Genomic DNA, 288,358 nt, shown 5'->3' with positions numbered 1-288,358 from the left:
CTACCAGACCCCAGGCAACTGCCTAGGTTGCCTTGTGGATGATCCTGCTCTGCTAAGTACCAAGTGTTAAAGGATATCCGAATTGACGTATAACACGATGAGATAGACATGTGTATGTACAGTGCCTAGCACACAAAGAACTATGCTGTGTTCCTTTTTTTCTTTCTCTGCCTGAAAGAGTTAAATATCGGGTATGCAAGTGGCTGACTCAGTCCTGACTCAGACAGGAAGTGACTACAGTGAGACCCTCACTGATAATAAATTCCAACTATAAAACACTTTCCTAGCAGAAAATGGCTTCTGAGAGCAGGGAAGAGATAAAAGGTCAATCGTTCATAGATTTTAGCTCTGGGATACTTCAATGAATGTGTCATTGAGAAAAAACAATAAAACAGTTAAAACTTAAAAAGTAGATTTAAACATAAAATAAAACTGTGGGATATCTTAAAACGTCATTTTTAGGAGAAGGAAGATAAATACAATTGTTTATTTCATTAGTTTATTTTCGCTTCGGGTGTCCTTTAACAATACTAGTTGCATAATACACACTAGTGATGGAGGTGGCCCGTAACCAGATGATGATCAAAGAATCTTTAGAACAGGCACTCACTGGCCTCAATTCACTAAGCTTTATCAAACACTTTACCGAACATTTGACACTGTTCCATGTTTACATTTTTTAGGAATTCTGGGTAGATTCTAACTAGAGTTGTACACAAGACGGAATCTCCACCAATCCCCACCTGTCGTCTTTACACTTTTGGATTCATCCTCGTCCGCCAAGGATGAGAAGAGATGATGCAAAATGAGGACAGGAAGGGATGGGTGAAGATTTTGTCCTCTTGTAAACATCTAGCCCTAACCAGCAGGTGCTGTATAGAGGTGCTTAGCAAGATGTAGATGGCTTTATCTAGTCTCTGCTTCTTTATAGCTTTACAGTAAAGAAATTGGCTTTTGTTTTCTATACTTGTATACTGAATAAAATAAACACTACAGAACGAGGATATTCGTGACATCCCTAAAAATGTCCATCTGCTGTTCATTTATGTGTTTATACTGCACTAGCTGTGCTGTTCTTGCTCTGTCTTATGGCTTACAGCTTACAAATGGACTGCAAAGATCCCGACCGGTTTGGACATTGCACTGAAATAATGTGTGTTTAAAGAGACACTGAAGCGACAAAAAAAATGATGATATTATGATTTGTATGTGTAGTACAGCTAAGAAATAAAACATTAAGATCAGATACATCAGTGTAATTGTTTCCAGTACAGGAAGAGTTAAGCAGTCCATACACTGGCTCGATTCCCGGCCGTTTCGACAGCAGATTCGATCCTGGGATCAAATCTGCTGCCAATCGTTCGCGGTAAACGCAGCCGCCGATCCGATTTCCTCCCGAAATCGGATCGGTCCGTCGATCGCGCCGTGCGGGAAATTACCCTCGATCGCCCGCGGGTAAAGTGCGCGTCGCTAGCGGCGGCCGATCCGATCAAGTATACATTACCTGAGGCTGGCTCCCGGGCGTCTTCTCCACGCTGCACGGCTCTGTTCCGGCTCCATCCATCCCGGCGCTTCCTGTGTCACTGCAGTGACCAGGAAGTTCAAATAGAGGGCACTCTATTTGAACTTCCTGGTCACGGAGTAACACAGGAAGCGCCGTAATGGAGCCGGAACAGAGCCGTGCAATGCGGAGAAGATGCCCGGGGGCCAGCATCAGGTAATGTATACGGGGGGGACAGGCGGCAGGAGCAGCTCAGCAGATGGTGAATCGGTTTCAGGCTGAAATCGATTCACAATCTGTTTGCAGTAAAGGCAGCCATACGATCCCTCTCTGATCAGATTCGATCAGATAGGGATCTGTCAGCTGGTCGATCTAATGGCACATCGACCAGTGTATGGCCACCTTTAAGAAACTCCAGTTGTTATCTCTATGCAAACAAGCCATTAAGCTCTACGACTTTCAAAGTCGTGGAGAGGGCTGTGATCTGACTTTTATTATCTCAACTGTTATTGAACTATTTACTTTTCCTCTGCCAGAGGAGAGGTCATTAGTTCACAGACTGCTCTGAAAGAATCATTTTGAATGCAGAGTGTTGTGTAATGTGCACATATTATAGAATGATGCAATGTTAGAAAAAACACTATATACCTGAAAATAAAAATATGAGAATATTTTCTTTGCTGCTAATCTTCTAGTAATTATTCATAGTACACAACCAATTCACTATATCATATATTTTTTTCGCTTTAGTGTCTCTTTAAAGATGATTTAAAGTGGTATAAAACCCTGACATAATATTCAATAAAAACATGTTTTCCTACTTTTTATATGCCATACGGTCATCATATTTGCTTTTGTGCGCAAGTATTATTATTCATTTAGAAATTTCAAGTTCCCAAAGTACAGCTTTTTTTGCTCTGAGAGCTGCCTTTGCATTTTATTCATAACTGATTTAAATTTTTAGCAGAAATGCTTTCTGATTGTCTGTGTTCAGGAGAGTCTGCACAGTCAGAGAATGTGTCACATTCCTCACTTGATACAATTAAGTAAACACAAGATAACATTCTTTCCAGTTTGGATGGGTCCAGATTTCTCTGCAGGGAACTTGTAAGTCCTGTGTTTAACTAATTGAATGCTATTCTCGTAAAAAAAATGGAGGTAGTATATAATATGCTGTAAATAATCTTTTAGAGCAAAGAAGAAATGCTGGGTTTCATTCCGCTTTAACAAAATGTTTCCCGCCTTTTGTTTGTGATCTTGTAGATCCATGGAGGACTGCAGCTGAGCATCAGTAACCTGGAAGACAGTGATGGTAATCTCTCTTTCCCAATGGAAATCAAAAGGTGAGATCTCCAATGTGATTGTGTCTAGACTATCTGGGGATTGCTTACAATGTTCTACTCCAGTCTGCATGGTGATGTAATAAGCAACAGGGAAAATAGATAGCACTTTCACCTTGCAGTACTAGATGTGGGTGGTGAAGTGGGTAGCATGCTTGCCATGCGGTGCTAGATGTAGTGGATGGCACAGTAGTGTAGTGGACAGCATGCTTATTATGCAGCAGTAGATGTAGTGGGTGGTGTAGTGGTGTACTGGGTAGCATGCTGCTTGCTATCCAGCGGTAGATGTAGTGGGTGGTGTAGTGGGTAGCATGCTTGCCATGCGGTGCAAGATGTAGTGGATGGCACAGTAGTGTAGTGGACAGCATGCTTATTATGCAGCATTAGATGTAGTGGGTGGTGTAGTGGTGTAGTGGGTAGCATGCTGCTTGCTATCCAGCGGTAGATGTAGTGGGTGGTGTAGTGGGTAGCATGCTTGCCATGCGGTGCAAGATGTAGTGGATGGCACAGTAGTGTAGTGGACAGCATGCTTATTATGCAGCATTAGATGTAGTGGGTGGTGTAGTGGTGTAGTGGGTAGCATGCTGCTTGCTATTCAGCGGTAGATGTAGTGGGTGGTGTAGTGGGTAGCATGCTTGCCATGCGGTGCTAGATGTAGTGGATGGCACAGTGGTGTAGTGGATAGCATGCTTACTATGCAGCAGTAGATGTAGTGGGTGGCACAGTGGTGTAGTGGATAGCATGCTGCTTACTATCCAGTAGGGATGCTCATTCGGATTCCGCGGAAATGCAATTTCCGAAAATGCGGAAATCGGTAATGCAAGTGCGTTAGGCGGATTTCCGCCCGAAATCGCGGAAATTTCCGCTGGAAATCGCGGAAATTCCACCCGACTTTAACATTGATTTTCTCAAAAACTATAAGGCGATTTCCGGCGGAAATTCCGCATTGGAATGCGGAAATTGGTAGTGGAAAGTGGAATCGGTATTTGGCAATGGCGGAATGTGGAATTACTGCGGAATCAGAAATTGGCATTTCCGACCATCCCTACTATCCAGCGGTAAATGTAGTGGACAGCCTTCTCACCAGGGATGCTCATCCGGATTCCTTTTTTACGCTATCCGATTTGGATTCGGATTCCGGATTTTTTAAAAATCCGGATAGCTATCTGTGGATATTTGGCCGCAATACTGTAACTAAGGAGATGACGTCCTGGAGCCAATCAGAGGGCTCCCAGCAGAAGCCCTAGCAACCAATCACAGAGGGGAACCCTGGCCAGCCCCACCTGACCTCATTGAGCCAATCAGAGGGCTCCTAGCCTAAACCCTGGCACCCAATCACAGAAAGGAACCATGGCCATCCCCCCTGTATAATAAGGAGGGCTACCATGATGAGATATATCGTCTTAGCTTGCTGAATGCTCACTGAGAGACATGCTCCAGTGCTGGGGGCCTAGCAAGGGCTGTACACAGTGATAAACCTAAAGCTATTCAGTGAATAACCCCTTCACTATCACTACACTATTGTTAAATCGTTAATTAGCTTGATTGATGTCATTGTATGACAGTCAGAGTGTGTGCTCCAGTGCTGGTGGCCTAGCAGTGATAAAGCTGTTAAGTGATTAACCCCTTCACTATCACTACAATATTGTTAAAGGGAACCTAAACTGAGAAGGATATGGATTTTTCCTTTTAAAATAATACCAGTTGCCTGACTCTCCTGCTGATCCTGTGTCTCTAATACTTTTAGCCACAGCCCCTCAACAAGCATGCAGATCAGGTGCTCTAAATTAAGTCAGACTGGATTAGCTGCATGCTTGTTTCAGGTCTGTGATTCAGCAACTACTACAGGCAAGAGATCAGCAGGACTGTCAGGCAACTGGTATTTTTTTAAAAGGAAACATCCATATACCTCTCAGTTTAGGTTTCCTTTAAATCATTAATTAGCTTGATGTCATTTGTGTGACAACCAGAGTGTGTGCTGCAGGCAGCTGCTATCTGTCTGTGTGTGTGCTGTGCACAGACCTGGCCAGCTATTAGCCTTAGGTATAGGTTAGGTTAGGGATTAGGGGATAGTATTACTGTGTTATTGTGTAGTTAGTACTGTAGTACTGCAGTCAGTGCTAGTAGTTGTTAGAGTAGTAGTACTACTGTGTTAGCTTTCTACAGAACTGCTGTGCTGTGAGCAGTGCCAGCGTGACAGTTAGTGTGCACTAGTGTCTTCTCCTCTGCTGTCTGACTGTCACTCGGCTGAACACGGATATCTGAACGATCGGATTCGGATATCTGATCCGGATATCTGGGTATCCGGATCAATTCGGATTTTGAAAAGGGGTACCCGAGCACCCCTGCTTATCACCATTCCAGAGTGTAACCGGTTTGTAAGTAAGGGACCGCCTGAAAATCTTTACCTTCTACTAAATGCATGACTTTCTGGGTAAACAAATTACTAAGCCTGAAGAAATAATTCTTTGCATTGGATTATTCAGATCTAATAATGATTAACTTTAATATATTGAAACATTGTGATAAAATTGTCTTTAGGATTTTTTTTTCTAAACTAAATTAGTTGATGACTTTGTGTTCAATTTTTTTCTTTAGTCGAAACAGCCTCAACGGAAGTAGTCCTGCATTGCAGGTGCATTTCAGAGTAACTGCTAAAGTGTTAGTAGTCCTCCTGGGGTAAGTGTAGTAAAACTATACATTTTCTTACTGTGTCTTTCCAGAGCTAGCAATGTTTACAGATTTTAACTAACAGCATCTCCCATGGCAACTAGAAAAAAGTTTTCACAAGCCAGTTAAGTTACTAACAAGGGAATTCTGATTTTGCCTTAAAGGGCCAAAATGTAAAATACGTACCGCTACATATAATATGTATGTTTTTCCCCAGAGTAAAATGCACTGCAAATGAAGTTTTTCCTATGTTGCTGTCGCTTACAGTAAGTATTAGTCTAACTGCTTTGACAGGTTTTGGACTAGCCCATCTCCTTATCCGGGATTCTCAGGAATTCCTTTCTTTTCAATCATTCTCCCTAGACAAAAGTGTCACAATCCACCTGCCAATAGATTGTGCATGCGAATAGGTAGGCTGGATGGTATCATTGAGCAGGCCCTGCCCAGGCAGTGCTTTTGAAAAGAACAAAGTTAACTTTGAGAATTTCCCATGAGGAGTTTGACTAGTCCAAAACCTACCAGAGCTGTCAGATTTAATAATGCATACTGTGACAAAGACATGGAAAGCAAAACTCAGAAGCTCTCTTAAAGTGGTAAAAAAACCCTGACATAATATTCAATAAAAACATATTTTCCTACTTTTTATATGCCATATGGCTATCATATTTGCATTTGTGCATAAGTATTCTTATTCATTTAGAAATTACAAGTTCCCAAAAGTACAGTTTTTTGCTTTAAGACTTTGCATTTTATCCATAACTGGTTTTATTCATTATGTATTGAAGGCAGAAATGCTTTCAGTGTCTGTCTGTGTCCAGCAGCTTCTGCACAGTCAGAGAATGTGTCACATTCCTCACTTGATACAATTAAGTAAACACAAGATAACATTATCTGAAGTTCGGATGCGTCCAGATTTCTCTGCACTGAACATTAAAGTCCTGTGTGTAACCCTTTGAAAGCTGTTCTAGTAAAAAAAAAAGTTGGTGGTATATAATATGCTGTAAATAATTCTTTAGAGCAAATACAAAATGCTGGGTTTCATTCCGATTTGAGGTTTATCATTCGCATTTGATAATGCGATCCAACTTGACATAATGTAATTATTATTATTATTATGATGTAGTGACTGGATGTAGTGACTGATAAGCCTTCAGGAAAAAAAATAGTTTGTTCTTAGGACAGTATGGAGGATCTAGTAAAGCAGGACATTTTGACTACAGTTCCGTTTTATTCCAGGACTCAGTAGTTACAGTTTTTTCACCTCCCCCAGGAACTCTCACCCTTCTGAAGTGGTACTTCCCTTACCAAACTGGAACCCGAATGAAGAATCCAATAAGCCTCTGGACAGAGGGGAGAAAGTGACACATGTTTATGAGGTAAATGACGGGTTTTCTATGTTTTACCAGCAAAACCAGGCTGAAACAATCTTCTACGGTTCTTCTCATAGTACAGCTGACCAATCATATAGCCCCATTTCCCTAATGTCAACTTGAGACTCTACAGTGGCAAAAACAATATGTTACTGGGCTAAACTGAGTTTGAAAATGCTAGAGTACTTAAAGCGGATCCAAGATGAAAAACTAACTATAACAAATAACTTGTCTATATATCTTATCTAAAGTTTAGATAGTTTGCACAGCATATCTAGCTGCAAACAGCTTTAAAAGTTTATGATTATTTATTCCTGTGATACAATGAGGGCAGCCATGTTCTGTTTGTCACATTGTCACAGGCTGAGGGCTGGAGATGCTATCAGCTTGCCTGTGTGTACATTCAGTCCCATCTCCTCCTCCCCTCTGCCTCTGAAATCTCTGGCTAGTAACCCCCTCCTCCTTCTGCCCAGATTGAGCTCCCATAAGCCCTTGCTACAGTGCCAAGGCACAAAAGGAGCTGTGGGCGAGGCTTGTTTAGTTTATAGGGAATTAGAGTATTAAAACAAAACAAAAAAGTATTTGGCTTGAGGAATTCCCTATAAACTATATGAAAGGAACATAACTATGCAATGAGTAAAAGTTTATCTCGGATCCACTTTAAAGAAGAATTACCGTAAAGAACGTCAATTTCCATGGTTGACATTGTCCTATGACTAGGCCTACCTGTATGCTGATTGCATCTTTCTATTTCAGAGACAGTAAAACAATAAGCTTTTTCAAAGCAGATAGCGACTCAGACTATACTGAACAGTAATACGTGAAAAAAATCTTCTAACCTGCTAATTAGCTTAATTACAGAGGGAGAACTTGGCAGATTTGTTAAATTGGGTGCATATCTATCAGTTACTGTGGGCTCGACCATAGAGACCACAATGAATACTTGTGGCTATGGAGCACCGATAGCATCATTTGGGCACCATTGACTGACTATTCTTTAGCCAACGTTCTGTTATGCAATAGGTAGTGCTCATCTACAGTGTAGCCAAGTGTCGACTAATCAGCTACGTGGCACTAGGTCTTTTATATAGCCCAGCTCTGTGGCTTATGTGACTAAAGTAGTGGCTTATGTGGCTAATATTACGGAAAGTAGTGCGCAAAATCGCCATCGATTTTCGCATGGTCGCGCACAGTTACTGTCAGCCCTGGGTAGAATAACAAATACCTTTCTTTTGCTCTTCTTCTGAGAGCATTGCAGAGAGTACAGTGACCTTCCCCCACATCCTGTTCAGGTCAGGAAGGAATTTAACAAGTGGCTAGACCCCCTGGGGAGCAGCCATTTGGTCCCTCAGCTCATCTCCACCAAACCAGCTCAAACTGGTTGAGATTCAAATTTCCCTCCAAGCTCATAGCTTCACACAATGGGAACATTTACTTTATTAATAATTCAAAATAGGTTTGGCACAGCAAGACCAAAATTACATTTTCTGATATCTAGGAAACAGTTCTATCGTTCACCTAAAGTGCACGTTTCTAGCTATCAGGAATCCATAGAGAAACCACTTTATCCGGCCTGCGTAGAGCGAATGCGACAGACTAGGCATGTATAGCCTTGTTTAATAGAGGGTCGCGAGCCGTTTACGAATATAGTCTCGGATTTGCGATACGCTAATCTGGGGTGGAATTACACAAATTATTAATAATCGGTACATTCCTTGCTCTGAGTCTGTGGGTGGCAACCTGCCTGCCAGGAGGTAACCCTGCCTTAAACACACCTACTTTCCAGGTAGTGACCGCCCCAAAACTGAGGTCAGTAAAAAGTGTTTGCGAGGAACTCCGCCTGAGTTCTTCAATTTCCATCGACCAGGGAGGTCCAGACATGTGCTCAAGGAGAACCGGGCGCATGTTGTGTACAAAGGACTTTTAACCTGAATGCCTACCTTTAAACTGGACTATTTTTCTTCATGCTTCAAATGGACTGCTCAGCTAACTAAGTAAGAACTTTCTGATTTTATTCCTTTTATTTTTACGCTCTGTGTTTATGTGTTAATAGGTGTATATAACTGTATGTAATGCATTTTTGTTATTAAACGTTTTAAAAATCGTTTAGCGGTTATGACCTGTTGCTGAACATACACAATTGTACCTATTCTCCTGAAATCGCTACCCTGTGTTTAATAGAAGTATACCTTTATAACCCGTATGCGAGAACCCGGCCCAGACATAACGATCTGACCCAGATTCTTGCATACTGCTAAGGGTTAATAGAGCGTTCTCTAAGTCCTAGTATAAGTACAGTAGCGGGCTGTGTAACTCGCTTGGTGGCAGATCTTTGAATTGTATGTGTGGGGTGAATCGGTTGGTATCAGAACGCTCCCTTCGCGAGTCAGTTCATCAAACTGCGAACGCGGGTTACCCTTCGTGATGAACAAATGACCGTGTGAGAGGATTTCTGACGCTGATCGATTTACCTCATCCGCAGACCGGCCTAGCGGTCTGTGACAGCTTAGTGTTGGGGGGATAGGACCAGAGGTCAGCTATAATATAGCGAACCTTCATGCGATAGTGTTGGGCAGGGCCAGGGTGAGGCGAGAGAGGCTCCAGTCTCAGGGCGCAGTGTAGGAGGGGGCACAGGGCGGGTCAGAGGTGAGAAAGGCTCCAGCCTCAGGGCGCAGTGTAGGAGGGGGCACAGGGCGGGTCAGAGGTGAGAAAGGCTCCAGCCTCAGGGCGCAGTGTAGGAGGGGGCGCAGGGCGGGGCAGAGGTGAGAGAGGCTCCAGCCTTAGGGCGCAGTGTAGGAGGGGGCGCAGGGCAGGTCAGAGGTGAGAAAGGCTCCAGCCTCAGGGCGCAGTGTAGAAGGGGGCGCAGGGCGGGGCAGAGGTGAGAGAGGCTCCAGCCTTAGGGCGCAGTGTAGGAGGGGGCGCAGGGCGGGTCAGAGGTGAGAAAGGCTCCAGCCTCAGGGCGCAGTGTAGGAGGGGGCGCAGGGCGGGGCAGAGGTGAGAGAGGCTCCAGCCTTAGGGCGCAGTGTAGGAGGGGGCATACAACTCAGCTATCATTCTCCTATTGTGTTTGAAGCAGAGAGAAATTATTAAAGGGGGTACATGGCAGTGACTGCAAGCCAGATAACTAGAGATTAAGGTGTTTAGGCCCTGGGGTGCCTCTTAGTCTAATAGCAATGAGTGTGTGACGGCTGGGGTGGGAGGGATGGAGGGGCGCACTTTGGTGTCTCAGCCTTTGGTGCTGGAGGACCTTGTCCCAGCTCTGGTGTTGGGGATAGGGCAGGGGGATGATAAAAGCAACAGTTTAAGGAGGACTTTGCTTTGGGAGGGAGGTTAGTGTTCGCTATATGGATAGGGGTAATGATGGGGAAGGAGGCTAGTGTCAAGCATTCAGATATGGATTTGCTTTGGGAGGGAGTTATTGTTAGGCAAGCAGATAGTATAAAATCTGTAATAAAACATTACCAATATTCTAATAATCAGCAACATCTGACCTTTAAGTCAACAACCACCTTTACTGTACGTCCTTAAACTTGGGGCTTCCAATCACTGACCGATTAACACTGCTGCTATTGCACTGAATCTGCTTTTGGAAGCTATGATTTGTGAGTCCCGACTTCTGCCTCCTGGGATGGGCAATTTCATCAAAACCACTGAAGTCAAAAGGTCAGACTGCTGCTGTTTTTTTTTTTTAGAATAACGTCAACCATGACAGTTGAGGTATTCTACAAAAAGCAAAAAAAAAATAAAAACGGTATATTTTTTTAACTTTATATCTCTTTTCCACTTTGGACTCCTAGCTGCACAATGCTGGGCCAGGCACTGTAGACCTCAAGCTGGTGGTTCAGAGTCCTGATAGCTACGAGGGTGAATTCTTCCTGTATCCGCTACAGCTGAGAACAGATGAGGACCTGCTGTGCAGCAACAACTCCATCCTCAATGTTCTGCAGGTGAGGAGGACAACTTCCATAACATGAATAGCAGGTTGCACCATTGTAGCTTGATTCTGTTGTAAGCAGGAGGACCTGTTGTAATGTACCAAACAATTTATGCTTCTGTATAATTAAAGAAATTGAATGGCTGGTTGCTTTTTTTTTCCAATGCAAATGTCCAAGCCAGAGTTGCTCTAAACTTTTTTTGGGAAAACTGAAAATGCGTGGGCTTTGCACTAATCCATCCTTTGCATACCAAAGGCTCGTATGAAGGGACTGTAGCAGTCTTTCACTGTTTTTTTGTTATCTAAAGTTGGACATAGACTATACATCTGTGTGATCAGCACCACGATCAACAACAACCATTATTGCCAGGGGCGTAACAATAGACCTTGAAAGGGATGCCTCCGCAGGGGGGCCCAGAAGCCACAGGGGGCCCATGGGGGAAAAAGTTTGAGAGACTGACAGCTAAGGGCATGGAGCGAAAAAAACGTATTCTGCTCTCGCACCATTGTTATATTAAATGCATGTGTCCACAACACAGATAAGGAATCATACACACTCTGGAATTTGTACACTGTCCCTGCTCCCTAGGGTTCGTAAAATACATCTGTCTCTCACTGTTGCAAAGTTCTGATGACTGCATGTACAACCTAACAATCAAAGGAGTCACATTTTGAAAAAAGTTGTAGACTTTCCCTGTTCAGCAATCACTCTGAAAGGATTCCTAGATTCTTATCACACAGGCTAAGGACCTTATGGCTCTGATTACTTTTACAACACAGTGGAGAGGAGATTGATGTCTGACTGTTGCTGCTTCATTGAGAGCTTGTTGTGTCACATGAAGTCCAAGATCCTGTAATAAGAGTATCAATCAGTGACATTCTGAATGTTTTGCCAAAGTTACAGTGAATACTATATGTTATGTTCAGCATGTCATTGTTGTTCCTCCATATAGCATGTGCTCTCATGTAGTAAATAATAAGTCTGTGTGTGTATGAATGTACTGGGAGCAGAGCTGCAACCAGGGACTTGTCGGCTGCAAGGGGCTGAAGGAAGTCCCGGGTATGTAGATCTGGAGGGAAGGATCTAGGTGTTTTTATCTGCAAACACATTGGTCCTCAGTTTTCCTGTGCAGAAAGGGAGGGGGGTGGGGGCCCAGTGATATCTAGTTATGCCCCTGATTATTGCTGTTCTGTATTTTGATCGTAATGTTGAAACACAAAAAAGCCTTACAGTTTCTGCCAAAATAGATGTTCTCGTCTAATCGAATCTCTAACTGGGCAAAAAATTGTATAGTTTATCACTTGCTTAAAGCGGTATAAAACCCTAACCTAATATTCAATAAAAACATGTTTTCCTACTTTTTATAGGCCATACGGTTATCATATTTGCATTTGTGCATAAGTATTATTATTCATTTAGAAATAATACGTTCCCAAAGTACACTTTTTTTTTCTCTGAGAGCTGACTTTGCATTTTATTTATAACTGCTTTATTCATCTTCTAATGCAAGCAGAAATGCTTTCTGATTGTCTGACTGTGTTCAGGAGACCCGGCAGTGTCAGAGAAGTGTTTGTTTACATTTCTTACTTGATACAATTAAACACAAGATAACATTATCTACAACTTCAGATGCGTCCAGCTTTGCTGGCAGGGAAGCTTCTAAGTCTTGTGTGTAACCCTTTGAATGCTGTTCTAGTAAAAAAAAAATAATTGCTGGTTGTATATAATATGCTGTAAATAATCTATTACAGCAAAGAAGAAATGCTGGGTTTCATTCCGCTTCAAGACTGCATAAAAATATAAGAAATCTTTTTTGTGTTTTTTGTGTGAAATAAATTTAATTTGAGAATGTAAGCTTAGACTTCCTCCTTAGGTAAGCCATTACTTACCTTCATGCCCTTTAATTGATTAAGTTGAATACACTTTACATTGGGCGCCTCCTACCCAATTGTCTACAGTTGTGTTTCCCTCTTTGATGGGATGAGACATCTGTGTCAGTTATTTTAGAGAGTAATCAGCCCCTCCCCCCCAAGAGTCCATTCAGCTACCCAAGTGTGAGGCGGGCGGTCCACACACGCGCTGAAGGTGGTTGCCACTGGCAACCATGGTTTTGTGAGCACCTCTTTATTGTATATTACTTCTCTTACACAGTTTCAAGAACTACTACACTATATTATTATTATTATTATGTATTTATATAGCACCGACATCTTCCGCAGCGCTGTACATAGTATATAGTCTAGTCACTAACTGTCCCTCAAAGGAACTCACAATCTAATCCCTACCAGAGTCCTATCTATATGTATGTATCATGTAGTGTATGTATTGTAGTCTAGGGTTAATTTTAGGGGGAGGGGGCAATTAACATATCTGTATGTTTTTGTGATGTGGGAGGAAACCAGAGTGCCCGGAGGAAACCCACACGGACACGGAGAACATACCAACTCCTTGCAGATGTTGACCTGGCTGGGATTTGAACCAGGGACCCTGTAAGGCAAGAGCGCCAACCACTACACCACTGCGCTGCTCTATATTGGACTCCTGTCCTCCTCCTCCTATGTCTTTTTTTTGCATTACGGTCACTTGATCCATACTCTATATTGGACAACAAGTTTTGCCTTCTGAGCAACAGCAGTGAACACTGTATTTTTATCTTTGAAAAGTCCATGAACAGTAAGATTCGTAAAGCCCAGAGAAGTGGAGTGCATTCAAGCTTTGGAGGAACTTGCCTCCTCCTGGCAGTAGCTAATACAGAAGCCAGTCCACACAATCCTTAATGACCAATGTTGTTTTTTGTAAGTGTTGTAAAGGACACACACAGGTCCTCTTCATCAGTGTTACAACATAAGTTTTTTTTATCTTTGAACGCAGGCGATAAATCTTGTGAGGGCTTTTGTGCGCAAATTAAAGTGTTGTGCTTGGACTTTACATTGTTAAGCAGGATGGCAGTCTCCAGTGTGCTGACCGAGACTGGGGTGGATTGAAGGGGGAGAATTAATTTTGTTAAATAGATGACATTACTTTGAGGCAAAAGCAAGTTGGATAATTATATTCATAATGAGTTGGGATTGTAGGTTATTGAAGTTCAATGATGGTAGCTGTATAGGTGCCCTTGTAGCATCCACTATATATGTGGTTCTCCATTTACTCGACGAATCAGTGGTTTCTTTTTAAAGAGAAACTTCAGCCTAAACAAACATACTGTCATTAAGTTACATTAGTTATGTTAATTAAAATTGATAGGTAATATAATCTCTTACCCACCCTATTTTAAAAGAACAGGCAAAGGTTTGTGATTTCATGAGGGCAGCCATCTTTTTGGTTGAAAGGAGGTGACAGGGAGCATGAGACACAGTTCCAACTGTCCTGTATCCTGATCACCCCTCCCAGTTGCTAGGCAACATGAAAAACAACATAAGGAATCCAGTTATGCTTTGCACAGCATCAGGGAAAAAAAAGCCCGAGCAGTTTTCTTTGATGGGTGGAGCTTAGCTAAAAATGCAGCTAAAAATGATGCTTTGGTAAGAAAAACAAAGTTCTGATTCAGTTGATTATACTGTAATCTCAGTTCTGATTTCAGTGCTGCTGAGTAGATTTTTAGTCCGGAGGTTCACTTTAAGGTTCACTGTCAGGAGTAATCTCCTTCTTGAGATCTTCAGGGCCCTTTGACACTGTTGCGGTGCGTCACGGCAATTTACCCCACTGGTACCACAGGGCAATGAAAGTCTATGGGTGCTTTCATATTACCTGCGGTGCAGTGCTCCGGGAGTGCTAAATCTGATGTGCATCCAAAACTATGTTACCGCGCATATCTGCATCAAAGTGCGGCGGACTGGAATTTATGTAAGTCTTTGGCGATGCAGGGATTTTAAAAATGTTGGCGGCAGCGGTGCGGCAATGTTCCAACGCGCATGCGCGGAAGCATATTTTTACACTACGCTTCCATGCACTTCCGTATACCTGAAACAGGAAGTGACTGCAAGCACGTGTCACTTCCTGTTCGGTTGGATGCCAGGCCGCATAGTAACGTGGTATTCCTCAAAGGCCTGTTTTTGGTGGTGTGGCTGACGCCGATATGTAGTGTGAAGCCACCTCAGCCTATGCACTTTAATTCTAAGGTTTTACATAATGTCATAGTGTTAAGAAAACAATTGGAAGTTGAGACTGTAATCTCAGGAGTTTGTGAAGGGAATCTGTCTCTTAAAATGAACCGAGCACCTTTTTTAGCACTCAGGACATTTCTATGAGTCTAGAGAAAAGACGCCTTAGAGGGGATCTAATTAACATGTATAAATACATCAGAGGGCAATATAATAGCTTGGCGGATGAGCTTTTTGTCCCTAGGCCTCTAAGGACTAGAGGACATGATCTGCGCATGGAAGAAAAACGTTTTAGCCATTTATTTAGGAAAGGGTTCTTTACGGTAAGAGTGATTAAGATGTGGAATGCATTGCCACAGGAAGTCGTTATGGCAAACTCTATACCTGCATTTAAAGGGGGCTTAGATGCTTTCCTTGCGTTGAAAGACATCCATGGCTACAATTACTAGGTAATGCCTAATGATGTTGATCCAGGGATTTTATCTGATTGCCATCTGGAGTCGGGAAGGAATTTTTCCCTTTAGGGGCTGATTGGACCATGCCTTGTAAGAGTTTTTTCGCCTTCCTCTGGATCAACAGGGATATGTGAGGGAACAGGCTGGTGTTGTACTTTATACTGGTTGAACTCGATGGACGTATGTCTTTTTTCAACCAAAATAACTATGTAACTATGTAATAACTATGTAACTATGTAACTATGTAACTATAGCACATGAAAAATGCATGCCAACAATCTGTTTCATTATTAAAATAAACTTTCATTTTACCTTGTATTTTACAATCAAAGTAGTTTTATTAGCCTGTTTCAGCAGGCTGACTGTCCACAGAAATCTCAGGAAGCTAATTGTTTTATTGAGCTAATTACCCAGAAGTAAACAATACCTTTTCATCAACAAAAGGGGGTGGGTAATTAGGACTGTTTGACACACACAATGTCTTTGAAGAAACAGTCCTAATTACCCACCCCCTTTGTTGATGAAAAGGTATTGTTTTGTTCTGGGTAATTAGCTCAATAAAACAATTAGCTTCCTGAGATCTCTGCTGACAGTCAGGCTGCTGAAACAGGCTAATTAAACTACTTTGATTGTAAAATACAAGGTAAAATGAAAGTTTATTTTAATAATGAAACAGATTGTTGGCATGCATTTTTCATGTGCTATAGAAATGTCCTGAGTGCTAAAAAGGTGCTCGGTTCACTTTAAGCTATTCTTACGGTTTGTGCAAATAAACAGAGTATCACATACAGTCCACAGCTTTGGTTTTGAGGGTATGTTATGCTGGGCACACACCATAAGTTTTTCCTCTCGATAGATAGATTCAATAGATAATTTCCGACAGGTCCGATATTCCTTCTGCGCTCGATTTCTCATAGTAGTGAATGTAAAAAGATAAGAAAAACGAGCGGAAGATAAAAGAATCGAGCGCAGAATGAAGCGGAAAAATCGATCGGGTGGAAAATCGAGCGGCAAACCATATCGTGTGTACCTAGCATTGGAAATACTAGGCTCATGTTGGAGAACTTGCATGTGAATGCAAAATACTCCGGTAGAGGCCTAAAACCCCACCTACTAGATACGATTCTTTGTGCGATTCGATTACGATTCTATTTATGATCCGATTAAATCCGACATGTCCAATCGAGATTCGATTCAATTCGATTTGCCATTGTTTTGCAACGGCAAATCGAATCAAATCCAGATTGCACATGTCGGATTTAATCGGATTGTAAATAGAATGGTAATCGAATCGCACAAAGAATCATATCTAGTAGATGGGGCTTGATAATGACTTAGTTGAGCAGTTCCATTAATCTATGTATATCTATGTTTATGATTTACAGCTAGATACTGCAGAACCAGCAGAACAACCTGCAAACATCAGTAAAGGAGGAGATGTCCACAGAATGCATAAGAGAGAGGTGGGAAGAGAAGAGGCGGAGGATGGGAATTCTGAAACGGACAACAGTACAACTGCCCGAGACGGTCCTCCCCGCAAGCAGCTTATTACTTTGGTGATAATGCTAACCTACCTGTCAATTATTGCACATTACTTATCTTACTGGCCACCTCCTCGTGTATATCCTCCTTTGTTCCCTGTCATCTCCCAGCTTTTCCCTTTGTTTCTGCTTGGCGTTTTGTTCCTCCTTCACACACATACTTACATTTTGCACACACAGGCAGCTTTTTTTTGTAAATATCGCATACTCAAATGTCCTTTCTTTTAGTTTTTCAAAATAAAACAGCACAGTCAGAGGCGTAAGTACAAATAGTTAGAGTCTCATGTAATGGGATCATCTTACCTCTCCTCACCAACGTAAGGAACAGTGGAACCTCTCCTGTGTTGTCTTGCGATTAAGGGCATAGCAATAGGCAATGCAGTTTGCAACCATACTGGGCCCACATGGGACCCTCATCAAATCGTAGCACTTGCTTTTTATTGCTTCTGTAGTGGTTCTATATCATCTCTATATATATGCTTTGAGTAATGGCAATCATTGGTAGGGATCAGGTCCGAAGCAGAAGCGAGAGAGGCTCCGGCCTCAGGGCGCAGTGTAGGAGGGGGCGCAGGGCCGGGCTGAGGCAGAGGTGAGAGAGGCTTCAGCCTAAGGGAGCATTGTAGGAGGGGCCCCAGGGGCAGAGGTGAGAGAGGCTCCGGCCTCAGGGCGCTGTGTAGGAGGGGGCACAGGGCTGAGGCAGACTCTAGGGAGGCTCCAGCCTCAGGGCGCAGTGTAGGAGGGGGCGCAGGGCAGAGGCAGAGAGGCTCCAGCCTCAGGGCGCAGTGTAGGAGGGGGCACAGGGCTGAGGCAGACTCTAGGGAGGCTCCAGCCTCAGGGCGCAGTGTAGGAGGGGGCGCAGGGCAGAGGCAGAGAGGCTCCAGCCTCAGGGCGCAGTGTAGGAGGGGGCGCAGGGCAGAGGCAGAGAGGCTCCAGCCTCAGGGCGCAGTGTAGGAGGGGGCCCGGTCAGTGTGATGCAAGATTATGCAGTTGGTGAAAATGGCCTTCTCATTACACTATTGCATTTCCTAACATGATACAGTAATAACTCACAATATTGTGCAGTAAAAATGTTTCAATACGTTACTGTGGAAAGATGACTTGGTGCTACCAAGTGCTGCCCACATTGCTGTTTGCTGCTTATTCTGTAATAAAGTCCTTTATACCAGATCTATAGAATGTCAGTTTAGTTGGCTGAACGTAGCTGAAATCCAGCTTTGTGGACATGACTACTTTTGCCAAGACTGCAAATCCAGAAGCAGGCAGGCATTGCATTGGGCTGCACATTTGGAAGAACGCACAGCTGGCTGTATAATGAATATCATTTTTATTTCAGAGCTGCAATAAATCACCCTGTTGGGAGATCGAGTGTTTTATAAAGAATCTGGAGAAGGGAGAAAGAGTGAAGCTGACGCTAGACTCCATACTTTGGATTTCCAGTTTCATGAAGGTAAGAGTGAACATCTGTGATTTGATTGTTTATGGTTAGAAAATTGGCAACATGAAGACCACAAGCAAAAAAAGAACAAAAATCTTACTTATTTAAGTATAGGGGGGAGAACAGGGATGGTTACATAGTTACATAGTTATTTTGGTTGAAAAAAGACATACGTCCATCGAGTTCAACCAGTACAAAGTACAACACCAGCCTGCTCCCTCACATATCCCTGTTGATCCAGAGGAAGGCGAAAAAACCCTTACAAGGCATGGTCCAATTAGCCCCTAAAGGGAAAAATTCCTTCCCGACTCCAGATGGCATTCAGATAAAATCCCTGGATCAACATCATTAGGCGTTACCTAGTAATTGTAGCCATGGATGTCTTTCAACGCAAGGAAAGCATCTAAGCCCCCTTTAAATGCAGGTATAGAGTTTGCCATAACGACTTCCTGTGGCAATGCATTCCACATCTTAATCACTCTTACTGTAAAGAACCCTTTCCTAAATAAATGGCTAAAACGTTTTTCCTCCATGCGCAGATCATGTCCTCTAGTCCTTAGAGAAGGCCTAGGGACAAAAAGCTCATCCGCCAAGCTATTATATTTCCCTCTGATGTATTTATACATGTTAATTAGATCCCCTCTAAGGCGTCTTTTCTCTAGACTAAATAAACCCAGTTTATCTAACTTTTCTTGGTAAGTGAGACCTTCCATCCCACGTATCAATTTTGTTGCTCGTCTCTGCACCTGCTCTAAAACTGCAATATCTTTTTTCCATTAACCTCCAGGACAGGTCCACCACGAGAACGACAGGCTCCTCCCAGGAACAGGAAACGTCCAGATAGAGTACTCTATAAATCTTTGTCCAACCCCTTGATCCTCAGTTGACGTTTCCTGTTCCAGGGAACAAGGAGTGCTCTTGTCGCTCGCCGGTCCTTCAGACCAGGTGTGTTTGGGACCCGGTTGGCGGCGGATGGTGGACCTGCCTAGAGAGGTATTGGGGTCTGGTGGGGAGAAAGCGATGGTTACCTTCTCCCATGGCTGTCCTGGCTGCCCGAGTTGCGGTGGATCCGGAGGACACGCGTGGCGTCCATGATTCCCCTGGAGCGGAGGCTAATGGCGCGCAGGAAGTGACGTGGATAGTCATGCGGGCCTCCAGAGGGTAGGCAGCTGATTGCCCTCAATGGCGGCGTACGCGTGACGTACTTCCGCCCTTACGCAGCGTCACTTCCGGGCGCGTGGGGAAGAGACGCCGGAAGCCTGCATGGTTCGGCAGTTCGTGTGCTGAACGGAGCGGGATGGACGCTAAGCAGGAGCCAGGAAAGGTAAGCGTGGCGGAGGCTTGGTGACCTATATGGTATGAGCTGTACGCCCTATGCCGCGTCTGTACTGAGGTCTGTTATTAATTTTGAGACTATGCAGTATAACATAACAGCCTGCTTAGCGTCTGATCTGAGGTCTGTATAACTATGCATAGAATAGAATGCTGGTGCAGATTATTCAGGGAGATATAAGGAGATGTGTATATATATGGTTGGATATTAATGCCTCATAGATATATATGGGTATATATGTGTAAATCATTAGTGTATGGGCAGCATAACAGTTATATGATTGGCCTTTATGATATACTCCCTGGACGACTATATGCAAAGAAAATATATATTATAGATATCAGATGGATTATATGTATATGATATGTCTATACATGTTCCTTCCTTCCTGGTCTCAGGGTTGCTATCACTCTTGATATTTGTGCACCAGGGTGTTTTCCCTTTTGTTTGAGAAAGAGGGATGACATTAATTTTGTTGTTTGATTATGTTATAGGGCCCGGAGTCTACTAAGCCGACAAAGCCAAGAAGGCGGTGCCCGTTTTGTGGTGCAAAGATGGCCCATAATTATAATGTGCAGTTTTTCCAACCTTGTTTAGTAAAGCTAATACAGGGACAATCAGGGGGTTTAAAGGAAGAATTAATGTCAGCTATTAAAAGGGAAATGGCTGACACAATTAAATCATTAAAGAAAGTATTTGCCTCTGCTATCCCCCCAGCAGCAAAGGCAGTAATTCCAGGTACGAGTACGACCATGCCGGCCGTGGAGATACCAAATGCTGAGTCTCAGCCTATTAAACATAAAAGTGAAAAGAGAAATATTGTATCTTCCTCTGAGGAAGAAGATATGGAGGGTGAAGAGGAAGATAATGATGAATCAGACTCTTCTGCTAAAAATATGGACAGCCAGACTAAGATTAAGAAGATATCCAGGTTTAGATTCCGGCTGATGAGACTTAGCAGCTTATCTTGGCTATTAATAAAACTTTAGATACTGAATCCAAGAAGTCAGAAGAGGTATCTATGCATGATAGGTTATATCAGGGAAGGAAGCCAAAAGAATCTTTGACTTTCCCTATACACAGATCTACAAAGAATACCATATTAAGTCAGTGGAAATACCCGGACAGAAAGTTGTTTATGTCAAAGGGATTTATGAAAGGGTTTCAGTTTACAGAGGAAGATGTTAAGACTTGGGATTGATGTCCTAAACTTGATACAGCATTCTCACAGGTTAATAAAGACAACGAATTAGCTTTTGAGGATCTGTGGTATGTGAAAGATCCACAAGATAAGAAAGTAGAATCTGCCCTTAGAGGCCTGAACAGCAGCAGGTGCAAATTTTAGACCAGCAGCAGCTACAACATGTGTAGCAAGAGTTCTATCCCTATAGGTTAAAAAAGTAGAAGAAAAAGTGGATAAGGGAGCTTCTAAGGAAAAAGATTCTAGAATCATTAGAAGTAGTTTCCAAAGCCACAGACTATATAACTGACGCAGCAGCCGAGAACATCAGAGTAAACGCAAATTGGCAAGGGGGTACAAGGTCAAGGAAGCTGATGGACCTGGCCATGGACATATTAACAATAGCAGAGAAAAACTTCCTTTCATTGTCAGCAATACATCTGAAGAGGTCATTGAACACGATGGCAGACTTTCTGAGCAGACACAGAATGTCAAAAACACAAATGGAGATATCAAAGAGGATGTTCAGAAAATTTACCAAGCAGTGGGGTCGGCCGCGTTTAGACATGTTTGCAAACAAGGAAGACACAGAGTGCAGGAGGTTTTACTCCTTGAATCCAAACGAGGTATGGTAAATAGGAAAGTTCCTAGTTGGGATTTATCCTTAGTTTTGAAGGTATTGAAAAGAGAGCCCTTTGAACGCGTACATGTGAATTTGGCGCTGGTAGACTTGGGCGCAGGATCCAGCTGTTATATGGCTGGTCCTGCTTCTGCACAAGTCCGGGGCGTTTTAATTACTATTCCCCCTCCAGGCCGCCATGGATAGTGGGGGAATGAAATAATTCGGCTTCCAGCGATTGCTGGAGGCCGAGTTATTGTGTTTTTTAAGCAACTTCGGCTCCGTCTTCTGACGGAGCCGACCTTCCTCACTGAGCGCCGCTATAGACTGATTCCCATTACAGTCTATGGCGGCGCTGACTGCGCCCAAAGTTAGCAGCGCTGAAAAGCACTGCTCCGCTTTGAACCCATATCAGAAATTCCCTTCAGACTCCTAACAAGGAAGATTGTATTTCTCATAACTATTACCTCGGCTAGACGGGTGAGTGAGTTAGAGGCCCTATGTTGCGACGAACCTTTTTGTATAAAGGATGAAGTAATACTGAAGACCTGTGATGATTTTCTGCCTAAAGTAGCTACAAATTTTCATAGATCTCAAGACATTGTATTACCGTCATTTGAAGAAGAGCCGGGGTTAGATGTCAGAAGAGGTCTTATATGCTATTTAGAGAGGGGTAGCGGAGTTTAGGAGTTCTAGAGCCTTGCTAGTCAACACTTCAGGTGCTACAAGATGCGGAAAGATGTCAAAAATATCTATAGCTAAATGGGTAAAACTATGCATAGAGGAAGCCTATAGGATTACAGGAAATACTGTGTTAGATACAGTTAGAGCCCATTCAGCCAGAGCAGCAGCCACTTCATGGGCTTACAGAGCGGGTGCTACGCCAGAAGAAATCTGCAGAGCGGCTACATGTTTAAGTCTAAGCACCTTCTCTAGACACTACAGAATCAACCTGATGTCTGCAAGGCAGCAATCATTTAGAAGGAAAATCCTGCAGGCAGTCAGCCCACCCAAAATTGGTAAGATTCTTGCTCATCTTCTCGTGGTGGACCTGTCCTGGAGGTTAATGGAAAAACCAATGTTAGTTACCTGGTAACATCCTTTTTAGTAACCTCCAGGACAGGTCCGTAACCCACCCAAGTAAAGGATTTATATGTGTATATAAGTACAGGAAAAGTATATGTATATGCAGTATGAATATTAAAACCCCTTTGTTTTTAGGAACAGTACTTGGAATTGACTGAGGATCAAGGGGTTGGACAAAGATTTATAGAGTACTCTATCTGGACGTTTCCTGTTCCTGGGAGGAGCCTGTCGTTCTCGTGGTGGACCTGTCCTGGAGGTTACTAAAAAGGATGTTACCAGGTAACTAACATTGGTTTTTGTAATGTGGTGCCCAGAACTGAATTCCATATTCCAGATGTGGCCTTACTAGAGAGTTAAACAGGGGCAATATTATGCTAGCATCTCGAGTTTTTATTTCCCTTTTAATGCATCCCAAAATTTTGTTAGCTTTAGCTACAGCGGCTTGGCATTGAGTACGATTATTTAACTTGTTGTCAATGAGTACTCCTAAGTCCTGGTGCAAGTTATCTTTGGATGGAGCCAGCTTATGTCCTCTTATCACTGGGCATTACTGAACCAATGTCACCTGGACCCACGTTCTTGCAGTTTGTTTTTAGAATACGTCAACATCTAGTCTACAAATTCCCAAACCTTCCCTTGCTCCACCAACAATGTTGTAGGATTGTCCATGCCCTGGAAGAAGCCATTGCAGACTCTTCTGAAATTGCTAATCGAGTTGTTCGTAACTAGAAATTTACCTCAAGGCCCATACCCACCTCGTGATTTTTCCAATGATTTTCCCAATGACTGGGGATTTTTTGAGCGACGGGTGGTCAATTCTGCGATCTTGCAACGTGAGTACAGGTGCGCGATCACGCGAACGTAGTTTGATGTTGCACGACCTTTACGGCAGATCTTTAACATCCCCAATGGCTATGAGCAAAGTATGGCGATCACTTGAAGGCTTGTTCGCGCACGTCGTTTGCCGTTGAGTGACATGCGTAACCGCTGTCAGGAAAATGTCGTCATGGGACATCGCTGTGACCCCTCTTCCTTCGTGGCTAGGTGAGTATTCATCTTTAAACTTCCTAATGGTAAGAGAGCTGCTTCTGTCAAAAATGTTACATTTCATAGACGGCCTCTAAATTTGACCAAAAAAGACAAATTCTGAAAAAGTATTTGGTCAGAAAAGAATGAGCTGAGTTGAAGTTAAAGGAAACCAGAGCTGACAAATAATAAAAGTTTTATACATACCTGGGGCTTCCTCCAGCCCCATCCGCCTGGATCGCTCCCACACTGCCGTCCTCAGCCTTCTCCAGCGCTGATACCGGGTCCCGTAACTTCAGCCTGTCTGCGCAAGAGAAATGCTCCCTAGTCTGCGTATCTCTCTGGCAGCTGCTGGAGAGATACGGAAAGAGCTCACTTCCCTTGCGTCAGACTGTCCACGACTGGCTGGAGTTGCGGGACCCAGTACCAGAGCAGGAGAAGGCTGAGGACGGCGGCGTGAGAGCGATCCGTGCGGATGGGGATGGAGGAAGCCCCAGGTATGTAGTAAACGTTTATTATTCGTCAGCTCTGGTACATTTTAACCACTTTACCCCCCCCCCCCGGTACGGATATCTCCGTCCCTTTTTCCATCCTTATAAAACCAAGGGACGGAGAAATCCGTACCTCCCGCGCTACCGCCGCTGTCCGCGCTCCCGCCGCTCGTGCATGCCGCCGCCCGCTCGCCCGGAGATCAATGAATGGGAAAATCCATTCCCGCTCGTTGATCCAAGCCCCCACAATGATCTGCTGCTTCTATGAGAAACAGCGCAATCATTGTGATTTTTCCAGCCTCATAGTGCTTCCTGTAAGCGTCCTTCTGGACGCTTACAGGTCGCAAGAACAATACATCACTGTGGCCATCTTGTGGCCAAGTAGTAAAACTACACCCTAAAGCATTTTACATATACAAATACATTAGTTTTACACAATAAATTAACTCGTTACCTCCCACACTCCCCATTTTTTTGTTTTTTGTAATAAAAAAAAAAATACAATAAAAAAAAAACATAAATAGTTACCTTAGAGACTGAACTTTTTAAATATTTATGTCAGGAGGGTACAACACTGTTACTTTATAAACTATGGGCTTGTAATTAGGGATGGACGCAAAACTGAAAAAAATGCACCTTTATTTCCAAATAAATATTGTCGCCAAACATTGTGATAGGGACATAATTTAAACGGTTTTATAACCGGGATAAATGGGCAAATAAATTTCATGGGTTTTAATTACAGTAGCATGCATTATTTAAAAACTATAATGGCCGAAAACTAAAAAATAATGGTTTTCCCACATTTTTTCCTATTTTCCCACTAAAACACATTTAGAATAAAATAATTCTTGGCATAATGTCCCACCTAAAGAAAGCCTAATTGGTGGCGAAAAAAACAAGATATAGTTCATTTCATTGCGATAAGTAATAATAAAGTTATAGACGAATGAATGGAAGGAGCGCTGAAAGGTGAAAATTGCTCTGGTGTTTCAGGGGTAAAACCGCTCAGTGGTGAAGTGGTTAAGGAATAAGACTGAATCAACGTTAATCACACAGGCACTCACCTGAATCCTGTGTTCTTCCAACAGAGACCTCTGCAGCCATTTACTCTGCAATCCCGGGGCTACTATGAAATGACCGGAGTCCCCTACAAAGTTCAGCCTCCTGCATTACTCTCTGCACAAGCCTATGTAAGTCTTCTAGGATTTGTATTCTGAGCACTTGAGTCTGTGTAGAGGTACCACCTCAAATGAAAAAGACATCAATACTTTGCTCACTGATAGACAAGAGATGGTAAATGCAATGCAAATTTTTTTCTGGATTGCATGAAGATTAATTGAAATCTTTTTTTTTTGTTTTCAAACAAGAAAAAGCATTGAGTTATAACAGCAGCCCAAGAGACAGTTTTTAGCCTATAGAAAGAACTGCTCACCAACACAATATAGTATTTAATTCAATAAGGTATGAATGAGGTGCATATCTATTTACAGGGGACGTAAAGTGTAGTAATAAAAAGAGGCAGTTTTACTTACCTGGGACTTCTACCGCCCCCTTGCAGTCGCCATAGACTGGCCAGTTGGAGGAAATTGAAACTTAGCCGCGGTGGGACACCGGAGGATCGTGAGTACCGGCGCAGGCACAGGCCGACTGCAGGGGGCCGGTAGAAGCCCCCAGGTAAGTAAAACGGCTTTTTTTCCCCCTACACTTTAGCTGCCCCCCCCCCCCGTATAGGTAGCTAGTATAATCCCCCCCCCCCTCCCCGTATAGGTAGCTAGTATAGTTGCCCCAGTATAGGCAAGTATAGTTGTCCCCAGTATAGGTAGCTAGTATAGTTGCCCCAGTTTAGATAGTATAGTACCCCCAGTATAGGTAGCTATGGGGGGGGGGGGGGGCAGGAGGAATGCCGTTCCTCTCCCTGTTCAGTGTCAGCAACAAAAAACAGGTTGAGGTAAACTCTCTCCGCTCCTTTCCCCTTCCTCTCCCCGCTCAAAGTCAAGTCTGCGGCAGCCCCCCCCCCCTTTTCCCTAACAAGGTGAATGAAATTACCCCTCCCGCTAAGGCTCCAGTGTCCCCTGGGGAAAGGGCACAGTAGTGCGAACAGCCTCACCTGATCATGCTGCCGCTATTTACTTTGATCCTGCGTGTTCTGTCTTCTGATTGCATCCTCGCTGGCCACTCACTGCGTCACCCCGGCACACATGCGGGGAGAGCAGTGGAGGGGGTTTACTCCAGGGCCCATGCTGCTTAAGGAAGCTGCCTAACCTGGCGTCGTAGCCCACTAGTGTTGGGCGAACAGTGTTCGCCACTGTTCGGGTTCTGCAGAACATCACCCTGTTCGGGTGATGTTCGAGTTCGGCCGAACACCTGACGGTGCTCGGCCAAACCGTTCGGCCACATGGCCGAACTAAGAGCGCATGGCCGAACGTTCCCTGAACGTTCGGCTAGCGCTGTGATTGGCCGAACGGGTCACGTGGTTCGGGCCCGAACGCGCTCTGATTGGCCGAACAGTCACGTGGTTCGGGTAAATAAATACCCGAACCACGTCATATCTCCGCCATTTCTCTGTGGGTTTAGCTTTGGGTAGGCAGGCAGGGTAGTTCGCTCTCCAGCCACGCTAGCCAGGGTCCCCCCCAGTCATTGTGTGTCGCTGCTGGGAACAGTAGTACACCGCTCGCTCAGCCACACTATATATATAGCATTGTTTACTGCCACTGTGTACCTCGCTCAGCCACGCTATATATAGCATTGTGTTTTCTGACACTCTGTGTACACGGCTTAGCCTGGCTATATAGCATTGTGTGTACTGCCACTGTGCACCTCGCTCAGCCACGCTATATATAGCATTGTGTTTTCTGACACTCTGTGTACACGGCTTAGCCTGACTATATAGCATTGTGTGTACTGCCACTGTGCACCTCGCTCAGCCACGCTATATATAGCATTGTGTTTTCTGACACTCTGTGTACACGGCTTAGCCTGACTATATAGCATTGTGTGTACTGCCACTGTGCACCTCGCTCAGCCACGCTATATATAGCATTGTGTTTTCTGACACTCTGTGTACACGGCTTAGCCTGACTATATAGCATTGTGTTTACTGCCACTCTGTGTACACCGCTCAGCCAGACTATATACCATTGATTACTGACACTCTGTGTACACCGCTCAGCCAGACTATATACCATTGTTTACTGACACTCTGTGTACACCGCTCAGCCAGACTATATACCATTGTTTACTGACACTCTGTGTACACCGCTCAGCCAGACTATATACCATTGTTTACGGACACTCTGTGTACACCGCTCAGCCAGACTATATACCATTGTTTACTGACACTCTGTGTACACCGCTCAGCCAGACTATATACCATTGTTTACGGACACTCTGTGTACACCGCTCAGCCAGACTATATACCATTGTTTACGGACACTCTGTGTACACCGCTCAGCCAGACTATATACCATTGTTTACTGACACTCTGTGTACACCGCTCAGCCAGACTATATACCATTGTTTACTGACACTCTGTGTACACCGCTCAGCCAGACTATATACCATTGTTTACTGACACTCTGTGTACACCGCTCAGCCAGACTATATACCATTGTTTAATGACACTCTGTGTACACTGCTCAGCCAGACTATATACCATTGTTTACTGCCACTCTGATTCTGCTGGGAACAGTAGTACACCGCTCGCTCAGCCAGACTATATAGCATTGTGTTTACTGCCACTCTGTGTACACCGCTCAGCCACACTATATAGCATTGCGTACTCTGCCAGTCAGTGTGTATATTGCTGGGATCAGTAATACTCCACTCACCGTCAACCACTATATGAGCTCAACATGAGTTCCCCAGAGACCTCCGCTGTGAGCAGCACTCCCAACAACAGCAACAGCCAACGCCCCACGCAAGCTATAACATCCACCCCAGCAGCCAGTGGTCAGCAGCAGCCCTCCCCGGAGGAGAACGTTGTGTCCATCGGTCCGTCACCAGAGCGATTAATGAGGGCTGCCATTGAGGAGATGATGGGGCCTGATGTGGAGGAGGAGGTCTGGCTCAGGCCAGCATCCCAAGTTAATGTTGAGGACGATGAGGGGTCTGTGTCTGGGGATGTTGGGGTGGCAGAGGTGGTGGGTGGGTCAGACTCAGGAGAAGAGTTGTATGATGAGGATGATGATCGGGACCATCTGTATGTGCCTCAGAGTCTGACCCCGGAAAACATGTTGTATCGTGTGTTTAGGTACTAAAATCTGCGTTCCCTCCCAGTAGTGTTGGGCGAACAGTGTTTGCCACTGTTCGGGTTCTGCAGAACATCACCCTGTTCGGGGTGACTATATAGCAGACTATATAGCATTGTGTTTAATGCCACTCTGTGTACACGGCTCAGCCACACTATATAGCATTGTGTTTACTTCCACTCTGTGTCTGCTGGGAACAGTAGTACACCGCTCACCCGCCACTGTATAGCATTGTGCTCTGTGTCGCTGCTGACAATAGTGGTACACCGCTCACCCACCACTTTATAGCATTTCTGTACTGCCACTGTACTGCTGCCAGTCAGCGTGTACTTTAAGGATAAGTGAAATGAGGAAGAAATCCGGTGAAAGAGGGAGGGGCAAGGGAAGAGGTGTTTCCCCTGACGGTTCACGTACAGGCCACAGGGGAGCACCCAAGAAAACCCACTCAATACTGCCCATGTTGTCCAGGACAACAACCCTCACAGATCCAAAAGAACAGGACCAGATAATTACTTGGATGACCTCTCAAGCGTCCAGCAGTGGGTTAAGCAGCACCAGCACATCACGCACGAGGTCCGAGTCCTCAGCCAGTTACAAGGAGCCAGTGGGCACAAAGCTGACACAACCGGCAGCGACACCACGCACACAACTGCCAGATAACCAGACGACGTTGGAGTGAGCTGCGCAGAGGTTGTTCTGGGGAGCTCTACTCCACGGCGGTGGCCCCCCACAATGACATATGACGAGTTTGAGGAGATGGAAGAGGAGGGTATGGACAATGTGGACATAGACCCAGATTTTGTTTGTGAATGAGAACATCGCCGTCGTAGCAGCAGCACAGACGAGTCTGTTGAGGAACCCACTGCTGCATGAGTTCGCCTTGTGCCACAAGGTAGGCGGCGCGCAATTTCAGGCACCGCAAGCATGGAAGTTCAAGTGAGAGGCAAAAAAGGCGCAAACAGAAATCGCCAGCAAGGCAGGTGCTCCAAAGTCTGGGCTTTCTTTGAAGACTGCACTGAGGATGTTACCATGGCGATTTGCAAGGTGTGCAAGACCCGCCTGAGCAGGGGGAAAAGTATTAACAACCTCTCCACCACCAGCATGAGCCGCCACATTCTATCCAAACATCCCACTCTGTGGGCAAACGCGGCAGGACAGGGTACCACCAGCAACACTGCCTCCCTTGGGTTCACCAGACTCACCACCAGACCCGCCTCAGCAGCAGCAAGTAGCCCAGCCATTGCGTGGTTCACAACATTCACAAACATCAGACGATGCTGACACTGTCACTTTCCGGACTAGTGCTCTTGAGGTCTCCCAGTGTTCATCAAACACAACAACCAACAGCCCTTCGGTGTGCAGCCCTACGGTTGAGTTGTCTGTCTCTGAGATGTTTGAGCGCAAGAGGAAATTGCCAGCAAATGACCTCCGGGCCGTGGCAGTAACAGCCAGCCAGCATAGCCAAGGTTCTGGCCTGCGAAATGCTGCCATATCGAGTGGTGGAGACAAACAGCTTCAAGGGCATGATGTCAGTGGCCATCCCACGTTACGTGGTTCCCAGCCGCTACCACTTTGCGCGCTCTGCAGTGCCTGAGTTGCATGAGCACGTGGTCAGCTAAATAACCCGAAGCTTGAAGAATGCCGTTGCCTGCAAGGTTCACCTCACCACTGACACCTGGACGAGTGCGTTCGGCCAGGGTCGATACATCTCCCTTACCGCGCACTGGGTGAACCTTGTGGAGCCTGGCAGCAATTCCTCACCTGCTACGGCGCGGGTGTTGCCCACGCCGCAAACAGCTGCACCGCCGTCCCTCCCACTGGATAACAACAGCAGCACCTACCTCTCTGACTCCTTCTCCTCCAACGCATCTCAAAGCTGTACCTCATCCGGAAACGCTAACCCAGCACCAGCAGCAGTAGGATCGTGGAAGCAGTGCAGCACAGCTGTTGGCATGCGTCAGCAAGCGTTGCTGAAGCTGATCTGCCTTGGGGATAAGCAGCACACAGGGGAGGAAATTTGGAGGGGAATAAAGGAACAGACGGATTTGTGGCTGGCACCGCTGGACCTGAAACCGGGCATGAAGCTAGACACCTGGCACGAACTGGCAATGTACGCAATAGAGGTGCTGGCTTGCCCGGCAGCCAGCGTTATGTCGGAACGCTGTTTCAGTGCTGCCGGAGGCATCGTCACAGATCGGCGTATCTGCCTCTCCACAGAAAATGCAGACCGTCTGACTCAAATTAAAATGAATCAATCCTGGATTGGAAACGACTACGCAACACTCCAGGACCCCAACCAAGTAACATGACCAATGAACATCTGGGATGGTTTAGCGTTTCCGGTCCCTGTTTATTGAACCTCTCATCTGTATTACATTTATGACGGCATGGCGGCAAAAAGCATTGCTGCTATATCCGCACGCTTTTTGTCCTCATGCAAGGCCTGGGTTGTTGTGTCTCAAAAAGCATGGCCTTCTTCTCCTCCTGCGCCTGCTCCTGTTCCATCACGTGTGCTGCTGCTGCTGGGTTAGCGTTGCCGCCCGGTCCCTGTTTATTGAACCTCTTATCTTTATTACATTTATGACTGCATGCATGGCGGTAAAAAGCATGCTATCCGCACGCTTTTTGTCCTCATGCAAGGCCTGGGTTGTTGTGTCTCACAAAGCGTGGCCTTCTCCTCCTGCGCCTCCTCCTGTTCCATCACGTGTGCTGCTGCTGCTGCTGCTGGGTTAGCGTTGCCGGTCCCTGTTTATGGAACCTCTTATCTTTATTACATTTATGACTGCATGGCGGTACAAAGCATGCTATCCGCACGCTTTTTGTCCTCATGCAAGGCCTGGGTTGTTGTGTCTCACAAAGCGTGGCCTTCTCCTCCTGCGCCTCCTCCTGTTCCATCACGTGTGCTGCTGCTGCTGCTGCTGCTGGGTTAGCGTTGCCGGTCCCTGTTTATGGAACCTCTTATCTTTATTACATTTATGACTGCATGGCGGTACAAAGCATGCTATCTGCACGCTTTTTGTCCTCATGCAAGGCCTGGGTTGTTGTGTCTCACGAAGCGTGGCCTTCTCCTCCTGCGCCTCCTCCTGTTCCATCACGTGTGCTGCTGCTGCTGCTGGGTTAGCGTTGCCGGTCCCTGTTTATGGAACCTCTTATCTTTATTACATTTATGACTGCATGGCGGTACAAAGCATGCTATCCGCACGCTTCTTGTCCTCATGCAAGGCCTGGGTTGTTGTGTCTCAAAGCGTGGCCTTCTCCTCCTGCGCCACCCTCCTCCTGTTCCATCACGTGTGCTGCTGCTGGGTTAGCGTTACTGGTCCCTTTTCCTGGAACCTCTTATATGTATTACATTTATGACTGCATGCCGACAAAAAGCATGTTACCTGTGCAAAGAAAACAGACATTTCCCGCATTTAAAAGACAGTTTTCCCTTTGAAACTTTAAAATCGATTTTCTCAAAAACTATAAGCTCTTTTTGCTAATTTTTTTTCCCTCTTGTACCCACTCCCAAGGTGCACATACCCTGTAAATGTGGGGTATGTAGCATGTAAGGAGGCTTTACAAAGCACAAAAGTTCGGGTCCCCATTGACTTCCATTATGTTCGGAGTTCGGGTCGAACACCCGAACATCGCGGCCATGTTCGGCCTGTTCGGCCCGAACCCGAACATCTAGATGTTCGCCCAACACTATAGCCCACCAGTCCCTGGCTCTGGGTGCTATAGAGCCTTCTTGTTCCTCTCCTGGTCCTCTTGTTCTTGTTCTGTCTAGAGTTGAGCCGAAATTTTCGTAATTTCGCATTACTATAATTACGCATGCGAAATTTGTGATTACGATGCGAAATTAGCGTAGCGAAATTGCCATTAAAATCGTAATTGAAAATACCGTAAGCGTAATTTTCAACGCGTTTTTTCAACGCGTTTCGTTCATGCCGTAATTTCGCATTAAACGCTACCGTAATTTCGCGTTAAACCGTAACGCTCCGTATAATATAAAAAAGCCGCAGACTTTAAGGGTTAATAGCAAAGCCCCCTTAAATGCTAAGAGCCTCAAATTTGGAGAATATATTAAGGAGATCAGGAGGAATAAGAGGAAACTTTTTTTTTCAAAAAGACCTTATAGTTTTTGAGAAAATCGATGTTAAAGTTTCAAAGTAAAAATGTATACATTTAAAAACCCGCCGACTTTAACGGTTAATAGCAAAGCCTGCTTAAAGTTTAGGAACACCAAATTCCTAGGGTATATTAAGGGGATCAGTGGGAATAAGAGGAATTTTTTTTTTTTCAAAAAGACCTTATAGTTTTTGAGAAAATCGATTTTTAAGTTTCAAGGGCAAAAATGTCTTTTAAATGCGGAAAATGTCAGGTTTTTTTTGCACAGGTAACAATAGTGTATTATTTTCATAGATTCCCCCAAGTGGGAAGAGTTTTACTTACTTCGTTCTGAGTGTGGGAAATATAAAAAAAAAACGACGTGGGGTCCCCCCTCCCAGACCTCTTTAACCCCTTGTCCCCCATGCAGGCTGGGATAGCCAGAATGCGGAGCACCGGCCGCGTGGGGCTCCGCACCCTGACTATACCAGCCCGCATGGTCCATGGATTGGGGGGTCTCGGAAGGGGAGGGGCAGCCAAGCTTTCCCCTCCCCCTCCGAGCCCTTGTCCAATCCAAGGACAAGGGGCTCTTCTCCACCTCCGATGGGCGGTGGAGGTGGAGGCCGCGATTTCCTGGGTGGGGGGTTCATGGTGGAATCTGGGAGTCCCCTTTAAAAAGGGGTCCCCCAGATGCCCACCCCCCCTCCCAGGAGAAATGAGTATAGAGGTACTTGTACCCCTTACCCATTTCCTTTAAGAGTTAAAAGTAAATAAACACACAAACACATAGAAAAAGTATTTTAATTGAACAAAAAACATAACCACGAAAAAAGTCCTTTAATATACTTAATTAACCATTAATACTTACCTGTCACTTTAAATAAATGATCCCACGCAATATCCTCGGAAATGTTCTATCAGTTACAATGTAACAAAGTTATTACAATGTAACAACTTTGTTACATTGTAACTACGCCGCACCCGACGTCACTCGCCGCTCACCCGCCGCACGGACCCGACAGAGCTCTGAGCTATATAGCTCAGAGCTCTCTAAGCATCTTTGTATTTGGGCTCCAAGGAGCCCCATTGGTCCTTAGCAGACCAATGGGGTTCCTTCTGATTTGAAGGAACCCCATTGGTCTGCTAAGGACCAATGGGGCTCCTTGGAGCCCAAATACAAAGATGCTTAGAGAGCTCTGAGCTATATAGCTCAGAGCTCTGTCGGGTCCGTGCAGGACGCTAAGTCCCCGCCGGCTCCGCTGCCCTCCCCGCCTCTCCCACATGTCACCCACATGTCACCCACATGTGGGTGACATGTGGGTGACAGATGTGGGCGGGGTGGACAGCGGGAGCCAGCGGGGACTTAGCGTCCTGCAAGGACGCGTAAGTGTATGCGGCGGCTGAGCGGCGAGTGACGTCGGGTGCGGCGTAGTTACAATGTAACAAAGTTGTTACATTGTAATAACTTTGTTACATTGTAACTGATAGAACATTTCCGAGGATATTGCATGGGATCATTTATTTAAAGGGACAGGTAAGTATTAATGGTTAATTAAGAATATTAAAGGACTTTTTTCGTGGTTATGTTTTTTGTTCAATTAAAATACTTTTTCTATGTGTTTGTGTGTTTATTTACTTTTAACTCTTAAAGGAAATGGGTAAGGGGTACAAGTACCTCTATACTCATTTCTCCTGGGAGGGGGGGTGGGCATCTGGGGGACCCCTTTTTAAAGGGGACTCCCAGATTCCACCATGAACTCCCCACCCAGGAAATCGCGGCCTCCACCTCCACCGCCCATCGGAGGTGGAGAAGAGCCCCTTGTCCTTGGATTGGACAAGGGCTCGGAGGGGGAGGGGAAAGCTTGGCTGCCCCTCCCCTTCCGAGACCCCCCAATCCATGGACCATGCGGGCTGGTATAGTCAGGGTGCGGAGCCCCACGCGGCCGGAGCTCCGCATTCTGGCTATCCCAGCCTGCATGGGGGACAAGGGGTTAAAGAGGTCTGGGAGGGGGGACCCCACGTCGTTTTTTTTTTATATTTCCCACACTCAGAACGAAGTAAGTAAAAATCTTCCCACTTGGGGGAATCTATGAAAATAATACACTATTGTTACCTGTGCAAAAAAAACTGACATTTTCCGCATTTAAAAGACATTTTTGCCCTTGAAACTTAAAAATCGATTTTCTTAAAAACTATAAGGTCTTTTTGAAAAAAAAAATTTCCTCTTATTCCCACTGATCCCCTTAATATACCCTAGGAATTTGGTGTTCCTAAACCTTAAGCAGGCTTTGCTATTAACCGTTAAAGTCGGCGGGTTTTTAAATGTATACATTTTTACTTTGAAACTTTAACATTGATTTTCTCAAAAACTATAAGGTCTTTTTGAAAAAAAAAAATTTCCTCTTATTCCTCCTGATCTCCTTAATATATTCTCCAAATTTGAGGCTCTTAGCATTTAAGGGGGCTTTGCTATTAACCCTTAAAGTCGGCGGCTTTTTTATATTATACGGAGCGTTACGGTTTAACGCGAAATTACGGTAGCGTTTAATGCGAAATTACGGCACGAACAAATATCCATTGTAATGCGAAAATTATGCGAAAATTACGTTTACGCGAAATTTCGCGAAATCCTTCCTCATTACGATTATGTACTTACGGCCATAATCGTAATTACACTAATTACGCGAAATTTCGCGAAATTGTAATTAGGTCATTACGCTCATCTCTAGTTCTGTCATCCCGTTTGCAGTCTCCGACCAATGAGCCTCATATTTGCTAAACTTCTTGACAACTTGACAGTATATTCATCAAAACTAGAGATGGGACGACGAATCCGGCGAATCCACGAATCCCTCGAATATTGGGAAATATTCGAGATTCGTGGATTCGAATCCCGACGCCATTTTCCACTTTACGAATCCGCCGAATCCCGACGCTGCATCGCCGCGCATCCGCCGCTCGCACTCGTCCTCCTCCGACCCGCGCCTCCTCCGCCCGGCCGCCCGCATACTTTGTATCAACTCACCCGTCCAGTGGAGCGCAGACAGAGCGGCAGACCTCTCGCTGACTTCCTGGTTCCCTCTAGTGACGGCTTTTACAATGACGTCATCAGTAAAAGCCGGTCCGGCCACTAGAGGGAACCGAGAAGTAAGGACGAGCTCTGCCGCTCTGTCTGCGCTCCACTGGACGGGTGAGTTGATACTTATGCAGGGGTGAGCGAGGAGGCACGGGGGACGGAGGAGGCCATGGGGGTGAGCGGAGGAGGCACGGGGGGAGCGACACCTACCTACCTACCACTTTACCTACCTACCTGCCACTATACCTACCTAAAGGCCCCCTATACGTACCTACCTACCTACCGGGCACTATACCTACCTACAGGCCCCTATACCTACCTAAAGGCCCCCTATACTACCTACCTACCTACCTACCGGCCACTATACCTACCTACCTACAGGCCCCTATACCTACCTAAAGGCCCCCTATATGTACCTACCTACCTAAAGGCCCCTATACCTACCTACAGGCCTCTATACCTACCTACCTAAAGGCCCCCTATACATGCCTACCTACCTAAAGGCCCCTATACCTACCTACCTACATACCTACCTATACTTAAGACCTTATACCCTGCTACCTATACGGAAGGTCCCTTTAACTACCTACCTACCTACAGGACACTATACCTACCTACCTACCGGCCACTATGCCTACCTACCTACCTACAGGCCACTATACCTACCTAAAGGCCCCCTATACGTACCTACCTACCTACCTACCTAAAGGCCCCTATACCTACCTACCTACATACCTACCTATACTTAAGGCCTTATACCCTGCTACCTATACTGAAGGTCCCTTTAACTACCTACCTACCTACAGGACACTATACCTACCTACCTACCGGCCACTATGCCTACCTACCTACCTACAGGCCACTATACCTACCTAAAGGCCCCCTATACGTACCTACCTACCTACCTAAAGGCCCCTATACCTACCTACAGGCCTCTATACCTACCTACCTACTTAAAGGCCCCCTATACGTGCCTACCTACCTAAAGGCCCCTATACCTACCTACCTAAAGGCCCCTATACCTACCTACCTACATACCTACCTATACTTAAGGCCCTATACCCTGCTACATATACTGAAGGTCCCTTTAACTACCTACCTACCTACAGGACACTATACCTACCTACCTACCGGCCACTATACTTACCTACCTACCTACAGGCCACTATACCTACCTAAAGGCCCCCTATACGTACCTACCTACCTACCTACCTAAAGGCCCCTATACCTACCTACATACCTACCTATACTTAAGGCCCTATACCCTGCTACCTATACTGAAGGTCCCTTTACCTACCTAAAGGCCCCTATACCTACCTACATACCTACCTATACTTAAGGCCTCTATATACCCTGTTACCTATACTGCAGGCCCCTATACCTTGCTACCTATACTGAAAGCTACCAATATTGAAGGCACCCATACCTAGCTAGCTATACTGAAGGCACCTTTACCTCGCTACCTATACTGCGGGCAACTATACCACGGATCGCACAATTCGTATGTGCAGGATTCGTTAGATTCGGGATTCGAAAGGTTCGAGATATTCGAGAACCTTTTTAGATTCGGATCCGGATTCGGATTCGAAGAAATTGTGGATTCGTCCCATCCCTAATCAAAACGGTGGTCAGGCAGGGTGGTAATTTCAAAAAGACTGAGTGGGGAGAAGAGGCAGCAGAGGATTGACAACTGCATTGTTGATTGGTACTAAGCTAGGAGATGCACAAGCTCCATTCATTTGTTTTTGTTTTTTAAGAGATTTCTGAAATTTGATCAGGTGGTGTAAAATTTAAGTACCTACTTTTAGATGCATAAAAACATTTGAAAGCACTCAGCGTTTCAAACATTTTTCTTTCAATGCTTGGCTATTTGGCATATTGAGTCCCAAAGCAATACAGATATCTCAACGCTGCAACCCAATCTTTAACAGCACCAGGGAGTCAACCAGCAAAGCCCCTCATCCACTATAGGGTTCCTTCCACACATAGAACAAAGATGCTGGGTCTTTACCTGGATTTAAGGCCGGCTGGCCAATTTTATTGCAAGTGCCACAGTGCAGAGCACAACGTTTCGACTGCAGAGGTCTTTCTCAAGTGCTTACAGAACAAAAGTGCCACACCCTATTTAAAGGACATACAAAAATGCAAATTGTATGTCCTTTAAATAGGGTGTGGCACTTTTGTTTCCGGTAGAGACCCAGCATCTTTGTTCTATAATTGGCATATTGACTCATTGCTGGCCAAAAGCTTTCCGCCTGGTCTCTCTGCTCCCCCTTCTCCTCTGCTGAAGTGACCCGTCAGCTGCCATGGTATATTTAGGAAAGGAGAGAGGGGATGCAGAGTGAAGATATCAGGCAGAGAGCTTCTCCTGGCCAGCAATGATTAGGAGAGAGCAGTGCAAATTTATACTGCTCTCTGCATTGAAGGAGAACATTATTTTATAAAAGGTGCATAGGAAAAAGCATTGGCACTACAGTGTGGAAGGAGGGTGGTGACTGCACCTGAGGACCAGTAGACTCAAAACTCGAAGCGTGCTCTGACCATAGTAGAAATAAGAGGAGAGTGAAGAGGAAGGGCGGCACTGCAGAAAATGGTGTTTATTCAAGAGAAGTATAATACAACAGCATAAATATCAGACCACGTGAGTCATAGTAGCAAACAAAGCCAGGGTGTACATACCGGTCCTGGTGGGCAGTCAGTGGGGTGGTGGATGCAGGGCAAAAGTAGCCCGAGACAACTGAAGAGAAAATGGAGCGCGCCATAGTGCATTAAACGTATGAGGGGTATTTTATTGACACATAAAAATTATACTCACAAACATCTGACGAAGCGCCGTGCGCCGAAACGAGTCATGACGTCACACGCTTACTGAATTCAGCCACGCCCACTCCTCAGCGTACCGGAGTCCAGGACATCGGAAGCCGCGCTGCTGGCCACAGCGCGTCATTCTCCACCACTGAGGAAAGCGGCAGGCTGCCCGCTGATATGCGATTTTAACTCCATTTGTTTGTGAGTATAATTTTTATGTGTCAATAAAATACCCCTCATACGTTTAATGCACTATGGCGCGCTCCATTTTCTCTTCAGTTGTCTTGTGAACCACCCTACCCGGAGCGCTGCAGTGTTGTAACCAAGGGGGAACCACCTTTGATCGTGCGATCCTCTGAATGGAGCGCAGAATACTTTTTGTGTGTTTGCAAAAGTAGCCCGAGTCCGTTTTGCACAGATAGGGCTTCTATGAAGCCTCCGTAGAAGCGCTATCCACACGAAACGGCCATCAGGCTACTGCCCATCACCCCACTGACTGCCCACCAGGACCGGTATGTACATCCACGCTTTATTTGCTACTATGACTCACGTGGTCTGCTATTTATGCTGTTGCATTATACTTATCTTGTATAAACACCGATGACTGCAGCACCGGCCTTCATCTTCACTCTCTTATTGCACATTCTTTTATAATCCATGATTATTGAAGTTTCAGAAAAGAGAGCCAAAAATGGCAATTGTAAAATGCCCATGTAAGTGAAAGTGATAAGAGCAATAAATATCCGTACTTTAAATGATTGCTGCTCCCCACTCTCTCTCTGTTCAGAGAGTAACCAATCGGTGTTAGTATCAGATCATGCCAACAATTTCACCATGTCCCCCTCCACTAACTCCTCTTTTCCCCTCAGGCTGACACAGTGGTCCAGTGGGTGACCCCCGATGGTCAGAAGGAGATTCCTTTGTGGTGGATAATCCTGGGAGTTATTGGTGGCCTGCTAATCTTGTCATTGTTAGTTTTTATCATGTGGAAGGTAAGCTGCAAAGTACTTGCAATAATGTCAGTTGGGCATGACAACCAAAAAAATTATAATTTAACCATTATCGCTAATTATCACAATGAATTGATCTATATCGTGTTTTTTCCGCCACCAATTAGGCTTTCTTTGGGTGGTACATTTTGCTAAGAATTATTTTTTTCTAAATGCATTTTCACAGGAATATTAAGGAAAAATTGGAAAAAATTCATTATTTCTCAGTTTTCGGCCATTATAGTTTTAAAATAATACATGCTACCATAATTTAAACCTATGTATTTTATTTGCCCATTTGTCTCGGTTATTACACCATTTAAATGTTGTCCCTATCACAATATATGGCACCAATATTTTATTTGGAAATAAAGATGCATTTTTTTAGTTTTGCGTCCCATCACTATTTACAAGCTTATAATTTTAAAAAAATCATAATATACCTTCTTCACATGCATATTTAAAAAGTTCAGACCCTTAGTTAACTATTTTGGTTTTTATTTTTTATTTGTAATTTTATTTTTCCATAAAAAAATTTATTTGGGTAATTTTTGGTGTTGGAAATAAACAGTTAATTTTAAATGTAATAATGTTTGTGTAAGGCCCCGTTCACACTTGCGTTTTGGCATGCAAACAGACCGGATCTGGATCGGATCCGGTCCGTTTGCATCAGGAATGTATCAGGCTGCCATCCGGGTCCGTGTGGTAAAAACAGCGAAATGACTAATAAAATTGTTGGGGTCAGAAGAAGGTGCACCTGGTGCATGTGTAGAATCAGGTCCTCTGCTGTTTAGGCCTCACCTCCACCTCCGACATACTGCCAAACAGTTCCAGCACGTTAGTCACTGCTGCTCCACTGCTGCCCATGTGTCCCCATCCGAAATGGCCGCTATGATACGCATAGGAAGTGGGGTAGAACGTCAGGTGTTTGTATCCTGTGGTTTCTATGCTTTCCGTTCCCCATAGGTTTCTATTTCCGGATGGTGCAGTCAGGTTCCGGTCCGGGTGCGTGGGCCGGATGATCCGGAACCGAAAAATAGCGCATGTTGGAAAAGTGTCCGGAGTCCGGATCCGATCCGGCTCCGTACTGTACGGAACGTCCGCATAGACTTTGCATTGCTATGCGGAACGTACGTTCTGTTTGTACAGTATACGGTCCGGATCCGATCAGGCGGATCCGGACAGGGAATGCTAATGTGAACCAGGCCTTATGTATTGAAAAATGTACCGTATGTAGATGTAGTTTTACTATTTGGCCACAGGATGGCCACATTGAGATTTTTTTTTTTTGGGTCCTTCTTGCTTCCAGGAAGCGAGAAGAGGACGGGAAACTTTTTTTTTTCAGAAAGACCGCGGCCTGATAAGAGGCCATCGTTTTTTCTCCAGATGGCATAAATGGTTAATTTAACATGAGCCTTCATCCTATTTTTCTTTCTTTTGACAGCTTGGATTCTTCCAAAGAACACGACCCCCATCAGATGATCAGGATTCAGGATGAATTAACTGAAGGCAAATAAAGGGCTGTTTCCTATTAGTACATGTGCTACTTCATTATAAATACACAATTCCATAATGTGCATCATTGTTACCTTTCCCTTATTATTTAATGACTTGGCTGTAAAGTAATGCTCAGTTAACCTCTTCCGAATTTTAGGGTTAAAAAAACGGTGCCATTTTTTCACAAGCTTTTACACCCTAAAAGCAAGAAAAATCCTACCACTTGATAGATCTGCAGCAGCCCTGCTTATAACTCACCTCCCCTAGATCCAGCTCTGCAATTCTTCCTTTATACACCGGGTGGCGCTCTACCCCTGTAGTGAGATGGCGTCTGTCATCATGACCACAGACGGCGATCTCACCTGAGGGATTGAGAGCCTCAGAGGACCTGAAGAAGAATGGCTGCCTGCAACTGGATCCCGGAGGAGGTGAGTTACAAACACCTGCTGCCTGCTATGCTCTCCATATACCTCCCTGTGGCTTCTCCGAGGCAGGCTTGGGGTTACTGCTCTGAGCTGTGGATCTCCAGCCCGAACCTGACTTATTCTTGGATATTATACTTTCTTCCTTCTTTTGACATTGTATTTGCATCTTTCTTTGGATATTGTACTTACATCTTTCTTTCTATTGATTGAGGCTTCTGCTGTGTGAAATTCTCTTTGCCATTCCTATTTAGCAGATGTATGAGCAATAAAGAGAGAGTTTTCTATATCCTTCTAGTCCGGGACCTGACACTTTCCATACTCTACTTTTCCGGGACTTGACACTTTCCATACTCTACTGTTCCAGGACTTGACACTTTGATTACCGGTGTCCTTTAGGAAACACCTGACCTTGCTGACCTTACCACTGTCACGAGGGGCAGAGAAAGCCCGGTCATGGAATGCAGAGACGGAGCTTCATGCTTTGCCTTGTCTCTGAGGTCTGAATGGTCCCATCTTATTCTCTCCGCCCATATTTTTCTGATCGGGCCCTTGTCCTCACCCACCTGTTCGGCCTCTCCTTCTCCGCCGGCATCTTCCCCTCCATATTCAAACAGTCCACTGTGCTTCTCCTGCTGAAGAAACCTTCACTTGACCCTGCACTGCCATCCAACTACCACCCAATCTCCCTCCTCCCTTTTGCCTCGAAAATTCTGGAATGCCTGGCCCACCAACGCCTGGTCAACTTCTTCAATTCCAACTCCCTTCTCGATCCCCTGCAATCTGGTTTTCGTACAGCCCATTCTACAGAAACAGCCCTCACCAAAGTGGTCAATGACCTTGCCTTTGCCAAAGCCGAAGGTAAATACTCCATCCTGCTCCTCCTGGACCTCTCCTAGGCATTTGACACTGTAGACCACTCCCTCCTCCTCCACTCCCTGCAGTCAATGGGCATTCAGGACCTAGCCTTAGCCTGGATCTCCTCCTACCTTTACAACGGCTCCTTCACAACATTCTTCAATGGCTTCTCATGCACTCCTACACCCCTCTCAGTTGGTGTTCCTCAAGGTTCTGTCCTAGGACCACTTCTGTTCTCACTCTATACTGCCTCAATTGGCAAAATAATCTCCTCCATAGGTTTCAATTACCACCTGTATGCTGATGACACCCAGATATACCTCCACTCCTCAGATCTCTCCTCCTATACCAAGGACAAAGTCTCTGCCTGCCTCACATCCATTTTCTCCTGGATGGCCGCCAGGTTGCTGAAGCTGAGACTAAGCTTCTGTTATTCCCACCCCAAACAGCTGCACCGCTCCCAGATCTACACATCACTATCAAAAATACTACCATCCGACCTATCTCCCAAGCCCGCTGTCTAGGTGTTACCCTGGATTCTGCACTTTCCTTTGCACCCCACATCCAAAGTATTACCCGATCCTGCACCAGTGGTCCACTGACACCACTAAACTCCTCATCCACGCCCTTGTCATTTCCCGCCTAGACTACTGCAATTCTCTTTTATCTGGCCTCCCCTCTAACCGTACTGCACCACTTCAATCGGTAATGAATGCGGCAGCCAGACTTATACATTCTTCTCATCACAGCGTCTCTATGACTCCGCTCTGTAAGGCCTTCCACTGGCTCCGCATCAGCGTTAGGATCAATTTCAAAACCGTGTGCTTGGCCTACAAATCTGTGCACAAGACCTGCCCAACCTACATCTCTGATCTGGTCCACAGGCACATACCAGCCCGCCCCCTCCGATCCTCCATCAACCTGCGCCTGTTCGCACCAAGCATACCTCACTCACATGTACGATTGCAGGACTTCACTAGGGCTGCCCCCACTCTCTGGAACTCGCTCTCACTAGCCATCAGACTCGCCCCCACCTTTAATACCTTCAAACCAGCTCTCAAGACTCATCTTTTCATACTTGCATACCCCCCTACACCAGCACCATAATACGTTCTGTTAGACACTCTCTAAACAGATGCACCTATTGTCTCCACCTCCACCCTTTATGCTGGTGGGTACACACCATGTGTTTTACTGCTGGATCCGCGGGTTGATCGGGATCGATTCAACTATTTCCGACATGCTCGATTCGGGCTTCGATCGTTCCTGCCATCGATTTGCATGTTAAGTATGCAAAATCGACGGCAGGAACGATCGAAGCCCGAATCTTCTTTCCCGCGGATCGAGCGGGAAAACGCATGGTGTGTACCCAGCATTAGATTGTAAGCCTCTGGCAGGGCCCTCCTCCCGAGTGTTTCCAACTTGATTATGCAATCTTACTGTCAATCACCCCTCTTGTGGACTAGAACAGTCTCTATTTTGAACTGTGACACTGTATTGTTATCAAATCATTTGCTCCTTGTATGTCCTACCTTGTATGTTAACCCATTTATCTATTGGGCAGCGCTGCGTAATATGTTGACGCTTTATAAATACAATAAATAATAATAATACATGCGTCCGGGACTGCCCAATTTTGCTGGAGAGTCTGGGATATTTAAAGAGAGCCCGAGGTGCGCTCATAAAATAAAAAAAAGTAGGCTACTTTATTCTGGGGGCTGAGCGGATCAAGTAGCCTAATAAAAAATGCTGCTCCTGTGGGCCGCAATGGCCCACTTTCACTTTCGTGACCTCTGGGTCACGAGTCGACGCTGGAAAGAGAGATTTATTCTCTCACCAGCGCACAGAGAGGCGGGGGAGGGGCAGGAGGCGTGGCCAGGGAGAGAGAGCTGCCCAATGGCAGCTCTGGAGACCCCGTAGGAACAACCCTGGCGGGCATTTTAAACTGGTAATCACTCTCCCCTATTTTTACCTTAGGGGGCTATAGTGCAGTGGTGGTGGGGGGGGAGGGGGCTATAGCGCGGCAGTTGGGGGACACAGAGCCATGTCATTAGGCAGAGAACGTGCCTCTGTGTCCCATCTGCCCCCAAAGAACCACCTCGGGTTCTCTTTAACCCCCTTGGCGGTGTGATTCTTTCCGGATTTTAGGGTTTACAATTTTTTCCCTTTCAGACCCTAAAACCTGGAAAAATCATGCTGCCAGGGAGACCTGCAGAGCCCCAGCAATCACTTACCTCCCTGGGCTCCAGCGCTGCAGTTAGACCTCCATCCTCCAGGTGGCACTGCAACTCTAAAGTGAGATTATCATGACGACAGCCGGCGATCTCACCAGCAGGAAGCAGAGCCTCGGAGGAGAGGAAGAAGAATGGCGGCCGACGTCAGGATCTCCCGGGAGGTATGTAGAAACGCTCCCGCTGCGCGCATTGCTCTGCCTACAGCCTCTGGCGGCTACCCCAAGCAGAGGTCGGGATTACCGCTCTGAGCTGCGGTTTTCCACCCTGACCCTATCTTGGGATAACCGCCAACGTGGTTATATTATGCCCCTGCAGAGCCAGGGCAAGGACCTCCAGCACCCAAGGCTGAGACACCAAAGTGTGCCCCTCCATCTCCCCCCACCCCAGCCGTCACACACTGATTGCTATTACACTAAGAGGCCCCTTCATCCCTCCCACCCCAGCCGTCACACACTGATTGCTATTACACTAAGAGGCCCCTCCCCATCCCTCCCACCCCAGCCATCACACACTGATTGCTATTACACTAAGAAGCCCCTCCCATCCCTCCCGCCCCAGCCGTCACACACTGATTGCTATTACCCTAAGAGGCCCCTCCATCCCTCCCACCCCAGCCATCACACACTGATTGCTATTAGACTAAGAGGCCCCTCCATCCCTCCCACCCCAGCCATCACACACTGATTGCTATTACACTAAGAGGCCCCTCCATCCCTCCCACCCCAGCCATCACACACTGATTGCTATTAGACTAAGAGGCCCCTCCCCATCCCTCCCACCCCAGCCGTCACACACTGATTGCTATTACACTAAGAGGCCCCTCCATCCCTCCCACCCCAGCCATCACACACTGATTGCTATTAGACTAAGAGGCCCCTCCCCATCCCTCCCACCCCAGCCGTCACACACTGATTGCTATTACACTAAGAGGCCCCTCCATCCCTCCCACCCCAGCCATCACACACTGATTGCTATTAGACTAAGAGGCCCCTCCCCATCCCTCCCACCCCAGCCGTCACACACTGATTGCTATTACACTAAGAGGCCCCTCCCCATCCCTCCCACCCGTCACACACTGATTGCTATTACACTAAGAGGCCCCTCCCCATCCCTCCCACCCCAGCCGTCACACACTGATCGCTATTACACTAAGAGGCCCCTCCATCCCTCCCACCCCAGCCGTCACACACTGATTGCTATTACACTAAGAGGCCCCTCCATCCCTCCCACCCCAGCCATCACACACTGATTGCTATTACACTAAAAGGCTCCTCCTCCATCTCCCCCCACCCCAGCCGTCACACACTGATTGCTATTACACTAAGAGGCCCCTCCATCCCTCCCACCCCAGCCGTCACACACTGATTGCTATTACACTAAAAGGCTCCTCCTCCATCTCCCCCCACCCCAGCCGTCACACACTGATTGCTATTACACTAAGAGGCCCCTCCATCCCTCCCACCCCAGCCATCACACACTGATTGCTATTAGACTAAGAGGCCCCTCCCCATCCCTCCCACCCCAGCCGTCACACACTGATTGCTATTACACTAAGAGGCCCCTCCCCATCCCTCCCACCCGTCACACACTGATTGCTATTACACTAAGAGGCCCCTCCCCATCCCTCCCACCCCAGCCGTCACACACTGATCGCTATTACACTAAGAGGCCCCTCCATCCCTCCCACCCCAGCCGTCACACACTGATTGCTATTACACTAAGAGGCCCCTCCATCCCTCCCACCCCAGCCATCACACACTGATTGCTATTACACTAAAAGGCTCCTCCTCCATCTCCCCCCACCCCAGCCGTCACACACTGATTGCTATTACACTAAGAGGCCCCTCCATCCCTCCCACCCCAGCCGTCACACACTGATTGCTATTACACTAAAAGGCTCCTCCTCCATCTCCCCCCACCCCAGCCGTCACATACTGATTTCTATTACACTAAGAGGCCCCTCCATCCCTCCCACCCCAGCCGTCACACACTGATTGCTATTACACTAAGAGGCCCCTCCATCCCTCCACCCCAGCCGCCACACACTGATTGCTATTACACTAAGAGGTCCCTCCATCCCTCCCACCCCAGCCGTCACACACTGATTGCTATTACATTAAGAGGCCCCTCCATCCCTCCCACCCCAGCCATCACACACTGATTGCTATTACACTAAGAGGCCCCTCCTCCATCCCTCCCACCCCAGCCATCACACACTGATTGCTATTAGACAAGAGGCGCCCCAGGGCCCCCAACACCTTAATCTCTAGTTATCTGGCTTGTAGTCACTTCCATGTATCTCCTTTTCTTATTTCTTTCTGCTTCAAACACAATTAGGAATGACAGCTGAATGAATTGTGCGCCCCCTCCTACACAGCGCCCTGAGGCTGGAGCCTCTCCAGCCTATGCCTCGGCCCGGCCCTGTGCCCCTGGATGGACACACTTATGCGCTGTACAGCAGTGCATTCTTACAGTGAAACCCCCTGCATGCATTTCTCTTATTTTCTTGTCTCACCCATTAAGCATGTGCATCAATTATTCGTGTAATTACCATGTGGATGTTTAGTGGAACATGAAAATAAGACAACAGCAATTCAGAAACTCAGAGCTTTTGTACAGAAATCTCCATTATTTGGTTGTGAATCCACTTGACCTGGAACACCAATGCTACTGAAAAGTCCCAGTGGTTGAATAATCTCAGGAAGTGGATAACAGAAGGCAGATGGCAGTGCCAGTTAGAAAAAAGGGGGAAGACTTAAAAGTTTTGGAGTTTAACATTTTTACAAGAATAAATCCACCGGCATTAGAAGTTAATCGATTACCTAAACAAAAGAGTCTTCTAGAAAGTAAGTTTTAAAGAGAATCTGTACTCTAAAATTCTTACAATAAAAAGCAAACCATTCTATTCATTATGTTCTCCTGGGCCCCTCTGTGCTGTTTCTGCCACTCCCTGCTGTGATCCTGGCTTGTAATTGCCAGTTTTAGGCAGTGTTTACAAACAAAAAACATGGCTGCTAACCAGCATGTGATAGGCTGAGAGAAGCTCAGTCTGTGACTCATACAGAGCCTGCAGGGGGCGTGGAGAGGGTGTGTTTAGCTTCTATCCTATCACAGCAGAGTAGCACATTCCTGCCTGAGTGTCTGAGTCTGACAAAGCTGACAAAGGAAATATTACATTATATAACAGAGATAATACAGCCACTGTGCAACTAGGAAAGGCTGTAGTAAGACAGACCACATTAGGACAGGTATAGAAACTTATAGGATAGAAGAAATAAGGCTGAAAATGTTGTTACAAAGTCTCTTTAAAAAAATGCACTCTCTCTGCACTCCAGTATATTTAGCAATCTGTTGCCTCTGCATAAAAGCAATGGCTAATAGTAGCTATGGATTGTTCTACTCAAGTCTTTCACAACTTTTTTTGTGCCTTGAAGAACCCTTCAGAAAATTCTAAATTTTAGATCCAGGGGAACTCCTGCATGAAAATTATATTTAACATTTATGACACACATACTTTTATTCTCATTATGCTCATTTTGGTGCATGTATAAACCAGGGACAGTTTTTGCCACAGTTATTTCAGGCAAAGACTTGGAGCGCCACTCACCACCCAGGGTGCAAACCTGTTCACCTCTCCAACACCACCATGGAGAAGGTATCCTCCTGTCTCTCGACCATCTCATCCTGGATGTTAGCCAGGTTCCTAAAGTTAAACCTGGATAAAACAGAAGTCCTAATTTCCAGCCCTGTGCAATCTCACCCAATGGGGACATCTATGTCACTTTCAACGGTACAATGAATTGCCCAACTGCACAGGCCTGTTGCCTGGCTGTCAACCTGGACTTGGCCCTCTGCTTCACCCTCCCCACATCCAAACCATTGCTGCAATTTCCATTTATGCAGCATCTCCAGGATCCGCCCCTTCCTGATCCTGGACACTGCTAAACTCCTCGTCCATGCCCTCATCATCTCCCACTTGTACTACTGCAACACCCTCCTGTCCGGCCTCCCTCTGAACTGCATCACCACCCTACAATCCTTCAAGAATGCAGCAGCCAGACTAATCGTAACTCCCACTGTTCTGTCTCTACAACTCCCCTATGCAAATCCCTTCACTGGCTCCTGATCCGCTTCAGAATCAGCTTCAAGAACCTATGTCTGGCCTACAAATCTATACAAGAGCCCTGCCCACCTACATCTCTGACCTGGTCAAAAGATACACAACTCGCCGTTTACTTCACTCCTCCAACAACCTCCTCCTAACCACCCCAAGCATCTCACAATCCTGTGCGTGACTACAGGACTTCACTAGAGCTGGCCTAATCCTGTGGAACTCTCTCCCACTGTCCATCAGGCTTGCTCCCTCCTTTAACACTTTTGAACAAGCCCTCAACACTTACCTCTTCAAGAAGGCCTACCCCATGCCCCCGAAGTCTTCACTCTTCCACAAACCTCTCAATGCACCCCCCTCTTACCGTGTCACCACCTCCTCCCTTTAGATTGTAAGCCTTTGGCAGGGCTCTCCCTCCTTGTATCATAGTTTACAGTGGCTTTCAAAAGTATTCGGCCCCCTTGAAGCTTTCTACATTTTGTCACATTACTGCCACAAACATGAATCAATTTTATTGGAATTCCACATGAAAGACCAACACAAAGTGGTGTACATATGAGAAGTGGAACGAAAATCATACATGATTCCAAACGTTTTTTACAAATCAATAACTGCAAAGTGGGGTGTGCGTAATTATTCAGCCCCCTTTGGTCTGAGTGCAGTCAGTTGCCCATAGACATTGCCTGATGAGTGCTAATGACTAAATAGAGTGCACCTGTGTGTAATCTAATGTCAGTACAAATACAGCTGCTCTGTGACGGCCTCAGAGGTTGTCTAAGAGAATCTTGGGAGCAACAACACCATGAAGTTCAAAGAACACACCAGACAGGTCAGGGATAAAGTTATTAAGAAATGTAAAGCAGGCTTAGGCTACAAAAAGATTTCCAAAGCCTTGAACATCCCACGGAGCACTGTTCAAGCGATCATTCAGAAACGGAAGGAGTATGGCACAACTGTACACCTACCAAGACAAGGCCGTCCACCTAAACTCACAGGCCAAACAAGGAGAGCGCTGATCAGAAATGCAGTCAAGAGGCCCATGGTGACTCTGGACGAGCTGCAGAGATCTACAGCTCAGGTGGGGGAATCTGTCCATAGGACAACTATTAGTCATGCACTGTACAAAGATGGCCTTTATGGAAGAGTGGCAAGAAGAAAGCCATTGTTAACAGAAAAGCATAAGAAGTCCCGTTTGCAGTTTGCCACAAGCCATGTGGGGGACACAGCAAACGTGGAAGAAGGTACTCCGGTCGGATGAGACCAAAATGGAACTTTTGGCCAAAATGCAAAACGCTATGGCCTCGATTCATAAACAGCAGTGCGATAAAAAAATCTTGTCGGGAAAATACCGCACTCGGTATTTTCCCGGTCTGTGTGCTAATTCATAAAGATTTCCCCAGCTGCCCTTGGAGGTCGGTAAATTACCGCAGCCTATTGAGCGGTAGAGTAGAGCAGTGTCTCGATTCCCTCTTTGCCCTGCAGAAATGAATCACACAGACGGCTCTCTCTGGCTCTCTCCACTGATGACTTAGACAGATGAGTCACACAGTCTTTCCCTGCCTGCAGAAATGACTCACACAGATGGCTCTCTGGCTCTCTCCACTGATGACTCAGACAGATGAGTCACACAGTCTTTCCCGGAGCCGGGAAAAAAGGGCGCAGGCCGCTAGTGGACAAAAAGGGCGCCGCTATTCACTCTCATAATAAATAACGTTTGATGGGCGCCGAGCAGGAAAAAAGGGCGCAGGACATAAATAACGTTTACAAACGGCGCCAGGAGATTTTTAATGATTTATAAGTGTGCTTGTGGTGATTTACATTTATAAAATGCACCCATGCAGAATAACATTTATAAAAATACTAAACATATTTATCTTATTTAACTAATTAAAACATTGTTTAAAGTTTTATCCCTTACTGTTTGTAAAACATTATTATTTACAAAATAAAGCGATCAGTACGTAACGTAAATTGCAAAATATTTTTTGCATCCACAATTAGTAAAACATTATTATCCACATAATAAAGGGGGGTCTTAGGGTTAGGCACCAACAGGGGGGTCTTAGGTTTAGGCACCAACAGGGGGGTCTTAGGTTTAGGCACCAACAGGGGGGTCTTAGGTTTAAGCACCAACAGGGGGGTCTTAGGTTTAGGCACCAACAGGGGGGTCTTAGGTTTAGGCACCAACTGGGGGGTCTTAGGTTTAGGCACCAACAGGGGGGTCTTAGGTTTAGGCACCAACAGGGGGGTCTAGGGGTTAGGGGTAGGTACAGGGAGGGTTACTTAGGCACCAACAGGGGGGGTTTCAGGTTTGGGCACCAACAGGGGGGGTCTTAGGTTTAGGCACCAACAGGGGGGTCTTAGGTTTAGGCACCAACAGGGGGGTCTTAGGTTTAGGCACCAACAGGGGGGTCTTAGGTTTAGGCACCAACAGGGGGGTCTTAGGTTTAGGCACCAACAGGGGGGTCTAGGGGTTAGGGATAGGTACAGGAAGGGTTCTTTGTAAGAGTAGGCTTAGGTATAGTTTTTGTAAATTTTTAGTAATAATTAATGTTTTACAACACTTATTACAAATGTAGTTATATAGATATCATCGTTATAAATAATATTTTCAGATTTTATTATAAGAACAAACCATAAATGAAGGTTATTCACAATAATATACAATTATAACAATTAAACATATATTATTGTTTTTTTAATAAACGTAATTATAAGTTTAACTTTTGAAACCGGGAAGATTAACGTTTTCACAATTTCCGATTTCATAAACATTATTTAATGATTTATAATTTTGTTAAACTTTATTTGTAAACGAAATATAGCACACTATTTTTATAAACCCTATTAATGATTAATTATTATTTAGAGTTTACACCCCGCGCCCTTTTTGTCCGGGCGCCCTTTTTGTACGTACGCGTCTTTCCCTGCCTGCACAAAAGACTTAAACAGACGGCTCTCTGGCTCTCTCCACAGATGAATCAAACAGACTTCGGCTCTCTGCACTTTGCATTCATCAGAGCTGTCAGAGCTGTCGGTAACTTATCGCCTCACCAGAGGTGTCGGTAACTATCGCCAGGCTTACTGCTTGTTGCAGGCTTTATGAATTGACATTTGCTGACAATTTACTGACATGTGTTGTCGGTAACTGCAGCCAAGTCGGTAATTTATCTCCCTGGTCGGTAATGTCAGCTTTTCATGCGGTAACAGCCTTTATGAATTGACATTTTGCTAAGTGGTCGGTAAAGTCTGCTGTTTTCAGCATTACCGCATGAGGTAATGCTTTATGAATCGAGGCCTATGTGTGGCAGAAAACTAACACTGCACATCACTCTGAACACACCAACCCCACTGTCAAATATGGTGGTGGCAGCATCCTGCTCTGGGGGTGCTTCTCTTCAGCAGGGACAGGGAAGCTGGTCAGAGTTGATGGGAAGATGGATGGAGCCAAATACAGGGCAAACTTGGAAGAAAACCTCTTGGAGACTGCAAAAGACTTGAGACTGGGGCGGAGGTTCACCTTCCAGCAGGACAATGACCCTAAACATAAAGCCAGGGCAACAATGGAATGGTTTAAAATAAAACATATCCATGTGTTAGAATGGCCCAGTCAAAGTCCAGATCTAAATCCAATCGAGACTCTGTGGCAAGATCTGAAAACTGCTTTTCACAAACGCTGTCCATCTAATCTGACTGAGCTGGACCTGTTTTGCAAAGAACAATGGGAAAGGTTTTCAGTCTCTAGATGTGAAAAGCTGTTAGAGACATACCCTAAAAGACTGGCAGCTGTAATTGCAGCAAAAGTTGGTTCTACAAAGTATTGACTCAGGGGGCCGAATAGTTACGCACACCCCACTTTGCAGTTATTTATTTGTAAAAAAAAATGTTTGGAATCATGTATGATTTTCGTTCCACTTCTCATGTGTACACCACTTTGTATTGGTCTTTCATGTGGAATTCCAATAAAATTGATTCATGTTTGTGGCAGTAATGTGACAAAATGTGGAAAACTTCAAGGGGGTTGAATACTTTTGCAAGCCACTGTATTGTGCACTTTACCCACAGAGTAACATGAACTTGTATTACTGGGACTACCACTCCAGTGTATGATCTGGCATTGTGTATCTTACTGCCTAAAACCTGTATTGCGTTGTGTGTCACCCCTATGATCATCATCTGTAACCGTATTTATTGTACAGCACTGCGTAATATGTTGGCACTATATAAATCCAATAAACAATAATAATACACCCTCTTCATGTTTTCAAAATATGACAGTTATATTTGTGACCTATATATTCGTTTTACAGCAGTGTGTGTGTGTGTGTGTGTGTGTGTGTGTGTGTGTGTGTGTGTGTGTGTGTGTGTGTGTGTGTGTGTATGCATGATAGTTACCAGGGCAGTTTCTAGGCTAAATTGCAGCCAGGGCGAGGGTGTAAAAATCCCCCCCCTCCCATGGAGCCAGGCATGGGTGCCCCCAGTATAGGTTGGCCAGGTACAGTTGCCCCCCAGTATAGGTTATCCAGGTCTAGTTGCTCCCAGTATAGGTTAGATAGGTACGTGCCTGCAGTATAGGTTAGATAGGTAGGTGCCTGCAGTATAGGTTAGATAGGTAGGTGCCCCCCCAGTATAGGTTAGATAGGTAGGTGCCTCCAGTATAGGTTAGATAGGTAGGTGCCCCCAGTATAGGTTAGATAGGTAGATGCCCCAAGTATAGGTTAGATAGATAGGTGCCTCCAGTATAGGTTAAATAGGTAGGTTCCCCCAGTATAGGTTAGATAGGTATGTTCCCGCAGTATAGGTTAGCTATGTAAGTGCCCCTAGTATAAGTTAGATAGGTTGGTGCCTCCAATTCTAGGTAGTCAGTATAGTTGCCCCCAGTATAGGTTAGATAGGTAGGGTCCTCCTGTATAGGTTAGATAGGTACCCCCAGTATAGTTTAGATAGGTATGTGCCCAGAGTATAGGTTAGATAGGTATGTGCCCCAAGTACAGATTAGATAGGTAGGTGCCCCGAGTATAGGTTAGATAGGTGGGTCCCCCCAGTATAGATTAGATAGGTACGCGGAGGTGTACAGAGGCGCCGGTAGGATAAAAGTAAAAAACAATGTCATTAGGAGTAAACGAATAAATTGTATAATAATTGGATTATTACAAATACATGTGTCTGTCTTTGGTTGGCTGGTCCACCACCACAACCGAAACAATTTTAAACCTTTTATCGACTTTTATCCTACCGGCGCCTCTGTACACCTCCGCGCATCTAGAAGTCCACCCTTGGTGGAAGGGTGACATACCCTACTATTTCCTCCTATCCACAGAGAGCGACGTCTTAATCCTGAGTGGGGACAGGCTTATTCTCCCCACCTGCCTTTACAGTGGTTGCCTTGGAGGTAACCCTGGTTTGTGAGTATATTACTTACTTCTCATAATACTTTCCCTCCCTTCTTATACATACTACACTATATTGGGCTCTCGGTCTTCTACCCTTAGATTAGATAGGTAGGTGCCCCGAGTATAGGTTGGATAGGTAGGTCCCCCCAGTATAGATTAGATAGGTAGGTGCTCACTGTATAGGTTAGATAGGTAGGTGCCCCCAGTATAGGTTAGATTGGTAGGTGCCCCGAGTATAGGTTAGATAGGTAGGTGTCCCCAGTATAGGTTAGATAGGTGGGGGCCCCGAGTATAGGTTAGATAGGTAGGTGCCTCCAGTATAGATTAGATAGGTAGGTTCCCCAGTATAGGTTAGATAGGTAGGTGCCTCCAGTAAAGATTAGATAGGTAGGTTCCCCAGTATAGGTAAGATAGGTAGGTGCCTCCAGTATAGGTTAGATAGGTAGGTGCCCCCAGTATAGGTTAGATAGGTAGATGCCCCAAGTATAGGTTAGATAGATAGGTGCCTCCAGTATAGATTAGATAGGTAGGTTCCCCAGTATAGGTTAGATAGGTAGGTGCCCCCATTATAGGTTAGATAGGTAGATGCCCCAAGTATAGGTTAGATAGATAGGTGCCTCCAGTATAGGTTAGATAGGTAGGTGCCTCCAGTTTAGGTTAGATAGGTAGGTGCCTCCAGTATAGGTTAAGGTAGGTTCCCCCAGTATAGGTTAGATAGGTATGTTCCCGCAGTATAGGTTAGCTATGTAAGTGCATCTAGTATAGGTTAGATAGCTTGGTGCCTCCAATTCTAGGTAGTCAGTATAGTTGCCCCCAGTATAGGTTAAATAGGTAGGTGCCTCCTGTATAGGTTAGATAGGTACCCCCAGTATAGTTTAGATAGGTATGTGCCCAGACTATAGGTTAGATAGGTATGTGCCCCAAGTACAGATTAGATAGGTAGGTGCCCCGAGTATAGGTTAGATAGGTAGGTCCCCCCAGTATAGATTAGATAGGTAGGTGCTCACTGTATAGGTTAGATAGGTAGGTGCCTGCAGTATAGGTTAGATTGGTATGTGCCCCCAGTATAGGTTAGATAGGTAGGTGCCCTCAGTATAGGTTAGATAGGTGGGGGCCCCGAGTATAGGTTAGATAGGTAGGTGCCTCCAGTATAGATTAGATAGGTAGGTTCCCCAGTATAGGTTAGATAGGTAGGTTCCCCAGTATAGGTTAGATAGGTAGGTGCCTCCAGTATAGATTAGATAGGTAGATGCCTGCAGTATAGGTTAGATAGGTATGTGCCCCCAGTATAGGTTAGATAGGTAGGTGCCTCCAGTATAGGTTAGATAGGTAGGTGCCCCCAGTATAGGTTAGATAGGTAGGTGCCTGCAGTATAGATTAGATAGGTAGGTTCCCCAGTATAGGTTAGATAGGTAGGTGCCTCCAGTATAGATTAGATAGGTAGGTTCCCCAGTATACGTTAGGTAGGTGCCCCGAGTATAGGTTTGTTCCCCGAGTATAGGTTAGATAGGTAGGTGCCCCGAGTATAGATTAGATAGGTATGTGCTCCAAGTATTGGTTAGATAGGTAAGTGCCCCAGTATAGGTTAGATAGGTAGGTGCCTCCCTGTATAGGTTAGATAGGTAGGTGCCCCCAGTATAGGTTAGATAGGTAGGTGCCCCTTGTATAGGTTAGATAGGTAGGTGCCCCTTGTATAGGTTAGATAGGTAGGTGCCTCCAGTATAGGTTAAGGTAGGTTCCCCCTGTATAGGTTAGATAGGTATGTTCCTGCAGTATAGGTTAGCTATGTAAATGCCCCTAGTATAGGTTAGATAGGTTGGTGCCTCCAATTCTAGGTAGTCAGTATAGTTGCCCCCAGTATAGGTTAGATAGGTAGGTTCCCACAGTATAGGTTAGATAGGTATGTGCCCAGAGTATAGGTTAGATAGGTATGTGTCCCAAGTACAGATTAGATAGGTAGGTGCCCCGAGTATCAGTTAGATAGGTAGGTGCCCACTGTATAGGTTAGATAGGTAGGTGCCTGCAGTATAAGTTAGATAGGTAGGTGCCCCCAGTATAGATTAGATAGGTAGGTGCCCCCAGTATAGATTAGATAGGTAGGTGCCCACTTTATAGGTTAGATAGGTAGATGCCCTGAGTATAGGTTAGATAGGTAGGTGCCCCGAGTATAGGTTAGATAGGTAGGTGCTCCGAGTATAGGTTAGATAGGTAGGTGCCCCGAGTATAGGTTAGATAGGTAGGTGCCCCGAGTATAGGTTAGATAGGTAGGTGCTCCGAGTATAGGTTAGATAGGTAGGTGCCCCGAGTATAGGTTAGATAGGTAGGTGCCCCGAGTATAGGTTAGATAGGTAGGTGCTCCGAGTATAGGTTAGATAGGTAGGTGCCCCGAGTATAGGTTAGATAGGTAGGTGCCCCGAGTATAGGTTAGATAGGTAGGTGCCCCGAGTATAGGTTAGATAGGTAGGTGCCCCGAGTATAGGTTAGATAGGTAGGTGCTCCGAGTATAGGTTAGATAGGTAGGTGCCCCGAGTATAGGTTAGATAGGTAGGTGCCCCGAGTATAGGTTAGATAGGTAGGTGCCCCGAGTATAGGTTAGATAGGTAGGTGCCCCGAGTATAGGTTAGATAGGTAGGTGCCCCGAGTATAGGTTAGATAGGTAGGTGCCCCGAGTATAGGTTAGATAGGTAGGTGCCCCGAGTATAGGTTAGATAGGTAGGTGCTCCGAGTATAGGTTAGATAGGTAGGTGCCCCGAGTATAGGTTAGATAGGTAGGTGCCCCGAGTATAGGTTAGATAGGTAGGTGCCCCGAGTATAGGTTAGATAGGTAGGTGCCCCGAGTATAGGTTAGATAGGTAGGTGCCTCCAGTATATGTTAGATAGGTAGGTGCCTCCAGTATAGGTTAGATAGGTAGGTGCTCCGAGTATAGGTTAGATAGGTAGGTGCTCCGAGTATAGGTTAGATAGGTAGGTGCCCCGAGTATAGGTTAGATAGGTAGGTGCTCCGAGTATAGGTTAGATAGGTAGGTGCCCCGAGTATAGGTTAGATAGGTAGGTGCCCCGAGTATAGGTTAGATAGGTAGGTGCCCCGAGTATAGGTTAGATAGGTAGGTGCCCCGAGTATAGGTTAGATAGGTAGGTGCCCCGAGTATAGGTTAGATAGGTAGGTGCCCCGAGTATAGGTTAGATAGGTAGGTGCTCCGAGTATAGGTTAGATAGGTAGGTGCCCCGAGTATAGGTTAGATAGGTAGGTGCCCCGAGTATAGGTTAGATAGGTAGGTGCCCCGAGTATAGGTTAGATAGGTAGGTGCTCCGAGTATAGGTTAGATAGGTAGGTGCCCCGAGTATAGGTTAGATAGGTAGGTGCCCCGAGTATAGGTTAGATAGGTAGGTGCCCCGAGTATAGGTTAGATAGGTAGGTGCCCCGAGTATAGGTTAGATAGGTAGGTGCTCCGAGTATAGGTTAGATAGGTAGGTGCCCCGAGTATAGGTTAGATAGGTAGGTGCCCCGAGTATAGGTTAGATAGGTAGGTGCCCCGAGTATAGGTTAGATAGGTAGGTGCCCCGAGTATAGGTTAGATAGGTAGGTGCCCCGAGTATAGGTTAGATAGGTAGGTGCCCCGAGTATAGGTTAGATAGGTAGGTGCCCCGAGTATAGGTTAGATAGGTAGGTGCTCCGAGTATAGGTTAGATAGGTAGGTGCCCCGAGTATAGGTTAGATAGGTAGGTGCCCCGAGTATAGGTTAGATAGGTAGGTGCCCCGAGTATAGGTTAGATAGGTAGGTGCCCCGAGTATAGGTTAGATAGGTAGGTGCCTCCAGTATATGTTAGATAGGTAGGTGCCTCCAGTATAGGTTAGATAGGTAGGTGCTCCGAGTATAGGTTAGATAGGTAGGTGCTCCGAGTATAGGTTAGATAGGTAGGTGCCCCGAGTATAGGTTAGATAGGTAGGTGCTCCGAGTATAGGTTAGATAGGTAGGTGCCCCGAGTATAGGTTAGATAGGTAGGTGCCCCGAGTATAGGTTAGATAGGTAGGTGCCCCGAGTATAGGTTAGATAGGTAGGTGCCCCGAGTATAGGTTAGATAGGTAGGTGCCCCGAGTATAGGTTAGATAGGTAGGTGCCCCGAGTATAGGTTAGATAGGTAGGTGCTCCGAGTATAGGTTAGATAGGTAGGTGCCCCGAGTATAGGTTAGATAGGTAGGTGCCCCGAGTATAGGTTAGATAGGTAGGTGCCCCGAGTATAGGTTAGATAGGTAGGTGCCCCCAGTATAGGTTAGATAGGTAGGTGCCCCCAGTATAGGTTAGATAGGTAGGTGCCCCCAGTATAGGTTAGATAGGTATGTGCCCAGAGTATAGGTTAGATAGGTATGTGTCCCAAGTACAGATTAGATAGGTAGGTGCCCCGAGTATCAGTTAGATAGGTAGGTGCCCACTGTATAGGTTAGATAGGTAGGTGCCTGCAGTATAAGTTAGATAGGTAGGTGCCCCCAGTATAGATTAGATAGGTAGGTGCCCCCAGTATAGATTAGATAGGTAGGTGCCCCCAGTATAGATTAGATAGGTAGGTGCCCACTTTATAGGTTAGATAGGTAGATGCCCTGAGTATAGGTTAGATAGGTAGGTGCCCCATGTATAGGTAGATAGGTAGGTGCCCCCAGTATAGGTTAGATAGGTAGGTGCCCCGAGTATAGGTTAGATAGGTAGGTGCCTCCAGTATAGGCATAGGGGGGAGCGGGATTAGCATAGTTAACTCGCCTTCCTTCCGCGATCCCCCACAGACTCTATCTCCCTCCTGTCCCTGGCATCTGTCGCATTGGTAACAGCGCCCCCTGTGATGACATGCGGTCATGTCATCACAGAGAGGTGCTGTTCCTGATACCTGGCCTGGGAGAGGAAGGAGATAGAGGCTGCGTGGATCGTGGCAGGTGAGTTGTAACTTGCTATGCCCGCTTCCCCTGCCGCTGCGCCCCCTCCCCCCGCTCAATCTGACGCCCTGGGCGATTGCACTATTTGCACGGCCATAGATATGGGGCTGATAGTTACAGTCTCTTGTAAAGAGTGCTACTGGCACAGCAGACGTACAGAACAGAAAGTCACTATAAGAAAATCTTGCAGTGCGTGAAGATGAGCAGGATGCAGTGCTTGCATCAGGATGTTACTGAGGAGTGCAGATAGAGGTGGGAGTTCTAGGGAAGGTATGTGATGAAATATATACACAGGATGAGCTCCTCTCTGTGTACATTTCTCAGTGCTGCAGCCAGACTGATAGCACCATGCTGCTGTGTCTGCTGACTCTACTGGTCTCCTCTGCTCACACCCTGAACCTGGATAATCAGAACCCCCAGATCTTTTCTGGACCTGAAGGCAGCTACTTTGGGTTCTCCCTTGACTTCTACCAGCCAGAAGACAAAAGGTAAGTGGTCAGATTTATATACTGTACAGTGGAGAGGAATTTCTTTCAAATAAACCTGCCAGAAAATAAGTGTGCACATCATACTGTATATATGTGCTATAGATACACTTCTTATTGTGTTATTGTGTTATCAATAACCAGTACCAGATATGGTTGTGAGTTATCAATCATAGGGCTTGATTCACTAAAGGGTGCTAAGTGTTAGCACGCCAGTGAAAAGCCACTTTGCATGTGCTAACTAGGGTGCTAAGTAGTTAGCACATGCAAACTACTTAGCACCGTAGTTAGCACATACAAACTACTTAGCACATGCAAACTACTTAGCACCCTAGTTAGCACTGTGCTAAGTAGTAGTTTGCATGTGCTAACTACGGTGCTAAGTAGTTTGCATGTGCTAACTCTGGTGCTAAGTAGTTTGCATGTGCTAACTACTTAGCACCCTAGTTAGCACGCCCAAAGCTTTTAGGCATGTTAACTATGTTAGCACCCTTTTGTTTTGTTTTCAGATGTAAAAGTCTGACTGTCTGTAGCACCTTCCCCAGAATGTTACCAGTGGTTGCTCAGCTGATCATGATATTCTGTTTGGCAGAACTGCAGCAGCCAGTAGTGTAGCCTAGGAGCGAGTTTTACATAGGGCCCCGTCCTAGGCTGTATGCATAACAAGTGATACGGAGCATTAAAACTTGTCAATAGAGGTGTAGGCTGGGGAGGAGAACAGTCTATTAACCATTTCAGCCCGCGGGGAGTTTTCACCTTATGCATCCAAGCAACTTTCACCTCCCTTTCATTCGCCAATAACTTTATCACTAATTATAACAATTAATTGATTTATATCTTGTTTTTTCCGCCACCAATTAGGCTTTCTTTGGGTGGTATGTTTTGCTAAGAATTATTTTTTTCTAAATGCATTTTCACAGGAATATGAAGAAAAAAATTGAAAAAAAATCATTATTCCTAGGTTTTCGGCCATTATAGCTTTAAAATAATACATGCTACCATAATTAAAACCTATGTATTTTATTTGCCCATTTGTCCCGGTTATTTAAATTATGTCCCTATCACAATGTACGGCGCCAATATTGTATTTGGAAATAAAGGTGCATTTTTTTCAGTTTTGTGTCCATCACTATTTACAAGCTTATAGTTTTAAAAAGATGTTCATATTATAGCCTCTTCACATGCATATTAAAAAAGTTCAGACCCTTAGGTAACTATTTATGTTTGTTTGTTTTTAATTGTAATTTTTTTTTCCATTAAAAATTTGATTTGGGTAATTTTTTGGTGAGGGATATAAACAGTTAATTTTAAATGTAATAATGTCTGTTTATTTCACTGAAAAAAGTATGTAGATGTAGTTTTACTATTTGGCCACAAGATGGCCACAGTCTAAAAAATGTTTTTTAGTCCTGGAAGGGAACGCTCTCGCTACAGGAAGGGTATATAGAGGACGGGAAACTTTTTTTTCATTAAAAATACGGCGGTTTCTGAAAAGCGGGTACATCGATCTAAGCGGGTACTTAGATCGATAAATGGGAACCATGTTCCCATTCATTGATCTCTGGGCTAACGGGGGGCAACATGTGCGGGCTCGGGAGCGTGCAGCAGCGCTATAGCAGCCGCCTGGCCGTGACAATCGCTTCCAGGTGGCATAAATGGTTAATGATTAGAACTATTCAAAGCGCATATAGAGGTGATAAGTACAAGCTTAGCAAACAAGAGCTCATGAAGGGGTTGAAGGAGTACTCCTCTGGTCCAGGGGTCCTGCTGCGGTCGCTACCTCGGGATCCCCTATTGCTACTCCACTGCCAGTAGCATTTTCTTCTCAACAGTGTTGCTGCCAAGTTTGTTTTAAAGCAGCTGCGTCATTAGGTTTAAAGTGAGCCCGACGTGAGAGTGATATGGAGGCTGCCATATTTATTTCCTTTTAAGCAATACCAGTTGCCTGGCTAGCCTGCTGATCCTCTGCCTCTAATACGTTCCGCCAGAGACCCTGAACAAGCATGCAGCAGTTCAGATGGTTTCTGACATTATAGTCAGATCTGATGAGATTAACTGCATTGTTGTTTGTGGTGTGATTCAAACTCTACTGCAGCCAAACAGATAAGCAGGGCTGCCAGGCAACTAGTATTGTTTAAAAGGAAATAAATATGGCAGCCTCCATATCACGCTCACCTCGGGCGCAAAACAAATACAGGCATGCTCTGTTGACTTCAAAGGGGAGGCCGTGCTGAGTCAGCAGATGTGCATGCAAGCCACCTTACTGCATGATTCGATAGTGACAATGGAGTGGTGGCTGATGTCACCCTCACAGAAGCTAATCCAGGACCATTCCTGGCCACTCTGGTACCCTGAGTAAGGCGCAACCCACCACACCCACATGTAATCCTCATCGTAGTTGTGCTCCCCCCACCCCTTAATCTCTCCTGACTCTGTCCTTCTGTAGTCTGACCTGCCCCTTAAGCCTAGTACACACCAAAGTACAGTTCCACTTTACCATTGCAGACTATAGTACTGCCCAGGCACAACGCGAACTACAGCGTCAAAAGTAAGTGCTTCATGCAGTTGAAAATTTCTTAAGACAAACTTTAAGTGAAAAATAACATTGGCCAGTTACTTACCTGGGGCTTCTTCTTGCCCTCTTAAAGAGAGTCTGAAGCGAGAATAGATCTTGCTTCAGACCTCATAGATAGCAGGGGCATGCGTGCCCCTGCTAAACCGCCGCTATCCCGCGGCTTAACGGGGGTTCCTTCACCCCCAAATCCCCCTCCGTGCAGCGGGGGAGCGCTTCCTGGTTGGGGCAGGGCTAACCGCCGCAGCCCTGCCCCATGCGCCCCTCTCAGTCTTCCTTCACTGAGAGGGGCGGGGGAGAGGCGGCGATGCGCGTCTGATAGACGTGCTGGGAGGCAGGGCTGCAGCCGTTAGCCCTGCCTCCAGGAAGAGTTTTCCCTACGACCATTTTACGACCAACTTTTGCGGGGGGTGGGTTGGGGGTGAAGGGACCCCCGTTAAGCCGCGGGATAGTGGCCCTGCTATATATAAGACCTGAAGCGAGATTTAGTCTCGCTTCAGTGTCTCTTTAAGTCCTCCTGGTCCCTCACCGTCATGACATGCTGCTCTGTTCCTTTTTTGCCCCCCTCCAAACGCTCCTAGCTACTTTTGCTACAGCGCATGCGCAGAATGCTCGGACAAGTCGCCCAGCTCACGGAGGGGGACACTGGGGTACAGAGCAGCGTGTATCTTAAAGTGGATCCGAGATAAACTTTTGCATAATTGTGTTCCTTTCATATAGTCTATATATAGTCTATAGGGCATTCCTCAAGCCAAATACTTTTTTGTTTTTGTTTTAGTACACTAATTCCCTATAAAATAAACAAGCCCCGCCCACAGCTTTTCACAGTGCCTTGCCATTTTCAAACAGTAGCAAGGGCTTATGGGAGCTCAGTCTGGGCAGGAGGAGGGGGAGGTGTTACTAGCCAGAGATTTCAGAGGCAGAGGGGAGGAGGAGGGGGGATTAGGTTTTCACAGGCTGAGGGCTGGAGATGCAGATCAGCTTGTCTGTGTATAATGTGACAAACAGAACATGGCTGCTCTCATTGTATCACAGGAATAAATAATCATATACTGTTGAAGCTGTTTGCAGCTAGATTTTCTGTGTAAACTATCTAAACTTTCGATAAGATATATAGGCAGGTCGCTTGTTATAGGTAGTTTTTCATCTCTGATCCACTTTAAGAGACTGGAGGACCTCAGGGGGCTCATAGAAACCACAGGTAAGTAGCTGGCCACGTTACATTTCACTTAAAGGTGTTCTTTCACAAATGAGGAAAACAATAAAAAGTGGTTTATGCATAAACTATTAAACATCCTTGTAAGATAGTGTAAAAAGTTTTTTTTTTTTTTTTTAAATGAATGGTTTCATCAATATAACATGTAATGTAAATAGTGAGGGATGAGGACTGGGAGGCTAATCCATTTGTTAGGGGTGTTTTTTTTTTTTACTTTCTTTTACAACCATAACTGCTGCCTACATAGTTTTCAGTGGTATAACCCACTTCTAGCAGGAATCACAATTATAGCCCTAACAGCTGAGCTCCGCTGAGCTGCTGAATATGTTTTTACATTGTTGCTAGGCAACAAGACCCCGGGTGCAGAGACTCGTTTGTGAAGAGTCATAAGCTGCAGGGAGAAACAGTCCCATCTACACCATATGATTCTTTGTCAGATTCGATTCATTGATATGATTTGATTCAATCTGACATGTCTGATTCATGATTCGATTCTATTTATTGAATCGAATCATGAATCGGACATGTCAGATTGAATCAAATGAAGTCAATGAATCGAATCAAATCGAATCTGACAAAGAATCATATGGTGTAGATGGGACTGATTCTCCCTGCAGCTTATGACTCTTCACAAACGAGTCTCCGGGGTCTGGTTGCCTAGCAACAATGTAAACACATATTCAGCAGCTCAGCGGTTATAACGGAGATTTCTGCTAGAAGTGGGTTATACCACTGAAAACTATGTAGGCAGCAGTTATGGTTGTAAAAGAAAGTAAAAAAAAAAAAACACCCCTAACAAATGGATTAGCCTCCCAGTCCTTCATAAGTCACTATTTACAATACATGTTATATTGGTGAAACCATTCATTTTTTAAAAAAAAGTTTTACACTATTTTAGAAGGATGTTTAATAGTTTATGCATAAACCACTTTTTATTTTTTTTCCTCATTCGCGGAAGAAGCCCTTTAACAGGAAGCAGCAGATTTGGGCGCATGAGACAAGTGGACAAAAAGGTCGCCCCATTCACTCCCATTATAAATATCGTTTAATGGGCGCCGAACAGGGAAAAAAGGGCGCCGGTGATTATTAACTTTTTACAAACGGCGCCCGGAGATTTTTAATGTTTTATAACTGTGCTTGTGGTGATTTACGTTTAGAAAATGAGCCTGTGACGAATAACGTTTATAAAAATACTAAACATATTTATCCTATTTAATTAAAACATTCTTTAACATTTTAACCCTTACTGTTTGTAAAACATTATTATTCACAAAATAAAGCGATCAGTATGTAATGTAAATTGCAATATATTTTTTACAATCACTATTTGTAAAACATTTCGAAAACATTATCCACCCAAAAAAATTATTTACATTTTTTTGATTTAAATTTTTCATTTATTAATGTTTGTAAAACATTATTATCCATAGGGGGGTCTTAGGTTTAGGCACCACTAGGGGGGTCTTAGGTTTAGGCACCACCAGGGGGGTCTTAGGTTTAGGCACCACCAGGGGGGTCTTAGGTTTAGGCACCACCAGGGGGTCTAGGGGTTAGGGATAGGTACAGGGAGGGCTTTGGGGTGGTTAGTTTTAGGCACCACCAGGGGGGTCTTAGGTTTAGGCACCACCAGGGGGTTCTTAGGTTTAGGCACCCCCAGGGGGGTCTTAGGTTTAGGCACCACCAGGGGGGTCTTAGGTTTAGGCACCACCAGGGGAGTCTTAGGTTTAGGCACCACCAGGGGGGTCTTAGGTTTAGGCACCACCAGGGGGGTCTTAGGTTTAGGCACCACCAGGGGGCATCTTAGGTTTAGGCACCACCAGGGGGGTCTTAGGTTTAGGCACCCCCAGGGGAGTCTTAGGTTTAGGCACCACCAGGGGGGTCTTATGTTTAGGCACCACCAGGGGGGTCTTAGGTTTAGGCACCACCAGGGGGGGTTAGGGATAGGTACAGGGAGGGTTCTGTGTGAGAGTAGGGCTAGGTATAGTTTTAGTACAATTTTAATTATACTAATCAACAGTTATTATGAATGTACTTATATTAATATTATTGTTATAAACAATATTTTCACATTTTATTATAATAATAAACGATAAATCAAGATTATCCATAACAATATATAATCATAATGTTTAAACAAATACTGTTTTTTTAACAAATGTAATTATAAGTTTCAGTTTAGAAACAGGGAAGATTAACGTTTTAAGAATTGCCGATTTCATACACATTATTTAACCTTCCTGGCGGTAAGCCCGAGCTGAGCTCGGGGTAAGCCGCTGGAAGGCACCGCTCAGGCCCCGCTGGGCCGATTTGCATAATTTTTTTTTGCTGCACGCAGCTAGCACTTTGCTAGCTGCGTGCAGTGCCCGATCGCCGCCGCTACCCGCCGATCCGCCGCTATCCGTCGCGCCGCAGCCGCCCCCCCCCCCCCAGACCCCGTGCGCTGCCTGGCCAATCAGTGCCAGGCAGCTCTATGGGGTGGATCGGAATCCCCTTTGACGTCACGACGTCGATGACGTCGGTGACGTCATCCTGCCCCGTCGCCATGGCGACGGGGGAAGCCCTCCGGGAGATCCCGTTCTTTGAACGGGATCTCCGGATCTCCGATCGCCGGCGGCGATCGGAGGGGCTGGGGGGATGCCGCTGAGCAGCGGCTATCATGTAGCGAGACTTTGTCTCGCTACATGAAAAAAAAAATAAAAAATAAAAAAAAAAAAGATTTGCTGCCCCCTGGCGATTTTTTTGCAAACCGCCAGGAGGGTTAATGATATATAAATTCTTAAAACACTATTTGTAAACGAAATTCTACACAATATTTTTATAAACGATAATACTGCTTATCGTTTACACCACGCGCCCTTTTTTCCCGACGCCCTTTTTTGATGTACGCCTTTAACAGTCCTTTTAAGAATTGTAAAGAATAAAACTGGAGATTCCTCTTAAAGGGAACCTGAAGTGAAGAGGGATAAGGAGGTTGCAATATTTATTTCCGTTTAAAGAGAACCCGAGGTGGGCATCTTAGAACGACATCTATACACAGAGGCTGGGTCTGGCTATAGTGCCCAGCCTCTGTTGCTAGGTGAATCCCCCCTAAGTCCCCCCTGCGCTCCGCTCTCCCCCATTACAGCCGCAATGGTGACACGCAGCATGGGCTGTGTTTACCTCCCTAGTGTCACTCACGGCGCTCCCCCGCCTCCTGCATAGCTCCGGTCCCCGCCCACGTCCCTTCCCTCGCCACTGATTGGAGGGAAGGGACGCGGAGGGGGACCGGCGCTCTGCAGGAGGCGGGGGGAGCGGCGTGAGTGACATTAGTAAGGTAAATAATGCCCGACAGCGCGGCTGTAATTTATGGGGGAGAGCGGAGCGCAGGGGGGACTTAGGGGGGATTCAACTAGCAACAGAGGCTGGGCACTATAGCCAGACCCAGCCTCTGTGTATTGATTTTATTCTAAGATCCCCACCTCGGGTTCTCTTTAAACAATACCAGTTGCCCGGCTATCCTGCTGATCTATTTGGCTGCAGTAGTGTCCAAAGACAAGCATTGGGCTAATCTTTTCAGATCTGACAAAAATGTTAAAACACCTGACACTGCATGCTTGTTCAGGGTCTATGGCTAAAACTATTAGGCCCCATTCACACTTGCGTTTTGGCAAGTAAACGGACCAGATCCTGATCGGATCCTGACCTGATCCTGATCAGAACCGTACGATTCCGATCCGGATCCGGTCCGTTTGCATCAGGCATGCATCAGGCTGCCATCCGAATCCGTGGGCAAAAAATAGCGAAATTTAAGAAAAATTGTTGGGGTCAGCAGAAGGTGCACCTGTAGAATCAGGTTCCTCCGCTGTTTAGGCCTCACCTCCACCTCCGACATTCTGCCAAACAGCTCCAGCACGTCAGTCACTGCTGCTCCACTCCAGACATGCTTGGCCCATGTGTCCCCATCCGAAATGGCCGCTTGGATACGCATAGGAAGTAGGTAGTGTGTTCTGTGCCTTCCGTTTCCCATTGGTTTCTGTGTTCCGGATGGTGCTGTCAGGCTCAGGTCCGGCTCCGGTCCGGGTGCGTGGGCCGGAGATCCGGACCCAAAAAATAGCGCATGTTGGAAAAGAGTCCGGAGTCCGGATCTGATCCGGCTCCGGTACGTACGGAACGGAACGGAAGCGTGTGAATGTCCGCATAGACTTTACATTGCTATGCGGAACGTACGTTCCGTTTGTACAGTATGCGGTCCAGATCAGATCCGGAAAATCCGGATAGCGAACGCTAACGTGAACCAGGCCAGAGGTTTAGCAGGATAGCCAGGCAACTGGTATTGCTTAAAGGATATAAATATGGCAGCCTCCATTTACAGTACCTCTTGCTTCAGGTTCCCTTTAAGATGCATGTTTTTCTTCCCTCAGGTGGTAGCCATGCTTAAATGAATCATCAGGCATTTAAAAAAAAGCTTTACTCACCTGGGGCTTTCTCCAGCCCCTTACAGCCAACTGTCCTACGTTGACTGCTCCGATCTCCACCGATGTCTCGGTCTCCGCACACGGTGCAGAGGCTGACCTCGAGGTCGTCCTTACTGCGCCCGCGCGAACTGCCACTGTCAATAAAACGCATGTTGTACGCGGTGCAGTACTACTGCACCTGCCCAGTACGCTGAACTACTACCACCAGCGCAGTGCGCCGCGTACAACGTGGGCTTGATTGACAGCAGCGGTTCGCGCAGGCGTAGTAAGGACGACCTCGGGGTCGGCCTTTGCACCGTGCACGAAGACCGGGACGACGGCGGAGAGCGGAGCTGTCAGCACGGGACAGTCGGCTGTAAGGGGCTGGAGAAAGCCCCAGGTGAGTAAAGCTTTTTTTTTTTTTTTTTTTTTTTAAATGCCTGATTACTCCTTTAAGGCAGAACTATGGTTGAGCTGCTAGGACTGGAAAACATTACAGAATAGAACTGAAAATAAACACTTCTCACCCTGTTTGCTACCACTTTAAGGGCTGGTGCACACCAGAGCGGTTCGTGAGCGATTTTAAAAACTGCTTGGATAATGTATTTCAATGGGCTGGTGCACACCAGAGCGGTTCGTTTTTTCCCCAAACGCAAACTCGGGGGCTGCAGCATTTTTTAGATTTCTGAGGCGTTTCTGCCTCAATGTAAAGTACAGGAAAGTGGAAAACTGCTCTGAAAAACGCCAGATCACAGCGTTTTTCCAGGCATTTTTGTTACAGAAGCTGCTCAGCAACAGCTTTACTGTAACAATATATGAAATCTGCTGCACAAAAACACTTCAAAAACGCTAGGCATGTTTATAAAACATCTCTCGAAACATGCCTAGAATCGCTATGAAATCTGCTTCAAAAACCTCTAGCATTTTGCGGATCTGCTGGAGGTTTTTGAGGTGCACTGGGCCTAACTTATATACTATCCTTGACTTGCCATTACCTACACTGTGTCCTTGTATTGTTTTTTGCCTGTGTCTGTTAAGCAACTGCCAAGTCAAATTCCTTGTAAGTGCAAACTTATCTGGCCAAATAAAATGGATTCTGATTCTAGATAGGAATTTTCTGCGCTTGTTTAGCTTAGCTGAATGGGGTAAAGAACAAAACTGTTTGCTATGGGACAATAGGCATGGTCCCTCCCCAAACATTGCAAAACCACAGTCTGTGTGTGGAGTGTTATAGTAAAGCAATGCAAACTTTTTAGAATATTCTTTTCAGCATCTGGATAAAGCTGGAAACATTGCTCTGCCAGCTGAAGGGTTTAATCCTCAGGAATGTCAGTGCAATAGACAGAGGTCATCTTTTATAATGTAATGTACACTATTCCAGGCCTGGCTAACCTGATTACTGGATTCCTTATCCCGATAACAGCAAATCCTCAACATTCCACATGAACAAGCTACACTGAACTCACACTGCAGGTTTTACACATACTTTGATATACTGCCCCTGAATTGCCAACACCACAGCAGTACCTATCACTTTCCTGCGGCTTATTCAGCCAAGGGGAACCCATACACTGCTGCTGAGCCTAACAAGGGAAGAAGTGTACAAAAAAACCCCAAGGTGCATGAGAATGCATATTAAAGAGAACCTTAAAGGGACTCCGAGCACCTCTCATGGGCATGCCTTTAAGACTATACTGTACCAGTACTGCAAAGTAATTAACCACTTCTTGCTACAGGGTTGAGATTTTTTTTACATCTGAGCAACTTTCACCTCCCATTCATTTGCCAATAACTTTAGCACTACTCATCACAATGAATTGATCTTTATCTTGTTTTTTCCGCCACCAATTAGGCTTTCTGTGGGTGGTACATTTTGCTGAGAATGAATTTATTCTAAATCCATTTTAACAGGAAAATTAAGAAAGAAATGGAAAAAAATCATTATTGCTCAGCTTTTGGCCATTATAGTTTGAAATTAAAACATGCTACAGTAATTAAAACCCATGTATTTTATTTTCCAATTTGTCCCGCTTATTACACCATTTAAATTATGTCCCTATCACAATGTATGGCGCCGATATTTAATTTGGAAATAAAGGTGCATTTTTTCAATTTACGTCCATCACTATTTAGAAGCCCATAATTTAATAAATTATATTGATATACTCCTTTGACATGAATATTTAAAAAGTTCAGACCCTTAGGTAACTATTTGTTTTTTTTTTATTGTAATTTTTTCTTTTATTTTTTATTAAAACTTGTATGTGGGTATTTTTTGGTGTGGGAGGTGAACAGGGCATTTTAAATGTTTAAAAATGTATTTATTCAATACAAAGTGTTTTTGGTGTAGTTTGCTATTTGGCCACAAGATGGCCACAGTCAATAAGTCCTGGGAGCGATCGATCTCGCTCCCAGGAAGAAGTATGAAGACGGGGAACTTTTTGATCTCAGAAAAGCTGCAGCGTCTGAAGAGACACTGTTGGCTTTTCTCCGGGGGGGGGGGGGGGGGGGGGGGTTCTGATCAGTTAAAATCCCTTTAATTGATCGCTGTACTAACGGCCGGCAGCGGGAGCACGCACGGGGGGGGGGGGGGGGGATGTACCGCGGGAGTGCGCGCAGCCTAACTGGACGAAAATTTTCGTCCAGTTAGGCTCAAGTGGTTAATGCATACCTTTAGGTAGCTTGTGCTCTCCTCTTTCATTTGATGCCTGAATCGCCGTTCTACACCAAATAGTTTTTGTTCGATTTAAATTTTACAATCATGGCTGCCATCTTGGCTGTTGTAACTTCCGAGTCACCCCTGTCTTCTCTGTTAGAGAAGTGCATCACTGAATGAAGCAGGAAGAGGAAGTGACACGCATGGCCATTGCAAGCGGCTCCTCCAGAGGGGTCATAGCAGGACTTTGTTGGAAGTCGTCTGGCTTAAAGGCATGCCCATGAGAGGTGCTTAGAGTCCCTTTAATTAAGAGGGATATGGATGATTTCTATTAAACAATACCAGTTGCCTGGCAGTCTTGCTGATCTCTTTGGCTGCAGTAGTGGCTGACTCACACACCTGAAACAAGCATGCAGCTAATCCAGTCTGACTTCAGTCAGAGCGCCTGATCTGCATGCTTGTTCAGGGGCTGTGGCTACAAGTATTAGAGACACGGGATCAGCAGGAGAGTCAGGCAACTGGTATTCTTTTATAAGAAAAAATCCATCTTCTTCTCAGCTTAGGTTAAGATGTCCATTAAAAACACAATCCCAAAGATGATCGATCTTCCGATTCGCTTCATCATGATCATCTGGAAACGATTGGTAGTGCCCACTATTGTAAGGAAAACTGCTAACCAATTAAATCAGACTACTGGAATCGATACATTTCTCAGATGGATCCCATCAACTTGATCGATTGGTTAGGAATCTGTTAGTGGGCACGATCGATCATTCGTGGGATTGTTAACCAACTCTCCTCTAAGGGTTAACTTTCCTCCATTAAAAACCAGAGCAATTTTCACATATCAGCGCTGCTTCCATTTATTCAACACTAACTTTCTCACTACTTATCACGCCTAAATGATACATTGGGATTTCTCACCACAAATTAGGCTTTCTTTGGGTGGTACTTTTTGCTAAGAACTATTTTAATTTATATGCATTTTAAATGGTTTAAAGAGAATCTGAAGTGAAAGTAAACGTATGATATAATGACTTGTATGTGTAGTACAGCTAAGAGATATAACATTAGCAGCACACATATGAGTCTCATATTGTTTCCAGCACAGGAAGAGTTAAGAAACTTCAATTGTTATCTATGCAAAGGAGCTTCTCTGAGCTCTCAGACTAATTTTGTCCAAGAGCAATGCTATTTTCTGAAGCACTTATCTCAAACTGTCTCTCACTGTCTTGTTTGTTTAAGGTTTTTCTGCCCGGAAGTTCAAACGGTCATTAGCTCTGCTTAGTTTCATAATTTAAATTACAGAGTGTAGTTTGTAAACTGCAAATATTATAGAAAAACATCTATATAACTGAAAATAAAAATATGAGAGTCTTCTCTTTGCTACTAATGTTCAATGAATTATCCTTACTACACATACAATTCATTATATCATAAGGAAAGGTGGGGGGGGGGGGGGGAAGGCTGCGCATCCCTAAACACGTGTTGCAATTGAATGGTTAATCGCACAGGCATACACCGCCTCTGCCAGACTGAAAAATGCATGCTCTGCATCCAAGACAAGTGCTAACATTTATTAAACTAGGAGGTACTTTAGCTTCCAATATGGTTTGCATGCAAAGTATATTATACTAGACACTTGCGCCACGGTGAGGCAGACCTCTGGGCAAGTGACCTAACCTAAATTTAAAACCTCGGGAGCAGCTAAGCAAAAAAAAATGTGTAACTTACATTTGGTAGAACAGCAAGGAGAACGCCAGCGCATACCACTAAGGCTGCATCTGAAATGACCACCAGCTCAGTGTGTAGCACCTATATAGACTTTCTACACACTTCGCATTCAATTCAGATGCAAATCATATGCAAATCTGCTACTACTTATAATGCAAACAGGAAACTCAGGAGGAGGGGCTGGGAGCAGCTAACCTGACAGTTACATAGTTACAAAGTTAAGGAAAGGGGGGGGGGGCTGCGCATCCCTAAACACATGTTGCAATTGAATGGTTAATCGCACAGACATACACCGCCTCTGCCAGACTGAAAAATGCATGCCCTGCATCCAAGACAAGTGCTAAAATTTATTAAACTAGGAGGTACTTTAGCTTCCAATATGGTTTGCATGCTAAGTATATTATACTAGACACTTGCGCCACGGTGAAGCAGACCTCCGGGCAAGTGACCTAACCTAAATTTAAAACCTCGGGAGCAGCTATGCAAAAAAAAATGTGTAACTTACATTTGGTAGAACAGCAAGGAGAACGCCAGCGCATACCACTAAGGCTGCATCTAATGTTGCAATTGAATGGTTAATCGCACAGGCATACACAGGCACAGGCATACACCGCCTCTGCCAGACTGAAAAATGCATGCCCTGCATCCAAGACAAGTGCTAACATTTATTAAACTAGGAGGTACTTTAGCTTCCATTGGAAGCTAAAGTACCTCCTAGTTTAATAAATGTTAGCACTTGTCTTGGATGCAGGGCATGCATTTTTCAGTCTGGCAGAGGCGGTGTATGCCTGTGCGATTAACCATTCAATTGCAACATGTGTTTAGGGATGCGCAGCCTTCACCCCCCCCCCCACCCCCACCTTTCCTTAACTTTGTAACTTTGGGCTCTATTCATAAAACTTCTGAGTCGAAAAAAATCCTGGAGGTAAAATACCGCAGCGGTATTTTACACTTTTGGGTGGTCATTCAAAGAAATCTTGAAAGCTGCGATGCAAGAGCGGAGATCTCCCGCTGAAAGCTGGCGGTAAGCTGTCGGAAGGCATGCGGAAACACTTCAGCCGGCAGAGTCCCTCCGTGCACTGCTCTCTCTGGGAGGTCTGTCCCATTCACTTGTATGTAATCCGCAAAATCAGAGGAAGCGGTATTTCCCGTCCACATACCGCTTCCTCTAATCTTTATGAATGGCCATTTTGTTACTTTTTTCTAGATAAATCTAGAAAAACACTGGAGAAGGCGGAAATTTCTCGCTCTGCTGGGGGATTGTAGATTTTCATGCGGGAACAGCTTTTATGAATGCCCACTTTGCTAAATGGACGGGAAAATCCGCTGTTTTGAGCGGAAAACTTGTGGTAAGGTTTTATGAATAGAGCCCTTTGTAACTTTGTAACTTTGTAACTATGTGACTGTCAGGTTAGCTGCTCCCAGCCCCTCCTCTTGAGTTTCCTGTTTGCATGATAAGTAGTAGCAGATCTGCATATGATTTGCATCTGAATTGAATGCGAAGTGTGCAGAAAGTCTCTATATAGGTGCTACACACTGAGCTGGTGGTCATTTCGGATGCAGCCTTAGTGGTATGCGCTGGCGTTCTCCTCGCTGTTCTACCAAATGTAAGTTACACATTTTTTTTGCATAGCTGCTCCCGAGGTTTTAAATTTAGGTTAGGTCACTTGCCCGGAGGTCTGCCTCACCGTGGCGCAAGTGTCTAGTATAATATACTTTGCATGCAAACCATATTGGAAGCTAAAGTACCTCCTAGTTTAATAAATGTTAGCACTTGTCTTGGATGCAGGGCATGCATTTTTCAGTCTGGCAGAGGCGGTGTATGCCTGTGCGATTAACCATTCAATTGCAACATGTGTTTAGGGATGCGCAGCCTTTCCCCCCACCTTTCCTTAACTTGCTAACTATGTAACTGTCAGGGTGGCTGCTCCCAGCCCCTCCTCCTGAGTTTCCTGTTTGCATGATAAGTAGTAGCAGATTTGCATATGATTTGCATCTGAATTGAATGCGAAGTGTGCAGAAAGTCTCTATATAGGTGCTACACATTGAGCTGGTGGTCATTTCAGATGCAGCCTTAGTGGTATGCGCTGGCGTTCTCCTCATTATATCATACGTTTTTTTTCTGCTTCAGTGTCACTTTAAGAAAAAATTAATTAAAAAAATTAATTATTTTCAGGGGCGTAGGAATAGGCCCTGCAGCCCCTGCGCCCGCGGGGGGGCCCGGCCCCCCCCCTGAGGCCCGCTTGGGGCCGTTTTGTGGGTGCTGGAGGGGTGGCAGCATGAGGGGAAAGCCTTGCCCACAGTCGGCGGGGAGAGGGGTAGTTCCCCCCTCTCCCTCACCTCGGGGCTCTCCCCTCTGCGCTCCCCTCCAGCTCGTAAGTGTGTGGGGCTGTGGTGGGCAGCGGGCAGCGGCGGGCAGATACATACCTGCTTCCGTGCGTTCCATCGGAGACTTCTCCCTCTAGCGGCTGACGTCACTTCCGGAAGTGACGTCAGCCGCTAGAGGGAGAAGTCTCCGATGGAACGCACGGAAGCAGGTATGTATCTGCCCGCCGCTGCCCGCTGCCCACCACAGCCCCACACACTTACGAGCTGGAGGGGAGCGCAGAGGGGAGAGCCCCGAGGTGAGGGAGAGGGGGGAACTACCCCTCTCCCCGCCGACTGTGGGCAAGGCTTTCCCCTCATGCTGCCACCCCTCCAGCACCCACAAAACTCCGAGCGGGCCCCAGGGGGGGGGGGCCCGCTCTGAAAATCTGCAGGGGGGGCTCGGTGGGGCCTAGTTACGCCCCTGATTATTTTAATTGTTCTCAGCTTTCAGCCATTGTATTTTAAAATAAAACATGCTACTGTGGACAAAACACATACATTTTATTTGTCCTGGTTATTACAACTTTTATGTCTCTAGTAAAATGTATGATGACAGTATTTTATTTAAACATATTTATAAATATTTATTTAAAAAGCTTAGTCTTTAAGGTAACAATTTATGTATTCTCTTTTCAATTCTGTCACTTTTTTTTCCTTTTACGAGAATTTTATTTCTTTTGATTCCTTTTACCATAAAAAAACTATTAAAATGACATAGGCCTCAACCCTATAACAACCCAAATTCTGTTGTCTTACTTGTCATGGCTGAAATAGTACCCAATATACATACGGTAATCAGATAGCTTTTTGGGCACACAGCAGACTGCTACTATGAGTAGCACCAATGGCCATTTTTTTCACCAAATGTAATAGTGTCATTAGGGATTCTCGCCATGAGTAATTCACGAGTAACCACGGTGGTTACTCGTGATTCAAATTAGCTTTAATTGCCGCAAATGAGCGGCTAGATGCGGCGGGGTTAATTATTCCTAGTGCCGCTCGCGGCTCGCCCTGCGTTTCAAAGGGTTTGCAAGCGAAGCATCCTATTGGTCACGTTGCAAGCCTCGCTATGGAGCACTTCCTCCTTCCAGCTTCAAGGAGGAAGTGCACCATAACGAGACTTGCAATGCAATCAATCGCTCGCTTTGCTTGCAAGCCTTTTGAAACGCGGGACGGGCAAGCGGCATTAGGGGTAATTAAAGGAAACATCCAAGGTAATAATAAAAAAAAGATCCACTTACCTGGGGCTTCCTCCAGCCCATGGCAGCCATCCTGTGCCCTCGCCGCATCTCCAGAGGGCTCCTCGTCTTCTCCGCTGCAGAACGTCGGGTTCCGGTTCAACCTTTTCTGTGCTCCACGGCGCAGGTCACGTGGTCCGGCTGACGTCATCAGGACGCCTTTGCAGTAGTAGTAGTTCTGCGCCTGCACAGTACAGTCCTGATGACGTCGGCTGGACCACGTGACCCGGGCCGTGGAGCGCACAAGAGGCCGACCTGGCGAGGTCGGGTCCTGAAGTGGAGAAGACCAGGAGCCTCCGGAGCTTCGGCAGGGGCACAGGACGGCTGCCACGTGCTCGAGGAAGTCCCAGATAAGTGGATTTTTTTTTTATTACCTTGGACACTCACTTTAACCCCGCCGCATCTAGCCACTCAGCTGTGGCAATTAAAGCTAGTTTAAATCTGATTAATCAGTGATGAGCATCCCTAAGTGTCATTCATGCTTAGCAAAGCCCCTGGATTATCAGAACATTTGAAGTCATAAATGTCACCATTCTGAAAACTGGAGACCAGGTCTACACAGATATTGGTATTTTGTAACATGACATAGGCCTCAACCCTAAAATAATCCAAATTCTGTTGTCTTGCTTGGTTAAAATGATATCCCATATACATGATCAGACAACTATCTGGGCACACAGCAGACTGTTATAGATGAGTGGCACCAATCGCTTTTTCAAGGCCTATACTATTTTTATTTAGTAGACAGTTGTGAGAATAAAGCCTAGTACCGGTGGCATAGTTATAGAGGTGCAGGCATGGCTCGTGCCACAGCACCAGGGGCGCCATGCTTGTAACCTTCCTTTTCCCCTGTGCTGTGCCACCCGCCTTTTTTAAGACACTTGCAGACCTCGTATCAACGGCGACCAGAGGACAGGAGAGCAGTGCATAGTTGCCGCACCATTCGCTTCAGATGCAGGGTCATCATCAGCCATGCCAGAGGTCAGAAGCTGGAAAGTGGTCGACAGCCATGCCAAAGGTCAAAAGTCAAAGGGTGGTCTTCATCCATGCCAAAGGTCAGAAGTCAAAGGGGGGTCTTCATCCATGCCAAAGGTCAGAAGTCAGAGGGTGGTCTTCATCCATGCCAAAGGTCAGAAGTCAGAGGGTCATCCATGCCAAAGGTCAGAAGTCAGAGAGTGGTCTTCATCCATGCCAAAGGTCAGAAGTCAGAGGGTCATCCATGCCAAAGGTCTGCAGTCAGAGGGTGGTCTTCATCCATGTCAAAGGTCAGAAGTCAGAGGGTGGTCTTCATCCATGCCAAAGGTCTGAAGTGAGAGGGTGGTCTTCACCCATGCCAAAGGTCAGAAGTCAGAGGGTGGTCTTCATCCATGCCAAAGGTCTGAAGTCAGAGGGTGGTCTTCATCCATGTCAAAGGTCAGAAGTCAGAGGGTGGTCTTCATCCATGCCAAAGGTCTGAAGTGAGAGGGTGGTCTTCACCCATGCCACAGGTCAGAAGTCAGAGGGTGGTCTTCATCCATGCCAAAGGTCAGAAGTCAAAGGGTGGTCTTCATCCATGCCAAAGGTCAGAAGTCAGAGGGGGTTCTTCATCCATGCCAGAGGTCGGAAATCAGAGGGTGGTCCTTATCCATGCCAAAGGTCAGAAGTCAGAGGGTGGTCTTCATCCATGCAAGAGGTCGGAAATCAGAGGGTGGTTGAAATCCATGCCAGAGGTCAGAAGCCAGAGAATGTTCATAATCCATGCCAGAGGTCAGAAGCTGGTAAGTCAACATAGCAAAGTAAAAAAGCAATAATGTGTACAGCAAAAGAGTGAAGTATAGTAGATCTCAAAGCAGGCATTAAGGCACATTCCTAGTTTACAGATTTTGGACAGTGGCATTGGGAGTCCTTTTCTAATTCCATGTTCACCACACACCTTGAATTTTTTTGTATTTTGCTGAAATAGGGGAGAGGGGGGAAGGAAAATGCCTACCCTGGTCTGATGATATCTTCTGTAACAGGATGATCTGTGGCAAGTTGTCTAGATTCGCAAACAAGTGATGTAATCACCTGCTCTTGAAATGTCATAAATATGGCCCTGTTGTCTGCTTCCTTGTACATAACAAATGCATTGTGTAGGGACACCTACATGGATTAAAACAAATAACAAATCATACATACCTCCCGCGTACTCAACTTCTCAATCTTTCTCCTCTTCTGCGTCCTGTTCGTCCACTGTGATCAATTAAATTCTCTGTCCTCCAATTTGAAAATGGCCATAACCCCATAGCAGCTTTCTGGTCAGGACACAGTTAAACTGTAATATCGCCCACTGGAGCCATAGACACATCAGTTCTCCTCTCAGCTGTAACTGACAGCAACTGATGTATTTCAGTTCTGACAAAATCTTGTCAGAACTGGAAGGGATCACTGTAAGAAGAAAATGGTGAGCTTCTGAGAGGAACTGACGGTGAGGTATGTATGTAATATTCATTTGAAGTTACCTCATGTGTTTATTTTAAATAATTTTACTCAGTACAGGTCCCCTTTAAATTGCCAGTTTCTTGAACCAGGCCTTTCTTTTGCGATCTATCAGGTAAGGAGCCAGCATTTGACTAGCCAAGTCTACAGCCCCATGTAGTCTGCAATGGCCACTGGTTTCATCATCACCTCTCTTCCAGACCTCATGGTTGTTGTTACTTCTGAATGGATGGTACTCAAAATCAGTACATCCCTTTTGTCCTTGTACTTAATGGCTCAGCACTCATGGTTACTATAGGACTCCAGCCTATTTAGTCTTTTGTTCAGGACCTGCGGTGGTAGGCCCTTTCTGCTTGCGGTAACATTATCTCAATTGTCCAATTGCAAGTGGTACCATTGGTTGAGTAAAGGATTGATCAAGTCCACCACTATTTTGTCACTTGCACCGATGTAGGGATAGCATCCAGCAGCAAAATGTGCTTCCTGTCAATTTCGATTGGGCAGTTCAAAGCTGCATAAGATGTACATACAGTTTGCATGCAACCCAGAATGATAAGCATCTTATCGACCATCCCTACTAGACAAGACTGCAAAGTCCACATAAAAAGGAGGTATTACCATATTAGGCAGGCTGCACCCCTATGTTCTGGCTGAGCAGCAGGTACATGTTTGTTGTTTATCCCACATCTGTAATAATGTACATTGTTATGATTTGACCTGTGTGTTTACAGTTTGTAGAGAAAGGCAAGGAGCATGCCGGTGAAATAAACCTTTCCCGATGTTTGCTTTAGAATGAGCATTGTTGTCGGGGCTCCTAGGCTGAAGCCGTTTTCAGTGGATGTCGGCAGCAGAGGAGGTGTATTCCTGTGTCCTTGGGGGTCTCTGGTTAACAACTGCACCATTATTCCATTTGAACAAACAGGTTTGTGCATAGGAAGTAAAAGAATAGCCTTATCTAAAGTGATAATTCAGTTTCAAGGGGCACTATGGCGAAAAATTGGAAAATTTAAAACATGTGCAAACCTAAACAAATAAGAAGTACATCTCTTCCAGAGTAAAATAAGCCATAAATTACTTTTCTCCTGTGTTGCTGTCACTTACAGTAGGTAGTAGAAATCTGACATTACTGACAGCTTTTGGACTAGTCCATCTTCTCATAGGGGGTCCTCAAGGTTTTCTTTATTTTTAAAAGCACTTAGTGAATGGCAGTTGCTCTGTCCAACTGCCAAAAAACTATGTAGCGAGCAGGGAAGCTGGCTAGCATCATTGTTTAAATCATTTTTTAGGGAATATATAAAGAATAAAAGCCTTGCTGAGAATCCCCTATGAAGAGATGGACTAGTCCAAAACCTGTTTCTTCGGTCAGATTTCTACTACCTACTGTGAGTGACAGCAACATAGGAGAAAAGTAATTTATGCAAAACTGTACTAATTTAATTAATTTTTGGTCAGCTGCTCCCACTTAGCAGCCTTGCTTTTGGTGTATATGCAGAGCTTCTGTTTGGGTTCAAGGTGCGTTTGCAGTTTCTGGGGGGGCTCAGCGCACCTCTGATTGGAGGCCATGCGGAGGCGGCCTGGTGATGCGCTGATCCACCTTTTGCGCAATTTTCAATTTTATTTGGTAGCGCACCCAGGCTATGCATATGCATAGGTTAGGATTTAGTTAGTGTTAGGTCCCTCCCATGGAGGATTGACTTCTCCGCAGTGGGAGGGACGAGTACTTAACAAGTTGCATGCAAGCTGTTACAGGAAACCAACATCCTTTAGTGGTAGACAGGTCATGTGTATGCTGGGTGTGTATTTTATCCCACAAGTGGGGCTTGCACTCTCTTGCAGGTAGGCACTTATCTGTTTTTAAGTAGCGCTGTTCATTTCCTTGAAAAGTAATTTATGGCTCATTTTACTCTAGAAAAAACGTACTTCTTATTTGTCTGTGTTTGCACATATTGTAAATTTAATTTTTTTTCGCCATATTGCCCCTTTAACTTGGCTGCTAGCAAGCTGAAAGCCCGAGACTTTGGGTGTCGGGTAATGTGGATTGTAGAATTTTGGTAACATTACTGATATTATACTATCGCCTTCCCTAACCTACCTCTCTCCCTAACCCTTCGCTACTTATGCCTGCCTAACACAAATCCCTCCCCCACCAAAGGTCCCACCACCACCTACACTAACACTAGCTAGTAAACCCCACCCCAGCGCTGGGCTATTCTATAGCCAAGTGCCCACTGCTAACTATGAGCACTCAGTAGCTGAATCCCAGCCTCCAAACAAAGCCCTGGTGCTTTGCTATAGTATAGCCCATTCCCCTTTACAGAATCGTTGCAGCTGAACGGCACTCGGTTATGTTATCAGAAAGCATCCATTATGGGCAAAATTGCCACTCCAGACTCCACGCGACACTAGCCAAAGTCCAAATTACATACTAGGCGCCATTGCCTCAAATTGCACTGCGGCCTATGGTGACACCCAAATGACTCAGCTCACCAAGTGCCAATTTTACCTATTTCGAGCTAAACCACCGGTTGGCTGCTCCGAGCTCTTGTTCAAAATAGAAACATAATTGATATTAACCTATTATTATTATTATTATTATTATTATTATTATTATTATTATTATTATTATCAGAGAAACAAGCAGTACATAAAGGACTCAGAGCTCCACAACCAATACCATAACAGCTGTTTTGTTGCTACTAGACGTTGGCATATTACTATGAGTATCTAAACTCTGTAGTAACCACTCTTTTTCTTTTGTTCATCATTTATTTTGAATTTCCTAACTACAGTGTGTTATGTTTATAGATAACCTGACAGAAGCTGGAAATGGAATCATGAACATTTTTAAGTCCGATCAGTGGCTTGGAGCAACTGTTAGAACCTGGAAAACCAGCATTGTGGTAGGCACAATTTACAACCTGCGGAAACTAGTGAAATATACATTGCAGACTTTCTAAAAACTTGTTTGCCAGGCTTTTGTGTTGGTTACTTATCTGTCTTTTAATTCCTCCTGAATTCCTGAGCCAGAATGAGGACGCAGGTCAAGTATTCTGGTTCCATACTCGTTGCGTATGTGCAAATGCAATTAAAACCCCTGTGAAGTCAAAAGATCAACTGGATGCCCAGGAAATAGCTATTCAGTCTTATGAGCAGGGGCGTAGCAATAGGGGGTGCAGAGGTTGCGACCGCATCAGGGCCCTTGGGCCGGAGGGCCCCAAAGGGCCCTCCCTCAACTTTGAATAGTGGAAATCATTAATAAACCGTTCCCCATCCCCGTCTTGCACCTCTGACACTGTAGTTGCCATTGGCAGGATTTGGTGCGCTGTATCAATTGTTGTGTATAGAGTGCTTGGGGGGCCCAATTGTAAAACATGCATTGGGGCCCACAGCTCCTTAGCTACGCCACTGCTTACGAGTGCATAAAGATGGCAGCCTCCATATTCCTTACTTAAGATTTCCATGATATACTGTATGTTGAAACTACTATACTACAGACATACACTTGTGTAAAAGAGGGAAGAAGGTGGGCAGCCAGACACTACATCGTATTTGTAATGCACATGTATCTCCAGTCTTCCTTGCTGGGGTCCTTAGGGTGGCCACACACCATACAATTTTTAAATATGTGTTCAATTTAATAATTGGAATCAATTTTTCTGGCTGATTGTAACATATCAAAATATCACCAATGTACCACACACATATGTTTTTCACAATTATGATAAAAATGATTGGAAACACTGAGAAAATTGCTAGGGTGTGTATATTAATAAACTGTCAATCTAACACACACCATACAATTTTTAGAAAATTTTCCAGCATTCTGGATCGATAAAAATCGAAAAACAAAACAGGAAATACGATCAGATTTTTCATTAAAATGAAAAAAAAGCTGTTGATTTTTTTGGGAGATCAGTTCATATTTATCGAATTGTTGTAAAATCAGATCATTTTATTGTATCGTGTGTGGCCACCTTTAGAGCCCTGAAAGCTGGTCGTGGAGTTGTGAAATTCTAGACTTTCCATCAGTCAGATGGTAGCCTGCCTCCTTATCTACCAAAAGGATCTGAGTGTCTGGGAGGTAGACAGGAGACCACATCATCCTGACAACAGGGGATGCACCAAACCACAGAGGCCTATAAAAACTACTTAAGGTCCGAGCTAATTGAAATCTACGCCCTGTTTTGGTGGTCACCTGGCTGGCAGGGCGTAGATTTTCAATTAGCCACCGCAGCGTGCATCCGCCGTTTCCGTGGCTCCACTCACTGGCTCTGTCTGTCTCTGTGACGGCTTACATTGAAAGACAGGGTCAGGAACCAGTGAAAGCGGCTCTTGATCGGCTCACTGGAAGTCTGCCGTCATAGAGATGGCAGAGTGGGTGGCCCAGGATCCCGACGTACGGTGGATGCGACGGGTATGTGCGGTGATTAATCAGGATTCTGCAGTGATTGCGCCATTTCTGTACCATCGGTCTCTGGTCCTTAAGGGGGCAGAGACCGCTGGTGCTTTAGTGGTTAACCTACTCTGTTTGACAACAGGTCCATGATGTTGATGGATAGAGGCTACTGTTTCTGAAATTCAGCTCCTTGGACCTATTCATTCTTCTCTGCCATCAAATTGACTTCCTGACCACTTTTACTTTCCCCAGGCCTGTGCTCCCTTCCAGCATTATAACTATGTACGCCAAGGTAAATTCAGTGGTGAATCAGGGAAGACGCCCACAGGGACCTGTTACTTCACGGATGACCTGAAGAGCTTCTATGAATTCGCTCCATGTAGGGATGCCAGGACAGAGGAGCAGCACGTCGCTCAACGCAACGGTCTGTACAGTACATAGCATGGCATGCGAAAGTCACACACACATCCCTGTGGTGAATTTGGTCATGGTCACAGATGTCTTATTATTGTGTTGTACTTTAGTTGTTTTGAGAGGTGGGACTGGCGGTAGCCGCGGACATCAATGGTACCTATATTTACACAGAAAGAAAAAATACTTATAATAATAATAATATTATAATCATACAGAAGTTTGTTTTACAGTTGAGAATTTTACTTCTGTATTTTTATACGGTTACATTTTTAACGAATTAAACATACTGTAATAGTCTATGGTACAGGTAGTCCCCTGTTAACGAACGTGTTTGGGACTGTAGGCTCGTTCTTAAAGGAGAACTTCAGCCTAAACAAACATACTGTCATTAAGTTACATTAGTTATGTTAACTAGAATAGATAGGTAATATAATCTCTTACCCACCCTGTTTTAAAAGAACAGGCAAATGTTTCTAATTCATGGGGGCAGCCATCTTTTTGGTTGAAAGGAGGTGACAGGGAGCAGGATACACAGTTCCAACTGTCCTGAGTCCTGATAACCCCTCCCAGATGCATGCGCTAGGCTTCAAATGTCAAATTCAAAATGTAAGAAAAATGTTTTGCACCAAAACAGCAGAACGAGAGCAACATCAGAAATCCCATCATGCTTTGCACAGCATCAGGGGAAAACTGCCCGGGCATTTTTCTTCTGTGCAGCTAAAAATGAGTCTTGTATAAGAGAAACAAAGTTCTGATGCTGTGAAACTGTTAAAGAAACACCAGACCTTTTCAGTGCTGCTGAGTTGATTTTTAGTCTGGAGGTTCACTTTAACCTGAATCCGTCCTTAAGTCAGGACGCTGTGCCTTCTCTGTCCCCTGTACTTCCAATGTCCCCCTCTGTGTCATCTCTGCCCCCCTCTGTGTGTTTATTCTGCCTCTTGTGCCCCCAAAGCAGAGTATGCGCAGCAGAAGCGACTCTCACCTCATCCATGGCGGCTCCGGGCCAATCAGCGCCGTCCTCTCTCCCTTCGTCATTCCTCCCAGCGGCTTCACTAGTAGCATCACGTAATGACGCAATCAGAAGGAGCCGCGGGGTCTCCTTTTGATTGCGTCATTATGCGACGCTAGGGAAGCCGCTGGGAGGAACATTGAGGGGAGAGAGGACGTCGCTGATTGGCCTGGAACCGCCATGGATGAGGTGAGACTTGTTTCTGCGCATACGCTGCTTTAGAAAAGGGGGCACAAGAGGTAGTCCCCGGGCTGCGTGACGTCATCGTTCTACACGTTCTGAGCAGTATCATTGGAGTCCATTTTTAATTACTGTGTTTTGATACAAAACTTGAATCACTCATGATTAAAGGGGCACTATGGCGAACATTTTTTTAAATTTAAAATATGTGCAAACATACAAATAAGAAATATGTTCTTTTCCAGAAAATGAACCATAGATTACTTTTCTCCTATGTTGATGTCACTTACAGTAGGTAGTAGAAATCTGACAGAAGCAACAGGTTTTGGACTAGTCCATCTCTTCATGGGGGGATTCTCGGGGATTTATTTATTTTCAAAAGCACTCAGTGAATGGCAGTTGCTCTGTCCAACTTCCCAAAAACTGTGTAGCGAGCAGGGAGGCTGGCCAGCATCATTGTTTAAATCCTTTTTAGGTAATATCTTTATAAAGAATAAAAGCCTTGCTGAGAATCCCCTATGAAGAGATGGACTAGTCCAAAACCTGTCGGCAATATCAGATTTCTACTACCTACTGTAAGTGACAGCAACATAGGAGAAAAGTAATTTATGGCTCATTTTACTCTGGGAAAAACGCACTTCTTATTTGTATGTGTTTGCACATATTTTAAATTTTACAATTTTGCCCCTTTAAAGGACTTCCGAGGCCAAATGTTCCCCCAAAAAATAAAAAAGTTAGATACCTGTATAACTTTGGTGGACACGGAGGATGCCGTCCGCACCCTCCGTGCCGTTCCGCCGGGTCCCCGCCTCTCAATACCCCCCGAATGGCTCCCGATCCCACGGCCAGGGTCGGGCTCTGCTGCCTGTATAAAGATGGCCGCCAGTGCTGGCCACGGCTGCGCACTCCGCATGGCCGATACTGCGGCTGCGCAGCTCTAGGGCCAACCCCCCGATCCACGCAACAGGCTGTTTACTGTAGCGTGGATCGGGGAGGGTTGGCCCTAGAGCTGCGCAGCCGCAATATCGACCATGCAGAGTGCGCAGCCGCGGCCAGTGCCGGCGGCCATCTTTATACAGGCAGCAGAGCCCGACTCTGGCCGTGGGATCGGGAGCCATTCGGGGGGAAATTGAGAGGCGGGGACCCGGCGGAACGGCACGGAGGGCGTCCTCCGTGTCCACCAAGCTTATACAGGTATCTAACTTTTTTTCTTTTTTGGGGGAACATTTGGCCTCAGAAGTCCTTTAGCCTGCACTTCCCCAATCGCAAGGCACTGTGGAAGTCATTGTTATCACGATGCCCCGTTCCCAACAATGCGATTAGATGTTTACCTGAATGCAAGCTTAGTGCATGCTACATCTTTCATGTGTTTGCTTTTGGATTAAGAGCAATGGGAGCTAGACAATCACATGCCAAATCCAGTGCCATGCAATCTTCTTGTGATTTTTCTGTTTAATTCATGCAGGAAATCCTATATCCGTCCAGATAGCCTGCCCTGCTGCCATTGTGCCGGGCGTGTGCTCCAGGCGCCATCCATTAGCCCCGAGATCAGTGAATGAGAGTATAGTTCCCATTCATTGATCTAAGTCCCAGACAGAAAAACAGACGGCCTCTTATCAGAGGCCGTGGTGTTTCTGCACAAAGACAAGTTTCCCGTCCTCTTTATGGTTCCTAAAAACAAGGAACACCAAGAGCCCCAATAGTGTAATATGTACTGGTAAATGGTTACTAGATAGAGTAAATATTAATACTCACAAACCAGGGTTACCATTAGGCAACCACTGTAAAGGCAGGTGGGGAGATTTTCCTGACCCCACTCAGGAATAAGAAGTCACTCTCTGTGGATGAGAAAAAGGGGGTTCAACCCTCCACCCAGGGTGGACTCAATATTATGCAGGAGAATAGAGGCGCCAAAAGGATAAAAGGACGTGAAATGAGCTTAAAAACCAAATTCTTGGTAAATAGAGGAGGTAGAGGTGGACTTCCCTCCTCCAAGTAGACACACAACGACTGTAGTAAACACAGTCAATATATTTTATTTATGAACTCCAAATATGCAACGCGTTTCGCAGGTTTGATCCTGCTTCATCAGGCAAGAACAACGGAGCAATAGCATATGTGGTCAGTAGAAGAGCCAGGCACCTCTGTCACAGAGGTGCCTGGCTCTTCTACTGACAACATATGCTATTGCTCCGTAGTTATTGCCTGATGAAGCGGGATCTTTATGGTTCCTGGAAGCTTCCAGGACAAAAAAAATGTTTTTCACTGTGGACATCTTGTGGCCAAATAGTAAAACTACATCCACATAATTTTTTTTAGTAAATAAACACATATTGTTACATTTAAAATTAACTGTTTACCTCCCACACCAAAAATTACCCCAAAAAAATTTGTATTTAAAAAAAAAATTACAATTAAAAAAAACAAAAAACAACATAAATTAAGACCTAAGGGTCTGAACTTTTTTTTTTTTTTTTTTTTTTATGTACATGTCAAGGGAGTATATTACTATATTTTTTTAAATTATAAGCTTGTAAATAGTGATGGACGCAAATTGAAAAAAATGTACCTTTATTTCCAAATAAAATATTGGTGCCATACATTGTGATAGGGACATAATTTAAATGGTGTAATAACCGGGACAAATGGGCAAATAAAATACATGGGTTTTAATTACGGTACCATGTATTAATTTCAAACGATAATGGCCAAAAACTGAGAAATAATGATTTTTTTCCATTTCTTTCTTAATCTTCCTGTTAAAATGGATTTAGAATAAAATCATTCTTAGCAAAATGTACCACCCAAAGAAAGCCTAAATGGTGGTGGAAAAAACAAGATATAGATCATTTCAGTGTGATAAGTAGTGATAAAGTTATAGGCGAATGAATGGGAGGTGAAAGTTGCTCAGATGCATAAGGTGAAACAACACTGTAGGCTGAAGTGGTTAATGCTATTTAAAACTATTCTTATTAGGCAGAATCAATATGAGTGCACAGTAATGTAAGGAAGTAATTGAAGCCATTGCATTAACTAGACAAAAGTTAAAGATTCTCTTTACCTAAATTTGGATTTTTAGAAATAGGGTCAACTGACACAAAGGAACCTTTCTTTTCCCAAAGAGTCAGTGCATGGTACTGTATAAAAGCCTAAGGGCCTTTTTCCACTGCACAGCTGAATCGCAAAATCGCAAATCGCTAGGTTTGCTACTTTATCATAGAAATCATGAGTAGTATTTTCCACTATAGTGATTCGATTTGTAAATTGCAAATTGCAATCGATTTCTGGTCTGGAGCGATTTTAAGAGGGATAATGCAATGCAAATGAAAAATTGCAATTGCATAACAAAATTAATGAAAAATCGCAATCGCTGGCGTTTGTGATTGCTGGTGGAAAAGGGCCCTCAAGAATACATCTAGAAGAATTTCAAAAGCTGACATGTTCAATCTGTTGAGTTCGCCAATGATAGCATAGTTCATACTCCAAGATTCTGTTACAAATAAGTGTTTTGCTTTTTGCTGTTTTCAGTGCATGATAACCGCTTCTGTGAGATTGGATTTAGCACAGATATAAGTAAGGTGAGTTGAAAAGAATATAAATTAAACCACCTCTTTTTTTCAAACTAAAAACTGAAGAATTGTGTTTTAAGTGAAAATTTGCCCAATGTACTCCTCATCACAACACTGGGGCAAGTTTAGAGAAGCCAGTGCAAAGAGATTTGCTGCAAATCTGGTGCTAAATAGGTGCAGAAATACATACATGAAGAGTTACCAATCAGAACATCTGCTCCATTTTTGCACCGTTTGATTTTGTCAGATCTGCTCCAATATGTCAAACAAGACAACCCAGAGCATAAATGTCAAACTTTGTCCTACAGTGCCATCAAACTTTGCCCACAAGTGCTTTTACCCTCTTGCATTATACTTGGCCTGCAAGCACCTGCCTATAGGAATCCCGATTGTGCCACCAGCCTCCTACTTTGTATGCATGTGCGACCCCATCACTGAACATTAGTGCACACTTTGGTGGTTGGGAACATATGTTCAATGAGCCAATCAATGTGCCTGATTAAGGAATGATCTCTGCTGTTAAAAACAGCTGAAATAATTTGTTGAAAGTGTAAAATAAAATAGCTTTCACTTTCTTTTTGTATAGAAAGCTGTCATTCAGCTTTCTATACAGTATATGCAGAGCCGGGACAAGGTCCTCCAGCACCGAAGGCTGAGACACCAAAGTGCGCCCCTCCATCCCTCCCTCCCACCCCAGCTGTCAAACACTGATTGCTATTAGACTAAGAGGCGCCACAGGGCCCACAACCTCCCCAACACCTTAAAGGGAAGGTTCAAGCAAAATAAAAAAATGAGTTTCACTTACCTGGGGCTTCTACCAGCCCCATGCAGCCATCCTGTGCCCTCGTAGTCACTCACTGCTGCTCCAGTCCCCCGCTGGCAGCTTGCCGACCTCGGAGGTCGGGGGCCGCATTGCGTACGTTTTTACGCATTCCCGCTAGTGCAGGAACATTAACACATACATTTTTACACGTTGCTGGTTCAATGCGTACATTTTTACGCATTGAACCAGTAATGCGTAAAAATGTATGTGTTAATGTTCCTGCACTAGCGGGAATGCGTAAAAACGTATGCAATGCGTCCCGCCGACCTCCGAGGGCGGCAAGCTGCCAGCGGGGGACTGGAGCAGCAGTGAGTGACTACGAGGGCACAGGATGGCTGCATGGGGCTGGTAGAAGCAGAACTAGCTGGTGGCGGGGGACTGGAGCAGCAGTGAGTGACTACGAGGGCACAGGATGGCTGCATGGGGCTGGTAGATGCAGAACTAGCTGGCGGCCGGGGACTGGAGCAGCAGTGAGTGACTACGAGGGCACAGGATGGCTGCATGGGGCTGGGAGAAGCCCCAGGTAAGTGAAACTCATTTTTTTATTTTGCTTGGACATTCCCTTTAATATCTAGTTATCTGGCTTGCAGTCACTGCCATGTATCCCCTTTTCTTATTTCTTTCTGCTTCAAACACAATTAGGAATGACAGCTGAATGAATTTTGCGCCCCCTCCACCACTGCGCCCTGAGGCTGGAGCCTCTCCAGCCTATGCCTCGGCCCGGCCCTGAGTATATGCCATCTAGTGGAAAAATTTTAAAGTACGGTTAACTCCTTTTATCTCTTCCCTAACCCCATAGTTACCAAAATAATAATAATAATGAAAAAAATTGAAAATAAAAAAGCCAAAGTGATACAATTTAACCACTTGAGGACCACAGTGGTAAACCCCCCTAAAGACCAGCCACATTTTAACTAAAATGGCCACTGCAGCTTTAAGGCCAAGCTGCAGGGCCGCACAACACAACACACGAGTGATCCCCCCTCCCTTTTCCCCCCACCAACAGAGCTCTCTGTTGGTGGGGTCTGATCGCCCCCAAGTTTTTTTTTTTTTAATAAATATTTATCTGTGCGTTTTTTTAAACAAATATGCTTTTTTTTTTTGCTTTATTCCCCTCCCTCCCTGCAATCCAGCCAATCATGCGATCGGCTGTCATAGGCTTCTGCCTATGAGAGCCGATCGATCTCGTCCCCCAGGGGGACAGCCGTGTCACACGGCTGTCCCCAGTACAGCGCTGCTGCTGATCGCAATCGCCGCTCAGAGACTGCGCACGATCTCCTGCAAATCAGAGCCCCAGGACTTGACGCCAATTGGCGTTAGGCGATCCTGGGGCTGCTGCCGTGGCCACGCCCATTGGCCTTAGCCGGTCGGCAAGTAGTTAAGAAAAAAATACACAAATACGTTAGGGACTTAGCTTTTTATATATGTACTACTGACCTTTGGTCTGTCACATGCACGTCGTGCACGCGCACACACACCCGCCCCTTCTGGCCCCGTCCTCCTTTGGCTCTCGGCAGTGTCTCTGCATCTGTCCCTGCACATTCGCAGTGCAAAAAAGCACTGACACAGGGACGGAACGCAGGGACACTTGGAAATCATATGTAGAGATGCCATAAGGGAATATTATTGTTATTTTGCAAATTAGGAATTCTATTTATAGTACAATGAGAACACCAAAAACAGTTATTTCTCCCATTCATCAGCTGGTACACCCTCTGGAGGAATGGCTCCGCCCAGTCCTGGGGAAACACAGAAGTAAAGTATAAAAAGCTCCCACCCCCCCTAATCCCCAGTTCATTTGTGTTTCCGCCCGGGAACACAGGAGATTTTTTCTGCTCCCAATTTCTTATTTTTCTTACGCTCACCAGAGGGTGAGTTTCCTCTTTATCTGGCGGTGGTACCTGGCAATGGTGCATGAGGCTCCGAAGGAATCCCTACTCCAGGGCTAGCGTGGTCGCCGGAGGTGCTGCCGCCATTGACTCTGAACGCCCACGGGTGGAATTGGGCGTCAGAGTTTGCTTCCGCCTTCCTCGCGCGTAAGTGCCGCTCTGAACTTATGCCAGGCAGTGAGGTCACTTCCGCCGACGTCAGAGGAGGCGGACCGGAAATTACGAGCGGGATCTAGCGTGGACGCACTATTTAGGCTCCGGCTGGGCGTGCGGGCGGCGGCAACATGGAGGAACAAGGAGCTAGCGTGGTCGCCGCCGCTGCCGCTCCTGCAGATCCCGCTGCTGGTACAGCCGCCGGTTCTAATGCGGCCTCAGCTGTTCCTGCCGCCTCATCAGCAGTGCCCGCCCGTTCTCAGGCTGATGGTGTGGTGAGTGGGGAGACTTCCCCTCCCTTAAAGAAAGATGCTTTCAATTAATGTTACAGAGTTTAATTCTTTAATGGGCAATGTATGTTTTTTCTCCTGTCTTCTGTTTTCCCTTTTCTGTAGACAAGAGTGGAGTCTGGGTCTTCTTCTAGCAGTAGGCCCAGATCTAAAAGATGCTGTCAGTGTCTGACAAAACTATCTTCTAGCTATGCCAAAGCTTTGTGTCAATCATGTATAGATGCAGTCATAGCAGCAGAAACTTCCTCAATTTTTAAAAATATAATGAAGTCAGTTAAAAAAGATATGGACGAGACTTTAGGAAAATTTAAGGAATCCTTATTATCCAATCCTGATTTAGTGGTTGCAGGTCCCTCAGTACCACCTGTACTTAATCCGACTGAGCCTTCTCCAGTGCCGGCATCAGATTCGGTACAGGCTGAGTTGCCCCAAATCCCGGCTAACATTGATTTTTTTGGGGAGGAGGGGGAAGAAGAGGAGAGAGAAGGCAGGGAGGAAGTTTCGGATCTAGAGGAAGGGGAAAATGCCTTTTCAGGGGAAGAATCTGATAGCGATGCAAGGGCAGCTAGATTCCTCTTTAGCACTGAAGAAACAAATGAATTACTTAAAGCTGTTTATGCCACAGAGCAAATCCCTGAAATTCAGAGGGAAGTCTCGGCACAGGATCAAGTATACTCAGGTTTGGCGCAGCAGTCGGGTAGAGTTTTTCCTTTTCATAATTCTCTTAAAAATATTATTGTATCTCAGTGGCAGGATCCTGAACGTAAATTATTCATCCCTAAATCGGCAAAGAGGAAGTTCCCCTTTTCCCCGGTACATATGGATCAGTTTACTAAATGCCCCAAGTTGGATGCAGCCTTATCCAAGCATTCTAAAAAAGCTGACCTATCTTTTGAAGATACGGGGGTGTTAAGGGATGTTATGGATAAAAAAATTGACTTACTGTTAAAGAAGGCCTGGGAATCGGCCTCATTTGCCTTTATTCCCAGTGTCGCGTCGACTTGCATTTCGCGTAATTTACGTGTTTGGATGGATAATTTACTTTCCCATGTCAAAACCGGTTCGGACCTTAACACTTATGTTAAATCTCTTCCAGTGGTGTTAAAAGCCGTGGCTTTTTTGGCCGATGCAGCGGTAGAAATTGTGCGCATCTCCGCACGTACAACTGCATTGGTTAATTCAGCCCGGAGGGCCCTCTGGCTCAAAACTTGGGAGGGAGATTTAACATCTAAAAATAAACTTTGTGCAGTTCCCTTTGAGGGTAACCTTTTATTTGGTAAAGAGTTAGATAATATACTCTCAAGATCGGCGGAGAAAGGAAAACAATTCCCTACTAAACATAAAATTTTTCGTTCTACCAAACCGAACTTATTCAAAAAACCATCTCAGGAACAGAACAAACAGCCCTTTCAACAAAGGAAGTGGTCTTCTCCGGCCGGTAGGGGGCGAGGAGGTTTTGCTCTCGCCAAGCCAGGCGAACCCAAGAATAAATGACGATTTGCCGGTGGGGGGGAGACTTCGTTATTTTTTGTTCCATTGGGAAAAGATCAAACCAGATCCCTTTATTTTAAGAATTATAAAAGACGGTTACCGTCCACAGTTTTCGGTGACCCCTCCCCCCAGAATTTTTGTAAACAAGTTTCCGAAAGACCCAGACAAGGCACTTGGTCTGCAGACAGAGATACAAAAATTGATTTCAAAGGAAGTAATAGTACCAGTTCCGCAAATGCAGGAGTTCAAAGGGTATTACTCCCATATCTTTTTGGTGACCAAAACCAGCGGGGAATTCAGGTTCATACTGAACCTGAAGTCATTAAACCCCTATTTAGTTTACAAAAAGTTCAAAATGGAGAACATTTTTTCGGTCAGAGCAGCCTTACAGGGTCAAGAATTTTTTGCGTCAATAGACTTACAAGACGCGTACCTCCACATCCCAATCGCCAAGCCTTATCAAAAATTTCTGAGGTTTGCGATTCGAATAAGGGGGCAAACTTGTCACTACCAATTTCAAGCTCTCCCCTTTGGGATAGCGTCAGCACCACGCATATTCACAAAGGTTCTGGCGGAGGTAATGAAAGTAATAAGGGAACAAGGAGTAAATATCATCCCCTACTTGGACGACCTACTCATTTTTGCCAAGACAGAACACGACCTGAAGTTGCACACAAATTTAGTCATTCAGATTCTGTCCCAATTAGGATGGAGGATAAATTACCCCAAATCGAATCTGGTGCCTTCCCAGTCCATTGTATTTCTGGGCTATACGATCAATTCTATACACGAAAGGATTTTTCTAACCACAGGGAAGGTGGAGAAACTACAGAATGGGATCAGGCAGCTGCTCTTACTCCACGAGATTTCAATAAGAGAAGGGATGAGAATTTTGGGTCTCATGACAGCCTCCATTCCGGCGGTAACTTGGGCACATTTTTACTACAGGGTTCTTCAAGCTTGGGTATTGGAGGTATGGGACAAGAATCAGGAGTCTTTGGACTCTCAGGTTTACATACCAGCACAGGTGAAAGGAAGTGTTCACTGGTGGCTGCAATCGAGCAACCTAACTCAGGGCAGAGTCTGGAGGCAGAAATTCCCTATAAAGGTGTTCACGGATGCCAGCGCCTGGGGTTGGGGGGCCACGTCCATGGGTCAGCATGGCCAGGGGAGGTGGCCCAAGATGGTAGCCAGGAGATCTTCCAACTTCAGGGAACTCGCAGCAGTGAGAGAATCTCTGATAAGGTTTCGGGACATGTTCCGTTTCAAGCATGTCCGAGTCTTTTCAGACAACATTTCCACGGTAGCTTACCTCAACAAACAGGGAGGGACCAGGTCTCAGAGTCTTGCCCTGTTGGCGACGGAGATTTTTGTCTGGTCAGAGGCCAACCTTCTGTCTCTAGAGGCGGTTCACGTAAAAGGGTCGCTCAATCTCGAAGCGGACTTTCTGAGCCGCCACGAGATCGATCATGCCGAGTGGGAATTGAATCAGGAGACATTTCTGGAGATCACGGAACATCTGGGACGTCCAGAAATCGACCTCTTCGCATCTCCAACGAATGCCAAGGTTCCTCGATTTTATTCTCTCCACAGAAATGCGAGTTCTCTGGGGTTGGATGCTCTTTCAATCCCTTGGAGTTTCCAGCTGGGTTACGCTTATCCACCTCTAAAGTTGATTCCACATGTACTGGAAAAAATTCAGAGAGAAAAAGTGGAGCTAATACTCATAGCTCCTATGTGGCCCAAGAGAATTTGGTTTTCCACTCTGCTTCGATTGTCTGTCCGACCTCCTCTGAATCTCCCAATCAGGCCAGACCTTCTTCGTCAGGGGCCGTTGTTCCACCCCAAGCCAGAATTATTCTGTCTGGCAGCCTGGACCCTGAAAGGGTGATTTTGAGGAATAAGGGAGTTTCTGAAAAGACTATAGACACACTATTAAAATGTAGGAAGCCAGTCACTCAAAAGATTTATAGAAAAGTTTGGAAGATATACACGTCGTGGTGTACAACACGTAATCGAGTTCAGACGAATAGTGCAGCTGTTCTTGATTTTTTACAGGAAGGTCTAGAGATGAATCTAGCCTTAAGTACTTTAAAAGTTCAGTGCTCGGCCTTGTCAATTTTATTGGACAGGCCGTTAGCACAGGAAAAGTTGTTTAAAGATTTCTTTCGGGCAGTTCAGAAATCCACTCCGGTTAGACAAAAGGTTATCCCTCAATGGGATTTATCCCTAGTTCTGAATGTTTTAGCTAGAGCCCCATTTGAACCGCTAGAGGATATAGAGCTAAAATTATTGACGCTGAAGGTAGCGTTTTTGGTCGCCATTACTTCAGCTAGAAGATTGGGTGACTTACAGGCCCTTTCAATTAAGGATCCTTTTTGACTATTTTTCCAGACAAAATTGTTTTACGTCTGGACCCAAATTATTTGCCCAAGGTCTCTTCAGATTTTCACAGATCCCAGGATATAGTTCTTCCCTCTTTCTGTGATAAACCCTCCTGCCCAAAGGAACAAGAATTTCATTGTTTAGACGTCAGGAGGGCCCTGCTATCATACCTAGCCAGGACTAGAGAGTTTAGGAAATCATCACATTTGTTTGTATTATATATGGGTAACAACAAGGGTCAGCAAGCTTCAAAACAAACCATTGCTAGGTGGATATGTGAGGCTATCTCTTTGGCTTATAAGACTTCAGACTCCACTCCACCATCCAACATAAAGGCACACTCCACCCGATCGATGTCTACGTCTTGGGCAGAGAGAGCAGGCGCTACAGTCCAGCAGATATGTCAGGCGGCAACTTGGGCGAGTTCTTCCACTTTCGTCAAGCATTATAGAGTGGACGTTCTTTCTCAGCAGGATTTGTCGTTTGGCAGGAAAGTGCTCCAGGCTGTAGTCCCTCCCTAGGTGGGTATTTACTTTGGTATCCCTCCAGAGGGTGTACCAGCTGATGAATGGGAGAAAGCACCAGTTAGTCTTACCGGTAACGGTGTTTCTATTCAGCAGCTGGTACACCGTCTACTGCCCAACCCTACTCTGTCGCACTTCCTTATACCTAGATCTATGATTAGTGGTCACTTGGAGGTGCTTCGCTCCTCCCTTTTTTCCTGGTGTTCGGGCGTTTTACTTTATATACACTGGGGATTAGGGGGGGTGGGAGCTTTTTATACTTTACTTCTGTGTTTCCCCAGGACTGGGCGGAGCCATTCCTCCAGAGGGTGTACCAGCTGCTGAATAGAAACACCGTTACCGGTAAGACTAACTGGTGCTTTCCAAATCAAATATTGTCACCATACATTGTACTAGAAACATTTTAATGTTGTGATAACCAGGACAAATGTGCATATAAAATGTGTGGGTTTTATTTACAGTAGCATTGTTAATTTAAAAAATATAGGGGTTGAAAATGGAGAAATAGTGGGGTTATTTTTTAAATTATTTTTATTTTTTTCCCTTTGAACTGTATAGAAAATTAAGTACTGTAAATACTAAAAAAATTCTATAAAAACCTAATTGGTGGCAAAAAAACAAGATATAGATCATTTCAGTGTAATAAGTAGTGATAAAGTTATTGGCAAATGAATACGCTGAAATGTAAAAATTGCTCTAGTCCATAAGTGGAAAGCCCCTTAGTGGTGAAGTTGTTAATTTACTTTGCACACAGCACTTTATTTGACAACCTATCACTTTTGCACCTTTTCTTACTGACCTGTCCTGCAATTGTACTTTATTTCCACCTCATTGCACTTGCACCTTATTGTAAATTTACCTTCCTTACTTTCATATTGTCTTACTGTCAATATTTGCATATTAACTATTTGCCAGGGATTTCATATTTTATATTTTATACATATTTTTGAGCATAATGTTTAGATGGCATTCACCCCACAACATTTGCACTGTTGAGGTAGATCTACAGATCAACAGCAATCAGACATTGCCTCTGCCAGTACCCGCTTTGCAGGAACAAAGGCACGAGTCCCTGCTTCCCTGCAGTGACAAACGACTCGGTGATCATGTGTGTGTCCCCGCCTGCCAGAGCGGGGCAGGGGGAGGAGCCAGAGGAGAGGAGCATGGAGCCGCCAGGATTCAGTTTATTCCTCACATTGGCCGCAGTAAGACGGCCACTTTTAGTTTTGACGGGCCAGAACCCGAAGTTGCCAGACTTCGGGTTTTGGCCGAGTCGGCAAGTGTTTGCAGATACTGTAGTTTGACTCTGCAAGCCCAGTTAATATGTCATTACAACTTATACCAGATTGATTATGGATCATTGAGCCTGTGAAACAAAAGGTTTTCACTGCAATGTAACTGAAGGTTATAAACTTTGTTTGTTTTGGATTCATTGCCCCACAACCTAAAGTAAAAAACAATCTGAAATTTGAACCATTTTTTCAATAAATATGTTGGACCTCGACTTGGTCTAAGTGTTTTCTTTTGGCCCACCATATATTTGAGTTTGGCACCCCTTCCTGAGAGTTAACAGAGGTATCTTAAAAACATAGCTGTAACAACCCCTTTGCATTTAACTTTGAGACTCCTAGTGCTGGTCTAACTTTTACCGTACACTCGAAAACAGGAAAATTAGAGGAAATCTTCCCTAATGGGCTAAGTGTCAATAAATCAATAAAAAATGACTACTATAAGTATTGCTTTCTCTTTGTAGGATGGAGTACTACTAGCCGGTGCACCTGGTGGCTATTACTTTGAAGGTAAGTGTTCTAAACTGGCTAATGTTTTTAGCTAAAGCCAACCAGCACAGTGAAGTGAAGTGCTGCTAACCTCAAGCTAAAAGCGTAGTAGGAACTCTACTGCCGGCCTTTGAATTCTGATCTCAGTTCCAAGAGCTGTATCTGATGGACTCTCATCCAAAAAGGTTCCTCTGGACCCCTGAAGTCTTCTGCACTACGGTTAGGGTCACCTCTCGCTACTTGAGCTGGGGTAGGATGACACAAGGACTCAAGGCACTGATTGAGCTCTTAGGGACCTCATCACATAAGCACAAAACATGGTTAGAGTATTTGTCTGCTGGCATGGTGTAGTGTGGCAGAAGGCGGGTTGGCATTTAAATCTATAAACATAAGACCATTTGTGATGACCTGGAGTTTTGGAATGTCCTACTTATAAAATTGTTTAGGTAAGTTAATGGCTGGCTTCTTAGAATTCATTTTAGGATGAGGTTGTCTATTTTTAAAGGACACATGGAGTGAGAGACGTATGGATGCTGCCATACGGTATTTCTTTACATTTGAACAATGCAAACTGCCTGGCTTTCTTACTGATCTGATGAAAGTGATCAGCAGGATGCCAGTCAAATGGTATTGGTTTAAAGGAAATACATATGGCAGCATCTATATTACTCTCGCTTTAGGTGTAATTTAACCATGCTCTACTTGAGTCCAAAAGTAGAGACTCTGACTGGTTCTTGGCTTCTGACTTGTAACAACCCACGAAATGCAAGAGTCCGGAGACTAACTAAAAACATTTCTGACAAATGGTTTCCCCCTTACCTTCTACACTCTGTCTTACCAAACTATATCAGTTCTTTGGTGTAAGATTGTTGTTTTCATAAAACAGGTGTAATTAGTTGTCTTGATGAAGGTGCCTGTTGTCATCTACAGACAAAAGTATCAAGTCACTCCATTATTTGGATAGACCTTATTACACACCTATCCTACCTGTCGCCTGAAACCATTGTTCATACAGACATGCTGCTTTTATATCTGCTGAATGGCCCCTTTCATTCTTAGGAGAGGGGAAAGGGGAGGGCAAGCAAGAAGTGCCGCACTTTGGGGACAACAAAAGCTTCAACTGAGAATTTACCGTCTTGACCAGTCGCTAAAGGGAAAGCAGTCAGTGTCAGATGCCACTTGTTCACTGCGAGTTTTCTTCCTATATTATCTCAAATGGTGGCTTAGGGCAGAGGAAATCTGAGGTATGTACATAGCTTTAGCCATCCGAACTATGAAGATCTACACTAAATCCTTCTGGGAGGTCTGGTAGATTACTTTCGGTTTTGGAAACCCAGGTACCGGTGAGAAAAGGAGACAAAGAGAGAACCAGGAGCACTAATAGTTTAGTATTTATTGGAAATGTAACTTAAAAAATACTCACAAACATGAGTCGCTATAGGCACCCACGCTTTAAGGCATGTGGAGAAAGATGGTCTCCATGTGGTGATGATGTCTCTGTTGGGTCAACGCGGGTCGCACTCCAGAAAAAAACAAGGACCACTGAATATTGTCGCAGAGATAACCCCTGGGACGGGGAGGAGACGATGCAAGATGGGAGGAGGCACCCCGTGAAATGCCTGAATGCCTTGTCTTTTTATTGGTGTGTAACTATAAAAATCTTAACCTCTTATCATGAGGTAAGACTGTTCCCATTACTTACCTCCACTTATTACATATTGTATCACATTTGGGGCACCTCCTCCCATCCTACATTAAATCCTGGTAATACATAAAAAGAAAGGGTTTTGTTTTTTGTTTTTAAGGTTTTTTTTATTTTTATAAATTTGTAAAAGTTCACCTAGAAATGTTAATTTTCTTTTACTGTCAACTGTTGTTATTATGGTGTTTTGCCTCACGGGAAGGGTTTTTATTAAACCCTCTAACTTCGCTCACCACTGTAGTGGGTAAAATGAATTGCAGAAAAACATGAGGAAAGGTTCAATAATAATATTTATTGGGCCACAATCCTGTTATAATATTCATCTAGGCTTGCAGAATCATAGTTACATTGTATCTGAGTAATTAGTGAGCATCAATATTATTTCTTACCAAGTATTGTAGCATCATCCAGATAAGATCAGGGGACCTCAGCGACCTCAGAGGGGAAATACCTGGTGACTCAAACGGACGGCATGTCTGCTTGTCCTTCGAAAGTCCCAACTCAAAAGTATTTTCCCTCCTCTATATAGACAGAGTTCAATAACTGCGCAGGCGTAGAACATGTTTCATCCATGCGTCTGTGCAGATAAGGGTGCGTGATCACCATGTGCTTGTATCAGTGCGCCCGTGCAGATAAGGGTGCGTGATCACCATGTGCTTGTATCAGTGCGTCTGTGCAGATAAGGGTGCGTGATCACCATGTGCTTGTATCAGTGCGCCTGTGCAGATAAGGGTGCGTGATCACCATGTGCTGGTATCAGTGCGCCTGTGCAGATAAGGGTGCGTGAGCACCATGTGCTTGTATCAGTGCGCCTGTGCAGATAAGGGTGCGTGATCACCATGTGCTTGTATCAGTGCGCCTGTGCAGATAAGGGTGCGTGATCACCATGTGCTGGTATCAGTGCGCCTGTGCAGATAAGGGTGCGTGAGCACCATGTGCTTGTATCAGTGCGCCTGTGCAGATAAGGGTGCGTGATCACCATGTGCTTATATCAGTGCGCCTGTGCAGATAAGGGTGCGTGATCACCATGTGCCTATATCAGTGCGCCTGTGCAGATAAGGGTGCGTGATCACCATGTGCCTATATCAGTGCGCCAGTGCAGATAAGGGTGCATGATCACCATGTGCTTGTATCAGTGCGCCTGTGCAGATAAAGGTGCGTGATCACCATGTGCCTATATCAGTGCGCCTGTGCAGATAAAGGTGCGTGATCACCATGTGCTTGTATCAGTGTGCCTGTGCAGATAAGGGTGCGTGATCACCATGTGCTTGTATCAGTGCGCCTGTGCAGATAAGGGTGCGTGATCACCATGTGCCTATATCAGTGCGCCTGTGCAGATAAGGGTGCGTGATCACCATGTGCTTGTATCAGTGCGCCTGTGCAGATAAGGGTGCGTGAGCACCATGTGCTTGTATCAGTGCGCCTGTGCAGATAAGGGTGCGTGATCACCATGTGCCTATATCAGTGCGCCTGTGCAGATAAGGGTGCGTGATCACCATGTGCCTATATCAGTGCGCCTGTGCAGATAAGGGTGCGTGATCACCATGTGCCTATATCAGTGCGCCTGTGCAGATAAGGGTGCATGATCACCATGTGCTTGTATCAGTGCGCCTGTGCACACAAGACACATGACTGCGTGATCACAATGTGCTTTAGAAGCGTCACAGAACATGTCCAACTATTGTTGCTTTTGTGAGAACTTTGCACAACATCTCATATTTTGACTAGTGTTGTAGATAGCAACATTCTCATAGTCAGTTGGCCATGAGAATGAAAAAACATGTTATTTGGAACTAAAATAACCGCCAGTGTTGTAATGAACTATCATAGCACATCCAGTACTTATAAAAGAAGGTAACATATATACCGTGAACAGTAATCTATTAAAATAATCTATTCAAGAAAATCCGGTACATTCAGAACATTCATGTCACTTTTGTGTCTCATATGACTCCATTTGTTTCATCCCTGCTTATAGGACTGCATACCACAGTCCCGCTCTCTGACATCCCCGGAGCAGCTGATTCCATCATACAGACATTCTCTGAAATGCAGATGTCTGAAGAAAAATTTGTGAATGACGCTTATAAAGGTAAACTTGGCTAATATCTCTCATTGTAAATAATTATCCGATATCTCGAAATCTCATATCTGTCTTCTTTTCAGGGTTTGCAGTGGCTTATGGTGAATTTACAGAAGACAATGATCCAGGTATATTATAGAAACTGGCGTGATGGTGATAATGCGTGACAGTAAGCCATTATAAGCCTGCTGATCGAGTAGAGGTTTTGGTCTATTGGCTGCTTCACCTTGTCGTTATACTAGAGACAGTTTAGGCTAAAGTGGGGCTCTTGGCATAATGAATGGTGAGCTCCTTTTGTGCCCTTGGCGAAGTATGTTGTGGCTCCCTCATGTACAGCAGTACCCATTCCATGTGCAGCCCCCTCTTCCATGCCTTTCATTCATGTACCAAAGCCCGTCTCTTGCATGAACATCTCTCTTAGGGATCACTTTCCCCTTTTTTTTTATGTGTTGCTCCCGAATTTTCAGCTCTCTCTTTCATATGTAGAAACCCCTTTTCATGTTCAATTTCCCCTTGGGCTGCAGCTGCCCAAGGCCTGGGCCTTTGTGAGCTTTCTCGAAATCCAGCCCTGCCCCTTACATTTTGGTACTGTACTGACCATACATTTGTTGTGACCTCTACAACCTCTGGCTTCGGAGCCCCGTAAAGAGCTCATGGCCCCCTTTAGTGCTTTGGAAGTTTCAGCCATGTTTTTTTTTTATATAAAGAAGGGCCACTGAGCTATCCAGGACACAGAAACACAGTTTATGTACAGTACAGACCAAAAGTTTGGACACACCTTCTCATTCAAAGAGTTTTCTTTATTTCCATGACTATGAACATTGTAGATTCACACTGAAGGCATCAAAACTATGAATTAGCACATGTGGAAGTATAGTACATAACCAAACAGTGTGAAACAACTGAAAATATGTCATATTCTAGGTTCTTCAAAGTAGCCACCTTTTGCTTTGATTACTGCTTTGCACACTCTTGGCATTCTCTTGATGAGCTTCAAGAGGTAGTCACCAGAAATGGTCTTCCAACAGTCTTGAAGAAGTTCCCAGAGATGCTTAGCACTTGTTGGCCCTTTTGCCTTCACTCTGCAGTCCAGCTCACCCAAAACCATCTCGATTGGGTTCAGGTCTGGTGACTGTGGAGTCCAGGTCATCTGGCGCAGCACCCCATCACTCTCCTTCCTGGTCAAATAGCCCTTACACAGCCTGGAGGTGTGTTTGGGGTCATTGTCCTGTTAAAAAATAAATGATGGTCCAACTAAACGCAAACCGAATGGAATAGCATGCCGCTGCAAGATGCTGTGATAGCCATGCTGGTTCAGTATGCCTTCAATTTTGAATAAATCCCCAACAGTGTCACCAGCAAAGCACCCCCACACCATCACACCTCCTCCTGTAAAATAAAAGTAAAATGTGTGTAAAATACCCATCCCCACTTGTGTAGGTGTTGTGAAAACTCTTCACTAATGGTTGCTCTGCAGAGAAAATGTATATATTTAGGTGAGGCAGCAGATTTGTATTTAACTACTTTATCTTATTTGGACAACTATATTCATCCAGATAGGAGCCGCACTAGTCTATCTGGACTTGTATACGCATCCATTGTTGCTGCTGTGCGTTCTTCCGTCACCCGTGCAGGCTGAAATTTACACAGCGGCAATTAGTAAAAGGGAACATGTGTTCCCCGAGCTAAACACACTGCCTATGAATGAATAACCATGCCTTGAATCATAAGGCATGTTGATTCATAAAAGTGAAACTATAAAGTGTAGTGAAAAAAAAGATTGAACACTTCCTGGTAACTTCCAGGATCGTGTATAGCACCATCTAGCGGGAAAAAAGTAAAATAAAAGTTTAAAAAAAAACTGTAAATGTAATATTTAGCAAAGCCGTATTTAACCCATTAACCGCTTATTTGTTGTTTTAAAGAAATCATTGTTGGTGCGCCAAACTTTGAAAGCATGGGATTGGTAAGTACTGATGCCATTCTATTATACTTAGAGCACTGAGACTAAGTTGTGGGCCAAACTCAATGTCTAGTGGCCAACTGCCTCCCCTATACAGTTCCCTGGTGTGTAGTGGTCCTCCCTCCCCTAGATAATTCCCTGGTGTCTAGTTGCCCTCTCCCATCCCTATACAGTTTCCTTGTGTCTAGTAGCCCCATCCCATCCCTATACAGTTTCCTGGCGTCTAGTAGCCCCATCCCATCCCTATACAGTTTCCTGGTGTCTAGTGGTCCTCCCTCCCCTAGATAATTCCCTGGTGTCTAGTTGCCCTCACCCACCCCTATACAGTTTCCTGGTGGTCTAGTGGTTTCCCTCTCCTTCCCTGATGATCTAGGGCTTCACCTCCGATATAGCTTCCCTGGTGGTCTAGAGTAGGCCAAACCTAGTGTGCAGTGGCGAAACCACTTTGTGGGCCAGATTTGGCCAGCGGGCCAGAATTTGACATGTGTGGCATAGAAAACTATGCCCAGAAACCATGTGAGGAGGGTTGGCTGTTATTTCCAGGGAAGTGGTGTTAAAGAATAAGTGAACTTCTAACTATATTTATTCACCCAATACTTCCTTCTGATCAATCTTGTACTTTTAATGATTTGCCAGTACTGATTTTGCCCTCTGGAAGAGAACCTCCTGACTGCCTGCTGTATTCATGTATCTCTCCTTCATAAGCAGTCAGCCCTTTTGAGGACTGATGCATTGTTTCCATATTTTCTCTAAAACCAACTCCTATATTCTTCTGGCCTGTTATTCATTAAAGCAGGGCCAGGACGAGGCAGAGGCGAGAGAGGCTCCAGCCTCAGGGCGCAGTGTAGGAAGGGGCACAGGGCCGGGCTGAGGCAGAGGCGAGAGAGGCTCCAGCCTCAGGGCGCAGCGTTGGAAGGGGCACAGGGCAGGGCCGGGGCAGAGGCGAGAGAGGCTCCAGCCTCAGGGTGCAGTGTCGGAGGGGGTGCACAACTCGCTCAGCTATCATTTCCCTATTGTGTTTGAAGCAGAGAGAATTAAGAAAAGGGGATACATGGCAGTGACTGCGAGCCAGATAACTAGAGATTAAGGTGTTGGGGGCCCTGGGGTGCCTCGTAGTCTAATAGCAATCGGTGTGTGACGACTGGGGGTGGGAGGGATGGAGGGGCGCACTTTGGTGTCTCAGCCAGGGATGCTCAAATCCGAATCTGGGAGAAACCCGGATAGTTGCCATCCGGATTTCTCCCAGTAAACCTGTGCGGGGTGGGCGGTGTCAAGCTTACCTGTCTGACGTCTTCTTCGTCCGTTCATGGCGCCTCCCACGATGCGTTTATTTACATTTTAGCAAAAAGTATCCAGTCCAAAATTATTCATACCCTTCTCAATAATCAATAGAAAAGCCTTTATTGGCTACTACAGCAGTCAGGACTCTGGCTGGGCCACTCCAAAACTTTAATGTTGTTGTCTGCTAACTGTAATGAAACGCGGAAAAGCCGCGGCCTCTCAAGGTGAGGCGGCTGTTTCCGCGTCCAGCAGGACGCCACAACGCGGAAAAAACAATGCATGCCGCTCAGGCAGAGCGGCGGAATCCGCACTGGAAACGGCGGAATCCGCATTGGGAACGGCGGAATCCGCATTGGAGGCGGCTCCCGCACTTGGTTCACTAGATACATTGCAAGACAGTACTGGTGTGACTGGGACTGATAGTCCACCAAGATTCAGACTTACACGCGCGCGAGCACAGAGGCAGAGTTTAAATAGCAGTTAGAAGGGAGTCGGCTGATCAGCTGGGTCAGCTGACAAATTCCACTGCTCCCATTGGACCAGCAATTAGGGAGGTCCTGGAAAGGTCCTAGAGTATATATACTGCTGGTTGTTCACTTGCTCTTGGTCTGGCGTGCGATCACATATGTGGGAGCACCCAGATCCGTAGTCAGATCCGCAAGTGTGCCGGGACCAGCTGGAGCTGTAATCCTACACTTAGCTAGATTCTGTTGATAGCTAAAGTACTAGTTTGATTGTGATTATCTGTTATGACTTTTGCCTGCCTTGACTATCCTCCTGAACTCTGATCTTGTACCTCGATATTTCTGATACTCTGTTGCCGAACCCCGGCTCGTTCCTTGACTCTGCCTCCTGATTTTGTACCCCGATATATCTGATACCCCGTTGCTGAACCTTGCCTGTACTTTGACTCCGCCTTTGCCTCCTGATCTTGTACTTTATCTGTCCGTGTGTGTACGACCTGGCTTGTCCGACCTCGAGAACCGACCTTACTGTTAGAGGCGGTTCCTCGCTCTGTTAGTGATCCTTCCTCCTGAAGGTTACTTCCAGTCTGTCCTTCCTACTGTCAGTCTGACTCCTCCCGTCTTGGAGAGCTCAGGTCTGCGGAAGGAATCTGTGCAGTACTCCTTGCTGCACTGAGGCCTAGTCCTCTAAGTGTTATTGTTGCACCTAACACTACACTCTACTCAGGTGAACAGAGGTTAGCTAGTATATCGGATTATCAGTGATACTGCAGATCACGTATAATCTGGTATACATCTGTATTCCCAGTGATTCTGCAGATCACTGGTAATCAGATCCTCTCTGTGCTTCACCGATCGTTACACTAACCATTTCTTTTCACTTTTGCTGTGTGTTTTGGGTCGTTGTGATGCTGAAATGTCCACTGGTGGCCAAGGCCAAGTTTCTCTGCAGACTGCCTGGTGTTGTCATTGAGAATCCTCATGTATCTCTCTTTTTTCTTGGTGCCGGTTACTGTGATTAGGTTCCGTGGTTCATTGGCTGAAAAACACCCCTAAAGCATTAGGTTCCCACCACCATGTTTGACAGCGGGGATGGTGTTCTTTGGGTTGAAGGCTTCTCCTTTTTATGCCAAATGAAGGAAACACCATTGAACAAAACAAATTGTACAATTCATTTTTTGTTTCGTCTGACCATAACACAGAAGACCAGAAGTCTTCTTCTTTGTCCAGATGAGCATTTGTAAAGGCTAAGCGAGTGTTTGTGTGCCTTATCTGCAGAAGTGGCGTCCTCCTTAGTCTGCATCCGTGGAACCCAGCAGTGCAGTGTCCGTTGGATTGTCTGCCTTGAGACATTGCCACCAGCAGAGCTCACATTCACCAGGATGGCTTTGGTGGTGATCCTTGGATTCTTTTTCACCTCTCTCACTATCCTCTTGGCCAGCACAGGTGTAACTTTTGGCTTCCGACCACGTCCTCTGAGATTTTCCAAAGTGCGGAACATCTTTTATTTTTTAATAATACTTTGCACTGTAGCCACTGGAACTTGAAAACATTTAGACATGGCCTTGTAGCCCTTTCCTGACTTGTGAGCAGCCACAATGCACAGCCGCAGGTCCTCACTGAGCTCCTTTGTGTTAGCCATGACTGTCCACAAACCAACTGCAGAGAGCTACTGTTTTTCACCTGTTAAGTTGAGTAAAACAGCTGTTCCCAATAAATCAGGGTAATTGGGATGCTTTAGAACAGCTTGGACTATTTGGAATGGTATAAAACTTTGGATTTTCCCACAGCTTATTTCCCTTTAAAGAATGCACATTGCCTGACTGTCCAGCTGATCCTCTGCCTCTAATACTTGTAGCCATAGCCCCTGAACAAGCATGCAGATCAGATGTTTCTGACTGAAGTCTGACTGGATTAGCAACATGCTTGTTTTAGGTGTGTGATTTAGACACTTCTGCAAAGAGATTAGCAGGACAGCCAGGCAACTGGTTTTGTTTAAAAGGGAATAAGTATGGCAGCCTCCATATGCCTCTTAGTTTAGGTTTCTGTTAAGTCAAACATCTGATCTGCATCTGCAAAAGGAGGCTTTGTCACTCAAGCGGGATGCGTGCGTGATCCCCCCTAATCTCCACCCCCAGGACTTGAGGCCAATCAGTATTTCATAGATTTTAGCTCTGGCATACTTCAATGAATGTGTCATTGAGCAAAAACAATAAAGCAGTTAAAACTTAAAACTTTAAATTATGGCCGATCAATGTATGTTTGCCTGATCTTGTTAGAAAATACGCGTAAAAAAGGGGGTTCATTCACACTAGTAGGTGCTTTGAAATGAATCAAAATGCATGAATAAAAACTAATGAATGGGTCAGTGAGTTGTGCATTTCCATGAGTTTTACTGCATTGTTAAACCACTGAGAAGTGATGTAGAGGGAAAGGAAACCATCTGATTCAACTGGGCTCATCTGCATAATCCATCCGCTGAAACTCACATAGCATGCATTTCTATGCATTTCCATGTGTTTTAATCACTCCTGATGAGTTGAAATGCGCTGCACAGCAACTCACTGTTGTAGTGTAAATGTTAAAATGAAAGTCTATGGACTATCATGTTACCATGTAAAATGCACACTACAGGGTTGATTCAATAAGATAAATAGCATGCCATATCAGACTAGCTCCACTCGTCCTGCCCTGAGCCCCTACAGGTCCAATCACTTTAAAGGACATTATCCCCGCACTCTGATTGGCCCAATAGGCTGCCTGTCACTTGACAGGAAACTTGACAGGCAGCCTATTGGGCCAATCAAAGTGCAGGGATAATGTCCTTTATAGTGATTGGACCAGCAGGGGCTCAGGGCAGGAAGAGTGAAGCTCTTGTCATTGCCAATTAGCAGCATAAGTTCCTAGCGCTCGCTAAGCTACTCTGATAAGGTGTGTTAACTCTGATAAGGCATGCTATTTGTCTTAGTGAATCAAGCCCTATGTGCAGTGCATCAAAACTCACTGCAACTCAGTCAGTGTGAATCATTCCTAAGTACATCTTTGTGCTAAGCCTCCTTCATTACTCTCATTCATATCTGGTATTATACTGATAACCACCGGCAGATACAATTATAAGCTACATGCTGCCTGTGCACAACACCTTCCAGTGCATCTGCTATTCATTGTGTTCAGTTCCATAGTCACAAGAGTTTCATTTCTTTTGTAGGTTGAAATATACAGCAGTGCAGAAGAACAAATAATCAGTATCACAGGGGATCAGGTAAATATGTGATCAGGTGCAGCAATGAATCAGTATCACAGGGGATCAGGTAAATATGTGATCACGCAGCAATAAATGTCACCGATGCATCATGTTCGGTATCTGACATCTGAAGTGAACTGGTAAAACACTGGGCTGCCTAGGGGATACATGCAGGGGCATAACTAGAAGTCCCCGGGCCCCCCTGCAAGAATTTGAGCGGGAAGCCCCCCCCCCTCCCTGGGGCCCGCTCATGGCCATTTTGGGGGGGGGGGGGGGCAGGAGGGGTCGCAGCATGAGGGGGAGAGCTTTGCACATCAGCGGGGAGGGGGGACAGTCCCCCCCCTCCCTCACCTTGGGCTCTCCCCTCTGCGCTCCACTCCTGCATCTATCTAAGAGCCAGCAGCGGCGGCGGCAGCTATAAATACCTCCATTCACCACCAGAGGTCTCCGATCTGCAAGGGCTTCACATAATGTGTCTCCCCCTCCCTGCTGATGTGCAAAGCTCTCCCCCTCATGCTGCGACCCCTCCTGCCCACCCAAAACGGCCGTGAGCGGGTCCCCCCACGGGAGCTGCTTCCCCTATTGTTACGCCAGTGGATACATGAGAACATATAAACACAATGGCCTCAATTCACTAAGCTTTATCGAACACTTTATCAAACGTTTGATAATTTACCTCATGAGTAAAACCTAATTTTGAATTCACTAAGGTGTTCTAGATTTATTGAACATTTTATCAATAAAACATTCGATAAATCTATAACACCTCAGTGAATTCAAAATTAGCTTTTACCCATGAGGTAAATTTTCAAACGTTTGATAAGGTGTTCGATAAAGCTTAGTGAATTGAGGCCATTTAATGTTGTTATTACTGAGTTACAGTATATTGGGCCATCATCTTCCATGGAACTGTACAAATTAAGAAACAAACATGGGTTTACAAGACAGAATAGTGGTTTAATAGTGTGATGTGTAGACTATAATAAGAATTTCTATCTTGATGGCTCCTGAGTATAGAAGTTCATGTAGTTGTGTTATACAGTTACTGTTTGTTTCTTAAAGGGAATCTGAAGTGAAAATAAAAACAAAAAATAAAAACAAAAAACAGATACTCACCTTAGGAGTGGGAAGAAAAACAAAAACAAAAATTTGCTTTCCTAAAACAGAAAGAATTTGCGATAATTCAGGTTGGAGTGAGCTCGAGATGTCTCCCAGAGCACCACTGCTGAATATATGCAAATTAACCATTGTACCCTTAGAAGCTAAACACACCTCCAGAACCGCTGGAATGCAATGATGTGTCTTGCTGGTTAGTCTGTACCTCTCGGTTTACAAGCCCTACTCCATAGAGCCAAATTAATCCATGCCATGCACTGATGAGGATCAAACAATCCGAAACAGTCTGTATGCATGTTGGATTATTATGGCTCTGTACAATTTAACAAACTGACACATCATTGCATTCCAGCGGTTCTGGAGGTGTGTTTAGCTTCTAAGGGTACAATGGTTAATTTGCATATGTTCAGCAGTGGTGCCTGGGAGACATCTCGAGCTCACTCCAACCTGAATTATCGCAAATTCTTTCTGTTTTAGGAAAGCAAATTTTTGTTTTTCTTAACATCTTAGTAAGGGGGCTTTTAGGACCATTGTAGTCCCTTACACACTCCAATGAGTTCTGGGTCACCATGAGCTTGCTGGTTAGTCTGTACCTCTAGGAGTGGGAAGGCTCTTGTTCCTATAGAACTTTCCTGGTCTCCTCACGGTCCCCAAGTTCCTCTGCAGGGTCCCCAGTTACCAGTCTACTATGACCCATGGGTCGCAGACTGCTCTCCTCTGCATTGGGCTGGCTTCGGAAGCACTCGACTTTCTGAAGACGTGCCACTCCCTACTGCACAAGTGTGAGAACTCTCTCTCATGCCTGCGCAGTACAGAGCTGCTATTCTTCCAAAGCACGAGTGCTTCCGAAGACTGCTGAAGTCTCCTGCTGCGGGAGATTCAAATGAAGGAGCCTGCGGGGGAACAAGGGCCCCAGGGAGGAGAATGGGAAGGCTCTATAGCAGGGGTCAGGAACCTTTTCTGGCTGAGAGAGCCATAAACACCACATATGTTAAAATGTAATTCCATGAGAGCCATACTATATGTTTCAAACTGGGACAGTAGGGCTTGCGTCCCTGTTGCCATGGTGATGTGTATACAATTGATCCGCTGGGCAGCAGAAGTGTCAGACACGTCTTCAGCTTCTCTTGGGTTTCAGCAACATCAGCAATTTCTCAGAGAGCCAGACAGGAGAAATACAGACTAACAGCTTGTACAATTAGCTAGCTGACTTGGGGGTTGATTCACTTAGTAGGACGAGATCCCCGCACTTTGGCCCAATAGGCTGCCTGTCAAGTGACTGGCAGCTTATTGGGCCAATCAAAGTGCGTGGATCTCGTCCTACAAAGTCACTGGACCTGACAGGGCCCAGAGTGGGACAGTTGGAGCAGCCGTTAGTTTTGGGGTAGCACGAGTAAGTTAGTAGTGCATGCTACAGCAGTAGTGTGCCTACTTTGAAAATGTTACTTGCGCTGCCACACTGAGCTGCGCTGCTTGAGCAGTGTAGCTCAGTGAATCAACCCCTACTGATTTGTATGTGAGCCAATGTAGCCATCAAAAGAGCCACATCTGCCTCCCGAGCCATAGCTTCCCTACCCCTGCTTTATAGGACACAGAGCCTTCCCTCTCCTTAGGTGAGTATCTGTTTGTTTTTTTTATTTTAACTTTCTTTAATGTTGTTTTTTAATATGAACTCATTATAGGCCCCTGCGTGCGTTATTGTGGCGGCTTGGTCAATTTTTCTATACAGAATTCAATAAAGGTTTTTTTGAAACTAAATTACCGTATTTTTCGGACTATAAGAAAGACACTCCTGACCATAAGACGCACCTAGGTTTAGAGGACAAAACCAGGGGAAAAATATATACTAAACCTGGTGCATCCATGGTGAAGGGGCATCTTGTGGATTATGGCCCCTTTGTACCTCTTGTGTACCCCTCTGTCCTCCTTGTGTCCTCCTCTGTGCCCCTTTGTGTCACTCTGTGTCCTCCATTTGTCCCCCTGTATGCTTCTCTGCATGGGCACAGTACAGGAAGTCCCTGACATTGTTGAAGGTTCGTATTGGCAGGCATTCACAAGTCAGGAACTCCCGGCATTTGGACCATAAGACGCAGTGACTTTTTCCCCCACTTTTGGGAGAGAAAAAGTGAGTCTTATAATCCAAAAAATACAGTATATTTAATATGGTTTAATATTAACTACACAAGTTGTAGCCTAGATTACCCCAACATTGCTCAGTCATTGTGATCAGCAGGTACTTGGATGAAATAAACTCTCACCTTCTGCTGGTAACCATATTTAGAGGCACTTGGGAAAAGTGATAAGAAGGCTAGAGATATATTTCATCAAAAATGGTTTTCCTACATTGAATGATGTTTTTTTTTGCTTTCAGATAGCTGCTTATTTTGGTCACTCAGTGGCCGTCTCTGATATTAATGGCGATGCGTGAGTATTTTACACAAGAATGATCATAGCAGGAGATTGTTTTGCTTGACTTTAGCAGCCTCTGGTGGCATTTTATGGATATTGCAGCTTTACAATACAGATACTGGGCATAGATTATTCAGGTAGATCACATGTTCTCTCTGAATCCGTTTATGGTGGTTATTTCTCACTTAGCTTATAGTTATTAGCAAGACGTTTTTAATCAGGATGATGCCATTTATTGGCTAACTTAAAGTGTACCGGTAGTGAGAAAAAGGGCCCCAGGAGGGGAAGCCTCTGAATCCTAAAGAGGCTACTCCATTAAAGGGAACTGAGAGCGATATGGAATTTTACCTTTTAAACAATACCAGTTGCCTGGCAGTCCTGCTGATGTCTTTGGCTGCAGTAGTGATTGAATCACACGCCTGAAACAAGCATGTAGCTAATCCAGTCTGACATCAATCAGGGCACCTGATCTCCATGCTTGTTCAGGGGCTGTGGCTGAAAGTATTAGAGGCACAGAATCAGCAGGAGAGTCAGGCAACTGGCATTATTTTAAAAGGAAAAATCCATATCCTTCTCAGTTTAGGTTCCCTTTAACCTCAGCAGAGAGGATCCAGTGCTGACCTCCCACAAAATCTCCTTGTCAGGGCTTGTCGGTGGGGCGTGCATGCAGGGCAGTTTCTAGGCTATAAAGCTCCCAGAGTGAAGGTCAATAAATTGTACCCCCCCTGTAGGAAGACAGTGAGACCCCCTTAGGTAACCAGAGAGCCATGCCCCCCCCCCTCCATAGGGAGCCAGTAAGATCCCCCCTTTTGGTAGCCAGAGAGACCTCCCCCCCCCCCCCAACCTTTAGATAGCCAGAGAGCTGCCTCCCCCCACATACTGAGCCAGAAAGATCCCCTGTTGGTAGTCAGAGAGACCTCCTCCTTGGTGGCCAGAGAGTACCCCCCCCCCCCATTGGTGGCTATAGAGTTGCCTCCTCCCTTATTTCGGTAGCTGCCCCTGCAGGGGCGCCTCTAGCCTTCTTGTCACTCCAGGCAAGAAATCCTGTGGCGCCCCCCCCCCCATAAAAAATAAAACAAAAATCATATACATTATAGAACACTTCACACATGATATAAGCCATCAGAGAAGGATAACTATGAAATGGGGCCCTGCACTGATGGTCACCTGGCTCATTAAGTTAGATTTGGTGGGGGCTAGCAACCACCAGGCCCCTAAACTATCTCTAGACCCTAGGCAGCTGCCTAAGTTTGCCTTGTGGATGATCAGCATTGTATGTCATGCAGCACATGCTGCCAGTATGCACCTTAAATAAATACAACACCCACACTACTAGTTTCAATGTCAGTCACATTGCAAGATTGGATTATCAAGCAAGACATTCTTCCTTTCAGAATAATTTTTCACAAACATTATGAGATTTGCAAATATGTTACCACCTGTTAGGGTAGGACTAGAGTGGATATATCATGACATTGAAGGGCTGATATGGTAAGGTGGTTTAAGGCCCAGTGCACACCGAGCGGTTTTAGCAGCGATCCGCCAACCACATCTGTCTGTGAAAATGCTTGGCTAATGTATTTCAATGGGATGGTGCACACCAGCGGTTTGAGGTTTTTAGCAAACCGCAAACGTGCCTCCTGCTGCACATTTGCGGTTTGCAGAAGTGATACTGCCTCAATGTAAAGTATAGGAAAAATACTAACCGCTCTGAAAAAATGCTAGATCAGAGCAGTTTTCCAGGCGTTTTTGCTACAGAAGCTGTTCAGTAACAGCTTTTACTGTCACAAGATTTGTAATCTGCTTCACAAAAACGCTCGGCATGTTTAGAAAATGTCTCTAAACATGCCTAGAATCGCTCTGAAATCTGCTCCAAAAACCGCTAGCGGTTTGAGGATCTGCTAGCGGTTTTGGTGTGCACTGGGCCTAGTGGTTTCATTCATAATCCATTCTGGAAATAAGCACAGTGTGTTTGTAGTGTAAGTAATACAAGAGAAGAGAAGTAGAATGGAGGGAGGAAGGGTAGTAGAGGGTCAGAATTGATGACATGGATGAGCAGATATCTATGAGTAGAATAGAGGCTCAGTGGGTAGCACTACTGCATTTTAGTGCTGAGTCCTAGGCTTGAACATTGGCCAGGGCAAAATCTGCATGGAGTTTCTGTCTTCAGACACTTCAGACATTTCCTGCATCCTAAAAAACATACTAATAAGTCAACTGGTTTACCCCAAAACAATCCTATATTGAAAATATTAGACTATAACTGTGGTAGGGATTAGATTGTGAGCTCCTCTGAGGACAGTCAGTGACATGACTCTGTAAAGTGCTGCAAGAGATGTCAGTGCTATATAAATACATAATAATAATATGGTAGGACATTATTCTATAACTATGGTAGGATTAGAGTGTGAGCTCCCCTGAGGACAGTCAGTGACATGACTATGTACTCTGTAATGTGCTGCAGGAGATGTCAGTGCTATATAAATACATAATAATAATATGGTAGGACATTAGACTATGACTATGGTAGGATTAGAGTGTGAGCTCCTCTGAGGACAGTCAGTGACATGACTATGTACTCTGTAATGTGCTGCAGAAGATGGCAATGCTATATAAATACATAATAATAATATGGTAGGACATTAGACTATGACTATGGTTGGATTAGATTGTGAGCTACTCTGAGGACAGTCAGTGACATGACTATGTACTCTGTAATGTGCTGCAGAATATGTCAGTGCTATATGAATACATAATAATGATATGGTAGGACATTACAGTTTGACTATGGTAGGGATTAAATTGTAAGCTCCAGTGAGCAGTCAGTGACATGACTATGTACTCTGTAAAGTGCTGAAGATGTCAGTGCTATATAAATACACAATAATAGTTCCAAATGCTACTGGCTCCCCTGAAGAGTGCTCAGACTAGTGTACATAGTTGTGCACATTGTTCCCCAAGTAGCAGTTGTTTGGTCAGAGAGACAGTGGGAGAGGGAGCATGAGCAGAGGGTGAGGGCGAGCAAAGTTAAGCTCCACACTCACCACAGTGACTGCAACAACACAGGAAGATGGATCCAGCGAGGTGTCCCCTCATGACAAGCGCCCAGCGATTAATCTTCTTGCCAGCGGGTATGCAAGATGTCACGTGACATTACAGGACGGGCGCCACTGAGAAGTCAAGCGACCGCAGTAATTTACGGGGTGTCGTCAAGGATCTTAAAGATCCGATCCTCAGTGACGGTCACTTTTCACCACACAACGCTAAGCGATGTCACGACATCGTGTAAATGACTACTTGTCGCTCAAAAAAAAAAATTTGATGGACATCGGGAAAATCGTTGGAAAAATCGTGAGGTGGCACATAGCATTAGAGAGAGGGCAAACAGACAGCATTAATGGAAATACATTATTATGCCAGCTTCAATTATAAGTAGTGATGGATGTAATTACACACATTGCTTACATGTCCATTATCATTGTTTGAGCTTTAGATGCTGCCCTCCTATTCACTCTCTCACAATGAAAGACAAAACCTGCAACCCCCACTGTGTCCATTACACACTTCAAACACTGTCCTGGTGAATTCAGGGAGAAGTTCAGGCTGTGTGCAGTGTTCCCAGAGGGGTGAGAGGATCAGATGATATCTCCATACATAGCTAGTCATGGCAAGCCTCCTGACATTTAGACATGCCAGACATTCTAGCAGCAGAGCACAGGGCTGTCTGCAGAGTTTACTGTTTGTTTGTTTGTCTTTCTCGCCCTGCAGACTCAGTAACATTTGGGGGTAGGGTGCTGTCACCTCTGTACACTGAATAGTGAGGGACTGTCTCCAATCTTTCTATGAATCCTTATTAGATGCATTCCTAAAAACACTTGTGAGAGTAGAACAGAGTAACCAAGCAGCTCAGGGTGACCCAAACTACTAGGAATGTATAGGGGGATAAAAGGAACCAAAAAGCCCTCCTACTAAAAAAGCAAAGCTTGGTGTAATTGCCTTCTTAAAACAGAGAGTAGAAAACTTTCTCTACATACCCTTAAACGGCAGTCAGTCACTCAGGCTCAGAAAGGTGGGGGCAGAGAACAGTTATAAACCAGACACCTTCTTCTTAGGGAGTATCTATAAATCTGAACTCTGAATGATTCTTTATCCCTGACTTAGCAGAATGCTATTTGTGAAAAGAGCAGAGTATCCAAGCAGCTCAGGGTGACCCAAGCTACTAGGAATGTATAGAGGGATAAAAGTTACCAAAATGCCCTCCTACTAAGAAAGCAAAGCTTGGTGTAATTTGCCTTCTTAAAACAGAAGGAAATCTATTTCTCTCCAGTCCCTTACAACAGTCTTTCAGGACCGGAATTTTTATTTCCCCTTGGACTGACAGTAATTTATTGCGCCTTACCCCATCAAAGCCGCTTTAAGCCGCTGCCTGGGTGGTCAGTAGGTTAAGGCGCCCCTGTGCCCCTGCACCCCGGGCAGTGCCCTGCCTCGCGATCGAGCGAGTGATTGTGTTTTAGATAAAGCCATGCTGCCTGTTGGCTCTTCAGGGTTGTTAGGCTCTTATAAAGAGGCGTTGCTTCAGCCTGACTTGGAAGGCAGGAAGTGAGGAGCTGCTGGAGGTTGCTAAGGAAAAAAATAGAAACTTTGAACATGCGCAGCAACAGTTTTTCTTTTAGTTTGCAAAAATGGCATTTAAAGAAAAAAAAAAAAAAACTTTAAGCATAATTACATTAAAATGTTAATGTGCTTGACGCGTGCATGAAAAAAGGGCCTGAGTTGACAACGAAATGGCACCGTTTATTAATGAAATCTGATAATGATATACATTGTTGTCGAGCTTTAACAATAAATACCGTTTTAAAACAGACAAGAAATAGTAACGAAAAGATATTAACGTTAAATATCGTTATGTAATTCAACAATACAGCTTAACCCAATCCTACCCTCACACAGAACCCTCCCCTGGTGGTGCCTAAAACTAACCCCCCCCCGGGTAGTGCCTAACCCTAACCCCCTCCCTGGTGGTGCCTAACCTAACCACTCCCCCTGGTGGTGCCTAACTCTAACCACTCCCTCTGCAGAAACACCCTTTTACACGTAGAAACAATAATATCTTTGATAACGTAAAATATTGTAAATATAAACAAAAATAATGTGGCAAAAACTATAACGCTGCAAGCGTCTAAAACGATAACATTCTAAAAAAAAAATAATGTTCTAATGCTGCTAACGATATTTATCGCGGCGCCCTTTTTTCTGCTTTATTCGCTGTATTGACGATAATTGTATTAAAGAGACCTCGTAACAAAAATGTTAGCAGTATTTCTCCTATCCTACAAGTTCCTAAGGCTGTTCCATTGTGCTCTGGCTTACTGCAGCACTTTCTACTTGCACGGTCTTTGTAATAAATCAACTTATCTTTCCCCTGTCAGACTTGTCTTTGTCGGCTGTGTCTAGAAGGCTGCCAACTCTTCAGTACTGTGAACAAGTTAACTCCTTCCAAGCCCCTCCAGTGCTCCTGTCATGTGATGATTATTCCTCACAGACAATTTCCTTGCTCTCACTCTCATCTTGTCTGCTATCTGTGAGGCTGATAAACACAGACTGATAAACTGAACAAAGAATAGCTGGCTGATGAGGAAGCTGCCTGTCAGGCTGACAGGAGTTTAGACCTGAGACTACAGGCTCTAAAGACACAGCTTGTCATGCTTCATTGACACAGAGCTCTTTCAAAACTTGCACATAACCTCTGGAGACTGAATTCAATGTGTAACTCACTGAATTCTCTGTGTACTTACTGTGTATAAACTGAGTTCACTGCTCTGCTGATTTACTTCCTGTTTTGGTGGCCATCCTTTCTGTTTACAAAACAGTTTATAAAACGTTTTTTTTACCCTCTTTATTGCAGCGGAAATATTACAGAGGGGGCTAAGAGATGACCCCAAAAAGGCAGGGATGTTTGTTCATACTTCATTTTGTGAATACAGATTCTCTTTAAAGTCAATGGCGACGCCCTTTTTGACCACCCGCAGCCGGCGCCCTTTTTTTCCTGCTACCTACTTGACAAACTGTGACTGATATTGATCCTTAAAATGTATTTAGTCATTTTTCATTGAACGCATAACTGGATTGCATTGAGGCTGTTCTCTATTTGCTGGGAGTGTAGCTTCATGTATGTACTACAGAGCTGCTGTACGTATGTTTGGTTGCAGCCTGGATGACCTGCTGGTGGGAGCCCCTCTCTTCATGGAGCGCAGGACAGGAGGACAACTCCAGGAAGTTGGGCGTGTCTATGTCTATATGCAGAAAGGTCCTAAGCTTCTGGACACCACTCCTCAGATCCTCAGCGGGACTCGTGTCTATGGGCAGTTTGGAGCATCTCTTGCTTCTTTGGGAGATCTGGATCAGGATGGATACAACGGTAGGTGAGCTGTCTAATTGAGGCATAACCATAATTAATTTGGTGGAGTCATCCCTCCTTAAATTCCATCCCACCATCTTTGGTGATTCCACTTTCATATACAGGTAGTCCCCGACTTACGAACGACCCGGCGATACGAACGGCATGGATTCTGTGTTTTTTTCCATGGGAACAAGTCAAATTTTTTTTTTTTTCAAACTGTCCGTTTTCTAATACACCTCTGTTTATTTGTGTAGATGTGGTGGTAGGTTCTCCATTTGGTGGACAGTCTGGAGCAGGCTGTGTGTACATATACAGGGGTGAGAGGACTGGGTTATCTACGGAACCATCACAGATCCTGGACAGCCCCCTGAAGCCCCCCTCCAGGTTTGGCTTTGCTCTGAGAGGAGGAGTAGACCTCGATCAGAATGGATATCCAGGTAACGAGCCTTAAAGAGGAACTCCAGTGAAAATAATGTAATAAAAAAAGTTCTTCATTTTTACAGTAATTATGTATAAATGATTTAGTCAGAGTTTGCTCATTGTAAAATATTTCCTCTCCCCGATTTACATTCTGACATTTATTACATGGTGACATTTTTACTGCTGGCAGGTGATGTAGCTGCTGCTAGCTGTTTTGGCTGTTAGAGACAGCTGTAAACAGCTATTTCCTGTCTGTGAACCTTGTTACATTGTGGGAAATTGCCAAAAGTACCGCGGTCCTCAGAGCTTCTTGTGGGAGGGGTTTCACCACAATATCAGTCATACAGCGCCCCCTGATGATCTGTTTGTGAAAAGCAATAGATTTCTCATGTAAAAGGGGGTATCAGCTACTGATTGGGATAAAGTTCAACTCTTGGTTGGAGTTTCTCTTTAACTGTAAGCATTACAACATTTTCAGCAGTTTTGTTAAATATTTCAGGAGTACCGTATTTTTCGGACCATAAGACGCACCTACGTTTAGAGGCCAAAAACCAGGGGAAAAATATATACTAAACCTGGTGCATCCATGGTGAAGGGGCGTCTTGTGGGTTATGCCCCCTTTGTACCTCATGCCTCCTTGTACCTCTTGTTTCTCCCTGTGTCCCCCATGTTTTCGCTTGTTTCCTTCTCTATTACCCCTTTGTGTCTCCCTTGTGTCCTCCTCAATGCCCCTTTGTGTCCCTGTGTCCTCCTCTGCATGGGCACAGTACAGGAAGTCCCCGACATTGCAGCAGGTCGGAGGTTGGTATTGGCAGGCATTCACAAGTCAGGAACTCCCTGCATTTGGACTATAAGATGCAGTGACTTTTTTCCCCCACTTTTGGGGAAGACAATGGTTAATTTGCATATATTCAGCAGTGGTGCCTGGGAGACATCTCAAGCTCACTCCAACCTGAATTATTGCAAATTCCTTCTGTTTTAAGAAAGCAAACTTTTGTTTTTGGGGAAGAAAAAGTGAGTCTTATAGTCCAAAAAATACAGTACTTAGTACAGCATTGTGCAGTGCTGATCAAGGCCCTAGGCCAAGTATATTATGGCTCATCTTTCTTGTGGAGCAGTGCCCATCCCATTCCATGTGCAGCCCTCTCTTTCATGAGTAACAACCATGTACAGCAGCCCCTCCCATTCCATGTGCAGCCCCCTCTTCCATGTGTAACATCCATGTACAGCAGCCCCTGCCATTCCATGTGCAGCCCCCTCTTCCATGTGTAACATCCATGTACTGCAGCCCCTCCCATTTCATGTGCAACCCCTCTTCCATGTGTAACATCCGTGTACAGCAGTGCCCCTCCCATTCCATGTGCAGCCCCCTCTTCCAGCCCCTTTGTTTCATGACGTTCCGTTGAGCATCAGTTTCCGCTTTTTATGTATTGCGTCCCAATTTCCCAGGACGTCTATCAGGACAACACCCCTCCTTGAGTTTTGTCTCCCCTCCCACTGTGGACAGGAAGCTAAAAGAGATACAGATTTGCCTAACGAGCAGGCAGCCAGTATAAGTAGATAATATCCACAGAAGTACCTCAGTTTATTTTCCTGTCCCGGATGGGACACTTCAGGAGAGTCTCCATATGCCATCGATGTCAGGTGACAGGGGCAGCGCTTGCAGGTACTCCATTGTGGGCTTGCCAGGCAGTTTGTGTGGAGTCCCGCATATAGGGGAGGCTGCTCCATTCATGGCAGCTGTTTAATGAGCGCAGGCACGCACGGGAAGTTCTGGATCCTAATCCGAAAGTGGTCATAGGCTGGCGTCCCATGTGACCTGGAAATGGGACTGGAGGTGGATGGAGGAACGCATTGGCGTCCCATGCGACCAGGAAGGCAGCTGAAGGCGGACGATTGGACGCATTGACATCCTATGCATACTGGAGTATAAGCGTGCCAGAGTATGTAGAGCCAGTATGCATGGAGCGCTTCATGCCAGAGTATGTAGAGCCAGTATGCATGGAGCGCTTCATGCCAGAGTATGTAGAGCCAGTATGCATGGAGCGCTTCATGCCAGACTATGTAGAGCCAGTATGCATGGAGCGCTTCATGCCAGAGTATGTAGAGCCAGTATGCATGGAGCGCTTCATGCCAGAGTATGTAGAGCCAGTATGCATGGAGCGCTTCATGCCAGAGTATGTAGAGCCAGTAGGCATGGAGCGCTTCATGCCAGAGTATGTAGAGCCAGTATGCATGGAGCGCTTCATGCCAGAGTATGTAGAGCCAGTATGCATGGAGCGCTTCATGCCAGAGTATGTAGAGCCAGTATGCATGGAGCGCTTCATGCCAGAGTATGTAGAGCCAGTATGCATGGAGCGCTTCATGCCAGAGTATGTAGAGCCAGTAGGCATGGAGCGCTTCATGCCAGAGTATGTAGAGCCAGTATGCATGGAGCGCTTCATGCCAGAGTATGTAGAGCCAGTATGCATGGAGCGCTTCATGCCAGAGTACGTAGAGCCAGTATGCATGGAGCGCTTCATGCCAGAGTATGTAGAGCCAGTATGCATGGAGCGCTTCATGCCAGAGTATGTAGAGCCAGTAGGCATGGAGCGCTTCATGCCAGAGTATGTAGAGCCAGTATGCATGGAGCGCTTCATGCCAGAGTATGTAGAGCCAGTATGCATGGAGCGCTTCATGCCAGAGTATGTAGAGCCAGTATGCATGGAGCGCTTCATGCCAGAGTATGTAGAGCCAGTATGCATGGAGCGCTTCATGCCAGAGTATGTAGAGCCAGTATGCATGGAGCGCTTCATGCCAGAGTATGTAGAGCCAGTATGCATGGAGCGCTTCATGCCAGAGTATGTAGAGCCAGTATGCATGGAGCGCTTCATGCCAGAGTATGTAGAGCCAGTAGGCATGGAGCGCTTCATGCCAGAGTACGTAGAGCCAGTAGGCATGGAGCGCTTCATGCATATTGGCTATACATACTCTGGCACTCCTATTGGCCTGAGGAAGCGGGCTTAGACCCGTGAAACGTGTTGTTTGTGCAAAAATAAAATTCTCTTTTCTCCTATGAGAATGTCCTTATTGAGGTACGCCACCTCATCTATCATATTTACTGTTGTTTTTAACTCAGTTTTATAAACCCCTGGGCTCTTCTTTACCTTCATTGTGCTTAGTCACGCCTCCATACTTGTTGTGGGTGGGGTTCAAAAACAGACCATGTTTGAAGCCGTCTTTTAACCATTTCAGCCCGCGAGTATATTTCACCTTATGTACGAGAGGAATTTTCACCTGTCAGCGCTCCTCCCATTCATTCCCCAATAACTTTATCACTACTTATTACAAAGAAATGGTTCATACCTTGTTTTTTCCGCCACCAATTAGGCTTTCTTTGGGTGGTACATTATACTAAGAATTATTTTATTCTAAATGCATTATGATGGGAATAATAATAAAGAAATTGGAAAAAATCTGTATTTTTTCAGTTTTCGGCCATTATAGTTTTAAAATAATTCATGCTACCATAATTAAAATCCACACATTTTATTTGGCCATTTGTCCTGGTTATTGCAATGTTAAAATTATAACCCTAGTGCAATGTATGGTGACAATATTTTATTTGGAAATAAAGGTGCATTTTTTCAGTTTTACATCCATCACTAATTTTTAGCTCATTATTTAATAATTTATGCCCTCTTGTCATAGATCTTATTACCCCCCCCCCCCTCAAGTCAGTAGTTGTATTTTACTATTTGGCCACAGGATGTCCCCACTGAGCAAAAATCCTATTAGCGTACTTTGTACCCTACATAGGATACAATGTGTTGTTACATTGTAACTAAGGAAGTGACGCAGGTTTCCATTGGAAACCTGTGACCACATTGCCGACAGGGATATTTAACGATCGGGCGGCGGAAACCGGCGGAAATCAGCAGCGGGAGATAGTGTGGTTGCTCTATGTAAGAATAAACACTGTTTTTGAATAGAAACCGTGTTTATTCTCGGCGGACATGTACGGATTGGCACAGGGGACTTCTGTCTCCTGCAGCCAATCCCCTCTGTTAGCGGCAGCAGTGCGATCGCGGGAATCTGCCTGCAGGATCGCCCACAGACCACCCAAACTGCAGGGACGTGACTAGCATGTCCCTGCGGCTCTAGCAGCTGCCGCTGTGGATGTGAAGCTCACGCCCGCGTGGCATAAATGGTTAAAGAAGAAGCGACCACCACCAGTCCCAGGCTGGGACACCCCGAGTGGAGACGGGTTGATTATCTCCACCTGTTTCCTGTGGTTGGTTGCCCCCGGCAACCCACCTTTGTGTGTAGACAAAAAGTAGGGATAATAAAAATTGCACCTGCAGACAGAAAACACAGAGACAACAGGAGCCCAGATGGTGCAGTATGTCGCAGTCCCAGAAGTATGTAAAATATGCGGATGGATTATACTCACAAAGATGGGTTGCAGAAGGGCAGCCGACCCCTAGAAGCAGGTGGAGATGTATAACCCCGACTCCACTCGGGTGACCAGACGCAGCTGGAGATACTCACACTCTTGGTAAAAGCAAACCTCAAATGACCTAAATTGGTCAAAGAGGATTGATCCCCCTCCGAAAAGAGTCTGAAGGCACAGGATAAAGGGGAAAGAGGCGCCCAGAGAAGATAAAATACATTAAAAACAAATAAAATGTAAAAGTGAGGCAGCTTACTTCAATGAAGACAAATTCACGTATTAATAGAATTTTATTGCACTGGCAACGCGTTTCGTGGGTACATACCCACTTCTTCAGGCCAAATAGCAGTGCCTACAATCAGACAAGGTGCTTAATGCCACAGCACTAACAGCATATCAAAAACATAATTCTACCTATAACAAATACTACAGTAAACATTGTATAACGAAAATCAATTAACAACATTCAAACAAATGTATGCATATAGAATTTGATTTCAATTATCAGAGGCAACTATCAGTGACAGAGGAGTTACATTAAATTACATGTAACTCCTCTGTCACTGATAGTTGCCTCTGATAGTTGAAATCAAATTCTATATGCATAAATTCAGAGCCGGGACAAGGTCCTCCAGCACCCAAGGCTGAGACATTAAAGTGCGCCCCTCCTTCCCTTCCACTCCAGCCACCACACACCGGTTGCTATTATACTAAGAGGTGCCCCAGGGCCCCCAACACCTTAATCTCTAGTTATCTGGCTTGCAGTCACTGCCATGTATCCCCTTTTCTTATTTCTCTCTGCTTCAAACACAATAGGGGAATGATAGCTAGTTGTGCGCCCCCTCCTACACTGCGCCCTGAGGCTGGAGCCTCTCTCGCCTCTGCCTCGGCCTGGCCATGCATACATTTGTTTGAATGTTATTAATTATTATTTGTTATACAATGTTGTCTGTAGTATTTGTTATAGGTAGAATTATGTTTTTGATATGCTGTTAGTGCTGTGGCATTAAGCACCTTGTCTGATGATTGAAGGCACTGATGTTTGGCCTGAGGAAGTGGGTATGTACCCACGAAACGTGTTGCCAGTGCAATAAAATTCTATTAATACGTGAATTGGTCTTCATTGTCTCATTGACGTAAGCCACCGCACTTTTTTAACCTTTGTGAGTAGCCCTTTTATCGTTGTATTGTTTTCAGTGTAACTGACATACTACACCATTTGAGTTCCCGATTTTTGTTTTGTCACCCGATCCACTGCTGCTACTGCAGTACTGCTTGTTTCCCCTGCTCGTTGGGCTCAGACAGTGGGCAGGTCATTCAGGTGGGACCGTATACAATGCAATTTACAAAAATTGCATAAAGTGTTACAAATGTGTACAAAGTCCTGTAAACTGTATGTGTAAAGTTTAACAGGGTTAAGTGAATAGATCTATATGTGTCTACAAGGGAAGGAAGAATTTTAATCTATAGGATGCAGGGGGTGAGCAAATTTAAGACCTGTCTGTTGCAGAAGAATTTAGCCAAGTAGAAGAAGTCTTCAGCCTTTATGGATATATATACACCGGCAGGCATGCAGAGCTAAGCAATGGGTTTTTGAATCTAAAAGTTACAGGCCAAAAGGTAATACAGTATTTATAATGAATTTTACCTATTTGATTTCATATTAGCTCAGCTTTAACCACTTGTGTACCAGCAGTCTCTGGCCCCTTAAAGGACCTCTGCCCCGAAAATCTTAAAATGTAAAATACATGTCAACATATACAAATAAGAAGTACGTTTCTTCCAGAGTAAAATGAGCCATAAATTACTTTTCTCATATGTTGCTGTCACTTACAGTAGGTAGCAGAAATCTGACATTACCGACAGGTTTTGGACTAGTCCATCTTCTCACGGAGTGTTCTCAGCATTTTCTTTATTTTTAAAAGCACTTAGTGAATGGCAGTAGCTCCGTCCAACTGCCAAAAAAGTATACAGCGAGCAGGGAGGCTGGCCAGCATCTTTGTATTAATCATTTTCAGGGACTGTCTTTATAAAGAATAAAGGCCATGCTGAGAATCCCCCATGAAAAGATGGACTGACCAAAACCTGTCGGTAATGTCAGATTTCTACTACCTACTGTAAGTGACAGGAACATAGGAGAGAAGTAATTTATGGCTCATTTTACTCTGCAAGAAATGTACTTCTTATTTGTATGTGTTTTAAATTTTAAAATTTATGTGACAGTTCCTCTTTATGGACCAAAAACAGCCGTATACTGATGAATGGCCGCACAGACCCGCCATTCTAGCTGGTCACTCCGCTCTCCCACCGCCGCAGACTCCTCTCTCTGTCATCACTATGACGGCAGAGCTGGGTGTGCCATTCAGGACTCAGGAGCCACTTTCATTGACTCCTGACCCTGTCCGTCAATGTAAACCAATGGGATTGTGACGCGATCGTTGTAGCGGCGGGTATGTACGGTTTCTGAAGCAGTAAAGTCTACATTCTGTCAGAGCCACAGCACCACCTGCAGGACGTAGATTCGTACTGCTTCAGTCCGGAAGCAGTTAAAATGCTCTCAGTGGATCTGACTATGGCAGTCAGGAATGTTTTTATAATAGCACACAACCTTTATTGTTTTGTCCTTTCTGTCTTGTAGATCTGATTGTTGGAGCTTTTGCAGCGGACACAGTTTATGCCTACAGGTAGGAGGATTTATATATGTTACGACCAGCACCCCAAGTCTTGCCACTTCGGGTTCTGGCCGGTCAAAATGTGAAGTGGGCGTGCACCTGCGGCCAATGTGAGAAATTAAGATTCCCAACCGCATAAATGAATTAGATGGCCGTCTCACTGCGGCCAAATGTGTGCAATCCCGGCGGCATAAATATTTTATCTTTATTTTTTTAAAGCCTCGTTTGAATTGTTTGAGTAGTTTTTGTAGTTTGAGGTTTTTGTCTTCTCCCATTTCTTCTGTTCCACTGTCTTTCAATAAGGTATAATTTGAACAGAGGCGCCAGTACAGATTAAAATATTTAAAAACAGTTTAAAAAGGGAGTTAGTGGTGGACTTACCTCCCCAAGCAGACTCAAAATAGTCAGTTTTCAGTGGAAAAAATTATTTTATTCATAACTTCAAAGTGTAATGCGTTTCGTGGGTCTATAACAACTTCATCAGGCTATAACACAAGGGGGGGTTACTCTTTGTTCTACTCTTCTCTACAGAGAGCGGGGCCAGGTCTAATATCCACATCTGCTGTCACAGTGGTTGCCTTCGTGGTAACCCACCTTTGTGAATATCCTGTTTGCAATATTTGTATAACACACCAACTGTGCTAACATTCGACTCTTTCAAGGGCTCTCAACCATCCTTCACTGTCTTGCAATATTTATTTCAGGGCCCGTCCGGTAATCCTCCTGAAAACCTCAATTACTTTCTTGCCAGACTCTCTGAACCCGGATCTGAAACTCTGCTCGCTGCCCGGAGTCGGTGACGTCAGCTGGTAAATAAAACTGTCTGTTTGAAATAAAGTTACAATCGGATACCCAATGCTTTTTCTTGCTTTCCGTATCCTATATAATAATTTCCCTGTGTCTCTGCGCCCCTGTGTGTGTGTGTGTCCATTCTTTGCACTACTGTGCATGACACAGGGAGCAGGACGGGCCAGGGGCCGGTCAGGCGGGAGCGCGCGCATGCGCGCTGACTGTGCGGCGGCAGCGGCGGTCACAGGGGAGGGAGGGAGGAGAGGAGAGGGCCTCCTTCTGACACAGACCTAGAGGCCGTTTTTAAACGGGCTTAGGTCTACTAGTTAATTAATAATTCTGTATTAAGTATGTATACAAAAACTGAGCATCCTTTTACAAAATATCATTTTTCTTTGGTTTTCTTTCCTAGTTTCATGGTGAGTGTGTGCGTTCAGACCTCTGGGAACAGTCTACCTGAGATGCTGGGTAAGAACAATGCACCAGAATGCTTTCATATACGCTCTGATATTAAAGTGTATGTAGGATTTACAAGGTTGCCTGTATATCTGCTCCCCGAAGCCTGCACATGTTAAACCATTAGCAGCTTCAATAGAGTGATCTTTTTTGAGATAAGTGCACTGCATTTGTCATCACGCGGCAGAACTCGTGGTGTAAATTCTTGGAATGCTTTAATCTATCTCTACTAGTAGAAAATATAGAAACTGAAAGCAGAAGTACTCTGTTATTGTCTTACACTGCCCTCTAGTGACAAGTGGCGATAAATACACATTACAGCAGTACTAATTAGAAGCAAGGGAATGCAACAAGTAAGGAATTAAAAATGTGCTAAAAAAAATTGGCCTGAAGCACTTGCAAGCCTCTAAATAAATTGGCTGATAAAGGGTGAAACAGCCCACATTTGCAGAAACAAAATCACGCTTGACTAACTTTTTGCAGATCTTAAAATCCTGTTTATGTGGTGTATGCCTTCTAAAGGGCCTTCAGATCCATTGCTATTGTCCTTGCTTACATCCCCCAGCCTTTTGCGCTGCTTTTCTATTCCTGCTATTTATATGATAATGGGTGAGTGAGGAGAGATTCTGTAACCTGCTTCTTCAGGCACTATGCAAGCTGTAGTTTGGTGTCAGACAGGATAATAGGTTATGCCTGTAAAGCTGGCCATACACTAGGCCGATTCCCGCCAGATCGACAGCAGATTCGATCACTGGGATCGAATCTGCTGTCACATTGTTCCTGCAACACGCCGAATTTCGATCCATTTCGTCCGATCCCGTCGATCGCTCCATGCGGAAAATTACCGTCGATCGCCCGCGGGTAAGGAGCGCGTCGCTAGCGGCGTTCGAGTGCCCGACGACCGACGCAATAGAGCCCGCATACATTACCTGCTCCCCCGGTCACCGCTGCTCCGTCTCCGCGCTGGTCTGGTCTCCGGGTCTGGCATGCTTCACTTCTTCTAGCCCGGCAGGAAGTTTAAACAGTAGAGGGCGCTCTACTGTTTAACCTTCCTGCCGGGCAGGAAGAAGTAAAGCATGCCGGACCTGGAGACCAGAGCGGAGACGGAGCAGCGGTGACCGGGGGCAGTCGCGCCGGCGGAGCAGGTAATGTATGCGGCGGGGGGGGGGAGGGGGGGGAACGGCGGCAGAACTACCACCACAACAGATTGTGAACGGTTTCAGGCTGAAATCGGTTCACAATCTGTTTGCAGTAAAGGCAGCCATACGATCCCTCTCTGATCAGATTCGATCAGAGAGGGATCTATCTGTTGGTCGAAATTGTTGGCAAATCGACCAGTGTATGGCCACCTTAAAGCTTGGTACACATGCTAGATGGTTTTCAGCCAAGGTGGCCATTCTGGGCTTGCTCTGCCAATAATCTAGCGTGTGTACAAAGGCCCCTGTTTGAGAGCGGTTTATACCAGTGGTAATGAAGTGGTTATACAGGTTTTTCTGGTAAGCAATATCTAGGGCAATAATAGAGTGACCATATTTTTGTGGGTCCAACCTGGGACGGGGAGGGGGGGGGCGGCGGGGGGGGGGGGGGGGGGCGCGCACAGTGGGGAGGACTGAGCGCGCAGCGGCGAAGACTGGGGGGGGGGGGTTGCGCCGCGCCGAAAAATGGGCGTGGCCATGACATTGTATGGGCGGAGCTAACGTAATGATGTAACAGCGAGGCATAAGAAAGCAGTGTTTACGCCATGATGTGGACAAACGAGACTTTGCATCATGGGTGTGCAGAAACTGTGTGATGCTACTAGTATACCGTAACCACAAAGCAGCAAACATAGCCATCTATGACCATTAAATAATAAATGCAGAAACAGTTACCCCGGACACCAGAAAATAAACGCAATAGGCAACATGTCAGCACAAAATAACCGCAATGCGGGCAACATGTCAGTACAAAATAAACGCAATGCGGGCAACATGTCGGTACAAAATAAACGCAATGCGGGCAAACATTTCACCAGAAAAGAAACGCACTGCGGGCAAACATTTCGCTAGAAAAGAAACGCACTGCGGGCAAACATTTCGCTAGAAAAGAAACAATGCGGGCAAACATTTCACCAGAAAAGAAACGCACTGCGGGCAAACATTTCGCTAGAAAAGAAACAATGCGGGCAAACATTTCACCAGAAAAGAAACGCAATGCGGGCAAACATTTCGCTAGAAAAGAAACGCACTGCGGGCAAACATTTCGCCAGAAAAGAAACGCAATGCGGGCAAACATTTAGCTAGAAAAGAAACGCACTGCGGGCAAACATTTCGCTAGAAAAGAAACAATGCGGGCAAACATTTCACCAGAAAAGAAACGCAATGCGGGCAAACATTTTACTAGAAAAGAAACAATGCGGGCAAACATTTCACCAGAAAAGAAACGCAATGCGGGCAAACATTTCGCTAGAAAAGAAACAATGCAGGCAAACATTTCCCCAGAAAAGAAACGCAATGCGGGCAAACATTTCACCAGAAAAGAAACAATGCGGGCAAACATTTCGCTAGAAAAGAAACAATGCGGGCAAACATTTCACCAGAAAAGAAACACAATGCGGGCAAACATTTCGCTAGAAAAGAAACGCAATGCGGGCAAACATTTCGCTAGAAAAGAAACAATGCAGGCAAACATTTCCCCAGAAAAGAAACGCAATGCGGGCAAACATTTCACCAGAAAAGAAACAATGCAGGCAAACATTTCGCTAGAAAAGAAACAATGCGGGCAAACATTTCACCAGAAAAGAAACACAATGCGGGCAAACATTTCGCTAGAAAAGAAACAATGCGGGCAAACATTTAACCAGAAAAGAAACAATGCGGGCAAACATTTCGCTAGAAAAGAAACAATGCGGGCAAACATTTCGCTAGAAAAGAAACGCAATGCGGGCAAACATTTCGCTAGAAAAGAAACAATGCGGGCAAACATTTCACCTGGAAAAGAAACCTAATGCGGGCAAACATTTCACCTGGAAAAGAAAGCATTTACTCACTTGGCAGAAGTCTACGGCCTCTGGCGCGCTGCTCCGTCCCGGGACCGTCTTGTTCCTCCTGCTCTTCTCTCCCGCGCTGACAGGGCTACGGCAAGATGGCGCCCCAAGCCCTGTACTGGAGACACAAATAGGTCTCCAGTACAGGGCTTCGGCAGCCATCTTGCCGTAGCCCTGCTCGCCTGCCGGTGTCGGAAACAGACACCGGAAGAGGAGGCTGGAGCGGGGCTGCAGGCAATGAACTGGCACGGCGTCTATAGACGCCGCTACCAGTTCATTGAGGAGAGAGTGGCCAGAGTCCCGAGGCCGGGACGTCCCGCTGCTGAAAGCGGGACGTTTCCCGGGACCTCATTAAGCCTGGGACAGCGGACCCCGAATCCGGGACGTGTCCGGGCAATCCGGGACGTCTGGTCACTCTAGCAATAAGGATGTGCAATGTGCACTCACCCAATGCAACCCAGACTTGACTTTAGTCACACCAGCTTAGAAATTATGCAATGGACCTGTAACATCTGAAACCATGGCGGCTGCGGATACGCAGGCTATACCAGCAGCCGCCTTTGTTCCCTGTTCACAGGCCTTATCCGTTCCGGCGGCGTCCAGTATGCCGGGAACGGTATTGTCTCTTGCTCATAGGGTCTCTGTATCGCACGCGGAGACAGGACCTTTATGCTGGAAGGAAGGCGCGTCAGCTGACCTGCCGGACGGCTGATGTCAGGAGTGACTCGCACCGCTAGGATTGGCTGATTGCTAGGGGGCGTGGCGCTGGGCTCTCCTCGGCTTCTTAAGCCTTCACAGATCATTGGCAACTGGTCTGCTGTTGCGAATACACTCGTGTTAGCGCTCAAACCTAGTGAGGTTCCTGTTGATGATAGATGTATATGCAGTGTTTGCAATATACATCTATCTATAGTTAGTTATTATTACATTGTATTCTGATAACCTGGGTATGATTCTGGCTACTCTCTGACCTTGCTATTGCTAAACGATTCTGTACCTCTGCCTTTCTGACTTAGTTGCTGAACCTCTGCTCTGCCTGATATTCAGTACTCTCTTGCCTGCCGATTTTATACTATCTCTGCCTGCCTGTTATCGTATCTTGCCTGTCTGACTTCTCTACTCACCAGTGGACCCTAGCCACTGGTGAGGTGCTCTTTGCTATTAGAACCTATCAGCCCCTCTGGTAAGGTTCAGACTTGGTTATATAGCTCCAGTGACTGATAGTACCTTCACAAACACTGGTCCACATGACAGCCCAGGGGCCCCAGGTCTCTCTCACTCACTGGGGCCCCCAAACCACCATGCGACACCTAGAGGGAAGTGCGGGCAAGCCCTGGACCTCTCACCTCCAGGGAACTCACCCCACCGCCTCTAAGCTGAATGCCAACTGCAACAAACACAATTGCTAACTTCCAGCTAGAGCAATATCCTGCCTCTATCTGGCCAGCAGACGCCAGTCAGCCAATCAGGTGCACTGTCATACACCCTTTGCCTGCTGTACCATACCCAGCAGGAATTACATAGATTAGCATTCAGGTGGGAGTCTTCGGTTGGACGCAATCGTGAATTGCGTCGTTTACAGGGACGCCCCGTGTAGGCACATCTCCCACACGGTCCCCTCCCTAACCACTCACCTGTCAACCGCATCCTAGAAGCTGCAAAAAATAAATTTAAAATCACAAACACTGGTCCACATGACAGCCCAGGGGCCCCAGGTCTCTCTCACTCACTGGGGCCCCCAAACCATCATGCGACACCTAGAGGGAAGTGCGGGCAAGCCCTCAACCTCTCACCTCCAGGGAACTCACCCCACCACCTCTAAACTGAATGCCAACTGCAACAAACACAATTGCTAACTTCCAGCTAGAGCAATATCCTGCCTCTATCTGGCCAGCAGACGCCAGTCAGCCAATCAGGTGCACTGTCATACACCCTTTGCCTGCTGTACCATACCTAGCAGGAATTACATAGATTAGCATTCAGGTGGGAGGCTTCGGTTGGACGCAATCGTGAATTGCGTCGTTTACAGGGACGCCCCGTGTAGGCACATCTCCCACACGGTCCCCTCCCTAACCACTCACCTGTCAACCGCATCCTAGAAGCTGCAAAAAATAAATTTAAAATCACAAACACTGGTCCACATGACAGCCCAGGGGCCCCAGGTCTCTCTCACTCACTGGGGCCCCCAAACCACCATGCGACACCTAGAGGGAAGTGCGGGCAAGCCCTCAACCTCTCACCTCCAGGGAACTCACCCCACCACCTCTAAACTGAATGCCAACTGCAACAAACACAATTGCTAACTTCCAGCTAGAGCAATATCCTGCCTCTATCTGGCCAGCAGACGCCAGTCAGCCAATCAGGTGCACTGTCATACACCCTTTGCCTGCTGTACCATACCTAGCAGGAATTACATAGATTAGCATTCAGGTGGGAGGCTTCGGTTGGACGCAATCGTGAATTGCGTCGTTTACAGGGACGCCCCGTGTAGGCACATCTCCCACACGGTCCCCTCCCTAACCACTCACCTGTCAACCGCATCCTAGAAGCTGCAAAAAATAAATTTGAAATCACAAACACTGGTCCACATGACAGCCCCTTGTCTTGTCATCTCTGTTAAAATGTGACCTATTTGCAAAAATGTCGATGGCTATATTTGCTTATCACCCATTAAAACCATTCCTGCTCTGCTGCCATCTTTCAGCTTTTTCTGCTGATGTTCAGCTGGATAGTCAGAAGAGCAGATTTCTTCGCAGAGCCTTCTTCACTGACCCTCCAGAGCTTAACCAAACCATGATTATGCACATCCTGAGCAACTCGCCCGCGACCTGTTATAGTGCCATGGCCTATCTGCAGGTGTGTGCCACCACCATTAGCAGACACTGGCGTAGCTGTCAGCATAACCCTGAAATGATCTTTTCGTTTCTCATAGGATGAAACAGAGCTTAAAGACAAGCTGAGCCCCATAAGTGTAAGTGTAAACTTCAGCCTGGAGAGTCAGCAGTTCACAAGTGGCTTATCTCCTCTGATACAAGGGAGCACCTTCCTTCAGCAGCAGGTGAGCTCTGCTTATGGGAATCCTTACATGATGGGAATGGAGCAAAGCACCCCATGGGCTGGCCTTGTTCTGTAATCTCTCATTCGCTACAACCTCAAAGCTGTGTAAAACCCTGACATAATATTCAATAGAAACATGTTTCCCTACTTTTTATATGCCATACGGTTATCACACTTGCATTTGTGCAGAAGTATTATTATTCATTTATAAATTACAAGTTCCCAAAAGTACAGTTTTTTTTTTTTTTGCTTTGAGAGTCGACTTTGCATTTTATTCATAACTGGTTTTATTCATATTGTATTAAAGGCAGAAATGGCTTGAGTTTCTGTCTGTGTCCAGGAGCTTCTGCACAGTCAGAGAATGTGTCACATTCCTCACTTGATACAATTAGGTAAACACTAGATAACATTATTTCCACTTCGGATGCCTCCAGATTTATCTGCACTGAGCTCTCAAGTCCTGTGTGTAACCCTTTGAATGCTGTTCTAGTAAAAAAAAAAATGCTGGTTGTATATAATATGCTGTAAATAATTTGTTAGAGCAAAGAAGAAATGCTGGGTATCATTCCGCTTTAATACTGAGAAGCATAATGCTGAATGAAAAGTAATGTTGTAAATGGCATTCATGGTCCATCTAGTTTAATTATTGACAGACCTTTGTGTCCTAATAGAGGTACAGTAAAGCATGGCAACTTCTAATGGTAACAGTAAATTCGGGCGCCTGAGGCTAGTGGACAAATCGGGCGCCGCCATTCACTCCTATAATAAATATCGTTTAATGGGCGCCCGATAGGAAAAAAGGGCGCCGGAGAAAAATAACGTTTTAAAAGCGGCGCCCGGAGACTTAATGTTTTATTACTGCTTCTCATGATTACACATTATTTAATGATTTATACATTTTTAAATATTATTTTTAAACGAAAAACAGTACAATATTTTTTTTCAAACATTATTTTTAAACGAAAAACAGTACATTTTTTTTATTTTTTTTTTACATTATTTTTAAACGAAAAAACCAACAGGGGGGTCTTAAGTTTAGGCACCAACAGGGGGGTTTTAGGTTTAGGCACCAACAGGGGGTCTTAGGTTTAGGCACCAACAGGGGGTCTTAGGTTTAGGCACCAAAAGGGGGGTCTTAGGTTTAGGCACCAACAGGGGGTCTTAGGTTTAGGCACCAACAGGGGGGTCTTAGGTTTAGGCACCAACAGGGGGGTCTTAGGTTTAGGCACTAACAGGGGGGTCTTAGGTTTAGGCACCAACAGAGGGGTCTTAGGTTTAGGCACTAACAGGGGGGTCTAGGGGTTAGGGGTAGGTACAGGGAGGGTTACTTAGGCACCAACAGGGGGGGTCTTAGGTTTAGGCATCAACAGGGGGGTCTAGGGGTTAGGGGTAGGTACAGGGAGGGTTACTTAGTATTTTTTTTTTTAAACGTTATTATACGTTTCACTATTTAAACGAAAGATTCACGTTTTTACAATTGCCGATTTAATGCACATTAATGTTAAAATATAACTTTTATTATATTATACGATAAATTCTCACATAGATACATCCTCACAGGCGACATATAAACACATACAGTGATGTGAAAAACTATTTGCCCCCTTCCTGATTTCTTATTCTTTTGCATGTTTGTCACACTTAAATGTTTCTGCTCATCAAAAACCGTTAACTATTAGTCAAAGATAACATAATTGAACACAAAATGCAGTTTTAAATGATGGTTTGTATTATTTAGTGAGAAAAAAAACCTCCAAATCTACATGGCCCTGTGTGAAAAAGTGATTGTCCCCCCCCCCCCTTGTTAAAAAATAACTTAACTGTAGTTTATCACACCTGAGTTCAATTTCTGTAGTCACCCCCAGGCCTGATTACTGCCACACCTGTTTCAATCAAGAAATCACTTAAATAGGAGCTATCTGGCACAGAGAAGTAGACCAAAAGCACCTCAAAAGCAGTGGCGGCTCCAGGAATTTTTTTTAGGGGGTGCTATGCAGGTGCTGGACCAATTTCCGGGGGAGCTGATGACCTGCGGCCGCGGCAAAAAATGGGTGTGGCTGCAACGGGAAAATGGGCGTGGTCATGACCGGATGAGGGCGGGGCTAACTGTAATTTAAAGTGAACCCAGGGTGAGAGTGATATGGTGGCTGCCATATTTATTTCCTTTTAAACAATTTTAGTTGCCTGGCAGCCCTGCTGATCTATTTGGCTGTAGTGACAATATTGTCAGAAACCCCTGACCTGCTGCATGCTTGTTCAGGGTCTATGGTTGAAAGAATTAGAGGCAGAGGACCAACACGGCAGCCAGGCAGCTGGTATTACGTAAAAGGAGATAAATATGGCAGCCTCAATATTATTCTCACCTCGGGTTCCCTTTAAAAGTGCAACGCAAAGACAGAGGGCCCAAGTTTTGGTGACCCTTTTCCCAGAAAATTCACATAATTGTGCAGGTTTTCTCAAGAAAATACACGTAATGTGAGCAGATTTTAACAAAAAACACGTCCAATGACCCCAATATGCACAATCGTTATCAGATATGGCTCCAATATGCACAATCGTTATCAGATATGGCTCCAATATGCACAATCGGTAGCAGATATGACCCCAATATGCACAATCGTTATCAGATATGGTCCCAATATGCACAATCGGTAGCAGATATGGTCCCAATATGCACAATCGGTAGCAGATATGGTCCCAATATGCACAATCGGTAGCAGATATGGCCCCAATATGCACAATCGGTAGCAGATATGGCCCCAATATGCACAATCGGTAGCAGATATGGTCCCAATATGCACAATCGGTAGCAGATATGGCCCCAATATGCACAATCGGTAGCAGATATGGCCCCAATATGCACAATCGGTAGCAGATATGGTCCCAATATGCACAATCGGTAGCAGATATGGTCCCAATATGCACAATCGGTAGCAGATATGGTCCCAATATGCACAATCGGTAGCAGATATGGTCCCAATATGCACAATCGCTAGCAGATATGGCCCCAATATGCACAATCGGTAGCAGTTTTGGCCCCAATATGCACAATCGGTAGCAGATATGGCCCCAATATGCACAATCGGTAGCAGATATGGCCCCAATATGCACAATCGGTAGCAGATATGGCCCCAATATGCACAATCGGTAGCAGATATGGCCCCAATATGCACAATCGGTAGCAGAAATGACCCCAATATGCACAATCGGTAGCAGATATGACCCCAATATGCACAATCCGTAGCAGATATGACCCCAATATGCACAATCGGTAGCAGATATGACCCCAATATGCACAATCGGTAGCAGATATGACCCCAATATGCACAATCGGTAGCAGATATGGTCCCAATATGCACAATCGGTAGCAGATCCATATCTGCTACCGATTGTGCATATTGGGACCATATCTGCTACCGAATATGGGACCATATCTGCTACCCAATATGCACAATCGGTAGCAGATATGGTCCCAATATGCACAATCGGTAGCAGATATGGTCCCAATATGCACAATCGGTAGCAGATATGGCCCCAATATGCACAATCGGTAGCAGATATGGTCCCAATATGCACAATCGGTAGCAGATATGGTCCCAATATGCACAATCGGTAGCAGATATGGTCCCAATATGCACAATCGGTAGCAGATATGGTCCCAATATGCACAATCGGTAGCAGATATGGTCCCAATATGCACAATCGGTAGCAGATATGGCCCCAATATGCACAATCGGTAGCAGATATGGCCCCAATATGCACAATCGGTAGCAGATATGGCCCCAATATGCACAATCGGTAGCAGATATGACTCCAATATGCACAATCGGTAGCAGATATGACCCCAATATGCACAATCGGTAGCAGAAATGACCCCAATATACACAATCGGTAGCAGAAATGACCCCAATATGCACAATCGGTAGCAGAAATGACCCCAATATGCACAATCGGTAGCAGAAATGACCCCAATATGCACAATCGGTAGCAGAAATGACCCCAATATGCACAATCAGTAGCAGAAATGACCCCAATATGCACAATCCATAGCAGATATGACCCCAATATGCACAATCCGTAGCAGATATGACCCCAATATGCACAATCCGTAGCAGATATGACCCCAATATGCACAATCCGTAGCAGATATGACCCCAATATGCACAATCAGCATCACCTGAAAAAGAAAAGAAAAACCCATTTACTCACCTACAGCCAGAAGACCTTCTTTCCCGACCTCTTGTCCCGACCTCATTGTGGCGCGCAGCGCCCGCGCGCCCACGATCCTCTTCCTTCCTGACGTCACGACGAGACTTCCTGCCTGCATGCAGAGAGCAGGGCTACGGGAAAATGGCCGCTCGAAGCCATGCACTGCAGACTCGAAGTCTGCAGAACAGGGCTCCGGGCGGCCATCTTACCGTAGCCCTGCCTGCTGCTCCGTGCTGCCGCTGTGTGAACTGACTTGGTGTCTTTTAGACGCCTGAAGTCAGTTCACTCCAGGGGGTGCTTTGGGGGTGCTTGGACATTTCTAGGGGGTGCTCGAGCACCCCCAAGCACCCCCCTGGCGCCGCCCCTGCTCAAAAGCTAGACATCATGCAAAGATCCAAAGATATTCAGTAAGTACAAAAGTACTGTAATTGAGATCTATCAGTCTGGTAAAGGTTATAAAGCCATTTCTAAAGCTTTGGGACTCTAGCGAACCACAGTGAGAGCCATTATCCACAAATGGCAAAAACATGGAACAGTGATGAACCTTCCCAGGAGTGGCTGGCCGACCAAAATTACCCCAAGAGCGCAGAGAAAAGTCATCCGAGAGGCCACAAAAGACCCCAGGACAACATCTAAAGAACTGCAGGCCTCACTTGCCTCAATTAAGGTCAGTGTTCACGACTCCACCATAAGAAAGAGACTGGGCAAAACGGCCTGCATGGCAGATATCCAAGGTGCAAACCACTTTTAAGCAAAAAGAACAACAAGGCTCGTCTCAATTTTGCTAAAAACCATCTCAATGATTGCCAAGACTTTTGGGAAAATACCTTATGGACCGACGAGACAAAAAGTTGAAGTTTTTGGAAGGTGCGTGTCCCGTTACATCTGGGGTAGAAGTAACACAGCATTTCAGCAAAAGAACATCATACCAACAGTAAAATATGGTGGTGGTAGTGTGATGGTCTGGGGTTGTTTTGCTGCTTCAGGACCTGGAAGGCTTGCTGTGATAGATGGAACCATTAATTTTACTGTCTACCAAAAAATCCTGAAGGAGAATGTCCGGCCATCTGTTTGTCAACTCAAGCTGAAGCGATCTTGGGTGCTGCAGCAGGACAATGACCCAAAACACACCAGCAAATCCACCTCTGAATGGCTGAAGAAAAACAAAATGAAGACTTTGGAGTGGCCTAGTCAAAGTCCTGACCTGAATCCTATTGAGATGTTGTGGCATGACCTTAAAAAGGCGGTTCATGCTAGAAAACCCTCAAATAAAGCTGAATTACAACAATTCTGCAAAGATGAATGGGCCAAAATTCCTCCAGAGCGCTGTAAAAGACTCGTTGCAAGTTATCGCAAATGCTTGATTGCAGTTATTGCTGCTAAGGGTGGCCCAACCAGTTATTAGGTTCAGGGGGCAATTTCTTTTTCACACAGCTCACTAAATAATAAAAACCATCATTTAAAACTGCATTTTGTGTTCAATTATGTTATCTTTGACTAATAGTTAACGGTTTTTGATGAGCAGAAACATTTAAGTGTGACAAACATGCAAAAGAATAAGAAATCAGGAAGGGGGCAAATAGTTTTTCACACCACTGTATGCATATAACGAGTGTTTTGCGTTTGATACGGCAGCACACGGCTTATGGTCACAGCTGGCTGTCCAAGACACAAAGGTCTATGTAAGAGAGGAACAACAGGTTGTATATGTCTATACACCTAAACTATGGAGTGGACTCAGGGGGCCAGCCGGCCAGTCAACATTGCCAACCCCAAGATCCATACACATGTGCCTCCGACTAGAACCTCCTCTCTAGACCTTATTAAACTGACACGTTTGTAGTGCAGACAGGTAATACTATCAGAGCCTGGACTTGGGCTTTACATGCTGACAGTTTGTTGGTGGGTTTTTATTTTTTCCTTACATTTATGCACTGTATAACATCATACTCCTGACAAAGGCCGTTCGGTGGAAACATGTAGGGTGTGCGTTTGGTGGTTGATGCATTAACCGGCATTTACCGTTATTTGTGCAGATGCCACATTTTGATCCCGATTTTTACTATCGTCTGCAAACAAGGAAGGATCCTCAAGCCAGACAAAGTCGATGAAAAAAGCTGATGTTCTTTATTGGAAATTCCACATGACCCAGTGCAAAAAACCCACAGGATCAACTGATGCATATCTGGCCTACAATCTGCCATTAGTCATAGTTCATCTATGACTAATTGCAGATTGTAGGCCTGATACGTGTCAGTCGATCCCGTGCTTTGATTGCACTGTGTCATGTGGAGTTTCCAATAAAGAACATCAGCTTTTTTCATCGACTTTGTCTGGCTTGAGGATCCTTCCTTGTTTGCTTATGTGGATCGGCCTGGCTCACCAGATCCTGCACCGACTGGTATGACTGCAGCGCACATGAACTTTCTTTATTTGCTTTTACCATCGTCTGCCTGGTGCTTAGCTGCATTAAGTTCAAATTCTTTATATTGTTTAGCTTGCATGTCTAATTACTATAGTGCGGGCATTGTGAAAATCTTTATTGTGCAAATAAAAATGTAAACTATTTTTTGAACTGCAAAATGTTGTTTTATCTTGAGATATATATATATATATATATATATATATATATATATATATATATTCCTTACCAAATTATTGAGCAATCATGTGAATGACCGCATTTAAGCAACGAGAGATGGGGCCATTGTTTACCACCACATGTGACCAGCCCTATCTATGACAGCGGCCCGTTCTTTTGGAATTGCTTTATATAATAAAAAAAATTATATTGCGCTTTTCTCCTGGCGGACTTGAAGCGACAGAACTGCAGCCACTGGGACGCACTCTATAGGCAGGAGCAGTGTTAGGGAGTCTTGCCCAAGGCCTCCTCTATAGGTGCTGGCATACTGAACAGGAAGAGCCGAGATTTGAAACCCAGGTCTCCTGTGTCAGAAGCAGAGCCCTTAACCAGTACACTATCCAGCCACTTTCCCACATTCATGGCTGGATAGTGTAATGGTTAAAGGGGAACTTCAGCCTAAACAAACATACTGTCATTAAGTTACATTAGTTATGTTAATTAAAATAGATAGGTAATCTAATCTCTTACCCACCCTGTTTTAAAAGAACAGGCAAATGTTTGTGATTTCATGAGGGCAGCCATCTTTTTGGTTAAAAGGAGGTGACAGGGAGCATTAGACACAGTTCCAACTGTCCTGTGTCCTGATCACCCCTCCCAGCCGCGCGCTAGGCTTCAAATCTCAACTTCAAAATTAAAAAAAAAAAAAAAGTGCACCAAAAACAGCAGAACGAGAACAACAACATCAGAAATCCCATCATGCTTTGCACAGCATCAGGGGAAAAATGCCCGGGCAGATTTCTTTGATAGGGCGGAGCTTAGCTTCTGTGCAGCTAAAAATTAGGCTTGGGTACGAAAAACAAAGCTCTGATGCTGTGAAACTGTTGCAAAAAAACACCAAGCCTTTTCAGTGTTGCTGAGTAGATTTTTAGTCTGGAGGTTCTCTTTAAGGGCTCTGCTTCTGACACAGGAGACAGGGGTTTAAATCTCTGCCCTTCCTGTTCAGTAAGCCAACACCTATTCAGTGGGAGACGTTGGGCTTGACTTCCTAACGATGCTACTGCCTATAGAGAGCACCCTAGTGGCTGCAGCTCTGGTCCAACAGTGCTACTGCCTATAGAGCGCACCCTAGTGGTTGCAGCTCTGGCCTAACACTGCTACTGCCTATAGAGAGCACCCTAGTGGCTGCAGCTCTGGTCCAACAGTGCTACTGCTTATAGAGCACCCCTAGTGGCTGCAGCTCTGGCCTAACACTGCTACTGCCTATAGAGCGTCCCCTAGTGGCTGCAGCTCTGGCCTAACACTGCTACTGTCTATAGAGGGCCACCTAGTGGCTCCAGCTCTGACCTAACACTGCTACTGCCTATAGAGCACCCCTAGTAGCTGCAGCTCTGGCCTAACACTTCTACTGGCTATAGAGCGACCCCTAGTGGCTGCTGCTCTGGCCCAGCACTACTACTGTCTATAGAGCGACCCCTAGTGGCTGCTGCTCTGGCCTAGCACTACTACTGTCTATAGAGCTCCCCTAGTGGCTGCAGCTCTGGCCTAACACTACTACTGCCTATAGAGCGCGCCCTAGTGGCTGCAGCTCTGGCCTAACACTGCTACTGCCTATAGAGTGCTCCCTAGTGGCTGCAGCTCTGGCCTAACACTGCTACTGCCTATAGAGCGACCCCCTAGTGGCTGCAGCTCTGGCCTAACACTGCTACTGCCTATAGAGGGCCCCCTAGTGGCTGCAGCTCTGGCCTAACACTGCTACTGCCTATAGAGCACCCCCTAGTGGCTGCAGCTCTGGCCTAACACTGCTACTGCATATAGAGCCCCCTAGTGGCTGCAGCTCTGGCCTAACACTACTACTGCCTTTAGAGCTCCCCTAGTGGCTGCAGCTCTGGCCTAACACTACTACTGCCTATAGAGCGCCCCCCTAGTGGCTGCAGCTCTGGCCTAACACTGCTACTGCCTATAGAGCACCCCCTAGTGGCTGCAGCTCTGGCCTAACACTGCTACTGCATATAGAGCCCCCTAGTGGCTGCAGCTCTGGCCTAGCACTACTACTGCCTATAGAGCGCCCCCTAGTGGCTGCAGCTCTGGCCTAACACTGCTACTGCCTATAGAGCACCCCCTAGTGGCTGCAGCTCTGGCCTAACACTGCTACTGCCTATAGAGCACACCCTAGTGGCTGCAGCTCTGGCCTAACACTGCTACTGCCTATAGAGCACCCCCTAGTGGCTGCAGCTCTAGCCTAACACTGCTACTGCCTATAGAGCACCTCCTAGTGGCTGCAGCTCTGGCCTAACACTGATACTGCCTATAGAGAGCTCCCCTAGTGGCTGCAGCTCTGGCCTAACACTGCTACTGCCTATAGAGCGCCCCCCTAGTGGCTGCAGCTCTGGCCTAACACTGCTACTGCCTATAGAGCACACCCTAGTGGCTGCAGCTCTGGCCTAACACTACTACTGCCTATAGAGCGCCCCCTAGTGGCTGCAGCTCTGGCCTAACACTGCTACTGCCTATAGAGAGCACCCTAGTGGCTGCAGCTCTGGTCCAACAGTGCTACTGCTTATAGAGCACCCCTAGTGACTGCAGCTCTGGCCTAACACTGCTACTGCCTATAGAGCGCCCCCTAGTGGCTGCAGCTCTGGCCTAACACTGCTACTGCCTATAGAGCGCCCCCTAGTGGCTGCAGCTCTGGCCTAACACTGCTACTGCCTATAGAGCGTCCCCTAGTGGCTGCAGCTCTGGCCTAACACTACTATTGCCTTTAGAGCTCCCCTAGTGGCTGCAGCTCTGACCTAACACTGCTACTGCCTATAGAGCGCCCCCTAGTGGCTGCAGCTCTGGCCTAACACTGCTACTGCATATAGAGCCCCCTAGTGGCTGCAGCTCTGGCCTAACACTACTACTGCCTATAGAGCGCCCCCTAGTGGCTGCAGCTCTGGCCTAACACTGCTACTGCATATAGAGCCCCCTAGTGGCTGCAGCTCTGGCCTAACACTGCTACTGCCTATAGAGGGCCCCCTAGTGGCTGCAGCTCTGGCCTAACACTGCTACTGCCTATAGAGCACCCCCTAGTGGCTGCAGCTCTGGCCTAACACTGCTACTGCATATAGAGCCCCCTAGTGGCTGCAGCTCTGGCCTAATACTACTACTGCCTTTAGAGCTCCCCTAGTGGCTGCAGCGCTGGCCTAACACTGCTACTGCCTATAGAGCACACCATAGTGGCTGCAGCTCTGGCCTAACACTGCTACTGACTATAGAGCACCCCCTAGTGGCTGCAGCTCTGGCCTAACACTGCTACTGCATATAGAGCCCCCTAGTGGCTGCAGCTCTGGCCTAATACTACTACTGCCTTTAGAGCTCCCCTAGTGGCTGCAGCGCTGGCCTAACACTGCTACTGCCTATAGAGCTCCCCCTAGTGGCTGCAGCACTGGCCTAACACAGCTACTGCCTATAGAGCACACCATAGTGGCTGCAGCTCTGGCCTAACACTGCTACTGCCTATAGAGCACCCCCTAGTGGCTGCAGCTCTGGCCTAACACTGCTACTGCATATAGAGCCCCCTCGTGGCTACAGCTCTGGCCTAGCACTACTACTGCCTATAGAGCTCCCCTAGTGGCTGCAGCTCTGGCCTAACACTGCTACTGCCTATAGAGAGCACCCTAGTGGCTGCAGCTCTGGTCCAACAGTGCTACTGCTTATAGAGCACCCCTAGTGGCTGCAGCTCTGGCCTAACACTACTACTGCCTATAGAGCGCCCCCTAGTGGCTGCAGCTCTGGCCTAACACTGCTACTGCCTATAGAGTGCTCCCTAGTGGCTGCAGCTCTGGCCTAACACTGCTACTGCCTATAGAGAGCACCCTAGTGGCTGCAGCTCTGGCCTAACACTGCTACTGCTTATAGAGCGCCCCCTAGTGGCTGCTGCTCTGGCCTAACACTGCTACTGCCTATAGGGCGCCCCCTAGTGGCTGCAGCTCTGGTCCAACAGTGCTACTGCTTATAGAGCACCCCTAGTGGCTGCAGCTCTGGCCTAACACTGCTACTGCCTATAGAGCGCCCCCTAGTGGCTGCAGCTCTGGCCTAACACTGCTACTGCCTATAGAGCACACCCTAGTGGCTGCAGCTCTGGCCTAACACTGCTACTGCCTATAGAGCGTCCCCTAGTGGCTGCAGCTCTGGCCTAACACTACTACTGCCTTTAGAGCTCCCCTAGTGGCTGCAGCTCTGACCTAACACTGCTACTGCCTATAGAGCGCCCCCTAGTGGCTGCAGCTCTGGCCTAACACTGCTACTGCATATAGAGCCCCCTAGTGGCTGCAGCTCTGGCCTAACACTACTACTGCCTATAGAGCGCCCCCTAGTGGCTGCAGCTCTGGCCTAACACTGCTACTGCCTATAGAGCGCGCCCTAGTGGCTGCAGCTCTGGCCTAACACTGCTACTGCCTATAGAGCGCCCCCTAGTGGCTGCAGCTCTGGCCTAAAACTGCTACTGCCTATAGAGTGCGCCCCCTACTGGCTGCAGCTCTGGCCTAACACTGCTACTGCCTTTAGAGCTCCCCTAGTGGCTGCAGCTCTGACCTAACACTGCTACTGCCTATAGAGCGCGTCCTGGTGGCTGCAGCTCTGACCTAACACTGCTACTGCCTATAGAGCGCCCCCTAGTGGCTGCAGCTCTGGCCTAACACTGCTACTACCTATAGAGCGCCCTAGTGGCTGCAGCTCTGACCTAACACTGCTACTGCCTATAGAGCGCCCCCTAGTGGCTGCAGCTCTGGCCTAACACTGCTACTGCCTATAGAGCGCCCCCTAGTGGCTGCAGCTACGGCCTAACACTGCTACTGCTTTTATAGAGCCCCCCTAGTGGCTGCAGCTCTGCCGCTTTGAGTCCGCCAGGAGAAAAGCGTGATATAAATGTTCTGTTTCTATTTAGATTCATATATTTTTGGACTGTGGAGAAGACAGCGAGTGTGTCCCTGATCTACACCTGAGTGTCAGCTGGTGAGTAGAGTCCTATCAAGCCAAGTTCTATATCATGAATGGTTTATGGAAGTGCTGTTATCTTAGTTCTGATTGCTGATCAGTGTCATTTCCTCTTTATAAGGAATGAAAACCCTCTTGTCATAGGAGGCGATAATGTTGTACTGATTGACTTCAATGCCACCAACTTGGGAGAAGGCGCCTATGAAGCAGAGTTGCACGTTTGGCTCCCTCCTGGGGCTCATTATATGAAGGCGTTGGGAGTCGGAGAAACAAAGGTATCTAATAACATAAATGTTAATAACCAACGGTTAAAAAGTTGCGCTCCACAGCTCAGTAATTGATAAACTGACAATTGTCACCATATATTGGTAGGTGAACAGAGGCGCCAGAAGGATAAAAGTACATAAAATTTTTAAAAAATTGCTGGGAGGAAGTGGTGGACTCGCCTCCGTTAAAGCAGACACCAAGGACTGTAAATGTATAGATATACACATTTATTGAAAATACCCCAAAGATGCAACGCGTTTCGCGGGCACAGCCCACTTCTTCAGGCAATAAGCAGGGGATAAACAACAGCAATTCAGTTATAGCAAGCAGAGCGCCTCTGTGACTATTTTTTAAAAATGTTATGTACTTTTATCCTTCTGGCGCCTCTGTTCACCTACCAATATATTTGAGTCCACCCCAGGTGGAGGGGTGATCTACCCCCTTTCTTCCTATCTACAGAGAGCGACTTCTTAATCCTGAGTGAGGACAGGTCTAATCTCCTCACCTGCCTAATGAGTGGTTACCTAGGTGGTAACCCGTGTTTGTGAGTATTACCATCTCACTGTTTCATTTATCCAATCAATTTTGACATACTACACCATATTAGGTTCTCGATTTCTCTTCAACGTTTGACAATTGTCACCAGTTCCTTTAGATGGGTGCGCTTGCTCCTAAAGAACACATACAGTATATTCTCCAATCCAAGTTAAATTCCAATTGAACCCGCATGTCTAATCCAGATATCTTTATGTCCATAAACAGGAGGAATAGGATTTCCCTGTAGAAACAAACTTCACGTAGCGCAATACGACCTTTACATAAAAACACCCTGTGGCCACTCAGGGATAGATATGTAGTGCCTCCACCAGGAACACTCAAATGGGGTACACTCCTCCTTAGTGGGTTACACTCACCGTGTTCCCTCTTGTTCTTCTATAAGCATATCAGCCCTCCAATCACCTGGGCATAGCTGATGGGTAACAGTAAATTCGGGCGCCTGAGGCTAGTGGACAAATCGGGCGCCGCCATTCACTCCTATAATAAATATCGTTTAATGGGCGCCCGATAGGAAAAAAGGGCGCCGGTGAAAAATAACGTTTTAAAAGCGGCGCCCGGAGACTTGATGTTTTATTACTGCTTCTCATGATTACACATTATTTAATGATTTATACATTTTTAAATATTATTTTTAAACGAAAAACAGTACAATATTTTTTTTCAAACATTATTTTTAAACGAAAAACAGTACATTTTTTTTACATTATTTTTAAACGAAAAAAACCAACAGGGGGGTCTTAGGTTTAGGCACCAACAGGGGGGTCTTAGGTTTAGGCACCAACAGGGGGGTCTTAGGTTTAGGCACCAACAGGGGGGGTCTTAGGTTTAGGCACCAACAGGGGGTCTTAGGTTTAGGCACCAAAAGGGGGGTCTTAGGTTTAGGCACCAACAGGGGGGTCTTAGGTTTAGGCACCAACAGGGGGGTCTTAGGTTTAGGCACCAACAGGGGGGTCTTAGGTTTAGGCACCAACAGGGGGGTCTTAGGTTTAGGCACCAACAGGGGGGTCTTAGGTTTAGGCACCAACAGGGGGGTCTTAGGTTTAGGCACTAACAGGGGGGTCTAGGGGTTAGGGGTAGGTACAGGGAGGGTTACTTAGGCACCAACAGGGGGGGTCTTAGGTTTAGGCATCAACAGGGGGGTCTAGGGGTTAGGGGTAGGTACAGGGAGGGTTACTTAGTAATTTTTTTTTTTAACGTTATTATACGTTTCAGTATTTAAACGAAAGATTAACGTTTTTACAATTGCCGATTTAATGCACATTATTTAATGATTTATAACTTTAAAAAACATTAATTTTAAACGAAATACAGTACAATACAATTTTAAACGTTATCCATGCTTATCGTTAAAAACCCGGCGCCCTTTTTTCCCAGCGCCCCTTTTTAACGTACGCTAGCTGATGAGTCATTCTGACGAAACGTGTAGGACGGAGCTTGGAGTCACGTGGGACGCAATGCAGGAAGCATGTTGAGCAGAGCACTGACTGAAGCGTGCAGCGGAATCCGAACGCGGCAGTGGCTGGCACAATCAGATACGCGCTTTGTTTTTATACATCTGGTACGCAGATTGTATGAAGGTTTTAGCTATTAAATATCTTATGGTTTTACACTATGGAAGGATCTTGGTTTTAAGGTGCTACGCCCAGGTGATTGGAGGGCTGATATGCTTATAGAACAAGAGGGTACACGGTGAGTGTAACCAACTAAAGGGGCCCATACACCTAACAATTTTCCCGGCGCTATACAGCAGATTCGATCACTGTGATCGAATCTGCTGTGAAATCGTTGCTCAAATACTGACAGAACGATCGATTTCCGTCCGAACTCAATAGTTCCCGTCGATTCCTGTCGAGCCGTCCGTGCGGAAGATTTCCCTCGATCGCCGGCAAGTCAGGAGTGAGTCAATAGCGGCGTTTGAATGCCCGACGACCGTTGCTAGTGGCATTACATTACCTTCTCCGCTGGCGCGAGTCCCCTGGTCTCCGCTGTCTTCTTCTCCGCTGGGCTCCAGATTCCGGCTGGCTTCACTTCCTGTCCCAGCAGGAAGTTTAAACAGTAGAACGCCCTCTACTGTTTAAACTTCCACCGGCAGGAAGTTCATTGAAGCTGGAGCCAAACGCGGAGAAGAAGACAGCGGAGACCGGGGGACTCGCGCCGGCTGGATCAGGTAATGTATGCGGGGGGGGGGGGGGTGTCTAGGGGCGGTGGCAGCTTCACAGATGGTGAATCAATTTCATGCTGCAGATTCGATCAGAGAGGGATCTATCTGTTGGTCGATCTGATGGCAAATCGACCAGTGTATGGCCACCTTAAGGGGGAGTGTACCCCATTTGTTCCTGGTGGAGGCACTACATATCTGTCCTGGAGTAGCCACAGGGTGTTTTTATTTAAAGGTAGTATTGCGCTATGTGAAGTTTGTTTCTATAGGGAAATTCAATTCCTCCTGTTTATGGACATAAGGATATCTGGATTAGAGCACAGCTTCGATTGGAATTTATCTTATAGTATACATTGAACGGTTGCTTCAGAAATCGTTAGACCTCAGATAGTCTATGACTAGACCTGGATTCCTTGGATTGCTGTGACTAGAGTGTTTTCGAGCGCCTTATAAAATCATCCCAGGATCTTAATCACGTTTGTTCACCATGATCTCCTAGCAGAAGATTCTGTGCAATCCAAGGCAAGAAAACGATACCAAGCTTGTAGTCTGTGATCTGGGCAATGTTATGAAGAAAAGAACAAGTGTAAGTTTTTAAAGGCCTTCTCATCCTAAATGTTTTTAAATTTTTCTTTCTTCCTTTATTTCTTTGGGGGGAGGGGCTCTGGGGGTGTGGAATGGATCACTCAATGATCTCTCAACTTTCAAATGCTTGAGTGGTATAATTGTTTTACAGGGTATCTGAAGTGAAAGTTTAACACGTAGTTTATCCCTATTAGGAAAGATACCGAGTGTAAAAGATCACTTTTAATTCAATATTTTAAAACAAAACCTATATATTAAACTAGAAATCAATTTTAACCATATCAAGGGCAGGGTCAAATAGCGAGGTTGGGTCACTTTTGTATGTACACTTCAAATAGTGAGACCAAACCCTGTACCCTTGAAAGAAATGCTACTATTTACATCTAGACCCCCCCCCACCAACCTAACATGTTTCGCCCCCCCTTAAAGAGAACCCGAGGTGGGTTTGAAGAATGTTATCTGCATACAGAGGCTGGATCTGCCTATACAGCCCAGCCTCTGTTGCTATCCCAAACCCCCCTAAGGTCCCCCTGCACTCTGCAATCCCTCATAAATCACAGCCATGCTGCTGACAAACAGCTTGCCAGAGCTGGCTGTGTTTATCTCTATAGTGTCAGTCTGCTGCTCTCCCCGCCTCCTGCAGAACTCCAGTCCCTGCCTGCATTCCTTCCCTCCCTGCTGATTGGAGGGAAGGGACGGGGGCAGGGACCGGAGCTATGCAGGAGGCGGGGGAGCAGCTGAGACTGACACTACAGATGTAAACACAGCCTCACAGCACGGACCTTAGTGGGGTTTGGGATAGCAACAGAGGCTGGGCTGTATAGGCAGATCCAGACTCTGTATGCCGATAACATTCTTTAAACACACCTCGGGTTCTCTTTAATTGGAGGCTTCATCAGGGGAGAAAAGTGCATTGTGCAAACACAGCATTCAAAAATACATTTGTAGATGCAACCAATCAGAGCGACATGCTCTATTAGCAGCCTGGAGGGGTGTTTTGGCGGCACAGATATCGGATGGTCGGTTGGGGTTAGGTATCATTAGAGGGGAGGGTTCAAGTAAGAACAGGGTTAGTTGTAGAGATAGTGGGAGCGGGAAGCCAACATCGTCCATATTGTTGCATCTGATTTGTATGCAAGTTGTGTAACCTGCCTATAATTAGACTCTGCACGTCTATGCAGTTAATCCGTCAGATGTAGTAAGTCTAGGGAAGCGCTGCCACCTCATCCTCCTATCCTTGCTGTATAGGTTTACAGATTGTAAAATATCAGTAAAAATGATCTATATTTTACTGTCGTATTACCCATAGCCCAATAGTACAATACTGGTAATTTTACTGATATTCTACCATTTCCCCAGTGCCCACATTACTGCGGACGCTCTTCAAAGGATGAATGCCCGAAGTGAGATGTGACATGATCAGTCTGCTTATGTATCATCCCTCTCATCTATTTCACTTGTGGATGATCAATTATGCAAACAGATCAGAGCACAATCTAATAAATACTGGTCTGGCTGAGGCTGAGGCCATACATGTTATACAGATAGAAGGAAGTGTAAAGTGGATCCGTCATAAACTTTTACTCATTGCATAATTGTGTTCCTTTCATATAGTTTATAGGGCATTCCTCAAGCCAAATACTTTTTTTGTTTTGTTTTAATAGTCTAATTCTATATAAACTAAACAAGCCTCGCCCACAGCTTCTCCAGAGTGCCAAGGCACTCAGTCCCATGTAGCAAGGGCTTATGGGAGCTCAGTCTGGGCAGGAGGAGGAGGTTACTAGCCAGAGATTTCAGAGGCAGAGGGGAGGAGGGAGGAGGAGAGGGGAGTGAATTTACACACAGGTAAGCTGATAGCATCTCCAGCCCTCAGCCTGTGACAGTGCGACAAAACAGAACATGGCTGCCTTCATTGTATCACAGGAATAAATAATCATAAACTGTTTAAGCTGTTTGCAGCTAGATTTGCTGTGTAAACTATCTAAACTTTAGATAAGATATATAGACAAGTTACTTGTTATAGTTAGTTTTTCATCTCTGATCCGCTTTAAGGAATAATGTGAAGAGAATTCAGCCCTTGAGATCTTTGGAATTTTTTTTTAAAATTAAACTTTCTTGAAAAAAAAGCATGGTGTACACGCTGTATCTGTATTGGCCGATGAGTTCCATGATAATGAACTACCTTCTTTAGAGGTAGCCAATATGACAACACATCTACATACTGTATAATAACGGAAGCAAATGGAATGAACTGCAATATGTTATTTGAACACAAGATGTCCTCAGCTACCAGTATTACAAGTTTAGGCATCAGCAGTCCCCCTCTGTTCCATATAAAAATGTTAGGAGCTGTGTCTGTTGCCCATACCTTCTGCTGTGGGAAATTTCTCTTTCTTTCTTTCTTTCTTTCTCTTTTTTTATTAAGAGTTTTACATTTTATAAAAATAAGAAAAAAAAATGAATAAAGCGGATACAATTTGTATAAGAAAACAGATACACTGAAATGATTAACAACGTGGACTAACAAGGCGGTTAGGGGACATCATACAAATGAACAACCTTATATTAATAACATAAGATAAAATAAAAAGGGTCAAAATAAAAGAATGGTAGTGCTGCAGGTACAAAAACCTGCAACCAAAAACCAGTACCAGGGATCCCATATTTTATCAAACGAAATGATGGATTCTTTAACCGAAGAGGTAATCTTATCCCTAATATATATCGAATGTACTTTATTAATCTTGAGGGAGGCATCAACCTTACAGGTCTTGGCCAGCAATGTCTTAGGCCTCTTGCACACTACATGCGATTCCGATTTTTCATCTCATCCGATTTTGGATTCCAATTAAAAAACATACTGCATGCTGGTAAGATTTTTAATCGGAATTCAAAATCGGACGTATAAAAAATCGGAATAGCATGTAATGTGCAAGAGGCCTTAGAAGCATTACAGATCTGGTCGAGGAGTCTATTCTGATACTTAGTCAGGGTGGAAAGGGGTTTATGAAGCAAGGCCATCCATGGGTCCATGTGGACAAGCACTCCCAACACCTGAGAAGCTAAAGTAAAACATGTAATGCAAAAATCAACCACCAATGGACAGTGCCAGTGCAGGGACTGGGAATCTTGTCAAAGTTCAGGGACGCATGGATTCCACTCAGTATCAACAGTTTCTGGAGACCAATGTCCAGGAATCAGTGCTGAAACTGCATCGGGGCTGGATGTTTCAGAAAGACAACGACCCTAAACACTGCTCAAAATCCACAAAGGCATTCATGCAGAGGAACAAGTACAACATTCTGGAATGGCTATTTCAGTCCCTAGGCCTGAATATAATTGAAAATCTGAGGTGTAAGTTAAGAATAGTGCAGCCCAGACAGGTAAGTAATCAAACTCCAAGAAAAGGAGGCCACATATCAGAGGCAGAGGCCACACATCTGCAATCCTCTATGTCCTGTGATGACAGTTATAACAGAACACAAGTGTAACTGGAATAGTACAGGTATTCACATTACACTTGTAATGATCTGCTCTGCTGTCTGCACAGGCAGACAGCTTTTTGACCTTTTTGTAGTTCTGAGCGTTGCAGGTCCCTGGAAAGGAGACCTGTCTTCACTCTGCAACTTGCTGAGCTGCTGTTTTGGTGAGGAATTTGCATCCACTTGGCATGTAAATTGCTTAGCTGCTTCCTTTGATGGCTTGCAGTATAAATACCATTTTCTCCCAGAATCCCTTGCTGGTCATGATGGTTTGTTCCTGCTAACTTGCCTGGAAGTCTCAGCCCTCTGCTCATAGTAGGCTATTATTGCTAGCTTAGAGTAGTTACCCTTTGGGAGTGCTCCTTGCATTCCTTCTAGCGTAGTCAGGTTGTATTATCTGTTTTGCCTTTTGCCTGTCTGTTTGGATCGCATTCGCCCTGGCGGTAGTGGCGGTGGTTCCTTCTGTATTCTGTCTTAGGGGTGCAAGCCAGAGCAGCGGTTGCTACTGGTTACTCCATCTGTTTGTCTGTCTGGATCGCAATCGCCCTAGCGGTAGTGGCGGTGGTTCCTTCTGTACTCTGTTTGGGAGTGTAGGCAAGAGCTGGGGTTGCTACTGGTAGCCCCATCTGTCTGTCTGTCTGGATCGCATTCGCCCTAGCGGTAGTGGCGGTGGTTCCTTCTGTACTCTGTCTGTGAGTGTAGGCCAGAGCTGCGGTTGCTACTGGTTACTCCTTCTGTCTGTCTTGTCTGGAACGAACGCTTGCTGTAGGCTCGGTGAGGTAACCGTTTAGCAAGCGTTCGAGTTCTCTTTTCATTTTCGTGTTACATTGGTTAGTTAGGGTTGGCATGTTTTGTCTCTGTTGCGCTTTTCGTGCGGAGACCGCGCCATTACCGTGCTTTGTTGCTGTTACGCTTTTCGTGCGGCGACCGCGCTTAGTGAGTACGTTTGTTATTTTCCTTGGCGTTCTGATCATTGTTATTTGCTGTATCTTTCTTGCTACACATGTGCTCTATCTTACTCGGTCTTGTGTCACTGTTGGCAATCGCCACTCTTGCGATTGCGTTCCCACTTGGTTTCCACTGTTGTGTGTTCACCGTCGCTGGGTGGCGACTAGATTGGTGGACACACATACATTCTGTCCCTGTGCTCTCTCTCTCTCTCTAAGGGCTATCTTGCCCTGCATTGCTTCAACTCGTACAATTCCCATGTGGCATCTGTGGCAGTGCGGAGGCGGTTTTCCTCTCCACAGCTTCATCTGCTGGTGGGAAGTCCCCTCTACAGGTGCATTGCACCACGTCTGGGTTCTGTTATTCAGACGTCTGTGGAGGATTTCCGTAATGTCATCGCACATCCTGAGCGCTGGCCACGGAAATATTCCTCAATCGTTACAACACTATTGCAGAAAGCAGTGTTACAGCACAACTGCCTGATGCAGAATTTTCTCTTCTTTACATTTAAGATCCATGCGGGGCTACAGCTGAGTGTCAGTAACCTGGAGGACAGTGATGGCAACTTCACGTTTCCTATGCAGATCAGAAGGTAAGATAGACTCTCTCTATTGCTCTAACACATGGCAGCGAACATCCATTGTAGAACGCACTCCGGCTCCCCGATTTTCACTATTTTACCACTGACTGTACTTATTACACTAAGGCTGGTTTCACAGTGGGACGTTAAAGTCCCATGTTACAGCAGCCAGTAACGCAGCCTAACTCACAGCACTGTAAAATCAATGTGCTGTTCACAGTGCACACGTTGTGTTACATTGTAATGCAGCACGTTTACACAAAGTGCTGCATGCTGTACGTTGTACTCGGCTAAGCAGCGTTAGACTGTTTGCACATGCTCAGTAATGTTGGAGGAGGAGGTCTCCCCTCCTCCTCTGTGGCCAGCCACATGGCTAATTAATATTCACTGCACTGTGGTGACTCGTGGTGGGACTGTAGTGTTGTCCGGATCATGAACGAATCGTTCATTTGATCCGGAAATTTTTTGTGAGTCGAATCATCCGGATGATCACAATTAAAGATTCGGTTCACAGTCCTCTCTACCATGATATATCGTATCCGATACTTGAATGTTATAAAATATATTATCTGGAAATGTGTATTGTACACTGTTGTAATCTTCCTTATATTTTTTATTGTACTGTTGTTAAAGAGACACTGAAGCGAAAAAAAATATATGATATAATGAATTGGTTGTGTACTATGAATAATTACTAGAAGATTAGCAGCAAAGAAAATATTCTCATATTTTTATTTTCAGGTATATAGTGTGTTTTCTAACATTGCATCATTCTATAATATGTGCAGATTACACAACACTCAGCATTCAAAATGAGTCTTTCAGAGCAGTCTGTGAAGTAATGACCTCTCCTCTGGCAGAGAAAAAGTAAAAAATTAACTAACAGTTGAGATAATAAAAGTCAGAAAACAGCCCTCTCCAGGACTTTGAAAGTCGTAGAGCTTAATGGCTTTTTTGTATAGAGATAACAACTGGAGTTTCTTAAATCTTCCTGTACTGGAAACTATTAGACTGATGTATCTGATGTTAATGTTTTATTTCTTAGCTGTACTACACATACAAATCATAATATCATCATTTTTTTTTCGCTTCAGTGTCTCTTTAATCCCAATAAACACTTTTGATTGACAGGGAAAAAAAAGTTAACTTTGGCTAGAAGAATTCTTATTGCGAAGCTGACATTCCTCCCCCAGCTGTGTTAAGTTAGCAAAATTTTTAAATAAACTCGTCTGCTTCATTTTCCGGAGATGCAGAGCCCAATAACCATATATTAAGGTCGCCTGGAATGCCTGATATTTGTGTGATATATGATGTCAGCAATATTCTGCATTCCCAACCTGGACTGAACTTATCTATTTGCTTAAAGAGACTCTGAAGCCTCCACAAAATGACGTTTTTTACTTTAAAAACCTCTTTAACATAATTGCCCCTCCTAAAACGCTGAATCCCCACGGCTGAAAACTCCGTAAATCACCCCTAACTCCCTAAGGAGGCAGAGCTTTGTGCTGCAGCGTCCATCAGGGCGGATCTCCGCCTCTCCCCGCCCCTCTCAGTCCTCCTTCACTTGACGCACATGGAGGCAGAGCTACAGCCCAAAGCTCTGCCTCCTTAGGGCAGCAAAATCTACGACCAAGAAAGTCGTGGATTTTGCCGAGGGAGTTAGGGGTGATTTATGGAGTTTTCAGCCGTGGGAATGCAGCGTTTTAGGAGGGGCAATTATGTTAAAGAGGTTTTTAAAGTAAAAACGTCATTTTTAGAAGACTTCAGAGTCTCTTTAACTACTTGAGTATCAGCAGTCGCTGGCACCTCTAGGTTCAGAGACTGCTGGTTCAAAAAACGGATCTCAACGACGTCACGCTGCATGGATCTGCCATTCCCACTGCTCTCCCATTGCTGAAGTTCACTCGCTCTGCAGCCGCTATGACAGCAGAGCTCCATGAGCTGGTGAGGAGTCACTTTCATTGGCTCACAGAGCTCTGCTGTCATAGTGATGGCAGAGCGAGTGGGTTGCAGTGGTGGGAGAGCGGCGTGTTCGGCGGTAAAGGCAGGTCTGTGCAGTGCGGAAATTGAAATCTACGACTTGGCAGGGATAACAGGTCCCAAACAGGGCACGGTGTTGAAATATAACTCTAGTCACAGAAATGAGATTGTACAGATTTTAGTTCAACCATACTTAAATTCAGTAACCTAATAATTTGTTTACTTGGTGAGCCTGTAACTATGGAAAGTCTTGAAAACCGGTACTGTGGTATTCTGTTGGACAGCAAACTCCAGTTTGTCCTGTTTGGGAGAGCCTTGACTAGCTGGAGGAGACTGGCTTTGCTTCCCCTTGCCCACTCTGATCACATGCACGATCTCTGCTAATCTCCACCCCCAGGACTTGACGCCAATCGACGTTAGGTGGTCCTGGGGGAGCCACCTTACTGACGCCTTTTTGCGTTAGGTGGTCGGGAAGGGGTTAAAGGGAAGGTTCGCGCACGATATAAAAAACAAACTGCACTTACCTGGGGCTTCTTCCAGCTCCTGGCAGTCGATCAGTGCCCTCGCCGCAGCTCCTCTCCCTCCCGACGTCCAGCAGTGAAGAAGCCGACCTCGCCAGGTCGGCTTCCAGGTCGGCTTCTGTGCGCTCCACGGCGGGTGGTCATGTGGTGTAGGGACATCACTTAGAGACCAGATGACGTCACTTACACCACGTGACCCGTGCCGTGGAGCGCACATGAAGCCGACCCGTAAGCCGACCTGGCGAGGTCGGCTTCTTCACCGCTGGACGTCGGGAGGGAGAGGAGCTGCGGCGAGGGCACTGATCGACTGCCAGGAGCTGGAAGAAGCCCCAGGTAAGTGCAGTTTGTTTTTTATAGTCTGCGCGGATCTTCCCTTTTAAGGGGAATATTGGAAACAAGTTTTTCAAAAAGACCTGGTAGTTTTTGAGATAATCGATTTTAAAAATGCAAAGGAAAAATTGATTTAAAACTATTTTTTTTTCTGAGTTTAAAAAACATTTTTCTCTTGTATTTTTACAGTCAGTTTTCTCAAAAACTACAAGATCTTCTTGAAAAAATATTTTATTATTTTTTTTGTTCCCATTATTCCCCTTAGAGGAGTACTGTAGGGAGGCTGCCATGTTTTTTTTTTTTTATTATTTTGTGCAATACCAGTTGCCTGGCAACCCTGCTGATCCTGTCTCTAATACTTTCAGCCACAGCCCTAAACACACATGCAGCAGATCAAGTGTTTCTGACGACAATGTCAGATCTGACAAGATTAGCTGCATGCTTGTTTCTGGTGTTATTCAGATACTACTGCATCGAAATAGACCAGCAGGGCTGCCAGGCAACTGGTAATGTTTAAGGGGGAATAAATATGGCATCCTCTATATACCTCTCGCTACAGTTGTCCTTTAACATACGCAGCAATTTTGGTGACAATTGCATGTATGGAGATTTGCTGTTAGCCACTAAAGTCAGCCCTAAATTATGCAAAATTTTGAGTAATTATGTGAAATTATGAATGGATTCAGTGAAATTAACTAAATGTCCAAATCGTAATAACATGGCTGTAATTGCTTAAAATTATGAAAAATTTGTCATAATCGTAATTAGCACAGTACGATCAGCACTCGTTTAAACTAGGAATCGGGCTGTCAGGTAGTTTGGGAATCTGAGTGCGGTAACACACACTTTATTCTACGTTTTTAGACGTTTGGGAAAGCAGATATCTGGGCTGGTAGCTGGTTGGCCCAAACTATCATAACTTGGGGCTTCACTGTAGTTCTACTCCAAAGGAATACATTCCAATTATAGAACTAAAACTATACAGCTCCCAGGATTGTTTGGCTGTAATCCAGTGGCTTGTTATTGAAGGTAATGATTCGCTAAGTGCACTTCATTAACTTGCGGTCTTTTTTCCCCTCCTTATGTTCTTAGCCGCAATAGCTATAATTCCAGCAGTCCAGTTGTGTGGGTGCAGCTGCAGGTGACTGTAAAGGTATCAGTTGAGCTTCATGGGTGAGTATTCTGAAGCTGGCTCTTATGTAATAATAATACTGACTACACATAGACAGGCAGGTTACTGCAGATCTGCCACAGTCAGAGCCGGGACAAGGTCTTCCAGCACCCAAGGCTGAGACACCAAAGTGCGCCCCTCCATCCCTCCCACCCCAGCCGTCACACACTGATTGCTATTACACTAAGAGGCCCCTCCCCCATCCCTCCCACCCCAGCCGTCACACACTGATTGCTATTACACTAAGAGGCCCCTCCCCCATCCCTCCCACCCCAGCTGTCACACACTGATTGCTATTACACTAAGAGGCCCCTCCCCCATCCCTCCCACCCCAGCTGTCACACACTGATTGCTATTACACTAAGAGGCCCCTCCCCCATCCCTCCCACCCCAGCCGTCACACACTGATTGCTATTACACTAAGAGGCCCCTCCATCCCTCCCACCCCAGCCGTCACACACTGATTGCTATTACACTAAGAGGCTCTCCATCCCTCCCACCTCAGCCGTCACACACTGATTGCTATTACACTAACAGTGCACCCCTCCATCCCTCCCACCCCAGCCGTCACACACTGATTGCTGTTACACTAAGAGGCCCCTCCATCCCTCCCACCCCAGCTGTCACACACTGATTGCTATTAGACTAAGAGGGCCCCTCCATCCCTCCCACCCCAGCCGTCACACGCTGATTGCTATTAGAGTAAGAGGCCCCTCCCCATCCTTCCCACCCCAGCCGTCACACACTGATTGCTATTACACTAAGAGGCCCCTCCATCCCTCCCACCCCAGCCGTCACACACTGATTGCTATTACACTAAGAGACCCCTCCCTCATCCCTCCCACCCCAGCCGCCACACACTGATTGCTATTACACTAAGAGGCCCCACCATCCCTCCCACCCCAGCCGTCACACACTGATTGCTATTAGACTAAGAGGCCCCTCCTCCATCCCTCCCACCTCAGCCGTCACACACTGATTGCTATTACACTAAGAGGCCCCTCCCCATACCTCCCACCCCAGCCGTCACACACTGATTGCTATTACACTAAGAGGCCCCTCCCCATCCCTCCCACCCCAGCCATCACACACTGATTGCTATTACACTAATAGACCCCTCCCCATCCCTCCCACCCCAGCCGTCACACACTGATTGCTATTACACTAAGAGGCCCATCCCCCATTCCTCCCACCCCAGCCGTCACACACTGATTGCTATTACACTAAGAAGCACCTCCCCCATTCCTCCCACCCCAGCCGTCACACACTGATTGCTATTAGAGTAAGAGGCCCCTCCCCATCCTTCCCACCCCAGCCGTCACACACTGATTGCTATTACACTAAGAAGCACCTCCCCCATTCCTCCCACCCCAGCCGTCACACACTGATTGCTATTACACTAAGAGGCCCCTCCCTCCATCCCTCCCACCCCAGCCGTCACACACTGATTGCTATTAGAGTAAGAGGCACCCAGGCCTCTAGTTATCTGGCTTGCAGTCACTGCTATGTATCTTATTTCTCTCTGCTTATAACACAATAGGGCAGTGATAGGTGAGTGAGTTGTGCGGCCCTCCTACACTGCGCCCTGAGGCTGGAGACTCTGCCTCGGCCCGGCCCGGCCCTGGCCACAGCCTTTGGTTTGACAATAGCAGACACTTGGGGAGGGGTGTATATTCTATCATGTAATAAACCACTGTCATCAAATCAAAAATAACAATAGCTCTATCTATGGGCTTGATTCACAAAAGGGTGCTAACTGTTAGCACGGCCGTTTTCGCGCGAATTTTCGCATTGCGCGCGATCGCGAATTTTCGCGCAAAACGATAAAGTTTTCGCGCGCTAACGCGAATTTTAACGCAAAATCGATATCGTTTTCGCGCGAAAATTCGCATTTGCGCGCAAAAACGTTATCGTTTAGTGCGAAAATTCGTGATCGCGCGCAATGCGAAAATTCGCGCGAAAACGGCCGTGCTAACAGTTAGCACTCTTTTGTGAATCAAGCCCTATGACCAAATATTTTGAGACCTACAACAAGCCATGCATGTGTTAACTTTGATTGGCATGGTGAATACAAATTAATCAAACATGTACATGCACAGCACATGAAGTAGGGTCGATTCTGTAGTGAGAGACGTACCAGCGTAAGTGCAATAAATACACACATACGTGTACATGCTTCCAAATTCGGTAAACATGGTATAGCCCAGTGATCTTCAAACTTGTCTCTCCAGCTGTCAGGAACTACAAGTCCCACAATGCATTTGCCTTTATGAGTCATGACTGTGGCTGTCAGACTCCTGCAATGCATTGTGGGCCTTGTAGTTCCTTAACAGCTGGAGGGCCAAGTTTGCAGATACCTGGTATAGAGATCTCAGATACTCATCAGATATGTACTTGTACAAACTATTGTTATTTTTCAACCTGACCATCAGGTTTCTTCTATTGTACACTTGATTCCTTTTGTTTGATCAAATAATAATAAAAAAAAACAAAAAAAAAACAAACAGTTTTTGACTTGTGGTTGATTCAATTAAATAGGTGAGCAGGTTCAACTGTGTCACTAGGCAACAAATATTAACCACTTTGTCCTCCTTGACGTATAAAAACATCAAGGAGGACATGCGTTCTCCCGCGGCCGATCGCGCGCGTGCACACGCATTCCCGGCCCGTGGTTCATTAGCCCAGGAATCAATGAGTCGGGCCTTGGTGCCCGATCACTGATTCCTCTCCCCCGCAAAACGAGAGCGACAGCTTCTCTCGGAAGCTTCGCTTTCTCTGACTCCTATGTCCCTCTAAGCGTACATTGGCTCTTTCACACTACAGGCAGCGGTGAAAGGCTAAAACGCTGCGTTTTGGCTGCAGGCGTTTTGAAGGCGTTTTGAGGGCGTTTTAACGCCTATACATTACAATCAATTGTAATGAGAAACGCCGCGGTAGGCCCAGAAAAAGCGCCTGGGAGCGTTGAAACGCAACGCTCCAAAACGCGGCGTTTAGTGTGAATGGTAAAATGAAAGTCTATGGACTTTCTTTTACCTAGGAAAACGCCAACTTCGGCCGTGGCGTTAAAACGCCGAAAAAGCCCTCTGGTGTGAAAGGGCCCTCAGAGTGACGTCATGTAAACAAACTCAAGGTTGCCATCTTGTGGCCAAAAAGTAAAACTACATATAAAAGTAAAAAAAAAATTACAATACACATATATTTCCCCAAATCAAACACTATTTACATCCCACCCTCACAAAAATACCCACATAAAATGTTTAATTAAAAAAAACAAAAACATTACTATAATAAAAAAAAACACAAATATTTACCTAAGGGTCTAAACTTTTTAAATATCTATGTAAAGATGAAATATTTCTATTTTTTTTTTTATATAAGCTTGTAAATAGTGATGGATGCAAAACGGAAAAAATGCTCTTTTAATTCCAAATAAAATATTGTCGCCATACATTGTGATAGGGACATAATTTGAATGGCGAAATAACCGGGACAAATGGGCAAATATAATATGTGTGTTTTAACCACTTCACCACTGAGGGGTTTTACCCCCTGAGCACCAGAGCAATTTTCACCTTTCAGCGCTCCTTCCATTCATTCGTGTATAACTTTATCATTACTTATCGCAATGATATGAACTATATCTTGTTTTTTCCGACACCAATTAGGCTTTCTTTAGGTGGGACATTATGCCAAGAATTATTTTTTTCTAAATGTGTTTTAATGGGAAAATAGGAAAAATGTGGGGAAAAAAATAATTATTTTTCAGTTTTCGGCCATTATAGTTTTTAAATAATGCATGCTACTGTAATTAAAACCCATGAAACGTATTTGCCCTTTTGTCCCGGTTATAAAACCATTTAAATTATGTCCCTATCACAATGTTTGGCGCCAATATTTTATTTGGAAATAAAGGTGCATTTTTTTCATTTTTGCGTCCATCCCTAATTACAAGCCCATAGTTTATAAAGTAACAGTGTTATACCCTCTTGACATAAATATTTAAAAAGTTCAGTCCCTAAGGTAACTATTTATGTATTTTTTTTAATTGTAAATTTTTTAATTTTTTTTTAATTACAAAAAAAAATAATAATTTGGGAGTGTGGGAGGTAATGAGTTAATTTTATGTGTAAAAGTCATTTATTTGTATGTGAAAAATGTGTAGGGTGTAGTTTACTATTTGGCCACAAGATGGCCACAGTAACTTTTTGTTTTAATGCGACCTCCAAGCTTCCTTCCGGAAGCTTGGAGGAAGTATAAGGAGGCTGGACACGTGAGTTTTTTCTCACAATGATCGCGCTGCCCATAGGAGAGCAGCTGATCATTGCGGGGCTTAGATCAACGAACGGGAATTCCCGTTCATTGATCTCTGGGCGAGCGGGCGGCGGCGTGTTTACTAGCGGCGGGCGGCGTGTTTACGAGCGGGAGCGCGGGCAGCGTCGGGAACGCGGAAAGTACGTGTTTCTCCGTCCCTGGTTGTTAAAGGATGGAAAAAGGGGCGGAGAAATACGTACGCGCAGGGGTAAAGTGGTTAATTATGGAGGCATGTATTCTTTTAAAACTATAATGGCTGAAAACTGAGAAATAATGAATTTTTTCTTATTCTTACTGTTAAAATGCATTTACAGTAAGATAGCTCTTAGCAAAATGTACCCCCAAAGAAAGCCTAATTAGTGGCGAAAAAAACAAGATATAGATCAGTTCATTGTGATAAGTAGTGATAAAGTTATTGGCGAATGAATGGGAGGTGAACATTGCTCGGATGCATAAAGTGAAAACGACTGAGGGCGTAAGTGGTTAATCAACCTAGACACTGAGATACATAAAAAGTAACAATAGAACTATGGATATGTGAAGCATTGGATGTTTCATTGCTTTTAGTATAGATCACCATGAATCCATTCGCAACTTCAATAGTTATCTGGTTTGAGATAAGAGCACTGCTTTTGACTTCAGAGGGCAGAACTCATTGTGCTGTAAATTATTGCAATGCTTTGATCTCTCTCTACTAAGCAAAAATGTAGAAACTGGAAGCAGAAGTCCTCTGTTGTCTCACACTGCACCCTAGTGACCAGTGGCCATAAATACACATTACAGCAGTACTAATTAGAAGCCAAGGAAATGTAACAAATAAGAAATTTAAAAAGTGCTAAAATACATTGGCCTGGAGCAGTTGCAAGCCTCTAAATAAATTGGGTGCTAAAGGGTTACTATACACTCACCTAAAGGATTATTAGGAACACCATACTAATACGGTGTTTGGCCCCCTTTCACCTTCAGAACTGCCTTAATTCTACGTGGCATTGATTCCACAAGGTGCTGAAAGCATTCTTTAGAGATGTTGGCCCATATTGATAGGATAGCATCTTGAAGTTGATGGAGATTTGTGGGATGGACATCCAGGGCATGAAGCTCCCATTCCATCACATCCCAAAGATGCTCTATTGGGTTGAGATCTGGTGACTGTGGGGGCCATTTTAGTACAGTGAACTCATTGTCATGTTCAAGAAACCAATTTGAAATGATTTGAGCTTTATGACATGGTGCATTATCCTGCTGGAAGTAGCCATCAGAGGATGGGTACATGGTGGTCATGAAGTGATGGACATGGTCAGAAACAATGCTCAGGCATTTAAACAATGCCCAATTGGCACTAAGGGGCCTAAAGTGTGCCAAGAAAACATCCCCCACACCATTACACCACCAGCAGCCTGCACAGTGGTAACAAAGCATGATGGATCCATGTTCTCATTCTGTTTATGCCAAATTCTGACTCTGTCGAGACTCATCAGACCAGGCAACATTTTTCCAGCCTTCAACTGTCCAATTTTGGTGAGCTCGTGCAAATTGTAGCCTCTTTTTCCCATTTGTAGTGGAGATGAGTGGTACCCGTTGGGGTCTTCCGCTGTTGTAGCCCATCCCCCTCAAGGTTGTGCGTGTTGTGGCTTCACAAATGCTTTGCTGCATACCTCGGTTGTAACGAGTGGTTATTTCAGTCAATGTTGCTTTTCTATCAGCTTGAATCAGTCGGCCCATTCTCCTCTGACCTCTAGCATCAACAAGGAATTTTCGCCCACAGGACTGCCGCATACTGGATGTTTTTCCCTTTTCACACCATTCTTTGTAAACCCTAGAAATGGTTGTGCGTGAAAATCCCAGTAACTGAGCAGATTGTGATATACTCAGACCGGCCCGTCTGGCACCAACAACCATGCCTCGCTCAAAATTGCCTAAACCACCTTTCTTTCCCATTCTGACATTCAGTTTGGAGATCAGGGGATTGTCTTGACCAGGACCACACCCCTAAATGCATTGCAGTAACTGCCATGTGATTGGTTGATTAGATAATTGCATTAATGAGAACATGAAAAGGTGTTCCTAAAAATCCTTTAGGCGAGTGTAGACCATTAAACAATGTGAAACTAAAAAAAAATTAAAAATCCGCTGTTTTTTTCTTGTTACTCAGGAGTTCACAACCTGCTGAAGTGTTCCTTCCTTTACCCAAGTGGAATCCAGTGGAGGGATCCAGAAAACCAGAGGATAAGGGAACGATCGTGACTCATGTCTATGAGGTAGTCCTGATGACTTGTTTGGTGCCCAGGGCCGGTTTAAGCAACAATGGGGCCCCAGGGCAAAATAAACCTGGGGGGGCCCCCCCAACAGATATCCCCCGGAACAAAAATCGGCATTAAGGGACCTTTTTTGCAGCTGGTATAGTCAGGGTGTGATGTGAAGCCCCAATCGGTCGGAACTGCACATTCTGGCTACCCCAGCCTGCATGGGGGACATGGGGTTAAAAAGTTTTAGGAAGGGGGGCCCCCACATAATTTTTTTTTAAATTCCCACACTCTAAACATAAAAAAAAATGTAGGAAATAGGAGAAAATGTCAGGGATCTTCATGCAGCCATATTGCGGCTGTATAGCGATCCCTGGCCAAAGCGCTGCGGCTGCGTATGGACCCCCTGGAAACCCCGTCAGGAAATGTATTGCTCTTTCTTTTGATGCCTGTAAAATACACTACTGTTTAAAATCGATTTTCTCAAAAACTATAAGGTCTTTTTGAAAAATAGTTTTTTCCTCTTATTCCCAATGATCTCCTTAATATATCCTGCAAATTTAGGGTTTCTAGCATTTAAGGTGGATTTGCTATTAACCATTAAAGTCTGCGGGTTTTTAAATGTGTATTTTTTTTCCTTTGAAACTTTAAAATCAGTTTTTTCAAAAACTATAAGGTCGATTTGAAATTTTTTTCCTCTTGTAGCCACTGGGGGCCCCTACAAGTTCTGGGGCCCTGGGACAATTGCCCCCTTAGCCTCTATGGTAGCGCCGGCCCTGTTGGTGCCGTGATTGGTTAGGTAACATGCCTGATGACATATTACTCAGTTGTGAATAACTGTCCTGAAATGGCAAAGTGAGATGAAGAAATGATGGAATAACCTTTTCTCCTCAGAGAAGTTAAATCGTCCAGCACAAGAGAAACACTTTACCTAAAAACAGAAACAAGCTCGTTAAATGATTAATGAGGACTGTTGATTTTATGACATTAGGCTGATCACATCACATTCGTAGGTATTGATTTTTTATATTCTGCATTTTGATCTTGCGCAGTCAGTTAACCGTATGGCCATTAAAAGGACCACAGACTAATTAAAAACTACCTTTAGTCTCCTGCGGCTTAACTGTTTAGGGGTTATTAGAGACCATTAACCTTTCTATATCTGAAGCAGAAAGGGCAGCTAATATGTAAGTCATCCACATTTCTGAATAATTTAGTTTCTGTGCTCAGCTGTCTTTGAGATTATAAACTGGTAAGCTGGCCACACACCATACAATACTGATTGAACAATCTTTCCACTTTTATTACACTACATATGTGTCAAGAGTATTCAATCAAAATTGTATGGAGAGAGCTAGGCTGCGTCTGGATTTGCATCTGAATTGGAAGGCAAGATAGCAGGGAGATGGCAGTGGAAGGGGTGGGGTTGGCCATATTTGGGCCTGTTTTTAGCACTAGCTGCTTGTTACATAGTTACATAGTGTTACATAGTTATTTTGGTTGAAAAAAGACATACGTCCATCGAGTTCAACCAGTACAAAGTACAACTCCAGCCTGCTCCCTCACATATCCCTGTTGATCCAGAGGAAGGCGAAAAAACCATTACAAGGCATGGTCCAATTAGCCCCTAAAGGGAAAAATTCCTTCCTGACTCCAGATGGCAATCAGATAAAATCCCTGGATCAACATCATTAGGCGTTACCTAGTAATTGTAGCCATGGATGTCATTCAACGCAGGGAAAGCATCTAAGCCCCCTTTAAATGCAGGTATAGAGTTTGCCATAACGACTTCCTGTGGCAATGCATTCCACATCTTAATCACTCTTACTGTAAAGAACGCTTTCCTAAATAAATGGCTAAAACGTTTTTCCTCCATGCGCAAATCATGTCCTCTAGTCCTTTGAGAAGGCCTAGAGACAAAAAGCTCATCGGCCAAGCTATTATATTGCCCTCTGATGTATTTATACATGTTAATTAGATCCCCTCTAAGGCGTCTTTTCTCTAGACGAAATAAACCCATTTTATCTAACCTTTCTTTGATTAAGTGAGCACTTTCGATCCCACGTCACAATTTTGTTTCTCGTCTCTGCACCTGCTCTAAAACTGCAATATCTTTTTTGTAATGTGGTGCCCAGAACTGAATTCCATATTCCAGATGTGGCCTTACTAGAGAGTTAAACAGGGGCAATATTATGCTAGCATCTCGAGTTTTTATTTCCCTTTTAATGCATCCCAAAATTTTGTTAGCTTTAGCTGCAGCTGCTTGGCATTGAGTACGATTATTTAACTTGTTGTCGATGAATACTCCTAAGTCCTTCTCCAAGTTTGATGTCCCCAACTGTATCCCATTTATTTTGTATGGTGCTAGACCATTGGTACGACCAAAATGCATCTGCCATGTATGTGCCCATATAGCCATCCTATCCAGATCCTGTTGCAATATGACACTATCTTCCTGAGAGTTGATGATTCTGCACAATTTTGTATCATCTGCAAAAATAGCAACATTGCTGACTACTGCATCTACTAGGTCATTAATAAATAAATTGAAGAGCACTGGACCCAGTACAGACCCCTGTGGGACCCCACTGCTAACAGTCTCCCATTTTGAGTACGATCCATTGACCACAACTCTTTGTTTTCTGTCCATTAGCCAGTTCCCTATCCATGCACACAGACTCTTCCCCAGTCCTTGCATCCTCAACTTTTGCACCAGACTTCTGTGGGGAACCGTGTATACCTGTTTCTTCTGTGTCTTTTAGTGTTGGGCGAACAGTGTTCGCCACTGTTCGGGTTCTGCAGAACATCACCCTGTTCGGGTGATGTTCGGGTTCGGCCGAACACCTGATGGTGTTCGGCCAAACTGTTCGGCCATATGGCCGAACTAAGAGCGCATGGCCGAACGTTACCCGAACATTCGGCTAGCGCTGTGATTGGCCGAACGGGTCACGTGTAGTGTTGGGCGAACATCTAGATGTTCGGGTTCGGGCCGAACATGACCGAACTCCGAACATAATGGAAGTCAATGGGGACCCGAACTTTCGTGCTTTGTAAAGCCTCCTTATATGCTACATACCCCAAATTTACAGGGTATGTGCACCTTGGGAGTGGGTACAAGAGGAAAAAAAATTTAGCAAAAAGAGCTTATAGTTTTTGAGAAAATCGATTTTAAAGTTTCAAAGGGAAAACTGTCTTTTAAATGCGGGAAATGTCTGTTTTCTTTGCACAGGTAACATGCTTTTTGTCGGCATGCAGTCATAAATGTAATACATATAAGAGGTTCCAGGAAAAGGGACCAGTAACGCTAACCCAGCAGCAGCACACGTGATGGAACAGGAGGAGGGTGGCGCAGGAGGAGAAGGCCACGCTTTGAGACACAACAACCCAGGCCTTGCATGAGGACAAGAAGCGTGCGGATAGCAATTTGCATTTTGTCGCCATGCAGTCATAAATGTAATACAGATGAGAGGTTCAATAAACAGGGACCGGAAACGCTAACCCAGCACAGATGTTCATTGTTCATGTTACTTGGTTGGGGTCCGGGAGTGTTGCGTAGTCGTTTCCAATCCAGGATTGATTCATTTTAATTTGAGTCAGACGGTCTGCATTTTCTGTGGAGAGGCGGATACGCCGCCGATCTGTGACGATGCCTCCGGCAGCACTGAAACAGCGTTCCGACATAACGCTGGCTGCCGGGCAAGCCAGCACCTCTATTGCGTACATTGCCAGTTTGTGCCAGGTGTCTAGCTTCGATACCCAATAGTTGAAGGGTGCAGATGGATTGTTCAACACAGCTACGCCATCTGACATGTAGTCCTTGACCATCTTCTCCAGGCGATCGGTGTTGGAGGTGGATCTGCACGCTTGCTGTTCTGTGTGCTGCTGCATGGGTGTCAGAAAATTTTCCCACTCCAAGGACACTGCCGATACCATTCCCTTTTGGGCACTAGCTGCGGCTTGTGTTGTTTGCTGCCCTCCTGGTCGTCCTGGGTTTGCGGAAGTCAGTCTGTCGGCGTACAACTGGCTAGAGGAGGGGGAGGATGTCAATCTCCTCTCTAAAGTCTCCACAAGGGCCTGCTGGTATTCTTCCATTTTGACCTGTCTGGCTCTTTCTTCAAGCAGTTTTGGAACATTGTGTTTGTACCGTGGATCCAGAAGGGTATAAACCCAGTAATTGGTGTTGTCCAGAATGCGCACAATGCGTGGGTCGCGTTCAATGCAGTCCTAGGCCGAAGAGGTCATAGCCTAGGGTCACAAAACCTGTTTATTTGGGCAATTTCAATGGTGGCGAGTCTGACGTACATAAATCGCAGCAATGGCCGTTAGCAACGTCTGAATCTCACGAAATGTCTCATGCAGGTAGAAGACATATTGTTAGACTTGGATTCCAAAGATGGGGTCCCTACATCTCTGCAAACCAGAGTTACAGGGGTCCAAAATTGGTAAAATCCCCCATAGGATTTCATTGCCTCCCTATTTCACTTTCCAAAATCTCACATCTTTTCAAAGGGCAATGGCTCAGCAGTACCAAATTTTCTAGCATTGTAGGGACCCTTAGGGGGAACATGACTGGTGAGTTTCGGGCCCCTAGGCCAAAGAGGTCATAGCCTAGGGTCACAAAAACCTGTTTATTTGGGCTATTTCAATGGTAGTGATGGTGACGTACATAAATCGCAGCAATGGCCGTTAGCAACGTCTGAATCTCACGAAATGTCTCATGCAGGTAGAAGACATATTGTTAGACTTGGATTCCAAAGATGGGGTCCCTACATCTCTGCAAACCAGAGTTACAGGGGTCCAAAATTGGTAAAATCCCCCATAGGATTTCATTGCCTCCCTATTTCACTTTCCAAAATCTCACATCTTTTCAAAGGGCAATGGCTCAGCAGTACCAAATTTTCTAGCATTGTAGGGACCCTTAGGGGGAACATGACTGGTGAGTTTCGGACCCCTAGGCCGAAGAGGTCATAGCCTAGGGTCACAAAAACCTGTTTATTTGGGCTATTTCAATGGTAGTGATGGTGACGTACATAAATCGCAGCAATGGCCGTTAGCAAAGTCTGAATCTCACGAAATGTCTCATGCAGGTAGAAGACATATTGTTAGACTTGGATTCCAAAGATGGGGTCCCTACATCTCTGCAAACCAGAGTTACAGGGGTCCAAAATTGGTAAAATCCCCCATAGGATTTCATTGCCTCCCTATTTCACTTTCCAAAATCTCACATCTTTTCAAAGGGCAATGGCTCAGCAGTACCAAATTTTCTAGCATTGTAGGGACCCTTAGGGGGATCATGACTGGTGAGTTTTGCCACTGCTGAGCCATTGCCCTTTGAAATGGTGTGAGATTTTGAAACGGTAAATAGGAGGCCCAATGAAAGCCTATGGGGGATTTTACCAATTTTGGACCCCTGTAACTCTGGTTTGCAGAGATGTAGGGACCCCATCTTTGGAATCCAAGTCTAACAATATGTCTTCTACCTGCATGAGACATTTCGTGAGATTCAGACGTTGCTAACGGCCATGGCTGAGATTTATGTACGCCACCATCACTACCATTGAAATAGCCCAAATAAACAGGTTTTTGTGACCCTAGGCTATGACCTCTTTGGCCTAGGGGCCCGAAACTCACCAGTCATGTTCCCCCTAAGGGTCCCTACAATGCTAGAAAATTTGGTACTGCTGAGTAATTGCCCTTTGAAAAGATGTGAGATTTTGGAACTGTAAATAGGAGGCCCAATGAAAGCCTATGGGTGATTTTACCAAATTTGGAGCCCTGTAACTCTGGTTTGCAGAGATGTAGGGAACCCATCTTTGGAGCCCAAGTCTAACAATATGTCTTCTACCTGCATGAGACATTTCGTGAGATTCAGACGTTGCTAACGGCCATTGCTGCGATTTATGTACGTCAGACTCGCCACCATTGAAATTGCCCAAATAAACAGGTTTTGTGACCCTAGGCTATGACCTCTTCGGCCTAGGACTGCATTGAACGCGACCCACGCATTGTGCGCATTCTGGACAACACCAATTACTGGGTTTATACCCTTCTGGATCCACGGTACAAACACAATGTTCCAAAACTGCTTGAAGAAAGAGCCAGACAGGTCAAAATGGAAGAATACCAGCAGGCCCTTGTGGAGACTTTAGAGAGGAGATTGACATCCTCCCCCTCCTCTAGCCAGTTGTACGCCGACAGACTGACTTCCGCAAACCCAGGACGACCAGGAGGGCAGCAAACAACACAAGCCGCAGCTAGTGCCCAAAAGGGAATGGTATCGGCAGTGTCCTTGGAGTGGGAAAATTTTCTGACACCCATGCAGCAGCACACAGAACAGCAAGCGTGCAGATCCACCTCCAACACCGATCGCCTGGAGAAGATGGTCAAGGACTACATGTCAGATGGCGTAGCTGTGTTGAACAATCCATCTGCACCCTTCAACTATTGGGTATCGAAGCTAGACACCTGGCACAAACTGGCAATGTACGCAATAGAGGTGCTGGCTTGCCCGGCAGCCAGCGTTATGTCGGAATGCTGTTTCAGTGCTGCCGGAGGCATCGTCACAGATCGGCGGCGTATCCGTCTCTCCACAGAAAATGCAGACCGTCTGACTCAAATTAAAATGAATCAATCCTGGATTGGAAACGACTACGCAACACTCCCGGACCCCAACCAAGTAACATGAACAATGAACATCTGTGATGGGTTAGCGTTTCCGGTCCCTGTTTATTGAACCTCTCATCTGTATTACATTTATGACTGCATGGCGACAAAATGCAAATTGCTATCCGCACGCTTCTTGTCCTCATGCAAGGCCTGGGTTGTTGTGTCTCAAAGCGTGGCCTGCTCCTCCTGCGCCACCCTCCTCCTGTTCCATCACGTGTGCTGCTGCTGGGTTAGCGTTACCGGTCCCTTTTCCTGGAACCTCTTATATGTATTACATTTATGACTGCATGCCGACAAAAAGCATGTTACCTGTGCAAAGAAAACAGACATTTCCCGCATTTAAAAGACAGTTTTCCCTTTAAAACTTTAAAATCGATTTTCTCAAAAACTATAAGCTCTTTTTGCTAAATTTTTTTTTCCTCTTGTACCCACTCCCAAGGTGCACATACCCTGTAAATTTGGGGTATGTAGCATGTAAGGAGGCTTTACAAAGCACAAAAGTTCGGGTCCCCATTGACTTCCATTATGTTCGGTGTTCGGGTCGAACACCCGAACATCGCGGCCATGTTCGGCCTGTTCGGCCCGAACCCGAACATCTAGATGTTCGCCCAACACTAGTGTCTTTTAGTTAATTCAGTCTAATTTATCAGATTAAAACAAACTTGCAGAGGATTGAATAACAGCAAGCTGGTGGCAAGGCTATATACTGTATTTTCCACCATATAAGACGCTGCGGAATATAAGATGCACCCAGTTTTAGAGGTCAAAATCCAGGTTAAAAAATTAATATACTAAACCTTGTGCGTTCATGTTCCAGGAGGGAGGGAGCTAGGCACGTAGGGGACTCCATGTCTGCTGTCCTGGGGGAATGTACAAAATAAGTCAGGCTGACCGATCATGCATACATAGAGGCAGGGAATCCCTGACCTGGCGATGGGTCGGCGGTTCGTATCGGCAGGCGTTCGGAAGTTGGGGACTCCCTGCCTTTGCCGTATAAGACACAGGGACTTTTTCTCCCCATTTTTGGGGGAAAAAAAAGTACGTCTTATATGGCGGAAAATACGGTACTATACAGCCTACCTACCAAAGCAGCGTGGTCTGGCTAGACTTCCTGCTCCTGTACCTCTAGTGATGTCATTGCCTGATCCCTTCACCATTACCAAGGACAGGCAGTTGTTAGGTGGGGAGCAACATGGAGGAGGGGAGTTAGTAGTTGAGCCTCTAGACAGATTCTCAGTCAACTATGGAGAGATATTGGAGGTCAGTAGAGCAGCGTAACTACAATTCTTGGAACCCCCCAGCAAAACTTTGATGCCCCCCCAATGTTTACACCCCTTCACTTGCCTCCCCTTGGTGCCCTTAAGAGCCTGGGGGCTCATCTCACAAGGCTCATAAACAAGTGTGGCCATCATGTTCTTCACCCCCATAACAAGTGTAGCCTGATATGAAGTATAGTGCCCTGTATCGGGGGAAGGGAAGGTTAGTAGGTAGGGGGGCCCCCACAGCTCTTGTTCCCCCTGCTCCCCTCTAGCTACGCCCCTGGTTTGGTAGAATCCTGTTTTGTGACAGCAGCCCGTTCTGCTAACTGAGATAATAAGGCTGCCTTGTGTTGGAAGCGACTTTAAAGGGGTTCTGTGGGGGGGTTGAAGATAAAAACAGGCACTTACCTGGGGGCTTATGTCAGCCCCCTATAGCAGTAATGTCCCACACCGTCCTCCTGCAATCCGCCATTCCCCGCCGCCGGCACCGGCAATGATTAGTCTAACAAGACAAATAATGCGCGCTCCCGCTCGCGTCATCAGAAGCGTACTGCGCAGGCACAGTATGAGGTTTTCTTGTACTGTGCCTCCGCAGTAAGCTTCCGATGCCGCATGCAGGAGCGAGCAGGTGTGCAGGCCACGCAGCCACAGTTGCATGGCATGCCGCGCTAGACCGGGGCCGGCGGCGGAGAACGGCGGATCAGAGGAGGACGGCGTGGGACATTACTGCTACAGGGGGCTGATAGAAGCCCCAGGTAAGTGTCTGTTTTTATATTCAACACCCCCTCACAGAACCCCTTTAAAGTGAACCCGAGGTGAGAGGTATATGGAGTCTGCCATATTTATTTCCTTTTAAGCAATACCAGTTGCCTGGCAGTCCTGCTGATCTATTTGGCTGCAGTATTGTCTGAAGTACACCAAAAACAAGCATGCAGCTAATCTTGTCAGATCTGACAATAATGTCAGAAACATCTGATCTGCTGCATGCTTGTTCAGGGGCTATGGCTAAACGTATTAGAGACAGAGGATCAGCAGGATAGCCAGGCAACTGGTATTGCTGAAAATGAAATAAATATGGCAGCCTCCCTATCACTTTCACCTCGGGTTCACTTTAAGATATAAGAACCATGGACTTTGTGGAGCAAGATTTGTGGCATTATAAGAAGGTAAGCAAACCTTTAAGTTCTAATAATGTGGGCTAAAAAATGTCATTCATTTGTTATGCAAGATAATTCTCCACTTGAATATGTTCAGAAACCTTTATAAAAAAAGGCATTCATTTCTTGTCATTGCTTTGCCGTTATCTGTAGCTTTATAATGCTGGTCCAGCGACTGTCAGTGTCAGGCTCGTTGTACAAAGTCCTGAACGTTATGAAGACAATCTCTTCCTGTACCCGCTGCGTGTGAAGACTGATGACGGCGTACAGTGTGCCAACTACTCAAGACTCAACTTTTTGCAGGTCAGAAAGGTCCCCCCAGCCTAATCACTGTTCTCTGGCCCTTATTCAGTTCACTTTTCCCACTAAGTTTTCTCCTAGGTTAAAACTTTATCAACAAAGTGCCTTTCAAGCCACCAGCAAGTACGAAAAAACTCAGAATTCTTTCAGTAGCACTTTTCCAACTACTTTTTAGTATTTTTTTCATTTCCAAAGTATTGAAAAAAGTTATTTAAAAAAAAAAAAAGTAAAAAAAATTATCTCGGTCAACCCAGGAGAAAAAGTGAATTGCATATACGGGCCCCTTGTGTCTTTTCAGTGCTTGTTTTCCACGGGGCCACTGCTTATCCCTATTTGCACATTGCAGTGTTATGGAGAAATCACAGAAACAGATGTAGTGTCCGTACCCATCCTCTAGTCTGCAATATAAAGTGACACCTCGGCCCTTATTCAATCAACTGCCTTCTGAGTTTTCTCCTAGCAGATCATTTTTCATCTTCTATTTAAAATAACTTTTAGCACTTTGCAGTTGAAAATCTACCAAAAAGTCGGTAACAAAGTACTATCAGAATTAATTTACTATTTTCTTGCTTGCTGGTGACTGGTTATAGCCTGTACACACTGCTGCGCTTTTAAAGGATACCTGAAGTGACATGTGACATGATGAGATAGACATGGGTATGTACAGTGCCTAGCACACTAATAACTAGGCTGGGTTCCTTTTTTTCTTTCTCTGCCTGAAAGTGTTAAATATCAGGTATGTAAGTGGCTGACTCAGTCCTGACTCAGACAGGAAGTGACTACAGTGTGACCCTCACTGATGAGGAATTCCCCTTTTTACCTCTTTCTTGCTCTTAGAAGCCATTTTCTGCTAGGAAAGTGTTTTATAGTTGGAATTTCTTATCAGTGAGGGTCACACTGTAGTCACTTCCTGTCTGAGTCAGGACTGAGTCAGCCACTTACATACCTGATATTTAACTCTTTCAGGCAGAGAAAGAAAGAAAGGAACACAGCATAGTTATTTGTGTGCTAGGCACTGTACATACACGTCTATCTCATCATGTCACCTTGGGTATCCTTTAAAATTGCATGCATTCTTTAATCGCAAGGTCTTTTTGAAAAATCATGAAAATCGTGAAAACCTGTACACACTGGTGCGATGCGGTTTTTTCTATTTTTATGAAGGCTTTGCAATTCAAGAATCACATGCGGTTTCATAAATGCAGTGCAAGCACAGCAGTGTGTACAGGCCAATAAAGGCATTTTATGGACAATGTGTGAAAAGATCACTAAGTTACATGCCCAATGGTGCTCCTAGTGTTTGGTCTCTAGGGACAGGAATTAACAGCTTCCTGGGCATGAAGATACAGGAAGAAGTCCTGGCGGTGGTGAGAAGCTGCAGGTGCACAGGTGAAGGAAGCTTGTTGCCCCTTGACTCTTCACCTTAACATTGTAGCCTTTGAGAACCTGTCTAAAGTATGACTGCAGTTATGGCCTTGGTCACAGTTTAACCTCCTTAGCGGTAACCCCGAGCTACACCCGTGGTAGCCGCCGGGAGGTCCATGCAGAGCATTGCGCGCAGCGGGCATTCTCACTCACCTCCCGGGCGATCCAGACGCTGGCGGCCATTCCTCTTCCTGTCCACGGAGGCTCTGCATCCCCCCTGGTGAGATCGCCTACTGTCGTCCTTTTTCTTGCTTTTAAGGTCTAAAAGCACGTGAAAAAATTGTACCGCTTTTAGACAATAAAATCGGGAAGGAATCATACCGCCAGGGAGGTTAAAGAGGAACAGCGGTGAAAATAACTTGATGAAAAAATAGTGCTTAATTTTTACAATAATTATGTATAAATGATTTAGTCTGTCTTTGCCCATTGTAAAATCTTTCCTCTCCCTGATTTACACTCTGACATTTATCACATGGTGACTATTTTACTGCTTTTTTTGTATATAGTTGGGAGTGTGGTCTTTTTACACAAAAGGGAAAAAGAAAAAACCTTTGATCCTTTTTGGGTCATCCACTCAACCCTATCAAGACTTCACGTACTGTATGTAGAAAGGACCATAAAAATGTAAAAATTATCAAACAGGAACTTTTTGAATGCAAAAATATCAAAAAACTTTATTGACACACATATAGAAAAAGGTAATAAAAACTCTCTGTTGGAGGTTCCTTGTAAATATTTCCAGTACAGAATTTACAGCACAAACGTGAGCTTTATTTGTAAACTTAGTGCAATTTTTGAGAAAAGGCAACGACACGCTCGTTTCGGGCACGAAAGGCCCTTCATCAGGCCAAGTTGCAGAAAGCACTGTCTGTTAATCTCGCGGTCAATGCACAGTTAGGACACCAAGGAAGCAAAAAAGCATCTGAACCGACCAGATGTAGATAACACGATCCCAATGGCGAAAAAGGAGCTAATACAGCCTGCTGCTAATATGGGAGGCTTTCTGCAACTTGGCCTGATGAAGGGCCTTTCGTGCCCGAAACGAGCGTGTCATTGCCTTTTCTCAAAAATTGCACTAAGTTTACAAATAAAGCTCATGTTTGTGCTGTAAATTCTGTACTGGAAATATTTACAAGGAACCTCCAACAGAGAGTTTTTATTACCTTTTTCTATATGTGTGTCAATAGTTTTTTGATATTTTTGCATTCAAAAAGTTCCTGTTTGATAATTTTTACATTTTTATGGTCCTTTCTACATACGTGACATTTTTACTGCTGGCAGGTGATGTCACTGGAAAGAGATGATGCATTTTTGGTATTTAGAAACAGCTGTTATTTCGTACAATGCAACAAGGCTCCCACAGTGTGATGTCAGAACCATGGTCCTGACATCACACTGTGGGAGGGGTTTCACCACAATATTAGCCATACAGCGCCCCCTGATGATCCGTTTGAGAAAAGGAAAAGATTTCTCATGGGAAAGGGGGTGTCCGCTACCGATTGGGATGAAGTTCAATTCTTGGTTACGGTTTCTCTTTAAGTTACCTATCCTGTGTTCTCTAGCTGGACATCGTGGAAGCAACTGAACCACCTGTGAGCTTCAGCAAGTCAAACAGATGGAAGAAAAGAGAGGTGATGGTGGATGAGCGGGATGCCGGTGACACAGGAAGTGACAACCGTACCGGCGCAGGAGATGGGGGTCACCCCAATCAAGCCATTACATTGGTAATGCCATAATTCCAAATATTATCATATTATAATTTGTAACACAACTAAGATTATATTTTTATATCAACCAAGGATAATGGGCGCTTCATCAGGGAGTTATCAGACTCTCTTGCACTTGATAAAGGACATTGGGCCCTTCATCGTGCTCTCTTGCCCTTGATAAAGGACATTCGGCTCTTCATCAGGCTCTCTTGCACTTGATAATGGACACTGGGCCCTTCATCAGGCTCTCTTGCCCTTGATAAAGGGCATTGGGCCCTTCATCAGGCTCTCTTGCACTTGATAAAGGACATTGGGCCCTTCCTCAGGCTCTCTTGCCCTTGATAAAGGACATTGGGCCCTTCATCAGGCTCTCTTGCCCTTGATAAAGGGCATTGGGCCCTTCATCAGGCTCTCTTGCACTTGATAAAGGACATTGGGCCCTTCATCAGGCCCTCATACCCTTGATATAGGACATTGGGCCCTTCATCAGGCTCTCTTGCCCTTGATAAAGGACATTGGGCTCCTCATCAGGCTCTCTTGCCCTTGATAAAGGACATTGGGCCCTTCATCAGGCTCTCATGCCCTTGATAAAGGACATTGGGCTCCTCATCAGGCTCTCTTGCCCTTGATAAAGGACATTGGGCCCTTCATCAGGCTCTCTTGCCCTTGATAATGGACATTGGGCCCTTCATCAGGCTCTCTTGCCCTTGATAAAGGACATTGGGCCCTTCATCAGGCTCTCTTGCCCTTGATAAAGGACATTGGGCCCTTCATCAGGCTCTCTTGCCCTTGATAAAGGACATTGGGCCCTTCATCAGGCTCTCTTGCCCTTGATAAAGGACATTGGGCCCTTCCTCAGGCTCTCTTGCCCTTGAGAAAGGACATTGGGCCCTTCATCAGGCTCTCTTGCCCTTGATAAAGGACATTGGGCCCTTCATCAGGCTCTCTTGCCCTTGATAAAGGACATTGGGCCCTTCATCAGGCTCTCTTGCCCTTGAGAAAGGACATTGGGCCCTTCATCAGGCTCTCTTGCCCTTGAGAAAGGACATTGGGCCCTTCATCAGGTTCTCTTGCCCTTGAGAAAGGACATTGGGCCCTTCATCAGGCTCTCTTGCCCTTGAGAAAGGACATTGGGCCCTTCCTCAGGCTCTCTTGCCCTTGATAATGGACATTGGGCCCTTCATCAGGCTCTCTTGCCCTTGATAAAGGACATTGGGCCCTTCATCAGGCTCTCTTGCCCTTGATAAAGGGCAGGAGCCTGAAATATTGTGCCAGCCAATGCGTCATATTTTGATACTAATCCTGCAATGCTCTTGCATCCTCTTGTAATAAAGAGAAATATTATTTCCGCTGCTGTCTAACTCGGGTGTTCTGTGTTTATTGTTACTTTTCAGAGATAAATAGGAATTATGTTTTGTAGATCGGAGCTTTAGGTGGCTAAACACATTTCACTTGTGATAGTTCCGTGGCACATTCACGTCACCTAAATCTTCAGAAATCTGTGAATGAAGACCTAATGGAATCAAATAGATGCATTTTAAACCCTCAGGCAGCCATTTTAGATGATTTTGCAACAGTTTAAAATCGGTAGTTAAAGACTGCATTCAAATTTATACATGTGCAGGCAGCATTATGCGATCTCGGGGGGCCCAGAGCTGTGGGGGGGGTCCCCAACTTCTCACCTTCCCCTCCTCCGATACAGGGGGCTGTACTGCGGGTCAGGTGACTTGTGGTTGCACTTGTTAGGGGGGTGAGGATCATGATGGCCACACCTGTTTTCTGACCCTTGTGAGATGGGCCCCAAGGCCGTGAAGGGCCCCAAGGTGTGTCAAAGGAAGGGGTGTGACCATGGGGGGGGGATTAAAGTTTTTCTGGGGGGTCTCATGAATTGTAGTTATGCCATTGCTAGCTGCTCTATAATGAAAAAGTCATAAGAATGAATATGCAAGCAGATGTCTGTGTGACGAGCAGAGGGGCGTGGTGATGCCTCCGATGAGCGGCGTTTCCCCCCCCCCCCCCCCCTCATCTTTTTGGACACACGGCTAATCTTACTGAGTGGCGATTGGTCGCTATCCTATATGACAAGCCAGGGGGCGTGTCAGAATGTCCGTTGAGCGGCGTTTTTTACCTGGATTTGTTTTCTACACATGGCAAGTCTGCACTTTGTGCTTACATTGATTTTACATATAATTTAAATATTATACTTTAAAGAGAATCTGTACTCTAAAATTCTTACAATAAAAAGCATTCTATTCATTATGTTCTCCTGGGTCCCTCTGTGCTGTTTCTGCCACTCCCTGCTGCAATCCTGGCTTGTAATTGCAGTTTTAGGCAGTGTTTACAAACAAAAGACATGGCATGTGATAGGCTAAGAGGAGCTCAGTCTGTGACTCATACAGAGCCTGCAGGGGGCCTGGAGAGGGTGTGTATAGCTTCTGCCTATCACAAGCAGAGCAGCACATTCCTGTCTGAGTGCCTGAGCCCAACAAAGTCATCAGAGGAAAGAAGATTAGATTATACAACAGAGATAATAATACAGCCACTGTGCAACTAGGAAAGGCTGCAGTAATCCAGAGCCCATTAGAACAGGTATAGGAACTTATAGGATAGAAGAAATAAGGCTGAACATTTTGTTACAGAGTCTCTTTAAGTCTCCCATCAGGTCCGCCTGAGACATAATTAAGCGTGTGTTCGTGTCACTTATTTCATATGGCTGATGCAGTTGAAGAAGGGCTTAATCCCGAAACAGCGGTCTGTCCTGCTGCCTTTTATGCACTTTAAATAAATTTGAGCGTTGCCGACCCTTCTCGTTGTGTTAGAAGAGTAAATATGTCCATCTTTATTACAGAGCTGTGACACTGCCTCCTGCTGGGAAATGGAATGTGTTGTGCAGAACCTCAGCAAGGGAGAGAGGGCAATGGTTAAAGTGGAGTCCATATTATGGGTCTCCAGTTTTATGAAGGTAAGTACAGGCTTTATATTTGTGTAAAGGAAGTGTGTGTTTTCATTTTGTATTTTACCTGTCTCTATACGGTAGTACTAATATATATATATATATATATATATATATATATATATATATATATATATAATTATTTTACCTTTGAGTTTGCTTATTGTTCCACCTGCTTTCAATGGCGGGATTTGTAGGCACAAGAATGTCTTGGCTTCTGCGTGAGGAGAGGATGTGGACATGGAACCACACTGTATGAATTCCTTCTAAAGTGTATCCGAGGCTGATGCTAATGAAAAAGATATATACTTAAAATAATACTGTAAGGGGGGGAGGGGGGGGGGGGTCGGGGGAAAATGAGCTTCTAATGGTCCCCCGCAGACATCCTGTGTTGGCGCAGCCACTCACCGATGCTCCGGCCCCGCCTTCGGTTCACTTCTGGAATTTCTGACTATAAAGTCAGAAAACCACTGCACCTGTGCGGCTGCGCCCTCCCTCCCGCTGAGCGTCACCAGGAATGTATTGCTCGGGCCCAGTATGGTCTGCGCCTGCGCAGTACGCTCCTGGTGACATCAGCGGTAGCGAGAACACGGCCATGCAGGCGCAATGGTTTTCTGACTTTAAAGTCTGAAATTCCGGAAGTGACCCGGAGGCGGGGCCAGAGCATCGGTGAGTGGCAGCGCGGGCACAGGATGTCTGCGGGGGACCATTAGAAGCCCCAGGTGAGTTCAACTCTTTTTCCCCTCCTACAGTACTCCTTTAAGCCTGGTACACGCCTTCAATTTTGATTGACCAATGATTGGCCAATATTACCACCTTCATGTAATATGGGGGTCAACATATTTTAATTGCTGTGAACAGATTATGTAGGTAATACTCATACTACACTGAGGGGGGTAAAATTTGTCAGTGATTGGCCTGTCAAAGTTGAAGGTATCTACCACGCTTTACCTGTGAAAAGAGAATCCTCCAGAGGCCTCCCATGTCCTCCTGGCCCCCACCATTGCCACGCACAGACCCCGAAAACATATCTGACAAGTGCTTGTCGGACGTGTTATTGTGGCTGCACGCCCCACCGTGTACGAGTGCAGCCGTACTGCGCCTGTGCGAACATGGCTGTGACTGCACAATAAGCTGGAGCCGCTTTTCCGCAAGCATTTCCATCAGGGATGGTCGTAGCCAGCCAACTTCGCTACGCTGGAACTACGCGTAGTTTCACGCAATTACGCTTCGCCAAACTACGGCTTCAAAATCAAATATTCGCTTCGTATGCATTTCGTAGACTACGCGTTAAAATACGCAATTACGCGTAGTGGAAAGCGTAGTGTATGTGGACGCTTATGCCATTATGCGAAAAAAATTACGCATTAATTCCTCTGTAAATGCTTGTACCAGGACCTCTTCTATGTGTACATTCCCCATTCCAATGCGTAATTTTTTAAGCATTTAATCCTACGCAGAAAAATAGATGCGAATAACGCATTCGTAGTTTACTTCGCAAGACACATGTTAACTACGCGTAGGGGCGTAAACTACGCATAACGGTACTTCTCTACGCGTAAAATCGTAAGCAAAGTTTTGAAACTTCGCCTGCGAACTACGATGCGTAGATGCGAACTATGATGCGTAAATTCGCACTGGCGTAGTTTCTGCTCATCCCTGATTTCCATGCTACTCGTACTCAGAGGAGTGCAGTCACAAACTTCCAGAGGGACACGGGCAACGACGGTCTCAAGGAGGACACAGTATACCTCTGGAGGGACCAGAGGCTTCCCTCTTTGTAGGTAAGAATCTCTGGGGGACATGTATCAAGAGTGTCTGAGACAGAATATTGGTAGGAGTTTAGAAATCTGTGCAGAACAGTCTCAGACATTTTAAGAAATCCCTAAATAGTGCAATTTCCTTTTTAAACTGTTAGGAATAGGAGGAGTTAGGAAGGTCTCTCAGACAGTGCTATGTGTGAGGGGAGTTGCTGTTGCGGCGGTAACCAATACATCGGTTGTATGACATCAATGCCCAGCACCGGAAGGGTTAAGCACAGAACAGCTTTACAGAAGGGGGCATTTATCAAGAGTGTCTGAGACCAAATATATTGGTAGGGTTTTAGAAATCGGTGCAGAACTGTCTCAGACATCCTGAAATATAACTAGATAGAGAGCAGTTTCCTTCTAAAACTGTTGTAAAGTAGGAGGAGCTAGGAAGGTCTCTCAGGCAGTGCAGTGTGTGAGGGGAATTCCTGTTGCTGAGGTAACCAATACATCTGCTGTATTGCACCAATGCCAAGCACTGGAAGGGTTAAGCACAGAACAGCTTCACAGGACAACTGGCAGCAGGGAGGAGGAGCACTTCACAAATCATGTCTAGCCTGCATTGCTGAACTGTAGAACTGCTACTAAGCACTTCTTAACCTGCAGCAGTTTAGTAATGGATTTGCGTTTTTCTTAACTGTAGTGCAGTTCTAGAAATTCACTTTAAACTGTTACTATTAAGTAGGATTTAAGAATTTTCTTATTATCATGCAGAACAGTTCCCCCTGCTGGTTAGAACTGTTTAAGATTAAAAACAACTGTTGGTAATGCTTTGATAAATCTAGCCCTATGTTTTTTATCATCATCTGCCTAGGATTCTCTTTAAAGTTCCTGCATGGAACAGGAGATGTAAGTCGAGGCGATCTGTACCGGCAGATATTAGAAAATGAGGCAGGTGACGTCAGAGTATGCCCATACACACTTACACGCTGAGGAAAGTGTAACGCATGCACATAGAGAGCCACTCCATTTCTGTCACTCACTCCTTCAAGCCTGAATAGGCATCAGAAAATCACTAGAGTTTGACTGCAGTCCAGCTGCTGGTATGCAGCCTTCATACTGGTGTAGAGGTCAATGTGTTCAGGGCTGCTTCTTTCCTGCCCAAATCCTCCTTAAAGGAAACCTGAGACGAAAACAAAACAAATGAAATAAACGATTGTACCTATCTTCCTTCTCCTAAAAATGACCCTTGTTGGTAATCTTCTGCGGGGTCCGCACTGGGCAATGGGGAACCAGAGGCTAGAATGGCCACAGGGTTCCCTTCTTCTTAGGTAAGTATTTACTACTTTAACTTGTGACTCATCAGGTGCACTTTAGGTCAGGAATTGCAGGCACTACTATATACTGTCCATATAGTACTAAAATGTAACGGGCAACATGCTCATTTTTGCCCAGTGACCCATCTTGTTTAAAACCATCACTGTCCGTATGACATGAGTAAGCAGTGCATCTGTATTTTAACATCCTTCAGAAATCTTCAGGAATTCTGCTGAGAATTCAGCTCTATAAGCAGCTTAAAGTGAACCTCCAGACTAAAAATCTACTCAGCAGAACTGAAAAGACTTGGTGTTTCTTTAACAGATTCACAGCATCAGAACTTTTCTTACCCAAGCCTCATTTTTATCTGCACAGAAGCTAAGCTCCGCCCCAAAGAAAACTGCCTGGGCAATTTCCCCCTGATGCTGTGCAAAGCATGATGGGATTTCTGATGTTGTAGTTCTCGTTGCCTAGCAACTGGGAGGGGTTATCAGGACACAGGATAGTTGGAACTGTGTCTCATGCTCCCTGTAACCTCCTTTCAACCAAAAACATGGCTGCCCCCATGACAAAGATGGCAGCCCCCATGAATCACAAACCTTTACTTGTTCTTTTAAAACAGGGTGGGTAAGAGATTACCTATTTATTTTAATTAACATCACTAATGTAACTTAATGACAGTATGTTTGTTTAGGGTGAGATTCCTCTTTAATTAATTTTGTTTGACATGTAAGTGGATCTCTGGGCACCTTTTAAAATCTGTGTTTGTGGAAGAAAAGCTATACTTGCCTCCTCCCTAGATTGGCACAACCCTCCCTGCTTTGCTCCACACCACTGATGGCCCTTTGTACAGATCACACACGTGGACTCTCCTTCAGGATAATGTTCCTTTCTCTTTGATTCCCTTCAGAGACCCCAACAGCTGTTCCATCTGCAGTCACGAGGTTCCTTCCGTGTCAATGATGTTCCCTACAGGATCCAACCAGTCACCTTGTTGACAGCTGAAACATATGTAAGTCTAGTAAGAATGTTATTTTTCTGGACACTTACAAATCTGCTAACCGGTAAAGTAAAAATTACATACAGGTTGCCTTGCCCAGCAAGCTCATGGTGCACCAGAAGTCCCAGTAGTGTATAAGGGGCTAAAACAGACCATTAGTAGCTCATTTTTTGCCCCTTACACACTCCTGGGAGTTCTGGTTCACCATGAGCTTGCTGGGCAATCTGTAATTCTCGGTGTTACAAGTCCAGCCCCATACAGCCACATTAATCCATGCCATGCACTGATGAGGATCAACCAATCCGAAACAGTCTGTATGCATGTTGGATTATTGTGGCTCTGTAATATTAACAACCTGACACATCATTGCATTCCAGCGGTTCTGGAGGTGTTTAACTGTCATATAGAAAATCATGACTTGAATTTATATTCTTTTTATTACTTTTATAAATACTGTTATGAGGGCTTCAGTTATGCTCCCATGCAGTGGCGTAGCAACAGGGGGTTCAGAGGTAGCATCCGCATCGGGGCCCTTGGGCCAGAGGGGGCCCACCCTCAACCACCTCTTTATTGGTCCTGTGCTGATAATATTCACTTTAATAGATGCTTTGAATAGTGGTAATCATTACCAAACTGCTCCCCATCCTCTTCTTGCACCTCTGGCATGCTTGTGGGGGCCCCAAAACTTCCACCAGGGCCCATAGCTCCTTAGCTACGACACTGCTCCAAAGTTAACATTTTTTTCTCCCCAGCCACATTTACTAATGAATGTTAAAGGACTACTGAAGTGAGAGGGTATGGAGGCAGCCATTTTTACTTCCTTTTAAACAATGCCCATAACCTGGCTGCCCTGCTTGATCCACTGCTTCTAATACTTTTAGCCATAGACCCCGAACAAGCATGGAGCAGATCAGGTGTTTCTGACAAAAATCTGACTGGATTGGCTGCATGCTTACGTCAGGTGTGTGATTCAGACACTACTGCAGCCAAAGAGCAGGACTGCCAGGCACCTGGTATTGTTTAAAAGAAAGTTTTTTTTTCATCAGGCTGCCTCCAAGTAGATGTGGAAGAGGGTGAATCTAGGACAGGAAGACAGGTGGGGGACATTGGAAGACACTGGAGTCCTCATGGCAAAGGAAGACCTCTGTATATCTCTGCCACAATACCCAGAAATGAAATATAAGGTCAGTGGATTGATCCAATGCTAATGAGTTTATCCTGGAAAGCAGGGAAGAATGGTCATGATTGTGGCTAGGACAAGAAGAATTCCTATTGGCTGTCCTAGGTTACTGCATTGCTCCTTGCCTCACTCAGTAAGCCTGTGTCTCTCTGCTGCCTTTTGCTATTTGCAGCTGTTGTGGCTTGTGTGGCTTTTGGCTCCGCTGGGATGGAACAGTCCCCCCCTTTCTTCCTTCTGCATCTGTTACTCAGCCTGACCTTACTTTCCCTGCACATGGCATATTTCTAGCCTGTCCAGCTGCTTAGGATCTCTATTTGGGTGTTTAAGCTAGCAGTACTTAAGTTTGTTTTCTGACATCTCTGTTATATAAAATTCCACCTTTTACATTCAGCATGTCCTTTGCTGTAAACACAATACATACATTCTCTTCATATCCCATCTAAGATACTGTAATTAGATCAAACTGAACATATTAAAGCAAAACAGACATATAATATAAAAGCAGCTCAGCCAGTATATAGTAAAGTCACAGAAGTGACAATGTTTTAAACATCTTTCTCAAATGACATTGTTGTTTACATATTTTTCTTTTAGTTATGAATAGAGATGGCCCGAATGGTTCCCGGCGAACTTCTGTGGTGCGCGATCGTGGAGAACCGCAAACGTTTCCGGAAGTTCGATTCGCCCCATAATGCACTATGAGGGTCAACTTTGACCCTCTACAGCACAGTCAGCAGGCACATTGTATCCAATCAGGCTACACTCCCTCCTGGAGCCACTCCCCCCTTATAAAAGGCAGGCAGTGCTGCTCGGATACCCCTTTTCAAAATCCGGATCCGAATACCCAGATATCCGATCCGGGTTGGATATCCGAGTTCAAAATTTTCCAATCCGGATCGGATATCCGACCTCAGTATCCAGGGTATCCGGCCGCATTCGGATATCTGGATAGAAAAACCGGAAGTGGCCTTTAAATTGCTTTAAAAATGTTTTTTAGGGTAAATGAGGCATGTATCATCATTATTTAAATTTTTTAATGGGAAACACTAATTGATGATGTGGGGACTTAAAATCCCCCCCCCCCCCCAAAAAAAAATGGCTGTCAATTAACATCAGGACTAGGTTCCAGACAGGGGTCGTGCAGCCCACATTGTGTCCAAAGTCCAACCGCACAACTGGGACATGACAGTTTTCAGCCCAGACACCTCCATAAAATTATGCAGCAATTGTGTTTTGGGTTAAATATAGGTGGTATCAGCACAGCAGCAGTGGCCTGTGGCACCCTGGCGGTGGGAGCTGCAAAGGCAGCAGGAGGAGGGCAATGCAGCAGCAGCAGGTGTAACGTCTGCCAGGAGCATGCTGGACGTGGCACTTGGCAGTGGGAGCAGCAAAGGCAGCAGGAGCAGGGCAATGCAGCATCAGCAGGTGTAACGTCTGCCAGGAGCATGCCGGACGTGGCACTTGGCACATGTCACTTGCCACATGGCACTTGGCACATGTCACTTGACACGTGTCACTTGTCACGGCAGTTGGCACGTGGCACGTGCCAAGTGCCACGTCACACGTGCCAAGTGCCATGTGCCACGTGACAGTCAGACAGCAGAGGAGAAGACACTAGTGCACACTAACTGTCACACTGGCACTACTCACAGCACAGCAGTTCTGTAGAAAGCTAACACAGCAGTACTACTACTCTAACAACTACTAGCACACTGACTGCAGTACTACAGTACTAACTACACAATAACACAGTAATCCTCCTATCCCCTAACCTATACCTAAGGCTAATAGCTGGGCAGCAGGCAGCAGGCAGCAGCTGGCCTGGTCTGTGCACAGGACACACACAGACACATAGCAGCTGCCTGCAGCACACACTGACTGTCATACAATGACATCAATCAAGCTAATTAACAATTTAACAATTTAACAATAGTGTAGTGAACACTGAACATCTTATCACTGTGTACAGCCCTTTGTCCAGCAGCACTGGAGCACACAAACAATTTAACAATAGTGTAGTGAAATCACTGAACAGCTTTAGGTTTATAACTGTGTACAGCCCTTGCTAACACAGTAGTACTACTACTCTTACAACTACTAGCACTGACTGCAGTACTACAGTACTAACTACACAATAACACAGTAATCCTATTCCCTAATCCCTAATCCCTAACCTAACCTAGACTGTAGCTAGTTAAGGCTAATAGCTGGCTAGCAGGCAGCAGCTGGCCTGGTCTGTGCACAGCACTCACACAGACACATAGCAGCTGCAGCAGCCCTGCAGTACACACTCTGACTGTCACACAATGAAATCAAGCTAATTAACAATACAACAATAGTGTAGTGATAGTGAAGGGGTTAATCACTGAACAGCTTTAGGTTTATTACTGTGTACAGCACTTGCTAGGCCAGCAGCACTGGAGCATGTCTCTCAGTGAGCATTCACAAAGCAAGGATGATATGTCTCATCATGGCAGCCCTCCTTATTATACAGGAGGGCTAGCCAGTGTTCCTTTCTGTGATTGGGTGCCAGGGCTTAAGCTTGGAGCCCTCTGATTGGCTCAGTGAGGTCAGGTGGGTCTGGCCAGGGTTCCCCTCTGTGATTGGTTGCTAGGACTTCTGCTGGGAGCCCTCTGATTGGCTCAATGACGTCCTGGACCTGTTACAGTATCTCAATAGTCGGATATCTGCCAGATATCCACGGTATCCGCATTGCCCAGCCAACTATCCGCAGATAGCTATCTGGATTTGGGCCCAGGTATCCGGAATCCGAATCCGGCCTGATAGCTGAAAAATGATCGGATAGCCGAGTTACCTGGATATCCGGAATCCGGATGAGCAACACTAAAAGCAGGCACCGCCGGCCATTTTACTCACTCGTGTGGCTGCAGTAATTAGAGAAGGGACAGCTGCTGCAGACTCTCATAGGGAAAGATTAGCTAGGCTCTTGTAGGCTTCTTAGCTTGCTCCTGGCTGATTCTTGTGATCTATTTTTTTTCTGTGTGTCCCACTGACACTTGTGTTGCATAGATATAGCCTTGATAATTCATACTGTGTGTGCCACTGCCAGGCCCAGCACATTCAGTGACTACCTGTGTGTGTGACAGGTGCACATTGTAATACCCAGTACTGCATATACCTACCTACCTGTTGTTCACAGTTCACCCACCTACCTACGTGAGTTGAGCGCACGCAGTGTCACTGTGCCTGTCCGGTACCTGTCTGTGTATGACAGGTGCACATTTGTAATACCCATCACTGCATATACCTACCTGTTGTGTTCCGTGCACCCACCTACCACGCAGTGTGATATACCACTCCGTGCATACTTCATATACCCCCCAATATGGACAAAACAAAAGGCAGAGGCAGGTCACCCGGCAGGTCTGTTCGAGGTCGCGCTGTCATGATTTTGTGTGGCCCTCAACCAAAGTACAGTGTTCAGAAGAAGGCACGTGCCATCAACCCCCTATATTGTCAGGACGTAGTTGACTCTTTAACACAGAACACCTCATCTTTCTCAGCTTCCACACAGAAGTGTGACATATCTTCCTCCTCCTGCTCTGATTCTGGCACCCCACTTAACACTGTCGGCCGCCACCACCAAAGTGCCATCACCCCAGGGCTCAGCGGTGTGGACATTTTTTTTGTGTGTCTGCCTCAGATGAGAGCAATGCCATCTGTACTTTCTGCCACTGAAAATTGAGCCGTGGAAAGACCAAGACCCGCGTAGGGACAACTTCCTTACGAAGGCACATGATTACAAAGCACAAACTGCAATGGGATGACTACCTGAGGAAAGCAGCACACAAAAGCAAAGCCACACACCGCAGTGGAAGATAACAGGCTGCAATTTTTTCTCAAAAAAGGCGATACCTAAACTGTACCGTGATGTTGAAAGGCAAGTGGTGACATCTCTGGCACACAGCGTTGGGTCAAGGGTCCATCTGACCATGGATGCCTGGTCTGCAAAGCACGCTCAGGCCTGCCCGAAGACTAAGTCAGTCCCCACACGCAGCATCTCTGCCTGCACGCCGTGTGACTGCCTGCCCCAAGACTAAGTCTCTCTCCACACAGCATCTCTGCCCGCAGGCCGCTTGACTGCCTTCTCCGCACCCACCAACAGGGTCCAGGACTCCAGGTGGATTCCTGAATTTTTAAGGCCGCTGCTAGCAGCAGCCACTATAATAATTTTTCTGGTGCGTGTACATGCCTGCCTAATTTTTCTGGCGGCACTGCAGCTGCAACAACAAAACAAAAGGCATGTACATGTGCCCATTTCCCTTCGTAATCATTACCTTGCCGCGGTGAAGGGGCTTGCGTATCACAATGAAGCAATGACCGCCGGCTATATGAGTGTCTCGGGGGGTGTCACATCCACGATAATAAGGTCGTTGCTTCATTGTGGACAGACCAAATTTGATCAGCTAGACAGTCACTGTTCTGTCATTCAGCTACATCAGCCCGGCGACCATTTGGGCTGTAAAGCCGCCATCCCCTTCACTATCGTCATGGTGCGCACCCGTCCAGCACGGCCGTCACTACACAAACGGCTGTTTGCAGTCACTGCATACCTTTCACTGCATCTTTGACTGCACATTGTATTATACCTGGCAGTCAGTGCATACCTTTCACTTGAATGGATGGTAGACTTGCCCTCCATAACAGATTCTCATTAAAGGATTTAAAGTTGATTCATCTCATATACAGCAGGGCCTCAAAAGTGCTCCTGTATTGTTATTTTTGGTCACTACCTCGGGACGTGCATGCCATGCCCGCTGCCTTCCTTGGATGTGTGTGGTAGCCGTTCCTGCTCCTTTTGCCCACAGTGTGCCTGCTGGCTGCTGCCTTCCTTGGATGTGTGGTGGTGGTAGCCGTTTCTTAGGCTCTCACTCCGGACCGGAATCAAACCAGGATTCCCCGACCATTACCCGTGGTCACCATGCTACTGAGAAAGTACAATCGAAAGTTTCACACAGTTGAATAAATGGCATACTTGCCCTCCATAATCCATTCCTGGCAAATGCTTTCAATTTGGTTTGTCTTGCGCTGGGTCAAGGGTCCATCTGACCACAGATGCCTGGTCTGCAAAGCACAGTCAGGGCAGGTACATTAGTTATACAGCAAATGGGTCCTTCCTTGGATGTGTGGTGGTAGCCGGTTCTCAGGCTCCCACTCCGGACCGGAATCAAACCCTGATTCCCCGACCATTACACGTGGTCACTCACAATGACAGACTTGCCCTCCATAACAGATTCTCAGTACAGGTACTGAACAGCCAGCAGAAAATGTAATTTAAAAAAAAATAGATGTAAGCTTTAACAAGGGTAGAGAAAGAACCATCGAAGGTTGATAAGGCAGTCAGACATTACCTAACCAGACATCACTGAGTGAGGAAGAGCACTCTGGCCATGGTGCGCACCAGTCCAGCACGGCCGTCACAACACAAACAGCTGTTTGCGGTGCGTTACACAGTGAGTTTGGTGTGTCAGTGTGAAGCAGTACTCTAATTACACTCCCTGATTGATGTATACACATGCAAGATGTTTTAAAGCACTTTAGGCCTGCAATTTAGCATTCAATGTGATTTCTGCCCTTAAAACACTACTTTGCGTCAAATCCAGATTTTTCCCCGGGACTTTTGGCGTCTATCCCACTCCGCCATGCCCCCCTCCAGGTGTTAGACCCCTTGAAACATCTTTTCCATCACTTTTGTGGCCAGCATAAACTTTTCTAGTTTTCAAAGTTCGCCTCCTCTTTTGCGGAGTTCACGAACTGGGCTCGCGAACCGAAAATCGGAGGTTCAGGCCATCTCTAGATGTGTATTCAAAATGTCTTTAGTGACAATCTAACATGATTTCAGTATCTTACAGCATCATTGGCCTCCCTTTTAGTGGTCCTCCCTTTTGGAAGCACAGGGAAAAACAGTGATTGGCTGAGTATTATAATATAAAACTCAGCCAATCACTGTTGTTCCCTGAGCAAAGCACACCCTTCTTTCTCCGCCTTTCTGCTGACCATAGAACAGAGTACTGAGCAGCTTGTCTATGCAGCCATCATTCCTAAACTGCCCACTGAAATGGTCAAAAATGACAGCAATCGAGCACTCTTGCTTGTGGTCGCCTCTTTGTCCCTCACCTATTCAAGCCTAGTAAGCCAGAACCTATGGAACGCCCCCTAGTGGCTGCAGCTCTGGCCTAACACTGCTACTGCCTATAGAGAGCCCCCTAGTGGCTGCAGCTCTGGCCTAACACTGCTACTGCCTACTGAGTGCGCTCCCTAGTGGCTGCAGCTCTGGCCTAACACTGCTACTGCCTGTAGAGAGCCCCAAGTGGCTGCAGCTCTGGCCTAACACTGCTACTGCCTATAGACCGCCCCCTAGTGGCTGTAGCTCTGGCCTAACACTGCTACTGCCTACTGAGTGCGCTCCCTAGTGGCTGCAGCTCTGGCCTAACACTGCTACTGCCTGTAGAGAGCCCCAAGTGGCTGCAGCTCTGGCCTAACACTGCTACTGCCTATAGACCGCCCCCTAGTGGCTGTAGCTCTGGCCTAACACTGCTACTGCCTATAGAGCTCCCCCTAGTGGCTGCAGCTCTGGCCTAACACTGTTACTGCCTATAGAGCGCCCCCTGGGTGGCTGCAGCTCTGGCCTAACACTGCTACTGCCTATAGAGCACCCCCTAGTGGCTGCAGCTCTGGCCTAACACTGCTACTGCCTATAGAGCGCACCCTAGTGGCTGCAGCTCTGGCCTAATACTGCTACTGCCTATAGAGCACCCCCTAGTGGCTGCAGCTCTGGCCTAATACTGCTACTGCCTATAGAGCACCCCCTAGTGGCTGCAGCTCTGGCCTAACACTGCTACTGCCTATAGAGCACCCCCTAGTGGTTGCAGCTCTGGCCTAACACTGCTACTGCCTATAGAGCGCCCCCTGGGTGGCTGCAGCTCTGGCCTAACACTGCTACTGCCTATAGAGCACCCCCTAGTGGCTGCAGCTCTGGCCTAAGACTGTTACTGCCTATAGAGCACCCCCTAGTGGCTGCAGCTCTGGCCTAACACTGCTACTGCCTATAGAGCACCCCCTAGTGGCTGCAGCTCTGGTCTAACACTGGTACTCCATATAGAGTGCCCCCTAGTGGCTGCAGCTCTGGCCTAGCACTGCTACTGCCTATAGAGCGCCCCCTAGTGGCTGCAGCTCTGGCCTAACACTGCTACTGCCTATAGAGTATCCCCTTGTGGCTGCAGCTCTGGCCTAACACTGCTACTGCCTATAGAGCTCCCCCTAGTGGCTGCAGCTCTGGCCTAACACTGCTACTGCCTATAGACCGCCCCCTAGTGGCTGCAGCTGTGGCCTAACACTGCTACTGCCTATAGAGCGCCCCCTAGTGGCTGCAGCTCTGGCCTAACACTGCTACTGCATATAGAGCGCCCCCTAGTGGCTGCAGCTCTGGCCTAACACTGCTACTGCCTATAGAGCGCCCCCTAGTGGCTGCAGCTCTGGCCTAACACTGCTACTGCCTATAGAGCGCCCCCTAGTGGCTGCAGCTCTGGCCTAACACTGCTACTGTCTATAGAGCGCCCCCTAGTGGCTGCAGCTCTGGCCTAACACTGCTACTGCCTATAGAGCGCCCCCTAGTGGCTGCAGCTCTGGCCTAACACTGCTACTGCCTATAAAGCTCCCCCTAGTGGCTGCAGCTCTGGCCTAACACTGCTACTGCCTATAGAGCGCCCCCTAGTGGCTGTAGCTCTGGCCTAACACTGCTACTGCCTATAGAGCTCCCCCTAGTGGCTGCAGCTCTGGCCTAACACTGCTACTGCCTATAAAGCTCCCCCTAGTGGCTGCAGCTCTGGCCTAACACTGCTACTGTCTATAGACCGCCCCCTAGTGGCTGTAGCTCTGGCCTAACACTGCTACTGCCTATAGAGCTCCCCCTAGTGGCTGCAGCTCTGGCCTAACACTGTTACTGCCTATAGAGTGCCCCCTGGGTGGCTGCAGCTCTGGCCTAACACTGCTACTGCCTATACTGCGCCCCCTAGTGGCTGTAGCTCTGGCCTAACACTGCTACTGCCTATAGAGCTCCCCCTAGTGGCTGCAGCTCTGGCTTAACACTGCTACTGCCTATAAAGCTCCCCCTAGTGGCTGCAGCTCTGGCCTAACACTGCTACTGTCTATAGACCGCCCCCTAGTGGCTGTAGCTCTGGCCTAACACTGCTACTGCCTATAGAGCGCCCCCTACTGGCTGCAGCTCTGGCCTAACACTGCTACTGCCTATAGAGCGCCCCCTAGTGGCTGCAGCTCTGGCCTAACACTGCTACTGCCTATAGAGCGCCCCCTAGTGGCTGCAGCTCTGGCCTAACACTGCTACTGCCTATAGAGTGCCCCCTAGTGGCTGCAGCTCTGGCCTAACACTGCTAATGCCTATAGAGCTCCCCCTAGTGGCTGCAGCTCTGGCCTAACACTGCTACTGCCTATAGAGTGCCCCCTAGTGGCTGCAGCTCTGGCCTAACACTGCTACTGCCTATAGAGCATCCCCTAGTGGCTGCAGCTCTGGTCTAACACTGCTACTGCCTATAGAGCGCCCCCTAGTGGCTGGTTGCAGCTCTGGCCTAACACTGCTACTGCCTATAGAGCACCCCCTAGCGGCTGCAGCTCTGGCCTAACACTGCTACTGCCTATAGAGTGCACCCCTAGTGGCTGCAGCTCTGGCCTAACACTGCTACTGCCTATAGAGCACCCCCTAGTGGCTGCAGCTCTGGCCTAACACTGCTACTGCCTATAGAGTGCCCCCTAGTGGCTGCAGCTCTGGCCTAACACTGATACTGCCTATAGAGCGTTCCTTAGTGGCTGCAGCTCTGGCCTAACACTGCTACTGCCTATAGAGCAGCCCCTAGTTGCTGCCGCTCTGGCCTAACACTGCTACTGCCTATAAAGCTCCCCCTAGTGGCTGCAGCTCTGGCTTAACACTGCTACTGCCTATAGAGCGCCCCCTAGTGGTTGCAGCTCTGGCCTAACACTGCTACTGCCTATAGAGCGCCCCCTAGTGGCTGCAGCTCTGGCCTAACAATGCTACTGCCTATAGAGTGCCCCCTAGTGGCTGCAGCTCTGGCCTAACACTGCTACTGCCTATAGAGCACCCCCTAGTGGCTGCAGCTCTGGCCTAACACTGATACTGCCTATAGAGCGCCCCCTAGTGGCTGCAGCTCTGGCCTAACACTGCTACTGCCTATAGAGCGCGTCCTAGTGGCTGCAGCTCTGGCCTAACACTGCTACTGTCTATAGACCGCCCCCTAGTGGCTGTAGCTCTGGCCTAATACTGCTACTGCCTATAGAGCGCCCCCTAGTGGCTGCAGCTCTGGCCTAACACTGCTACTGCCTATAGAGCACCCCCTAGTGGCTGCAGCTCTGGCCTAACAATGCTACTGCCTAAGAGCGCCTCCTAGTGGCTGCTGCTCTGGCCTAACACTTCTACTGCCTATAGAGCACCCCCTAGTGGCTGCAGCTCTGACCTAACACTGCTACTGCCTATAGACACCCCTAGTGCCTGCAGCTCTGGCCTAACACTGCTACTGCCTATAGAGCGCTCCCTAGTGGCTGCAGCTCTGGCCTAACACTGCTACTGCCTATAGACACCCCTAGTGCCTGCAGCTCTGGCCTAACACGGCTACTGCCTATAGAGCGCCCCCTAGTGGCTGCAGCACTGGCCTAACACTGCTACTGCCTATAGAGCGCCCCCTAGTGGCTGCAGCTCTGGCCTAACACTGCTACTGCCTATAGAGTATCCCCTTGTGGCTGCAGCTCTGGCCTAACACTGCTACTGCCTATAGAGCTCCCCTAGTGGTTGCAGCTCTGGCCTAACACTGCTACTGCCTATAGAGCGCCCCCTAGTGGCTGCAGCTCTGGCCTAACACTGCTACTGCCTATAGAGCGCCCCCTAATGGCTGCAGCTCTGGCCTAACACTGATACTGCCTATATAGCGTTCCTTAGTGTTTGCAGCTCTGGCCTAACACTGCTACTGCCTATAGAGCGCCCCCTAGTGGCTGCAGCTCTGGCCTAACACTGCTACTGCCTATAGAGCGCCCCCTAGTGGCTGCAGCTCTGGCCTAATACTGCTACTGCCTATAGAGCGCCCCCTAGTGGCTGCAGTTCTGGCCTAATACTGCTACTGCCTAAGAGCGCCTCCTAATGGCTGCAGCTCTGGCCTAACACTGCTACCGCCTATAAAGCTCCCCCTAGTGGCTGCAGCTCTGGCCTAACACTGCTACTGCCTATAGAGCGCCCCCTAGTGGCTGCAGCTCTGGCCTAACACTGCTACTGCCTATAGAGCGCCTCCTAGTGGCTGCAGCTCTGGCCTAACACTGCTACTGCCTATAGAGCGCCCCCTAGTGGCTGCAGCTCTGGCCTAACACTGCTACTGCCTATAGAGCGCCCCCTAGTGGCTGCAGCTCTGGCCTAACACTGCTACTGCCTATAGAGCGCCTCCTAATGGCTGCAGCTCTGGCCTAACACTGCTACTGCCTATAGAGCGCCCCCTAGTGGCGGCAGCTCTGGCCTAACACTGCTATTGCCTATAGAGCGCCCCCTAGTGGCTGCAGCTCTGGCCTAACACTGCTACTGCCTATAGAGCGCCCCCTAGTGGCTGCAGCTCTGGCCTAATACTGCTACTGCCTAAGAGCGCCTCCTAATGGCTGCAGCTCTGGCCTAACACTGCTACCGCCTATAAAGCTCCCCCTAGTGGCTGCAGCTCTGGCCTAACACTGCTACTGCCTATAGAGCGCCCCCTAGTGGCTGCAGCTCTGGCCTAACACTGCTACTGCCTATAGAGCGCCTCCTAGTGGCTGCAGCTCTGGCCTAACACTGCTACTGCCTATAGAGCGCCCCCTAGTGGCTGCAGCTCTGGCCTAACACTGCTACTGCCTATAGAGCGCCCCCTAGTGGCTGCAGCTCTGGCCTAACACTGCTACTGCCTATAGAGCGCCTCCTAATGGCTGCAGCTCTGGCCTAACACTGCTACTGCCTATAGAGCGCCCCCTAGTGGCTGCAGCTCTGGCCTAACACTGCTACTGCCTATAGAGCGCCCCCTAGTGGCTGCAGCTCTGGTCTTACACTGCTACTGCCTATAGAGCGCCCCCTAGTGGCTGCAGCTCTGACCTAACACTGCTACTGCCTATAGAGCGCCCCCTAGTGGCTGCAGCTCTGGCCTAACACTGCTACTGCCTATAGAGCACCCCCTAGTGGCTGCAGCTCTGGCCTAACACTGCTACTGCCTATAGAGCGCCCCCTAGTGGCTGCAGCTCTGGCCTAACACTGCTACTGCCTATAGAGCGCCCCCTAGTGGCTGCAGCTCTGGCCTAACACTGCTACTGCCTATAGAGCGCCTCCTAGTGGCTGCAGCTCTGGCCTAACACTGCTACTGCCTATAGAGCACCCCTAGTGGCTGCAGCTCTGGCCTAACACTGCTACTGCCTATAGAGCGCCCCCTAGTGGCTGCAGCTCTGGCCTAACACTTCTACTGCCTATAGAGCGCCCCCTAGTGGCTGCAGCTCTGGCCTAACACTGCTACTGCCTATAGAGCGCCCCCTAGTGGCTGCAGCTCTGGCCTAACACTGCTACTGCCTATAGAGCGCCCCCTAGTGGCTGCAGCTCTGGTCTTACACTGCTACTGCCTATAGAGCGCCCCCTAGTGGCTGCAGCTCTGACCTAACACTGCTACTGCCTATAGAGCGCCCCCTAGTGGCTGCAGCTCTGGCCTAACACTGCTACTGCCTATAGAGCACCCCCTAGTGGCTGCAGCTCTGGCCTAACACTGCTACTGCCTATAGAGCATGTCCTAGTGGCTGCAGCTCTGGCCTAACACTGCTACTGCCTATAGAGCGCCTCCTAGTGGCTGCAGCTCTGGCCTAACACTGCTACTGCCTATAGAGCGCCTCCTAGTGGCTGCAGCTCTGGCCTAACACTGCTACTGCCTATAGAGCGCCCCCTAGTGGCTGCAGCTCTGGCCTAACACTGCTACTGCCTATAGAGCGCCCCCTAGTGGCTGCAGCTCTGGCCTAACACTGCTACTGCGTATAGAGCGCCCCCTAGTGGCTGCAGCTCTGGCCTAACACTGCTACTGCCTATAGAGCGCCCCCTAGTGGCTGCAGCTCTGGTCTTACACTGCTACTGCCTATAGAGCGCCCCCTAGTGGCTGCAGCTCTGACCTAACACTGCTACTGCCTATAGAGCGCCCCCTAGTGGCTGCAGCTCTGGCCTAACACTGCTACTGCCTATAGAGCACCCCCTAGTGGCTGCAGCTCTGGCCTAACACTGCTACTGCCTATAGAGCGCCCCCTAGTGGCTGCAGCTCTGGCCTAACACTGCTACTGCCTATAGAGCGCCCCCTAGTGGCTGCAGCTCTGGCCTAACACTGCTACTGCCTATAGAGCGCCTCCTAGTGGCTGCAGCTCTGGCCTAACACTGCTACTGCCTATAGAGCACCCCTAGTGGCTGCAGCTCTGGCCTAACACTGCTACTGCCTATAGAGCGCCCCCTAGTGGCTGCAGCTCTGGCCTAACACTGCTACTGCCTATAGAGCGCCCCCTAGTGGCTGCAGCTCTGGCCTAACACTGCTACTGCCTATAGAGCGCCCCCTAGTGGCTGCAGCTCTGGCCTAACACTGCTACTGCCTATAGAGCGCCCCCTAGTGGCTGCAGCTCTGGCCTAACAGTGCTACTGCCTATAGAGCACCCCCTAGTGGCTGCAGCTCTGGCCTAGCACTGCTACTGCCTATAGAGCACCCCTAGTGGCTGCAGCACTGGCCTAACACTGCTACTGCCTATAGAGTGCCCCCTAGTGGCTGCAGCTCTGGCCTAACACTGCTACTGCCTATAGAGCGTGTCCTAGTGGCTGCAGCTCTGGCCTAACACTGCTACTGCCTATAGAGCGCCCCCTAGTGGCTGCAGCTCTGGCCTAACACTGATACTGTCTATAGAGCGCCCCCTAGTGGTTGCAGCTCTGGCCTAACACTGCTACTGCCTATAGAGCGCCCCTAGTGGCTGCAGCTCTGGCCTAACACTGCTACTGCCTATAGAGCGCCCCCTAGTGGCTGCAGCTCTGGCCTAACACTGCTACTGCCTATAGAGTGCCCCCTAGTGGCTGCAGCTCTGGCTTAACACTGCTACTGCCTATAGAGCACCTCCTAGTGGCTGCAGCTCTGGCCTAATACTGCTACTGCCTATAGAGCACCCCCTAGTAGCTGCAGCTCTGGCCTAACACTGCTACTGCCTATAGAGCGCCCCCTAGTGGCTGCAGCTCTGGCCTAACACTTCTACTGCCTATAGAGCGCCCCCTAGTGGCTGCAGCTCTGGCCTAACACTGCTACTGCCTATAGAGCGCCCCCTAGTGGCTGCAGCTCTGGTCTTACACTGCTACTGCCTATAGAGCGCCCCCTAGTGGCTGCAGCTCTGACCTAACACTGCTACTGCCTATAGAGCGCCCCCTAGTGGCTGCAGCTCTGGCCTAACACTGCTACTGCCTATAGAGCACCCCCTAGTGGCTGCAGCTCTGGCCTAACACTGCTACTGCCTATAGAGCACCCCTAGTGGCTGCAGCTCTGGCCTAACACTGCTACTGCCTATAGAACGGCCCCTAGTGGCTGCAGCTCTGGCCTAACACTGCTACTGCCTATAGAGCGCCCCCTAGTGGCTGCAGCTCTGGCCTAACACTGCTACTGCCTATAGAGCGCCCCCTAGTGGCTGCAGCTCTGGCCTAACACTGCTACTGCCTATAGAGCGCCCCCTAGTGGCTGCAGCTCTGGCCTAACACTGCTACTGCCTATAGAGCGCCTCCTAATGGCTGCAGCTCTGGCCTAACACTGCTACTGCCTATAGAGCGCCCCCTAGTGGCGGCAGCTCTGGCCTAACACTGCTATTGCCTATAGAGCGCCCCCTAGTGGCTGCAGCTCTGGCCTAACACTGCTACTGCCTATAGAGCGCCCCCTAGTGGCTGCAGCTCTGGCCTAATACTGCTACTGCCTAAGAGCGCCTCCTAATGGCTGCAGCTCTGGCCTAACACTGCTACCGCCTATAAAGCTCCCCCTAGTGGCTGCAGCTCTGGCCTAACACTGCTACTGCCTATAGAGCGCCCCCTAGTGGCTGCAGCTCTGGCCTAACACTGCTACTGCCTATAGAGCGCCTCCTAGTGGCTGCAGCTCTGGCCTAACACTGCTACTGCCTATAGAGCGCCCCCTAGTGGCTGCAGCTCTGGCCTAACACTGCTACTGCCTATAGAGCGCCCCCTAGTGGCTGCAGCTCTGGCCTAACACTGCTACTGCCTATAGAGCGCCTCCTAATGGCTGCAGCTCTGGCCTAACACTGCTACTGCCTATAGAGCGCCCCCTAGTGGCTGCAGCTCTGGCCTAACACTGCTACTGCCTATAGAGCGCCCCCTAGTGGCTGCAGCTCTGGTCTTACACTGCTACTGCCTATAGAGCGCCCCCTAGTGGCTGCAGCTCTGACCTAACACTGCTACTGCCTATAGAGCGCCCCCTAGTGGCTGCAGCTCTGGCCTAACACTGCTACTGCCTATAGAGCACCCCCTAGTGGCTGCAGCTCTGGCCTAACACTGCTACTGCCTATAGAGCGCCCCCTAGTGGCTGCAGCTCTGGCCTAACACTGCTACTGCCTATAGAGCGCCCCCTAGTGGCTGCAGCTCTGGCCTAACACTGCTACTGCCTATAGAGCGCCTCCTAGTGGCTGCAGCTCTGGCCTAACACTGCTACTGCCTATAGAGCACCCCTAGTGGCTGCAGCTCTGGCCTAACACTGCTACTGCCTATAGAGCGCCCCCTAGTGGCTGCAGCTCTGGCCTAACACTTCTACTGCCTATAGAGCGCCCCCTAGTGGCTGCAGCTCTGGCCTAACACTGCTACTGCCTATAGAGCGCCCCCTAGTGGCTGCAGCTCTGGCCTAACACTGCTACTGCCTATAGAGCGCCCCCTAGTGGCTGCAGCTCTGGTCTTACACTGCTACTGCCTATAGAGCGCCCCCTAGTGGCTGCAGCTCTGACCTAACACTGCTACTGCCTATAGAGCGCCCCCTAGTGGCTGCAGCTCTGGCCTAACACTGCTACTGCCTATAGAGCACCCCCTAGTGGCTGCAGCTCTGGCCTAACACTGCTACTGCCTATAGAGCATGTCCTAGTGGCTGCAGCTCTGGCCTAACACTGCTACTGCCTATAGAGCGCCTCCTAGTGGCTGCAGCTCTGGCCTAACACTGCTACTGCCTATAGAGCGCCTCCTAGTGGCTGCAGCTCTGGCCTAACACTGCTACTGCCTATAGAGCGCCCCCTAGTGGCTGCAGCTCTGGCCTAACACTGCTACTGCCTATAGAGCGCCCCCTAGTGGCTGCAGCTCTGGCCTAACACTGCTACTGCGTATAGAGCGCCCCCTAGTGGCTGCAGCTCTGGCCTAACACTGCTACTGCCTATAGAGCGCCCCCTAGTGGCTGCAGCTCTGGTCTTACACTGCTACTGCCTATAGAGCGCCCCCTAGTGGCTGCAGCTCTGACCTAACACTGCTACTGCCTATAGAGCGCCCCCTAGTGGCTGCAGCTCTGGCCTAACACTGCTACTGCCTATAGAGCACCCCCTAGTGGCTGCAGCTCTGGCCTAACACTGCTACTGCCTATAGAGCGCCCCCTAGTGGCTGCAGCTCTGGCCTAACACTGCTACTGCCTATAGAGCGCCCCCTAGTGGCTGCAGCTCTGGCCTAACACTGCTACTGCCTATAGAGCGCCTCCTAGTGGCTGCAGCTCTGGCCTAACACTGCTACTGCCTATAGAGCACCCCTAGTGGCTGCAGCTCTGGCCTAACACTGCTACTGCCTATAGAGCGCCCCCTAGTGGCTGCAGCTCTGGCCTAACACTGCTACTGCCTATAGAGCGCCCCCTAGTGGCTGCAGCTCTGGCCTAACACTGCTACTGCCTATAGAGCGCCCCCTAGTGGCTGCAGCTCTGGCCTAACACTGCTACTGCCTATAGAGCGCCCCCTAGTGGCTGCAGCTCTGGCCTAACAGTGCTACTGCCTATAGAGCACCCCCTAGTGGCTGCAGCTCTGGCCTAGCACTGCTACTGCCTATAGAGCACCCCTAGTGGCTGCAGCACTGGCCTAACACTGCTACTGCCTATAGAGTGCCCCCTAGTGGCTGCAGCTCTGGCCTAACACTGCTACTGCCTATAGAGCGTGTCCTAGTGGCTGCAGCTCTGGCCTAACACTGCTACTGCCTATAGAGCGCCCCCTAGTGGCTGCAGCTCTGGCCTAACACTGATACTGTCTATAGAGCGCCCCCTAGTGGTTGCAGCTCTGGCCTAACACTGCTACTGCCTATAGAGCGCCCCTAGTGGCTGCAGCTCTGGCCTAACACTGCTACTGCCTATAGAGCGCCCCCTAGTGGCTGCAGCTCTGGCCTAACACTGCTACTGCCTATAGAGTGCCCCCTAGTGGCTGCAGCTCTGGCTTAACACTGCTACTGCCTATAGAGCACCTCCTAGTGGCTGCAGCTCTGGCCTAATACTGCTACTGCCTATAGAGCACCCCCTAGTAGCTGCAGCTCTGGCCTAACACTGCTACTGCCTATAGAGCGCCCCCTAGTGGCTGCAGCTCTGGCCTAACACTTCTACTGCCTATAGAGCGCCCCCTAGTGGCTGCAGCTCTGGCCTAACACTGCTACTGCCTATAGAGCGCCCCCTAGTGGCTGCAGCTCTGGTCTTACACTGCTACTGCCTATAGAGCGCCCCCTAGTGGCTGCAGCTCTGACCTAACACTGCTACTGCCTATAGAGCGCCCCCTAGTGGCTGCAGCTCTGGCCTAACACTGCTACTGCCTATAGAGCACCCCCTAGTGGCTGCAGCTCTGGCCTAACACTGCTACTGCCTATAGAGCACCCCTAGTGGCTGCAGCTCTGGCCTAACACTGCTACTGCCTATAGAACGGCCCCTAGTGGCTGCAGCTCTGGCCTAACACTGCTACTGCCTATAGAGCGCCCCCTAGTGGCTGCAGCTCTGGCCTAACACTGCTACTGTCTATAGAGCACGTCCCCCTAGTGGCTGCAGCTCTGGCCTAGCACTGCTACTGCCTATAGAGCACCCCCTAGTGGCTGCAGCTCTGGCCTAGCACTGCTACTGCCTATAGAGGCACCACAGCTGACTCTGCCTGGGGGACATCCGGGGCACCCCAGAATAGATCCGGGGCACGTGCCACTGATCTTTGGGGTTAGTGACGCCCCTGTTGTCTTGTCTTAATTATTATTGAGTTGGGTGCCCGATGTGGGCAGTAACCAATAGGCTACTATGTAGGAATTAATGGTTGTAGCTGATTGTAGACTAGCGTACAGTTGTACAGAGGCGCCAAAAATATAAAAGTAGGATAAGATGTTTTAAAAGAGAGCAATGGGGGATGGGGGGGTTAGTGGTGGACTTACCTCCCCAAAATAGACACAGAAAAATGTCGCTTAATTCAACTAAAGTGATTTATTTACTTACTCCGGATAGATTAGCGGTCATTTGGGTGCCAGGGTTACAGGTTCGGTTTAGGCACTCTGGGGAAGGGTGGGCTGGCGGGGGGGTGTTTGGATTGGTTAGTGTGAGGCATTGCCCGGGGGGGTTTGGTTTAGGCAATAATTGGGGGGGGGGGGGTGTAGGGTTAGGCACTAGGTAGGTGGCTTGGATTAGGCAAATAGAAGGGAGGGTTCAAGCGAGAATGGGTGCCGGCTAAGTGCATGGAAAAATATGAGTGAACTACATTACCAATGTTTTCCTACTAGCGGCACCACCTGGTGACTGAAGCAGTCCCGCCTCCATACGTACTCCTGCTGCCTCTGCCCATTTACATTTGTTCAGAGAGCCTCTGCGGCCTCCCCCTCTGCTGCCCATACCTCTGCATGTGGCACACAAGAAGTGTGCGCACCAATTGTGAGTGAGGAGACAGAGTCACATGGAAGGTTATGGCCAGAACATCAGCTTCTGTGGTCTACACTCTCGTGGATCTGGAGGAGATTCCACCTGGAGAGAAAAAAAATTAACATTTCTCACTTAAAGTGGAGCTGAACTTAGACCTTCCTCTTGGCTCTAAAAGATAAGCAACAGCATAATAACCTTTGAAGAAAAACACCTCTTTGTTACAGATCACAGAACACTTTTAATCCTCCTATACTGCTCCGCAAAAAAATCTGTGGTGAACCTTCAGGTTTCATGGAAGCAGAGAAAGGGTTAACCTCGCGTGTTTACATATTAGCTGTGTCTGCTGAGACTGCTGAATTTCTGTGCTGACACAGCTGAGAGCGCTAATTACTCTTGTAATTACTTGAAAATGAGGGGGAATTAGACAGGCTCTTCTCTATAAATACACACAGGGTGGATTTTTAAGCGTCTTCCTTGAGTCCTGTGCAACAGTTCAGGTCGACTTTAAGTATTGGTGTTTGTTGTTGTTTTTTTTAACCTATGGTTACTGTCACGGACGGTTGCGGGGCCGCAGGCGCGTCCTGTAACCGCCCGTGAAGAAAAGCGATCGCACTCGATTCTCTGCGTCGATTGCGCTTCAAATCGATAGAATCTGGATTTATTGTGTAGGAGGTCTGCAGTCCTTTCTTAGCAGAGGAATAGCATCACCTTAACTGCAGGATGGCTCTTTTGATATGCTAATGAGCCTGGGCCCAGAGAGTCCCTGGCTTCAAGCTGTGCTGATGGCCCATCCATCAGGTATAAGGTGACAAACACCATGACAGAACCAATTTAGAGTGAGGAAACTCAGACACTCCGACTCCTTTTCCCAGCAGGGAGCCGACATGTGGCTTGCTGCTGCCAACTTCAAAGAACCTTTGCCTGGGAATGACCTGGTATAAATCCCAGGGGTCTCTCATATTCCATAAATTGCTATATGTATCATATTTTCTGTGTTGCCAGGCTGGCAGACCCTCCAAACTAACAGAGCAGGTAGGGCCCTGCCTGGCGTTGGTTCTGAGAACATTTCAGAACCTTCTGAGGTAAAGACTGCCCGTTAGGCAGTCCAACAGTGCCCTAATGGTACCACAGGGGTCCCACCCCTTATGTTTGGTATCAGACTGCTGGGTACATCGAGGCAGATCTGAAAATATTAGTAAATCTGCCCTGACCTGTACGGTTCTGTGAGATAGAGCCCATATATGGGTAGATATGATTTCTAGCCCCAGTACAAGAGGAGGGCTCATCTCATCTTTGAAGGAGGTGTATAGCTCCCCGCCCTCACTCCCTCCTACTGAAGCAGGGGCATAAGAATGGCTGAGGACCCAAACTCAGGGTCCTCCACACTGAACCATCTTGCACTCATCAGATGCCAGCTTGAGGATATGCTGGTATCCACCTGGTCTGAACTCTGGACTTTGAAACCAAGGACTTTATGATTCTTCCCACAATAAGGACATCTTTCCAGGAACTAAGTATTTTTCTCCCTTCTTTTATTTTTCATACTGGCTATTACTGTTTTAATAATTGTTGATTTTTCATAATTGTCTGTATATATTAATTATTTATATTGCGTGAATAAACGACTTTCCCCAAGTCATTCACTGTTTCGCTACCCTGCTTATCAGCACACACAGAAATGATCCCGGGTCTCTGAAGATACGCTACTGTTTGTTTGTTGTTGGCTAGACAGAATATCGTGTGTTTAACCGTTTTATTCGCAGGATTAGTCAGTCAGTTAGTGGGCCCCACGGTCCCATAGTAACTGCGGTGGTGGCAGTTTACTCTGAACCAGTAGGTGACGTTGTAATTACCCGTGTCTCACAGGCTCCCTTCTGAGTTGTCTGCGGCTAATTCTTAACGGTTCCTGCGCATTGACTGCGACCAGAGTTCGCACGATCTGTGCGCTGGCACCGTTTAGAAGGCTAAGTGCGGTCAGCCACTGAGGGCTCTTGTGACAGTGGAGGCAGCGGTTGGGACCTGTGTTGTGCTGAAAGTATCTGCGATAGCGCTAGCGCTATCGAGAAACGAACTAATTCGTTGGTGTAGCTGGAAGGCAATATATTTTTTATATATACAGAGAGACTGTGTAGCCAGTACCCCTCCCCAAAAGTTTTATTTTATTTGGCATGGAAATGTCCGGGAACTACAAGCTCATGGCCGTATCCGACCTGGAAAATCTTTGTCAGCTGCGGGGCATTGACACCCTCCGCAGAAACAAACAGGACATGGTAAATGACTTGTTTCAATGGGATACCCAGCAACCGCGGGAGCTGGATGTGTCTGCTGAGGTAGACGCTGCCCCATCTGACTCAAGGCAAGGGGAACCAGAGGCTGAAGATCCTAGGCGTACAGAGGTTGAGCATCCTGCGGGCCCTGTTGCAACAGTTACGCCAGAGACTGTCAGTATGGACCCCAATCCCAGAGTTTCTGAAAGTACTCGCCTGGAACCGGCCAGTACTGGACTGTCCGTTTGTACTGATCCGCTAATGCAGCAGGCATTACAAAAGCTGATGGACACTGACCTGGACAAGTACCTGCAGTACATGCGTAAGGAGCGCCAATCTGCAGAAGCGCGGACAGAGCGCCAAATGCGGGAGGAACGGGAGCGGCAAGCTGCTGCTGCTGCTGCTGCTGCTGAACGCCACGCGGAGAGGGATGCCGCAGAGGCGCGGGAGAGACGACAGCATGAGCTCAACATGGCAAAGGTTCAACAGGCCAGCCGGAGTTCACCGCCCAGCCTCCCTGCCGAAGGAGCTGCAGCACCCGTAAGTGCAAAATTTAAATTTGCTAATATTGAAAAAGACACTGACATTGACTTGTTTTTGCGGTCTTTTGAAAAAGCATGCCGTCAGTATCGTCTGTCCCAAGACCAGTGGGCCAGACATCTGACACCTTTGCTGCGCTACAAAGCGCTTGATGCTTTCGCAGAATTGCCTGCGGAAAAGGATAATGATTATGATGCTATAAAAGACGCTATCATTACTAAGTACCAGCTGACGCCAGAAGCCTATCGCAAAAAGTTCAGGGCCTGGCAGAAAAAGTCTTCTGATTCGTACCGAGATGTGGTCAGCAGCTTGCTCACCACACTCCGCCAGTGGACACTCGGCCTCACCAAAGGGTCTTATGGCGTCCTGGAGGACTTGATAGTCCTGGAACAATTTCTGAACATTTGCCCTGCTGATGTACGACAATTTGTGCTAGAACGCAAGCCGGCTTCAGCAACTGTCGCTGCAGACCTTGCTGAGACTTTTGCAACTACCCGGGTGGCTGATACCCGCAGGACTGTCCCATCCAGCTGGAGGGGAGGTCAGCCCAATACCTCGGCAGACTCTCCTGCCCCTGTGAGCCGTCCGCCACAGAGGCCACCCAGCGCAGCTGCTGCACCCAGGCCTGCAGCGCCTGGAGAGGTCACCTGTCACTACTGCCGCCAGCCCGGACACATGAAATTCGACTGTCCGGAGCGGAGACAGACACCACCAGCACCTGGATCATCCGATTTTGTCCTGTTTGCCCGCGGAAAGGAAATCCGCGACCGAACCGACCAGCAGCAACTTGTTAGAGTGAACGGCAAAGTTGTCACCGGATTTCGAGACACCGGAGCTGACATCACGTTAGTTCACTCACATCTTGTGCCAAAGGAGAGCATCAGCTCCAGCCGATCCCTTGCCCTTACTGGAGTAGAGGGCACCCTTTTCCACATAGCCCACGCCAGAGTGAAGCTGGATTGGGGAGTGGGAGGGGTCCACGAAAGGGTTGTTGGGGTTATGAAGGATCTCCCAGTCCCTGTGTTGCTAGGGACTGATTTGGGCAAGCTTGTGTCCTACTATGAACCTGCCACGACCGCCTTGTCGCTCACGGAAGGAGACGGACTCTCCACCCACCACCAGGTACTTTATACACTTGGGGGAGCACCAGGGGGAGGTGGGTTAAATGTGCCCAGTTCAAGGGTACCCGGTTCAATAGTGCCTGCTTCAAAGGCACCTGAGTTTGATGTACAGACTGTCTGTTGTGATGATGCTGTAACTGTACCTGAGTTTACTGTACAAACTGTCTGTGATGAAAATGTTCCTGTTACTGTTATAAATGCTTGTGACAATGATGTAGGTAATGCCAATATGTGCCATTCTGACAGTGTACCTGTGCTAGCCATACCGCGCAGCTGCACTGCTCGGAACCCGAGCTCAGAACAGGTGGAGGGGGTTCCGGCCTCCTCCCCCTCCTCTGACCGCAGGGATGAGACCTTTCAGCCGCTGGCCTCGTGTGACATGAGCCAGTTGGCTGAAACTGACAGCGCCGTATTCTCAGCCGCACTACAAAGTGACCCAAACCTGGAGGTGCTCCGGCAGCAAGCCGCTGAGCCCCTCGCAGACGGGGCCGCTTTCAAGGTGTACTGGGAAGGTGGGAGACTGTACAGTGAGTCTGTACAGCCCCCTACCGGTAGATCACACGCGGATACCAAATGGCTTGTGGTCCCGAGTGCGTTCAGGGGACATGTGCTGAAATCCGCACATGGTAATCCTCTGACAGGGCACTCGGGTGTCCGCAAGACACTTGCCGGTATTCGGAAACAGTATTATTGGCCCCGGATGAACAGGGATGTAGCGAACTACTGCAGGGCATGTGCCGTCTGTCAGGAGCTGGGAAGGTCCAGGGATTCCCGCGGGGTTCCCTTGGGTCCACAGCCACTTGGCAGGGGAACCCTGCGTGGGCTGGCTGTTGACCTAACCAACCCACTGCCCGTTGTCAGCAGTCCCGGCAGACACCACGTCCGACTGCAGTGGCGCAAACGCCCTGTCCAGAACGGTCCATGTCGGGTCAACCCTGAGGGTAGCAGACCACGCCCGGTCCAGGGAAACCGAGCCACAGGCTCCAATAGGTTTTCCCGCCGCACCGGCAACCCGAGACCCGTCAGCCAGGTTGGCCGACACGCAGCGGGCAGCCGACCCCAGAACGCCAACGGGGAACTAGATCAGATCTCGCAGGTTAGCGGCAACGACACACATCTTGCTGATGAATGTCTATCTGCCTTCTCCCCAGGGAGGGCTGTCACGGACGGTTGCGGGGCCGCAGGCGCGTCCTGTAACCGCCCGTGAAGAAAAGCGATCGCACTCGATTCTCTGCGTCGATTGCGCTTCAAATCGATAGAATCTGGATTTATTGTGTAGGAGGTCTGCAGTCCTTTCTTAGCAGAGGAATAGCATCACCTTAACTGCAGGATGGCTCTTTTGATATGCTAATGAGCCTGGGCCCAGAGAGTCCCTGGCTTCAAGCTGTGCTGATGGCCCATCCATCAGGTATAAGGTGACAAACACCATGACAGAACCAATTTAGAGTGAGGAAACTCAGACACTCCGACTCCTTTTCCCAGCAGGGAGCCGACATGTGGCTTGCTGCTGCCAACTTCAAAGAACCTTTGCCTGGGAATGACCTGGTATAAATCCCAGGGGTCTCTCATATTCCATAAATTGCTATATGTATCATATTTTCTGTGTTGCCAGGCTGGCAGACCCTCCAAACTAACAGAGCAGGTAGGGCCCTGCCTGGCGTTGGTTCTGAGAACATTTCAGAACCTTCTGAGGTAAAGACTGCCCGTTAGGCAGTCCAACAGTGCCCTAATGGTACCACAGGGGTCCCACCCCTTATGTTTGGTATCAGACTGCTGGGTACATCGAGGCAGATCTGAAAATATTAGTAAATCTGCCCTGACCTGTACGGTTCTGTGAGATAGAGCCCATATATGGGTAGATATGATTTCTAGCCCCAGTACAAGAGGAGGGCTCATCTCATCTTTGAAGGAGGTGTATAGCTCCCCGCCCTCACTCCCTCCTACTGAAGCAGGGGCATAAGAATGGCTGAGGACCCAAACTCAGGGTCCTCCACACTGAACCATCTTGCACTCATCAGATGCCAGCTTGAGGATATGCTGGTATCCACCTGGTCTGAACTCTGAACTCTGGACTTTGAAACCAAGGACTTTATGATTCTTCCCACAATAAGGACATCTTTCCAGGAACTAAGTATTTTTCTCCCTTCTTTTATTTTTCATACTGGCTATTACTGTTTTAATAATTGTTGATTTTTCATAATTGTCTGTATATATTAATTATTTATATTGCGTGAATAAACGACTTTCCCCAAGTCATTCACTGTTTCGCTACCCTGCTTATCAGCACACACAGAAATGATCCCGGGTCTCTGAAGATACGCTACTGTTTGTTTGTTGTTGGCTAGACAGAATATCGTGTGTTTAACCGTTTTATTCGCAGGATTAGTCAGTCAGTTAGTGGGCCCCACGGTCCCATAGTAACCGCGGTGGTGGCAGTTTACTCTGAACCAGTAGGTGACGTTGTAATTACCCGTGTCTCACAGGCTCCCTTCTGAGTTGTCTGCGGCTAATTCTTAACGGTTCCTGCGCATTGACTGCGACCAGAGTTCGCACGATCTGTGCGCTGGCACCGTTTAGAAGGCTAAGTGCGGTCAGCCACTGAGGGCTCTTGTGACAGTTACCAACAAGCAGAATGAGTGTTTATACCGGTTCAGCTGTGGGAAGCCATGTTACTAATCCTGAATCCTGCTTCCTCACTGGGACTAATATAGATTAGATAGATAGATAGATAGATAGATAGATAGATAGATATACATACCTCCCAACTTTTTGAGATGTGAAAGAGGGATGCTTAAGCCACGCCCCTGCCACACCCCTGATCACCCCCCGCCACACCCCTAGTCACGCATACCAGAAAGATTTCATTAGAAAAATGTTGTTTTATAATTCAAACCACACTTGTCCTTTCCATGCTGGTTCATTTTCCTTCTTATTAACATTTTAAAATCAGTAATGTATCAATTTAAAGGATGGGAATAAAGTTTAGAGTCAATCAAACACATTTTTTACTATATATATATATATATATATATATATATATATATATATATATATATATATATATGTATGTGTATATATATATATATATATATATATATATATGTATGTGTATATATATATATATATATATATATATATATATATATATATATATATATATATGTATGTGTATATATATATATATATATATATATATATATGTATGTATGTATGTATGTATGTATATATATATATATATATATATATATATATATATATATATATATATATATATATATATAACATAGAAAGAGGGACAAAGTCCTGAAAGAGGGACAAATGAGGAGGAAAGAGGGACAGAGGTACAGGGCTCTAAAAGAGGGACAGTTTGGAGCTATGGATAGATAGATAGGATCCACTTGCAAGGACAGAACAAAATATGGAATTAAAGAGAACCCGAGGTGGGTTTGAAGAATATTTTGCATACAGAGGCTGGATCTGCCTATACAGCCCAGCCTCTGTTGCTATCCCAAACCCCCCTAAGGTCCCCCTGCACTCTGCAATCCCTCATAAATCACAGCCACGCTGCTGACAAACAGCTTGTCAGAGCTGGCTGTGTTTATCTCTATAGTGTCAGTCTGCTGCTCTCCCCGCCTCCTGCAGAACTCCGGTCCCCACCTGCGTCCCTTCCCTCCCTGCTGATTGGAGGGAAGGGACGGGGGCAGGGACCGGAGCTATGCAGGAGGCGGGGGAGCAGCCGAGACTGACACTACAGATGTAAACACAGCCTCACAGCATGACTGTGATTTATGAGTGATTGCACAGTGCAGGGGGACCTTAGTGGGGTTTGGGATAGCAACAGAGGCTGGGCTGTATAGGCAGATCCAGCCTCTGTATGCAGATAACATTCTTTAAACACACCTCGGGTTCTCTTTAAGTCAAGGAATTAAGCTGAAAGCAACATTCGTTTTTGCTATGGTTACTACTGAAAATATTTTGAAATGCAAAACTGAACTTACACTAAACTGTTGTGTATTGCAGTTGATATCAGTAAATCATTATTTTGTGTGGTTTATGTGGCGTTTTGAAGAAGTTCCATGTTTCAGTAAACACACTCTATAAGCGGAGCTTTCTTTTGCCATCGCAGAATCTGCTGATAACTTCAAAGGAGCTCACATTTCAGCAGTTACTATTCTGACCACACATGACGGCCTTTACTAAAGATCTTACAATACATCCTGTATAAAGGGGGAGATTTCAGCAATTTCACATGCTTCTGTTCTCTTTCATCTCGCTCTTAGGCCGAGACAGTGGTTCAGTGGGTGACGCCAGACGGTCACAAAAACATTCCCCTCTGGTGGATAATCCTGGGAGTTCTCGGGGGGCTGCTAATCTTGACATTGTTCATGTCTATCATGTGGAAGGTGAGTTGCAAAATGGCCGCCATCACGTCAACTAAGTTCCCATGACAACCAGCCTAAGAAAGGAATTGTTTGTTCTCTTTCTGATATCTAACATGCAGGCTTCTGATTTTATAGATGGGGTTCTTCAGAAGGATGCGGCCACCAACAGACGATCAAGCGGAGCTAAATGACGGCAAATAATGGATGACTGCTTACTTCCTGTCATGATTTGAGAGTTTCTTGCCATTAATAAATGGAATAAGATGTATTATGTAGAGTACTTCTCTTACATATTGTCAATAGTATGTTAATACTGCATAGCACCCTTCTGTTAGCACCCTTGTACTAGGCCACTTGACCATGCCCGCCAGGATTCCAATTGTCCTTTTCTAATGGAGGGTGGGGCAGTGGCTATCACTCTTGCCTTGCAGCGCTGGGTCCCTGGTATGAATCCCAGCCAGGTCAACATCTGCAAGGCGTTTGTATGTTCTCCCCGTGTCTGTAAAGGTTTCCTAGGGCACTCAGGTTTCCTCCCACACCCCAAAAACATACAGATTAGTTAATTAGCTTCATATCTAAAATTGGCCCTAGGCTACAGTGAACATAGGACTATGGTAAGGATTAAGGTGGCCTCTAATGGTCCAATTTCTAGCGAAAAATCGCTAGAGCGATCAGAAATTCTGATCGGACGAAAAATCGTTCACTACACCATCAATTAACCAATCATTGCTTCCTATCTATCACGACCAACAACAAAATCCAAATTTTGGTTTGACGAAAATTCAGTCGGATGATTGTTTTTATAACCGTTCATTATCGATTGTTCCCATCAACTGAGATTATTTACAAGCAATCCGATCAGAATTTCTGATCGCTCAAACGATTTTTCTGGCCAAAACCTAGTCCTAGTAACCTGATAAGGTGGTAACTTGTGAGGTGGTTCTTGTTAGCAGACTTCACACTACACAGCGCATGCACAAACACGATTTCATGCAGGCGTTGCCATCACACGGTCAACGCACGGAATAAACTTCGGGGTGCGCTAAGCACAGACATCGGCAGCTGTACTCATATGGTAACGTATGCGTCGTGCGATAAAATGTCCCCAGATGCGTTACATCGTATGGGAACGCACACCTGTAGTGTGAATGGTAACAAGGAAGTCTGTGGACTCTCATGTTGCCATACGCATCGTACACAATGGCGTCAAAACTGACAGCGCAGCACATAGTGTGAATGAGCCCTGAAAGTAAAAAATATATATACATACCAGGGGTATCCTCCAGCCCCCCCCCCCCCCCCCCCCTCAGGCTGATCGCCACCCAAATCATGCTTGTGTCACCGGGAGCGTTCCAGATGTGCACACACATATATATATATATATATATATATATATATATATATATATATATTTAATTTTTTTTGTCTCAGGTACTCTTTTAAGTACTCTTTTAAGATGAGAATGAATAAAAGGGTGCTGGACAGTATTATTTGCACAGTTTCATTTTTTATTTTTGCATGTACAATAGGCATAATTATATGGGTAAAAACTCCTGCAGCTACATGTAAACACATACAGATAAGAAGTACATTTCTTCTAGAGAAAAATGAGCCATAAATTACTTTTCTGCCATGCTGCTGTCACTTACAGTAGGGAAGTACAAATCTGACAGACCTGATAGGTTTTGGACTAGTCCATCTCCTCATGGTGTATTTTCAACATGGCCTTTATTGTGAATAAAGACACTCTGAAAAGAATTTATACAAAGATGCTGCTCAGCCTTCCTGCTCGCTGGCAGTCGCTGCACACTTTTTTTTTGGAAGACTGAGCAACTGCTATTCACTAAGTGCTTTTGAAAATAAAGAAAGTTGAGAATCCTCCAATAGGAGATGGACTTGTCCAAAACCTGTTGCTAATGTCAGATTTCTACTACCTACTGTAAGTGACAGCAACATAGGAGAAAAGTAATCTATGGCTCATTTTACTCTGGGAGAAATGTCTTTTTTAATTAGGTATTTAACATTTTTAGATTTTCGCAATAGCGGTCCTTTAATTCAGGGGCCAGCCTTTAAGAGCAGATGGTGTGGTGGTTAAAGAGACTCCGAGCACCTCTCATGGACGTGCCTTTAAGCCAGACGACTTCCAACAAAGTCGTGCTATGACCCCTCTGGAGGAGCCTCTTGCAATGGCCATGCGTGTCACTTCCTCTTCCTGCTTCATTCAGTGATGCACTTCTCTAACAGAGAAGACAGAGGTGACCCGGAAGTTATAACATAGCCAAGATGGCAGCCGCAATTTTTAAATTGAAATCGAACAAAAACTATTTGGTGTAGAACGGCGATTCAGGCATCAAATGAAAGAGGAGAGGAGCTGTGGCTTCTGGTGGAGAGAATGCAGAAGGCAGATTTATTATGAAATATACTGTATGTGAATATTGAATTATAGTCCTGAAATACTGTATGCTTTGTAGTTTAGTTATGGCATACATAAAAAGCGTCCAATGCTACTAACATTGCAAGTCCTTTGCCACCATAACATCCTTTGGCTGTTTTAATGTTAAAGGGAATGTCCAAGCAAAAAAGAAAAATTAGTTTCACTTACCTGGGGCTTCTACCAGCCCCATGCAGCCATCCTGTGCCCTCGTAGTCACTCACTGCTGCTCCAGTCCCCCGCCACCAGCTAGTTCTGCTTCTACCAGCCCCATGCAGCCATCCTGTGCCCTCGTAGTCACTCACTGCTGCTCCAGTCCCCCGCCACCAGCTAGTTCTGCTTCTACCAGCCCCATGCAGCCATCCAGTCCCCTCGTAGTCACTCACTGCTGCTCCAGTCCCCCGCCACCAGCTAGTTCTGCTTCTACCAGCCCCATGCAGCCATCCTGTCCCCTCGTAGTCACTCACTGCTGCTCCGGTCCCCCGCCACCAGCTAGTTCTGCTTCTACCAGCCCCATGCAGCCATCCTGTGCCCTCGTAGTCACTCACTGCTGCTCCAATCCCCCGCCGCCAGCTAGTTCTGCTTCTACCAGCCCCCTGCAGCCATCCTGTGCCCTCGTAGTCACTCACTGCTGCTCCAGTCCCCCGCCGCCAGCTAGTTCTGCTTCTACCAGCCCCCTGCAGCCATCCTGTGCCCTCGCAGTCACTCACTGCTGCTCCAGTCCCCTGCTGCCAGCTAGTTCTGCTTCTACCAGCCCCATGCAGCCATCCTGTGCCCTCATAGTCACTCACTGCTGCTCCAGTCCCCCGCCGCCAGCTAGTTCTGCTTCTACCAGCCCCATGCAGCCATCCTGTGCCCTCGTAGTCACTCACTGCTGCTCCAGTCCCCTGCTGCCAGCTAGTTCTGCTTCTACCAGCCCCATGCAGCCATCCTGTGCCCTCATAGTCACTCACTGCTGCTCCAGTCCCCCGCCGCCAGCTAGTTCTGCTTCTACCAGCCCCATGCAGCCATCCTGTCCCCTCGTAGTCACTCACTGCTGCTCCAATCCCCCGCCGCCAGCTAGTTCTGCTTCTACCAGCCCCCTGCAGCCATCCTGTGCCCTCGTAGTCACTCACTGCTGCTCCAGTCCCCCGCCGCCAGCTAGTTCTGCTTCTACCAGCCCCCTGCAGCCATCCTGTGCCCTCGCAGTCACTCACTGCTGCTCCAGTCCCCTGCTGCCAGCTAGTTCTGCTTCTACCAGCCCCATGCAGCCATCCTGTGCCCTCATAGTCACTCACTGCTGCTCCAGTCCCCCGCCGCCAGCTAGTTCTGCTTCTACCAGCCCCATGCAGCCATCCTGTGCCCTCGTAGTCACTCACTGCTGCTCCAGTCCCCCGCCACCAGCTAGTTCTGCTTCGACCAGCCCCTTGCAGCCATCCTGTGCCCTCGTAGTCACTCACTGCTGCTCCAGTCCCCTGCTGCCAGCTAGTTCTGCTTCTACCAGCCCCATGCAGCCATCCTGTCCCCTCGTAGTCACTCACTGCTGCTCTAGTCCCCCGCTGGCAGCTAGTTCTGCTTCTACCAGCGCCATGCAGCCATCCTGTGCCCTCGTAGTCACTCACTGCTGCTCCAGTCCCCCGCCGCCAGCTAGTTCTGCTTCTACCAGCCCCATGCAGCCATCCTGTGCCCTCGTAGTCACTCACTGCTGCTCCAGTCCCCCTCCACCAGCTAGTTCTGCTTCTACCAGCCCCATGCAGCCATCCTGTGCCCTCGCAGTCACTCACTCACTGCTGCTCCAGTCTCCCGCTGGCAGCTAGTTCTGCTTCTACCAGCCCCATGCAGCCATCCTGTGCCCTCGTAGTCACTCACTGCTGCTCCAGTCCCCCGCCACCAGCTAGTTCTGCTTCTACCAGCCCCATGCAGCCATCCTGTCCCCTCGTAGTCACTCACTGCTGCTCCAGTCCCCCGCCGCCAGCTAGTTCTGCTTCTACCAGCCCCATGCAGCCATCCTGTGCCCTCATAGTCACTCACTGCTGCTCCAGTCCCCCGCCGCCAGCTAGTTCTGCTTCTACCAGCCCCATGCAGCCATCCTGTCCCCTCGTAGTCACTCACTGCTGCTCCAGTCCCCCTCCGCCAGCTAGTTCTGCTTCTACCAGCCCCATGCAGCCATCCTGTGCCCTCGTAGTCACTCACTGCTGCTCCAGTCCCCCCTGCCACCAGCTAGTTCTGCTTCTACCAGCTCCATGCAGCCATCCTGTGCCCTCGTAGTCACTCACTGGTGCTCCAGTCCCCCGCCACCAGCTAGTTCTGCTTCTACCAGCCCCATGCAGCCATCCTGTCCCCTCGTAGTCACTCACTGCTGCTCCAGTCCCCCGCCGCCAGCTAGTTCTGCTTCTACCAGCCCCATGCAGCCATCCTGTGCCCTCGTAGTCACTCACTGCTGCTCCAGTCCCCCGCCGCCAGCTAGTTCTGCTTCTACCAGCCCCCTGCAGCCATCCTGTGCCCTCGTAGTCACTCACTGCTGCTCCAGTCCCCCGCCGCCAGCTAGTTCTGCTTCTACCAGCCCCCTGCAGCCACCCTGTGCCCTCGTAGTCACTCACTGCTGCTCCAGTCCCCCCGCTGGCAGCTAGTTCTGCTTCTACCAGCCCCATGCAGCCATCCTGTGCCCTCGTAGTCACTCACTGCTGCTCCAGTCCCACGCCGCCAGCTAGTTCTGCTTCTACCAGCCCCCTGCAGCCACCCTGTGCCCTCGTAGTCACTCACTGCTGCTCCAGTCCCCCGCTAGCAGCTTGTTCTGCTTCTACCAGCCCCCTGCAGCCATCCTGTGCCCTCGTAGTCACTCACTGCTGCTCCAGTCCCCCGCCACCAGCTAGTTCTGCTTCTACCAGCCCCATGCAGCCATCCTGTACCCTCGTAGTCTCTCACTGTTGCTCCAGTCCCCAGCTAGCAGCTTGCCGACCTCGGAGGTCGGCAGGACGCATTGCGTACATTTTTACGCATTCCCGCTAGTGCAGGAACATTAACACATACACTTCTACGCATTACTGGTTCAATGCGTAAAAATGTACGCATTGAACCAGTAACGCGTAAAAAATTCATGTGTTAATGTTCCTGCACTAGCGGGAATGCGTAAAAATGTACGCAATGCGGCCTGCCGACCTCGGAGGTCGGCAAGCTGCCAGCGGGGGACTGGAGCAGCAGTGAGTGACTACGAGGGCACAGGATGGCTGCATGGGGCTGGTAGAAGCAGAACTAGCTGGTGGCGGGGGACTGGAGCAGCAGTGAGTGACTGCGAGGGCACAGGATGGCTGCATGGGGCTGGTAGAAGCAGAACTAGCTGGCGGCGGGGGACTGGAGCAGCAGTGAGTGACTACGAGGGTACAGGATGGCTGCATGGGGCTGGTAGAAGCAGAACTAGCTGGCGGCAGGGGACTGGAGCAGCAGTGAGCGACTACAAGGGCACAGGATGGCTGCATGGGGCTGGTAGAAGCAGAACTAGCTGGTGGCGGGGGACTGGAGCAGCAGTGAGTGACTACGAGGGCACAGGATGGCTGCATGGGGCTGGTAGAAGCAGAACTAACTGGTGGAGGGGGACTGGAGCAGCAGTGAGTGACTACGAGGGCACAGGATGGCTGCATGGGGCTGGTAGAAGCAGAACTAGCTGGTGGCGGGGGACTGGAGCAGCAGTGAGTGACTACGAGGGCACAGGATGGCTGCATGGGGCTGGTAGAAGCAGAACAAGCTGCCAGCGGGGGACTGGAGCAGCAGTGAGTGACTACGAGGGCACAGGATGGCTGCATGGGGCTGGTAGAAGCAGAACTAGCTGGCGGCGGGGGACTGGAGCAGCAGTGAGTGACTGCGAGGGCACAGGATGGCTGCATGGGGCTGGTAGAAGCAGATTTAGCTGGCGGCCGGGGACTGGAGCAGCAGTGAGTGACTACGAGGGCACAGGATGGCTGCATGGGGCTGGTAGAAGCAGCACTAGCTGGTAGCGGGGGACTGGAGCAGCAGTGAGTGACTACGAGGGCACAGGATGGCTGCATGGGGCTGGTAGAAGCAGAACAAGCTGCCAGCGGGGGACTGGAGCAGCAGTGAGTGACTACGAGGGCACAGGATGGCTGCATGGGGCTGGTAGAAGCAGATTTAGCTGGCGGCCGGAGACTGGAGCAGCAGTGAGTGACTACGAGGGCACAGGATGGCTGCATGGGGCTGGTAGAAGCAGCACTAGCTGGTAGCGGGGGACTGGAGCAGCAGTGAGTGACTACGAGGGCACAGGATGGCTGCATGGGGCTGTTAGAAGCAGAACAAGCTGCCAGCGGGGGACTGGAGCAGCAGTGAGTGACTACGAGGGCACAGGATGGCTGCATGGGGCTGGTAGAAGCAGAACTAGCTGGCGGCGGGGGACTGGAGCAGCAGTGAGTGACTATGAGGGCACAGGATGGCTGCAGGGGGCTGGTAGAAGCAGAACTAGCTGCCAGCGGGGGACTGGAGCAGCAGTGAGTGACTACGAGGGCACAGGATGGCTGCAGGGGGCTGGTAGAAGCAGAACTAGCTGGCGGCCGGGGACTGGAGCAGCAGTGAGTGACTACGAGGGCACAGGATGGCTGCATGGGGCTGGTAGAAGCAGAACTAGCTGGCGGCCGGGGACTGGAGCAGCAGTGAGTGACTACGAGGGCACAGGATGGCTGCATGGGGCTGGTAGAAGCAGAACTAGCTAGTGGCGGGGGACTGGAGCAGCAGTGAGTGACTACGAGGGCACAGGATGGCTGTAGGGGGCTGGTAGAAGCAGAACTAGCTGGCGGCGGGGGACTGGAGCAGCAGTGAGTGACTACGAGAGCACAGGATGGCTGCATGGGGCTGGTAGAAGCAGAACTAGCTGGCGGCCGGGGACTGGAGCAGCAGTGAGTGACTATAAGGGCACAGGATGGCTGCATGGGGCTGGTAGAAGCCCCAGGTAAGTGAAACTAATTTTTTAATTTTGCTTGAACCTTCCCTTTAAGAAAGGAAATTTGAGGTAATAGGTATATGGCGACGGACATTCATTGCCTTTTAAACAATGCCCATTGCCTGGCAGTCCTGCTGATCCTCTGCCTCCAATGCCCCGTACACAGGCTAGATGCAACTCAGCAGAGGTGGCTGTCGCGTGACGTCCCTCCAGGCCAATCCATCAGCCCTTCATCCCAACCCTATAAGAACAGAACACATTGCTAGCCTTTAGGCTAGCGACATGTCTGTACAGCCTCAGCCCTGAAATTTATTCCGAGGGATTGGGTGATGATCCCCGCCTTGCGACGTACCTGAGGCATAGATCCCGAGCAATCATGCAGATCCGGTGCTGCAACTGAAGTCTGACTAGAGTAGCCACATGCTTGTTTCTGGTGTGTGATTCAGACACTACTGGCGCCACATAGATCAGCAGGACTGCCAGGCAACTGGTATTGTTTAAAAATAAATATGGTAGCCTCCATATCCCTCTCACTTCAGGTTCCTTTTAAACTACAATACCATTATTTCCCACAATGCAACAAGGTTCACAGACAGGAAACTGTCTCGACCTAGGTCCTGACATCACACCGTGGGAGGGGTCTCACCACAATATCAGCCATACAGAGCCCCCGATGATCTATTCAAGAAAAGGGAAAGATTTCCCATGGGAAAAAGTGAAAATTGGGATGAAGTTCTATCCTTGGTTACAGTTCCTATTTAAAGTCGCACTGCAGCCTATAGCACCTTAGCTATGCCGTTGAGGCTGTGGTATTGCTGATGCATATAAGTTATGCTGGTTGCCTGGTTATTGTACTGATTTTTTTTTTATGTAGCCATGCAAGAGCCCAGGGCCAGTTCTAGATGTTTTGCTGTCAGAGGCAAACTTGTGAGGATGCGCCCCTTCCCGAATTAGAATGATCGCACAGCACCCGACAATTTGCACCGCACGTTATAGCTGAGGCAAGCACCCCCCCCCCCCCCCCCCCTCAGTATAGGTCGGTAGGTACAGTTGCCTCCAGTATAGGTTGGCCAGGCACTTCCTGTATCTGCCTGGTGCCGCCCCCAGACTGCTGCCGCCTGAAGAAATCACCTCACTTGGCATCATGGACGGACCGGCCTGCATATGCCACACACCTGCAGCAAGCATGCAGCTTATAGAAGTTTAGCAATCGTAATCAGATCCAGGAAATTATAGACCTGTAAGCTTAACATCAGTTGTATGCAAACTATTTGAGGGGTTACTAAGAGATACTATACATGACTTCATAGTAGAAAATAATCTTATTTCTCAGCATCAACATGGGTTTACTAAAGACAGGTCCTGTTTGACTAACATGCTCAGCTTTTATGAGGTAGTGAATGCTAATATGGATATTGGGAATGCTGTAGATGTGATATACTTGGACTTTGCAAAGGCCTTCGACACTGTTCCCCACAAAAGTCTGGTGCAAAAGTTGAGGATGCAAGGACTGGGGAAGAGTCTGCGTTCATGGATAGGGAACTGGCTAATGGACAGAAAACAAAGAGTTGTGGTCAATGGATCATACTCAAAATGGGAGACTGTTAGCAGTGGGGTACCACAGGGGTCTGTTCTGGGTCCAGTGCTCTTCTATTTATTTATTAATGACCTAGTAGATTCAGTAGTGAGCAATGTTGCTATTTTTGCAGATGATGCAAAATTGTGCAGAATCATCAACTCTCAGGAAGATAGTGTCATATTGCAACAGGATCTGGATAGGATGGCTATATGGGCACATACATGGCAGATGAAATTCAATGTTGACAAATGTAAAGTCATGCATTTTGGTCGTACCAATGGTCTAGCACCATACAAAATAAATGGGATACAGTTGGGGACATCAAACTTGGAGAAGGACTTAGGAGTACTCATCGACAACAAGTTAAATAATCGTACTCAATGCCAAGCCGCTGCAGCTAAAGCTAATAAAACTTTGGGATGCATTAAAAGGGAAATAAAAACTCGAGATGCTAGCATAATATTGCCCCTGTTTAACTCTCTAGTAAGGCCACATCTGGAATATGGAATTCAGTTCTGGGCACCACATTACAGGAAAGGTTTAGAGCAAGTGCAGAGACGGCCAACAAAATTGATACGTGGGATGGAAGGTCTCGCTTACCAAGAAAGGTTAGATAAACTGGGTTTATTTAGTCTAGAGAAAAGATGCCTTAGAGGGGATCTAATTTACATGTATAAATACATCAGAGGGCAATATAAAAGCTTGGTGGATAAGCTTTTTGTCCCTAGGCCTTCTCTAAGGACTAGAGGACATGATCTGCGCATGCAGGAAAAACGTTTTAGCCATTTAATTAAGGAAGGGGTTTTTGAAGTCTCTATCTAAATATTGGCTTTCTTGGTCGGGACGTATTGCAGCGTTTAAGCCTCCTGGCGGTTTATCAAAAACCGCCAGGGGGCAGCAAAGTCATTTTTAAAAATGTTTTTTTTTTTTTTAGCAAGACAAGGTCTCGCTACATGATAGCCGCTGCTCAGCGGCATCCCCCCAGCCCCTCCGATCGCCCAGGATCTCCTGGAGGGCTTCCCCCGTCGTCATCGACGTCGTGACGTCAAAGGGGACTCCGATCCACCCCACAGCGCTGCCTGGCACTGATTGGCCAGGCAGCGCACGGGGTCCGGGGGGGGGGGCCTCCGCGGCGCGACGAATAGCAGCGGATCAGCGGGTAGCGGCGGCGATCGCACTGCACACGCAGCTAGCAAAGTGCTAGCTACGTGTAGCAAAAAAAAAAATTATGCAAATCGGCCCAGCAGGGCGGCATAGCCCGTACTCAGCACGGCTTACCGCCACGGAGGTTAAACTATTCTTACTCCCAAAAATGTTATACCTTCTAAGAACTCTAATTATTCCCTTACGCAAATCCTTCCTAACAGACCTACAGAAGTGTATACACCAATTTATCTGGCATAACAAAAAAGCAAGAACACCCTCTCACATTATGAGCCTGCCAAAAAGGAAAGGAGGTATGGGGTTGCCTTGCATTATGTCATACCACAATGCCGCGGTGCTTGTCCAAACAATGGTGGAATTCTTCTCTTCATAAACCATGGGTGAAATTAGAACATGACATTTTAGGGGTTAATCTTAGGAATCTCCTAGAGGCGGTACTATTGGGGTACATAACACCTGGTACCAATCCTTACCCAGGCATTACAGTAACCCTCAAAGCATGGGAATATATGCTCAAACACCCTCCAGACATAGCATACCTTACAACTCCTACTTTACATTTGGAAACATTAACGAGATTTGTTCCTAATCTTGATCTCCGTTCCTGGAAAGATACAGGTATAGACTCAATTAATGCATTATACGAAAGAAGCAAAATTCGATCCTTTGCAGACTTGAGGGGAAAATACAATTTACCCCAGAACCAGCTTTTTACATATCATAGAATATACAATTTCCTCCAGGTTAAAAAGGTTGTACTGCCCTAGACTGACTACATCTGTCTGAACCATGCTGAATTGCAAAAGTCATTTTAAAGGAGGTATCTCAATATGGTATGAAGAACTATTATCCTACCCTATATCGCCCATTAAACGATACGCCAGGTCCTGGTCCCAAGATTTGGTAACAGAAATTTCCGTTAACAATTTAATCTCGGCTAACGCTATCTCACTTAAATTCTCCAAATGTAACACACATTGGGAAATGATGAGGAAAATGATGTACAGATGGTACTTATCCCCGAGGAGAGTGGCATCGTACTCCAAAAATGCCTCCACCTTATGGTGGAAATGCGGTACTGTGTGGGTACTTACCTACACATGTTCTGGGAATGCCCACTAGTAGCTAAACTATGGCGCCACGTAGAAAGATTCATACAATCATTACTATTACCTAATTTCCAACTGAACCCCAAATTAGCTTTATTATTGTTGGACTTTCAAAATATTCCTAAACCAGTACAATCTATTATCTGCCATACAATCTTAGCAGGACTACACCTGATAACCGCAAATTGGAAATCCACAGAAGATTTCACTATCCCCCAATTATTAGCATTAGTTAAAGGGACTCCGAGCAGTGCAGAAACTATGGAAAGTTGCATATCATTTTAAAGCTCTCTTTCTCCTCTTTCCAATGATATATAAACCGCCACCCTACGCCATTTAGTTTTCGCTATTTTCGCGATTGAAATTGCTGCTGCCGCGATTTCAATCGCGAAAATAGAGAAAACTAAAAGGCGTAGGGCAACGATTTAGGTGTCACCAGAAAGAGGAGAAAGAGAGCTTTAAAATGATATCCATCTTTCCATAGTTACATTGTATTACACAGGGCGACTTTTTCCTAAAATCAGCAGCTCCATTCTGCTGAATGGAGCTGCTGACACTGGGGAAAGTGTCGTCCTGTGTAATACAATGTAACTATGGAAAGATGGATATCATTTTAAAGCTCTCTTTCTCCTCTTTCCAATGATATATAAACTGCCGCCCTACGCCTTTTAATTTTCTCTATTTTCGCGATTGAAATCGATTGAAATCGCGATTGAAATTGATTGAAATTGCGGCAGCTGCGAAAATAACGAAAACTAAAAGGCATAGAGTGACGGTTTATACATTATTGGAAAGAGGAGAAAGAGAGCTTTAAAATGATATATATCTTTCCATAGTTTCTGCACTGCTCAGAGTCCCTTTAAGCAGAACCTGACGATGGATGTCAGGATTAGGAACAGAACTTCTGGTACTTCTAACACTGATTTTTATATTTTACCGGAGAAATGGCCCTCTTTTGCCTCCTCATCTATTATTATAATCTAGATACCTCATACACTGGCACTCCCTAGCGATGCATTAGACGAGACTCCCACCACATACAAGCTTCCTTCCACTCATCTGTTATTGTGGTTTCCCCCGTTAAGACTTACGTCTCAAGCATATAATAACATAAGTACTACCACCTGTTCGAAGGCCCTACCTTAGGTCCAACTGAAATGAACAGGATTGGTCCACTTCAGCTTCTACCCTTTATAACTGTCAGCCTTTTGATTCTTAAAGGGAACCTGTACTGAGTAAAATTATTTAAAATAAACACATGAGGTAACTTCAAATGAACATTACATAGTTACATAGTTACATAGTTATTTTGGTTGAAAAAAGACATACGTCCATCGAGTTCAACCAGTACAAAGTACAACTCCAGCCCGTCCCCCACATACCCCTGTTGATCCAGAGGAAGGCGAAAAAAACCCCACCAGGCATGGTCCAATTAGCCCCAAATGGGAAAAATTCCTTCCCGACTCCAGATGGCAATCAGATAAAATCCCTGGATCAACATCATTAGGCATAACCTAGTAATTGTAGCCATGGATGTCTTTCAACGCAAGGAAAGCATCTAAGCCCCCTTTAAATGCAGGTATAGAGTTTGCCATAACGACTTCCTGTGGCAATGCATTCCACATCTTAACCACTCTTACTGTAAAGAACCCTTTCCTAAATAAATGGCTAAAACGTTTTTCCTCCATGCGCAGCTCATGTCCTCTAGTCCTTTGAGAAGGCCTAGGGACAAAAAGCTCATCCGCCAAGCTATTATATTGCCCTCTAATGTATTTATACATGTTAATTAGATCTCCTCTAAGGCGTCTTTTCTCTAGACTAAATAAACCCAGTTTATCTAACCTTTCTTGGAAGCGAGACCTTCCATCCCACGTATCAATTTTGTAGCTCGTCTCTGCACCTGCTCTAAAACTGCAATATCTTTTTTGTAATGTGGTGCCCAGAACTGAATTCCATATTCCAGATGTGGCCTTGCCATCAGTTCCTCTCAGAAACTCACCATTTTCTTCTGACAACGATCCCTTCCAGTTCTGACAATATTTTGTCAGAACTGAAATATATCAGTTGTTGTCAGTTATATATCAGTTGCTGTCAGTTATAGCTGAGAGGACAACTGATGTGCCAGGTAATGTCCATGTTTCCCTATGGCTCAAGTGGGCGATGTTACAGTTTAACAGTGTGCAGACCAGGAAGCTGTTATGGGGTAAAGGCAATTTTCAAAATGGAGGACGGAGAATTCCTTTGATCACAGTTGACAAACACAGGAGAGGAGAAAGTGATTGAGTAGTGGACTACACGGGAGGTAAGTATGACTTGTGTATGTTTATTTTGACTTTTAATTTTCAGTTCAGGTTTTCTTTAAGGTATGTTTGACAGGTATAGGTAGGTTTGACTTGCATGTTCAGTCTATGAAGTCATAAGACATACGTTATACCTTATACCGGAAAATTGGTCAACGCTGTAGTTGATTCCTCAATGTAATTGACTGCTATTTCTTGTGTTTTTCTTGTTACTACTGTATATAGTTCTTAAGATTTTGTATATGCATACCATTTATGTAATTGTGAAGAAGATCAATAAAAATGGTTTATAATGAAAAAAAAAAAAAAGGAAGGGTTTTTTACAGTAAGAGTGATGAAGATGTGGAATGCATTGCCACAGGAAGTAGTTATGACAAACTCTACACCTGCATTTAAAGGGGGCTTAGATGATTTCCTTGCATTGAAAGACATCCATGGCTACAATTACCAGTGATGTTGATCCAGGGATTCTATCTGATTGTCATCTGGAGTCGGGAAGGAATTTTTCCCTTTTGGGGCTAATTGGACCATGCCTTGTAAGGGTTTTTTGCCTTCCTCTGGATCAACAGGGATATGTGAGGGAGCAGGCTGGTGTTGTACCTTCCTCTGGATCAGGGGGATATGTGAGGGAGCAGGCTGGTGTTGTGCCTTCCTCTGGATCAGCAGGGATATGTGAGGGAGCAGGCTGGTGTTGTGCCTTCCTCTGGATCAGCAGGGATATGTGAGGGTGCAGGCTGGTGTTGTACCTTCCTCTGGATCAGCAGGGATATGTGAGGGAGCAGGCTGGTGTTGTGCCTTCCTCTGGATCAACAGGGATATGTGAGGGAGCAGGCTGGTGTTGCACCATCCTCTGGATCAGCAGGGATGTGAGGGAGCAGGCCGGTGTTGTGCCTTCCTCTGGATCAGCAGGGATATGTGAGGGTGCAGGCTGGTGTTGTACCCTCCTCTGGATCAGCAGGGATATGTGAGGGTGCAGGCTGGTGTTGTACCTTCCTCTGGATCAGCAGGGATATGTGAGGGTGCAGGCTGGCGTTGTACCTTCCTCTGGATCAGCAGGGATATGTGAGGGAGCAGGCTGGTGTTGTACCTTCCTCTGGATCAGCAGGGATATGTGAGGGTTCAGGCTGGTGTTGTGCCTTCCTCTGGATCAGTAGGGATATGTGAGGGTGCAGGCTGGTGTTGTGCCTTCCTCTGGATCAGCAGGGATATGTGAGGGTGCAGGCTGGTGGTGTGCCTTCCTCTGGATCAGCAGGGATATGTGAGGGTTCAGGCTGGTGTTGTGCCTTCCTCTGGATCAGCAGGGATATGTGAGGGTGCAGGCTGGTGTTGTGCCTTCCTCTGGATCAGCAGGGATATGTGAGGGAGCAGACTGGTATTGTGCCTTCCTCTGGATCAGCAAGGATATGTGAGGATGCAGGCAGGTGTTGTACCTTCCTCTGGATCAGCAGGGATATGTGAGGGTGCAGGCTGGTGTTCTGCCTTCCTCTGGATCAGCAGGGATATGTGAGGGAGCAGGCTGGTGTTGTGTCTTCCTCTGGATCAGCAGGGATATGTGAGGGTGCAGGCGGGTGTTTTGCCTTCCTCTGGATCAGCATTGATATGTGAGGGAGCAGGCTGGTGTTGTGCCTTCCTCTGGATCAGCAGGGATATGTGAGGGTGTAGGCTGGTGTTGTACCTTCCTCTGGATCAGCAGGGATATGTGAGGGTGCAGGCTGGTGTTGTACCTTCCTCTGGATCAGCAGGGATATGTGAGGAAGCAGGCTGGTGTTGTACCTTCCTCTGGATCAGCAGGGATATGTAAGGATGCAGGCTAGTGTTGTACCTTCCTCTGGATCAGCAGGGATATGTGAGGGTGCAGGCTGGTGTTGTGCCTTCCTCTGGATCAGCAGGGATATGTGAGGGAGCAGGCTGGTGTTGTGCCTTCCTATGGATCAGCAGGGATATGTGTGGGAACAGGCTAGTGTTGTGCCTTCCTCTGGATCAGCAGGGATATGTGAGGGAGCAGGCTGGTGTTGTACCTTCCTCTGGATCAGCAGGGATATGTGAGGGAGCAGGCTGGTGTTGTACCTTCCTCTGGATCAGCAGGGATATGTGAGGGTGCAGGCTGGAGATGTGACTTCCTCTGGATCAGCAGGGATATGTGAGGGAGCAGGCTGGTGTTGTGCCTTCCTCAGGATCAGCAGGGATGTGTGAGGGTGCAGGCTGGTGTTGTACCTTCCTCTGGATCAGCAGGGATATGTGAGGAAGCAGGCTGGTGTTGTGCCTTCCTCTGGATCAGCAGGGATATGTAAGGATGCAGGCTAGTGTTGTACCTTCCTCTGGATCAGCAGGGATATGTGAGGGTGCAGGCTGGTGTTGTGCCTTCCTCTGGATCAGCAGGGATATGTGAGGGAGCAGGCTGGTGTTGTGCCTTCCTCTGGATCAGCAGGGATATGTGAGGGAACAGGCTAGTGTTGTGCCTTCCTCTGGATCAGCAGGGATATGTGAGGGAGCAGGCTGGTGTTGTACCTTCCTCTGGATCAGCAGGGATATGTGAGGGAGCAGGCTGGTGTTGTACCTTCCTCTGGATCAGCAGGGATATGTGAGGGAGCAGGCTGGTGGTGTGCCTTCCTCTGGATCAGCAGGGATATGTGAGGGAGCAGGCTGGTTTTGTGCCTTCCTCTGGATCAGCAGGGATATGTGAGGGAGCAGGCTGGTGTTGTGCCTTCCTCTGGATCAGCAGGGATATGTGAGGGAGCAGGCTAGTGTTGTGCCTTCCTCTGGATCAGCAGGGATATGTGAGGGAGCAGGCTGGTGTTGTGCCTTCCTCTGGATCAGCGGGATATGTGAGGGTGCAGGCTGGTGTTGTGCCTTCCTCTGGATCAGCAGGGATATGTGAGGGAGCAGGCTGGTGTTGTGCCTTCCTCTGGATCAGCAGGGATATGTGAGGGAGCAGGCTGGTGTTGTATGTTCCTCTGGATCAGCAGGGATATGTGAGGGTGCAGGCTGGTGTTGTACCTTCCTCTGGATCAGCAGGGATATGTGAGGGTGAAGGCTGGTGTTGTGCCTTCCTCTGGATCAGCAGGGATATGTGAGGGAGCAGGCTGGTGTTGTGCCTTCCTCTGGATCAGCAGGGATATGTGAGGGAGCAGGCTGGTGTTGTGCCTTCCTCTGGATCAGCAGGGATATGTGAGGGTGCAGGCTGGTGTACCTTCCTCTGGATCAGCAGGGATATGTGAGGGTGCAGGCTGGTGTTGTGCCTTCCTCTGGATCAGCAGGGATATGTGAGGGTGCAGGCTGATGTTGTGCCTTCCTCTGGATCAGCAGGGATATGTGAGGGTGCAGGCTGGTGTTGTGCCTTCCTCTGGATCAGCAGGGATATGTGAGGGAGCAGGCTGGTGGTGTGCCTTCCTCAGGATCAGCAGGGATGTGTGAGGGTGCAGGCTGGTGTTGTACCTTCCTCTGGATCAGCAGGGATATGTGAGGAAGCAGGCTGGTGTTGTACCTTCCTCTGGATCAGCAGGGATATGTAAGGATGCAGGCTAGTGTTGTACCTTCCTCTGGATCAGCAGGGATATGTGAGGGTGCAGGCTGGTGTTGTGCCTTCTTCTGGATCAGCAGGGATATGTGAGGGAGCAGGCTGGTGTTGTGCCTTCCTCTGGATCAGCAGGGATATGTGAGGGAACAGGCTAGTGTTGTGCCTTCCTCTGGATCAGCAGGGATATGTGAGGGAGCAGGCTGGTGTTGTACCTTCCTCTGGATCAGCAGGGATATGTGAGGGAGCAGGCTGGTGTTGTACCTTCCTCTGGATCAGCAGGGATATGTGAGGGAGCAGGCTGGTGGTGTGCCTTCCTCTGGATCAGCAGGGATATGTGAGGGAGCAGGCTGGTGTTGTGCCTTCCTCTGGATCAGCAGGGATATGTGAGGGAGCAGGCTGGTGTTGTGCCTTCCTCTGGATCAGCAGGGATATGTGAGGGAGCAGGCTGGTGTTGTGCCTTCCTCTGGATCAGCGGGATATGTGAGGGTGCAGGCTGGTGTTGTGCCTTCCTCTGGATCAGCAGGGATATGTGAGGGAGCAGGCTGGTGTTGTGCCTTCCTCTGGATCAGCAGGGATATGTGAGGGAGCAGGCTGGTGTTGTATGTTCCTCTGGATCAGCAGGGATATGTGAGGGTGCAGGCTGGTGTTGTACCTTCCTCTGGATCAGCAGGGATATGTGAGGGTGCAGGCTGGTGTTGTGCCTTCCTCTGGATCAGCAGGGATATGTGAGGGAGCAGGCTGGTGTTGTGCCTTCCTCTGGATCAGCAGGGATATGTGAGGGTGCAGGCTGGTGTACCTTCCTCTGGATCAGCAGGGATATGTGAGGGTGCCGGCTGGTGTACCTTCCTCTGGATCAGCAGGGATATGTGAGGGTGCAGGCTGGTGTTGTGCCTTCCTCTGGATCAGCAGGGATATGTGAGGGTGCAGGCTGATGTTGTGCCTTCCTCTGGATCAGCAGGGATATGTGAGGGAGCAGGCTGGTGGTGTGCCCTCCTCTGGATCAGCAGGGATATGTGAGGGAGCAGGCTGGTGTTGTGCCTTCCTCTGGATCAGCAGGGATATGTGAGGGAGCAGGCTGGTGTTGTATCTTCCTCTGGATCAGCAGGTATATGTGAGGGAGCAGGCTGGTGTTGTGCCTTCCTCTGGATCAGCAGGGATATGTGAGGGAGCAGGCTGGTGTTGTGCCTTCCTCTGGATCAGCAGGGATATGTGAGGGAGCAGGCTGGTGGTGTGCCCTCCTCTGGATCAGCAGGGATATGTGAGGGAGCAGGCTGGTGTTGTGCCTTCCTCTGGATCAGCAGGGATATGTGAGGGAGCAGGCTGGTGTTGTATCTTCCTCTGGATCAGCAGGTATATGTGAGGGAGCAGGCTGGTGTTGTGCCTTCCTCTGGATCAGCAGGGATATGTGAGGGAGCAGGCTGGTGTTGTGCCTTCCTCTGGATCAGCAGGGATATGTGAGGGTGCAGGCTGGTGTTGTACCTTCCTCTGGATCAGCAGGGATATGTGAGGGAGCAGGCTGGTGTTGTGCCTTCCTCTGGATCAGCAGGGATATGTGAGGGTGCAGGCTGGTGTTGTGCCTTCCTCTGGATCAGCAGGGATATGTGAGGGAGCAGGCTGGTATTGTGCCTTCCTCTGGATCAGCAGGGTTATGTAAGGGAGCAGGCTGGTGTTGTGCCTTCCTCTGGATCAGCAGGGATATGTGAGGGAGCAGGCTGGTGTTGTATCTTCCTCTGGATCAGCAGGGATATGTGAGGGTGCAGGCTGGTGATGTACCTTCCTCTGGATCAGCAGGGATATGTGAGGGAGCAGGCTGGTGTTGTGCCTTCCTCTGGATCAGCAGGGATATGTGAGGGAGCAGGCTGGTGTTGTTCCTTCCTCTGGATCAGCAGGGATATGTGAGGGTGCAGGCCGGTGTTGTGCCTTCCTCTGGATCAGCAGGGATATGTGAGGGAGCAGGCTGGTATTGTGCCTTCCTCTGGATCAGCAGGGATATGTGAGGGAGCAGGCTGGTGTTGTACCTTCCTCTGGATCAGCAGGGATATGTGAGGGAGCAGGCTGGTGTTGTGCCTTCCTCTGGATCAGCAGGGATATGTGAGGGAGCAGGCTGGTATTGTGCCTTCCTCTGGATCAGCAGGGATATGTGAGGGAGCAGGCTGGTGTTGTACCTTCCTCTGGATCAGCAGGGATATGTGAGGGAGCAGGCTGGTGTTGTGCCTTCCTCTGGATCAGCAGGGATATGTGAGGGAGCAGGCTGGTGTTGTGCCTTCCTCTGGATCAGCAGGGATATGTGAGGGTGCAGGCTGGTGTTGTGCCTTCCTCTGGATCAGCAGAGATATGTGAGGGAGCAGGCTGGTGTTGTGCCTTCCTCTGGATCAGCAGGGATATGTGAGGGTGCAGGCTGGTGTTGTACCTTCCTCTGGATCAGCAGGGATATGTGAGGGTGCAGGCTGGTGTTGTGCCTTCCTCTGGATCAGCAGGGATATGTGAGGGAGCAGGCTGGTGTTGTGCCTTCCTCTGGATCAGCAGGGATATGTGAGGGAGCAGGCTGGTGTTGTGCCTTCCTCTGGATCAGCAGGGATATGTGAGGGTGCAGGCTGGTGTACCTTCCTCTGGATCAGCAGGGATATGTGAGGGTGCAGGCTGGTGTTGTGCCTTCCTCTGGATCAGCAGGGATATGTGAGGGTGCAGGCTGATGTTGTGCCTTCCTCTGGATCAGCAGGGATATGTGAGGGTGCAGGCTGGTGTTGTGCCTTCCTCTGGATCAGCAGGGATATGTGAGGGAGCAGGCTGGTGTTGTGCCTTCCTCAGGATCAGCAGGGATGTGTGAGGGTGCAGGCTGGTGTTGTGCCTTCCTCTGGATCAGCAGGGATATGTGAGGGAGCAGGCTGGTGTTGTATGTTCCTCTGGATCAGCAGGGATATGTGAGGGTGCAGGCTGGTGTTGTACCTTCCTCTGGATCAGCAGGGATATGTGAGGGTGCAGGCTGGTGTTGTGCCTTCCTCTGGATCAGCAGGGATATGTGAGGGAGCAGGCTGGTGTTGTGCCTTCCTCTGGATCAGCAGGGATATGTGAGGGTGCAGGCTGGTGTACCTTCCTCTGGATCAGCAGGGATATGTGAGGGTGCAGGCTGGTGTACCTTCCTCTGGATCAGCAGGGATATGTGAGGGTGCAGGCTGGTGTTGTGCCTTCCTCTGGATCAGCAGGGATATGTGAGGGTGCAGGCTGATGTTGTGCCTTCCTCTGGATCAGCAGGGATATGTGAGGGAGCAGGCTGGTGGTGTGCCCTCCTCTGGATCAGCAGGGATATGTGAGGGAGCAGGCTGGTGTTGTGCCTTCCTCTGGATCAGCAGGGATATGTGAGGGAGCAGGCTGGTGTTGTATCTTCCTCTGGATCAGCAGGTATATGTGAGGGAGCAGGCTGGTGTTGTGCCTTCCTCTGGATCAGCAGGGATATGTGAGGGAGCAGGCTGGTGTTGTGCCTTCCTCTGGATCAGCAGGGATATGTGAGGGAGCAGGCTGGTGGTGTGCCCTCCTCTGGATCAGCAGGGATATGTGAGGGAGCAGGCTGGTGTTGTGCCTTCCTCTGGATCAGCAGGGATATGTGAGGGAGCAGGCTGGTGTTGTATCTTCCTCTGGATCAGCAGGTATATGTGAGGGACCAGGCTGGTGTTGTGCCTTCCTCTGGATCAGCAGGGATATGTGAGGGAGCAGGCTGGTGTTGTGCCTTCCTCTGGATCAGCAGGGATATGTGAGGGTGCAGGCTGGTGTTGTACCTTCCTCTGGATCAGCAGGGATATGTGAGGGAGCAGGCTGGTGTTGTGCCTTCCTCTGGATCAGCAGGGATATGTGAGGGAGCAGGCTGGTGTTGTGCCTTCCTCTGGATCAGCAGGGATATGTGAGGGTGCAGGCTGGTGTTGTACCTTCCTCTGGATCAGCAGGGATATATGAGGGAGCAGGCTGGTGTTGTGCCTTCCTCTGGATCAGCAGGGATATGTGAGGGTGCAGGCTGGTGTTGTGCCTTCCTCTGGATCAGCAGGGATATGTGAGGGAGCAGGCTGGTATTGTGCCTTCCTCTGGATCAGCAGGGTTATGTGAGGGAGCAGGCTGGTGTTGTGCCTTCCTCTGGATCAGCAGGGATATGTGAGGGAGCAGGCTGGTGTTGTGCCTTCCTCTGGATCAGCAGGGATATGTGAGGGTGCAGGCTGGTGTTGTACCTTCCTCTGGATCAGCAGGGATATGTGAGGGAGCAGGCTGGTGTTGTGCCTTCCTCTGGATCAGCAGGGATATGTGAGGGAGCAGGCTGGTGTTGTGCCTTCCTCTGGATCAGCAGGGATATGTGAGGGTGCAGGCTGGTGTTGTACCTTCCTCTGGATCAGCAGGGATATGTGAGGGAGCAGGCTGGTGTTGTGCCTTCCTCTGGATCAGCAGGGATATGTGAGGGTGCAGGCTGGTGTTGTGCCTTCCTCTGGATCAGCAGGGATATGTGAGGGAGCAGGCTGGTATTGTGCCTTCCTCTGGATCAGCAGGGTTATGTGAGGGAGCAGGCTGGTGTTGTGCCTTCCTCTGGATCAGCAGGGATATGTGAGGGAGCAGGCTGGTGTTGTACCTTCCTCTGGATCAGCAGGGATATGTGAGGGTGCAGGCTGGTGATGTACCTTCCTCTGGATCAGCAGGGATATGTGAGGGAGCAGGCTGGTGTTGTGCCTTCCTCTGGATCAGCAGGGATATGTGAGGGAGCAGGCTGGTGTTGTGCCTTCCTCTGGATCAGCAGGGATATGTGAGGGTGCAGGCCGGTGTTGTGCCTTCCTCTGGATCAGCAGGGATATGTGAGGGAGCAGGCTGGTATTGTGCCTTCCTCTGGATCAGCAGGGATATGTGAGGGAGCAGGCTGGTGTTGTACCTTCCTCTGGATCAGCAGGGATATGTGAGGGAGCAGGCTGGTGTTGTGCCTTCCTCTGGATCAGCAGGGATATGTGAGGGAGCAGGCTGGTATTGTGCCTTCCTCTGGATCAGCAGGGATATGTGAGGGAGCAGGCTGGTGTTGTACCTTCCTCTGGATCAGCAGGGATATGTGAGGGAGCAGGCTGGTGTTGTGCCTTCCTCTGGATCAGCAGGGATATGTGAGGGTGCAGGCTGGTGTACCTTCCTCTGGATCAGCAGGGATATGTGAGGGTGCAGGCTGGTGTTGTGCCTTCCTCTGGATCAGCAGGGATATGTGAGGGAGCAGGCTGGTGTTGTGCCTTCCTCTGGATCAGCAGGGATATGTGAGGGAGCAGGCTGGTATTGTGCCTTCCTCTGGATCAGCAGGGATATGTGAGGGAGCAGGCTGGTGTTGTACCTTCCTCTGGATCAGCAGGGATATGTGAGGGAGCAGGCTGGTGTTGTGCCTTCCTCTGGATCAGCAGGGATATGTGAGGGTGCAGGCTGGTGTACCTTCCTCTGGATCAGCAGGGATATGTGAGGGTGCAGGCTGGTGTTGTGCCTTCCTCTGGATCAGCAGGGATATGTGAGGGTGCAGGCTGATGTTGTGCCTTCCTCTGGATCAGCAGGGATATGTGAGGGTGCAGGCTGGTGTTGTGCCTTCCTCTGGATCAGCAGGGATATGTGAGGGAGCAGGCTGGTGTTGTGCCTTCCTCAGGATCAGCAGGGATGTGTGAGGGTGCAGGCTGGTGTTGTACCTTCCTCTGCTCTGGATCAGCAGGGATATGTGAGGAAGCAGGCTGGTGTTGTACCTTCCTCTGGATCAGCAGGGATATGTAAGGATGCAGGCTAGTGTTGTACCTTCCTCTGGATCAGCAGGGATATGTGAGGGTGCAGGCTGGTGTTGTGCCTTCTTCTGGATCAGCAGGGATATGTGAGGGAGCAGGCTGGTGTTGTGCCTTCCTCTGGATCAGCAGGGATATGTGAGGGAACAGGCTAGTGTTGTGCCTTCCTCTGGATCAGCAGGGATATGTGAGGGAGCAGGCTGGTGTTGTACCTTCCTCTGGATCAGCAGGGATATGTGAGGGAGCAGGCTGGTGTTGTACCTTCCTCTGGATCAGCAGGGATATGTGAGGGAGCAGGCTGGTGGTGTGCCTTCCTCTGGATCAGCAGGGATATGTGAGGGAGCAGGCTGGTGTTGTGCCTTCCTCTGGATCAGCAGGGATATGTGAGGGAGCAGGCTGGTGTTGTGCCTTCCTCTGGATCAGCAGGGATATGTGAGGGAGCAGGCTGGTGTTGTGCCTTCCTCTGGATCAGCAGGGATATGTGAGGGTGCAGGCTGGTGTTGTGCCTTCCTCTGGATCAGCAGGGATATGTGAGGGAGCAGGCTGGTGTTGTGCCTTCCTCTGGATCAGCAGGGATATGTGAGGGAGCAGGCTGGTGTTGTATGTTCCTCTGGATCAGCAGGGATATGTGAGGGTGCAGGCTGGTGTTGTACCTTCCTCTGGATCAGCAGGGATATGTGAGGGTGCAGGCTGGTGTTGTGCCTTCCTCTGGATCAGCAGGGATATGTGAGGGAGCAGGCTGGTGTTGTGCCTTCCTCTGGATCAGCAGGGATATGTGAGGGTGCAGGCTGGTGTACCTTCCTCTGGATCAGCAGGGATATGTGAGGGTGCAGGCTGGTGTACCTTCCTCTGGATCAGCAGGGATATGTGAGGGTGCAGGCTGGTGTTGTGCCTTCCTCTGGATCAGCAGGGATATGTGAGGGTGCAGGCTGATGTTGTGCCTTCCTCTGGATCAGCAGGGATATGTGAGGGAGCAGGCTGGTGGTGTGCCCTCCTCTGGATCAGCAGGGATATGTGAGGGAGCAGGCTGGTGTTGTGCCTTCCTCTGGATCAGCAGGGATATGTGAGGGAGCAGGCTGGTGTTGTATCTTCCTCTGGATCAGCAGGTATATGTGAGGGAGCAGGCTGGTGTTGTGCCTTCCTCTGGATCAGCAGGGATATGTGAGGGAGCAGGCTGGTGTTGTGCCTTCCTCTGGATCAGCAGGGATATGTGAGGGAGCAGGCTGGTGGTGTGCCCTCCTCTGGATCAGCAGGGATATGTGAGGGAGCAGGCTGGTGTTGTGCCTTCCTCTGGATCAGCAGGGATATGTGAGGGAGCAGGCTGGTGTTGTATCTTCCTCTGGATCAGCAGGGATATGTGAGGGTGCAGGCTGGTGTTGTGCCTTCCTCTGGATCAGCAGGGATATGTAAGGGTGCAGGCTGGTGTTGTGCCTTCCTCTGGATCAGCAGGGATATGTGAGGGTGCAGGCTGGTGTTGTACCTTCCTCTGGATCAGCAGGGATATGTGAGGGAGCAGGCTGGTGTTGTGCCTTCCTCTGGATCAGCAGGGATATGTGAGGGTGCAGGCTGGTGTTGTGCCTTCCTCTGGATCAGCAGGGATATGTGAGGGAGCAGGCTGGTATTGTGCCTTCCTCTGGATCAGCAGGGTTATGTGAGGGAGCAGGCTGGTGTTGTGCCTTCCTCTGGATCAGCAGGGATATGTGAGGGAGCAGGCTGGTGTTGTACCTTCCTCTGGATCAGCAGGGATATGTGAGGGTGCAGGCTGGTGATGTACCTTCCTCTGGATCAGCAGGGATATGTGAGGGAGCAGGCTGGTGTTGTGCCTTCCTCTGGATCAGCAGGGATATGTGAGGGAGCAGGCTGGTGTTGTGCCTTCCTCTGGATCAGCAGGGATATGTGAGGGTGCAGGCCGGTGTTGTGCCTTCCTCTGGATCAGCAGGGATATGTGAGGGAGCAGGCTGGTATTGTGCCTTCCTCTGGATCAGCAGGGATATGTGAGGGAGCAGGCTGGTGTTGTACCTTCCTCTGGATCAGCAGGGATATGTGAGGGAGCAGGCTGGTGTTGTGCCTTCCTCTGGATCAGCAGGGATATGTGAGGGAGCAGGCTGGTATTGTGCCTTCCTCTGGATCAGCAGGGATATGTGAGGGAGCAGGCTGGTGTTGTACCTTCCTCTGGATCAGCAGGGATATGTGAGGGAGCAGGCTGGTGTTGTGCCTTCCTCTGGATCAGCAGGGATATGTGAGGGAGCAGGCTGGTGTTGTGCCTTCCTCTGGATCAGCAGGGATATGTGAGGGTGCAGGCTGGTGTTGTGCCTTCCTCTGGATCAGCAGAGATATGTGAGGGAGCAGGCTGGTGTTGTGCCTTCCTCTGGATCAGCAGGGATATGTGAGGGAGCAGGCTGGTGTTGTGCCTTCCTCTGGATCAGCAGGGATATGTGAGGGTGCAGGCTGGTGTTGTGCCTTCCTCTGGATCAGCAGAGATATGTGAGGGAGCAGGCTGGTGTTGTGCCTTCCTCTGGATCAGCAGGAATATGTGAGGGAGCAGGCTGGAGAGCTGCCTTCCTCTGGATCAGCAGAGATATGTGAGGGAGCAGGCTGGTGTTGTGCCTTCCTCTGGATCAGCAGGGATATGTGAGGGAGCAGGCTGGTGTTGTGCCTTCCTCTGGATCAGCAGGGATATGTGAGGGAGCAGGCTGGTGTTGTGCCTTCCTCTGGATCAGCAGGGATATGTGAGGGTGCAGGCTGGTGTTGTGCCTTCCTCTGGATCAGCAGGGATATGTGAGGGAGCAGGCTGGTGTTGTGCCTTCCTCTGGATCAGCAGGGATATGTGAGGGAGCAGGCTGGTGTTGTACCTTCCTCTGGATCAGCAGGGATATGTGAGGGTGCAGGCTGGTGTTGTACCTTCCTGTGGATCAGCAGGGATATGTGAGGGTGCAGGCTGGTGTTGTACCTTCCTCTGGATCAGCAGGGATATGTGAGGGTGCAGGCTGATGTTGTACCTTCCTCTGGATCAGCAGGGATATGTGAGGGTGCAGGCTGGTGTTGTGCCTTCCTCTGGATCAGCAGGGATATGTGAGGGTGCAGGCTGGTGTTGTGCCTTCCTCTGGATCAGCAGGGATATGTGAGGGTGCAGGCTGGTGTTGTACCTTCCTCTGGATCAGCAGGGATATGTGAGGGTGCAGGCTGGTGTTGTGCCTTCCTCTGGATCAGCAGGGATATGTGAGGGAGCAGGCTGGTGTTGTGCCTTCCTCTGGATCAGCAGGGATATGTGAGGGTGCAGGCTGGTGTTGTGCCTTCCTCTGGATCAGCAGGGATATGTGAGGGTGCAGGCTGGTGTTGTACCTTCCTCTGGATCAGCAGGGATATGTGAGGGAGCAGGCTGGTGTTGTGCCTTCCTCTGGATCAGCAGGGATATGTGAGGGTGCAGGCTGGTGTTGTGCCTTCCTCTGGATCAGGAGGGATATGTGAGGGTGCAGGCTGGTGTTGTGCCTTCCTCTGGATCAGCAGGGATATGTGAGGGTGCAGGCTGGTGTTGTACCTTCCTCTGGATCAGCAGGGATATGTGAGGGTGCAGGCTGGTGTTGTGCCTTCCTCTGGATCAGCAGGGATATGTGAGGGAGCAGGCTGGTGTTGTGCCTTCCTCTGGATCAGCAGGGATATGTGAGGGTGCAGGCTGGTGTTGTGCCTTCCTCTGGATCAGCAGGGATATGTGAGGGTGCAGGCTGGTGTTGTACCTTCCTCTGGATCAGCAGGGATATGTGAGGGTGCAGGCTGGTGTTGTGCCTTCCTCTGGATCAGCAGGGATATGTGAGGGAGCAGGCTGGTGTTGTGCCTTCCTCTGGATCAGCAGGGATATGTGAGGGAGCAGGCTGGTGTTGTGCCTTCCTCTGGATCAGCAGGGATATGTGAGGGTGCAGGCTGGTGTACCTTCCTCTGGATCAGCAGGGATATGTGAGGGTGCAGGCTGGTGTTGTGCCTTCCTCTGGATCAGCAGGGATATGTGAGGGTGCAGGCTGATGTTGTGCCTTCCTCTGGATCAGCAGGGATATGTGAGGGTGCAGGCTGGTGTTGTGCCTTCCTCTGGATCAGCAGGGATATGTGAGGGAGCAGGCTGGTGTTGTGCCTTCCTCAGGATCAGCAGGGATGTGTGAGGGTGCAGGCTGGTGTTGTACCTTCCTCTGGATCAGCAGGGATATGTGAGGAAGCAGGCTGGTGTTGTACCTTCCTCTGGATCAGCAGGGATATGTAAGGATGCAGGCTAGTGTTGTACCTTCCTCTGGATCAGCAGGGATATGTGAGGGTGCAGGCTGGTGTTGTGCCTTCTTCTGGATCAGCAGGGATATGTGAGGGAGCAGGCTGGTGTTGTGCCTTCCTCTGGATCAGCAGGGATATGTGAGGGAACAGGCTAGTGTTGTGCCTTCCTCTGGATCAGCAGGGATATGTGAGGGAGCAGGCTGGTGTTGTACCTTCCTCTGGATCAGCAGGGATATGTGAGGGAGCAGGCTGGTGTTGTACCTTCCTCTGGATCAGCAGGGATATGTGAGGGAGCAGGCTGGTGGTGTGCCTTCCTCTGGATCAGCAGGGATATGTGAGGGAGCAGGCTGGTGTTGTGCCTTCCTCTGGATCAGCAGGGATATGTGAGGGAGCAGGCTGGTGTTGTGCCTTCCTCTGGATCAGCAGGGATATGTGAGGGAGCAGGCTGGTGTTGTGCCTTCCTCTGGATCAGCAGGGATATGTGAGGGTGCAGGCTGGTGTTGTGCCTTCCTCTGGATCAGCAGGGATATGTGAGGGAGCAGGCTGGTGTTGTGCCTTCCTCTGGATCAGCAGGGATATGTGAGGGAGCAGGCTGGTGTTGTATGTTCCTCTGGATCAGCAGGGATATGTGAGGGTGCAGGCTGGTGTTGTACCTTCCTCTGGATCAGCAGGGATATGTGAGGGTGCAGGCTGGTGTTGTGCCTTCCTCTGGATCAGCAGGGATATGTGAGGGAGCAGGCTGGTGTTGTGCCTTCCTCTGGATCAGCAGGGATATGTGAGGGTGCAGGCTGGTGTACCTTCCTCTGGATCAGCAGGGATATGTGAGGGTGCAGGCTGGTGTACCTTCCTCTGGATCAGCAGGGATATGTGAGGGTGCAGGCTGGTGTTGTGCCTTCCTCTGGATCAGCAGGGATATGTGAGGGTGCAGGCTGATGTTGTGCCTTCCTCTGGATCAGCAGGGATATGTGAGGGAGCAGGCTGGTGGTGTGCCCTCCTCTGGATCAGCAGGGATATGTGAGGGAGCAGGCTGGTGTTGTGCCTTCCTCTGGATCAGCAGGGATATGTGAGGGAGCAGGCTGGTGTTGTATCTTCCTCTGGATCAGCAGGTATATGTGAGGGAGCAGGCTGGTGTTGTGCCTTCCTCTGGATCAGCAGGGATATGTGAGGGAGCAGGCTGGTGTTGTGCCTTCCTCTGGATCAGCAGGGATATGTGAGGGAGCAGGCTGGTGGTGTGCCCTCCTCTGGATCAGCAGGGATATGTGAGGGAGCAGGCTGGTGTTGTGCCTTCCTCTGGATCAGCAGGGATATGTGAGGGAGCAGGCTGGTGTTGTATCTTCCTCTGGATCAGCAGGGATATGTGAGGGTGCAGGCTGGTGTTGTGCCTTCCTCTGGATCAGCAGGGATATGTGAGGGTGCAGGCTGGTGTTGTGCCTTCCTCTGGATCAGCAGGGATATGTGAGGGTGCAGGCTGGTGTTGTACCTTCCTCTGGATCAGCAGGGATATGTGAGGGAGCAGGCTGGTGTTGTGCCTTCCTCTGGATCAGCAGGGATATGTGAGGGTGCAGGCTGGTGTTGTGCCTTCCTCTGGATCAGCAGGGATATGTGAGGGAGCAGGCTGGTATTGTGCCTTCCTCTGGATCAGCAGGGTTATGTGAGGGAGCAGGCTGGTGTTGTGCCTTCCTCTGGATCAGCAGGGATATGTGAGGGAGCAGGCTGGTGTTGTACCTTCCTCTGGATCAGCAGGGATATGTGAGGGTGCAGGCTGGTGATGTACCTTCCTCTGGATCAGCAGGGATATGTGAGGGAGCAGGCTGGTGTTGTGCCTTCCTCTGGATCAGCAGGGATATGTGAGGGAGCAGGCTGGTGTTGTGCCTTCCTCTGGATCAGCAGGGATATGTGAGGGTGCAGGCCGGTGTTGTGCCTTCCTCTGGATCAGCAGGGATATGTGAGGGAGCAGGCTGGTATTGTGCCTTCCTCTGGATCAGCAGGGATATGTGAGGGAGCAGGCTGGTGTTGTACCTTCCTCTGGATCAGCAGGGATATGTGAGGGAGCAGGCTGGTGTTGTGCCTTCCTCTGGATCAGCAGGGATATGTGAGGGAGCAGGCTGGTATTGTGCCTTCCTCTGGATCAGCAGGGATATGTGAGGGAGCAGGCTGGTGTTGTACCTTCCTCTGGATCAGCAGGGATATGTGAGGGAGCAGGCTGGTGTTGTGCCTTCCTCTGGATCAGCAGGGATATGTGAGGGAGCAGGCTGGTGTTGTGCCTTCCTCTGGATCAGCAGGGATATGTGAGGGTGCAGGCTGGTGTTGTGCCTTCCTCTGGATCAGCAGAGATATGTGAGGGAGCAGGCTGGTGTTGTGCCTTCCTCTGGATCAGCAGGGATATGTGAGGGAGCAGGCTGGTGTTGTGCCTTCCTCTGGATCAGCAGGGATATGTGAGGGTGCAGGCTGGTGTTGTGCCTTCCTCTGGATCAGCAGAGATATGTGAGGGAGCAGGCTGGTGTTGTGCCTTCCTCTGGATCAGCAGGAATATGTGAGGGAGCAGGCTGGAGTTGTGCCTTCCTCTGGATCAGCAGAGATATGTGAGGGAGCAGGCTGGTGTTGTGCCTTCCTCTGGATCAGCAGGGATATGTGAGGGAGCAGGCTGGTGTTGTGCCTTCCTCTGGATCAGCAGGGATATGTGAGGGAGCAGGCTGGTGTTGTGCCTTCCTCTGGATCAGCAGGGATATGTGAGGGTGCAGGCTGGTGTTGTGCCTTCCTCTGGATCAGCAGGGATATGTGAGGGAGCAGGCTGGTGTTGTGCCTTCCTCTGGATCAGCAGGGATATGTGAGGGAGCAGGCTGGTGTTGTACCTTCCTCTGGATCAGCAGGGATATGTGAGGGTGCAGGCTGGTGTTGTACCTTCCTGTGGATCAGCAGGGATATGTGAGGGTGCAGGCTGGTGTTGTACCTTCCTCTGGATCAGCAGGGATATGTGAGGGTGCAGGCTGATGTTGTACCTTCCTCTGGATCAGCAGGGATATGTGAGGGTGCAGGCTGGTGTTGTGCCTTCCTCTGGATCAGCAGGGATATGTGAGGGTGCAGGCTGGTGTTGTGCCTTCCTCTGGATCAGCAGGGATATGTGAGGGTGCAGGCTGGTGTTGTACCTTCCTCTGGATCAGCAGGGATATGTGAGGGTGCAGGGTGGTGTTGTGCCTTCCTCTGGATCAGCAGGGATATGTGAGGGAGCAGGCTGGTGTTGTGCCTTCCTCTGGATCAGCAGGGATATGTGAGGGTGCAGGCTGGTGTTGTGCCTTCCTCTGGATCAGCAGGGATATGTGAGGGTGCAGGCTGGTGTTGTACCTTCCTCTGGATCAGCAGGGATATGTGAGGGAGCAGGCTGGTGTTGTGCCTTCCTCTGGATCAGCAGGGATATGTGAGGGTGCAGGCTGGTGTTGTGCCTTCCTCTGGATCAGCAGGGATATGTGAGGGAGCAGGCTGGTGTTGTGCCTTCCTCTGGATCAGCAGGGATATGTGAGGGTGCAGGCTGGTGTTGTGCCTTCCTCTGGATCAGCAGGGATATGTGAGGGACCAGGCTGGTGTTGTGCCTTCCTCTGGATCAGCAGGGGCATGTGAGGGTGCAGGCTGGTGTTGTGCCTTCCTCTGGATCAGCAGGGATATGTGAGGGAGCAGGCTGGTGTTGTGCCTTCCTCTGGATCAGCAGGATATGTGAGGGTGCAGGCTGGTGTTGTGCCTTCCTCTGGATCAGCAGGGATATGGGAGGGGGCAGGCTGGTGGTGTGCCCTCCTCTGGATCAGCAGGGATATGTGAGGGAGTAGGCTGGTGTTGTGCCCTCCTCTGGATCAGCAGGGATATGTGAGGGTGCAGGCTGGTGTTGTGCCTTCCTCTGGATCAGCAGGGATATGTGAGGGAGCAGGCTGGTGTTGTACCTTCCTCTGGATCAGCAGGGATATGTGAGGGTGCAGGCTGGTGTTGTGCCTTCCTCTGGATCAGCAGGGATATGTGAGGGAGCAGGCTGGTGTTGTGCCTTCCTCTGGATCAGCAGGGATATGTGAGGGTGCAGGCTGGTGTTGTACCTTCCTCTGGATCAGCAGGGATATGTGAGGGAGCAGGCTGGTGTTGTGCCTTCCTCTGGATCAGCAGGGATATGTGAGGGTGCAGGCTGGTGTTGTACCTTCCTCTGGATCAGCAGGGATATGTGAGGGTGCAGGCTGATGTTGTACCTTCCTCTGGATCAGCAGGGATATGTGAGGGTGCAGGCTGGTGTTGTGCCTTCCTCTGGATCAGCAGGGATATGTGAGGGTGTAGGCTGATGTTGTACCTTCCTCTGGATCAGCAGGGATATGTGAGGGTGCAGGCTGGTGTTGTGCCTTCCTCTGGATCAGCAGGGATATGTGAGGGTGCAGGCTGGTGTTGTGCCTTCCTCTGGATCAGCAGGGATATGTGAGGGTGCAGGCTGGTGTTGTACCTTCCTCTGGATCAGCAGGGATATGTGAGGGTGCAGGCTGGTGGTGTGCCCTCCTCTGGATCAGCAGGGATATGTGAGGGTGCAGGCTGGTGTTGTGCCTTCCTCTGGATCAGCAGGGATATGGGAGGGGGCAGGCTGGTGGTGTGCCCTCCTCTGGATCAGCAGGGATATGTGAGGGAGCAGGCTGGTGTTGTGCCCTCCTCTGGATCAGCAGGGATATGTGAGGGTGCAGGCTGGTGTTGTGCCTTCCTCTGGATCAGCAGGGATATGTGAGGGAGCAGGCTGGTGTTGTACCTTCCTCTGGATCAGCAGGGATATGTGAGGGTGCAGGCTGGTGTTGTGCCTTCCTCTGGATCAGCAGGGATATGTGAGGGAGCAGGCTGGTGTTGTGCCTTCCTCTGGATCAGCAGGGATATGTGAGGGTGCAGGCTGGTGTTGTGCCTTCCTCTGGATCAGCAGAGATATGTGAGGGAGCAGGCTGGTGTTGTGCCTTCCTCTGGATCAGCAGGGATATGTGAGGGAGCAGGCTGGTGTTGTGCCTTCCTCTGGATCAGCAGGGATATGTGAGGGAGCAGGCTGGTGTTGTGCCTTCCTCTGGATCAGCAGGGATATGTGAGGGTGCAGGCTGGTGTTGTGCCTTCCTCTGGATCAGCAGGGATATGTGAGGGTGCAGGCTGGTGTTGTGCCTTCCTCTGGATCAGCAGGATATGTGAGGGTGCAGGCTGGTGTTGTGCCTTCCTCTGGATCAGCAGGGATATGGGAGGGGGCAGGCTGGTGGTGTGCCCTCCTCTGGATCAGCAGGGATATGTGAGGGAGCAGGCTGGTGTTGTGCCCTCCTCTGGATCAGCAGGGATATGTGAGGGTGCAGGCTGGTGTTGTGCCTTCCTCTGGATCAGCAGGGATATGTGAGGGAGCAGGCTGGTGTTGTACCTTCCTCTGGATCAGCAGGGATATGTGAGGGTGCAGGCTGGTGTTGTGCCTTCCTCTTGATCAGCAGGGATATGTGAGGGAGCAGGCTGGTGTTGTGCCTTCCTCTGGATCAGCAGGGATATGTGAGGGTGCAGGCTGGTGTTGTACCTTCCTCTGGATCAGCAGGGATATGTGAGGGTGCAGGCTGATGTTGTACCTTCCTCTGGATCAGCAGGGATATGTGAGGGTGCAGGCTGGTGTTGTGCCTTCCTCTGGATCAGCAGGGATATGTGAGGGTGCAGGCTGGTGTTGTGCCTTCCTCTGGATCAGCAGGGATATGTGAGGGTGCAGGCTGGTGTTGTACCTTCCTCTGGATCAGCAGGGATATGTGAGGGTGCAGGCTGGTGTTGTGCCTTCCTCTGGATCAGCAGGGATATGTGAGGGAGCAGGCTGGTGTTGTGCCTTCCTCTGGATCAGCAGGGATATGTGAGGGTGCAGGCTGGTGTTGTGCCTTCCTCTGGATCAGCAGGGATATGTGAGGGTGCAGGCTGGTGTTGTACCTTCCTCTGGATCAGCAGGGATATGTGAGGGAGCAGGCTGGTGTTGTGCCTTCCTCTGGATCAGCAGGGATATGTGAGGGTGCAGGCTGGTGTTGTGCCTTCCTCTGGATCAGCAGGGATATGTGAGGGAGCAGGCTGGTGTTGTGCCTTCCTCTGGATCAGCAGGGATATGTGAGGGTGCAGGCTGGTGTTGTGCCTTCCTCTGGATCAGCAGGGATATGTGAGGGACCAGGCTGGTGTTGTGCCTTCCTCTGGATCAGCAGGGGCATGTGAGGGTGCAGGCTGGTGTTGTGCCTTCCTCTGGATCAGCAGGGATATGTGAGGGAGCAGGCTGGTGTTGTGCCTTCCTCTGGATCAGCAGGATATGTGAGGGTGCAGGCTGGTGTTGTGCCTTCCTCTGGATCAGCAGGGATATGGGAGGGGGCAGGCTGTTGGTGTGCCCTCCTCTGGATCAGCAGGGATATGTGAGGGAGCAGGCTGGTGTTGTGCCCTCCTCTGGATCAGCAGGGATATGTGAGGGTGCAGGCTGGTGTTGTGCCTTCCTCTGGATCAGCAGGGATATGTGAGGGAGCAGGCTGGTGTTGTACCTTCCTCTGGATCAGCAGGGATATGTGAGGGTGCAGGCTGGTGTTGTGCCTTCCTCTGGATCAGCAGGGATATGTGAGGGAGCAGGCTGGTGTTGTGCCTTCCTCTGGATCAGCAGGGATATGTGAGGGTGCAGGCTGGTGTTGTACCTTCCTCTGGATCAGCAGGGATATGTGAGGGAGCAGGCTGGTGTTGTACCTTCCTCTGGATCAGCAGGGATATGTGAGGGTGCAGGCTGGTGTTGTGCCTTCCTCTGGATCAGCAGGGATATGTGAGGGAGCAGGCTGGTGTTGTGCCTTCCTCTGGATCAGCAGGGATATGTGAGGGTGCAGGCTGGTGTTGTACCTTCCTCTGGATCAGCAGGGATATGTGAGGGAGCAGGCTGGTGTTGTGCCTTCCTCTGGATCAGCAGGGATATGTGAGGGTGCAGGCTGGTGTTGTGCCTTCCTCTGGATCAGCAGGGATATGTGAGGGTGCAGGCTGGTGTTGTACCTTCCTCTGGATCAGCAGGGATATGTGAGGGTGCAGGCTGGTGTTGTGCCTTCCTCTGGATCAGCAGGGATATGTGAGGGAGCAGGCTGGTGTTGTGCCTTCCTCTGGATCAGCAGGGATATGTGAGGGAGCAAGCTGGTGTTGTACTTTCCTCTGGGTCAGCAGGGATATGTGAGGGTGCAGGCTGGTGTTGTGCCTTCCTCTGGGTCAGCAGGGATATGTGAGGGTGCAGGCTGGTGTTGTACCTTCCTCTGGATCAGCAGGGATATGTGAGGGAGCAGGCTGGTGTTGTGCCTTCCTCTGGATCAGCAGGGATATGTGAGGGTGCAGGCTGGTGTTGTACCTTCCTCTGGATCAGCAGGGATATGTGAGGGAGCAGGCTGGTGTTGTGCCTTCCTCTGGATCAGCAGGGATATGTGAGGGTGCAGGCTGGTGTTGTGCCTTCCTCTGGATCAGCAGGGATATGTGAGGGTGCAGGCTGGTGTTGTACCTTCCTCTGGATCAGCAGGGATATGTGAGGGTGCAGGCTGGTGTTGTGCCTTCCTCTGGATCAGCAGGGATATGTGAGGGAGCAGGCTGGTGTTGTGCCTTCCTCTGGATCAGCAGGGATATGTGAGGGAGCAGGCTGGTGTTGTGCCTTCCTCTGGATCAGCAGGGATATGTGAGGGTGCAGGCTGGTGTTGTGCCTTCCTCTGGATCAGCAGGGATATGTGAGGGAGCAGGCTGGTGTTGTGCCTTCCTCTGGATCAGCAGGGATATGTGAGGGAGCAAGCTGGTGTTGTACTTTCCTCTGGGTCAGCAGGGATATGTGAGGGTGCAGGCTGGTGTTGTGCCTTCCTCTGGGTCAGCAGGGATATGTGAGGGTGCAGGCTGGTGTTGTACCTTCCTCTGGATCAGCAGGGATATGTGAGGGTGCAGGCTGGTGTTGTACCTTCCTCTGGATCAGCAGGGCTATGTGAGGGAGCAGGCTGGTGTTGTGCCTTCCTCTGGATCAGCAGGGATATGTGAGGGAGCAGGCTAGTGTTGTGCCTTCCTCTGGATCAGCAGGGATATGTGAGGGTGCAGGCTGGTGTTGTGCCTTCCTCTGGATCAGCAGGGATATGTGAGGGAGCAGGCTGGTGTTGTATCTTCCTCTGGATCAGCAGGGATATGTGAGGGTGCAGGCTGGTGTTGTGCCTTCCTCTGGATCAGCAGGGATATGTGAGGCAGCAGGCTGGTGTTGTGCCTTCCTCTGGATCAGCAGGGATATGTGAGGGTGCAGGCTGGTGTTGTGCCTTCCTCTGGATCAGCAGGGATATGTGAGGGTGCAGGCTGGTGTTGTGCCTTCCTCTGGATCAGCAGGGATATGTGAGGGAGCAGGCTGGTGGTGTGCCTTCCTCTGGATCAGCAGGGATATGTGAGGGAGCAGGCTGGAGTTGTACTTTGTTCTCTGGTTGAACTCGATGGACGTATGTCTTTTTTCAACCCGAATAACTATGTAACTTCAATATTCCCCTCACTTCAGTTTTCTTTTAAACTCAGTGAACCTTATAGAATAAGTGATTGTGCAGAGTAAAAGTGAACTGTAATGAGTGGTTCCGGGATTATGCGGATAGTTCTCGAACATACATTATTTTAAATTCATGAGTGCTAATGGATGTATTAATGCAGCAAACAGCACAACCGAGGGACTATCGGGCTGCTTATTATGCTATTAGTTTTATGATGCAGTTTAGGCTGATCTTTCAGGGAGGATTTTTAGGATGATTCTGAATGTTGTCTCCCCTCCACACTCCAAACACTTCTCGGTTTGCAGCAAAAACATCCCTAAGAAGTAGAAGTACAACTACAAATCATGGGGTATCCAGCAGGGGCATAACTAGGAATCGCCGGGCCCCCCTGCAGAAATTCTGAGCTTCCCCCCTTCCCCCCTGGGGCCCGCTCAGGGCCGTTTTAGGGGGCTGGAGGGCTCACAGCATGAGGGGAGAGCTTGGTAGCACGTCAGTATGGGGGGGGTTGCCCCCCCCCCCTCCCCTCCCTCCCTCATCTCGGGCTTTCCCCTCTGTGCTCCCCTACAGCATTGAATAGTTTGTGTTTGCAGGCGGCGGGGCAGCGGCAGATACATACCTTCCTTGCATTCCACGGATGTTCCTCTCTCTAGCTGCTGGTGCGACTTCCTGTGTAAACAGGAAGTAGCATCAGACACTAGAGGGAGAAACGTCCGCGCTGGATGTATCTGCTGCTGCCCTCCGCCTGCCAGTTCTGCTATCCATCAGAGATGGACAGAGTGAGTGTAATAAGTTGAGGCAGGAAGCACACTTGACTGTCAGTTTTCTGTATGCATTTTCTGCACACCATGGCCCATATGCAACTTTTTCTCCTGGGTTTTCTCCTAGAGATAATTTTTCATATTCGATTTAAAATAAAATTGTAGCACTTAGCAATGGAAAAAGTACCAAAAAAGGAGGTGAAAAAGTACTGTCAACATTATTTTTAACATTTATTTGCTTGCTGGTAGAGTTGTCCCGAACGGTTCGCCAACTAACTTATTCACGCAAACATCGGTGGTTCTCGTTCGCGTCGAAATGCGAACTTTATGGAGAGTTTGACCCGCCCCCTATACTACATCATTGGGCTAAACTTTGACCCTCTACATCACAGTCAGCAGACACATGGCAGCCAATCAGCTGCACACCCTCCTGGAGCCCCCCTCCCCCCCCTTATATAAGACAGCAACGTCAGCCATCATCTCACTCTGTGTAGCTGCGGTAGTGAGAGAAGGGAGAGAGGTTGCTGCAGAGATAGGGAAAGCTTAGTTAGGCTCTTGTAGCTTGCTCCTAGCTGATCTTTGCTGTTGAAAAGCACCACAAAAAGAGCTTTTTTCAGAGCTAATGTTTTTGTGAAGTGTTTTTTTTGTTTGTGCCACTGACACTGCATTATACAGCCCTGTGTGTCGCAGCTGGCCCTTGCTAATTGCTATACTGTGCCAGGCCCAGCACATTCAGTGCCTACCTTTTCACTGCACCTGTGTGTGTGACAGCTGCACATATTACATACCACCCAACCGTCCCGTTTTCGTCGGGATTCTCACGATTTGGGGGGCTCCGCTATCCCGGGCCCCCCCCCTCTTGAATCCCGACGGCTGGGCAGAGAATGGAGGAGGAAAAACTGATCGAGGCTCCAGCCGCGGTAATGAGGGATGCAGGAGCCCGGCTTCATTACTTCCTCCCTCCCTCTCTCTGAATACCCCCCTGATGTGTCTGTCCCCCCCTCCTTGTTAGCAGAGTGAGCGCAGCGGAGCAGCCAGTCGAGTCCTCTTACTTACCGCTGATCCACTCGTACTGGCACCGGACCTCCATGTGCTTCCTGTTTACTATGACGTCACAGGAAGCACATGGAAGTCCGGTGCCAGTACGAGTGGATCAGAGGTAAGAGGACTCGACTGGCTGCTCCGCTGCGCTCACTCTGCCTACAAGGGGGGGGGGGACACAGACACATCAGGGGGGCGTTCAGAGAGGGGGGGGGGACAGACGCATCAGGGGGGCGTGCAGAGAGGGGGGGGGGGACAGACACATCAGGGGGGCATAGACACAGAACCCATGGGCACCCTCACCCTTCTCCCCACCATTTTTTAATGACAATTGCGCATATATATATATATATATATATATATATATATATATATATATATCTGCAATTGTGTATATATATTTTTTTTGACTAGGGGTGTGTCAGGGGGTGTGGTTGGGTGTGTGTCAGGGGGTGTGGCTTATGTCCCGGTTTCTCATCTCAAAAAGTTGGGAGGTATGATATTATACAAGCAGTCAGTACCTTTTACTGCATCTGTGTGTGACTGCACATTTGTGCCATTGACACGGCATATTACAGCCCTGTGCAGTGGTGGCTCCAGGATTTTTTTTTGGGGGGGGGGGTTCTATGCAGGTGCTGGACCAATTTCTGGGGTAACTAATGACGCACCGCGGCAAAAAATGGGTGTGGCTAAAAAATGGGCATGGCCATGACTGGATGAGGGCGGAGCTAACTGTAATTTAAAGTGAACTCGAGGTGAGAGTGATATGGAGGCTGCCATATTTATTTCCTTTTAAACAATACTAGTTGCCTGGCAGCCCTGCTGATCTATTTGGCTGCAGTAGTGAACTGAATTACGCCAGAAACAAGCATGCAGCTAATCTTGTCAGTTCTGACAATATTGTCAGAAACCCCTGACTTGCTGGATGCTTGTTCAGGGTCTATGGTTGAAAGGATTATAGGCAGAGGACCAGCACGGCAGCCAGGCAACTGATATTGCTTAAAAGGAGATAAATATAGCAGCCTCAATATTGTTCTCATCTCGGGTTCCCTTTAAAAGAGCAACGCAAAGACACAACTTTTGGTGACCCTTTCCCCAGAAAATTCACCTAATGGTGCAGGTTTTCTCAAGAAAATACACGTAATGTGAGCAGATTTGCCCAGAAAATACGTTCAATCTTGCCAGCAGATTTGACCAGAAAACTCATTCAATCAGGTCGGCAAATTTGACCAAAAACACATTCAATCATGTGGCAAATTTGACCAGAAAACACGTTCAATCATGTTGCAGACCTGGCCAGAAAACACTTCAATCATGTGGCAAACCTGGCCAGAAAACACTTCAATCATGTGGCAGACCTGGCCAGAAAACACTTCAATCACGTGGCAGACCTGGCAAGAAAACACTTCAATCATGTGGCAGACCTGGCCAGAAAACACTTCAATCATGTGGCAGACCTGGCCAGAAAACACTTCAATCATGTGGCAGACCTGGCCAGAAAACACTTCAATCACGTGGCAGACCTGGCCAGAAAACACGTTCAATCATGTGGCAGACCTGGCCAGAAAACACTTCAATCATGTGGCAGACCTGGCCAGAAAACACTTCAATCATGTGTCAGACCTCACGAGAAAACACTTCAATCACGTGGCAGACCTGGCCAGAAAACACTTCAATCATGTGGCAAACCTGGCCAGAAAACACTTCAATCATGTGGCAGACCTGGCCAGAAAACACTTCAATCATGTGGCAAACCTGGCCAGAAAACACTTCAATCATGTGGCAGACCTGGCCAGAAAACACTTCAATCATGTGGCAAACCTGGCCAGAAAACACTTCAATCATGTGGCATATTTGGCCAGAAAACACTTTAATCATGTAGCAGACCTGGCAAGAAAACACTTCAATCACGTGGCAGACCTGGAAAGAAAACACTTCAATCATGTGGCAGACCTGGCCAGAAAACACTTCAATCATGTGGCAGACCTGGCCAGAAAACACTTCAATCATGTGGCAGACCTGGCCAGAAAACACTTCAATCACGTGGCAGACCTGGCAAGAAAACACTTCAATCATGTGGCAGACCTGGCCAGAAAACACGTCAATCATGTGGCAGACCTGGCCAGAAAACACTTCAATCATGTGGCAGACCTGGCCAGAAAACACTTCAATCATGTGGCAGACCTGGACAGAAAACACTTCAATCATGTGGCAGACCTGGCCAGAAAACACTTCAATCATGTGGCAGACTTGGCCAGAAAACACTTCAATCATGTGGCAGACCTGGCCAGAAAACACTTCAATCATGTGGCAGACCTGAGCAGAAAACACTTCAATCATGTGGCAGACCTGGCCAGAAAACACTTCAATCACATGGCAGACCTGGACAGAAAACACTTCAATCATGTGGCATATTTGGCCAGAAAACACTTCAATCACGTGGCAGACCTGGCCAGAAAACACTTCAATCATGTGGCAAACCTGGCCAGAAAACACTTCAATCATGTGGCAAACCTGGCCAGAAAACACTTCAATCATGTGGCAGACCTGGCCAGAAAACACTTCAATCATGTGGCAAACCTGGCCAGAAAACACTTCAATCATGTGGCAGACCTGGCCAGAAAACACTTCAATCATGTGGCAAACCTGGCCAGAAAACACTTCAATCATGTGGCATATTTGGCCAGAAAACACTTTAATCATGTAGCAGACCTGGCCAGAAAACACTTCAATCATGTGTGGCAGACTTGATCAGAAAACACTTCAATCATGTAGCAGACCTGGCCAGAAAAAACTTCAATCATGTGGCAGCAGACTTGACCAGAACATACACCTGCTAATATAAATAAATAAAACACATTTACGCACCTGCAGCAGACCTCCTGTCCTGGCCTCCGTCCGGTGCGCAGCTCCCACGATCCTCTGCAGCCAGCAACTGAAACTCCCGGGCTGAGAGCAAGGCTACGGGAAAATGGCGCCCGAAGCCCTGCACTGCAGACTCAGTCTCCAGAGCAGGGCTTCGGACGCTATTTTACCGTAGCCCTGCTCTGCCGCTGCCGGAGCTGCTGGCTGCTGCTGCCGGTGAACTGACACGGCGTCTATTAGATGCCGAAAGTCAGTTCACGCTGGGGGGTGCTTTAGGGGTGCTTGGAGAATTTTAGGGGGTGCTTCAGCACCCCAAAGCACCCCTCTGGTGCCGCCACTGGTCCTGTGTGTCGCAGCTGGCCCTTGCTTGTTGCTATACTGTGGCAGGCCCAGCACAGTCCGTACATACCTTTCACTGCAGTTTTATATACCAGTCACTGCATACCTGTACACTGCACCTGTGTGACAGTACATTGTTATACCAGCAGTCACTGAATACCTTTCACTGCATCTGTCACTGAACATTGTTCAGTGACAGATTACACCTGGGAGATTATACCTGGGATTTTATACCAGATTATACCTGGGAGTCAGTGCATACCTTTCACTTGAATGGATGGAAGGCTTGCCCTCCATAACAGATTCTCGTTAAAGGCAAGTGGTGTCATCTCTGGCACACAGCGTTGGGTCAAGGGTCCATCTGACCACAGATGCCTGGTCTGCAAAGCACGGTCAGGGCAGGTACATTACTTATACAGCACATTGGGACCTTCCTTGGATGTGTGGTGGTAGCCGCTTCTCAGGCTCCCACTCTGGACCGGAATTGAACCCTGATTCCCCGGCCATTACTTGTGGTCACCATGGTGCAGAAAGTAGAGTGACCAGATTTTTGTAGGCTCAACCTGGGACAGGGTCGGGGGGGATGGGGGGGGGCTGCGGCGTGCGCCGAAAAATAGGGGAGTGCGGCCGCGGTGAAAAATGTGGTGCCTGCCGTGCCAAAAAATGGGCGTGGTCATAACATTCTATGGGCGGAGCTAACGTAATGATGCAACAGCGAGACATAAGAAAGCAGTGTTTACGCCGTGATGTGGTCAAACGAGGATTCGCATCATGGGTGTGCAGAAACTGTGTGATGCTATTTAATAGTATACCATCAGTGGTGCTCAGCAGAGCTCGAATATTCGAGTAGCTCGAATATTCGAGCTCTTTTTCAGCTATTCGAGCTCGGTATTCGAGCTCCGAATAGCTGGAGCTATTCGAATGGGCTATCCGAGTACACTCGAATAGCCCATTCACTATTCGAGCTATTCGAGCAACCCGGCGCTATTCGAGCTCGGTACCGAGCTCGAATAGCGTCATAGCCCAGATTGATGTCCTTAGAGCCAATCAGAGGGCTCCCAGGCCCTCTGACGGCAGCCAATCACAGAGGGGGACCCTGGCCAGCCCCTACCCTATAAATAGCGGCTGCCATGTTACGTTTCTCCGTGCTTGCCTGAGACTTGTACAGAGAGAGAGTTGCTCCTTTGTGCTTTGGCTTAGCAAGAGCTCTATTGTGGTCATTTACCTAGCGTTTTTGCTCACATACACCTCCTATACACACCTATATTGTTGTTAGTTAGTTAGACATTGTATTTTAGTTAGTAGCTTGTGTGTTACATTAGAGACAGGCAGCTGCTGCAAGCTTACAGGTTTAGGCCTCAGGGGGGCCTTGCCTCTGTGGGCAGCTGTCCTCTGTTTATTTCTCTCATCTATACCAGTATTTCTGCTGTCCTTTACTAATAGTATTGTAGTTATACTGTACTAGGAGTAGGACACTCACTGACTGTCACTGTTTATAGGCTACTAGCTAGCTCCTGCGTGTGTGCACTCACTCACTGTCTGTGTGTACACACACTCTATTTCCTTCTGATTACTGATAGATTATTGTTAGTTGTACTTACTTACTACTTACTCTTACTGTACCCGTAGGGACACTCACTGTCACTGTTCATATAGGCTACTAGCTCCTGCGTGTGCGCACTGCACTCACTGTCTGAGTGTACACACACAACACACACTCTATTTCCTTCTGATCGCTGATTGATTATCGTAATTAGTTAGTTCTACTTACTGTTACTACTTACTCTTACTGTACTAGGAGTCTAGGACACTCAGTCACTGTCCATAGGCTACTAGCTCCTGCGTGCGTGCACTCACTGTCTGAGTGTACACACACAACACGCACTCTATTTCCTTCTGATCGCTGATTGATTATTGTAATTAGTTAGTTCTACTTAGGGCCCTTTTCCACTAGCGGCGTTTGCGATGCTGAATCGCAAAAACGCAAACCGCTAGCGATTTTACAATCGCTACGGTTTGCTTTTTAACATGGGAATCGCGGTAGGTCATTTCCACTACCGCGATTCGTTTTTGCGGGGAACGCGAACGCGCGGCGGAGCGATAATTGCCGCGATTTTGCTATGCAGTGCATAGCATAGCAAAATCGCGGCCGCAAACGTCGGGGGAATCGCCGGTTTTGCGATTCAGCAATCGCTAGCGTTCAGCGTGAACGCTAGCGATTGCAGGTGGAAAAGGGCCCTTACTGTTACTAATTACTCTTGCTGTACTAGGAGTCTAGGACACTCAGTCACTGTTCATAGGCTACTAGCTCCTGCGTGCGTGCACTCACTGTCTGAGTGTACACACACAGTACACACTCTATTTCCTTCTGATCGCTGATTGATTATCGTAATTAGTTAGTTGTACTTACTGTTACTACTTACTCTTACTGTACTAGGAGTCTAGGACACTCAGTCACTGTCCATAGGCTACTAGCTCCTGCGTGCGTGCACTCACTGTCTGAGTGTACACACACCACCCACACTCTATTTCCTTCTGATCGCTGATTGATTATTGTAATTAGTTAGTTCTACTTACTGTTACTACTTACTCTTACTGTACTAGGAGTCTAGGACACTCAGTCACTGTGTTCATAGGCTACTAACTCCTGCGTGCGTGCACTCACTGTCTGAGTGTACACACACCCACACTCCATTTCCTTCTGATCGCTGATTGATTATTGTAATTAGTTAGTTCTACTTACTGTTACTACTTACTCTTACTGTACTAGGAGTCTAGGACACTCAGTCACTGTGTTCATAGGCTACTAGCTCCTGCGTGCGTGCACTCACTGTCTGAGTGTACACACACCCACACTCCATTTCCTTCTGATCGCTGATTGATTATCGTAATTAGTTAGTTGTACTTACTGTTACTACTTACTCTTACTGTACTAGGAGTCTAGGACACTCAGTCACTGTCCATAGGCTACTAGCTCCTGCGTGCGTGCACTCACTGTCTGAGTGTACACACACCACCCACACTCTATTTCCTTCTGATCGCTGATTGATTATTGTAATTAGTTAGTTCTACTTACTGTTACTACTTACTCTTACTGTACTAGGAGTCTAGGACACTCAGTCACTGTGTTCATAGGCTACTAGCTCCTGCGTGCGTGCACTCACTGTCTGAGTGTACACACACTAAATTTACTTGTGATTACTACTGATTATTGTAACTGCTAGTTGTACTTCCTGACTGTTACTACTTACTTACTGTACTAGGGGACACTCACTCAGTCACCTCACCAACCAACCCACTCCATTAAAGTACCCCACTTTTCACCCGCCCTTTTAAAAAACTTTTGTCTATATGCCCAAAACATTGAAGATGTCTGGAAGTGGCAGCCAGCGCGGTTTGGGCAAGGGCAAGGGCAGCAAGGGAATCAGGAGGAGAGGGAGCAGCATTGTGGCAAGCCGCGGCCGCGGGCGCGCCACCATGCACAGTTCCGCAGCAGCAGCAGCAGCGTCAGTGGCTAACATTCCTCCCATAGCCACTGGCCGTGGACGCCTTGGGCGCCGCCCAGCAGGAGCATCTGCAACTCACGCTGCAGAGACACAGCAGCAGCAGCGTGTAGCACCTGCTCCCATTTTCCTCCAGCCGGGTCGGAAACGTCCCATTGAGGAAAAGGATGCAGACACTGTGGTGCAACTCATGACGGAGGATGAGCAGCCCGCCATCAGCTCTGCATCCGAGGCCTCCACCCTCACCACCACCACCACCACCACCCCTGTTCGCAGCAGCCGCCCAGCAGGGCCTGGGGAGGAGGCCAGTTCACCGTCAGTTGGCGACCTGTCATTCAGCAGTCTTTTGACCCCAGGCATCATGAGTCAATTGTCTGCTGTTGTTGGCGATTTTGAGGAGGAGATGCTGATGGGCACTTTGGGGGATGAGGGATTGGACAGCAAGACTGTGGCGACAGTCAAGCAGCCCATCCATGCATCAGGAGAGGAGTTTGGGGGGTCCTCATCCCAGCAGGACATGTTTCAGGAGGGGGAGGATGATGATGACCCGGTGACAGACAGAGACTGGGTGCCACCACCTCCAGGGGATGTCGTCCTCAGCAGCTCTGAGGAGGAGGAGGAGGATGCTCTTGTGGGCCTTGCAAGGAGGCGCATCATTGCAAGCATTGGCAGCAGCAGTAGGCAGGTCCCACAGCCTGCTGGTGTCTCAGGCTCAGCAGCAGCAGCAGCAGCATCTGCCAGTACCACCACCAGCCGCACCCAAGCCCCCCCCCCCAACCACCACAGGGAGACAGGCAGCAGCGCTTCCATGCCGTAGGGGGATGTTTAAGTCACCAATCTGGCGATATTTTACCATGCCCACTGTGTACAGCAAGTACGCCACTTGCAACCACTGTCAGCGGAAGTTGAGCAGAGGTGCAGACCCCTTAAAGTTCTGCACCAGCTCGCTCATCAACCACCTTGCGGCTAAACATTTCCACCAGCATGAGGAGTTCCAGAGGCTGAAGGCATCTGGTGCTGGCAGTGGCACCACACCCATCACTGCACAGCCTTCAGCAGCAGCAGCAGCAACAGCAGCCACCCGCCCTCCTGCTCCTCCAGCAGCACCAGCAGGAGTGCGGAAACGCTCTGCTCCTCCCCCCTCTGCAACTCCTGCCGCCGACACTGAGGCCTGTTCTGGCAGCCAGTCCTCAGTGGCCTCCTCTGCTGTGTCTGCTGATTCCCGTGTCAGCAAAAGGCCACGCCAGAGCCTTTTGAGCGAGTCCTTCCAGGGGGTGGTTAGGGCTCTGCCTCCCAGCAGCCGTCGCGTGCGGCAGCTGAACGGCTTGCTGGCACGGGCCATGTGCTCCCAACTCCTGCCGTACACGCTCGTGCAGGAGGGGAGCGACATTCGTGCGCTGCTTGCTTGCGCAGCCCCAGACTGGCAGCTCCCCAGCAGACACTTCTTTGCCCGCAAGGCCATTCCTGCACTGCACCGCTTTGTGATGGCCAATGTGGAGCGAGGGCTGGAGCACGCGGTTGGTGAAAGGGTCCACGTCACCATGGACTCCTGGAGCAGCCGCTTCGGGACAGGCCGCTACCTGTCCTTCACTGTCCACTGGGTCAGCTTGGTGGAAGGGGGTGAGGATGGGAGAGCAGCAGCGGGCACAGCAGCAGCAGCAACACAGTGGGTGGTGCCACCCCGCAGGGTCAGGGGAACTGCAGCAGGTTCCTCCGATCCTCTGCCATCCTCCGGCACACCTGGCCAAACCCCCCGCCTCAGCAGCAGCGTGAAGGCCCGCCACTGCCAAGCGCTGCTGCACTTGGTCAGCCTTGGGAAGACCAAGCTGACGGCAACCCATGTGTTGGCCAAACTCCAGGAGCAGGAGAGGATTTGGCTGACCCCCAGAGGCCTCAGAGTCGGAGAGGTGGTGGCCGACAATGGGGCCAATCTGGTTGCCGCAATAGACAGGGGAAACCTGACCCACATCCCCTGTCTTGCCCACGTGCTGAACCTGGTGGTGCAGAAGTTCCTGCGCACCTACCAGGGGATGGGCGAACTGCTGGAAACGGCAAGGAATGTTGTGCGTCACTTCCGGCGCTCGGCTGCAGCCTGTGCGAGCCTGGAAGACGTGCAAAAGGAGCTGGATCTGCCACGCCATCGGCTGATCCTTGACGTTCCGACTCGCTGGAACTCCACCCTGGCGATGTTGGAGCGTCTAGTTGAACAGAAGCGCGCTGTCAAACAGTACCTTGCCCTGGCCACTGTTTCCGCCGCTCAGAGAAGGGACAAGACCAGCAACATCCCGTCCATCGTCCCCGATGATGACTGGAGGCACATGCAGCAGGTGTGCTTTGTGCTGGCTCCCTTCCTGCAGGCCACAAACATGGTGAGCAGGGACCATGCTATGGTCTGCGAGTGGGTGCCCCTGGTTTCTCTGCTGAACAGGGCCCTCGATGCTTTGCTGGAACAGGGAGCGGCAGCCTTGGACCAGCAGGAGCGGCAACCAGCTGCGCAGTCCACCTCTGAGGGGGAGGAGGAGGAGGACTTGGTGGAGGTCCCTGACCTGGCTGATGATGAGGGGGATCAGCACAGCGCAGCTGAGTTGGTGCGGGGGTGGAGAGAGGATGAGGCGGCAGAGGAGGAGGATGAGGACAGCACTGACGTCGATGTGCCAGCAGACGTGGCCCGCCTCTTCCCAATGGCAGCGCACATGCTGACGTGCCTGCGCAGGGACCCCAGGGTGATCCAGATGAAGCAGAGGGAGGACATCTGGATCAGCATGATGTTGGACCCACGCCTCAAGGGGAAGTTGAGCCAGTTCCTGCCGCCTGCAGGAGGAGACCCAGCGCAATAAATAAGGAGCTTGCAGCAGGCCCTTGTTGAGCGCTTGGAGGAAGCCTTCCCCCAGCCTTCCACCCCCACTGTCCAGCAGCCAGCACAGAGGCAGCAGCAGGTGCCTGCATCCAGCAGCAGCAAGCGCCCCACAGACCTGCTGTCTCTCAGCCACGAGCTCTACAGGACTGTAGAGGCTCCGGCAGCAGTGACTAGAGAGGAGATGCATGCAGCAGCATCCTCCTCCGGTCACAGCCAGCGCCTGACCCGCATGGTGGCTGACTACATGGGGTCGTACAGCGGGCTTGACAGCGATGCCCCTGTTGATCCCATGGAGTATTGGGTCAAGCGCATGGAGATCTGGAGCGAGCTGGCGCAGTATGCCCTGGAAGTGCTGTCCTGCCCCCCTTCCAGCGTGCTGTCCGAGCGCTGCTTCAGTGCAGCTGGTGGCGTGGTCACCGAGAAACGCTCACGTCTGTCTCACAAGTCTGTGGACAGACTGACGTTTCTCAAGATGAACCAGGTGTGGGTGGAAGGCGAGTTCCTGGCCCCTGTTGTCGGCGAGAGGGGGACATGAACTGGCTGCCGGAACCATCGTTAATGTGCCTTACCACCCTTTACCACCTCCTGGCTCCTGCTCACTAAGCCAGCCTGGTTCACTTTGACTATTACGTCGCCTGCAGCCACACATTTTACACCTACAGTGGGCTGCTGTGTACTGCCCTTCTGCTGTCTGTCTGTGTTTCCCACTGCCAGGGTACACAGAATTACCTTCTTCTGCTGCCACTCTGCCACCAGCTATTACGTCAAACAATAGCTATATTGGTTGCAAAACCAAAAACCAAAAAACCATAAAAAAAAAAAAGGTTTAATTTTTCTGAGGTGCCCGGGTTGAAAACTGTGTTGTCCCAGTTGTGTATTGGACACAATGTGGGCTGCACGACCGCTGTCTGGGACCTCCTGTTGTGTTTATTTACAGCCCTGGTATCACCGCTAGGTACCAGGGCTATTATGTCACGCTGCCTACCTGCTGCCACACTCACACTACTCCTCCATACCTCCTCCTGCTGCTGCTGCTGCTGTCTGTCTGTGTTTCCCACTGCCAGGGTACACAGAATTACCTTCTTCTGCTGCCACTCTGCCACCAGCTATTACGTCAAACAATAGCTATATTGGTTGCAAAACCAAAACCAAACAAACCATTAAAAAAAAAAAAGGTTTAATTTTTCTGAGGTGCCCGGGTTGAAAACTGTGTTGTCCCAGTTGTGTATTGGACACAATGTGGGCTGCACGACCGCTGTCTGGGACCTCCTGTTGTGTTTATTTACAGCCCTGGTATCACCGCTAGGTACCAGGGCTATTATGTCACGCTGCCTACCTGCTGCCACACTCACACTGCTCCTCCATACCTCCCCCTGCTGCTGCTGCTGCTGCTGTCTGTCTGTGTTTCCCACTGCCAGGGTACACAGATGATTTACCTTCTGCTGCCACTCTGCCACCAGCTATTACGTCAAACAATAGCTGCTCGCCTACTCCTCCATTCCTCCTCCTGCTGCTGCTGTCTGTCTGTGTTTCCCACTGCCAGGGTACACAGAATTACCTTCTTCTGCTGCCACTCTGCCACCAGCTATTACGTCAAACAATAGCTATATTGGTTGCAAAACCAAAACCAAACAAACCATTAAAAAAAAAAAAAGGTTTAATTTTTCTGAGGTGCCCGGGTTGAAAACTGTGTTGTCCCAGTTGTGTATTGGACACAATGTGGGCTGCACGACCGCTGTCTGGGACCTCCTGTTGTGTTTATTTACAGCCCTGGTATTACCGCTAGGTACCAGGGCTATTATGTCACGCTGCCTACCTGCTGCCACACTCACACTACTCCTCCATACCTCCTCCTACTGCTGCTGCTGCTGTCTGTCTGTGTTTCCCACTGCCAGGGTACACTACACAGATGATTTACCTTCTGCTGCCACTCTGCCACCAGCTTTTACGTCAAACAATAGCTGCTCACATTACTCCTCCATTCCTCCTGCTGCTGTTGCTGTCTGTCTGTGTTTCCCACTGCCAGGGTACACAGAATTACCTTCTGCTGCCACTCTGCCACCAGCTATTACGTCAAACAATAGCTATATTGGTTGCAAAACCAAAACCAAACAAACCATTAAAAAAAAAAAAAAGGTTTAATTTTTCTGAGGTGCCCGGGTTGAAAACTGTGTTGTCCCAGTTGTGTATTGGACACAATGTGGGCTGCACGACCGCTGTCTGGGACCTCCTGTTGTGTTTATTTACAGCCCTGGTATCACCGCTAGGTACCAGGGCTATTATGTCACGGCGAGCTGTCTGCCTCATTGACTGCCTGCTGCCACACACTCATCCTCCTCCTCCTGCTGCTGAATTTACCTCCTGCTGTCTTTGTGTTTCCACTGCCAGGGAGCACATACAATGGCGCTTCCAACATGCGTGCGCCCACCAGCTATTTGTTACGCTCAAAAATAGCTGCATTTCTTTAAAAAAAAAATTGAAAAGAGAAATACGTGAAGAAGAAGAAGACGATATTGAAAAAGAAGGAGAAGGAGAAGATGAAGATGAAGAAGAAGATGAAGAAGAAGATGAAGAAGAAGATGAAGAAGATGATGAAGAAGAAGATGAAAAAGAAGAAGAAGATGAAGAAGATGAAGAAGATGAAGAAGAAGAAGATGAAGAAGAAGAAGATGAAGAAGAAGAAGATGAAGAAGATGATGAAGAAGATGAAGAAGATGAAGAAGAAGAAGAAGAAGAAGAAGAAGATGAAGAAGAAGAAGATGAAGAAGATGAAGAAGATGAAGAAGATGAAGAAGAAGATGAAGAAGAAGAAGATGAAGAAGAAGAAGAAGATGAAGAAGATGAAGATGAAGAAGAAGATGATGAAGAAGAAGAAGAAGAAGATGAAGAAGAAGAAGAAGAAGATGATGAAGAAGAAGAAGAAGAAGAAGAAGAAGACAATATAGAAGAAGAAGAAGATGATATAGAAGAAGAAGATCTAGAAGAAGAAGAAGAAAGATAAAGAAGAAGAAGAACAAGTATATACAGTAACACTACTGAACAAAATTAAGGACACAACTTATCTTTCCACATTTTTTTTTAAAGGAACATCCCCACATAATCACTTGCTGTTGTTACTTGGAAAAAAAGATGTTTCTTGCATCATTCACCCTCAAAACAAGTGTTGGAAGCTATTTAAGGCCAATTCGAATAGTCAGCTCGAATAGTGAGCTCGAATACCGACTCGAATAGTGAGCTCGAAGTCCGAGGTCGAATCGAATAGTAAAAATTATTCGACTCGAATATTCGACTGACCTCGAATAATTTACTATTCGAATTCGACCAAACTTGAATTTTGAAAAGGGGTATTTGAGCATCACTATATACCATAACTCCAAAGCAGCAAACACAGCCAACTATGACCATTAAATAATAAATGCAGCAACAGTTACCTCAGACACCATAAAATAAACGCAATGGGCAACATGTCAGCACAAAATAAACGCATTGCGGGCAACATTTCAGCACAAAATAAATGCATTGCGGCCAACATTTCAGCACAAAATAAACGCAATGGGGGCAAACATGTCAGTACAAAATAAATGCAATGGGGGCAAACATGTCAGTACAACATAAACGCAATGGGGGCAAACATGTCAGTGCAAAATAAACGCATTGCGGGCAACATTTCAGCACAAAATAAATGCATTGCGGCCAACATTTCAGCACAAAATAAACGCAATGGGGGCAAACATGTCAGTACAAAATAAATGCAATGGGGGCAAACATGTCAGTACAACATAAACGCAATGGGGGCAAACATGTCAGCACAAAATAAACGCATTGCGGGCAACATTTCAGCACAAAATAAATGCATTGCGGCCAACATTTCAGCACAAAATAAACGCAATGGGGGCAAACATGTCAGTACAAAATAAATGCAATGGGGGCAAACATGTCAGTACAACATAAACGCAATGGGGGCAACATTTCAGCACAAAATAAATGCATTGCGGCCAACATTTCAGCACAAAATAAACGCAATGGGGGCAAACATGTCAGTACAAAATAAATGCAATGGGGGCAAACATGTCAGTACAACATAAACGCAATGGGGCAAACATGTCCGCACAACATAAACGCATTGCGGGCAACGTCAGCACAAAATAAACGTATTGCGGGCAACATGTCAGCACAAAATAGACGCAATGGGGGCAAACATGTCAGTACAAAATAAACGCACTGCGGGCAAACATGTCAGCACAAAATAAACGCACTGCGGGCAAACATGTCAGTAAAAAATGAACGCAATAGGGGCAAACATGTCCGTACAAAATAAACGCAATGGAGGAAAACATGTCAGCACAGAATGAACGCAATGGGGGCAAACATTTCACCTGGAAAAAAAAAAAGCATTTACTTACCTGACATAAGTCAGTCAGCCAGCCAGCCAGCCAGCCAGCCGGCCAGACGGCCGGCCTCTCGTGTGTGTGCGCAGCTCCCCGGGCTCACAGGCACTCAGGCAGAGCAGGGCTCCAGCAAGATGGCGTCCGGAGGCGGAGCCCTGTACTGAGGCACAAATAGTCTCCAGTACAGGGCTCCGCCTCCGGACGCCATCTTACCGTAGCCCTGCTCTGCCTGTGCCTGCCAGAGGAGGTCAATGCAGGCTGGAGTGGGGCTGCGGGGAATGAACTAGCGCAGCGTCTAGGAGACGCTGCGGCTAGTTCATTGTACGGTGGCCAGAGTCCCGAGGCCGGGACGTCCCGCTGCTAAAAGCGGGACGTTTCCCGGGACCTCATGCAGCCTGGGACAGCGCCCCCCGAAGGCCGGACGCATCCCGGGTAAAGCAGGACATATGGTCACCGTACAGAAAGTATCAAAGAGTTAACCACACAGTTGAATGAATAGCAGACTTGCCCTCCATAACAGATTCCCGTTAAAGGATTTCAAGTGTACCCACCATTATACAGGGCCTCGAAAGAGTCCTGTATCGTTATTTTTCGTCAGTACCTCCCCGAGTCGGGACTTGCATGCCATGCCTGCCGCCTTCATTGGATGTGTGGTGGTAGCCCTTTCTCAGGCTCCCACTCCGGACCGGAATCGAACCCCGATTACCCGGCCGTACGCTTTCTTTAACAATGGTAGAGAAAGAACCATCGACAGTCTGAGCAGCGATGAACCCCTGGACTACTGGGTGTGCAGGCTTGACCTGTGGCCAGAGCTGTCACAATTTGCCATCCAACTTCTGGCTTGCCCTGCCTCAAGAGTCCTGTCAGAAAGGACCTTCAGTGCAGCTGGAGGCATTATCAGTGAGAAGAGAAGTCGCCTAGGTCAAAAAAAGTGTTCAGTACCTCACCATTATTAAAATTAATGAGGCATGGATCCCGGAGGGCTGCTGCCTGCCCGAAGACTAAGTCAGTCCCCACACACAGCATCTCTGCCTGCACGCCGTGCGACTGCCTGCCCCAAGACTAAGTCAGTCACCACACAGAATCTCTGCCCGCAGGCCGCTTGACTGCCTTCTCCGGCACCACCAACAGGGTCCAGGACTCCAGGTGGATTCCTGAACAAAAAGAATAATAATTTTTCTGGTGCGTGTACATGCCTACCTAATTGATCAGTTGGACAGTCACTGTTGTTCTATCATTGAGCTACCACAGCCCGGCGACCATATGGGCTTGAAAACTGCCATGGCCTACACTCTCGCAATTGTGCGCACCAGTCCAGCACGGCCGACACTATGCAAACAGCTGTTTGCGGTGCGTTACACAGTGAGTTTGGTGTGTCAGTGTGAAGCAGAACTCTAATTACACTCCCTGATTGATGTATACACATGCAAGATGTTTGAAAGCACTTTAGGCCTGCAATTTAGCATTCAATGTGATTTCTGCCCTTAAAACGCTGCTTTGCGTCACATCCAGATTTTTCCCCGGGACTTTTGGCGTGTATCCCACTCCGCCATGCCCCCGTCCAGGTGTTAGACCCCTTGAAACATCTTTTCCATCACTTTTGTGGCCAGCATAATTTTTTCTATTTTTCAAAGTTCGCCTCCCCATTGAAGTCTATTGCGGTTCGCAAACTTTTACGTGAACCGAACCTTCCGCGGAAGTTCGTGAACGGGGTTCGCGAACCGAAAATCGGAGGTTCGCGACATCTCTAGTTATCGGTCATCTCAACCGAGTTTTATCCATTGTGAGTATCTAGCTTTAGACATGAACCTATACAGTGTGAGCACAGATTAGATAATAGTGAGGTCAGGCTCTGCACAGCTCACCCATTAGTCCTGGGCTTCATGCCTCCTACACACGTCAGATGTACTTTGGCTCTGAACACCATCTCACGAGCACCATCTCTGTATACGAGTCCGGAGTTATATTTTGGGAAAGTATGGGGGCAGAGGGCACCGTCTCAATCTTCTCGAATTTATTGTTTATACGTTAATCATAAAACCAAAAATCTTTCCCTTTCTAAAAAAACTCTGGACCGTCTTTTGGATGCCTAACCTCCAAAAATGTATTAATAAGACTAACCTTCCCCTACCCAAAACACCCCTCATCACCCAACCCCGAACCTTCACATTCATGCCTAACCGAAACTTTCAAAACCTTGCCAGAAATGACAGTTTTCACCTTCCCAACTCTATAATTGCCTAACCTTCCTTACTGACACCTAACTCTGTCCAAAACATGTCAGTAACACTAACCTTTTCTTCCCTGACACTCTCCACCATCTTTATCTTGACCTGCTTTACTGATGCTTAAAGGGACTCCGAGCAGTGCAGAAACTATGGGAAGATGCATATCATTTTAAAGCTCTCTTTCTCCTCTTTCCAATGGTATATAAACCGCCACCCTACGCCTTTTAGTTTTCGTTATTTACGCGATTGAAATTGCAGCAGCCGCTATTTCGATTGCGAAAATAGAGAAAACTAAAAGGCGTAGGGCCGCGGTTTAGGTGTCACCAGAAAGAGGAGAAAGAGAGCTTTAAAATGATATCCATCTTTCCATAGTTACATTGTATTACACAGGGCAACTTTTTCCCAAAGTCAGCAGCTCCATTCAGCAGAAAAAGTCCCCCTGTGTAATACAAGTAACTATGGAAAGATGGATATCATTTTAAAGCTCTCTTTCTCCTCTTTCTGACGACCCCTAAATCATCGCCCTACGCCTTTTAGTTTTCTCTATTTTCGCGATCGAAATCTCGGCCGCGGCAATTTCAATCGCGAAAATAGCGAAAACTAAAAGGCATAGGGTGGCGGTTTATATATCATTGGAAAGAGGAGAAAGAGAGCTTTAAAATGATATGCATCTTTCCATAGTTTCTGCACTGCTCGGCGTCCCTTTAAAGAGAAACTCCGACCAAGAATTGAACTTCATCCCAATCAGTAGCTGATACCCCCTTTTACATGAGAAATCTATTCCTTTTCACAAACCGACCATCAGGGGGCGCTGTATGACTGATATTGTGGTGAAAACCCTCCCACAAGAAACCTGAGGACCATGGTACTCCTGGCAGTTTCCTGTCTGTGAACCTTGTTGCATTGTGGGAAATAGCTGTTTACAGCTGTTTCCAACTGCCAAAAAAGCATGCAGCAGCTACTAGAGTTGGGCCGAACCTCCGATTTTAGGTTCGCGAACCGGGTTCGCGAACTTCCGTGGAAGGTTCGGTTCGCGTTAAAGTTCGCGAACCGCAATAGACTTCAATGGGGATGCGAACTTTGAAAAAAAAAAATTATGCTGGCCACAAAAGTGATGGAAAAGATGTTTCAAGGGGTCTAACACCTGGAGGGGGGCATGGCGGAGTGGGATATACGCCAAAAGTCCCCAGGAAAAATCTGGATTTGACGCAAAGCAGCGTTTTAAGGACAGAAATCATATTGAATGCTAAATGACAGGCCTAAAGTGCTTTAAAACCTAGGTTCTCAACGTGTGGTACGCGTACCCCAGGGGGTACTTCGAATGGTTCCAGGAGGTACTCAGGTGTGCTATACTTAACCAAGAACAACAAATTTAGAGTTTAAGAAAATTATAAATCTCATTTAAACAACACCAGATTTGTATTTTAGCTAATTAAAAGCAATAATAAATGCTTGGAAATGGTTTAGGAACCAAGTATCGTGTACTAGGATTAAATATATATTTGTCAAGGGGTACCTGTGATAATGTTTACTATGCTAGGGGGTACTTGGCGAGTACAGGGTTTTAATAGGGGTACATACTAATAAAATGTTGAGAAACACTGCTTTAAAACATCTTGCATGTGTATACATCAATCAGGTAGTGTAATTAAGGTACTGCTTCACACTGACACACCAAACTGTTCACTGAACAGAACAGGTATGCAGTGGCGGGTTCACTAAACAGGTATGCAGTGGCGGGTCCACTGAACAGAACAGGTATGCAGTGGCGGGTCCACTGAACAGAACAGGTATGCAGTGGCGGGTCCACAGAACAGGTATGCAGTGGTGGGTTCACAGAACAGGTATGCAGTGGCAGGATCACTGAACAGGTATGCAGTGGTGGGTGGGTTCACAGAACAGGTATGCAGTGGTGGGTTCACAGAACAGGTATGCAGTGGTGGGTTCACAGAACAGGTATGCAGTGGCAGGATCACTGAACAGGTATGCAGTGGTGGGTGGGTTCACAGAACAGGTATGCAGTGGCAGGATCATTGAACAGGTATGCAGTGGTGGGTGGGTTCACAGAACAGGTATGCAGTGGTGGGTTCACAGAACAGGTATGCAGTGGCAGGATCACTGAACAGGTATGCAGTGGTGGGTTCACAGAACAGGTATGCAGTGGCAGGATCACTGAACAGGTATGCAGTGGTGGGTGGGTTCACAGAACAGGAATGCAGTGGCAGGATCACTGAACAGGTATGCAGTGGTGGGTGGGTTCACAGAACAGGTATGCAGTGGCAGGATCACTGAACAGGTATGCAGCCAGGAAAAGCTAAGCCTAACTAATATTTCCCTATGAGAGACAGACAGCAGCTCGCCCTACTCTCACTAATGCAGGCACACGAGTGGCCGTAATGGCCGCCGCTGCCTGCCTTATATAAGGGGGGTGGGGCTCCAGGGGCTAGTGTAGCCTAATTGGCTACACTGGGCCTGCTGACTGTGATGTAGAGGGTCAAAGTTGACCCTCATAGTGCATTGTGGGGCGAACCGAACTTCCGGAAACGTTCGCCTGCGGGACGCGAACCACCGAAGTTCGCCGGGAACCGTTCGCCGGCGAACCGTTCGGCCCATCTCTAGCAGCTACATCACCTGCCAGCAGTAAAAATGTCACCATGTGATAAATGTCAGAATGTAAGTCAGGGAGAGGAAAGATTTTATAACGGGCAAACACTGACTAAATTGTTTATACATCATTATTGTAAAAATGAAGCACATTTTTTTTATTACATTATTTTCACTGGAGTTCCTCTTTAAGGTTCTCATTCTCACAGGACTCCCTCATATCCTACAAATACAGCTTGTTGTAGAAGAAGCCACGGGGAGGAACTGGACAATGTGCATGCATAAGCAATACCTGCCCTAAGATATCAGCCTGCTTGGAATGATCAGCTATTACTGTTCTGGACTTCAGTCAGGGCCAGTGCTTCCATAGAGGAAAAGGGGGCCCCAGTGCATTCCCCCTCCCCCCCCCCCTCCAAGGTGTCCCTCCTCCCCTCCAGCTATGGTGACCCATGAGCAGGGGTGTTGCTAGGATCCAAAGAGATCCGGGACACTTTTGGGCACCTCAGCCGGAAAATGGGTGTGGCCATGCACCAGAATGTGGGTGTGGTCATGGGTGGAGCCAAATTTACATGAACTTAACAGAGGTCAAAGTATGTCTGCCCAGAAAAATGTTGGATGAAGCCTCATCCCCCATTGAGGCACCACAACTCTCAGCATGCCCCCATAGAAGAACTACAACTCCCAGCATGCCCCCCTAAAGGCATCACAACTCCCAACATGGCACCACAGCAGCCAGTATGTCTACATAGAGGCACCACAGGACCCAGCATGACCCCAATTGATGCACCACAGCTCCCAGCATACCCAGCCATTGAGGCACCACAGCTGACTCTGCCTGGGGGACATCTGGGGCACCCCAGAATAGATCCGGGGCACGTGACACTGATCTTTGGGGCTAGTGACGCCGCTGCCCATGAGAGCAGGGATGCTGTGTTTTTACCCTATATAAGAAAAGCAGAAGGTGCGTTGAATTATGGGAACCCCAAAAATGCTTTAAGGGGACATATGATGGGCACCTAATGATAGTGTGTGATGGGGGGGGTGGTTTGTATTGGGCCTGGCAGCCTACTCGGGGGCTCTGGGGTGATTTGGTTGGAACGGGGGCATTTAGAGGAATAAAAAATTGATCTGGTTCCCACCACCAACCTCAAGTATGACATCACTGATACTGTTTGATAAAAAAGGCCCTAAACATAATATGCCTTGGTTTTGATTGCTTTGTGGTTACATGAGTTTGCCTCTTGTCCCCAGACCACACTACCCTCTCTCTGCAATGCTCCATAGAAGACTGCCATCTGGACCACGCCCCCCTCGTGGGATTTTTATCCATTGGAGGGTAACGTGGCTAAAACTCTCCCATAAACCAGTGCAGTGTTGTCTCAGTCAACCATAGTGTGGCATCCTGGCTCAAAGAGAAAGGGGCATCAAGAGGAACTCTTTAACCACTTCTCTACCACAGGTTTTTTTCCCCCTTCAAAAGCTCTTCCCATTCATTTGCTAATAACTTTATCACTAATTATCACACTGAAATGATCTATACATTATTTTTTGCGGGAAAAACTAGGCTTTCTTTGGGCAGTACTTTATGCTAAGATTTATATTATTTTATATGCCTTTGACAGGGAAGAAAAAGAAAAAAATGAAAAAAAAATCACCATTTCTCAGCTTTCAGCCATCGTAGTTTAAAAATAAAATGTTCTATTGTAGATAAAACAGACACGTTTTATTTGCCCATTTGGCCCGGTTATTACAATGTTTAAATTGTGTCCCTAGTACAAAGTATGGCAATAAGATTATTTTGGGTTAGGGGTGAAGGCGTTTCAAAAATAATGAAAATGTATTTAATTTTTCTATGGTAAGTGAATAATGGTGTATTTGGAAGTAGTTTTACTTTTTGGCCACAAGATGGTGCTATACTTACCCAGTTTTCTAAAAATAGAAAACAGAACCAAATATTTACTTGTTTATAGGTGTTTATAAACAAGAACAACAAAAACAAAAGTTTGCTTTCTTAAAACAGAAAGAATTTGCGATAATTCAGGTTGGAGTGAGCTTGAGATGTCTCCCAGAGCACCACTGCTGAATATATGCAAATTAACCATTGTACCCTTAGAAGCTAAACACACCTCCAGACCCGCTGGAATGCAATGATGTGTCAGCTTGTTAATTTGTGCAGAGCCATAATAATCCAACATGCATACAAACTGTTTCGGATTGTTTGATCCTCATCAGTGCATGCCATGGATTCATTTGGCTCTATGCAGTAGGGCTTGTAACACCGAGAGGTACAGACTAACCAGCAAGCTCATGGTGACCCAGAACTCATTGGACACTTTTATAAACAAGGACGTAGAAAAGCGTGGCAGAGTTTGCTAAGTGGTTAATGGTCATCAAATGACCCCTGGAGGTGCACAGTACAGTTAGAACATTTGAATGTTGACTGTGACTGCTGAATTTCATTTTAGTTTTTAAGAAATATTGACGCCAAGATACAACTATGCACTATTAACTTGTAAAGACTTTGCCTGTGGCAGCTCCTATAGTTTTGTAATGAAAGATTGATTTGAATTCAGCCTTCTTATGGCAATTTGCTCACCAGCACACTTCCCCCATACTGTTAGGCTGCATCTACTTTGTTGAGAGGTTGTGGAGGAGTTTGGTGTCATTCATAGTGATGTACTTGTCACACATATACAGTGATTACAGCTATTCTGTAGAGAGAGGCTATATTGAAGCAATCCTTTCCCTAGATTCTACTGACATGATTATAACATGGAACACTCATCAGTCCTTAAAGGGAACCTGAACTGAGTACAATTATTAAAAATAAACACATGCTGTACCTGCAAATGAATAGTACATACTTACCTCACCGTCAGTTCCTCCCAGAAACTCATCATTTCCTTCCAGTTCTGAGGAATAATTTGTCAGAACTGAAATATATCCTTGGTTTTCAGTTATATATCAGTTCAGTTGCTGTCAGTTACAACTGAAAGGACAACTGATGAGCAAGGTAACATCCATGTTTCCCTATGGCTAAGTGAGTGATATTACAGGTTAGCAGTGTGCTGACCAGGAAGTTGTTATGAGTAATGGCCATTTTCAAAATGGAGGATGGAGAATTCCATTGGCCACAGCGGACAAACAGGATGCAGGAGAGGAGAAAGAGATTGCGAAGTAGACTGCACAGGAGGTAAGTATGACTTGTGTATGTTTATTTTGACTCTTCATTTTCAGTTCAGGTTATATCTATATATATAATAGAGTAGGTGCCTCAACCTTCAAGCAAGAAGAAGAAGTAGTGCCCTGCCCCCAGGGCCGGTCCAAGCAGGAAGAAGGGGCTGGTCCAAGCAAGAAGAAGAAGTAGTGTCATATCAAACTAAGGGCAAAGAGGTATAATTTACATATTTAGTGGTAGTGCATTGTGGGTAACCACAAATGTTCACTTATAGCTGAATTATTGCAGATTTGCTTCTGTTTTAAGAAGGAAAATTACACCAAGCTTTGCTTTTTTTAGTAGGAGGGCTTTTTGGTCCCTTTTATCCCCCTATACATTCTTAGTAGTTTGGGTCACCCTGAGCTGCTTGGTTATTCTGTTGTACTGGTCCAAGCCCTATCTCATACAGCCATATCAATCTCTGCCATGTACTGATGAGCACCAAATGTTTGAAATAGGCTGTCTTCATGTGGGTTTGATATGACTGTGTAAAACTTAAAGCTATAGGTTTGCTTGACTTGCCAAGGGTGAAAAGGAATTATTTGCATATTCAGTAGTGGTGCATTGTGGGTAATCACAAATGTTCACTTATAGCTGAATTATTACAGATTTTCTTCTGTTTTAAGAAGGCAAATTACACCAAGCTTTGATTTCTTTAGTAGAAGTTCTTTTTGGTCCCTTTTATCCACCTATACATTCCGAGTGGTTTGGGTCACCCTGAGCTGCTTGGTTACTCTGTTGTACTGGTCCAAGCCCTATCTCATACTGCTGTATCAATCCCTGCCATGTACTGATGAGGACCAAAAGTCTGAAACAGGCTGTTTGCATGTGGGTTTGATATGTCTGTGTAAAATTTAAAGCTATATGCTTGCTATACACCAGCAGCTCTGGATGCTTGCTTGGCTTACCAAGGGGGGAAAGGGGGGAAATTGCATATTTAGCAACAGTGCATTGTGGGTAACCACAAATGTTCACTTATAGCTGAATTATTGCAGATTTCCTTCTGTTTTAAAAAGGCAAATTACACCAATACAGTGTGCGGCATTGCAGGAAGTGACGACAGTGGAATGCACGATGGAACGCAGAAGAGGTGAGTCATCCCCGCCCGCTGCCTCTTACTAATAGTGGCGGCTGCTACTGTGCTTAAGCTGGAGGGTGAGTGCACATGGGGGACCCAGGGAAGGGGGGGTTCCTGCTGAGCTTAAGCTGGAGGGGGAGTGCACATGGGAGACCCAGGTGAGGGAGGGTTCCTGCTGAGCTTAAGCTGGAGGTAGAGCACACATGGGGGACCCAGTTGAGGGGGGGTCCAACCGCCCTCCCCGCCGCTGTGCCCAATACCCCCTTCCTGCCCTCTACCCTCTTATGCGGCGTATGCTACGCCGCGGGTCGGCTAGTTAACAATTATTTCTTAGTGACGCAACAGGCTACGTTAGTGTTGGTGAAGCCTTGTGGATTATTTGCTACCATCAGCCCGCATTGGAGACCGCAGTTGTGTAACCTGTGCTCTGGAACAATGCAATAAACAAGACATCACTGAGGTAAGAGGTGGAAAATGTCTCGGCAAATTTCCATGAATGTATAGCCTGCATATAGAGTGGGATGCGAAAGTTTGGGCAACCTTGTTAATCGTCATGATTTTCCTGCATAAATCGATGGTTGTTACGATAAAAAAATGTAAGGTAAATATATCATATAGGAGACACACACAGTGATATTTGAGAAGTGACATGAAGTTTATTGGATTTACAGAAAGTGTGCAATAATTGTTTAAACAAAATTAGGCAGGTGCATAAATTTGGGCATCACAAAAAAGAAATGAAATCAATATTTAGTAGATCCTCCTTTTGCAGAAATTACAGCCTCTAATCACTTCCTGCAGGTTCCAATGAGAGTCTGGATTCTGGTTGAAGGTATTTTGGACCATTCCTCTTTACAAAACATCTCTAGTTCATTCAGGTTTGATGGCTTCCGAGCATGGACAGCTCTCTAACTCACACCTCAGATTTTCAATTATATTCAGGCCTAGGGACTAAAATGGCCATTCCAGAACGTTGTACTTGTACCTCTGCATGAATGCCTTAGTGGATTTTGAGCAGTGTTTAGGGTCGTTGTCTTGTTGAAAGATCCAGCCCCGGCGTAGCTTCAGCTTTGTCACTGATTCCTGGACATTGGTCTCCAGAATCTGCTGATACTGAATGGAATCCATGCGTCCCTCAACTCTGACAATATTCCCAGTCCCTGCACGGGCCACACAGCCCCACAACATGATGGAACCACCACCATATTTTACTGTAGGCAGCAGGTGTTTTTCTTAGAATGTGGTGTTGTTTTCCTCCATGGATAACACCCCTTGTTATGCCCAAATAACTCAATCTTAGTTTCATCAGTCCACAGCACCTTATCCCATAATGAAGCTGACTTGTCCAAATGTGCTTTAGCAGCATACCTCAAGCAGCTCTGTTTGTGCTGTGGACGGAGCAAAGGCTTCCTCTGCATCACTCTCGCATACACCATCTCCTTGTGTAAAGTGCGCCGAATGGTTGAAGGATGCACAGTGACTCCATCTGCAGCAAGATGATGTTGTAGGTCTTTGGTGCTGGTCTGTGAGTTGACTGACTGTTCTCACCATTCGTCGCTTCTGTTTATCCGAGATTTTTCTTGGTCTGCCACTTCGAGCCTTAGCTTGAACTGAGCCTGTGGTCTTCCATTTCCTCAATATGTTCCTAACTGTGGAAACAGACAGCTGAAATCTCTGAGACAACTTTCTGTATCCTTCCCCTAAACCACGATGGTGAACAATCTTTGTCTTCAGGTCATTTGAGAGTTGTTTTGAGACACCCATGTTACTACTCTTCAGAGAAAATTAAGAGGAGGGAAACTTACAATTGACTCCCTTAACAGGTTCAGCCCCACAGTGTTGAAAACCTTATGCATCCGAGCAACGTTCACTTCCCATTCATTCGCCAATAACTTTATCACTACTTATCACAATGAATTGATCTATATCTCGTTTTTTCCGCCACTAATTAGGCTTTCTTTGGGTGGTACATTTTGCTAAGAATTATTTTTTTCTAAATCCATTTTAACAGGAAGATTAATAAAGAAAAGAAAAAAAATAATTATTTCTCATTTTTTGGCCATTATAGTTTGAAATTAATATACGCTACCGTAATTAAAACTCATGTATTTTATTTGCCCATTTGTTCTGGTAATTACACCGTTTAAATGATGTCCCTATCACAATTTATGGCGCCAATATTTTATTTAGAAATAAAGGTGCATTTTTTCAATTTGTGTCCATCACTATTCACGAGCTTATGATTTAAAATAATATAATAATATACTCTCTTGACATGCATATTTAAAAAGTTCAGACCCTTAGGTAGCTATTTATGTTGTTGTTGTTTTTTTATTGTAATTTTTTTTATTATTTTTTTTAATAAAAAAATGTATTTGGGTAATTTTTGGTGTGGGAGGGAAACAGCTAATTTTAAAGTGACTCTGTAACAAAAATTACAACGTTTTTTCTACCATCCTACAAGTTCCTAAACCTATTCTAATGTGTTCTGGCTAACTGCAGCACTTTGTACTAGCACGGTCTCTGTAATAAATCAATGTATCTTTCCCCTGTCAGACTTGTCGGCCTGTGTCTGGAAGGCTGCCAACTCTTCCGTGCTGGTCTGTTCCTCTATGCACACTCCAGTGTGTGTTTTATTTACATAAGCCAGCAGCTTCTCTGCTATCTTATCAGTGATAGAAGAGAGCTGGATAAAAATCCTCCTCTGTTAGGCTGTGAAAGTAGCTGGCCTGTCACATACTGAGGAATTACAAACACAGGCACAGGCAGAGCTGTCTGCAGGAAGCCTGTAATGTTCAGTGCATGAGAGAAGAAGGGGACAGAAGGTAAACACACAAATGATCTTTTGAGATTCAAAAGGAAGGCTGTATACAGCCTGATTGTGTATGGATGTATTTTCTATGTGTGGACATATTGTACATCAATCTACTTCCTGTTTTGGTGGCCATTTTGTTTGTTTATAAACAAACTTTTTAAAACTGTTTTTGACTACTTTTAATGCGGCGGGGAGCGGCGAAATTGTGACAGAGGGTAATAGGAGATGTCCCCTAACACACTGGTATGTTTACTTTTGTGCGATTTTAACAATACAGATTCTCTTTAAATTGTAAAATAATGTAATTTTTTAATAAAAAATGTATGTGGGTGCAGTTTACTATTTGGTCACAAGATGGCCACAGTCAAAAAAGTCCTGGATGCGAACGATCTCGCATCCAGGAACTAGAAAGAGGACGGGACATTTTTTTTTCGGCAGAAAGACGGCGGTCTCTGATGAGAGATCGTCAGTTTGTCTGTGGGGGACATAGATCGGTGAATGGGAACTATATTCCCATTCACTGATCGGGGGGCTAGCAACAGGCGTCGGGAGCGCGCGTGGGAGCACGTGCGATTGCGCGCAGCGGCAGCATCAGAGCCTATCTGGAAGAACATGCTCATCCAGATAGGCTGAACTGGTTAAATACTCTTTCTCATAATTGGATTCACCTGTGTATATAGGTCAGGGGTCACTGAGCTCACCAAGCTAACTTGAGTTCCAATAATTAGTTCCAAAGGTTTTGGAATCAATAAAATGACAACAGTGCCCAAATTTATGCACCTGCCTAATTTTATATAACCACTTGAGGACCGCACTGTTAACCCCCCTAAAAACCAGGCCATTTTTCATTAAATTGGCCACTGTAGCTTTAAGGCCTCGCTGCAGGGCCGTACAACACAGCACACAAGTGATTCTCCTCACCAACAGAGCTCTCTGTTGGTGGGGTCTGATCACCCCCCAGATGTTTGTTTGTTTATTTATTTATGTTTATTTGTGTATTTTTAAAATAAAAAATGTGTATTTTTTTTAACTACTGTACGCCCCCCTCCCTCCCCCCCCCAGCCAATCCCGATGATCAGCTGTCATAGGCTTCAGCCTATGACAGCCGATCACCTCTGTGCCTCTGGAGGGAACAGCCGTGTCACACAGCTGTCCCCAGTACAGCGCTGCTGTAGATCGCAGTGCTGTACACCCTAATTCGCCGTCTAACAGTCTACGAGCGGCGATCGTCGCTGGGAGACTGAAGGCGGAGCTCCGCTATGCTTACCAAGCAGGAGATGCGCGCGATCTCCTGCAAACTGAAGCCCCAGGACTTTACACTGAACAGCGTTAGACGGTCCTGGGGCTGCCGCCGCGGTCACGCCCATCGGCGTGAAGCGGTCGGGAAGTAGTTAAATAATTATTGCGCACTTTCTGTAAATCCAATAAACTTAATTTCACTTGTCAAATATCACTGTGTGTGTCTCCTATATGATATGTTTAACTGACAATTTTTATCCTAACAACCGACAATTTATACAGGAAAATCATGACGATTAACAAGGTTGCCCAAACTTTTGCATCTCACTGTAGCTTGCGTTCTCTGGGATATTGGCTTAGCCTAACAAACGGCTGCTGTGATTTGTGTAGGTGTCGCCTTCTTAGGTCAATAATTAGGGCAACACAACAGGAGTGTACTAAAACCAAAGCGGCTTATAAAACAGTTAATGGCATTTAAAGTATTGGCTGGGAAGACCGTCCCCTGGGCTACAGCTGTGTATTGATTTGCCCTCCTTAACAGCATTCGGACACAGCTACTACCAGTAGAGTGATTGATTATTACCATTATTGTGTGGTCACTGGCAGCTTTTTTTTTATTGGCTCCTCTTTAGTTTTGTTTATATGTTTGTGAGGCAGGCACAGTTGTGTTGTGTGCGCAAATGTCTTTTGCAAGTGAGGAATAAAGTCCTTGTTTCTTAAAGCGGATCCGAGATGAAAAACTAACTATAACAAGTAACTTGTCTATATATCTTATCTAAAGTTTAGATAAATCACACAGCATATCTAGCTGCAAACAGCTTCAACTGTATATGATTATTCATTCCTGTAATACAATGACTTCAATAATTTTATGGAAAAGGACTTGAGTTCAAAAAACGAGGAGATACAGTGCAATTTTAGCAAAATCTTATAGAAAAACTTTAATGGTACAAAATATCAAAAATTCGTTAAAACTTCTTCAATTCCACATGATTGGTCTTCATGTAATCAATTATATACCATAAGACATGAATAATTGAAGCTGATTAGTAGGTATTATATTCTGGCTTGATGCAACTTTAAATAGGTATTGTATTTTACAGGCAACGACACATGTTCGTTTCGGGCTCTTTATATCATATGTATGCCCTTCATCAGGCCGTAATACAAATTTCTAGGAAACAAGCAATAAAAGAAAACATTAATATCAGAATTTCAAGCAATAAGCTCAAGAGGAGCAAAGATAAGGAGAAGAAGCCCCACCATTGTGGTTTCTGGTATGTGTTACACCTGGTTCAAAACATTATTATGAACCAACATACCAATAAAGAGGGAATTAAGATGTAGACACCAAACCTTAGAGTGATTGCAAGAAAAGCTTTCACCAAACAATCAAAAGGAGACCAGAGAGAGACCATAATTCTTCCATAAAAGTATAGACCAACAGCCAAAGCGGGCCTGCATCATAGACTAGTAAATATCAGTCCATGCATCACTGCATATGCCCAAAGATCACTGGAGCCATAAAAGATTTGAGTGAAAGAAGGAAAGACACCAAAATATTGAAATATCAAATATCCAATGATGCACTTTAGTAAAAATACAGTTTAGTAAAAATATCGTTTGAATGCAATATAGAATACACAAGCACAAACCTGTGTGGTACAGTCAATCAGCACAAAGGCCAGAAAAAGGCTTGGTGGATAAAGTTTTTGCAAACATTGTACCCTGCCGGTTTAAATATTGATTATAGACCCCAATGAGTGATTTTGAAAACACTTGTCCCCTCTTATTTTTACTATATGTCTTCTTATTTATGTCTATGTTTTTCCCTTTCTTCTTTAGAGATCTGGATCATCAATGTGGAACTACACTTGTACAAATCGTTTGACTTGACATGTGGTAAATTATTTCCTTTTTGTGCCTCAACATATAGTGCCTATCAATTTTCAGCATGGGGTAGTATATAGACATAGTAGGATTATATAATATAAATGGGCTTAAGAGCACCCTATTGTGGCGCTATGTTTCAGTTTTTTTCCCCTTTTCTCCCTCTCTTTCCCTTATTTTCCCAAAAATCCCCATAGTATGTCCAATTTGGAATTTGAATCTTTGAACATAATTTCCTGTTAGTAACATACGCCCCCGTGTTGTTTGTATACCAATTCTATTGGCACCATGCGCTCCAGCGTAGGCCATTGTTTACTTCCGTCTCCCTTTGATAGATCCTTATGGTAAACAAAGCGGATTGCTATTTCCGCACTGTGGAGGAAAAAGGTATGGCGATCATTGTGACCGCCTACTCTCCTCTATTCCGTGCAGTCACTCCTCTCCATTGGCGCATTGTTGCGCCTACGTCACTTCCGCACACATGACGGTGCGTTCCAGCGTGGTTACGCTGGCACGCACGGTAAGAACTCAGGGGTGTTCTGATTGGCCAATGGCCTGCGCAGGCGTATGGAGCTTTATAGGACGCCGAGTTAGGATATTTAAACAGCGACAAACGCCATTGTGGATAGGGCTTCCACTCTAGCAGCGTCCTTTCCTCTTTACGCCTTGGAAGAGTAAGTATGTTCCTCATTTGTTGTTTTTTTGTATTCAGCCTGCGGAGGAAATATTTCTTAGTTATAGTACCCCATGGGGGATCTCCTTATGTGAGTGTATATTTTGAATATTATGATACACGGATTGGTATGTGTTTTTGCTCTGGCTTAATTGAGCACACGCTGTTGTACATTTAGAGTTTTCTTGGGCACTATATGTTGGGGTACTTTTGCCTTGCATCCAGTGTATACATATTTATATATATATTTTCTGTATTTCCACAGATTCCCTTGTGCATCTGGTAGGCTTGGATGCCTGTGCCATTTTTTGTATTTTTCTGGCCTTTGTGCTGATTGACTGTGCCATACAGGTTTGTGCTTGTGTATTCTATATTGCATTCAAACGATATTTTTACTAAACTGTATTTTTACTAAACTGCATCATTGGATATTTGATATTTCAATATTTTGGTGTCTTTCCTTCTTTCACTCAAATCTTTTATGGCTCCAGTGATCTTTGGGCATATGCAGTGATGCATGGACTGATATTTACTAGTCTATGATGCAGGCCCGCTTTGGCTGTTGGTCTATACTTTTATGGAAGAATTATGGTCTCTCTCTGGTCTCCTTTTGATTGTTTGGTGAAAGCTTTTCTTGCAACCACTCTAAGGTTTGGTGTCTACATCTTAATTCCCTCTTTATTGGTATGTTGGTTCATAATAATGTTTTGAACCAGGTGTAACACATACCAGAAACCACAATGGTGGGGCTTCTTCTCCTTATCTTTGCTCCTCTTGAGCTTATTGCTTGAAATTCTGATTTTAATGTTTTCTTTTATTGCTTGTTTCCTAGAAATTTGTATTACGGCCTGATGAAGGGCATACATATGATATAAAGAGCCCGAAACGAACATGTGTCGTTGCCTGTAAAATACAATACCTATTTAAAGTTGCATCAAGCCAGAATATAATACCTACTAATCAGCTTCAATTATTCATGTCTTATGGTATATAATTGATTACATGAAGACCAATCATGTGGAATTGAAGAAGTCTTTTTAACGAATTTTTGATATTTTGTACCAATAAAGTTTTTCTATAAGATTTTGCTAAAATTGCACTGTATCTCCTCGTTTTTTGAACTCAAGTCCTTTTCCATAAAATTATTGAAGTCTTGTGGGCAAGGTGCATTGCCCTTAAAAGGACTCTGTGTTTTTGATCCTTCACTTTAAAAAGGATGATACCCAATCATATGTATTTATATACAATGACAGCAGCCATGTTCTGTTTGTCACAGGCTGAGGGCTGGAGATGCTATCAGCTTGCCTGTTTGTTATGTGACAAATTCAGTCCCCTCTCCTCCTCCCCTCTGCCTCTGAAATCAATGGCTAGTAACCTCCTCTTCCTCCTGCCCAGCCTGAGCTCCCATAAGCCCTTGCTACAGTGCCAAGGCACAAAAGGAGCTGTGGGCGAGGCTTGTTTAGTTTATAGGGAACAAAACAGAAAAAGTATTTGGCTTGAGGAATGCCCTATAAACTATATGAAAGGAACACAATTATGCAATGAGTAAAAGTTTATCTTGGATCCACTTTAAGCCTTGTACACTTTTTAGATCACTGTCACCTAAAATCTGTGGCTGCTTCAGGTGAAAGTTTAGGTGTGATCGTTACCTCTACAGGAATGTCCGCCCATCAGATTTTTCATTCTATGAAGGGGGTGGGGAGTTAAAGTTGTAGGTGTCCCACAGTAGCAACTACAATTGCAATTGGCCAAGATTTATCCAATGTGGCGGATTGCTGAAGGGAAGGGCCAGTATAGTTGGGAGACAGCTGTACACATACTAGACTTACACCTGAGACAATGGCCTCAATTCACTAAACTTATCTCCTGTCTTTAATAACTATTCTAGAGTTGTTACCATGGTGATAAGGCATGTAGTATTCAGGAAACATTTTACCTCAGGCAAACCTAAAGTTAACTCTTCTGTCTTTGAATTAACTCTCCAATCCTTAAAATAACTCCAGAGTTAAAGACAGGCTGTTAATTAGCTGCATGTGAAAATAACTACAGATGAGGTAAATTAACTACAGAGGAGGTAAATTAACTACAGGAGAGGTAAATTAACTACAGGAGAGTTTACTTGTTTTATTTTGTTGACTGAAAGAGTTAATTTCCAGGCATGGGAGTGACAGCTTCCGTCTTGTCCATAGCTTGTTGGGAATATAGTAAACATCACAGATAAGCAAATGACAGCCATAAAAGTGTTCCTGGCAGAATACAACTTCTGAGCAGGGGAGATAAAATACATGAACTATTGACCTTTTTCTAACTCAGGGACACTTATTAGGTTGCTGCTGAGCAGAGGCAACAAAACATTTAATCAACTATGTAAATATTTAAATATAAAATTAAATCATGGGATATCTAAAAAATCCCTTTAGGAGTAGGAGGATAATTAAATTGTTTATCTCATCAGCGTATTTTCACCTTGTGTTCACTTTAAGGAATACCATGGATTCCTGCTTCCCCTCCCCCGCTGTCATCTTTTTTGAAAATTGTTCTGTGTGGCTGGACACTAGTAGAGTAGAGGCCCTGCTATTCGGCACAGGTGGGGATTGCCTGATGCCGGGTATATGTCATTTGTGGTTGCAACCGGGGAGCTCCACCTAATACCATCTCCTCCACCACCCAGCAGAGCGATTGCAGAGTATCATCATAGAGCAGAAATGACATATAAGCGCTCCAGATGCTGTTCCTCTTCACTTCTTGCAGTTCCCAGCAGTTCTGCTCTGTACGGCTCTGATGCGGGACCCGATGCAGGTCAGGTGACACATTGGGAGCTGTACGAGGATGCAGCCAGCAACTGTAGAATTGAAAAATACATTGCCTGGAGCTCTTGAGCTGCTCTTCATCATCAGAGAGGATGCCCCCATTCAGAGCCAGGACAAGGACCTCCAGCACCCAAGGCTGAGACACCAAAGTACGCCTCTCCATCCCTCCCACCCCAGCCGTCACACACTGATTGCTATTACACTAAGAGGCCCCTCCTCCATCCCTCCCACCCCAGCCATCACACACTGATTGCTATTACACTAAGAGACCCCTCCTCCATCCCTCCCACCCCAGCCGTCACACACTGATTGCTATTACACTAAGAGACCCCTCCTCCATCCCTCCCACCCCAGCCGTCACACACTGATTGCTATTACACTAAGAGGCCCCTCCATCCCTCCTACCCCAGCCGTCACACACTGATTGCTATTACACTAAGAGGCCCCTCCTCCATCCCTCCCACCCCAGCTGTCACACACTGATTGCTATTACACTAAGAGGCCCATCCCTCCCACCCCAGCCGTCACACACTGATTGCTATTACACTAAGAGGCCCCTCCTCCATCCCTCCCACCCCAGCCGTCACACACTGATTGCTATTGCACTAAGAGGCCCCTCCCCATCCCTCCCACCTCAGCCATCACACACTGATTGCTATTACACTAAGAGGCTCCTCCCCCATCCCTCCCACCCCAGCAGTCACACACTGATTGCTATTACACTAAGAGGCCCCTCCATCCCTCCCACCCCAGCTGTCACACACTGATTGCTATTACACTAAGAGGCCCCTCCTCCATCCCTCCCACCCCAGCCATCACACACTGATTGCTATTACACTAAGAGGCCCCTCCATCCCTCCCACCCCAGCCATCACATACTGATTGCTATTACACTAAGAGGCCCCTCCTCCATCCCTCCCACCCCAGCTGTCACACACTGATTGCTATTACACTAAGAGGCCCATCCCTCCCACCCCAGCCGTCACACACTGATTGCTATTACACTAAGAGGCCCCTCCTCCATCCCTCCCACCCCAGCCATCACACACTGATTGCTATTACACTAAGAGGCCCCTCCCCATCCCTGCCACCCCAGCCATCACACACTGATTGCTATTACACTAAGAGGCCCCTCCCCATCCCTCCCACCCGTCACACACTGATTGCTATTACACTAAGAGGCCCCTCCCCATCCCTCCCACCCCAGCCGTCACACACTGATCGCTATTACACTAAGAGGCCCCTCCCCTATCCCTCCCACCCCAGCCGTCACACACTGATTGCTATTAGACTAAGAGACCCCTCCCATCCCTGCCACCCCAGCCATCACACACTGATTGCTATTACACTAAGAGGCCCCTCCCCCATCCCTCCCACCCCAGCCGTCACACACTGATTGCTATTACACTAAGAGACCCCTCCCATCCCTACCACCCCAGCCGTCACACACTGATTGCTATTACACTAAGAGGCCCCTCCTCCATCCCTCCCATCCCAGCCGTCACACACTGATTGCTATTACACTAAGAGGCCCCTCCTCCATCCCTCCCACCCCAGCCGTCACACACTGATTGCTATTACACTAAGAGACCCCTCCCATCTCTGCCACCCCAGCCATCACACACTGACTGCTATTACACTAAGAGGCCCCTCCTCCATCCCTCCCACCCCAGCCGTCACACACTGATTGCTATTACACTAAGAGACCCCTCCTCCATCCCTCCCACCCCAGCCGTCACACACTGATTGCTATTACACTAAGAGACCCCTCCTCCATCCCTCCCACCCCAGCCGTCACACACTGATTGCTATTACACTAAGAGGCCCCTCCATCCCTCCTACCCCAGCCATCACATACTGATTGCTATTACACTAAGAGGCCCCTCCTCCATCCCTCCCACCCCAGCTGTCACACACTGATTGCTATTACACTAAGAGGCCCATCCCTCCCACCCCAGCCGTCACACACTGATTGCTATTACACTAAGAGGCCCCTCCTCCATCCCTCCCACCCCAGCCATCACACACTGATTGCTATTACACTAAGAGGCCCCTCCCCATCCCTGCCACCCCAGCCATCACACACTGATTGCTATTACACTAAGAGGCCCCTCCCCATCCCTCCCACCCGTCACACACTGATTGCTATTACACTAAGAGGCCCCTCCCCATCCCTCCCACCCCAGCCGTCACACACTGATCGCTATTACACTAAGAGGCCCCTCCCCTATCCCTCCCACCCCAGCCGTCACACACTGATTGCTATTAGACTAAGAGACCCCTCCCATCCCTGCCACCCCAGCCATCACACACTGATTGCTATTACACTAAGAGGCCCCTCCCCCATCCCTCCCACCCCAGCCGTCACACACTGATTGCTATTACACTAAGAGACCCCTCCCATCCCTACCACCCCAGCCGTCACACACTGATTGCTATTACACTAAGAGGCCCCTCCTCCATCCCTCCCATCCCAGCCGTCACACACTGATTGCTATTACACTAAGAGGCCCCTCCTCCATCCCTCCCACCCCAGCCGTCACACACTGATTGCTATTACACTAAGAGACCCCTCCCATCTCTGCCACCCCAGCCATCACACACTGACTGCTATTACACTAAGAGGCCCCTCCTCCATCCCTCCCACCCCAGCCGTCACACACTGATTGCTATTACACTAAGAGGCCCCTCCTCCATCCCTCCCACCCCAGCCGTCACACACTGATTGCTATTAGACTAAGAGGCCTCTCCATCCCTCCCACCCCAGCCGTCACACACTGATTGCTATTACACTAAGAGGCCCCTCCCATCCCTCCCACCCCAGCCATCACACACTGATTGCTATTACACTAAGAGGCCCCTCCTCCATCCCTCCCACCTCACACACTGATTGCTATTACACTAAGAGGCCCCACCCCATCCCTCCCACCCCAGCCGTCACACACTGATTGCTATTACACTAAGAGGCCCCTCCTCCATCCCTCCCACCCCAGCATCACACACTGATTGCTATTACACTAAGAGGCCCCTCCATCCCTCCCACCCCAGCCGTCACACACTGATTGCTATTACACTGAGGCCCCTCCTCCATCCCTCCCACCCCAGCCGTCACACACTGATTGCTATTACACTAAGAGGTCCCTCCCTCATCCCTCCCACCCCAGCCGTCACACAGTGATTGCTATTACACTAAAAGGCCCCTCCCCATCCCTCCCACCCCAGCCGTCACACACTGATTGCTATTACACTAAGAGGCCCCTCCCCATCCCTCCCACCCCAGCCATCACACACTGATTGTTATTAGACTAAGAGGCCCCTCCCTCCCTCCCACCCCAGCCGTCACACACTGATTGCTATTACACTAAGAGGCGCCCCAGGGCCCAAAAACACCTTAATATCTAGTTATCTGGCTTGCACTCACTGCCATGTATGCCGTTTTCTTATTTCTCTCTGCTTCACACACAATAGAGGAATGATAGATGAGTGAGTTGTGCGCCCCTCCTACACTGCGCCCTGAGGCTGGAACCTCTCTTGCCTCTGCCTCAGTCCCGCCCTGTGCCCCCTCCTACACTGCGCCCTGAGACTGGAGCCTCTCTTGCCTCTGCCCCGCCCTGCGCCCCCTCCTACACTGCGCCTTGAGGCTGGAGTCTCTCTCGCCTCTGCCTCAGCCCTGCCCTGTGCCCCCTCCTACACTGCGCCAGTCTGACATACTTCACAAACTTAAAGGGCAACTGAAGTGAGAGGAATATGGGGGCTGCCATATTTAAACTTAACTGAAAAAGGAAAGTCACAAACATACACAGGTCATACTTACCTCCTGTGTAGTCTACTCCTCAATCTCTTTCCTCTCCTGCGTCCCATTTGTCCACTGTGATCAGTTGAAAATAGCCATTACCCCATAACAGCTTCCTGGTCAGCACACTCTAATATCGCCCACTTGAGCCATAGGGAAACATGGATACAATCTTGATCAGGGATGCAGCTAAGGTTTTGGTGGCCCCAAGCAGTCCATAACTTGAGGCCCCCATCCATGAAAGGGCGAAAAAATGGGTGGCCACACAACAAAACAAATGGGCGTGACCAAAACATGATGTGGGAGGAGCAAAATACTGCAGTTTCTAGGCTAAATTGCATCCAGGACCAGGGCGTAAAATGCCCCCCGGCACCCACGTGGAGACAGGTATAGGTGCCCGGAGTATTCTAGCTTCCCCCAGTATAGGTAGCCAGCTATAGGTCCCCCACAGTACAGGGAGTGCAGAATTATTAGGCAAGTTGTATTTTTGAGGAATAATTTTATTATTGAACAACAACCATGTTCTCAAGGAACCCAAAAAACTCATTAATATCAAAGCTGAATATTTTTGAAAGTAGTTTTTAGTTTTAGCTATTTTAGGGGGATATCTGTGTGTGCAGGTGACTATTACTGTGCATAATTATTAGGCAACTTAACAAAAAACAAATATATACCCATTTCAATTATTTATGTTTACCAGTGAAACCAATATAACATCTCAACATTCACAAATATACATTTCTGACATTCAAAAACAAACCCAAAACAAATCAGTGACCAATATAGCCACCTTTCTTTGCAAGGACACTCAAAAGCCTGCCATCCATGGATTCTGTCAGTGTTTTTATCTGTTCACCATCAACATTGCGTGCAGCAGCAACCACAGCCTCCCAGACACTGTTCAGAGAGGTGTACTGTTTTCCCTCCTTGTAAATCTCACATTTTATGATGGACCACAGGTTCTCAATGGGGTTCAGATCTGGTGAACAAGGAGGCCATGTACGGTAATTCGTTTTTCTTCTTTTATACCCTTTCTTGCCAGCCACCCTGTGGAGTACTTGGACGCGTGTGATGGAGCATTGTCCTGCATGAAAATCATGTTTTTCTTGAAGGATGCAGACTTCTTCCTGTACCACTGCTTGAAGAAGGTGTCTTCCAGAAACTGGCAGTAGGACTGGGAGTTGAGCTTGACTCCATCCTCAACCCGAAAAGGCCCCACAAGCTCATCTTTGATGATACCAGCCCAAACCAGTACTCCACCTCCACCAGTAACCCACCTCCACCAGTCGGACTGGAGCTCTCTGTCCTTTACCAATCCAGCCACGGGCCCATCCATCTGGCCCATCAAGACTCACTCTCATTTCATCAGTCCATAAAACCTTAGAAAAATCAGTCTTGAGATATTTCTTGGCCCAGTCTTGACGTTTCAGCTTGTGTGTCTTGTTCAGTGGTGGTCATCTTTCAGCCTTTCTTACCTTGGCCATGTCTCTGAGTATTGCACACCTTGTGCTTTTGGGCACTCCAGTGATGTTGCAGCTCTGAAATATGGCCAATCTGGTGGCAAGTGGCATCTTGGCAGCTGCACGCTTGACTTTTCTCAGTTCATGGGCAGTTATTTTGCGCCTCTCCACACGCTTCTTGCGACCCTGTTGACTATTTTGAATGAAACGCTTTATTGTTCGATGATCACGCTTCAAAAGCTTTGCAATTTTAAGAGTGCTGCATCCCTCTGGAAGATATCTCACTATTTGTGACTTTTCTGAGCCTGTCAAGTCCTTCTGTTTTGACCCATTTTGCCAAAGGAAAGGAAGTTGCTTAATAATTATGCACACCTGATATAGGGTGTTGATGTCATTAGACCACACCCCTTCTCATTACAGAGATGCACATCACCTAATATGCTTAATTGGTAGTAGGCTTTCGAGCCTATACAGCTTGGAGTAAGACAACATGCATAAATAGGATGATGGGGTCAAAATACTCATTTGCCTAATAATTCTGCACTCCCTGTATAGTTAGCCCCTATAGTTGCCCCCAGTATAAGTTAGATTAGGTAGGTGCCCCCAGTATAGGATAGCTAGGTAGGTGCTCCCAGTATAGGATAGCTAGGTAGGTGCCCCCAGTATAGATTAGGTGGTAGGTGCCTGCAGTATAGGTTAGATAGGTAGGTGCCTCCAATATAGGTAGCCAGCATAGTTTCCCCCAGTATAGGTTAGCTAGTATAGTTGCCCCCAGCATAGGTTAGATAGGTGGGTTCCCCCAGTATAGGTTAGCTAGTATAGTTGCCCCCAGTACAGGTTAGATAGGTAGGTGCACGCAGTATAGGTTAGATAAGTAGGTGCTGGCATTATAGGCTAGATAGGTAGGTGCCCCCCAGTATTGGTTACATAGGCAGGTGCCCCCAGTATAGGTTAGATAGGTAGGTGCACGCAGCATAGGTTAGATAAGTAGGTGCTGGCAGTATAGGCTATATAGGTAGGTGCCCCCAGTATAGGTTAGATAGGTAGGTGCCCGCAGTATAGGCTAGATAGGTAGGTACCCCTCAGTATAGGTTAGATAGGTAGGTGCACGCAGTATAGGTTAGATAGCTAGGTGCACGCAGTATAAGTTAAATAGGTAGGTACCCCTCAGTATAAGTTAGATAGGTATGCCACCACTATAGGTTAGATAGGTAGGTGCCCCTCAGTATAGGTTAAATAGGTAGGTGCCCCAGTATAGATTAGATAGGTATGTGCACGCAGTATAGGTTAGATAGGTAGGTGCCCCCAGTATAGGTTAGATAGGTAGATGCCCCCAGTAAAGATTAAATAGGTAGGTGCCCCTCAGTATAGGTTAGATAGGTAGGTACCCCTCAGTATAGATTAGATAGGTAGGTACCCCTCAGTATAGGTTAGACTTAGATAGGTAGATGCACCCAGTATAGTTTAGATAGGTAGGTACCCCTCAGTATAGGCTAGGTAGGTAGATTCCCCCAGTATAGGTTAGATAGGTAGGTATCTCCAGCAATAGGGTCGGGGGAGCAGGCAGAGAGAAGTTTCAAATCACCTGCTTCGATCCCCACACGCAGCCTCTCTCTTCTTCCTGTCCCGGTGTCTGTTGTATCGGTAAAAGCTCCCCCTGTGATGACATGCGGTTCGTCATCACAGGGGGCACTGTTACAATAGCGACAAACGCCAGGACAGAATGAAGCTGTAGGCTGTGTGCAGGGATCTCTGCCTGCTCCCCCCCCCCCCCGGCCCCCGCCGCTGCGCCCACTCTCCCACTTGGGAGCCGCCAGACTGCACACTGGCGGCACCCCTGATCTTGATCATCAGTTTTCTTTTCAGTTATAACTGACAGCAACTGATATATTTTAGCTCTGACAAAATCTTTTCAGAACTGAAAAGAATTGTTGGAAGAAGAAAATGGTGGAGCTTCTGAAAGAAACGGATGGCGAGGTGACTATGTATAATACATCATGTGTTTATTTTAAATAATTTTACTTTGTTCAGGTTCACTTTAAAGTGAATCTGAAGTGATCATAAAAAAGAAAAACAGATACTTAACTAAGGAAAGGGAAGGTTCTGGGTCCTAGTTCCTCTTATGGCCCCCAGAGCACTCGAAGACTGCCGAAACCTCCCGCATCAGCAGAGAGCAGTCTCTGACCCATTGGTCGAAGACTGCTAATGGGATATCCAGCGCTGGAACGAGGGGTTGAGGAGAGGAGAGGGGAGGCTCTATAGGACCCAGAGCCTTCCCTCTCCTAAGATAAGTATCTGTTTTTTGTAAATAACACTTCATACTCTCTTTAAAGCACCTCTGTTGCGGAAATCTTAAAATGTAAAATACATATTAACACATACAAATAAGAAGTATGCTTCTTCCGGAGCCATAAATTACTTTTCTCCTATGTTGCTGTCACTTACAGTAGGTAATAGAAATCTGACATTGCTGGCAGATTTTGGACTATTCCATCTTCTCATGGGGGGGGGGGGGGGGAGTGGGGGGCGGCCTCAGGGTTTTCTTTATTTTTAAAACCACTTAGTGAATGGCAGTTACTTCATCCAACTGCCAAAAAACTATGCAGTGAGCACAGGGTCGGGCCGAGGCATAGGCTGGAGAGGCTCCAGCCTCAGGGCGCAGTGTAGGAGGGGGCGCACAATTCATTCAGCTGTCATTCCTAATTGTGTATGAAGCACAAAGAAATAAGAAAAGGGGATACATAGCAGTGACTGCAAGCCAGATAACTAGAGATTAAGGTGTTGGGGGCCCTGTGGCACCTCTTAGTCTAATAGCAATCAGTGTGTGTAACGGCTGGGGTGGCAGGGATGGAGGGGCGCACTTTGGTGTCTCAGCCTTGGGTGCTGGAGGACCTTGTCCCGCCTCTGAGTGAGCAGGGAGGCTGGCCAGCATCTTTGTATAAATCTTTTTCAGGGAATGTCTTTATAAAGAATAAAGGCCATGCTGAGAATCCCCCATGAAGAGATGGACTAGCCCAAAACCTGTCGGTAATGTCGGATTTCTACTACCTACTGTAAGTGACAGCAACATAGGAGAAAAGTAATTTATGGCTC

General features: G+C 47.2%; 2 protein-coding genes across 2 annotated transcripts in view; both read left to right on the top strand.

Annotated features, from left to right (window-relative positions):
* The window catches only part of LOC137542331 (integrin alpha-IIb-like), a 157,037-nt gene extending 116,227 nt beyond the window's left edge, over positions 1 to 40,810 (top strand). The window contains exons 23-31 of the mRNA XM_068264157.1: positions 2,765 to 2,844; positions 5,440 to 5,520; positions 6,782 to 6,887; positions 10,679 to 10,828; positions 16,757 to 16,927; positions 18,246 to 18,359; positions 25,174 to 25,275; positions 39,175 to 39,297; positions 40,739 to 40,810. Of these exons, the coding sequence (XP_068120258.1) occupies positions 2,765 to 2,844; positions 5,440 to 5,520; positions 6,782 to 6,887; positions 10,679 to 10,828; positions 16,757 to 16,927; positions 18,246 to 18,359; positions 25,174 to 25,275; positions 39,175 to 39,297; positions 40,739 to 40,792 (981 nt within the window). The 3' untranslated portion in view covers positions 40,793 to 40,810. The remainder of the gene's footprint in view (positions 1 to 2,764; positions 2,845 to 5,439; positions 5,521 to 6,781; positions 6,888 to 10,678; positions 10,829 to 16,756; positions 16,928 to 18,245; positions 18,360 to 25,173; positions 25,276 to 39,174; positions 39,298 to 40,738) is intronic.
* Positions 40,811 to 76,912: 36,102 nt separating this feature from the next.
* On the top strand, positions 76,913 to 210,375 carry LOC137540895 (integrin alpha-IIb-like). Its single transcript, XM_068262080.1, has 28 exons — positions 76,913 to 77,191; positions 82,540 to 82,711; positions 87,419 to 87,468; positions 96,768 to 96,813; positions 100,473 to 100,586; positions 100,661 to 100,705; positions 102,503 to 102,543; positions 107,494 to 107,547; positions 111,017 to 111,069; positions 117,264 to 117,472; positions 117,709 to 117,891; positions 124,945 to 124,990; positions 125,683 to 125,787; positions 126,180 to 126,235; positions 131,953 to 132,104; positions 132,181 to 132,306; positions 144,023 to 144,090; positions 144,194 to 144,347; positions 147,555 to 147,641; positions 152,583 to 152,662; positions 156,574 to 156,654; positions 163,116 to 163,221; positions 172,442 to 172,591; positions 175,576 to 175,737; positions 178,571 to 178,684; positions 182,651 to 182,752; positions 210,059 to 210,181; positions 210,296 to 210,375. Exons 1-28 carry the CDS (start codon positions 76,913 to 76,915, stop codon positions 210,359 to 210,361), a joined length of 3,024 nt encoding a protein of 1,007 aa, XP_068118181.1. The 3' UTR covers positions 210,362 to 210,375.
* The last annotated feature ends 77,983 nt before the right edge of the window (positions 210,376 to 288,358 follow it).

This window comes from Hyperolius riggenbachi, chromosome 12 (assembly GCF_040937935.1).
Source record: "Hyperolius riggenbachi isolate aHypRig1 chromosome 12, aHypRig1.pri, whole genome shotgun sequence".
NCBI classification, from domain to species: domain Eukaryota; kingdom Metazoa; phylum Chordata; class Amphibia; order Anura; family Hyperoliidae; genus Hyperolius; species Hyperolius riggenbachi.
The sequence above is the reverse complement of the archived record's forward strand: the minus strand, read 5'-3'. Positions and strand labels throughout refer to the sequence as shown.

What these genes read in the sequence shown, in the direction of transcription:
- LOC137540895 (XM_068262080.1), top strand. Translation starts at nt 76,913, where the DNA reads ATGCCACAGGTCAGAAGTCAGAGGGTGGTCTTCATCCATGCCAAAGGT. An exon ending in GCACCTTCCTTCAGCAGCAG is followed by an intron (nt 132,307 to 144,022) that starts GTGAGCTCTGCT and finishes GTTTCTATTTAG; the next exon opens with ATTCATATATTTTTGGACTG. An exon ending in CAAGACTCAACTTTTTGCAG is followed by an intron (nt 172,592 to 175,575) that starts GTCAGAAAGGTC and finishes TGTGTTCTCTAG; the next exon opens with CTGGACATCGTGGAAGCAAC.